Genomic DNA, 288358 nt, shown 5'->3' with positions numbered 1-288358 from the left:
AATTGACGTTCCCTAGGTCTCCTTTGCTGAATTTGAGACGCAGTCTACAGCAGAGCCGAGTGGTGATGAAGACTTTTAGGTCCACATTACTAACGAAGATACAATGCCAATGGTCCAACTGTCAAAAGCTGAAGAAGATGCACTAAAGGAAAAGATCACCTTACAGGTGGATGAGCAGTGGAAGGCTGCTATGGATTGGGAGTTGAGAGTTTGAAACTCTTTCAACATCACTCAACTCACTCCCAACCAAATCAATGCTCAATGGGACCAGCTATCCCTACCATACCCTCTCATCAAAGTAGAACTTTTACAGGTAAAAGAAAAGTTGTACAAGGATATGCAAGAAGATGGTGCAGATAAAGACCACCCGAAGTGGAGGTTAAGTTGGCTGAACAAGAATCCGAGATACCTGATTCTGTTCAGAAGAGCACCTGCAACCTTACAGAAAGATCCAACATTCTGTCCAGTACCTAGAGTAAGGACATGGCAAGCGCATGAAGCACTATAGAAGAAGAGACCAACATGGATCAATTTCCCCAGGCTGCCAGCTTCAGAGAGAGGCCAAGCGACAGAGGAATACATGGTGAAAACCCTAACGGGCACCTTGACATTCTTCAAGAGTTTGCCATATCTCTCTTGTGTAATGCTATATAAGATCTGCAGGATGCTACTCACATGCATACAGGTTTTCAATGAGCCTGAGCAGACAGGAGCCCCATGGCTCTCATTCTTATAAGGGAACAAAGGCCTATTTCTACCTTCAGAAGAAATCCTTTATGGATTCTATGCCATATACATGTTCCTACCATCACATAATATGCTAGCCTTTGAAGAAGCATTCTACACTAGATTCTTCACCTGGCAAACAAAGATATTTGCGCCAGTGATAAGCAACCTCACATCCAGATTTTTAGGCTACTCGGCAGTGGAACTGAAAAAACAAGTCACCATGCAATTTTTGCAAGTGCCTGACAAAGAACGTAGAATACAATACCAAAAGGCACTGGAAGCACTGGAAGACCGCCTCGCCCGCTGTCAACCTAAAGACTGCTTCAGTCCATAAAGCTGTGTCAAGGGACGACACAGGCGAGGAGGGGGGAATGTTAGCAGCAAGCTAACGCGGACACCATTTTTCACAGTTCTCCTTGTAAAACAATTATTATTTTGATAAATCGAGAATATTGTAACTCCTATTTTCTTGGTAAACTTTGTAATTAATGAGTCGCGACTACAAGCTTCCAGATTGTATCAGCCAGTCAATTCCCAGCTTTGGTAGAACTCCAGATTATTAGTTTTGACCACTCAAAAACCTTAGCTAAGATATAAAAGCCAATTTTTGTAAGATTTTATTAAGTTTTTGGATAAGAAATACACAGCGTGAGCTAACGACGCTCACTTCTCTCCTTCTCGCGCTTTCTACTCCCTCTCCGGTTGTCATATTGCGATTGTGTTTGTTGCATTGCAACCGCAGGTAAGAGCTCTACGCATTGACGTAAGCCATTCACAGTATTTCATAGCTTTTGGCGTCGCCAACCCGCGGCCTAATTTCATCATAACTAGAAATTTACACTTTTAAATTGAAAACTAAGCATAGGCGGGGTATTGGGGCATCATTGCTAAGCATTTAGATGCATTCTAGGTCAAAAACGACTGAGTCAAAAATCCATTGCTGTTAATAATCGCGACTTTGAAACTTGACATAAAGTGGGGTTTGAGACCATAGGCATGTGTGCTTAGGTCTTATAAACTTGTCCTAGAAGTTTTGTTACGTTTGGATGTCATTTGATGCTGTAACGGATGTGATTTGTTTGGGGCCGATGAGCGATTGGCTTTTGGTGATTTCGGTGACTTGAGTGTAGCCTGAGTTAGATGCGAGTTGTTAGTTGTTTTCCAAGAGATTGACAACCTCTTGTAGCCTCTACGCACTAGTCGAGTTACCTTCATCCCATGGTTTGACAAATTAATCGTGATTCTCGCTAATAGCGCAATAAGATAGGATGGTGAGGTTAGACATACATCCCACAATGAGCTTGAGGTGGGAACCCAACCTAAGCTTGAGGTGCTTGTCGTGCTTGATGACTAAGGTGCGTGCTTGATGACTAAGGTACTTGAGGTGCTTGTCGTGCTTGATGACTAAGATGTGTGCTTGATGACTAAGGTGCTTGAGAAGCTTCCCATGCATGGGGGGTGGGTGCTTGAGTAAAAAAGAGACCCTGCAAACTTAATGAGGAAGGTGCTGGAGAAGCTTCCCATGCATGGGGGGTACGGTGCTTGAGTCAAAAAGATACACTACAAACTTAATAAGTAAGGTGCTTGAGAATCTTCCTATGTGGAGAATCTTTGACTTAACCTTCCACTCAACCAAAGGGCACCCCTTTTCTCAAAGGGAACATGGGACACATGTCAGACTCTCCCTTGTTAAGTATGGAGCTTGATTTACCCCGTGTGATTTTTTGTGGTAAAAACGCACATTTGTAAGGCCCCCATTATGAGGAGAAGCCGTCGTGCGTGAAGGAAAATCACTCGTCGAAAATAAAAATCACTCGTCGGAATATTCATTTTTGCCGGAATATTATGGCCAGACGGTGGCCGAAAAGTGGTCGGAAAACGACCCGTCGGTTGGCCGGTTGGCCGGTGGCCAAATTCAATGGCCGGGGTGGCCGAATTCAAAAGCGGACTTGTCTTTTAAGGGTGGCCACACATGGGTGGATTGGAGGATCCGATTTGGTATTATCTACACAAGGGCGGCTACACATGGCTGCCTCTCATGAGAGAGGGCAGACATTTTGGCTTATAAAAGGAGACCATTTCTACACACATTTCATAGTTTGAAGTTGATGCAACAAGGTGGGTGTGAGGTGGTGAGAGTGAAGCAAGGCGGGAGCTCTATTAAGGGTATAATCCCTTTGTAAACTACTTCTTGTTTTGAAGTACTAAAGCCATTGAGTGGCTGCTTTCTCGTGGACGTAGCCCAAATAGGGTGAACCGTGTATATCGTGTGTACTCTCTCTCTCTCTCTCTCTGCTCTATAATCTCTTGTGTGTGAAATCTATCTCTCTCCATTAAGTAATCTACTCAAATATCTATTTAGCTACGTCATATTTCCTAACATCCCTGTGCTTAACCACATGGTGTGCTTGAATGCTATTATTGGTTGGGCTAAAGAGGGGTCCAATGAGCTTCTAGTTCCATCCAGCAAATATCTAGATATTTTCAAGCTCTCTCTCTCTAAGGGGTAAGGAGGACACTTGTCCAAATACTACCCATGTACTTGAATGCATGCTGCATGTGATTGGCTAAGGGGGAGAGGAGTCCAATGAGCTTGAAACATGTGTAAAAGCTACAACTCGTCGCCCCAAGCAAGGAAGGGGGGTGATGGGGGGATACACACACACACACACACACACACACACACACACACACACACACTCATTTTGTGGATTCATTCTCACTTGGTGAAAGTTAAGGAACTCCGCCTCCTTCTCCAAGCTTGTGAGAAGTGAGAGCCTACACCAACACTCTTGGCTATGGAATGTATATCCAACCAAGGGCCATGCTTGAATGCTTAAGCTTGCCATCTTCATTACTATGCTATTATGTATGCTAGAAAGAAGAGTGATGCTCCTATGGAATGTTTCTTCTTCCTCTTCCCTATTATGTATGCTAGCAAGAAGAGTGATGCTCCTATGGAATGTTTCTTCTTCCTCTTCCCTATCCTCATTCCCCTCTAGCTCTCTCCACCTTCGAAGGTGTTTGAGGCCTTGGGACTGAGGCTTGGGATAGTTAATGCTTTCTACAAAGTTTATGTTATGCCTGTGTTTCATGAATCTTTCCATCTTCATTGCATCACCTAGGTCACAAGGAACACAAAGATTGTATTGTACGAAACCTCTCTTGATGGGAGAAATTATAATACAAATGCCTATTGGAGGGGGGACCGGCTCCGTATGAATCCGGTCCTCAACTATTGTCATGTTCTCTAAACTCTCTCTCTTGCAAAAGTATTGTTCATGCCAAGTTAACTAAGTACCATGTTTATGTTGCTACCATCAATTAAGTTCACCCGCTATGGTCACAAAGTAATCTCACAAAAGTGCTTCACCTAATTTCCTAATTCCGCTACTCTCAAATTTCATAGGCCATTTTCATTATCAGAGCATTTGGTTTCTCTTTTCTTGCTTAAGAAGAGAGGTCCTTAACTAGCCTATTAATGGTTGTTTTTGTTAAATATATTAGGGTAAGTGGGACTGGGATCTATTATCGGATGTGTTGAGCCCACTATGTGGGATATGGTGCACACCTCAAGAGATTTGGTCTTAATAATAGAGTCTTTTTAAACTTGTCTTCGGCTTTATCATTATTGAGCCATAGGAAGTCCAAAAGGAGCTATCCCTTGGCAACTTCTCTATGTTAGACTCACTCCACTACTCTCTATAATTAACCAAGATGAGCCCTGGGTGTAGATACTTAAGTGCCTATTTTCAAATGCTAAGAGGAGTAGCAACTAAGGTTTTGAATTGCCAAAGCATACACTAAGTAAGCACACAAGTTTAATTGACATGTCTGACAATAACCAAGAGAGTAGAATGAACATTGATAACTTTGATTTTGCATATGAAGGTGCTAATGATGATGCCCCGATGTTTGTTAATTATGTTGTCACTAGATTGCAACAAGCTATGGGCAACCCCGCTTTGCAAGCCAAAGTTACTCAACAGCTTCGTGCTCATGGGATTTCCTTTACTCTCCAAGAGGAGAGAGAGCTTAGGAGGCCTCTTGATGAGACCCCGAAAAGAAGACTCTCTCCCATACGCGAGAAGGAATCCAAAGATCAAGAAAGTAATGAATCCCTAAATTCCTCCGAAGATGTGGCTCCACGAAGAAGGTGGACTAAACGATTGCCAACTCCTCCCAAGAGGAAATGGTTAACCCATAGTCCTTCTCCTCGTCACTCCAAAAGGGAAGAGAGGAAACCAAGGAAGAAAAGGGCAAGAAAGAGGTCACCCTCTTCTCCTTCTTCTTCACCTTCCTCCTATAGACTTTGCTGAGCAAAAGCAACAATTCTGTGCGGTATTACCTCAAAAGATGGCCGAGTATGTCAACTTTCAACGGCCTGGTTCAATCAGCAAAATAATCCACCATACCATGGTTGCTTCATGCATCAATTTCCAGCAAGGGGTTAGACAGAATGTCAAGCCCATGGAAAATAAAGACAAAAGTGATGCAAAGGGAAAAATTTATGCCCAAAATTCTTCCCAAGGCCATTCCAACAACAACAACAACAATTGGTCCAAGGAGAAAGGAGTTTAGAAAGGTAAACATAAACTCTCTTCTGAAGAGCTTGAAACTTTTTGCAAGGATCACAAATGTTTTAAGTGTGGGGAGCAAGGACATGGTTATCATTCTTGCCCCAAAATAAATGCTCGCAATGAGACTCCTAGAGCTTCCCCTATCGAAGCTCCAAAAGAGGATGCTCATTCCAAAGGATCGCCTCTCTCCTATGCTTGGGGAAAGGTAAGGGAGCATGATGCCTTCATCTTGTTTGACCCTGGTTCTACTCACAACTTCATATTAATGGAGTTGGCCACCAAGTTGGGCATTCAAGCTTTTGAGATGGGAGATGCTGTAACTGTTGATGCCGCTTTCAATGGACAGCAAGCCTCCGTTACTCCCTTGATTGGGAAGTTGAGGCTTCATGTCCAAAGCTATGTCAAAAAAGAAGACTTCTTTATCTCTCCTCTCCAACATGAGGATGCTATCCTAGGGGTACCATAGTTCAACCGCATGGTTTCCAACATGAAGTTCCCTGAAAGGAGAATCTACTTCACCTACAGGGGAAAGAATATGTATATAGATGCTAATGAGTCTAGCCGTACTATACCACTTGTAAATCCTCTTGCCCTTGATAAATCAATGAAGAGCCTAGTTTATCAGTACATGATTTTTGTCAAAGAGTCCCTAAAAGGCCCTAATGTTTCATCAAAGGTGAATGGTCGGATTCAAGAAGAGTTAGACTTTTCTAAATTTCTAAAAGGATTCCAAGATGTGTTCATCAATGATATCCCTATGGACTTACCTCCAAAACGAGGGGATGATGACCATTGAATTGAGCCTCTATCAGGAAGCTCACCGCCTAACAAACCTCCTTATTGAGTTTCACAAGCTCAACAAGAGGAGATCATGAGGCAAGTACAAGAATTGGTAGACAAAGGGATGGTGAGGCCTAGCTCCTCTCCCTTTTGTTCTCCAGTCCTTTTAGTGCAAAAGAAAGATGGTACAAACCGCATGTGTGTGGACTATCGTGCACTAAACCATATCACTATCAAAAATAGATTTCCCGTACCAGGCTACAAGGCTCTACCTACTTCAGTAGGATTGACCTTAAAAGTGGCTACCATCAAATAAGGATAGTGAATTAAGATATCCTAAAGACCGCGTTTTGTACAACGTTTGGCCTTTATGATTATCTAGTCATGCCTTTTGGCTTGACTAATGCACCAGCTACATTCAATCAATTAATGGAGAAAATTTTTAGACCCTATCGAAAATTCATTGGAGTGTTCTTTGATGATATCATCATCTACTACAATTCCTTGGAGGAACACAAGCAACATCTCCAAGTGATTTTTCAAGCATTAAGGGAGAATAAGCTTTTTCTCAATCAAAAGAAAAGCGAAATTTTCCTTCAAGAGATTCAATACTTAGGTCATATTATCTCTTGAGATGGCATCCGTATGGATCCATCAAAGTTGGAGGTAATAAAAGCATGGCCTAATCCGAGGAATCTACATGAGCTAAGAAGCTTTATTGTTATGTGTGCATACTATAGACTCTTTATAGCAAAATTCTCTCAAATAGCAGGACCATTACATGACTTAACAAAGAAAAATGTTAAGTATTCATGGGCTGCTAAGGAGCAAAGTGCTTTTGATAAGCTCAAAGAGAAGCTTACCTCCCAACCAGTCCTTATGCTTCCACGTCTCTCAAAGCCATTTGAGGTCAAATATGATGCTTGTGGTGATTGCCTTGGAGCAGTCTTGCTTCAAGAAGGGCATGCCATAGCATATGAGAGCTGAAGGCTCAACACGGATGAATGGGTCTTAGACATTTATGAGAAAGAGTTGTTAGCTGTTCTACATGCTCTAGACACGTGGAAGCACTGTCTATTGGGGACTCCATTCATTTTACAAACAGACCATCAAAGTCTCAAGTACTTCATGACGCAAACAAAGCTTTTTGACAAACAAATGAGGTGGGCAAATTTTCTTTTGCAATTTAATTTCCACATTGCTCGTAAGCACAATCAAGTGGCTGATGCACTTTCACAATGACCAAAAGTTAATGCTGTGTCAACAGAAACTCACAATGATCTATCTTCTATGATAGATGAGTATGCTATTGACCCTGACTTTAAAGACATAATGTCAGCCCTTGCTTTGGGAAAGAAAGATTCACCTTGCAGAATGGTTATCTTGTCCATGGCAATTACCCACTTGCTTCGTGAGAAAATCATGTATGAATCCCAAGTTCCTCCCTATGCGGGGCATAGAGGCATTCAACCTACTCTTCGAGGAGTAGAGACATACTTTTATTGGCCTACCATGAAAGTGGACATACAAGAGTATGTTTCAAAATGTGTAGTATGCCAAAAGACCAATTATGATACAAGGAAGCAACCTGGATTACTCCAACCATTGCCAATCCCTAATTCACCATGGGAAAGTATATCCATGGATTTTATCTTTGGATTACCCAAGTCTATCCGGGAATATGGACAATAGTCGACATGTTTAGCAAGCAAGCACACTTTATCCCTATCAAGAAGACTATTAAGGCACACCAAATGGCAACTCTCTTCATTCCTAGATTTTCAAACACCATGGATTGCCAACATCCATCGTGTCAGATAGAGATCCTAGAATGACTAGTAGTTTTTGGAAAGGTCTCTTTGAGAATCTAGGTACAAGATTGAATTTCTTTTCAGCCTATCACCCGCAAATGGATGGTCAAAGTGAGATAGCCAATCTTACGATTCTTGATCTACTAAAGGCCTATGTTACAGAAGTAGATCAACACTCACAATGGGAAAAGTACTTACCTCTTGTAGTGTCAGGACAAGGGTCCTGTAACCTAAGGACTAGGATGGTCATGGACTACGGCCAAGGGCCGGGCTAGATAGTGTGGACAGGGGATCAGTCTAGGGCAAGGGGCTAGGAGCCCGCCTATATAATGGGAGGTTGGGAGGAGGATCTCTAGTCTAGTTTCCCTAGTTCTTACATTGGTATCAGAGCTTAGGTGTCCTAGGAGGTCTCTCTTCCACTCTCTCTCGAGGCATTCTCACTTTTGGCTCCTAAAAAGAGGGCTTTAATGTGTGAACCATGGTCTTTTTAGGGATTTTTCAAGAAATAGCAGTTTTGCTTGCCTAAATCGGGTACCGTTTCCATTTTGGACGCGACTGTGTGGTGCATGAAAGCACGCGAGCTCTGGCTTGACAGGAGCGCCATGGCTTTAATGGGGAGCTTCCAGGAGCACTTGGCCTAATTGTGGCTGTGCAAGCCACGCACACTCTCCCTTCGGCTCATGTTGTCTACTCACGCTGCCTACGACAGGTTTCTTCAAAAACTCGTTTTCTTTTCACATGGCATGGCCAATTACATCAATTTTTTGAGCCTTTGCCCTTCTTGGTGGTCTTTTCCACAAGCAAGGCGAGTCACAAGCAAGAGCCTCCGCACTCGGTGCAAGCATCAAGCCATGTCGGCTTTCCCTCGAGCTTGACGGCTCACGATTCCGCTTTGTCCTTGCAGAAATTCCAGATTTCTGCCTATTTTTACAATTGTGACAGTTTCAATTGGAGGTCATGCAACATAATTGTTCACCGATTACGGAAGCTTTCAACAATCAAGCTTCTTCACAACGGTGACGATTCAACCATCTGCACTACAAGATTTTAGTCGTCTTGTGAGACACAAGCGATTTTTCGGAGTTCGTTTTCTACGCCACTTGTGCAAGTTCTTTCTTTTTCGACGGTTAGGTGCTACGACACACAAGTGGAGTTAGCAAATCTCCTATACTTGGCGAGTGCTCTCAACATCAGGTATTTTTTTCTAAGTACTTCTTTCACCGCACTGTGTAGCCATGGATTCGGATATCAATATGACATTCGATTTTGAGCAAAGTACTCCTAATCTTACCAATGACGGCTTGCGGTCAGATCCTCTGAAGGAGAGTACCCACGACGCTACGGCAGGAGAAGTTACTTACGAATTGCTCGAAATTCAAGAATTTCGCGCACTTCAGACACGCATGACAGTCATGGATGAAAATTTCAAAGCTTTAAATGAAAATGTTACTAAACTTTCCACATTAGTCATTCAATTAATGCATCAGCATTCTAAGAGTCTTGTTGACACCCACATGCATGAGCACGTTGGAACACAAGGGCAAGGCCCAATTAATGAAACGTTGCATACTCTCACTGCCAAAGAGGTGGATGACTTGTTAAAGAACTTTAAACCACCAGTTTTCAAGGGCGAAGACCGAGAACGCAATAAGGATGCAGTGAACATCTTTCTCAGTAAATGGGATGGAACTCACGCCTTATAGCGTACTCCGGATGCAGTCAGAGCTCTACAAACGATCTTAACTCTGGAAGGCAAGGCCTACAAATGGTGGATGTCTCTCAAGGAGAAGAACATCATACCACAGAGTTGGGCAGCCTTTGAAGCAATGTTTAGAAAAGAATTTTTGCCTACAAACGAGGCCGATCGAAATTGGACGGCTTGGGACACATGTTCCATGCGCCAATACCCATCACTCCTTGAATATATCTCTCACTATTGGGACGTTATCCTCAAGTTGGAAGGCTTGGATACCTTTCAACAAGTACGAGGGTTCATATGAGGTCTGACTCCAGAGCTTAAGAAGTATGTCAAGACCCAAGACCCTAAAACACTTGAGGAAGCCATAGTGAAAGCACATATTCATGATGACCTTGATGATAAGAAAACACATAATAGTAACATGCCTGCTAGTATACATGGTAATGCACGCACTCAATACGGGCACAATAGAAGAAAATTTCTAGTTGCTAATTCAAATGCATCTAAAAAACCCAAGGGGTCCAAGGGTCCTCTCTCTCCTGAGGATTTTGATAAAGCCAAGAAAGAGAAGTTATGCTTTCAATGTTTAGGAAGAGGCCATGGCAAAAAGGATTGTCCCAAGGGGAAATCTGCTGCTCAGGGGAAGGAGAAAGCAGTGCACAGGGTGCAACTACTGCCTCTTGAGTCTTCCTCAAAATTCTCCACAGTGGAAGTAACACACACTGAGGTGGTGCATGAATGCTGTCTCACAGCTTCCATGTGGCAACAAACCTTTGGACCACATGAGTTAGTACGTATGCACGGATATCTGCAAGGGCACAAGGTGCGCATCTTGGTAGATGATGGTGCTACTCACAATTTCATCAATTATGGATTGGTGAAAAAGTTCAAACTGCCTCAAACTCCGAGTATCCACCGCTACAAGGTAGCAATGATGAATGGACATGATACTGAAATATGGGATACTCAATGCCGAGCTGTTCCATTGGAAGTACAAGGGTACTCTACTTGTTTGGATTTTCAGGTTATGAACATGGAAAGAGGGATGATGTGGTTCTTGATAGGGAGTGGTTGCATAGCCTAGGACCATCACTGAAGTGTAGCTATGAGCACAATAGCTTGATGTTTGATTCCCATGGCGCACATGTGTTGCTGTTAGGAGAAAAGGATTTACCTTCATCACCACTGATTTGTACAGTAGAGCTTATGCAGCTCTTTTCTGATAATGAAATAGAACAGGTTTTCTTACGTTACTCACTGTCTCATTTTTTTTCTAACATTGAGTTTGTTGAACATTCCTCAACGCCGCATGCTTCTCTCTCCTCTATTCCACCAATTGCTAATTCTACACAAGCAAACGTTGCTAATCAATTACAAAAATTATTAAAGGAATTTCAAGATGTCTTTCCTAATGATTTGCCATCAGGATTACCGCCAACACGCTCAGTACAACATGGCATTGACGTGGCTGCAGGCTGTAAACCTGTTAGTAAACCACTCTACCGTATGAGTTACTTAGAGGTTGCTGAGGTGGAACGTCAGCTTGTTGACTACCTTAGCAGAGGGTTTATATGACCCAGTTCTTCTCCATGGGCTTCACCTATCCTTTTAGTAAAGAAAAAGGGTGGCAGTATGCGCATGTGCGTAGACTACCGGGGCTTAAATGCGGTTACAGTTAAGAACAAATACCCATTTCCAAGAGTAAATGAGTATTTGATAAGCTAACTCATGCTCGCATTTTTACGAAAATCGACTTGCAGTCAGGATGCCCTTTGGGTTAACCAATGCGCCCGCAACATTCATGACACTTATGGATAGTGTCTTGAAGCCATATTTGGGCAAATTTTTCATTGTTTTTCTCGATGACATTCTAGTTTATAGTGTTTCTGAAGAAGAACACTTACAACATCTCAGGCAAGTATTTGAGTTGTTTCGCACAAACAAGTTATATGCCAAGGAATCTAAATGTGATTTTCTCAAAGATTAAATTCATTATTTAGGGCATGTTATTTCAGCTAATGGTCTATACATGGATCAATCCAAAGTGGATGCCATCAGGAAATGGCCACCTCCTAAAAATATGAAAGAATTACATATCTTTTTAGGATTTGCAGGTTTTTACCGAAGGTTCGTTAAAAACTATGCTCACATTGTTGTTCCTATGAAGGATCAACTAAAAGGCAAAGGTAAAGCTTTTCAGTGGGGATCCGCTCAACAGCACAGTTTCGATACGCTCAAGGATGCATTAGCTACAACTCCTATACTGGCTATCGTAGATCCTTTGAAACCATTCATTTTGGAAACGGATGCCAGTGATCATGCTATTGGAGCAGTCTTGTTACAAGACGGATGGCCGATTGCATTTGAAAGTAAAAGCTTGATGCAGCTCAGCAGAACTATTCTGCTTACAAATGCGAACTCTATGCAATAGTGTCTACCTTAAAGACATGGCGGCATTATCTGTATGGTGCTCAGTTCGAGATTGTGTTTGACCATGAAAGCATCAAATGGTTTACACAACAAACAGATTTAAAGGGTTGAAAAGCCAGGTGGGCCGAGATCCTTCAGGAATATGACACCAAATTAAGGTATCGCAAAGGCCGATACAATGTAGTGGCAGATGCTCTAAGTCGAATGCCAGAGATCAATTCGCTCTTGTTCACAGAACTTCGTAGTGAATTTTTAGATTCTCTCAAGGGCAAATATGAGCAAGATGAAACATATTCCAAAGTGTGGAGCCATGTTCAAAAGAGGGATCCTTCTCACTCCAATGCAGGTAGTGTACAGTTAACCTCCTTTATCAAGTGATGAACTACAGCGATGGAAGCATTTTCCCATCGACAATGGGTACCTACTCCACAAGGGGAGAGTTTGTGTACCAACAGACATAGACATTCGGTGCCAAATTCTTTATGAATGTCATGATAGTCCAAGTGCAGGGCACCCGGGGATTAGAAAAACTTATTCTATTGTACGACGACAGTTTAACTGGCCAGGTCTACATGGCTTTGTTCAAGCTTATGTCTTGCATTGCCAAAATATCAAGTTAACAAGACAGAGCGCCTAAAAGCAGTAGGACTCTTACATCCTTTGGAGATTCCCATGGAAAATGGGAAAGTATCTCTATGAATTTTATTGTAGGTTTACCAACCGCTATACGAGGTCATGACTCAGTATGGGTGGTCATAGACAGGTTGACTAAACTATGTAATTTTATTTCGACCAAATCAATGGTTAAGACACCGGAACTAGCCAAGTTATTTTTGGACAATCTATACAAATTGTATGGTTTGCCAAGTAACATTGTTAGTGACCGTGATCCCAAGTTTAACAGCCACTTTTGGAGAGCTATATTTAAACAATTGGTTACACAACTAAACCTCAGTACAACTGATCATCCAAAAACAGATGGTCAAACGGAACGGGTTAACCAGGTGCTAGAGGATATGCTAAGAGCATACGTCAGCAAAAAACAGTCAGACTGGGAAGAATACTTACCTATTCTCGAGTTTGCCTACAACAGTTCTAAGCATGTCACAACATGTTTTAGTCCTTTCATGCTCATGTACGGGTTTCAACCTAGGTCACCAGTTACGGTGGGGTTGGCAACCGAAAAACTCCAACAGGTTAAGGATTTTCTCCAAGACCACATGGATATGCTGAAACTTGCTCGTCAGAATGTCCGGCAAGCGCAGGATCGGTATAAGAAATACGCTGATGAGAAACGTCGGCAAGTTAACTTCGAAGAAGAGGAGGAAGTATTTTTATGTGTGCTAGAACATTCAGAAAGTCTGAAAACTGGACCGACACCTAAATTATCTCCCCAATATTGTGGGCCTTTCAAAATACTCAAGCGAGTCGATGATCGTGCCTACAAACTATTACTACCTTCGCATTCTTGAATTCATCCGGTGTTTCATGTAAGCCGTCTATGAAATTGGTTACATGGGGATGACAATGTCATTGACCAACAGGTTTTGGTTGATTACATTGAACCTCCTACCTTATCGCATGAACCTGAACGTGTTCTGGATTATCATGAGTTGCACACACGACATCACGTACGACAACAAGTCTTAATCAAGTGGAAAGACCGACCTGAAGAAGGTGCCACTTGGAAAAACATTAGTGTTGTTAAGAAGAAGTTTCCCACTTTTGTTTTCAAGGAAGAAAACTCTTCTTAAGGGAGGAGTAATGTCAGGACAAGGGTCGTGTAACCTAAGGACTAGGATGGTCATGGGCTACGGCCAAGGGCCGGGCTAGACAGTGTGGACAGGGGATTCTTCTAGGGCAAGGGCCTAGGAGCCCGCCTATATAATGGGAGGTTGGGAGGGGGATCTCTAGTCTAGTTTCCCTAGTTCTTACACGTAGAGTATGCGTATAATAATACTATCCATACTTCTACGGGAAAAGCACCTTTTGAAATCATAGAGGGAAGACCTAAAAGTCCCTTGCTACTTAAAGTACATGGGAAGATTTTTGTTGCCGATGAGTATAGCTGTGACCTGCAACCATCTTTTCAAAAGGTTAAGGAGGCTATATCGATCTCCCAACTAAGGAAAAAAGCTGCTGCTGATAAGCATAGAAGGGCCTTAATGTTCAAAGAAAATGATTGGGTCTTACTTAAGTTTCCTAAGGCTCGATTGAGGCAAACGACGGGCAAAATCCTACAGGCCATCAAAAGTATTATGCTAAACTAGAAAAAAGATACTATAGTCCTTTTCAAATTTTGAAGCCAATCAATGAGGTGGCTTATCAACTCAAGTTGCCTAACCATTGGCTCATACACAATGCTTTTCATGTGAGCCTACTTAAGCCCTACAAAGGAGAGCCTCCAAAAGAACCAATTATTGAAGACCCTCCCAAAATCAACGACCAAGAAGAGGTGCTACAACCCGAAGCTATCCTTCGGCATGAAGACAAGGTACTACGACATGGTAAGATTATCCGACAATATCTTATTAAGTTCAAAAATTATCCTTTTGAAGATGCTAGATGGATGCAAGGAATCCAGCTTAAGGATAGTATAAACCTTGTCAACGCTTACAATGCTACATTAGAGTAAGCAAATGTACATGTTTCTTTTAATGATCAATGTTTTTGTCGTATAAAACTAATTCTCTCTTTATTGTGCACAAAATTAAGTAGTATGCATACTAAGAATCATGTTTGGGATGACGACGTCTCTCAAACACCATGTAGAATTTGTCACTCTACTTGGGAGGATGAAATGGACTAAAGAGCAGACATGCTTGCGGCAGCTATGTCTCCCAAGCACCAAATGGGTTAGTCATCCATGTTGGAATGATGTCGTAGGGTAAAATGGGATCCTCTAACCGCTAAGACAAATTGACTAATGACTATGGCTTTATCTCTTTTACCTCATAGGCAAGGACGACTATGATTTCAAGAGAGAGGTAATGTCATTAAATCTAATATCTAACCAACCCAAATGATTTCTCATATTAAACTGATCATTTAATGTGGGATAATAAATGGGAACAAGCGTTAGAATATAAACATGTGCGTATGGATCTATCTCAACACGGGGCCAATGTTAAAGGGGTCCAAATGGGAGATGGTCTATCAAAGAGCAAGGTTAACTAATGGAGCTTAAAAGACCTTAGGGTTAGATTCATTAAATACCTCTAATGGTTAGTGTTAAAAGTTCTTTGACCTTAGGCAAGCTAGGGCTGAGCTTGAGGTGGGAACCCAACCTAAGCTTGAGGTGCTTGTCGTGCTTGATGACTAAGGTGCGTGCTTGATGACTAAGGTGCTTGTCGCGCTTGATGACTAAGGTGCTTGAGTCAAAAAGAGACCCTACAAACTTAATGAGGAAGGTTCTTGAGAAGCTTCCCATGCATGGGGGGGTAAGGTGATTGAGTAAAAAAGAGACCCTACAAATTTAATGAGGATGGTGATTGAAAAGCTTCCCAAGTGGGGAATATCTGACTTAACCTTCCACTCACCCAAAGGGCACCCCTTTTCTCAAAGGGCACATGGGACACATGTCAGACTCTCCCTATGCTTAACCACATGGTGTGCTTGAATGCTATTGGTTGGGCTAAAGAGGGGTCCAATGAGCTTCTAGTTCCATCCAACAAATATCTAGATATTTTCAAGCTCTCTATCTCTAAGGGGTAAGGAGGACACTTGTCCAAAGACTACCCATGTACTTAAATGCATGCTGCATGTGATTGGCTAGGGGGGAGAGGGGTCCAATGAGCTTGAAACATGTGTAAAAGCTACAACTCACCCAAGCAAGGAAGGGGGGTCCTGGGTGTTGGAATTAGGGTTGCAGAGAAACACACACAGCTTGGAGAAGACGAAGGAAGCTCAAGGCACACAATAGAGAGTGTGTTACTTAGTGTGCAATGGAAAGATAGTTAGCCCTAGAGTGATGGGCGTATATACAATGCACGGGGGGAAAAACCTCCTAAAGAGGGAAAAAATGCCCCGGCGGTCCTAGTGTGTTCACACACATCACTACCACATGTATATGGTAACAAATCCCCCCTGGAGTGATGCGGTGAACGAGAGATGGCACATGAGTAAAGAGAAGTGCCATGCCCTGAGGACAGGATCAGTCCACAAAGGGGAGTAAGCCCAAAGCTTTGCGGAAAGCTTCAAGCTTCTCACGAGACAATGCCTTTGTGAAAAGATCTGCAAGGTTGTCCTGTGTTGGCACATAAGCCAAGCTGATCTCTCCTGCTGAGAGCCTCTCCCTGACATAGTGGTAATGCACCTCAATGTGCTTTGTGCGAGCATGAAAAACTGGGTTCCTCGCAACTGCCAATGCGCTCTGACTGTCAGTGTAGATAGTGTTGGTAGTGTCCTGTCCAACACCCAAGTCAGCCATAAGGCGTCTGAGCCATACACACTCAACCGTAGTTGTGAAGACTGCCCTATACTCAGCCTCACAACTCGAAGTGGCCACAGTAGGTTGCTTCTTGCTCAACCATGATATACATGAACTGCCAAGCATGAAACAAAAACCACTTGTGGACACTCGCGTGTCAAAACAACCAGCCCAATCTGAGTCCAAAAAAGCATGTAAGTCTGGCGGCAATGATCCCCCCTTGGGATAAAACAAGCCAAGATGTAAAGTGCCACTAAGGTAGCGGAAAATCCTCTTGACAGCCTGCCAATGCTTAGACCCTGGGCTATGCATAAATCTGCTGACCTGCGAGACTGCAAACTGAATATCTGGCCTCGTGTTGCATACATAAATGAGGCAGCCAACAGCAGTTTGGTAAAGAGTGACATCAGCAGGATCGCCAGCATCATGTAGACTCAACTTCAAACCTGTTTCCATGGGAGTGGCAATAGGTTTGCAATCCTCAAGTCCAAACTTACATAGCAATGTCTCTATGTAACTTTTCTGACACAAGGCAATACCACCATCACACTGCTTAAAGTGTATACCCAAGTAATGATTCAACAGCCCCAAATCTTTCATCTTGAAAGTAGCATTCAAATCAGCCTTAAATTCAGCAATATGTCTCTCATTTGGTCCAGTGATCAGCAAATCATCAACATAAAGAACCACAATGAGAAATACATCACCCTCACGCTTTACATACAATGTGCTTTCTGTTGGACTATTACGAAAGCCTTGTTTGACCAAATGAGTGTCAGCTTTCTCATACCAAGCACGAGGAGATTGCTTCAACCCATACAAAGCCTTGTTACATTTGCACACTTTGTCCTCTTGTCCTTTTATGACAAAAACGCGAGGCTGCGTTACATAAACTTCCTCAAATATGTCACCATTCAAGAAAGAAGTAACAATGTCTGATTGATGTACATCCCAACCAAAATGAGATGCCAATGCACATAGAAAATGCACAGTAGTCATACGACAAGTGGGAGCAAAAGTCTCTTCATAATCTATACCTTTTTGCTGGGCATAACCCTTTGCAACAAGTCGAGCCTTATGGCGATCGATCTCACCATCTGGCTTGCGTTTCAACTTGTAAACCCACTTCGTACCAATGGCCTTTTTGCCAGGAGGCAAATAACATAAAGTCCATGTGTCATTTTCTATAAGTGCATCATATTCTGATTGCATGGCAGCCATCCAATTTTCTGAATTCTTTGCTTCATCAAAAGACAGAGGCTCCTCAACATCATGTAAACTAGACACATCCAAAGCATAACAATCTGATGCATAAGATGCATGGCGAGAGCCTGAACGAGTACGACTAGACAAAGGTGCATCCAATTTACTGTCACGCAAAGTGTGCACCAGCCATTTTGGCATACCTCTAGCCTGCTCATTTTCAGCCCTTTCCTCATCAAGTACATCATGTACATCTGCATCAGTAATAGGCTGTTCTAAAACATTTTCAGAAACCCCCATAGGCTGTACATTTGCCTCATTGGAACTTACATTCGTATTTCCACCACTGAAAAGAGGCAACAAAGTGTCATAAATGTCCTGTGAGCTTGCATTACTGTCTCTAGTACATGACAGCAAGGGCTGAACAGAGTCTTCCACAAACACTACATCCCGTAAAACCAGAATACGTTTTGTTTGCGGATGATACAACCTGTAACCTTTGCTTTCAGCACTATAACCAACAAAAATACATTTGACAGCCTTATCATCCAATTTTCTGCGCTGCACTTGTGGCACCAAAGCATATGCCAAACAGCCAAAAACACGCATGTGCTCAATAGAAGGTTTTCTATCATGCCATGCTTCATATGGAGTAATAGACTGCACAGCTTTCGTAGGACACATGTTAAGTACATAAGTGGCACACATGATGGTCTCAAGCCAAAAAGAATGCGGCAAAGCTTGACTTTTGACCATACATCGTGCCATTTCCGTTAGTGACCTATTTTTCCTCTCAGCAACACCATTTTGCTGAGGTGTATAAGGCACTGTACATTGGTGTTTTATCCCACGACTAGCAAGAAATGCATTAAATTCATGAGACATATACTCGATCGGAACGGAGGGTGCCCATAGTACATTTTGAGACATTTTCAGCCATAGCCAAAAATTGTTTGAAGCACATAAAAACTTCGGACTTCGCTTTAAGCGGAAATACCCATGCATGCCTGGAGTAATCATCAATGAAAGTCACGAAGTACAGGTAATTGCCCAAGGACGGAGTTTGCATGGGCCCACAAACATCACTATGCACAAGCTGCAACCTGCATGTGGCCCTAACTGAACCATCCTTTGGAAACTTAGAACGCTACATTTTACCCAGAATACAGCCTTCACAAACATGTTTGACAGGTGCTTCAAGAGGCGGCAAAGAAGCAACCATATCAGATTTCTGCAAACGCAGCAAACTGGCAAAATTCAGATGACCAAAACGTGCATGCCAAAGTTTTGCATCTGAAATAGCCCTTGAATCTGCAACAGCATTTGCAAAATTTTGTCCACACTTGTCATACAAAGTGAGCTTATACAGCCCACGGCACAAAAGCCCAGATGCAACAATTTCATCACCAAAACTGAGATCATGAACTGTACATTTGTCATCCACAAATTTGACTACAAGTCCAAGTCTAGCAAGTGCGGATACAGACAAGAGATTCTTCTTGATCCCAGGTACATAAAGTGCATCAACAAGTGTGAAGGAACTGCCATTAGCAGCAGTGAGCACAATCTTTCCAACTCCCTGAACTGGATAAGAGGCGTTGTTGGCACAAGTGACTGAATTCCCATGAGGGACAGACTCGAGAGAGGTAAACAATTCACGATGTGAGGTAATGTGCTTTGTAGCACCACTGTCGAAATACCACACATGTGAATCTGCAGCAACTGACAAGCATGCATCATGGACAGCAGGATTGTAAGTGCACTCTGCGCTAAAAGCCCATTCTGCATCAACATCAGCATCACAATCTCCTTTCACAGAAGACTCAACAATGGCTGCATTTGTAGTGGAACCACCCTCTTTCTTCTTAGCCTCTTTGGCCTTCAACTTAGGACACGACTTGATCAAGTGATCATTGGCTTTACAATAATGGCAACGCATCTTCGTTTTGCCCCTATCACCAGAATTGCCAGACGAAGTGCTGCCACCAAAAGCATTAGGAACAGAATTTTTGCCACTCACAGCAGAACCATAAGAAGTGGCTGCATTACTGTTACCACCCTTTCTTTGAGAAGCAATAAAAGCCTGTTCAACTGCACGCTGCCTAGTCCTGTTTTTTCTAGAAAGTGACTCTTGCAACAGCAATGTGCATAATGCATCAAACTTGACAACTTCAGGATTTCCTTGGGTCATCAGTCTCCAAGTACTAGCAAAAGTCTGGTAGGAATCTGGTAAGGCATCAAGAACAGTCTGCACAAGGGAACTGTCCGAAATGACTTCACCTGCAGAAATGAGTTGCTCATTGATATCCTTGACACTAGCAAGGAAAGTGTCCATATCATCTTCCTCATGCATAATCTTCGACTCTAGCTCTTTACGCAGCAAAGCAATTTTAGCCTCATTGCGGCTTGCATAAAGACCTGCTAGAATATCCCAAGCCTGTTTTGCAGATTTTGCTGAACGGATGTGAGGAATAATGGTGCGCTTCACAGACAACGCAATCAATGCATGAGCCTGCTCATCCTTAACATCCCAACGAGCTTGTTCTGCCGTAGGCAAAACAACTCTAACAGGTGCAATCCTTGCAGCAAGACCTGCAACATCCTCAACATCGCCTACATCTTCAGAACCAGGACGTACATCAATGCCCTGCACAATGTTCCAGACACCTTTTGACACAAGAACATGTTGCATCATATAAGCCCACATAGGGTAGTTGTCCCCATCCAACCTGTCCTCAGCAGCAAACATCTTGAACACATCTGTGTTGTTGTTGTCAACCATGGTAAATGCTGCACCTGATGTGAAAACTGCCCGAAAATAGGAGAAATGGAGCGTGAACAACTTGTGCTATATAGCACAAACCGTAGAATGCTATAAGGCACCTGTTATGCAGAAAACGGCACTGACAGAAAATCTGCACAAAATGACGAAATAGCCTGTGCAGTACTGCCTGTAGTGGAAACGGAGGCCGAAATGAGCCCAAATCAAAATTCTGAGCAGACCAAGCTCTTCGAGCTTGCCCAAAATATTTGTCGACCTGCGAACGCTCGCCAAAGCTCACTGAAATCGGAAAAAGTGAGCAGGCATGTGCTGGAGCAGCTGGCGACTAAGCCCGGGAGGACGTGACCTGCTCTGATACCAATTGTTGGAATTAGGGTTGCAGAGAAACACACACAGCTTGGAGAAGATGAAGGAAGCTCAAGGCACACAATAGAGAGTGTGTTACTTAGTGTGCAATGGAAAGATAGTTAGCCCTAGAGTGATGGGCGTATATACAATGCACGGGGGAAAAAACCTCCTAAAGAGGGAAAAAATGCCCCGGCGGTCCTAGTGTGTTCACACACATCACTACCACATGTATATGGTAACACTGGGGGGATATACACCACACACACACACATACACACTCATTTTGTGGATTCATTCTCACTTGGTGAAAGTTGAGGAACTCCACCTCCTTCTCCAAGCTTGTGAGAATTGAGAGCCTACACCAACACTCTTGGCTATGGAATGCAAATCCAACCAAGGGCCATGCTTAAATGCTTAAGCTTTCCATATTCTCCATCTTCATTACTATGCTATTATGTATGCTAGCAAGAAGAGTGATGATAAGTGAGGAATTATTTCTTTCTCCTATGGAATGTTTCTTCTTCCTCTTCCCTATCCTCATTCTCCGCTAGCTCTCTCCACCTTAGAAGGTGTTTGAGGCTTGGAACTGAGGCTTGGGATAGTTAATGCTTTCTACAAGGTTTATGTTATGCTTGTGATGCATGAAGATTTCCATCTTCATGGCATCACCTAGGTCACAAGGAACACAAAGATTGTAATTGTACGAAATCTCTCTTGATGGGAGAAACTCTAATACAAATGCCTATTGGAGGGGGGACCGGCTCCGTATGAATCCGATCCTCAACTATTATCATGTTCTCTAAACTCTCTCTCTTGCAAACGTATTGTTCATGCCAAGCTAACTAAGTACCATGTTTATGTTGCTACCATCAATTAAGTTCACCCGCTATGCTCACAAAGTAATCTCACAAAAGTGCTTCGCCTAATTTCCTAATTCCGCTACTCTCAAAGTTCACAGGCCATTTTCAAATGCCAACAGTAGTAGAGGGCCCAAAACCAAAATGACCTCAAGGGAGCAAGAGATGGCATTGAAAAGTCTTTTCAATCTGATTAGGATTTTTAGAAAGATGCTCTTGCAAGAGAGCTAGGTGGTAATGAACTTCATAGAATTCATCCCAAATTCGCCAATTTTGTTGTATTCATTACCAATTAAAGATGATGAATTATCGACATTTTATCATGCTTTGTAGCCCAACTATACTGAACCCGCTCATCAACGCAGATATCTAAAGATAGTGGACTAGTTGCAAGATTGGTATGAGCACAATAAAGCCGTGTGGGTAGCATGGAAAAATGTTTTTAATGACTTGAACATAAAACTATTGTAGCTAAATTGAAGGAGGATCTGTATAGCTTTAGAGAATGATGAATCAGTGGTGGGATCAAATCCATACTTTGATTCAATGTACTAACAAGCTCCTTCCATAGTCTTCCAGAAGCTTGCAAGATTCCAAAAAAGGATATGGCTTGCAAGATTCCAGGAAAGGATTTGGCAAACAAAGCAGCATTGAAGCCATAGTTCAAAGAAATGGCTGAGGTGTCATTCAAAGCATAGATCAAGGAAAACTAGCCATTACCAAAGGGTTGGATCCACACCGCATCAGTCTATCACAAGCCGGTACAGCTAGACTCACTATGGGAAGGCATACTTTGTATGATGCTGCCATAAAGACTTGAAACACTTTGACACCATATGAAGTAGAAATGTTGACTTATTGCAAGAAGCCATTTATCGGCTCATTCAAAAGGATAATGTTGCCACTAGTACTCAAGGTACGGGTCAACCTCTAGCAACTTAGGTTCCACCTCAGGTGATTCCAAAGGCCATGAAGAAGAAGGCTCTAGATAAGAGAAAACATTAACACCCTAGACATCATGCATGGAAAGCCCAATAACCAAGGTGTTACACAGCTACAGTTTTAGAGAAGCCTTAGCTCTATCACAGAAGAGCAAGCTAGAAGGAAAGTGGGTGGGTTTAGACCACTTCCCCGAGGATATCACTCATTTTCAATACTTCAAAATTCAACCGGGGGGGGGGGATGTAGATAGTGAGAACAAACCCTAGTTGAAAACCATAATGATAGTTAGGAACTATATTGGATGCAATTACCACGATAATTGCATAATGTATAGTCATTCAAAGGACTAGTCGGGTACCTATAAATAGAACCCATTACTTCATTTTGCAGGCTAGCAATTTTGGAGTCTAGTTCTACTCTTTGTACGCTCCAAGCATCATTTAGTGCTCTTGTGGATATATCTAATGCTAGTTTTACACTTTCAATATCTAAATATATCTTATTTCTAGTTCCAATTTCTTGTCTTATGTTTCCAGTTTCATTCTTTGTATGATCACATGTTATCTAAAGTCTGTCTGTCTTATTTGATATGACTAACTCTAGCTCTCCAACTTGGAATAGCTGTCAAAAGTGACTAGCTCATTCTAGCAAGAGGCAAGTGGCAGTGACATGGTATGTTGATAGCAACATTGGTAGTCCAATCGTTTATTTATATGCCATGCACTAACTCCAGAGTGCCGTGGACGCATCCACTATGGCAAGGACAAGCAACGAATGCAAGTAACTATATACACCCGGCTAATGTGTGCATCATTTTCTTATGAGAGGAAGTAATATCCACGGAATGTCATTTAATGGTTCTAGATACGATTGCACTTGTTGTCAGGTCATGAACAACTGTGATGACCGGTTGCATGTTCCATTTGTATATGCATAACATGATTTTTAACTTGTTGTCGTTGTTCACGATCTTGCGTGTGCATTATTATGAACTAGTGAGTTGTTGCATCGTGAATGTGGTCTATTTTAGAGACATCTAGTGTGTTTTTGGAGTGGCAATGATTTTTTATGGGCTCGTGACATGTGCAAAGTGAAACAAGATGACATGGCTAAAAGCAAAATATCGATCTAAAGAAGATGTAGGTGAGAAAAGTCAATCGAAGGAGAGGGAAAGACCTTCTAGGGTGGTGTCACTATCTCAATGGGAGGCACCAACATATATGTAGGGATTTTATCATGCATACAATTGTTTCTTGAGAAAGAAACATTGGTTGGACTATGCACAATCAAGAGGGGAGGAGGTGTGTTCCACCTACACTTTCAAATGGTCATCCGATTATGGACAAGCTCATTGATAGCCGCAAACAAAAAAATTAAGTAATACCTAGGATGGGACAAAGTTCCTCCGTCGGGAGCCATGGTGCTTTGTTGGGATTTAAAGCAACACAACAGCATACATTTGAAGGTATGGTTGGGTATTGTCTAAAGGATCAGGATCAACCATACCTCTAGATAGTCATGCATCATATCCAGAAATATGATGTGAACAAAGGTGCTCGGATGGGGCACGGAGAATCTTTGAGATTGTCAATCTCAAGAAGTGAATCTTAGCAAGCAAACACACTACCTCAACAAGAAAACCAACACTCAATGATCAGGGAAATCTGCCTATGTCCTTTCTCACAGCTCTATGTCATCACGCCATTTTGTCACTCGAACGGACTTGAAATGCAACAAAACTTTAGGAGGAGGTCTAGGACACATAGGGACACTATCCTAGCAAGTCTAATCGCAATCCAACAAGGTACCAAAATCATGATCCACCATCATGAAAAAGGGCTTGAAAACTGCAACAGAACATGCTAGAAATGTCTTCCTATGGTCTAAGAACACTCTCCTATGGTCAAAACAACTAAAGACAATGATTTAAGCACTCAAATCTGCAATTAAGACTCACTAACATGTCGTTGCAAACCACATCAAAATTGACAATGTTTACACTAGAATGGAAGAGCAAAGAAGGAGGAACACAATGCACATTTCGGAATTGAAAAATAGATACCCATTCATTAACTACGATGATTACAAGTTGGAGCAGCTCGTAGCTTGAGCGTACGTTTTCACAGGTCCCTCTTCTTCTAAAGATAAGCCTCCTTCACATTAAGGTTATTGACCTTTATACCTAGGGCATTCTAAATGGCCAGTGGCCGGCTCACATGGACCTTTACAATTATCATGACATCATTACAACTCAGGGGATTGATCCACTACTCTGTAATCAAAATTTACACAGAGTATTACTACACTAGCTCGGAATACTAATAGAGTACAAATGTGGTGTCCGGCTACATGTCCAACCAAATTTGGGTGCCTGTTCGATCTGTCCTCAAACAAGCCCGGAAGGGAGTGTGTGTTGGATCTATGGAAAAAGGAAAAGACAAGCAAGCTATTGTGGATACAGCTACTCTGACTCAATCTCAGGTGACTTTCAAATCAATATGGACTACTATCCAAGCTGCTTGGTTATGGTGTGATTCACCTTTTGATACTGTAGTAGAACTCATGCATGTTTCTCACTACAATAAGTCAATGTATGACGATTATGAAAATAGTTGGCTACTTCATCTGACCCTTAGGTATTCGTGTCTCTAATATAAAATACATTGAAAAATATTTCTCAATGAAGGTTAATGGTTGCCTTGTGTTTCCTTTAAAAAATTGTATGATGGCTCTATGACCCTCATTTATGGTAGGTATTGGCTTACCTTTGCAGTATTTGTTGGGACAACTATTGCGGTTATATTTCTCTGATATAGTGCTTCTAGGGTTTTGGTATTAAGCTTACCTATCTTACTCAGGTACATCTATACTTGTTTATCGTTGTGTGATAGTTCACTGGCAAGATACTCATGTGGCCAAATACATTTGTATGGTTAAAATGGTAGGCCAAATATGGTTATGACTATGGTTGTGAAGGGTATGAAATGTGGCCAAATATGTTGTGCCTGGTACGTTATGGCTGCCCAGTGGCCGAATATGGGTGTTACATCTGGATATGTTGCTCATATGACCGAGTGGTTGTGAATATGTTAAGAAGGGTTGTGGATGAATATGGTTGTGGATACGGTTGCCAAGTATGGTTGTGCATGGTACCTTATGGCTGCTTATATGGCCAAATATGGTGTTTATTGCATCTTATGTAATGGGTATTGATAACACCCCCTGGGCTTTTGGAACAATTAGGGGACTATGGAATGTTTCACTGTTATGGGTTTATGGTTGAAGGGATTTGAGCATTCATACTTAGTATCTTTTATATGGTTTTTTGGACTCCAGCTAGGTAGAAAGTAGTACACACTCAATAACATCTCTTTGTGTGTAATGTCTGATGGATCTCTTACAAACTGGTAGATGACCTTATTTTAGGTAGGAATTGGCTTACCTTTGCAGTTTAAGTCATGCGACCTGGGAATGATTTGTTGGGTAGCTAGGTTATATTTTTGATGTAGTGCCTCTAGGGTTTTGGTATTAAGCTTACCTATCTTACTCAGGGATGGTATATACTTGTTGATCGTAGTGTGATAGATCATTGGTATATACTTGTTGATCGTAGTGTGATAGATCATTGGTAAAGATACCCTTGTGGCCGAATATGGGTTATGATTATGGTTGTGAAAGGTATGAAATGTGGCGAATATGTTATGCATGGTACCTTATGACTACCCATGCGGCCGAATATGGTTGCTACTTCTAGATATGACTGTGCATATGGCCGAGTGGTTGTGAATATGGTAAGAAGGGTTGTGGCCAAATATGGTTGTGGATATGGTTACCAAGTATGGTGTGCATGGTACCATATGGCTGCTTATAAGGCTGAATATGGTTGTTTATTGCATCTTATGTGATGGACATTGGTAACATACTCCCTTGGCTTCTGGAACAACTAGGGGACTCTGAAATGTCTCACAATTTTGTAATTTTATGGTTAAAAGGAATTGAGCATTCATACGTATTATCTTCTATATGTTTTTTTGACTCCATCTAGGTAGGAGTAGTACATGCTTAACTAACATCTCTTTGTGTTACAGATGACTCCAAATTATAGATTGATTGCACGTATGAGCACTATTACTAACCCAAAAAAAATAGTGGCAATTAATGCGTCAAACTTTCTAAAGTTATGAAATATGTATATGTAGCCCACTTTGGGGCTAAAAAACCTCATAAAACTTGTCTCCAGACATATCTTGCGAGAACTTGCAAAGCAAAAAAGGCCCCATTTGGTTTCCCTGCAGCCCCTTGTAAATGAAAACATCTCTGAATATATGTTATAGTTTTTTACTATTTATCTTTGAAAACAATCTAGTTGGGTGACATCTATAACACGTTGGATACCCATACATCACCTGCATACGGTGCCGATGCTAACTAGATGTTGTGTTGTTTCCATGGGTGAAGGTGAGGGTTACCTTCTCAACTATGGTTTTCAAAATTCCTTGGCTTGAAGATGGAAGATTTATATATCTTCAGGCTCTAAGACTTGATTCTCTTTTACTTGTGTATAAAGTCCGTTATGTACTATGAATGGAAATTATGACACCTTTTCATTGACATAGTTTCTAGAGTCTTTTGTAATTTGAAAGGATTCTTTGGTGTTTATGTTATATTGTTACTAGAACACACACACACTCACACAGGGGAATCATAGATTTAGCAATGTGTCCCATCTCGCATTGCCCCCGTCTAACACTCACTCAACCCATACTTTGCCTTCACCCACTTGCCCAACCGACAGACCTAGCCTTGCACGGGTGGAGTGACAACAAAGCTACATTTAAGCTTCCGATGGATGCGTGGGGCAGAAGTGGGCTCGAGCTGAGGATGCCACAACCTAGCAAATAAAACAAAACCAAAATAATGCTGATTGTTATGGGTGGTGAGGCTGGGGTTTTTTGCAATTGGTGTAGCTTCATCCAGTTGCGCAAGGGTCTACTCTTTTCGTCACTATCATCATCATGCTACAAAATAATTTCCCCCCTCATCATATTGTGATAGGGTTTCCCCTCTCTCTCTTTCCCACCCCATTTTTCTCTCTTTGTCTTTCTATCTACAGCACTACAAGGTTTTCCTTTTTATTTTTTAGAAAAACTCTTGAGCAAGTTTGCGTATTTTCTTTGCTACATGCTTTTATTTCTACTTGTTGTATGTTACTATGTATTCTTGTGTGTGAAAGGTGTGTGTGTATGTGTGTTTGTGATGTTTGTTTTGCTGCATTTTTTTGGTTTCTCTTTGTTCTTGGAACAGATATTCTTTGAGGAGAATGGTGGGTAGATGGGTGGTCTTGGGGGCTATTTTGGCATTGGATTATTCTCCTTTTTTAAAGGCCATTTTGCAATGGATGCTTCTCTTTCCTTTGGTTTTCGGTGTTCATACCCTTATCCTGCTTTCTTGGTGATGTATTCATGAACTTTGGTGGACTCTACTCTTTTGAATCTACCTCAAAATTTTCAGTAAGGCCTACTATAGATGGTAGCCTAGCTTTGTGCTATCTTGATGCCTCATGCCTCGATATTGCTGCATCGAGTGAGGTTGTAGGACATGTTGGACACAGTTGTAGCACCAAGGATTCATAAGCCTTTTTCCACCTTGTTTGGATCAAGCCCTTTCTCTTGAGAGAGAGAGAGAGAGAGAGAGAGAGAGAGAGAGAGAGAGAGAGAGAGAGAGAGAGAGAGAGAGGTCACATTGGCAACAAATGCTCTTTGTTTTATCTTGCACACATATATCCATGTAATAGTGTTGTACTCATTGTTGTTATGAGCTTGAGCCCAACAAATTCTCTTGACAACTTTGATACATATAAGTGTGTTACTTGCAAGGTTTCTTGCTTAGAAGCATTGATTGTGTATGCAAGGTTGTTGATATGATGGTTTACAATGTAGTGAGACAATCAAATAAGTGGTTGGATTTTTGTTAATAGTTTGTTCTTTATAATTGGGATCTCAAATAGTACATCTCAATCTCAATCTCTTGTGTTTGGTAAATCTAGCGGCATCTACTGCAAACGACCAGCCATTGTTGCAACGTGTGAACAATGTCCTAAAAAGTTTAATTCCTTTAGTTTTTTTTGGTGTACTCAATGCATCGTGATGAGGTGCTCTAAAATGTATTAAATTTTTAATTTTGTTATGTAATATTCACAATGGAAGTTCTTATGTTCTAATGACATAATTACACATGAGATAAAAGCATAATAACTTTTGGTTATTTTCACATTAAAAGTTCTTATTTTTTAATCTCATAATAGATGCATGTTGGAAACTCCAAAAGAGGGAGGGGGTGGTTCTTCATCATCAATCATCAATGCCCATCCCTCCCCTCACACGCACAAAGCCTCTCTCTCTCTCTCTCTCTCTCTCTCTCTCTCTCTCTCTCTCTCTCTCTCTCTCTCTCTCTCTCTCTCTCTCTCTCTCTCTCTCTCTCTCTCTCTCTCTCTCTCTCTCTCTCTCTCTCTCTCTCTCTCTCTCTCTCTCTCATAGAAATCTAGCCTTCATCGTCTACGTGTCTCCCCTAGGAAAGGGCGGCCCTATGGGGGGCGTTAACACACAGGCCCTGTCCCATGCCCAAGCTTGACTCTGTTGCAACTTGCGCCCAACCCTCCTACGACCTGCTCATCAACATTTTGGTTCAAGATCTGCTGCAATTGCACCCGACCCTACTATGGCGTGCTCGTCAGCATACAAGGTTGACTTGGTTCAAGAGACTCTCTCTCTCCCCCTCTCTCTCAGCCCGTCAAAAACTAGGCACCATCTCTGCTTGTCGATTATCCCACCTACATAGAGCTTAATGCTTCCACTTCAAAAAATTAAATCAGAATAATCCCTTGATCTCACTCACCATTGTGTGGTTCAATAGGAATCCCCTTTTGTAGCATGATGGTGTCCTTTGATACCCCTATTGCATGCAAGATCTTTCTTGTGGTGGCAGTGGCACCAAGGTAGGAGCCCGCCGCCCACCAAGAAGCACAAATCACAACCCTTGAGGCTCATATTCAAGAACTCGGCAGGGAGAGTGAGAGACCCAAAGAACGATTACAAAATCTTGAAGATGCAAAGAAAGTAGAGAGCCAAGCTTTGCTTGAAAAATCACACATAGTTGAAGCCTCACTCATCAAAATTGTCATGGTAGTGCAGAATGAATTACATGAAGCAACACATAAGAAGATTGACACCAAGATACGGGTGGCCCTACAAGAATGCTGGATACAAGAATCTCCTACACTCACCAAGCTCAATGACATTCTTCAACCTATCTATATCAAGCCAAAAACTGTTGCTTGGATCAACGATACACATAGACATGTGCCACCCGAGCATTGCATACTCACTTTCAAGGACAAAGATGAGTGTATGAAGCTGCTATGTCAATCCCAACTTCTCAAGGGAAAAAAGCTTTGGAATGCTGAAGAATTAACCATGAATCAACTCAAGAGTAAAGCGGGCGAGCTCAAGAATATGCATGAAGCACGTAAGCAAGACAAATGGGCAGTCTATCAAGTGGCAAAGCGATCATCGAGGAGTTTCAAAATCCCAAACCGGCTCTCCCCTTAGCCGACCCTTCTTAGGTTTTTGTTCTTTCTTTTTCCCTACTCTACCCTCTTGATGGACCCTCGGTCCCTAACTGATATGTATGAGCCCGCGCTGAGAAGGAATTGTTGTAATGTTGTGTTTTTTGGTCTCATGGGTCATATATGACCTCCGTGGATGATAATTCAATCTCTCTCTCTCTCTCTCTCTCTCTCTCTCTCTCTCTCTCTCTCTCTCTCTCTCTCTCTCTCTCTCTCTCTCTCTCTCTCTCTCTCTCTCTCTCTATCCAATACAAAAGACATTTCATTCTGCATTTTTCTCGATGCTTTGAAAGTATTGTTCCACTATCCATTTCACCTTAAAACTGCATTGTCTTGTCCGTTTTTGTTCCTAGATTCATTTTAGTACCAAGGAGTAGGTTAAGTAGCAACTACTACCATCAAATTTGGGGTGAAAGTTTAGGGAAAAAACTGTCAAAAACAGCATTTTGGCAAAAGAGACCATAACTCTAAAAACTAGAAAATGATGGTCAGAGCTTGAAAGCTAATCCAAACCCAAAAATTTGGTGCAAAAAGGGATCACCTCTTGTTCTAACATAGCCCTCTATTTGATTTCATTGAGTATCAACGATTCCTCCACCCTTTGCTTTAAGTTTGTGTTAAAAGCCATACCATATTCAATAGCCAATCTAAGACTAGGAATTTCAAATTCCATAGGTACCACTCCTTCTATTCCATTGACCATCTTGAAAGGTGCCATCCTAGTGGTAACCTTGTGAGTAGTTCTATATACCCATAACGCAGTCTGAAGTTTCTCATCCCAACGATGAGGCTCTTTCTAAACTAATTTTGTCAATATGGTTTTGATTGTCTTATTGCTGCTTTCATCCTTTCCATTGCATCTGAGATAATATGGAGTTAATTTTTAATGCTTGATCGAGAAGATTTCAGTCAGTATCTGAATTGTTTCATTAATGAAACTGGTACCTGATATGAAACAATCTCCATTGAACAATTGAACCTACAAATTACATGGTCATACAAAAAATATGATGTTGACTTGGTAGTATTGGTAGGTAATTCCTTAGCCTCCATCTATTTGCTGACATAGCATGTTGCCATTACAATGTATGTGTTCTTTCTAAAGGTTACCTTCTTGAATGGACCCATGAAGTACAATCCCCATTTTATAAACACTCCTAATGGTTGAATGGATGTCAATGGAATCATACCTACCACTATTGGCCTTCCCATTCTCTAGCAAACATCACAAGTTTTGAAAAAGCCTAACATCTATCATCATAGTCTGCCACCATAGTCCTACTTGTAGAACCTTTTTGTAAGTGATGTTAGTGAAAAAATGTCCTCCTTCCACTATGAGCCTAATAGTTCAACATTTATTGGTTCATCTCGCATCAATATCTTTGAAAATCCTTTTGTACTCCTTGATAAGTCCCTTGGATAATCACTTTGTTGATGAGAAACAGAAGAGCTTGACAATCCACATAAATGCGAAATAGCTTGCCCAATAGATAATGTCTGAACTTCGTAGCACTAAAAATAATTCCCAGTGCCTCTCTCTCAGTTGTGGGATATCCATGTGTAGCTATATTGAATCGGCTATTGAAAAAGTAGATCAGGTAGTTTGTCTTCCCATTAGGTTGTGAAAATATCACTCCCATCACCATTCTAGACACATCTAGATGGAAATGGAAAATAATATCTCAGTCTAGTTGACGAAGGATTGGCTTCCTATTGATCGCCTCCTTCAAACACTAGAAAATTGCTTGACATTCTGTGGTCCACATGAACTTCTTCTCCTTCTGAGTCAATTCATACAGAGGAAATTCCTTTGCTACAAACATGTGAATGAATCATTGATAGACATTGACACACCCCAAGAAAAAGCTCAGTTTAGATATAGTTGTTGTTGATGTGACCTACTAAACACATTTAACCTTATCCTCTGTCATCTCAATACCATTTCTAGAGACCATGTGTCCTAAAAGTTGGCCTTTCCATACCATGAAGATTGACTTAAATGAGTTCACAAAGATTCTCTTCTCTTTGCATCTTTCAAAAAACATTTCTAGAAATAGCAGATGCATTTTTTTAGTTGAGAATATTGTGAAGTCCTCCATAATATAACCTAGAACTTATGCAAGGACTCATCAAACACCTCCATCATACATCTCTAAAAAGTGGTTGGATTATTACATAACCCAAATGGCATTACCAACATATATATGAATGCTCCCCCATTCATTGATGAATGTCATTTTTGGCCATTAATCTCATCTAGTAGCATCTCTGTGAATGGAACTTTGATGGTTTCAGCATTAAGCTTTTTGTAATCCACACACAACCTCAACTTTCCATTCTTCTTTGGTACCACTAAAATTGGAAACAATAAGCCGTTGCTTTCCATTTTAGTAATGAACCTGGCTTCAAAAGATTGTTGATATCCTCTTTTACCTTCTTGGCATAATTGAGATTCATTCTAAACCTTTGGAGTCTCATTGATTTGGCATCGTTATAGTGGTATTCAATGTTGGCACACTTTTGGATCAACACCCTTATGTGTGTTCCCATGTAAATACAGCTTTGTACTTCTGAAACAATGCCTTTTCTTTTTCTTTGATCTTTGCCAAAGGTCCAATTTCTACCCAATCTATATCAACTTGGCCATTTACAATACATCTTTGCCAAAGGTCCAACTCCTACCCAATCTATACCAACTTTGCTAGCTACAATACATGGTGAAAAATGTGTTATATAATCTTGGGCTTCACTCTAAGTTTGGATATGTGCATTCACGGCTAAGAGCATTGTAGACATGTATTTTGCTTAGCACGGGTTGATGTATGAACATGCTTTCAATTTGGCTCAATCCAAGAACTCTCAAGAAAATAAAGTACAAGTGCTTGCAAGCCAAATAAGATTTTTTCTTGGCCTCCCTGTCGGTAAAATCAGGGCATGTGCAATAGGGCTCATCCTTGATGTGCACCTCATATACCCCCACATATCCATCTACTATGTGATGCTCAACCTTGAAGACTTCATGTGCTTTGTCTACAATGCATTTATCTTCAATCACCTTAGCCTTTAAACAAAGAGCGAGACCAATTTTCTTAGCTGCCTCCTTTCAAATGGAAGTCCATAATTTTACTCTTATGCCATTTCTTAGTATTGAACCACTGCTACCTGCTTTTGTTGAAGTGGAAGAGGAATCACCTCCAACTCGTGGAGGAGTTCGCATTGTTGTTGCACTCTCTTGATCTTTTCCAACTGTCTCCACTTGAAATCCTCCTTCAAGTAGTACCTCAACTTCTTCATCTGTGAGATTTGTTCCTAGATCAACCAGCCAAGTTGTTGGAGGAGGAGCTGGACTTGGTTATATATTATGATCCACCACATAGAAATGAATAACATGTCTGGGATAGAACCAAAACCATTGTCTGAGTATCCCATTTGGATCTTTTCTATACCCCTCAAAGGATGGTGCAGGAGTCCCTTTACTACGTGCCACAATATTTTGTCCACGTCTTTTTCTACCGATGGAGGTGCCACTGCATGTCACACGACCACCAAGAGGGGTTCTTTTGATTTTCCACATAGCTTCATTGACATTTTGTTCCAAAACACAAAACTTCGTCTTCTCTTTGGAATTCTCACTCCCATCTACTACCCCTGAATCTTTCCTGAAAATGATCTTCCTTGGCCTTTCGTGTGCTGTGCGGTCTCATGTTTTTGCATTATACTTTGTCCTATGTGTTGATTCTTCAGTAGCATCAATTACAATCGATGGCCCTCGCTTTTGCCAAACAATTTCTTTGTCTCCTTCAAGCAGAGTGCAAGCCTTATACATGGGTGTTCCAGGTGTAGATTCATTTACTACTCTCATCACCCGTGTTGGACTAGAGGGAACTCTTTCCTTGAGCCTCTCTAGTGAAGGACCCTTTCCAATATTTTTACTTTGAGAGTAAGAAACTGCCTTCATGCTTTGTAGTATTGCATTTTCCATATCTAAAGTACATGTGTTATACTATGAGCTTTTTTTTTAAAACCCTTCACCTGCAAGCCAGCTACCATGCTTGCTCTCGGCCAAGTTGGTTCTTGGAGTGTTTGCCCCATCGACACTTCATTCTATTGCTGACATGATGCTCCCCCAATGTGCAATACGCACCTCTTACCAACTCAACCAAGAGTCCATTGCAGGGATGTTTTTATCCATGCAATTTTCATTTTGCCACCATTATCGAAGTAGACGAGTCTCTATTGCAGCTGCCTCTTTAGAGGAGGCTAGATGCCACTTTTTGCACATGTCTTTGAGTTTGTTGAGGTGAAAAGACAATTCACTTTGTGGTGTGTGCCACCATGCTTTGTGTGTAGAACATTGTCTTTGCCACCATTGAATACGTTGCGAATTGCATTCCAGTTGGCTTGAGCTTCACCTGCCATGAATCCATAGAAATCCGCTCTCTCACATCCATGATCCTCCATAACTTCATTTATGCATTGCCAGAAATGAATTTGTGCTTCAATGTCTTCCTCTTTCATCTCACAAGTTGCAATAATGAGAAGATCCTTCATGCTACAACGTAAGACAAGCACATTAGTAAACATGTTGTTTGGCATGAGAAGTCCAAGAAGATCTTTTATGTTTCTATCTTCCCAACAATAGACTCTGATCCGAGGATTATCCGTACTAAGCCATTTCAAAGGCTTCAAATCTACTTGATTGTGTCCCTCGAACTCTAAAGTTGGTGGTCCTTCTTTTGTTGACATATCTGGGATTATGGTGTTTACTTCTAACCCCCATTTGTCTATCACGTCACGGTTTTTGACTTGTAAATACTGAGTTCCGTTTCGATCCATGTACATTTTTCCTTGTTTGTTTGTCCTAATCTCTTCTTTGAACTCAATACCATGGTCATCAATGCGAATAGCATACTCCTTGTTAGGGTCCAAGTAAACCTGGGCTCCATGATGGTTAGTCTTGTAAAAAGATAGTATATGCTTATAGCGCAATGTCGGTCCGCTTTCAGAGTGAGGTGAGTAAGAAGACATTTCGGATGTTGAATCTGAAAAAGTGTCTGAGACTTCTTCAGGAATTGTGTGCAAGGAATTGCCTTGATTCACGCTTTCTTCGGTGGATACTCTACTGGAGGTTTCTCCGAGTATTCCCTGATTTCCTAGTACACGACCAGATCTAAGGTTCATATAGACTTATGAAGCCCTGAATAGAGTACTCACCTTTGGATTGACTTGTCATCAATTTCCACTTGATTCAATTGCAACTTTTTGTCAAGCCATTGATTCCTCGTCTGCAAACTGATTCCTGCACAAATTTGATCAAGTTACCTATTCTTCTATAAAGACGGTAGAGTTTTTGCTACTCCCATGATTGGTCTCTGTGTAGCACTTCAAATTGAGCTATGGGAGTCAAATTTTGACTTTCACATTCAACTTTAGCAAAAAATCAACGGTTTGATCTGCAACCTGGAAACTGTATGTACATGTATCATTTTTTATCCGATTGAACCCAAAATTGCCCTGTGGCTTTATATTATATTGGTCTAACACTGTATAAGCTCAAAAGTCAAAATTGATGTCTCTGGATAGCATAAGTAAATAATCGTGATTATTTACTTTTCTCAGTTTTTCAAACTTTTTTATTAGTTTGGCAAGTATACAACTTGTTAAAGTCCCTGGACAAGTTTCAACAAGTTTGGAAAAAATATAATCAAGTTTATCAACTGTTTGGTGTCCGCAGACTCTGATTTCGAGAATCTGGCTTAAGTCTCACTTTTGGGATCCAAATTTCACCAAAATGGATTTGTGAGGTATACTTGATATGCTTGACCTTGTGGTGTACTCAAATTTGCAAAATCATTAAGTTTTAAAGCAGATGTAAATAATCACGATTATTTACACCAGGTGTATTTTTTGCAACTTTTTGCCCCAACTTTGACACAGATCTGTTAAGCACCTTAAGTTAAGGTCACTAGCCAAGTTTCATCAAGTTTGGACAATTTTTTGTCACATGATCATCAATTATCTGTCCGCAGACTAACTTTGCAATTTTAGTCACAATTTTCAATCTAGTAATCCAAATCTTACCAAATTTGGTTTGTGGGCTTATTACAACTTGGTGAAACTAGTGGTATGTTGACTTGGCCAAAAAAGTTGAAAAAGTGGGCAATGTGACAACCGGAGAGGGAGTAGGAAGCGCGAGAAGGAGAGAAGTGAGCACCGTCAGCTCACGTTGTGTATTTCTTATCCAAAACTTTACAAAAATTGGCTTTTATACCTTAGCCAAGGTTTTTGGGTGGTCAAAACTAATAATCTGGAGCTCTACCAAAGCTGGGTAATAACTAGTTGATACAAACTGGAAGCTTGTAACCAAGGCTCATTAATTATAGAGTTTATCCGAGAAAATAGGAGTTACAATATTCCCGATTTATCAAAATAATAAATGTTTTACAAAGAGAACTCCGAAAAATGGTGTTCGTGTTAGCTTGTTGTTAACACCATTTCTTTATTTTGATGTAGAAGGAATATATACAAGAAGATGATAATGAGGGTTTCTAGATTAGGGTCTTAAACCTGGATGACCAAAGGGAAAAAACCCGGTGGGAAAAAAGTGCCTTTGGTATACGCTCTTATTGGAGTTGAGTCTTTGGACTTGAAGTACCCGTCATGCAAGGTGAGTGCTTGTGAGAAACAAAGGAAGAGTGTCTAATGCAAGTGCCAATTATGGGACACTCTATATGCATACAAGAAATTTGTCAAACAAAAGCATGTAGTGTAAGAAATGGAGTTGATGGGTGCTTCAAGGAACAAATGTAGCACATGTGACATCAAAGGACGTCTCAATAGCTTCCACATTTCAAGAAGGGTTTTCAATGTAGACGCTTCTCCACTCATATCTCACTGTGTTGAGTGTGTGAGTGTCTTTTGGACTTCCTCCTTCACTTACCACTATACTACAATGACTTTGACTCTTATGCTCACCTATACCAGCATGAGCGACATAACGTAATTATGCTCAACTCTCCCAGGTTGAGCAGTACCTAGAATAACTAAGACACTTAACCACAGTGAATATTACATGAAGTTTTGGGACTAACGCCTTGCTCATTTAGTGGCTTAGCTGCCCGAATCTGACTTTTATGCCATGTATGTTTAATGGCGACATGGACTTACTTGTTCAAGACCAGAAACCCAATTCCATTAGTTCTTGAAATGTAGGCATTTTCCATTGTTTTGGTCTTTGGATGCCACCATTTTGTCGCGTAGGTTGGCATATTTTGGCTCCTCTTGACTTACTTGTCGTATGTTGTCACTAGTTTGTGAAACAAGTTCTTCAGCTGCTGTAGAGACTGATGGAGCTTTTGCTTTATCTTCTATGAGAAGCGGTTGAATCTGTATGTGGATTCTTTGTGATTGAGTTTGGCCAGCAATTTTGGAACCCATCTTGTTTTTGGTTTGTGTGTGACCATCTTTTTCATTTTCTTCTTTTGCTCAATGACTTGATGTTCACTAGGCTTTGATAGCCATATCTAATGATCTCCTTTGTAGAAGCCTTGATTTTGGAGTTGATAACAAGGTATCCATCTAGAGATTGTTGCAGCCTTGGTTTCAACGGGCTTCTGCTGGATGTTGGATGTTGGTTGTCTTTGATTGCTTTGGGGTAGAAGCTTGTGTTGCATGATTTCTCTTGGTTGTTCCAGATTGAGCTAGAATTTTTGGTAACCATATTTGATTGTTACCTTCATAAAATCCTTGTGCTTCGAGTAGCTTGACTGGAATCATCCGATGTTGTACATGTTTGTATTAGGTAGCTTCATTGAAGTCTAACTTTGGCACCCATACTTGTCTCATTGCTTGCTCTGAAGGTCTTTTCTTTTGTCTTTTGTTATTTTTCTTTCTCCTGGTTAAGTTGTTTGTCTTTCATTGATAGATTGGCTTGTTCTTTGTAGAAATCGTTGATTGAGGTGAATAGATCCAGGCTATTACTTTAGGCTTTTTGGCCCAAACATTAGCGTTTCCTTGGAAGTATCCCTGAGCAATGATTGACTCATTTGATGCTACCCACCCTGTCACCTTTTGTTGTTGAGGTTCAACTTGTGCTTCATGTATCCAAACTGGGTCTTTGACTTTGATGTGTTCTTTGGATACCAACACTTGATTGATTCTCTTCGGCTTCTTCCTAATGCTTTTTTGTGATGGAAACTTTGGTTGGTAGACTTTGTGCTTTGGTTTCCATTGCATTGTTGATGGTTTGGCTCTTGATGTAGAGGCTTCGCAGGAAATTTGATGGAAGATCATTGAAGGTAAAGTAGTCTTGTGAGATTGATATACTTCAGTGTTCACCTTTGCTTTACCTTTTTCCGTGATGGTTGGCAATTTCTTCTCCCGATGGATTTGAGAAGCTTCATGGAGTCTTACCATTGTTGTTGTGGAAGCTTTTGATTGTTGTCGAAAGAAGATGTTTCTCCAGCTTTCTGTCAGGACCAAACTCTCTTTGATGTCATGGGAGTTGATTATATGGAAAGTATCCTTATACTCCCTGGTAAACTTGAGTACAGCTTCTGCCACTCCGAAGCTAGGAATCATCATTTTTGAGCTTGTGTACACGATGTCCTCTAGATCTTTGATTGGCGGCTTCCCCATCATTATCCACGTATCATAAGGCATTAGATTCTTTGTGCTTTTGGATCTATCACAGTTGAACGTGTGATTTTAAGTCATGTTTCTCCACATATGATGAATTTGATCATTGTAGGAGATAGTCGATCTTCTTCTGACCTTGCATTTTTTGAACATTTGACGTTGAACTTGGAAACTTTTTACCTTGATCTATTTTCATTTGCACTTTTTTTGGAAACGACTTCTTTGAAACAGCTTTTGCCGATTCTTCAGGTATGTCAATGATGACATATTCTCGCGGTTGCTCTGCTTCCTTTATTTTCACTTTTGCCTCATGCTCCAAGTCGTAGCCATCTATCTTACCGTTTTTGTTTTCACACTCACAAACTTCATTAGATTCCTTCAATACCTTTATTGTAAATAAGGAAGTTATATCATAGCCATCTTCATGACAAAATTTGGTGTATGTCACCTCATTTACACAGACATCAAGAGTCGCCAGTATTTGATCCCATCCAAAGGGTTCAAATAACTCCTCTGGAAATGGCTCTGGTACCTATGCCTCATCTTCTACTGAACGCTTTAGGATGCAATCTTCCTTTCTAAGACTTTGACTCTCAGGAGCTCCGTACATCCAAATATGCGCTTTGCTTTTGAAATCAGTTGTGGAGTTTAATTCTTCCCCCGGGGTTTGTTCTACATCTCTATAACTATGATCTTTGACACTGAATTTTGTAGTGACATCCTTGTGTCTTAAGTAAATATAGTCATAGCCCCAGTCTTGTACCATTTTGAGCTGACACATAATTGGTCTACCCAATATGATATCAAAGTTGTTGCTCTTGTCAAAATTCATTATGGCAAATGTGTGCTCATACTCAATGCCACATGAGGATACAATGATTTATTCTAATATTCCAATCGGTTTCTCCATGTAACCATCCGCTAATTGCAGTTTCATTCGTGTTTTTGTAAGAGCAGGCTTTCCCCATTTTTTCCATATTTCTTTGGTTGCAATGGCAATTCTTGCCCCACTATCTAATATAGCAACCGCATTTACTCCTTTTACTCAAGTGGTAAGGTGGTGTTTCCTTCTTCTCCTTCGCAATAGTCACCCACCTTATTTACCGGTATTGGTTTTGTCAGTGGCTTCCTAGGCAAGGTGTCATCCATGTTTTTGTCCACAAGAAAGTCATGTGAAGGGATTTTCAACCCCATCTTTTCCAGGTTTTTTCCCATTTGGCCCCATAGATGTGGTCTAATTTTTAGTAGCTCTGAGAGATAAAGTGTGCATTGTATAGGAAAAGACATCAATTCATGCAAGCTCTTGGTATCCATCATTTTTGGTGTGGCTTTTCACTGAGAAGGTACCATTTCAACCTCCGATTTTGTTTCGAGTTCTCCTATGGAAGATGGAAAAGTCTTTAGAGAGCGTGGTTTACTCTCTTCACATGTGACAGACCCGGCATCCCCATATAGAGATCGTATATCTCCTGGGAAAAAATTGCGATCCGTGTTTATCTCAAGGATAGGTGCTGATTGTAAAGTAGCACTACCATCTTTTTGGTTTCTGATTGATTCCCACAAGGATTGTGGCCGCAGTTCTTCTACCTCCAGAATAGGCATCACTACTTGTGAGCCCACTCCATGTGTGGTATTGGCTACTTCCCTTGTATCAAAAGGTGCCTCAACTCCTGGCTCTTCCTCTTTGTTTACGATACCACGGCTCTCCAATTCCTGAACTTCAGCACGGATTTGAACCTCCATTTTTGGAGCATCTGGAATTGGTTCCATAAGAGCTTGGGCCTTCTAGATGAGCTCCTTGCACATTTTCAACCTCTGTTTTTCATACCTCAGGTGAGGGTACGCTACCCATCTATCCTCGTGGGTTTGGTTGGCCTTTAACCTAGCATCATAAGCTTTCAAGATCGCATCCAAAGGTTCAAAGACTTTGTCGATCAAGACTGAACCTCCTGAGTTAGTCTTTGACTCGTTAGGTCCCTTTGAGTTTTTATTGCTTTGTTGCTATCGTCTAAGCTGTTCTTTTGTTTGATTTAGTTCAATTTCCAAAGCAGCTTTCTCCTGCAGCCTCTTTGCTTTCATTTTATCATGTTTGCCTTTCCATGATTTTCTTGTAGTTCTCACCGATTAGTTCGATTTCTATTTGAACAGGCAATGTGGGTTATTCCTCAATGATTGCGTTTTTAGCAGCTTCTTGAGCTTGAGCTCAAGTCATCACGTTTAAAGGAATGGAGGGTTCTACCTCGGATCCGCTTGAAGAAGGCATTATGCCTACAACATTCATTGTTGCTTTCCCTTTGTAGTTTGGATTTTTAGCACAGTGTTGGCATAAATGGTCTATCCCAAAACATTCACAAAATACAAATAATTCAATTTGTGGACCCTTGTTTGGACAACTTCGTACCCAATGATCACCTCCACATTCATAGCATGGACCTTCTTGTTTCGTAACTGGTGATACAACTAATGGTTGTTCTTGTCTTGTAAGGATGTTCTTTGAACCATACTCATGATTGGCTATGAACATGAGCGTATTCATATCCATGGAGTACAGGTTTCTCGTGGGTTGTGGCATATGTGTTGGCTGAGTGTATTTGACTACAATTATACCATCATTTAGAAGAGGTGGTTGTTGCCCTACCACACATTGTGGCTTTAGCTGAGTGCTACACCATGGAGTGGGATGATCCCCTCCATAAGTATTACATCTCCTCAATTGAGGTTTTCGTACAATCCGGTTCTGTATGCAGCCTTGGTTTATTCTTCTAATCACTCCCTCGACCACTTGATCAAGGATTGGTTCCCAAGGAGTTTGAACATCTCTCTTTGTTGTTGACTCGCTCTTTGGAGATGAGGCACTACTAGTCGTGTTGTATGTATCTTTACTCACCTCTCTGTAGGCCTTGCAATTGTGAACTAGGTAAAGAGCTTCTCTAGTGACTTGCTCGAACGTCATGCATCCTTTTAAATGTAGGTCCTTTTTGAGAGTTTCATTCATCAAGCCCTCTATGAAGAGAACTGATAATCTCTCATCTTGCGGTAGCTCTTTCGCAGGACATCTCTCTATGTATTGTTTGAAGCGAAGCAAAGCTTCCTTCACTCTTTCGTTCTTTTTCTGTTTGAAAGCGTAGATTTGGGACACTGTGTTATGTTTGATTCCCCTTTTTGAGATCTCCTCCATAAATTCTTGCAAGAGTTGTGCTATGTTGGGGAAAATCATCTCTATTTAGTGGTTGGAACCAAGTCAAGGCTATTCCTTCTAATCTCAATCCAAATCCCTCGTACTGAGTATGAAAATCCGCAATCTGTTCAGCTCTCAAAACTTGTTTTAAGAGTGAGATATGAGCATATGGATCCCCTGACCCACTGTACTTTGTTTTGACACATTGAGACACTTGATATGGTCTTAATCGTTGTAGTTCAATCACTAATCTAACCAATTTGTGGTCTCTTGGAAAGATGTCTCTAGCTCTCACCTCTCGTCTTGGAGAAAATCCCTATGGAATCCTCTTTGATATGTCCTTTGACGTCATTTTTGATTGAAAGTAAGTAGGATCGGAGTACCCTTGTATGTATATCTCTCTAGGTCAATTGGATTGACAAGTTTGTACTCTCTTCTATACTTATCTCCCATCAAAACTTGCACTCCGTTGGCATCTGTATACATAAATGCATAGAGGTTCTTATGGAATGTCAACTCTCCAGCGTAGGGTTCTACACACTTGTAGAAGATATATTGGTCCCCATTTGTGAACCTATATAAGCCCTTATGAGCGTAATGTGTAAGCACTCTCATGGATTCATTGGTTTTGATGAATCTCACATTCGGTTTGTTGATCGGAGGATGCCTCTCCTCTAGGTATTCTCTCGATCCCCCTGTTGTCGACATTGCAGCGTTTCTTGTGTTTTTCATGTCTCTGAGTGGAGTAGAGAACCCTGGTGGTAGATTATTTATCATGGTTAAGGCTCTCTCAAAAGTCTCAAGATAGTCCTTGACAATCCCACTTTGGCTAAGTGCAACTTATCCCTTGCTGCCCTGATCAGGTCTCTCAAAAGTCAGGAATTTGTGACTTTTTGATCTCTGTACCCTAAAAGTTTGGATTTAGGAAACCTAGAAAAATTCAACTCTAAAACCAAAACCACAAGCTTTCTTCCTGGCTATATCTGACTCAATTTGGAGTTGTCTATCAAAAGTTAGAGCACTTTTAGTGAATTGCAAGTGAAACAACACTCAAAACAGTTGCAGGACCAGAACACAGGAACTTTGGCTTGTATCTTGGTTTCCAGAAGGTATTTTTAGCTCAAACTTGAGATTTGGGATGTACTCAAGTATGTCTATAAAATCATCAAGTCAGATATCCCCACTATTCTGAGGTACATGGATCGCGATCCATGTTCCTCTGTCAAAATTTTTTCTCCAAATTTTTCTAAATTTTGCCTGTGTGTAGACAAGGTCATATGCAGACTATATACCAATTTTCAACAAATTCTGAGGTTGAGGTACATGGATTGCGATCCATGTTCAACCACATCTGGACTTGATCTCTTGGCAGCTTGTTACACTTTATGTCCACAAGCTAAATCTCAAATCTTTTTGGATTTGTACTTGTTTTGATAGGTCAAATGGCCAACACTGGATCTACACAACGGTTTTCTCTCTGTCACCTGTTTTGCTCCCTTTTGACACAAATTTGCTCATTTCTTTCCAAAATTGGACTTGGGGATATGTTTCCTTGTGTATGCACTACTTATCTGAAAAGTTTCAACTCAAGATGTCACTATGGGAACATGGATCGTGATCCGTGTTTGGAGCCCAAATTGACTTTTTTTTTGTACCATCAGATTCAGCATGATTAGGAGGTCCTATGGAAGCAATTTTTTTGAAAATTGATCTCTAGATTGAAGGTTAGATCAATTCTGACACTTTGTTAGAGTACTTGGCAGTTATGGGATTTTGGACACGGTTTTGATATCCAAATTCACTTTTGAAAAAACCACTAGACTCCTTGTGATGTCCTCTAGCTATGACACAAGCTTGGTATCAATCTGTGACAAAGGAACATGGATCACGATCCATGTACCTATGTGTCAGAAGGTACTGAAACTTGGCACACAGCTTCCCCTTGGTCTCCTGATGCTAGCTATGGTTTTTTATGTGATTTGGACTTGTTTAGGCCATGCAAAAGTCAATCCCTATGTTTGTTTTAGGGTTTTTCACCTTGAACAGGTTTGGCTCTTTTCACCCACTTTTTGAACTTTTTTGACAAAATTTATTTGGGGACATTTGTTCACAATGGTCTATGCTACAGGTTGGAAAAGTTTTTGTCCAAAAATTTCTCAAGGGTACATGGATCGCGATCCATGTTCCACCACTCTTGGACTTGATCTTTGGTGTGCTGATAACTTATGATGTTTGTAGACTGCTCACAATTTTCTTTTTGAATTTGGACCAGTTTTGCCCTACCAAAACTAACTTCTATGGAAGTTTTGACAATGTTCTGTTTTTTTTCTCTTTTGACCACTTTTCACAACGTTTTTGCATATGGTTCCTTTGGGAAGTTGCTCCAAATGATACCAGCTACCTACTGCTCAAATCTCAACCAAATTTTTTTCAAAATTTGTTCATGAGGTACATGGATCGCGATCTATGTTTGGAAGCCAAACTGACGTTTCTTGGTACCATCAGAATCAACATGTTTACTAGATGCTATGGTATCAAAATTTTGGGATTTGGACTAGTTTTTGTCATTCAAAAGCAAGTTCCTGCAGTTTTTGACTAGTTTCTGTATTTGGCTATTTTGACCAACTTTTTTCAATTTTTTGACATGGTCCCTTTTGGCAAAGTTGTTCCACTAGTTATCAAGATGTACTTGTCAAATATTAGCCCCAAATGCCAAAAAGGTACATGGATCGCGATCCATGTTTGGCATCATTTTTTCATGAATTTTGTTTTGCTGATTCTTTATGCCCTGTAGAAGCCAAATCTCACCCCTTTTTGAAATTGGATCCCAAAATCTCAAGATTTGCCCAATTTTGTGTCCAAACCCCTGTTTTGGCTGTTTTTTCCCTAACAGTCAATTATGATATGATTTTTGAGTTTTTCTTTCAAGCAAACTTGATCAGAGCAGTTTCCCAACGATGTACAAATTCACTGATCAATTTTCACCAAAAATGGTCTCTGGGATACATGGATCGCGATCCATGTTCCTCCACAAAATCTTGCCAGACTTTTCAGATTACTTCTAGAGAGTCTATTGATGCCCTTGATCCGCAAATTTTTGAATTTGGATCACTTTTGAGGTTTCTACCATCAAATTTTCAAAATTTCAGAGTTATGGTCATTTCGGCCAAAATATAGTTTTCACCCTTTTTTTCCTTAATTTTTTAGCCCAAATTTGATGGTGGTAGTTTCTACTTACCCTACTCCTAAGTACTAAAATGAAGCATGAAACAAAAACAAACAAAACGGTATATAAGAAAGTCAAAACGAAAAACGAAACAACACTCTGAAAGCATAGAGAAAATCGGAGAATGAAATGCTTTTGGCTATCTCACTCACAACCCTCTTTACTTCTCAAGAATACATCTAGCAAGTCCTCGACTTCTAGACTCTACCAAGCACTAAAACTCGTGTCTAGTTGCTTCACTGCTAAGGTGTAAATGGAATGGAGAGACAAATCTTAGAAAGGAACGCTCTAAATATACACTAGGTCACTCACCATCTAAGGATCATTTCCCCGGCAGCGACGCTAATATTAGCGGGTCGCCGCGATGGATGTCTGCAACATAGATTTTTGGTACTAACATAATGTCAATACTCAGGGAACTAATTGAGTTGTACAATTTGTATGGTGCTGATGACCTGAAAAAAAAGTATGTCTAACACCAATGAATATCTATGATAGAGCATTCATGTTTTGGAAGTTTAAATCAAGACACCCACTAGGTAGTGACTTGCTATCAACCCTACACAAAATGCTCAAGAGCAGAAAGTGCTATCACTCATCATCAAGGGTAACACCCTACCAAGAACGCGGCATGGAATTGGGTAAAACAAAGGCTCTTTGGAGATGTATGGTCCATCCATCAACAACAACATACCAAGACATTGCTAGTATTTTCATCAATAGGCAGATGTATGGCACCTCTCATCTGCATGTTGATTGATTTCATTCACGGTGGCAAGATGTGGAAAGGTAGGTTCATAGACATACACACAGAAGAATTTAGCCTCTACAAATCCTGATTTTTAAGCATGTTGAACATAGTCCACCAAGTCTAGTTGCCAATGATGAGGATTGACATAGTGAGCAAAGGGCCCTTGAGATAGCCAATGATGCGGACCAACATAGTGTACAAGGGGGCCTTGAGATAGGCAATAAGTACTTACCACTAGTTCATCAGGTTGGGTTGACAACGATTGTGTAATGGAATCTATCGACTTTATCATTTTTTTTTGTTTTGCTTTATTGCATTTGGATACAAGTATGCTAGCCATTTCCCTATGTGTATGTAGTTCAAAATGGAGCAAAGCCACTTGTTGCTTACTATGGGAGAGACACAACTGGACGATCTACTGGACCAGATTAGAGATCGCGACTAGACAAGATAGAAGACATGACATCACAAATTTTGCACGAGCTGTCTGGGGACCACTTAATGATTACACATCTCTTCGGTTGAAAGTGATAATAGCGATACACACTCTAAAAGATGTAGTCACAACCTATCAAGAAAACCTTGTGGATGTCCAAGTATGCATGCTTAAAGAGGAGATTTTTTGTGGTATGAACAAAAGTCTCATGCCAAAAGAACCAATTAAATAATAAAATGTGTTGATAATGAAGGTATCAAATGTGCTGATCAAGAATGGTATTCAATAGGGGAACGAACGACTGCATATGTAAATAGTATCTTATGTGCTGACAAAAACCATTTTGGAATCCTCTAGATGGATTTTGGTGTATCTGTGGACTCTCAAATGTCCTCATTGTATATACTCCTTGACGTACTTTTGCTTGCTGTGAAATGTACTTGTTGTCAATTCCATGGCTTCAACTTTTGGATCCTCCAACTAGCTTTTGACTCAGCTCTCAACTCTCAGATGCCATTATACATACTCCTAATTGTACTTTTGCTTGATGGCAAATGCACTTTTTGTGATTTCTATGGCTTCAAGTCTTGTGTTTGATGTCCCTCATGTAGTCACAATGAATAATGTTAAGTTCTCACTGCAGAAGAACGACTACTGTACTCAAATACAACAAACAATATTCTGCAACCATTTCTTTAAGTGGAATCTCCTTGACATGCTTTCGTTGAGTTAGAGAATAAAGGTTAACAAAGTAATCAAAGTCAAGTTTTACTTGGAAAATGATAAAAAGCGACATGAAATGGGTTAAAGAGGGTTTACAAACTTTGGAAGTGAAAGAAAAAGGGCAAAGTGTGAGTTTTGGGGAGGCAATGGAAAGGAATCTATAAAGATTCTACCTATTAAAATAGAAAAGAGCCAAAAAATGTAGATCCATGTGGTAGCACAAAATGGTCCATTAAGGAATGACGGCCACTTTCGGGCTCAAGAAACTCGGGTATCAAACAAAGATCGCCCAAGCACTTCACTAGTGCAAAATGCAACTAGAGCATTGATCCCAAAACCTGAACACTGGAGCTGCAAAATAACCGCAAAGCTGCAAATTGTTGTGTTGTTGATTTTTTTATATTTAAGTTAGTTTTTATATGTAGTGTGAACATTGTTAGCATGGGCATTATATAATATTGCAGGTGCCTAGAAAAGAAAATGCTTATAGCTGGTAGTTTGAGTACCTCTTCAAGTGGATTATTAATCCGCATTGCGCATGTGTGTGTTTTCATGCATCTTTGACTCTCAAGCTTTGGCTACATTGATCAATATTTAAGTCAAGGCTTCAAAACTAGAGAAAGCTAGAGATGATAGGCCACATTGCACACACTGCACACTTCCAATAATATTTTTTCTAAAAAAATGTTCATGGCTTTGTATATTTCTTTGTTGTTGGGGAGCCCCACTTGTTCAAGAACAAGTGCCAAGGGTTTTACTACTTTCTGTAAGGTGTTGGTGTTTGTAAAGAGGAATGGAACCTATAAGGGAAGTATGTGCCACTTCCCCCAACTTGCCAGCCCCGTTTTCATGTAATTACTTGCGTCCCTTGTATTCGGCACTTTCTTATGATATTGATCATTCGTTCGCGTTCCTCACTCTCGTGTCCCTCTTGCGTTCAGTTTTCAAGTTGCGTTCTCGTATGTGCATTTGCTTGCCTGCAGGACCCGTTTGCATCGCAGGTGAGCCGGCGCGGCCCCTTTCTCACGACGCCCCGAACCAGGGCGTCACACTTGGTATCAGAGCTTCGGCTCGAGTCCCCGCCGACCCAACGTCGGCCCGTGGCCCGTGGTTGTCACCACGTTTTCGGCCCGTCTGCCTCGTTTTTCCACGTTTTCTCCGTGTTCTCGGTCCGTGTTGCCCCGTTTTGCCCCGTTTCACCACGCCCCTCGCGTGATTGCCCCGTTTTGCCCCGTTCCTTGCGTTTTCTCCACGTTCCCCACAGTTTTTCACCGTTTTGCCTCGTTTGACCCGCGTTTCGCCCCGTTTTCACCGCGTTCTCCGCATTCTTGACCCGTTTTGCCCATTTTGACGCGTTTTCTCCACGTCCCCCGCCATTTTTCAACGTTTTATCTCGTTTTGCCCCGTCTTACACCGTTTGGGACCGGTTTTCACCGTTTTTGAGCCGTTTTTCGCGGTTTTCGTCGTTTTGGACCCCGTTTTGCGCCGTTTCATAATTTTTCAACGTTTTCAAGCCGTTTCTCGCAGTTTTTCAGTTTTTGACATTTTTGAGTTTTTCTTTTCGGCTTCGGCCACCAAAGTACAGAAATGGCTGGAGATCAAGAATATGATGACGGATACCGAACCGAGCCTGATCTGAATAAGAAGGAGAAGAAGAAGAAGGAAACGAAGACACGACAAGATACCCAAGACACAATAGAAAGGAGACTGGAGGCCCGCATCATGGCCTCCGTGGAACAACAGATCAACTTGATGTCGGCTAACTTGGGCGAATTGATTCAGTCACAGCTAGGCCAGCGATACGAAGACCGACCAGGCACCTCTAATGTCAACACGCGGTGTAACACACAAAGACGACCGCGACCTGAAGACGAAGAGTATCAGGATGATCAAAGCGAAAGACGCTACTACAGCCTTGACAGACACCTAGAAGACGAAAACAGACTGGGAAAGTTCAGACCCAGTCCCCCAGAGAAATACAAAGGCAACCGCACCTCACTGGAACTCAACAAGTGGTTCAGCGAGGTAGAAGACTACATGCAGTGGAACAACATAGGCAGACGCAGATGGGTGCAAGTGGCCAAAAACTTCCTGGCCGACGACGCCTATGTTTGGTTCCTCACTGAACAACCATCAAAGCACTGGGAGGACTGGGAAGACCTACAAAGAGACATGCTCAGCTACTTTGTCCCAAAGAATGAAGGAAACAAAGTCAGGGATTCGTGGCGCGATCTACGCCAAGACGGCCACATATCAGACTACATTGTCAAATACCGGCCACTCATGCTCCAACTTCCATTGATGCACACAGCAGACAGGTTATATGGCCTCCTGTACGGCCTTAGGCCCTGGTCCCGCCGCGAGGTAGAGAAGCAGAATCCCAACACCTGGGAAGTGGCCGCCAATATGGCCGAAAAACTACGCGACACAAGTTCAACCCCAGGTTTTCCTCCCAATAACCCTCGCCCCAACCATTTTGCCCCCACGCCCTCCAGCAACTGGGCTAACCCACCCGCTGGGCGAGGCCGAGAAGTTATAACCAATAACAGAAGCAATGACCCCTGCCCACCACCACCCAATGGCAACCCGAGATTAGGCCGTGGAAATGGCGCCTTAGTCCCATGCACCTTTTTTGCGCGCAACAATAACCAGTCGCACCCCGATCGCATCTGGTGCAATGACTGCAGAATCGCCCATGGACCCAACTACGCCTGTGTCCGCAAGAGAAATCAGGCATCAACATCATCTAGCAGAGCCAACACCATCCAAATTGAAGAACCACCCTCCCCCCCCCAACGAAGAAGCGAAGAAACGGATGACCCTATTGCTGACCAACAACTTCGAATTGGAGCAGTATCCCTCCATCCTCAATGCATGGCAGCAGCCATCACAGACATTCAGAACTTATATGTCCAGGCAACAATTGGGACCCAGCAACAGTGGATCATGATAGACTCAGGCGCTACACACAACTTTCTATCCCCGCAGTGCGCCGCTCGCCTGGGCCTACGCCTCACCACCGTCAATGAAAGTACAGTCAAGTTTGCCCAAGGAAAGGATAGCAATGTAAAGGCAGCCCGTCAAGTCCGGATCGAGATGGGTGAATTCACATGTCGCCTTGACTTCATAGTGGTCCCAATGGACGACTTTGAGGCAATCATTGGTCTCTCCTTCAACGACAAGTACCTCATTGCACTCCTAGGCATGAAGGTGGACCAATTACTCCTGAATAATCAAGGCAAAGCAGTGACAGTCCAAGGCGCCAGACTCACAACGCAGCAAGCTTTCACCCGCCAGGCACATCTTCAAACCAATCCCCCCCCCATTAACCGCCAAGACCCTGCTCAATTGGCAACGATGAAAGGCAAACAAAAGGTCCCAGAGACATCTTCTCCCAGGCTCAACCTCATGAGTGCAAAGCAAGCAGAGCGGGCCCTCAAGAAAGGAGCTCAGGTTCACCTCTGCATCATGCAGGCAAAGGAACAACCCACAGCAAGGCTCAACTCAATCACCATCGAGCAGGCCAAGGTGGGTGACCCCTCCCTTACCCCCATCCTCCAGAAGTACAAGGATGTCATGCCTCCAGAACTTCCCCCCGGCCTACCCCCTCCCCGTCAAATTCAACATGAAATTGACCTCATCCCAGGAAGCACACCCCCGGCGAAGGCCCCCTACCGCATGAACGACACCGAGCTAAAAGAGCTCAAGAAGAAACTCCAGGAATTGGAGGATCAAGGTTTCATCCGGCCAAGCAGCTCTCCTTTTGGGGCCCCAGTCCTGTTCGTCAAGAAGAAAGACGGTTCGATGAGACTATGCGTGTATTATCGGGCCCTCAACAAGATAACTATCAAGAACAGGTACCCAGTCCCCCTCATGGAAGATCTTCTGGACAGACTACAGGGTGCCCAATACTTCACGCGCATCGACCTCCGCTCCGGCTATCACCAAGTCCCCATCGCCTCCAAAGACATCCCGAAGACCGCCTTCCGCACACGCTACGGCTCCTGGGAATGGATGGTCCTGGGGTTCGGTCTCACCGGTGGTCCGGGCACTTTCTGCAGAATAATCCATGACAGTTTCCGCGACATGATTGACGACTACCTAATCACCTACATCGATGATTTGCTCATTTACAGCAAAACCTTAGAAGAGCACCAGAAGCATGTCGCCGCAGTACTCCAGCGCCTCCGGGAACACCAGCTGTATGCCAAGCTGGAGAAATGTGAGTTCGCTGTTCAGAAAATCGAGTTCCTGGGCTTCATCGTCACGTCAGAAGGGATTATGGTGGACCCCAAGAAAGTCGACGCTGTCATCAAGTGGGCTCCACCGACATCTATCAAAGAAGTCCGAGAGTTTGTGGGCTTCTGTCAGTACACACGTCGCTTCATCCGCGATTTCAGCAAGATCGCTGCCCCACTTACAGAGATAACCAAAGGCCACAAACCCTTTCAGTGGACGTCCAGAGAAGAAGAGGCCTTTGAGAACCTGAAGATAGCCATGTGTAGTACCCCCGTCCTCCGACTACCCGACTTCACCAAACCCTTTGAAGTCCACACGGATGCCTCCGATGGTGCCATTGGCGGTGTCCTCATGCAAGAGAATCAACCCATCGCCTACGAGTCTCGCAAGTTCATAGATGTGGAGACCAGATGGACCACCCATGAGAAGGAAATGCTCGCTGTCGTCCACTGCCTCCGAAAGTGGCGACACTATGTCCAAGACAAACACACCAAGGTCTACACTGACAACATCTCCCTCAAGTACTTCCAGACACAACCCAAAATCACCCCCAAGCAAGCTAGGTGGCAAGATACCCTGGCAGAATACGACATCGACATCATCCACAAACCAGGTACTACAAATGTCATGCCAGATGCTCTCAGTCGAATGCCCACCCTCACGGCTATCTCCACAGCAACCAGCACTCTACGCCAACGCATCCTTGACGCTCAGAAAGCCGATCCTGCTGTCCTCCGCATGCTCAACGACCACATCTCTGGGAAAGCGGCAGTGGGTCTCTTTGAAGTCAGAGATAACCTCTTATACGCGCATGGAAAAATCTACATCCCCAATGATCCAGAGCTAAAGAAAGACCTCATGTGGGAGGCTCATGACTGCAAGCTAGCTGGACATGGTGGCTAGAAGAGATCTTATGACAAACTACACCAACACTACATGTGGCCAAAAATGAAGGACGACGTAATCGACTACGTGCGCACTTGCCCAACCTGTCAACTGGTCAAAGCTCAAAGACTCAAGCCTGCTGGCCTCCTCCACCCAATGCCAACACCCTCCCGGCCTTGGGACATGGTAAGTATGGACTTCATCGTCGACTCCCCCCCTCCCACGGCCACACTACCATCATGGTGGTCGTCGACTACTTCACCAAGCAAGCTCACTTCATACCTGCAAAGCCTCCCGTCACCGCCTACCAAGTAGCCAAACACTTCTTCGCCAAAGTCTTCAAATACCATGGCCTCCCCTTAGCCATAGTTTCTGATCGCGACACCCGCTTCCTTAGCGACCTCTGGCGCGAGCTCTTCAAGCTGCTAGGCACCCAGCTCCGCTTTTCCTCCGCCTACCACCCAGAAACCGATGGCCAAACGGAAAGAGTCAACCAAGGCATTGAAGACTACATTCGCAGCTACGTCAAGGCAGATCAGAAGGACTGGTCCGAATACATGGACGTCCTGGAATTCCACTACAACAACTCCATCTATAGCAGCACTGGCTACACCCCCTTCGAGCTCTCCACAGGTAAAGAAGTCATCACACCTCTTGCACTGGCAACCGGCGATGTGCATGCCCAGGATCTGGAATGTGAAGAGTCTCTTCAACAATGGCAAACCCGCATGCAAAGGGGAAAGAAGAGTCTCGAGCAAAGCAAGGTACGCATCGCCAAATACGCCAACCAAAAGCGAAGGCCTGCCGAACTCTTCCAAGAAGGTGACTTAGTCCTCGTCAGCTCCCAGAATATCACCCTCCCTCAAGGCCTCTCCCCGAAGTTCAACCACCGCTACTATGGGCCATACAAAGTGCTCAAGTCCTACAACGACATCACCTACAAGCTGGATCTCCCATCACACATCAACATCCACAACGCCTTCCATGTAAGTCTACTCAAAAGGTTTGTGCCGGATAACACCTATGGTAGAAGCCTCCCCGAATATGTAAAGGATGGCCCGCCACATGAGCCGGAGGCCATCCTAAAGTCGCATTTTGGGCGACGGGGACAACTATTCTATGTCAAATGGCGAAATCGCCCTATGACAGAATGCACTTGGGTACCTGAAGAAATCATGCTTCGACTCGGAAGACCCCTTGTGCTGCGCTTCTACAACATGCCGACTGAAGAGGAGGACAACCCACTAAACGACACCCACATAGAGTAGTCCTCCATTCCACTTGTAACTAGCATAACCCTAAGTAGCTAGTTTTTTTTGGGCAACATCTAACTCCCCCCCTTGTAAATATCCGCCCCAAAACCTCAGCATCAACTTTTGTATCGGCACCTCTCAAAACCCCGGCTTGACGTGGGCGTCAAGCTCTCTCAACCCGGGGGTGTATATAAGGGAAGTATGTGCCACTTCCCCCAACTTGCCAGCCCCGTTTTCATGTGATTACTTGCGTTCCTTGTATTCGACACTTTCTTATGATATTGATCATTCGTTCGCGTCCCTCACTCTCGTGTCCCTCTTGCGTTCAGTTTTCAAGTTGCGTTCTCGTATGTGCGTTTGCTTGCCTGCAGGTCCCGTCTGCATCGCAGGTGAGCCGGCGCGGCCCCTTTCCCGCGACGCCCCGAATCAGGGCGTCACAGAACCATTCTCGGAAACCTTAGGATGATTTGACCGTTCAAAGCTCGTCCACAATAGCTTTTGGAAATAGGTGAAAGCGAGAGCACTTTTAAGTAAAGAGGTAGTGATGGTTTCCATTTGTTCTCCCGACAGCAACTCGTGGCTTACCGTTCCTGCGGATCCGGCCAATCTTCAGACGCTACCGCGCCACCCGCTCTCGCGAAACTGAGAGAGAGAGAGAGAGAGAGAGAGAGCAGCTGAAAGAGCAAGTGAGAGAGCAGCAGTCGACGATGGTTGTGGGCGAGAATGGGTGCCATCTCTGTGCCCCTCTTGTTGCCAAGAGTGCGGAAGAGATGAGGGAACAAATGCATCTCGCCCATTTACAAGGTGCAGACATCGTTGAGCTTCGCCTGGACCATATTGCTCACTTCAACCCCCTTGTGGACCTTCCTCTACTCCTCAAGGATAGGCCCCTACCTGCCATTGTCACATACAGGTATCCCTCGCTATGCAGTTTTATTCAGAATGCCTTTTTACCAATCATGCAAGTCCAGCTTTTTATTATCCTGGTTCACACACTATGAAGAGGTCGTGCTGATGCACTGAGTCAGTCATCTAAAGTTAAGTAGTAGGTTTCCTCAGGAGGTTTTATCCCTCCCACTTGCAGAGACAAGAAATGTTACATTTGAACTTTGAGCTAGGTGATTAAATGACAATAAAATGCTAGAGTTAGTGATGGCAAAATGGTACATGTGATGTTGTGACCAAAGGCTTCACAAATGAACACATGCGTCATCAGTTTAGAGGAATACGGTTTATCCATGAGGGGTTATGGAAGATTCTATTATGTTTTTTCCTTGATTGCTTTGATTGCAACCTCTTAAGCTAAAGCCCACTGTTTGTTTTCCATTAAGGTCGTGGGGTTATAAAATCAAGGAAAAATAGGAGAGGGTGCGAGAATGTAGAATATTTGAAGTTATTCCTTGAGAAAGGATAGATATCCTTCAGTTCGTTGCTCCTTTTGTCCGTGTTTGCTCAAGGACATGACTCTTCTAGGCAGTGGACTGTTGGATCCATTTATATTAGTCCTTCCATCTGTGATACAATAACATGCATCTTCAGCTACACGTTCAAACCTTTTCTCATTATTGGTCGTGTTTTGCTCTTTTGCAAGTGTTTTGATGCTGTGAGTTGAAGCATAGCTTGCAATTTCCAGCTTTCGATTCAGTGGAGAAGAAAGAGCTCCCGTCCTTAAGTGTGTAAATTGTGCCCATTGATAATGCACATTGCAGAAGCTTCCAGTGGATTTCAGCATTTTGTGCATAACAAATAGTGTTGAACTTCTGTCGTTATTTGGAGTCCTAATTAGAGTAAGTACGGGGCCACTCCAAGTACTACCATACTGAAAGATAAGGAAGTGAGAATGCATGGACTGTGAGAAGTTGTTAGCGAAGGGAGATTTTGTCTGCGGGTTGCAGAGACGTATGGATGTATGAGGGCGTTGAGAGCAAGTTGGATGCAAGGACCTCTAATTCGGTGTCTGTTTAAGTTCGGTTGTTTAGATTGTTAAGATCAATTAAAGTCGTATGTGAAGACCGGTAATTGCTATGGAGAAGATTCTTGCTGGCTGGCAATGGGGAGTTTTTGAGTGGTATTTATTTATTTTAAACTTGAGTGGGTGGCAACTTGCAAGTACATGCAAGCAAGTTTCACCTGTGCATCGCCTTTAATTAGGTGTTTTCAGAAGATGTCTCATGAGCACAATGTGTTCCTGGTTTTGTGTAGGTTCAGTATACTTAAAAATGTATGTGAGGCCTTATTGTGTGAGGACCATGTCACCCTTGCTTACTACAGTGTTCGCTTTTGCAGGCCGACGTGGGAAGGAGGGGAATATGTGGGAGATGAGGCTGCCCGTCTAGATGCTCTTCGTTTAGCAATGAATTTTGGAGCCGATTTTATAGATGTGGAGCTGAAGGTAGGTTTGCCTAGTTTCATCGAGAGTTGGTAGAGGCTTTTGTAAGAAATGTGCCATTTTGGATGGTAACTGTATTGAATTTTTGTATGTAGGCTGCTCCAGAATTTATTGCTAACCTGCAAGACAAAAAGTCCACTGGTTGCAAAATTTTGGTATCAAATCACAATTTTGAAATGACCCCATCTGCAGAGTCAATTGGGTCATTAGTTGCAAAAATAGTGTCTTGTGGGGCCGACATTGTCAAGTTTGTGACGACTGCTCAAAAAATTACTGATGTGGCCACTGTCTTTCAGATCCTTGCCAGATGTCAAGTAAGCCTAAAAACACTTTTACTCAGCAGTATTTTTTTTTTTTTTCCTGATTCTGATCTTTGTGTAGAACACTCGAAAAATAGAAAGTTTGTAAATGAAGGGCTGAACCCCCCCTCCCCCCCCCCCAAAAAAAAAGAAAATAAAAATAAAAAATTACTGCCACCACCTTTCCCTTCTTTCTCTCAGCATCATGGTTGCTTCATGTAGGACTCTTTCAAAAGTAGAAATTTTCGTGGATTTTGCGAGTGATGGGCTGTATGTGCTTGTTTCTTTCTCTTTCTTTCTCAACGCTTAGAGGAGGCAAATATGAGGACGGAGGATATATTGTTGTTTTGTTGATTTTTGTGAACCACATATCTGTATTGGTCCTCTCTATGTAGATGTGTGTGTGCTTTGTCTTTGCTTTGCTCTCTATATAGGCCACCTCTATGTAGGGGGGTCTGTGCTCTATGTTTGCTTGCTCGGACCATTCACTTCACCTGAGGGATCTAAAGATCTAGGAAGTAGCACCATATTAGAGTTTGCCACCTCTCTAGCGAGCTTTGGTGGAGCTTCGAGTGCCCCAGGCCCCCAGCATCTCTGTGGGACTGATCTAAGGGTGTGAGGGCTGTTTTGTGGCCGAGCCTGGTCATTCCGGCCTATTTCCGCCATTCTTTTGCCCATCCTGCATTGTTGGCAGTGTTATAGTAGGTCCCTCTTGGTGGTCCCAGGTCTGGAATAGTTTTACCAAATGCCTTGTGCTGCTGGTTTCCACGTACAGGGTGGTCATGGGGTAGTTTTGGAGGTTTTTCCAGATTTTGTCCCAATTTTTCAGAGTTATGGGGTATTTCTAGGGGTCGAGCAACTTGCTTTGGTCCCCTAAAAAGGAGAGGGGTGGTTTACCTCTTGTATCATCTTGTGTTCATCACCATCGCAAATCGAGCATTTTGGGTCAGTCTCCTAGTGCGTCAGTCTTAAATTTGATAGTATTCCTCCTTGCATTTTTCTCTCTCGTAGCTTGTTTGCTAGATCTCTGTCTCTTTGCGTCTTTTGCAAGTTTCCCTCCTTGTGCCTCCTCCGACCAACTTCTTTTAGTGCTAGGCTTCAATACGGTTGAGTCTACCTTGCATCCCTAGAGTTTTGACAAAAACTTAGGATGCAAATCTATTTATCGATGTATTCTTGTTGGGGTGGGGGGGGAGGGGTGTGTGGAAGCATATATTAGTACCTAGTTCTACACCCACTATTGGGCACTTTGAAAAAGAGGGGATGTCACGTGCACATCTAACCCTATGTGCATGTGGACAAGCTATCTCAGGTCTAGTGTTCAGGTCAGCCTAGGAAGTGTTCAGATACCTTTGTGAGCCTGTGCGCAGGCTGTGCATGTCCAAGCACTTAGATTAGTTGCATATCCTCTGATTGCACACAACATAATCATTAACATGGCATTCAGTACCCATCATGAGCATTTTACAGAGCATAGAACCCCTTTTCCCAAAATACACATTTTTCACTTATCTATCAATAAGTGACTTGTTGGAAAAGTAAGTAGGGAAAATTGCTAAGGAAATATAAAAGAAACCCAGTGGTCACTCAATAGAAGCATCAGAAGAACTTGCAGTGCATCTTCCTAGCAAGACGGGTAGGAAACCCAACGTTTTCAGCCTAGAGGACCTAGCGTTTTGCATTAGTAGATCAGCCTGGTGAAGGAGTACGAGCGAAAGCGTGACGCGAGAGAGAGTGCGAGAAGAAGAGCACGACGATATGGTGAACTCGCTCGCTGTGCATGTCCAAGCACTTAGATTAGTTGCATATCCTCTGATTGCACACAACATAATCATTAACATGGCATTCAGTACCCATCATGAGCATTTTACAGAGCATAGAACCCCTTTTCCCAAAATACACATTTTTCACTTATCTATCAATAAGTGACTTTTGTTGGAAAAGTAAGTAGGGAAAATTGCTAAGGAAATATAAAAGAAACCCAGTGGTCACTCAATAGAAGCATCAGAAGGAGCTTAGGCAACTTGCAGTGCATCTTCTCAGCAAGACGGGTAGGAAACCCAACGTTTTCAGCCTAGAGGACCTAGCGTTTTGCATTAGTAGATCAGCCTGGTGAAGGAGTACGAGCGGAAGCGTGACGCGAGAGAGTGCGAGAAGAAGAGCACGACGATATGGTGAACTCGCTCTACTGTAATGTGTAGAGCATAGTGAGTTCTTATTATGTTTTAACAAAAGAATATGTGTACATACCTGGCGGCCCGCCCACTTACCTGGGCGACCACATTGGGCTTTATACCCCAACAACCTCCCACTTAAAGTCCAATGTGGTACTTTAAGTGTGAGAGAAGCTACTATACAAGCTAATATACAAGAGATGTAGAGAAGTGATGTACTACCCTACACCTAACTGCTTGCGAAAATGCGCAAAGCTCTCTGAGGGAAGTCCTTTTGTAACTAGATTAGCAGGATTTTCTGTGGTGTGAACTTTGACAAGCTGAAGTTGCTTATCCTCGAGCATTTCCGTGATGAAATGATACTTCACATCCACATGCTTTGTCTTTGAGTGATAAACTGGATTGCGAGCCAATTGTATAGCACTTAGACTATCACAATATAACACAGGCATCTCTTCTTTGATTCCCAAATCTGTTACTAGTCGATTAAGCCAAATTGATTCTTTGCATGCCTCTGATGCTGCAACATATTGAGCCTCTGTAGTAGACTGAGTAACACAATCTTGTAATCTAGAACGCCATGATACTGCTCCACCAGCCAATGTAAAGACATACCCTGACGTAGACCTTCGGTTGTCTAAGTCACCTGCATAATCTGAGTCTGTAAAGCCCTTTACACTTAGCTCCTGACTCCCATAGCATATACGCATACTCTTTGTAGTTTTCAGGTATCTTAATATTCCTTTCACTGCCTCCCAATGTTTCTTGCCTGGGTTTGACATGTATCGACTTACTACTTCCACTGCAAATGCAATGTCTGGGCGAGTAGCAATCATTGCATACATCAAACTACCCACTGCAGACGCATATGGAATCTTATCCATTTCAGCCTGTTCTTCCTCAGACACAGGACAATCTTGTTTGCTAAGTTTCACATATGGTGGCACTGGAACACTCAGTGCCTTTCCCTTCTCCATATTGAAACGTTGCAAAACCTTGTCAATATACTCTGTTTGAGATAACCAAATCAACTTCTTTGATCTGTCTCTCTCAATGCGCATACCAAGTATATGACTTGCCTCACCCATGTCTTTCATGTCAAACGATTTTGCCATCTTTGACTTCAAAGCTGAAATTTCTTCCAAGTGCTTGCCAGCAATCAACATGTCATTCACATACAAAATAAGGATCAGCCAACTACCATCCTTAGCCTTCTTTGTATATAGACAGTGATCGAACTCACTACGTTTGTAGCCTTGAGAAAGCTTAAACTTGTGGAATTTATGGTACCATGCCCTCGGTGATTGTTTTAAGCCATAAAGACTCTTTAACAACTGGCATACCCAATCTTCCTTGCCTTTCTCAACAAACCCTTCTGGCTGCTGCATGTAAATTTCCACATCTAAATCACCATGCAAGAACGCTGTCTTGACATCCATTTGGTGCAACACCAAATCTATTATGGCAACCAATGCAAGAAAGCATCTCAATGTAGTCATCTTGACCACCGGAGAGAAGACTTCATCAAAGTCAATGCCTTGTTCTTGCTTAAAGCCCTTGGCAACAAGCCTTGCTTTGTACTTTGGCTGACTATCATGAGCGGTGATCTTATACCTGTAAACCCATTTACAAGGTAGAGCCTTTTTGCCCTGTGGTAATTTAACTAGCTTCCATGTCTTGTTTTTATGCAGAGCTGTGATCTCTGACTGCATGGCCAATTGCCAATTCCCGGAGTCCTTCATTTGCACTGCTTCCTTGTAACATGAAGGCTCATTGCAATCAGTCAACATGACATAGTTCATAGATGGAACAAACCTATCAGGAGGTCGCGTGACACGTTCAGATCTCCGCACAATAGGTGGCTCAAGCTCAGCCACAACCTGTGGTTCCACTCTATCCTGTCCTTGCTCTTCTTGAGCCCTGACATTTTGTCTTGCACGTGCAGGTCCATCTTCTTGGAAGACAACTCTTCTAATCTCCTCAACCCTCTCTGGTTTAGAATGATATTTGGATTCATTAAAGTGAACATCATTGCTGCGGACAACCTTTCTGGATTCGGGATCCCAAAGTTTGTACCCCATCTCACCAGAATTACCATAGCCTAGAAAGATGCACTTTCTACTCTTTGGCTCAAATTTGTTCCTAAATTCCTTTGGAACGTGAGTATATGCCTCACAGCCAAAGACTCTAAGATGCTTGTATGAGGGCATTTTGCCTGACCATACCATCTCTGGCACTAAATCCTTCTGCAAAACCTTGCTAGGAGATCTATTTACAAGATCAACAGCTGTTGATACAGCTTCAGCCCAAAACCCATTTGGCAGCTGTGCATTAGACAACATACTTCTAACCTTCTCTTGTATGGTCCTATTCATCCTCTCAGCAACAACATTTTGAGGAGGATTGTAAGGAGCAGTAAGTTCACGTTTTATACCTTTTCACTCACAAAAGTCCTGAAAGGCCTTTGAAACATACTCTCCACCATTGTCAGTGCGTAAGCATTTAAGCTTCTTGCCACTCTGATTCTCCACAAGTGTCACAAACGTTTTGAAAACACTAAACGCTTCATCCTTGTGCTTGAGAAAGTAAACCCATACTTTCCTCGAGTAATCATCTATAAATGTCATAAAGTAAGAAGCTCCCCCTAGAGATAGGTTAGGCATAGGTCCACACAAATCACTATGAACAAGTGCCAACTGTGTATCTCTTCTATTGCTTCTATGCTTATGTGGCTGCTGTGTTTGCTTACCATACAGACAATGTTCACAGAATTCATAATCATTAAATGAAAAGCCAGGCAAATAACCAGAACGAGACAAGATTTCCATTCCCTTCTTGGACATATGTCCTAACCGGCTATGCCACAAAGAAACGTTCCGCTGCTCGGTTACATTGAAATTTTTAGAGACATTTGATACATAAATCATGTAAAGTCCTCCAGACTTTACTCCATGTGCTACTGTCATAGAACCCTTGGATATCTTCCACATGTTCTGTCCAAAAGTGGTGACGTAGCTAGCATCATCAAGTAAACCTGTGCTGATCAAGCTCTTTGTAATTGCGGGAACATGTCTCACATTCTTCAGCGTGAAAGAAGAGCCATTCTGAAACTTCAATTGAACATCTCCAACACCTAAGATCTCACATGTCTGCCCATTGCCTAGCCGAACATGATCTTTAGTGGTCACATAAGAGGTAAACCACTCCTTGTTTGGAGACACATGAAGTGATGCCTCTGTGTCTATAATCCAGTCACTCAATGCATTTCCATCAGATGATGTAAGAAGAGCTGAGTCCATTGTATTCTTCAAGAAGTAGATGTCTCTTGACACTAGACTGTCATCCTCTGCAACAGTGTTTGTCACATTTATTTCTTGAATCTTCACTGAGGACTTGTTCTTCTCACCATGGTCTTCAGCTCTCTCTTTGCCTTTTTCTGCTTTCCATTCTCTGCAGTTTCTTTTCATGTGACCCTTCTCGCCACAATGGTAGCATTCTATGTCACTCTTGCCTTTAGCACTGCGGGACTTGCTACGAGACTGATTCCTCTTTCCACCTTTGTACTTTTCTTTGGTCCTTCCCCTGACAACTAAGGCTGTTCCTTTGCCTTTGTCCATTGTCTTTCTATTGGTTTCTTCAGTAAGCAGACTTCCTTCTACACCTGCTATGTTCAAACCATTTGGAGGTGGAGAATTACTCAAAGCTGTGCGAAAAGTGTCCCAACTTTCCGGCAATGTGATCAATAGGAACATAGCTCTAACAGGTTCATCAAACTTGACACCTTGAGCTGACAACTGACTGTAGATGGTGTTGAATTCATTCAGATGATTGGACATAAGTGTCCCTTCTTTCATCTTCAAGTCAACAAGCTTCTTAAGCCAGTATACCTGTGAAGCTGCACTCTGCTTCTCATAAAGATCACTCAGCTTTATCCATGCTTGATAAGCCGACATCTCGTCTGCTACATTGAAGTAAACGTTTTCTGCCAAAGTCAGCATAATGGTAGAAAGTGCCAATTCATCCATTTCGCTCCATTCATCTTCGTCCATATCTTCTGGTTTTATCCCCTTGAGCTTTATAGGTTTTATCTGCTTCTTTTGTACCAACACGTGCCAAATCTGCTTCTTCCACAATGGGAAATTAGTTCCATCCAGCTTCTTGATATTGTAAAGAGCCGTGTCCTGTGATCCAGCCATAGCTACGCTTCACAGTGGTTTACTTTCCTGGGAAAAATTCGGCAGAGTTTCCCCTGTAAACTGACCTCTGAACCAATATCAACCTGTCAAATGAACCAAGAAAGCTTTAGATTCTGCATAAATTTTAGCAGAGTCTCCTTTGTAAAATGGCTCTGCTGTACTAAAAAACAGACCAAAAAACAGCTCAAAAAACACTGTTTCTTTGACACTGTAAGCTGCGGGTAAACCTGTCCTGCACCTGTACTGTCTCTCATTGTCCTGTCACTGTCCTGTAAGCATAGACTGTGACAATGCCTCAACGGCAGTAAAGCAAAGATGCAATCCCAACTGTCTAACTCACAGTCAATACATCCTAGCTGCCTAAGGGTGCTCGAGGGATCGCTCCAAGACCTGTATCACCGAAAGGATCTCAACATTCGAGAATCCCCCAGCTCAATAAAACCTCACTCGACCCTCAACAAAGGCTGCATTAAATCTGACATTACATAGACTTCCCACAAAGTCATACATCCACTATATGCTGTAACCGCTGCGGCGGTTGTTTGCTGCGTGACTCACAGCCAGCAAACCCTCAACAAACATACATCATCTCTGACAATACATCCCATGTGGAAGTACCTGCAATGTCAGGATGAAATCTGGAATATCAAGCAGCAAACACAAGCTACCTGATGAACTAGTGGATGTCGCCTACAGTCTGTGTGTAGATGCGCCCGTGTCGTATGTGACGCCTCCAAGAACTGTGAGCCGTCCTTCGATGTGTAGATAGCCACAAATCAGCACTCTGGGAGTGCCGATATCCTCAGCACCTGCAGTCGTAAGCCGAAACCCCAAATTTGCAGAGTCGGATCTGCACCCGCCGAGACCACGTAGTCGAAAATGGCCTGCGCAGAACTTTGTCGAAGCCGAACGGTGGTTGTGTCTTCGCCTGTCGAATTTCACTCCAATCTGAGCTTGTGACTCTACCTCCTGCAGTACTGCCCCGAGCCTTGATTTGAGCTCTGATACCAGTTGAAGGAGTACGAGCGGAAGTGTGACGCGAGAGAGAGTGCAAGAAGAAGAGCACGAGGATATGGTGAACTCGCTCTACTGTAATGTGTAGAGCATAGTGAGTTCTTATTAGGTTTTAACAAAAGAATATGTGTACATACCTGGCGGACCGCCCACTTACCTGGGCGACCACATTGGGCTTTATACCCCAACACCTGGCGTTTTCCCAGTTTGCAGTTCAGCTTGGCGTTTTTGCAAACCCAGCAAATCAGCCCTAGCATTTTTTACACTTGTAGATAGATTAGCGTTTTCAGTTTTTATCCTACCGCATCAGCAAAACCAGCCAGCATTTTCAGTTTTCAGCCCTCTGCATTTTCAGATTTAGCCATAGCCTTGCAGATCTCACCTAACCGCAATAGATCCTCGCTGTACCATTGAGTCAGCTAGCGTTTATAGTTTCAGCCCGTTGTTTTCAGATTTCAGCATGCGTTTCAATGCATTGTCGTCGAGTCATCATCGCCGACACAATGTAACTATTCAACTGAAAGTCAACGTTTTGCAGATTTCAGCATTTCAGCCCGTCCTCGTCGTCGTCATCATTGTCGTCGACATCGTCGGCAAGTCCATTGCATCTAGACCATTGTACCAGATTTGTGCAATCTGTAGCATAGACCTCTCTCGCCATAGAGAGGGGGGCCCTTGAAGGAGTGTTTGAGAACCGTCTGGTGTCGTATTCTTCTCTCTCTCTTTCTCTCAGTCTCAGCACTTTCATTCGCAGAAGCATTCACTTTGTTTGTGATCATTGCACTCTCTCTCTAAAGGACGGAAGGCTCTCCCTTCCGTAAGTAAAAGGAACCCTTGAGCACAGTTCGGAGCACTCATCTTGAGCAATATCAATATTCACTTCCGCTGCACCTTACAAGGGAGAAGTAAAAGGAATCATCATTCAAGCTAAAAGGAATCACTAACGCAAGGAAAAGAAATATTTGTGGAACTGTAAAACCTAGATCTTCACCATTTCAATTTCGTTGCACCTGACACTTTTCATGTTCTGTTGTTGCAGTTTTCTCGTGTGTGTTGCTATTGATTTTGCGCTTGGAGTGTCCAAGCCTATTACAATGGTATTAGAGCCCAAACAATTCTTCTCTTACGAAGGATCCAATTTATCTTTTACAACACACATGGGTTCTAGGAGTGAATCCAAAAGAGACTGACTATCCAACTCTAGGAAGATGAAGGCACTCTAATCCCAACGAGAGAATCAATGGAGATTCCAACGGGAGCAAGCCTCCTTCTGAGGAATCGGGAGAAGAACAAGTTAAGTTTCCAACGAGAGATCGCGATGAAACGGAGTATTGACGTCAAGTGTAGGTTGACATGCGTGCCAAACGAATGATGAAGTACTCCAAGGACCCGAAATACGTGAAGTATCTGAAGAATCACCTGCTTGACGAGGTTCATTCTCGATGGCGAGATGCCCTCGACTCACCTCTTAAATAGGACAAGGACCCGAAATACGTGACGTATTTGAAGAATCACCCGCTTGACGAGGTTCACTCTCGATGGCGAGATGCCCTCCACTCACCTCTCAAATCGGCCATGAAGACTAAAGCAAAGCCGGGTGTTGAAAAGAAGGGACTCCAAGAATAGTTTGACGACAACTCTTGAACAAAAAGTCAGTCAGTTAATGAAAAGCAACAAGCACTTTTGAATGAAAAGCAAATTAGAGGATTACCTCTGCAACCTAAGCCGGAGATCGACTTTCAAGGAGGCTAGTGGATTCAAGAAGTGTGTTCAATTGGAGGATGACCCCAATTCTTTGTTTTCATCTTTGTCTTCAAAAAGTTCAAAGAGGTCCTCTTCCTTTGATTTCGATGAGGAGGAAAAGAGGTGGAAGAAGCGGAGAAAGACCAAGAAGAGATCCAAGAAGAAGTCAAGGAAGCATAGAAAGCATTCTAGTAGTCCCGAGGAGGACACATCGTCCTATTGAGACAATTCAGATAGTGATTCCCGTGCCTTTGCAACTATCTATGATAACCCCTTATGAGACCGACTCAATAAGACTACTTGGAAAACAAGAAAGAAGACCAAAGAGTTCAAGGATGGGGTCACGGTTTGTCACTTTTTCACGCTTCAAGGATGCCCATCGAGCTCTTGCCTACATACAACAGTTTGACACCGTTTTCTCTGGGGGTCGCTTCTAGGAAGTCTCCAAGGTAAGAATGGCGATGTCTTTTCTTAAAGGTAATGCGTAGACATGGTGGTCGACTCTGCTCTTGCATAAAGCTTCAAAACGTGGGTAAAGTTTTAAAGACTTGTCACTTCGGCATGGTTGATTGAAGAGTATGAACAGGACGTCATTACAACGTGGATGAGGATGACAAAGGAAGATTTTGGGATACCTTTTTGTCAGTAGCTTCTTTTCGAAAAATTCCTTTTTTGAAGCAGATGGAGCAGTTTGTTGTGGTCTGCCAGAAGAGGTCCAACAGTATAGTTTGAAGTAAGAGTCCCAGAGCATTCAAAAGCTCATGGAACACGCCAAGGACAATTTTTCTATGCATTCTGGCTCCTTGACTTATCTATCCACTACAAGGGGGAAAGAGTCTTCCGTTGAAAAAAGAAGGGCAAGAAACAATAAGAAGCAGAAGAAGAAACCCACCGGCCGGAATCGACAGTAGAGCAGTGTGTAGAATACTACAAAGAGGGCAAGTGTTACAATTGTCACGTGCACATCTAACTCTATTTGTAGGTGGACAAGCTGTAACTCCTACGTCTAGGGTTTAGGACAGCCTAGGAAGTGTTCTGGCACCCTTGTGACCCTGTACGCAGGACGTACATTCCTAGACACTTTAGAGTAGTTGCATACCCTCAAATTGCACATGAGCACAACCGGTATTTGCCAGGTGTAGGCACTGGGGAGTGTTCCCATACAGTATTATTAGTACTCAGCCTAGGTAGTTACGGCATACGAAGCACCTCTTATTAAGAGTTCCTCAACTTATCGATGAGGGACATTTTAGCCAGCATAATAGAACTTGGAAATGGTGTGGATTTTTCGAGCCATCTACTCGACCCATAACTTTTGTTCTATATAAGTGACCCTAGGGGTCACTTCTCCCAGCATAAGTCAATACCATTAGAACATAGTACCAACATCACCTATGGGCAGCCAGAACATCAGCATCCAAACCATGCCGTTTAGCATCACTCCACAGTACCAAATCAGCCCCGCATTTCTAGATCAGCCCTAGCATTAACAGTTTCCAGTATCAGGCAGCAAATCAGCTAGCGTTTTTACAATTTGCAGATTCAGCCGAGATCAGCCAGCGTTTTCAGATTTCATGTCACAAACTGCTGACGTGTCAAAGCCTTGAAGAAGGGAGCCAACTTGTAGATGTCGGCCGAGGGGCCTAAACCCTAAGAAGAACAAGTAACAGAAGAAAAAGTCCTACCAACTTATGGGGACCCCGTCCGATGGGGCCCCAAGTGACATAAAGGATTAAAATAAAGCAAGACCCACACACATTGAAAGTCATGCGTAGCAACCGATGACGTGGCAATTGTATGGAAATTCCGAAAATTGCGCTGACATGATGACGTGGCAGGCTGAACGGATTTCCGCGTTTTGCACTGGCTGCTGTACGGAATTCCATGATTTATGATGACAGCTTTTTGACATTGCTTTTGGACCAGAAGCTTTTGAGTTTGAAGGCTTTTCATATAAACTGCTTTTCATAGGCCAAGGGCCTTTAAATATGTGCTAAGGGCTCATTCTTTGGCTTGCTTCCTGGAGAAGGTACAGAGCGTGGAGTTCTGGCTTGTACTATGTTGATGCAATATAAAGAAATACCGAAAGGGGCACCAAGGTTTGAGGCCAATACTCTCTGGGGTGGAATTCCGCCACTCCGTGTCGCGTGTGGTCTCTCTTTCAGTTCAATTGTTATTGAAGTGCTAAAAGTCTGTTCAGTCTGTTCTTTTCTATTGGCATGTGGTGCCCGTCTTGTGACAGTGGTATCAAAGCATCGGGGGTGTGATTTTCTGAAAGCATACCGGTCCTACCAATGAGCAGACAAAGCAAGATCGTACTTCCAAAGTTCATTGGAAATTTTAGCTTCGTGCTCCGATCTCGGACTTATTAGCCACTCCCACCCTTACTTCATCGTGCATCGGGCGCGCTCTCGTCTTCACCGCTCATGTCTTACAAGGCATAAACCAAAAAGATCACTTGCAAAGATTTGTTTCGAGTCACTGTTTTTCTCAGAGAGTGCCATGCAGATGTTGATGCTTATAGCTACCAAGCCGCACACTCCAAGGACTTGGCAAGCTTTCAAGAAGAAAAAATTAAAATTTTGTCCGAAGTTACATGGTTTTTGACATCTTCCTTCGGAGTGCAACTTTTGGCAGAGTTGGCAGGTGCCTCTTGTTGATAACCTCGGAGGTCTGGTGTGACTGCTATGACTTGGGACTACCATCACCGCTAGAGGAACACTGTCTGTCCAAGTGCTGATGGACCATGTTGTGGTCGGCTACGACCTTATGGAAGGAATCTAACCCTAATTTTTGGTGCAGGTTTCAGGATGGAAAGTCAGTCAACTTTTCGAGCTCGATCAATGTCGAGATTGCTTTTTAAGTTTGAAATCTGTTTGAGAACTTGTTTGGTGATCCTGTTGGAATTTATTTGAAATGGATGGTATCTGTTTTGAACCTGTTTTGGTGCCGACTTGAAATGTTTGACTCTGGTTTTAATATTGGTTTCAATGATCGGTGATTTTACTCCCGGGTGGAGAGTGAGAACTATTGTTTTGGTATTGTTTGCCTAGTGAGCGTTTCGTTGTATGTTTGAAAACCTTGGAACGACGCAGGCCAATGCTTGGGGAGCGTTTCGTTGTATGCTAGAAAACCTCCGAACGACGCAAGCCGATGCCTCGGGAGCATTTGGTTGTATGCTTGAACCTTCGAACGACGCAGACCCGATCTGGGGAGCGTTTGGTTGTACAGTCTTCTCAGCTCATGGCGCGGACTTTTTTAGGTTATTTGCGGGGGGAGTGACAAGGTAGTCGTTGAGTGCTTCATGCCGCATATCGTTTGTCTCGGGGGAGTGCTCAGCGGCGCTGTTTGTTGCGTCTTGTAACATGCATATGTAAGCATTTGTGTTGCATTGTGATGTGCCAACTATTGAATATTCTTAACTGGTTGAGATTGCGTGGGTATGTAATTTTAGTGCATCAAGACACCCGTGGAAGATCAATGCGGTCTGGGTGTGATGGCTAATTTTACTATGCCAGCATATCAATAGTTCCGATCTGGACGAAAGGAGAAGCTAACTTAATCAAAAGAGCCAAAAGGAGAAGCTAACTCCTTGATCAAAAGAGCCGAAAGGAGAAGCTAACTCCTTAATAAAAAGAGCAAACTGATTGTCCCTCGGAATGTCCCTCGGAATGACCCTCGAAATTTTTTGAGCTAACTTCAGTTGTTTTGTAGATATGCTGTAATCACGGAGGATTACTCTCTTTCAAGAAGGGGAGATGTCACAAACTGTTGACGTGTCAATGCCCTGAAGAAGGGAGCCAACTTGCAGATGTCGGCCGAGGGGCCTAAACCCTAAGAAGAACAAGTACCAGAAGAAAAAGTCCTACCAACTTATTTGGACCCCGTCCGATGGGGCCCCAAGTGACAAAGGATTAAAATAAAGCAAGACCCACACACACTGAAAGTCGTACGTAGCAGTTGATGACGTGGCAGTTGTACGAAAATTCCGAAAATTGCGCTGACATGATGACGTGGCAGGCCGTACGGATATTCTTGCGTTTTGCGTTGACTGCTAAACGAAATTCCGTGATTTACGCCGGCAGCTTTTTGGCATTGCTTTTGGACCAAAAGCTTTTGAGTTTGAAGGCTTTTCATGTAAACTGCTTTTCATAGGCCAAGGGCCTTTAAATATGTGCTAAGGGCTCATTCTCTGGCATGCTTCCCGGAGAAGGTGCAGAGCGTGGAGTTCCGGCTTGTACTGTGTTGATGCAATATAAAGAAATACCGAAAGGTGCGCCAAGGTTTGGGGCCATTACTCTTTGGGTGGAATTCCGCCACTCCATGTCGTGTCGTCTCTCTTTTAGCTCAGTTGTTATTGAAGTGCTAAAAGTCTGTTCAGTCTGTTCTTTTCTATTGGCATGTGGTGCCCGTCTTGTGACATTTCAACCCATTTCCATCGTCATCATCAGTACCCTCGACATCAACAATAGCAGATCAGCCCATAGGCTCATCAAGTTTGCAAATCCCTAGTAGCAGTTTCCCTAGCGTTTTGCATTTTCAGTCCATACGTATAAGGTACAGCGGAAGTGCATGTTGAACTTTGCTCAAGATGAGTGCTCCGATCTGTGCTCAAGGTTCCTTTTACTTACAGAAGGGAGAGCCTTTCGTGTCTTTAATAAGAGAGTGCAAGTGATCACAAACAAAGTGGATAAACACTGTGAATGAAGGTGCATGAGACTGAGAGAGAGAGAGAGAGAGAAGAATACGACACTAGAAAGTTGTCAAACCCTCCTCCAAGGGCCCCACTCTCGATGGCGAGAGCGGTCTATGCTATTGATTGCACGATTCTGATACAAGGGGTTGATGCATGCGTCTAAGACGACGCATGCCGAAGACGACGGTGCCAACGAGGATGACGAAGCTAAGGCTGAAAACTGAATGCCGTGAGTTGGTTCTTGTCGCACCAAGTTGGGGCTGATCTGTGTGCTTAGTGCCTTGTTGAAAACGCTACTTTAGGGTTGAGAAAAACGCTGACGTAGGTTGCTGAATCTGTTGCAAATCTGCCTAAGAAAACACTGGTCTAATGCTGTCCAAAAACGCTCTTTGGCTGATTGTAAAACGCTGAGTTGCTTTGCTGCATAGAAAAACACAGATTTGCTGGTCTTGAAAACTCAGATTTGCTGGTCTTCGTACTGTTTAATTGTTGTCCCTAAAACGCTGATCTGTAGTCCTTAAAAACGCTGGCATGCTAAGGCTTAAAGCTGAAAACACTGATGGTCTAGAGCTGAAAACGCCAGGCTTGAGGGGGTGGTTCTTTCTTGAGAAGGTGCTCGAGAGGGCCTGCTGCACTGGGTGCCTGTTGCTCCTCTTCTGCCAGAAATGCTAGTGCTAGGGTTTCCTTATATATTAACTTAGGCAATTTACCTTACCCAATTTCCCAACAAAAGTCACTTAAATTAATAAGTAAAAAATGGCTAAAATAGGGAAAATAGGTTTAATGCACTGGAAAATGTTCCTGATGGATTCTAATGGTAATGCTGATGATCATGTTGTGTGCAACCAGAGGATATGCATCTAATCTAAGTGCCAGATCACTTCCTATCCTAGACTGACTTGACTGAACTGAACCCTGGTGACTGGTCATGCTGTAGCTTGTCCACGGACACATAGGGTTGGATGTGTCATGTGACACTAGCCTCGCAGTCTGCAGATCCAAGCATCTACCGCAAGATCTGATCAGCATCTCGGACCTTTGTAGCAGCATTTGTGCAATCTATAGCAAATACCTCTCTAGTGATAGAGGGGGGGGGGGGGGAGCCTTGGAGGGCGGTTTGGGACCCCATTCGGTGTTCTCTGTGAGGATTCTAGGTGCTAATCATTAATTAAGTACTTAAACTCATGATTAAGACTTAAGAAACTTGAACTGTACTCGAGACAAGACTTAGAAGACTCTGTGTTTGATTGATTGAAAGTGTGATACAAGGGCTCCTTATATAGGAGACGACGAGACATAAATGAAAAGACACGTCTCATGGTGAAGAGACGCGACTTTAGACGTAAAGACACATCCTTTCGGGGAAGAGCTGCAACCATTGGGCGAAGAGTCGCACCCGTAGAGTGAAGGGGTGTGACCAGTGTCGAAGGAGTGTGGCTTTTGGCGAAGAGGCACGTCTCTTGGGCGAAGGGGTGTGACCATCCAAGCGCAGGGGTCCTCCTTGGCATGGCACTTCGCGTAACTGCAACTAGGAGTAGATGTATTGCTGTTAACATAGTAGTAGATGTATTGCTGTTAACATAGTCACAATCGTGACATTCCCTCCCATTCAAAATGAGAGCCCGTGTCAAAGAAATGACTTCTGATGTTGATAGAACTCTGGAAAAGCATTGAATCTTCGAAAATCTTCAATGTTTGAGTTATCTAAAACCTTTGCTTCTTGCAAAACCTTTTTGCTTTGACTGCTAAATCCCATGTCATTGCATTGTTCAAAGACTTTTTAGAGGAATCTGGTTTAATCAGGTTGACTTCAACAAGAGGTTGATCTTCAAAATCCTTTGTGTGATGTAAGATTTCTGGTTCAAAATCTTCCAGTAACTGCGAAATATTTGGGGAAGAGGAAATCTTCTCAAGGTACTCTTCAGATGGGGTAACTTCAACTATAGTAATCACTAAAGAGGATTTTGGCTTGAGACTGTAATCATCTTCCAACAACGGATTTTAAAATTCTTCAGAATCATCTTCTGGAACTGTAACTTCATGACTTGTAATTGGCATATCATCATCCAATAAAGAATCAAAGAAAGCATAGTCGTCTTCAGACTCGGAATCTGCAACTATATCTTTATCTTTGTCTTCATCAATTGATTTAGGAGAAGTTAATGAATTAAAAAATTCATCAATAATAATATCTGCATGTGCATGGAAATTATATTCTCTTCATAATCCACTGTATCATGTCGCTTGACTAGTACACGTGAGGCTTGAATCACTCTTTCCGCATGAGAAAGCCCGTGTAAAGTTAATTCTCGTCCATCTTTGAACAAATTGATAGTATGTCCTCGAAAGCTAATTGTTGGATCATATTGGAATAACCAATGCTGACCAAGAATCATGTCGTAATAAGATAAAGGCATGACTTCTAAATCCAATTGATTTGTATAAGTTTGAATCTCAAACTGCAACTGTCGAACTGTATGATCACAAGTCAAAATTGATCCATCTGCTAATTCCACATCATATAAGTGAGATGTCTTCTGAGTTGATAAGCTAAGCTGTTGAACTATCTAAGTGCTGACGAAATTATTCAAGCATCTGCTGTCCACCAAAATATTAATGGAGCGACCATTGAGTAGTCCAAGAAGGCTCAAAACTTGCTTTGAGAGAGGCTCCAAACCTGAAGAATTGCACTGAGCATACTTCATAAGAATACTCGTATCCTCTGAGACACGAATCGTATTGACCACATATTTTCCTTCATCCTTAGTAGAATCTGGTTGTTCAGAATTTGATGATGTTTCCGCGTTGGAATTTCTTTTCAAATTAGACGGATTTGGTCTCTTTGGACATTGATACCATCTATGGTCACCACTGCAAATTGTACATAATCCTTTCTTCTTTGAAGTCGAGGATCCATTTGACGAAGAGCCTTACTGAGTATTGGAATGCCGATCTTGAGAAAAATCACGTTCTTTACCTCGATCAAGTGGAGGAACATGTGAAGAAGATCTGCTTTCAGATTGTCGATCTTGAGAATAGAACTTTGAAGTTGAATAAGGTTGCGTTGCTTGCTATCTCAACTGAGACTGATGTTGCTGACTTTGGCTATAGCTGTCTCTGCGATCGCGTTGTGAAAAGCGAGCGCTATTTGAAGATCTGTTACCAGGGAGAAAATTCCGTGTACGGCGCCGATTATCGCTAAGACGCTCCACATAGGCAATTGCAGCATCCAAGGTGGTAGGGTTGTATTTGTGCACATCATCCTTCAGGTTGGGTTCGAGTCCGTCGATAAAGCTGTGAAGTTTATCAGAGGGACTAAGGGTCTCTATCTCCAGAGTTAGCCTTTGGAACTCTGTGATGTACGCGGCCAAGGAACCTGTCTGGCTCAGGCGGTGAAGAGAGGACCGGGCATGAAAATCCGCATTGGCAGGTTCGAACGCCTTGCGAATAGCACGCCGGAATTTATCCCAAGAAGGTGTGTGTTTACCATCAGCAACCCGTCGTTGCCACCAAAGAAATGCTGTGTCTTTGAGCAGAGAACTAGCAAGTGCAACTTTTTTACTTTTGACCAAGTCTGTGTTTGATAAGTGTTTAAACCTCCATTTTGAACAGCCATTGGTCCAGCATGCACTTGTCGCGGCGACCATTGTACGGTTCCGATAGTTTAACATCAAGCTTCTTCTTCTGTGCAGCATTAAAAATTTTATAAAGTAATTGAAGTTCGCGATTGTCTACCTCTTCAGTTGGATCTGGTTCGTTTGGTTCGTCCACTGAAGCTTCAGAAGAATGTGTTGAAGATGCTGCATTGGTAGTTCGAGAAACAACAGGTCGACTTCGAGAAGTGTTTTCCGTGTGCATCTCATCCAAGCGAGTGTGAAGTGATGCGAGGCTTATGGAAAGTGTGGCCATTTGCTCCTTGATAAGACTGAGGGCATCGTCAGATTGACCACCTCCGTCCTGAGAATTTGGCATGGTTACGCAAGGAACTCGAACACGTGTAAGTTATGTGAACAGGTTTCTAGACGGGTTCTCTGGTGCCGGGAGCGGGTGCCGGCAAAATTGCGTCGGGAATCTCTTCTATGTACGAGAGATATGGGACTGGAACGTCGAAAGCATCGTCGGCCATGATGGCGAGGAATCCCGCGCGCGCACCAGGCGATGGCCAGACTGTGTAGCGCGGAGAATTGGCAGAAGAGGGGGCGACAGAAGTTGCTCACGCTGTTGTCGATTTCTCATGGCGTTGGCTGTTTCGCTGGCCTGTAGTCTTTATTATTTTTTTAATATTTGGTACCCAATGGGTGTCCACTTTATTATTTGGGCGGTCGGTCAATGCCCTTTAAAATTTTAAAGGGTGGCCCTATTATATAACTTTAACGCTGGCTTTTAAAAAAACGTACGTTGGTTGGGCAGAAATTTCAACGCAGGTTTGCTTATTGCCTTGCCTAGCGTTTTTTTTACGAAGGGTTGCCATTGTTGGTTGGCTGTGCTGGGTATGCCCCTTGAGACGGGTGCCCTTTGGGTGAATTGTACCATGCGGAGGGTCACCAACGAAGAGACACTGGCGAAGGGGTGCAAAGCAGCGTGCATAAATTTCAGCCTGTCGGAGCAAGAAGTCCGCCAAGGGGTGCTCACGGGTACTCACAGGTACACCTTATCACTTGAAAAGGCACTCTCTTCCGCTCTTGTCCATGCAGCAGCACGCGACTCACGTATGCACACAACCATGCTGCTGTTTCTGGTTGATTGTATTATATTCTTTTATATACGAGAACATAAGTAATTTATGTTACCTCACGTCGAGATGTGTGCGTAAGCCACCGTTCTTCCGATTCCATACAACGCCGGGAAGGGGGGGTAGAGTGTAGCGTCAAGGGTGAGAGACTCACAACCGTAGGATCCCAGGATTTTTTTTTGCTCTGATACCATTGTGAGGATTCTAGGTGCTAATCATTAATTAAGTACTTAAACTCATGATTAAGACTTAAGAAACTTGAACTGTACTCGAGACAAGACTTAGAAGACTCTGTGTTTGATTGATTGAAAGTGTGATACAAGGGCTCCTTATATAGGAGACGAAGAGACATAAACGAAAAGACACGTCTCATGGTGAAGAGACGCGACTTTAGACGTAAAGACACATCCTTTCAGCGAAGAGTTGCAACCATTGGGCGAAGAGTCGCACCCGTAAAGCGAAGGGGTGTGACCAATCGTCGAAGGAGTGTGGCTTTTGGCGAAGAGGCGAAGGGCTGTGACCATCCAAGCGAAGGGGTCCTCCTTGGCATGGCACTTCGTGTATCTGCAACTAGGAGTAGATGTATTGTTGTTAACATAGTCACAATCGTGACTCTCTCTCTCTCTCTCTCTCTCTCTCTCTCTCTCTCGCTTGTTGGGTTAAAGGCCTAAATAACCCCTTTTTGTACATTTTTATACTTTGTCCAGGTTCATGGACACATTTTTTAAAGGTCACTTATAATAAAAGTGGGAAAACCCAAAACTCACTTATTGAGTTTTCCCAAAAAACGTGAGCCCTCTCTCTTCTGCTAGCGCTTCCTCTCCTGCTGGCCTTCGCCTCCCCTCTCTGCACACACACTGCACTTCCTCGCGTGCTCTTTCACTTGCACACACCGCCGCGCGCTCATCAATTGGTATCAGAGCCCGATTAGGGTTTTCCCCCAAACCTGCAAACGCTGAATTTCAGCCAAGAAGGTCAACTTTCACGCGAGATTTTGCAATTTCGTCGCCAAGGGACTCGTCCCCGGACTCTAGAGAGCTCTCGACAACCAAAATTGACCTAAAACAGGCTGAAATTAGGTCAAAAACAAGAAATTACAGGTTATGACAGCAAAATACAGGTTTTGCAAATGATGTATTAAGGTGTGGTAATACTTTTGCTAAGTCCCCGCTACCTGAAAACATTGAAATTGCCGAAAAACAAGCCCTAAAACAGGTGTTTTAAGCAAATTTCAGATTTGCGCAGGTTTTTGCAAGTGTTTTTATGGCATTGGAGAAAGTGCAAATTGGTCCAATCTACGCAAATTTGACAAATTTTGTCGATGTATGACCATTTGTGGCTCAATTTCATGCAATTTTGATGCTACAAATTGAGGCTTTTGCGCTTACATGCTTCTAAAGGCTGTGTATTAGCCTTATGTATGTCTTCTGAGGCTAAAAACAACTAAATTTGTTGTTTTCGAGCATAAATTCGCTTGCTGAAATTTCCTGCGCATAAATTTCAGAAATTTAATTTTGTGTCCAAATCGATCTATTTTGCCCCAAATTGCTCCTTTGACCATTTGGAGCTGTAGTGCACATCTTTGTGAGGCTATACTCCGATTTTTGCGCATTTTGCCCAAAAATTCAGCGTATTATCCCTCTTATTTCGTGCAACTATGGCCTCATCTTCTTCGGATGCGAAGAACCTCTTCGAGATTAGGAGGTTCGATGGTACAGGTTTTGGATCTTTGGAAAGACAGGATTCAAGGAATCTTATTTCTTAAGGATTGCGAAGGGGCACTTGAACAGGTGAAGCCACAGAATATGATGGATGAAGCATGGGTTAGCATGAACAGGAAGGCCGTTACATACAATAAAATGGCCATGACCGATGAGACCGTCATTGATGTGAAAGGTCTCACGACTGCTTTTGATGTGTGGGAAAAGTTGAAGGGAATGTATGAAAATACAACGCCTGTCAACCAGGTGCACTTGATGCGAAAACTTGTTGGCATGCAACTAGATGAGTCCAAGAGCGCGGCAGAGCACTTGTCATTATTCGCAGGTACTTTGTCGCAGTTACAGGATTTTGGCTTGCCCCCTTTTTATGATAAGCTGAAAGCTATCTTTTTACTTATGACCTTACCTGAGTCATGGGAAACTTTGGTGGTTTTGTTGTCCAATAACCCCAATTTGACCTTTGATGGTGTTAGGGGTTCTATCTTGAATGAAGGAAAGCAAGTGGAGAGGGAGGCAGCTCTGCCAACATGGTTAAGAGGCAGGACAGAAAAGAAGAATGCTTATGCACAAAGGAGTAAGAGTAAGAGTAAAGAAAGGGGAAATGCAAGCAAAGGCAAGGGTGATGTGACTTGCTATCAATGTGGCAGGAAAGGTCACAAGAAACCCGATTGCAGGTACTATAAAGCTGAGTTAGAAAGGAAAAAGAATAGCGGAGACAAAAAGAAAGAGAAGAAGGAAGTCAAGGCAGATGCACAGGATAGCTCAAAGGAGAAAGAGAAGGCCAATGTGGCTTCTAGTGTCGTGATTGAGGAGCTGTCAGATGAAGAGGACATGCTGTGTGCCACTTTGTCAGATGATGATGCTTATGACTTTGATGTCTCTCTAAATGTTCATTCACAGGACATGCAGATCACCAAGAGTGATCTTATTGATGCTTTGTTGACTGTCAATGATGCATTGTCCTAGACTTGGATTGTTGATTCCGGTGCTTCATTTCATGTGACTCCTATCAAGTAGTGTTTCTCTACTTTTGATGCGGGCAAACGTGGCCATGTATACCTTGGAAACAATCATCCATGTTCCATTGAGGGTATTGGCACTGTGCATCTCTCCATAGATGGCACAAATGAGCTTGTCTTGCATGATGTTCGATATGTGCCGGGAATCAAGAAGAGTCTGCTTTTTGTTGGTCAGATGGATATGCATGGTTACAGCATCTTGTTTGAGAGAGGGTCATGGAAAATGACTAAAGGCTCAAGGCTGATTGTAAAGGGCACAAAGAAAGGGACACTTTATTGCGTGCATGGAAAGACCTTGTTAGGCAAGTTTATTGCATTGGTTGAAATTAACTCTCACATGGAGTTGTGGCACAAGAGGCTTGGCCATATGAGCCAAAAGGGCCTTTCTAAGCTTTGTACTTTGAACAAGCTTGATGCTAAAGGCACAAAGCTTGACTTTTGTAATGAATGTCAATATGGCAAGCAAGTAAAGCGTTCTTATTACTGTGGTGTCTCTCGTAAATGTTGTGTGCTTGATCTTGTACATTCCGATGTATGTAGCATGTCTACTAAGTCTATGGGTGGTGCATGTTATTTCGTCTCCTTTGTTTATGATCATTCTAGAAAAATTTGGGTTTATTTGCTCAAGTCTAAGGATGAAGCCTTTGTTGCGTTTAAGAGATTTCATGCATTTGTGACTACCCAAACAGGTAGAAAGCTAAAATGCTTGCGTACAAACAATGGGGGGGGAGTACACAAGTGCTGAATTTAACAAGTTTTGTGAAAGTTTGGGCATTAAGAGGGAGCTTACTGTACCATACAGCCCCTCTTCTAATGGTGTGGCTGAAAGATTCAATAGGACACTTTGTGAGAGGGTGAGATGCATGCTGTCCATAGCTAATCTCTCTCATGGATTTTGGGGAGAAGCTTTGAAAACTGCAGTGCATATATGTAGTCGATCCCCTCACATGTCTTTGAAAGGTGACATCCTTGAAGAGGTTTGGTCTGGCAAGCCTGCTTCATATGATCACTTACGCATTTTTGGTTGCGAAGCTTTTGTGCATGTTAGACCTAAGTTGAGGAGTAAACTAGATGCGAAGTCCATTAAAGGCCTCTTCATGGGATATGGTGAAGAAGGCGAAATGGGTTACAGGATTTGGTTACCTCAGCTCAAAAGGGTTGTACGCAGCCGGGGATGTTGTTTTTAATGAGGCAAGGCTTCTTCAAAACAATTGTGCCTCAAAGCATGACCATAAAAGGGTGAAATTTCAGCATGACCAGCCACATGTTAGGCCTATTTTTGACCCTCAGGATGCACCACAAATGGTTGAAAATGTAGATGATCCAGTGGTGTTTGAGCCAGATGATGTTGGACAACAAATTGAGGCTCCTGAAGGGCATTTGCAGCCAAGAAACAGTGCCGAAAATGGTGCTGAAAATGATGTACAGCAGCCCATTGTTGATGATTTTGTCGTGCCACCTGATGTAAACCCATTGCCGGATAATGTGGATCATTGGGTGAGGCGGTCTACTCGTCAAAGACTGCCTGTGAGTCGATATGACCCCTCTTTGCATTACATTATGTTGACAGATGAGGGAGAGCCTCTTACGTATAAAGAGGCAAAGACATGTGAGCACAGCGACAAGTGGGAGCTTGCTATGCAGGAAAAGATTAAAGCTTTGCATGCTAATCATACTTGGGATTTGGTTGAATTGCTCAAAGGAAGGAAGGCTATTCCTAACAAATGGGTGTATAAAATAAAAAATGTTGATGCAAAACCCAAGTATAAGGCAAGGCTTGTGGCAAAGGGATATGTTCAAACCAAGGGCATAGACTTTCAGGAGGTGTTCTCTCCTGTTGTGAAGATGACCACTTTGCGTGTACTGTTTGCCATAGTGGCTGCTTTTGATTTGGAAATGGACCAAATGGATGTACATACCGCTTTCTTGCATGGTGATGTGGAAGAAGAGCTTTACATGAAGCAACCCGAGGGTTTTGTTATCCCTGGTAAGGAACATTTGGTATGTATGCTCAATAGAAGCTTGTATGGGCTGAAACAATCATGTAGACAGTGGTACAAGAAGTTTGATCGCTTCATGCTTAAACATGGTTACAAAAGAAGCCATACAGACCATTGTTTGTATACCAAACGTGATGAGGATGGCAGCCCGATCATTCTTGTGCTCTATGTAGACGATATGTTGATAGCTGCAAAGAAAAGAAGCACTGTAGATGCTCTTAAAGGGCAGCTGAAATCTGCATTTTCAATGAAAGACCTTGGGGTAGCTGAACATATACTTGGAGTGCGTGTTACACGGCAAAGAGACAAGCGCCTATTGTATTTGTCGCAAGAAAAGTACATTGAAAAGGTGCTGGACAGATTTAACATGGCTGAAGCAAAGCCTCTTGGTGTGCCATTACAGCCATATGTTCAAATCTCCAAGGATGATTGTCCCAAGTCAAAGGAAGAAGCCAATGACATGCAAAGTGTGCCTTATGCTTCAGCTTGTGGTTCACTTATGTATGCTATGGTTGCTACTAGGCTTGACATAGCCCATGTAGTGGGAGTTGTGAGCCGGTTTATGGCTAATCCAGGCAGGTTGCATTGGGATGCAGTAAAGTCCATTATGAGGTACTTGAAAGGGACTAAAAACAAATGCCTCTGCTATGGTAAAGGACCAATGGAGTTGAAGGGAATTTGTGACTCTGACATGGCTGGTGATGTGGATACACAGAAATCCACAAGTGGCTATGTATTTACTCTTGCGGGAGGTGCTGTTTCATGGTGTTCTAGATTGCAAAAGATTGTTGTATTGTCTACTACAGAGGCTGAATATATTTCAGCCACTAAGGCTTCCAAAGAAGCTATTTGGTTAGCACGTCTATGCAGTGAGTTTGGCTTGCCTGCCAAGGCACCTATGCTTGGTTGTGATAGCCAGAGTGCTATATGTCTGGCAAAGAACGCCATGTTTCATGCACGCACAAAGCATATTGATGTGCGGTATCACTTCATACGAGAAGTGCTTGAGGATGGCCTTATTACATTGGTTAAGGTCCATACATCACAAAATCCAGCCGATGCTCTCACTAAGTGCTTACCCAAAGCACAACATCATCTATGCATAGAGATGGTGGGAGTCACGTAGCTTAAAGGCGCCATTTATGCCTTTAAGTGGGAGGTTGTTGGGTTAAAGGCCTAAATAACCCCTTTTTGTACATTTTTATACTTTGTCCAGGTTCTATATGAACCTGGACACATTTTGTAAAGTTCACTTATAATAAAAGTGGGAAAACCCAAAACTCACTTATTGAGTTTTCCCCAAAAACGTGAGCCCTCTCTCTTCTGCTAGCGCTTCCTCTCTTGCTAGCCTTCGCCTCCCCTCGCTGCACACACACTGCACTTCCTCACGTGCTCTTTCACTTGCACACACCGTCGCGCGCTCATCATCATCTCTCTCTCTCTCTCTCTCTCTCTCTCTCTCATGGAACCTTCACTCAGTTTTCATCAGGGTAGTTTTCGTTCGACGTACGGAACGTCTAGTACCGTTCGGTCTGACCTGTTTTGTTCAGTTCGTTTAATACGTTCGGTTCGGTTGAAAATTGTAGCCGTTTATGACTGTTGGCGGCAATTTTTGAACGTTGACAATGAACGTTAGTGGGTGTTTAGGGAGCCGTTTTGGAGCATGTTTGCAACCATGTGGCATGTACCAATGCCCATCGCCATGCTCTCCCTCTCACATGCATAATGCCCCATGCTTTCCCTCTCCCATGCTCTTCCTCTTCCTATAATCTATTTAAGCGACGACTCCACCTTGTTCTCAACACAACTTACAAGCTACAAGCTCTAGCCTTTCAATGCTCTCATCATCCATGTGCTCCCATTGAAGCTCTTAAGTGACAAGGCTCAAGCTCTCCATCTTCTCTCCCTTGGGTCTCTCCCCCTCAAGCTCCCATTGAAGCTTTCGAGTCTCAAGTGACAAGCTCTTCATCTTCTCTCCCTTGGGTCTCTCTCTCTCAAGCTCTCATAATTGTAATCTGTACAAATGTCAAGTTTCTTTAAGGCCTAAGCCTTAGGCTTAAGAATTATTTGTTTTTTTATATTTTGAACGTACATAACGTCATCGTACATCATAATTTTTTTTAGTTCGTTTAGTATCGCACATCGTCGTACGTGTGCAAAACGTACGGGACCGTACGAGAGCACCCTGGTTTTCATTCACTCTTCTCTCTCTAGTCTTTGCACATCTCTCATGAAGTAAAAGGAACTCTCTCGTTAAGTAAAAGGAACCTTGAGTACGCACTGAGCACTCATCATGAGGATTCACCATCAATCACTTTCGTTGATCATCACAATAGTTGTGCGGAACAAGGGCACATTCTTACAAAGTGTCCTAAGAAAGAACCTAAGGAGCCAACTGAGGACAAACTAGAGACTTCGAAATTGGCAGAGGAGAAGGCAAAGAAAGGGAAGACAAAGGCAGGACTGATTCTAGATTGTGGGGGCGACCTTAGAGCAAAAGAATACTTAGCTCTGCATGGGGCAAAGTACGAGACCAAGAAGTTTTGATATTCTTCAATGGAGGAGCCAAGGCCAACTTCATCTCACCGGAATTGGCGGTGTGACTTGGGATTACGCTAAAGGAATGGGACCATAGATGGATGCGGTCTAACAACACCGGGTCATCATGTCGCCATTACACTTGTCATTGGCAAAACGGTTGCATTGTCAAGGGTATCTAGGGGACAAGGACTTCTATATCGCATGTGGTCCTAGCCGGACTAGTTTATGCTTCTGTTGTGTCACCCTGACATGGTATCGGGCTATGGGGGATCTGATTTGTTGGTGCCTCCACCCCATTTAGATCAACGACATGGTGCTGTGTTTTTTGGTGTAGGGTTGTGTTTTCTACCTCCCTCAACAGCGTTTTTAAAACGTTGGACCAGCCTCGGAAGCTATGGCGTTTCTATCTAGAGGGGAGGGGCCTAAGGCCCTAGGCTCATCCTGAACCGTGGGCATCCTCCCCATGCCCCCCCCCCCAAAGGATGCTTGATTTTCAGCACCTTGACATTTTTTCAGGCATGTGTATGGCAGCCCCCTCGGGGAGCCTTCACCATCGGCATCATCATTCCATATTGGATCTGCAACTCCTCAGCCACACACCTTCTAATGTCCCAAGGATGCTTGATTTTCAGCACCTTGGTGTTTTTTGAGGCATGTGTACGACAGCTCCCTCGGGGAGCTTCACCATCAACATCATCTTCTCTCCGTATCGGGTCTGCAACTCCTCAGCCACACACCTTTGCTGGCCGGATTTGCTTCCTCCTTTTGCGATAATGGAGTCTCTCGACTTGGACTTCATATTGGCCTTGTTGATTGACTATGAGGGTTTGCGACGATAGAGAAGCCTCTACGACAATGATCTACATTCAGATCTAGCCTTTGGACATCTGTCTACACCGAATCTACGATCTCTTGGGCAACAATGACAGCATAGAGGTGATTGCTTTTGAGCTTTATGCTCGTTTTTTTTTCCGTTTCAGTTTTCCGATGGCTATGCACATGGAGATCTACCCTTTCTCGACCTTTGCAATGCTCTAGTACGGTTCGGGAGTGTATGAGCATGCTGATTTTCTCTTGATAACAGCGTTTTCGGCCCCTTGCATGTCACAAAGTGATGACGTGGCGGACAGCAGAAACCCTAATTTCTGCCAAAAACCCTAATTTTCGGAAATCGCGGAGGCTGAAATTTACTTTATTTTATTTTTTGAAAAATGATAAGCGACGCAAATTTCGCTTTTTCTCTACTTAAATGAGAAAGAGAGAGAGAATGCTTTTGCTTCCATGTTTTGACTCTCTGTGAGAGAGAGAGAGAGAGAGCAATTGCTTTTGATTTGAAGCTTTTGGGGCTTTGCTTTTGGGCATCCCTTGTAACCTTTAAATTAGTGGTGAGGGCTTCACTTCTCAGGGCATCTGGACGCAGAGTCTGAGAGTGAAACCCTAACCGCTCTTTTGTACTTTGATGATTGATTAATATAAAAAGAAATACCGAAAGGGGCGCCAGTCTTTGGGGCCAATATCTCTAGGCACGGAACTCCGCCGGGCTAGTGCAAATCTATTGTGATCTGTGAATTGTTTTGAAGTGGTTATTTGGTGCTGTCGCGGTTGATTCTTGACTTGGAGTGTCCAAGTCTGTTACAGTGGTATCAGAGCTCGGCCGATTTCTCTTCTACGGAAAATCCGATCCCCGAATTTTTTTTTCCGCGGCACCTATGGGAAAGAGCTTTTGGCGGTTATCCACGCTCTTACTCAGTGGCGGCATTACCTACTCGGAGCGGATTTTACTGTCTTTACAGACCATCAGAGTTTGCGCTACTTCTTGTCATAGAAGCAGCTTTCGGAAAAGCAGATGCGGTGGGTGAACATCTTGTCACAGTTCCACTTCCAGATTGTCCATGTGCAGGGACAGAAGAATGTGGTGGCAGATGCTTTGTCTCGAAAATCGTTGGTTCTGGCTATTTCCGCGATACATCATAGGAGCTTCAAGGATATGGTCGATCAGTATGCCACAGATACAGATTTTGCAGATATTTTCACGCGGCTACGGGATGGGGAGACAGTAGCTGGATACTCCCTTCGGGAAGGCTACTTGATGAAAAAGACTATGTTGTGCGTTACACAGCCGTTGAGGGAAAAGGTTATGACTGAATTCCATTGTCCACCTTTTACGGGTCACCGCGGCATTGCTACCACCATGAAAGGGGTAGAGAGATATTTCTTTTGGCCGAGACTCAAGAAAGATGTGGAAGAGTTTGTGCGCAGTTGCTTGGTATGCCAGAAGGTCAAGTTTAACAGGCATAAAGCACAGGGATTGTTATAGCCTTCACCCATACCCACCCGCCCCTGGGAAAGTATAGCGATGGATTTCATTTTTGATCTCTCGAGAACATAGAGTGGTCACGATGGTATCTGGACTGATATTGACAGATTTAGCAAACAGGCTTATTTCATTCCAGTGAAGAAAACAGTCAAGCCGGATCACTTAGCGAGACTGTTTGTGGCCCAGATTTTCAGATTACATGGCATGCCTGAGACAATTGTCTCCGACAGAGACCCCAGATTTACGAGTTTGTTTTGGAAGGCAATTTGGGAGAACATTGTCACGCGGTTGCAGTTCTCGTCATCGTTCCACCCGCAGACTGATAGGCAATCCGAGATTGCGAATTCAGTGGTTCTAGATTTATTGAAGTCTTATATCTTAGATCAAAAGACTCAATGGGAAAGATATTTACCTTTGGTGGAATTTGCCTACAATAACACGATACACTCGTCGACGGGGAAGGCGCCATTTGAGATTGTTGAAGGTGCTGCAAAGGTTCCACCCTTCCTGAGCACGAAAGATAAGATCTTTGAAGCGGATGAATATACGCGAGATCTGGATACGGCTTTTGCCAAGGTTCGCGAGACTTTGCAGAAGTCTCAAGAACGACAGAAAAAGGCAGCGGATCGCCATCGTCGCGACATGAAATTGAAGGAGGATGATTGGGTGCTCTTACGTTTTGAGAGGGCACGCCTACGAAAGAACAAGGGAAAGGAGAGGCTTTTTCCAAAGCTTAGTATGCGATACTACGGCCCTTTCCAGATTACTGAAAAGATAAATGAAGTCTCCTTCCGACTGAAACTGCCAGATACTTGGAGGATTCACAATGCATTTCATGTGAATCTCTTGAAACCTTTTAAAGGTGATGTGCCTGATGATGGGGAGCCTGATGAGCAACCCGAAGTGGAAGAAAACGAGGAGATCCTTGTTCCTGAACAGATTTTGGCACATAAGGATACGAAGAATAAGGGTAAAGTCCGAAGGCGGTTCTTGGTTAAGTTCAAGAATTATCCTGCACTTGATGCGAAGTGGATGGAGGAGAAGGACCTAGCAGATACTTCTCAGATTGTGAAACTTTACCTCGATGCTTTTGGTTTAGCATAGTCTACTCCAAATGGAACTCAGAATTCAGCTTGGCCGAACATCTGGTGCAGTGGGATGCACAAGAGGGGAGTTACTCCACTCCTTTGTCAACAGATGCCTCGATTTTGATACTAAAGTCACTGATGTTTAGGAATACTGAGAGTTGACAGTATTCTGCTGGATGACTTTATGAAATGGAATTCCTGATTATGATACTGATTTGTTCTTGACTTCTTGTGAGTGCAGGAACTGATAGACGAAATGACTGCAGCATTTTGGTCTGATTGATCTCGAATAGACATGGTTGCAATAGGGGTTAGTCAATCGGACATCGATGAGGTCCCGATTGGACCTAGATGTGATTGCTAGCTACATTGCCGATAAATCATGGTCTAAGATCCGAATGAATGTTGAATGTCATGTGATGTCTGGTGATGTCCTGTGATGTCGTGTGATGTGACTGTCGATTTTGTACATGTGCTAGATGTGTGTTCCTAGTACGTAGGTACTAACAGTCAGTGTCTGCTAAGACGGTTTATGGCTTTTGTTGGTTTTGCAGGCGTAATCGCGGTCGATTACAATGCTTTCAAGAGGGGGGTATGTCACAAAGTGATGACGTGGCGGACAGCAGAAACCCTAATTTCTGCCAGAAACCCTAAAATTCCTACAAACCCTAATTTTTGCCAAAAACCCTAATTTCCGGAAATCGCGGAGGCTGATTTTTTTTTTTTTTTTTGGAAAATGATGAGCGACGCAAATTTCGCTTTTTCTCTACTTAAATGAGAAAGAGAGAGAGAATGCCTTTGCTTTCATGTTTTGACTCTCTGTGAGAGAGAGAGAGAGCAATTGCTTTTGATTTGAAGCTTTTGGGGCTCTGCTTTTGGGCATCCCTTGTAACCTTTAAATTAGTGGTGAGGGCCTCACTTCTCAGGGCATCTGGACGCAGAGTCTGAGAGTGAAACCCTAACCGCTCTTTTGTACTTTGATGATTGATTAATATAAAAAGAAATACCGAAAGGGGCGCCAGTCTTTGGGGCCAATATCTCTAGGCACGGAACTCTGCCGGGCCAATGCAAATCGATTGTGATCTGTGAATTGTTTTGAAGTGGTTATTTGGTGCTGTCGCGGTTGATTCTTGACTTGGAGTGTCCAAGTCTGTTACACGCAGGTGTGTTTTTGGTCTGGTAGCAATCACTTTTCCTCTTCCGCAGTTACCCACTGATAGGACACCATTTGGTGGTCTGTGCAGTCTATTAGTGACTCTTGCAGCTTGCAATATCCTTGACATAAGCTTGATCATTTTCTATTGGGCATGAGATCCACGGGGGACCTGCCATTCTAATTTGCATCGACGATTGTGACTTTAGAGGGGATACGACTTGTGGTTTGATCGGTAGATATCATCAAGAGTGGACTTATGAGAGATATGAGTGTGCTCACGGCTATTGAGAACATCGACTTCCTAGAGAAGAGAACCATCCACTAGTGGGTAAAGACTTCATTGGACCCTGGTACGACAGGTTCATTGCCTTGGAGGAACTTTCTCTTGTCTTTATGGAGAGGATCCTGATCTATTCTTGGCCATCGATTTGGCCTTGATTTACCAATTAGAGTGTAGCTTTAGTTCTTTGGAATTCCTTTGGAGTTTACATGTGAGATGCGAGGGATTAGACAAGTTCTTTTGTCATGTGCACACTTCACTTGCACTACGTGGACATGCTTCTGCCATAGTCTAGCATGAATCTTAGCTTAGGACTGAGCCTGGCACCTTTGTGAGCCTCTAGCAGGATGTGCATGTCTAGGCCAGTCACACTTGCATACCCTCTCTTGCACAAGAGCAATCATTTCATCATGTAGGCATTTTACCGCGTGAACCACTTCTTATAAGTCATTTGATAAAATGTGACTTTTGGAATTCTTTTTTGTAAGTTTGTTGGGAAGCTTGCCCTACCCAACATATAATTCTTATAAAGGAAACCCATTGGGCACTCAGTAGAAGCAGAAGAAGCAGGGACACAGAAAGGGCAAGCATCGCAGCAGACCGGCAGTATCCTCAGGCTCCCAGCGTTTTCTCAATAGTTCGGCCCAGCGTTTTTAGCATCATCAGTTCAGCGTTTTCAGCCCACAACCACCAGCGTTTCTGTTTTCAGCCCTTAGCTTCCCCGGACCGCAACCCCCCGTTGCCGCCGCATTGACCAACGGACAATAGATCAGCCTGGTGTTTTCAGTTTTCAGCCAAGACAGCCAGCGTTTTGCAATTCCAGCCTAGATCAGCCAGCGTCTTGCATTCTCAGCCTTTGCACGACTCGGCGGTTGCAAATCAGCCCGGCAGTACCGCCACAGTAGCAGATCCTTAGGAGAGCATCTAGCGTTTTCAGTTTTCAGCCTTGATGCCGTCGTCATTGACACCATCGTTGTCATCGACATCGTCATCGCAGTCCCTATCTTGACGACGACACCTTCGTCATCGTCATCGTCGATCCCTATCTTGACGACGACACCTTCGTCATCGTCATCGTAGTGCCGGACTTGATGACGACACCATCGTCGTCATCGTCACAGCCACCATCGTCTTCATCGTCGACATCATCGTCGTCGACATAGACCAGAAGTACTCGTCGTCGACATCTTCGTCTTCGACATGGGACTGTCGTTGACTTCACCCTCTTCGACACAGAATCGTCGTCGACTTCATCGTCATTGACAAAGACCCTTAGTACCTCGCCGTCGACTTCATCGTCATCGACTTCATCGTCATTGACAAAGACCCTTAGTACCTCGTCGTCGACTTCATTGTCTTCGACATAGACCTCGTTGTCGACCTCCCCGTCTTCGACATAGAACCCGCAATACGAGTCGTCGACATCATCGTCTTCGACATAGAACCTCAGTATCCCTTCGGTACCACAGTACCAAGTACCTAGCATAAGTAGCATCAGTACTCCTTAGCATCAACAACATCTCAGCACTTAGTCATTGTAGTAGCATTTGTGCAAGAATAAAGAAAGTACTTGCTCTGGCAACAGAGCAAGGGGGCCCTTGAGGGTTGGGACTTGACATCCCTCTCTCTCTCTCTCTCTCTCTCTCTCTCTCTCTCTTGTCTCTCTTCTTTCAGTTCGATTCAATTCTTTCAAGTGAAGTAAAGTGTCCCTTGTGTTTGTGTGCGGAGGACTAGATCCGAGCAAATCCTTATTCTCTTTCGTTGCACCTGACATTGGTATCAGAGCTGTGTGCGTGCTTCAGCTTCGCGAACTCAAGGGAGGAACCTAAAGAAGAATCAAGAACCCCAAGAACCAAGAAGAACCAAGAACTATCAAGAACCCAAGTTGAACCCAAGAACCCAAGGAACCTCTCATTTTTTTTTCGTGAAGAATCTTTGAGTCCCGACCATGGACTTACCAGATCTCATCTTCATTGCCATGTCTTTGAAGGAAGATCCACATCGGATACACGACAACCCAGATCTTGAGTACGAAGATCTCCTAGCCTTGAATGCAGATATGGAAGGAGTTGGAGACAGGATCCCTAACCTCTTCTGCATTTGCATTCGCATGTAGCGTGCATCCATTTCCCTCGTCATTGAACCTTTGGAAAGGACTCCGGAACCAAACCTTAGTCCATCAACACCGGTAATGTTTTCACCACAGTCAGTGTTCGGGGGACAACTCTTGCTACAGCAGGCAGAGCCAGCACTATCTGGTATAGAGCCCAGGCTGATATTTGACAATCATGGTAAGGTTGGACAGTGACCCTTACACGGTGTTTGCATTGCCAGTAATACCCACAACACCCGCAGTACCATCAGTCCCTCGTTTCAGAGGAATTTGCATCAGTTTGTGCATCCACAACATCAAAAGCATTCATTAGTCAGCATCAAAAGTATAGATAGAAGTTTGGCAGCTGTGCCTCACTTTTAACAAGGGGGATGTCACGTGTGCGCTTCACTTGCGCTACGCGGACATGCGTCTGCCATAGTCTAGCATGAATCTTAGCTTAGGACTGAGCGTGGCACCTTTGGGAGCCTCTAGCAGGACGTGCATGTCTAGGCCAGTCACACTTGCATACCCTCTCTTGCACAAGAACAATCATTTCATCATGCAGGCATTTTACCGCATGAACCACCTTTTATAAGTCATTTTATTAAAAGTGACTTTTGGAATTCTTTTTTGTAAGGTTGTTGGGAAGCTTGCCCTACCCAACATATAATTCCTATAAAAGAAACCCATTGGGCACTCAGTAGCAGGGACACAAAAAGGGCAGGCACCGCAGCAGACCAACACGCACCCTTAGGCTCCCCAACGTTTTTTCAACAGCTCAGCCCAGCGTTTTCAGCATCATCAGTTCAGCGTTTTCAGCCCAGAGCCACCGGCGTTTCAGTTTTCAGCCCTTAGCTTCGCTGGATCGCTTTCCCGTTGCAGTTCCTCACCGCATTGACCAACCAACAGTAGATCAGCTTGGTGTTTTCAGTTTTCAGCCAAGACAGCCAGTGTTTTGCAATTCCAGCCCAGATCAGCCAACGTTTTGCATTCTCAGCCTTTGTATGACTCGGCGGTTGCAAATCAGCCCCGCAGTACCGCCACAATAGCATATCCATAGCAGAGCATCTAGCGTTTTCAGTTTTCAGCTCGACACCATCGTTGTCGAGACCATCGTCGTCATCGTCATCGCAGTCCCTATCTTGACTACGACACCTTCGTCATCATCATCGTAGATCCCTACCTTGACAACGACACCTTTGTCATCGTCATCGTCATCGTCATCGTCATCGCAGTCCCGGACTTGGTGATGACACCATCGTCGTGATCGTCACAGTCACCATCGTCGTTGACATAGACCAAAAGTACCCGTCGTCACTTCATCGTCTTCGACACAACCGTTGTCGACTTCAGCGTCTTCGACACAGAACCGTCGTCGACTTCATTGTCATCGACAAAGACCCTTAGTACCTCGTCCTCGACTTCATTGTCTTCGACATAGACCTAGTCGTCGACCTCCCCGTCTTCGACATAGAACCCGCAGTACCAGTCGTCGACGTCATCGTCTTCGACATAGAACCTCAATACCCCTTCAGTACCTCAGTACCCAGTACCCAACATCAGTAGCAGCAGTACCCCTTAGCATCAACATCTCAACACTTAGTCATTGTAGTAGCATTTGTGCAAGAATAAAGAAAGTACTTGCTCTGGCAACAGAGCAAGGGGGCCCTTGAGGGTTGGGACCCAACATCCCTGTGTTGTCTCTTCTCTCTCGCTCTCTCGTCTCTCTTTCTTTCAGTTTGATTCAGTTCTTTCAAGTGAAGTAAAGCGTCCCTTGTGTTTGAGTGCGGAGTACTAGATTCGAGCAAATCCCTATTCTCTTCCGTTGCATCTAACATCTTTGATTGCTTGGTTGGCAATGACATTACTCTTTTTCTCTCTTGATCACTTTGATTCTTACCTTAGGAGTTGTCTACACTCATCCTTAGTAACTTTACATCATATACATCCCTCGACTTGGGCAGATATGATCTCCCAACTGGGTAAGAGGATATTCACTCTGCCTTGCGGTCTCGTAGCATTGTTGGCACAAAGAATTGGGGACAGGATATACACGCAAGACGACAAACATTTTGGTCTGGCCTACCCATCTTCTTCGAGGATGATTATAGCCAAGGCACGTGAGTTCGGCTTATCCCTCTTCTCAGAGAACGACTACGGCACAGACGCCTTGGTTTGGCCATCCCTCTTCTCAAAGGATGACTATAGCGAAGATTGTTTTCTCTCGCTTGGAGGATGATCACAAGCTGACTGCTTAGTCTGGCTCTCCCTCCGCTCTCGGCGGACACTACCCATTGACAGGCATAGTTGACACGTACGATCACGTACAATGGGTACGCGTACGATGAGGTGTGGTATTAATCGAACTTAAAAAAATTAGACGCACGTTGACAACAGGTACGATGCAAAAAAAAAAAATCATTCATCTTAAGAGCCTACACTTAACCAAGTTGTTCTCAAATTGAAGAGTCAAAAGTTAGAACATGATAGATCAATCATCATATCATATATGTATTTACTATTATGAGTCATGACATAGACCTTAGTACTTAGTACTAAGTACCAAGAAGTACTTAGTACTAAGTACCAAGAAGTACTTAGTGCTAAGTACTTCTTGGTCCATGTGGCATGGATGATGGAGGCTCAAGATTTGGGGAGAGAGAGAGAGAGAGAGAGAGAGAGAGAGAGAGAGAGAGAGAGAGAGGCTCCCAACCCCCAGACAATGGTCAAGTGACGCCTATCCTTCTTTGAATAGACTATTATGTCATCAAAGAATGTGTGTCGACAAACTTTTGATGTGGACGGAAAATCCGATCCATCATCCTATTGAACGTAGCAAGAGCATTTGTAAGACCGAATGGCATCACTAAGAACTCATACAGACCAAACGTCATCCTAAACGCAGATTTGTGCACATCCTCTCGCTTGATACCCTTTAAGGTCTATCCTGCTGAAAATTGCAACATCCTCTAGTCGGTCAAGAATAACATGAATCCTTGGGATAGGAAACATGTTCTTGATGGTATTCTTATTCAATGCGCGATAATCATTACACATGCGCCGAGAGCCATCCTGCTTTTGCACTAGAAGCATTGGGGAGCAAAAGGGTGAAGAACTAGGTTGAATCAGCCCTTTTTCTAACAGGTCCTCTACTTGGCCCATAATCTCTTTTTGCTTGAGCTGCACTAACCTTGCACGAAGGCCTATTTGGTGGGCTACAACGTGGCACCAAATCTATCGCATGATCCTCAAGCCTCTCCGGCGGCAACCGAGATGGTAATGAGTCAAAAAAACAATGACTAAACTCTCGCTAAAATGGTGATCTTTCTTTATCTAACAAAGATAAATTCGACGAACAATTATCTGAAACATCATGTGTAAAAATCAAGTACGCAGAAAGATGATTCTTAATTACAGAAGGGATAGCCGAAGTAGATACAATAGGGACAGACTCCCCTTTAAGCTTTACATCAAGGATGTGAGTTTTGTTCCTATGCTGAAGGGTGATCTTCTTGTTGAAGGCATCCAAAATTCTATCCACGGGATTCCCAACAGCGTATCACACCCCTCCATTGATGTTCTGTATACACTCCATGTATAAGGAACATCCAGGGGATTCCCTCAGCGCATTTCACCCTTCCAATGGCATGATATAAAATTCCTCTGTGTCCACATATGACTGGATATGCAGACGCAGCTTTCCAATGATAGACGTAACACACTCTGAGTGGCTAGGACATGCCAACCCTGCCTCTGCTGTGCACCCCATCTCTTCAGCTTGGATGCCCAGCTTGATGGCCAACTCTGGTGAGATAGAGTTTTCTTTAAGACTTGGATCAAAGAAGATAACTGATGTCTGGTCTTCGACTTTACTCCGCGCTCTGCATAACTCGCTAGCATTTGAGTTTGGCCTATTATCCACCATATCTGGTACTAACTCGGCCGCGGGTTTGGGCTTCTTCCCTTTCCTGTTCTCTTTGTCCTCGGAGTCAGCTGGCCTCCTCCTCTGGGAACAATCTGCAACAAAATGGCCAGCTGCTCGCATATAAAGCATTTGTTCTTCGCCATTAAAGCCTTCTTCTCTTCGAATGACTTGCCACAAAAGGTTTCCTTTTCTTTTTCTCAGCCTGTCCTTTAGACGTCTCGATTGAGTCCTTGGCTTTCCATGTCTTTTTTGACCCTTGGGACGCTTCAGGAGTCACTTTCACAACAGGCTTCTTTGCTGAATTTTTCTTTTGTTGACCCCCTTTCACGTTGCCCTGAAACCCACTGTCCTCTCCCTTCAGCAAGGCATGATGAGTGTCGGCAACTTCCATAAGCTAAGTGAGGGTAGCCACTCTGTTCTTTGTACAATAGTCTCGAAGCCCTTTAGGCAGCCCACAACAATACTTATGTAACAAACTTGGACACCCCAAGTCAAGATTCTACTCTGACACAGCAGAGATTCACTTCAAAACAGTTCACAATTCACACTTGAGTTGACACCGCCCGGCGTAGTTTCGTGCCTAGAGATATTGGCCCTAAAGACTGGTGCCCCTTTCGGTATTTCTGTTTGTATTAATCTCTGCTCAAAGTACAAGAGAGTGGGTAGGTGCTCACTCTCAGACTCTGCGTCCAGATGCTCTGAGAAGTGAGGCCTTGCCCACTTATTTATTGGTTACAAGGGATGCCCACAAGCATTCACTTTTAAAAGCTTCTTAAAATAAAGCAACTGAGCCAAAAGTTGCCAATTCAGCCCAGTGAAAAAGAAAGAATCTCAGTACGCTCTGCCACGTCAGCAAGTGAGCGCAAAAAGCGGGATTTCCGTACGGATGCCACGTCAGCAGGTCAGCAGGTTTTGCACCGGAAATTCCGGGACTGTTGTACAGCTGCCACATGTCACTGCTGCTAGTGTGGGTGTGTGTCCGGGTCTGCTGCCCCACTTTGTGAGTGTGTCCAAGGCCATGCCACGTCACCCATTTGTGACGTACCCCCTCTTGAAAGCATTGTAATCGCCCTCGATTACGCCTGCAAAACAGACAAAGGCCATAAACTGTCTTAGCAGACACTGACTATTAGTACCTACGCACTAGGAACAACACATCTAGCACATGTACCAATTGATAGTCACATCACAGGACATCACTTGACATCACATGACAAATCACATTAAAAAATCATTCCAAATGTCAGACCATGATTAATTGGCAACGTTTTTAGTAATCGCATCTAGATCCAATCGGGACCTCGCAGATGCCCGATTAACTAATCCTTATCGCAGTCATGTCTATAGAGATTTATGAGACTGAAATGCTACAGTCATTTCGTCTTTCAGTTCCTGCACTCAAACAAGTCAAGTACAAATCAATCAATATCATATTCATTATCGGGAATTCCAGTTCATAAAGTCATATAGCAGAATACTGTCAGCTCAGCAGTATCCTTGAAACCCAAAGGGACATCAGTGACTCTCTATCAAATCAAAGTATCGGACAATCTGTCGACAAAGGAGTGGAGTGACTCCCGTCTTGTGCATACCCACTGCACCACATTCCGCCCAAGCTGAAGTCGGGGTTTTATTGGAGTAGACTATGCTAAACCGAATGCTTCAAGGTAAAGTTCCAAAATTTGAGGAGTATTTGCTAGGTCCTCCTTCTCCATCTACTTCACATCCAATGCAGGATAGTTCTTGAATTTAACCAAGAACCGCCTAATCGCTTTACCTTTAATCTTTCTATCTTTATGTGCCACTATCTGTTCTGGAACGAGTATCTCCTCGCTTTCCTCTACTTCGGGTTGCTCATCTGGCTCCCCATCATCGGGCACATTGCCTTTAAAAGGCTTCAAGAGATTCACATGAAAAGCATTGTGAATTCTCCAAGTATTGGGCAGTTTCAGTATAAAGGAGACATCATTTATCTTTTCTTGTATTTGGAAAGGTCCATAGTATCTCATGCTAAGCTTTGAGAAAAACCGCTTCTTCCCCTTTTTTTTTCTCAGGCGTGCCTTTTCAAAATGTAAGAGCACCCAATCGTTCTCCTTTAATTTCAAATCGTGACTGTGTCGATCTGCTGCCTTTTTGTGTCTTTCCTGAGATTTCTCCAAAGCCTCTCGGACCTTGGCAAAAGCTGTGTCCAAGTCCCTCGTGTACTGGTCGGCTTCAAAAATCCCTCCTGAATCTAGCCTGCCTTGAAGATTTCTCTCTTCATCTCTCCCACGGCAATGCCGTTTGTCCCACGAACGTCTTGTTTTCTTTACCTTAAGTGTTCTTCTCTTCAGAGTTTCCTCGCACTATGTATATAGTGAATTTATTTTTGGCCTGCCGCGCCGGAAGGCGGCCTGGGGGGGGGGGGGGGGGGGGAATGGTGGGGGGCGCTGTAGAGAGTATGTACTTTACAGAGTATGTACTACCAGCAGCAGCAAAAAGGAAATAGCTCTCTGGAAACAGGCAAGAAAATTGTATTCAAAGGGGTGCTTTGGCAGTTCAGAACAGGTCAAAACAATTGTTCCATTTCAAGGTGGCCACAATGCAATTTCTCAACGCCATGCTAGTAACAGCTAGAGGTTTTCCATTAAATAGAAATTTAGCATCTGAAAATATACATAGCTAGGAAATCTAGTCTGCTTTGAATTTGCTAAGTGGACAAAATAGGGGCTGTATATGTAGGGTTTTGAAAAAACCAGTTCATTTTGTAATGCAGGTTCGGTTCTTTACATGGTTAGTTAAGACTGATCATGTGTGCATTGGGCCATCTTATTTGTGTAGCCTGAACATGATGATTGCCTTGCAGGTACCCACCATCGCGTTGGTAATGGGTCAGAGTGGTTTAATAAGTCGGCTTTTAAGCCCGAAGTATGGTGGCTTTCTGACATTTGGCTCTCTTGCTAGTGGCAAGGAATCAGCCTCTGGACAGCCAACTCTATCAGATTTGAGAAATATCTATAGCCTTGGACGTGTAAATAGACAGACAAAGGTCTTTGGAATCATTGGAAAACCTGTGGGGCATAGTAAAAGCCCCATCATACACAATGCTGCATTTCGAGAAATTGGTTATGATGGCATTTATGTTCCTTTTCTCGTGGACAACTTGAGAGAGTTTTTGAATGTCTATAACACCTCAGATTTTAGTGGATTCAGGTATGCTTTGTCTCGTCAATTTCGGAAGATGTTTACTCTTGGATGTATTGAGATTTGTAATATTAAAGCGTCATCCTTTTCTGTTTTTTTGTTCTCGGCTTTAGTGTGACAATCCCTCACAAGGAAGCGGCCCTTGAGTGTTGTGATGAAGTTGATCCACTTGCCAAGGTTTGTTATAAGCAGATTAGCACAGTAAGCAGCTAACTGAAGTTGAAAGTAGATTTTGGTGGATTGCATATTTAGGTGTGCATGGAATTCTGCGTCGCTTTTTATTGGGTAAGTTGTAGGTGTCCCCATAGATTCTTCTATGTCTATACAACTGCATAATGCTTTTGCTTGCTTGTATGTAAATTATTCTGGTAGGTCAGGGTCAGTACAATTGTTTGCCGAGGTCATCCTGTAGTTATCATTTATTGCTTGGGCTGACCTTTTCCACTTGTTGGATATATTTGGCTTGTTGAAACAAGCCATAGGGGAGAAGCATGAAAGGTCATTCATCTCCTAGTGTTGGACATGTCTCTCAAATAGAGTTTCAAAAAAATGAATTTTTAAAGAAATCATTGGTGGGATCTTGAAAGCTATCTCCCAAGGCTCCACTCAGCTTTTCGAGTTTACTTTGGTTTTCCCTTAGTAAAAGACAAACGTATAAATAAACGAAGTTTCCTTTATAGCTTCTCCAAATAGGAAATTGAAAATCTTCTGTATGTCTTTGTAATTTTATGCTCTTACCAAAGTTCATACGGACCCTTATATTTTCTCTCCCTTTGCTTAGATACGAAGTGTTCAAAATTTTGTTAAGAGACTCTTTTTGGGAGGATTACATGCTTTAACATGCCTGCGTGATCTTCACCTTGTTGGAGTAGCATGTCTCCTTGGAGGGAAATTAGTTGACCAGGTCTTCAACTTGAAAGTATTGTGGGGCAATGCATGAATCAGTAGCACCACTAGCTAATATCTTACAAAATGAAATGCAAATGAGCGAACTTAATCTCTTAAAATGGGGAATTTGTGCTATGCTGACCTTGCTGGAGTAGCATGTCTCCTTGGAGGGAAATCAGTTGACCAGGTCTTCAACTTGAAGTATTGTGGGGCAATGCATGAATCAGTAGTACCACTAGCTAATATCTTACAAAATGTAACTTAAATGAGCGAACTTAATCTCTTAAGATGGGAAATTTATGCGATGCTGACAAATAATTATACAATTGCATAGCACAAAAAGAGTCTCACATGATTTGAGTCGTTGCTGGTGGTGTGTCTGAGTGTTCTGATGGATTTGACTCTGGTATAATTCTCTATGCCTTAAATTTAGTATCTCTTCTTGATTTGGTTTGGGGCGCCTGCAGGCTGTAGGTGCTGTAAATACAATTGTTAGGCGGAAGAGTGATGGGAAACTGATTGGTTACAACACTGACTGTGAAGGCGCTATTTCTGCAATAGAGGATGGCCTACGAGGTATGTGCCAACAAAGTAAGAATGCTATCCTTTCTTGTTCACTTGAATTGACCAGGGTGTTTAGTTCCACAGGAGGAGAGAGTAATACCACTGATAAGTCACCACTTTCTGGGCGCTATTTTGTTGTCATTGGAGCTGGAGGAGCAGGGAAAGCTCTTGCATATGGGGCGAAAAGCAGGGGGGCCAAAGTGTTTATTGCAAACAGAAGTTATGGTAAACTTTGGATCTGTTAGTGTGTCCCTTCTGATTTTTTCTGTTCAAAGTAGCTCAACTTAAATGTATTTTTAGGCCATTTCATATGTAGGACTACCTTTTAACATCTGAAACGGTGTATGAGGTGTTTGATGTGGGCAATGCGAGTTGTTCTGCAAATTTTTCCTGCAATGTTCTGATTGAGGTGGGTGTGTGTGGATGGGAAGAGAGGGCGAAGGTGCTAGCTGATGCATTGGGTGGAGAGGCTTTGTCATTAGAGCAACTGAATACCTTCCAGCCAGTTGATGGAATGGTTTTAGCCAACACCACGTCAGTGGGCATGTCTCCAAACATAGCAGAGACCCCGATTGCTAAGGTTCTGATTTCATTAAAAGAGAAGTTTCTATTCAGGGGAGTTACTAATGGAGATGACTTTGTGCAGGATGCTTTAAGAAAATACAGTCTTGTATTTGATGCGGTGTACACACCGAGAATCACAAGACTCTTAACGGAAGCTGAAGAGTCGGGAGCAGAGGTTGTGAGTGGACTTGAGATGTTCATACGCCAGGCAATAAAGCAATTCTCTCTGTTTACAGGGGGCAGTGGTGAGTGTTTATGCGGGCCATTTTTCATTGCATACTAGCATTTCTGTATGTTTCTTTCTTCATGCTCAACCCTATTATAAATTTCTGTGTTTGCAGCTCCAGAGAAACTCATGAGAGATATGATGGCCAACACCCTATGACCGAGAGGATCTACAAGAATCACCCAAGAAAGACTATACAGACAGTGGCGAGTCTATGAATGATCCCACCAAGTCGTTGATTAACTCAAGATGCTATGAGTTATCAAATAGCTGTAATTGCTATCATCTAAAATAATACAAGGAAGATCCCTTCCTGCTATCTTGAGAAGGAATTTTCATTAGCTTCTCTCGTTGGTAGTGAGAATCGGTGAGATTTGTGTGATCACCAATTTTGTAACAGTTTGACCATGAAGCACAATTCAATTCAGGAGATACATCTTGTGGGCCTGCCATTATTTTGATTTTTATGATTACCAAGTTATTTGGGTAATAGTATAAAGAGTTTCTCGGGCCAGTTCCTGTAGTATTGGAAAGAATTTCTTGGGGCAGTTGAGGATGAAAACAGATTTTTTAATCAGGAATCAATGTTGGAAAGCATCTTTCCATTATCTCAAGGTCGCATGTGGTAGAGATACTGTGCTTGTAATCATATGCAAACTGGTATTGTTGGCATCAGCAATGGTGAAGATTGTTGCGAGAAGGCAATGGTCCCCTCTATCATTGCACTTCAAAATTTTGTATTCGTGGGGCAAGAAGGAACTCAGTACAAGATTATAGATTGGTTATGCCATTTCCCTCTTGAATAACAAGTCTTGAGTTCAACTATCAACTCTTCTCGGATAGATCTTTGAGGTCTCTTGGGATAAGCTTCGTATGACGTTAAAATTTTCTTCTTCTCTCTTAGGAACCTCGAAGAAAGCTTTGGCTATTTGGCACGTTGGTTACTTCAGCTATGCTTTATGGGTGCAGATATGGGGACCATCAGTAGACCATCATAGCTGAGTTGGTAGTATCGATGGATGTAGATGTATGGAGAGGTCTCTCGTTTCTATGATTTCCCGGATGATTAGGGCCAAGGTCTCTGCACCATGCGAGATCATTTGTGCAAAGCTTGTTGCTCCTTGGATGGTCTTAGAGGCACTTACAGACAGGATTTGATTCAACTATAGACACCAGGAGGACATGTATAGAGCCGACACGAGAGCTTGGCACAAAGATGATTGTCTACAGAGAGCATCTTCTCTAGCTCACAAAGGATGGATATGTGATCAGACATGTCTATAGGGACACTCATTTATCCCACAAGATACAATGTGCTATTACTTAGATGTGCACATCATCACATCAGCTCGAGATTGAAATTGGCAGATTTGGGGGAGTATCAGCAGAGGCTAGGATTCGCTAGTTGTGTCATATAAAGACAGAGATAGTTGGAGGAGTACGAGTGGAAGTGCGACGCGAGAGAGTGTGCGAGAAGAAGAGCACGACGATATGGTGAACTCGCTCTACTGTAATGTGTAGAGCATAGTGAGTTCTTATTAGGTTTTTACAAAAGAATATGTGTGCATACCTGGCGGCCCGCCCACTTACCTGAGCGACCACATTGGGCTTTATACCCCAACAACCTCCCACTTAAAGTCCAATGTGGTACTTTAAGTGTGAGAGAAGCTACTATACAAGCTAATATACAAGAGATGTAGAGAAGTGATGTACTACCCTACACCTAACTGCTTGCGAAAATGCGCAAAGCTCTCTGAGGGAAGTCCTTTTGTAAGTAGATCAGCAGGATTTTCTGTGGTGTGAACTTTGACAAGCTCAAGTTGCTTATCCTCGAGCATTTCCGTGATGAAATGATACTTCACATCCACATGCTTTGTCTTTGAGTGATAAACTGGATTGCGAGCCAATTGTATAGCACTTTGACTATCACAATATAACACAGGCATCTCTTCTTTGATTCCCAAATCTGTTACTAGTCGATTAAGCCAAATTGATTCTTTGCATGCCTCTGATGCTGCAACATATTGAGCCTCTGTAGTAGACTGAGTAACACAATCTTGTAATCTAGAACGCCATGATACTGCTCCACCAGCCAATGTAAAGACATACCCTGACGTAGACCTTCGGTTGTCTAAGTCACCTGCATAATCTGAGTCTGTAAAGCCCTTTACACTTAGCTCCTGACTCCCATAGCATATACGCATACTCTTTGTAGTTTTCAGGTATCTTAATATTCCTTTCACTGCCTCCCAATGTTTCTTGCCTGGGTTTGACATGTATCGACTTACTACTTCCACTGCAAATGCAATGTCTGGGCGAGTAGCAATCATTGCATACATCAAACTACCCACTGCAGACGCATATGGAATCTTATCCATTTCAGCCTGTTCTTCCTCAGACACAGGACAATCTTGTTTGCTAAGTTTCACATATGGTGGCACTGGAACACTCAGTGCCTTTCCCTTCTCCATATTGAAACGTTGCAAAACCTTGTCAATATACTCTGTTTGAGATAACCAAATCAACTTCTTTGATCTGTCTCTCTGAATGCACATACCAAGTATATGACTTGCCTCACCCAAGTCTTTCATGTCAAACGATTTTGCCATCTTTGACTTCAAAGCTGAAATTTCTTCCAAGTGCTTGCCAGCAATAAACATGTCATCCACATACAAAATAAGGATCAGCCAACTACCATCCTTAGCCTTCTTTGTATATAGACAGTGATCGAACTCACTACGTTTGTAGCCTTGAGAAAGCATAAACTTGTGGAATTTATGGTACCATGCCCTCGGTGATTGTTTTAAGCCATAAAGACTCTTTAACAACTGGCATACCCAATCTTCCTTGCCTTTCTCAACAAACCCTTCTGGCTGCTGCATGTAAATTTCCACATCTAAATCACCATGCAAGAACGCTGTTTTGACATCCATTTGGTGCAACACCAAATCTAATATGGCAACCAATGCAAGAAAGCATCTCAATGTAGTCATCTTGACCACCGGAGAGAAGACTTCATCAAAGTCAATGCCTTGTTCTTGCTTAAAGCCCTTGGCAACAAGCCTTGCTTTGTACTTTGGCTGACTATCATGAGCGGTGATCTTATACCTGTAAACCCATTTACAAGGTAGAGCCTTTTTGCCCTGTGGTAATTTAACTAGCTTCCATGTCTTGTTTTTATGCAGAGCTGTGATCTCTGACTGCATGGCCAATTGCCAATTCCCGGAGTCCTTCATTTGCACTGCTTCCTTGTAACATGAAGGCTCATTGCAATAAGTCAACATGACATAGTTTATAGATGGAACAAACCTATCAGGAGGTCGCGTGACACGTCCAGATCTACGCACAATATGTGGCTCAAGCTCAGCCACAACCTGTGGTTCCACTCTATCCTGTCCTTGCTCCTCTTGAGCCCTGACATTTTGTCTTGCACGTGCAGGTCCATCTTCTTGGAAGACAACTCTTCTAATCTCCTCAACCCTCTCTGGTTTAGAATGATATTTGGATTCATAAAAGTGAACATCATTACTGTGGACAACCTTTCTGGATTCGGGATCCCAAAGTCTGTACCCCATCTCACCAGAATTACCATAGCCTAGAAAGATGCACTTTCTACTCTTTGGCTCAAGTTTGTTCCTAAATTCCTTTGGAACGTGAGTATATGTCTCACAGCCAAAGACTCTGAGATGCTTGTATGAGGGCATTTTGCCTGACCATACCATCTCTGGCACTGAATCCTTCTGCAAAACCTTGCTAGGAGATCTATTTACAAGATGAACAACTGTTGATACAACTTCAGCCCAAAACCCATTTGGCAGCTGTGCATTAGACAACATACTTCTGACCTTCTCTTGTATGGTCCTATTCATCCTCTCAACAACACCATTTTGAGGAGGATTGTAAGGAGCAGTAAGTTCACGTTTTATACCTTTTGACTCACAAAAGTCCTGAAAGGCCTTTGAAACATACTCTCCACCATTGTCAGTGCGTAAGCATTTAAGCTTCTTGCCACTCTGATTCTCCACAAGTGTCACAAACGTTTTGAAAACACTAAACGCTTCATCCTTGTGCTTGAGAAAGTAAACCCATACTTTCCTCGAGTAATCATCTATAAATGTCATAAAGTAAGAAGCTCCCCCTAGAGATAGGTTAGGCATAGGTCCACACAAATCACTATGAACAAGTGCCAAGTGTGTATCTCTTCTATTGCTTCTATGCATATGTGGCTGCTGTGTTTGCTTACTATACAGACAATGTTCACAGAATTCAAAATCATTAAATGAAAAGCCAGGCAAATAACCAGAACGAGACAAGATTTTCATTCCCTTCTTGGACATATGTCCTAACCGGCTATGCCACAAAGAAACATTCGTCTGCTCGGTTACATTGATTACATTTTTAGAGACATTTGATACATAAATCATGTAAAGTCCTCCAGACTTTAGTCCATGTGCTACTGTCATAGAACCCTTGGATATCTTCCACATGTTCTGTCCAAAAGTGGTGACGTAGCCAGCATCACAAGTAAACCTGTGCTGATCAAGCTCTTTGTAATTGCGGGAACATGTGTCACATTTTTCAGCGTCAAAGAAGAGCCATTCTGAAACTTCAATTGAACATCTCCAACACCTAAGATCTCACATGTCTGCCCATTGCCTAGCCGAACATGATCTTTAGTGGTCACATAAGAGGTAAACCACTCCTTGTTTGGAGACACATGAAGTGATGCCCCTGAGTCTATAATCCAGTCACTCAATGCATTTCCATCAGATGATGTAAGAAGAGCTGAGTCCATTGTATTCTTCAAGAAGTAGATGTCGCCTGACACTAGACTGTCATCCTCTGCAAGTGTTTGTCACATTTATTTCTTGAATCTTCACTGAGGACTTGTTCTTCTCACCATGGTCTTCAGCTTTCTCTTTGCCTTTTTCTGCTTTCCATTCTCTACAGTCTCTTTTCATGTGACCCTTCTTGCCACAATGGTAGCATTCTATGTCACTGTTGCCGTTAGCACTGCGGGACTTGCTACGAGACTGATTCCTCTTTCCACCTGTGTACTTTTCTTTGGTCCTTCCCCTGACAACTAAGGCTGTTCCTTTGCCTTTGTCCATTGTCTTTCTATTGGTTTCTTCAGTGAGCAGACTTCCTTCTAAACCTGCTATGTTCAAACCATTTGGAGGTGGAGAATTACTCAAAGCTGTGCGAAAAGTGTCCCAACTTTCCGGCAATGTGATCAACAGGAACATAGCTCTAACAGGTTCATCAAACTTGACACCTTGAGCTGACAACTGACTGTAGATCGTGTTGAATTCATTTAGATGATTGCACATAGGTGTCCCTTCTTTCATCTTCAAGTCAACAAGCTTCTTAAGCCAGTATACCTGTGAAGCTGCACTCTGCTTCTCATAAAGATCACTCAGCTTTAACCATGCTTGATAAGCCGACATCTCGTTTGCTACATTGAAGTAAACGCTTTCTGCCAAAGTCAACATAATGGTAGAAAGTGCCAATTCAGCCATTTCGCTCCATTCATCTTCGTCCATATGTTTTGGTTTTATCCCCTTGAGCTTTATAGGTTTTATCTGCTTCTTTTTTACCAACACGTACCAAATCTGCTTCTTCCACAATGGAAAATTGGTTCGATCCAGCTTCTTGATATTGTAAAGAGCAGTGTCCTGTGATCCAGCCATAGCTACGCTTCACAGTAGTTTACTTTCTTGGGAAAAATTCGACAGAGTTTCCCCTGTAAATTGACCTCTGAACCAATATCAACCTGTCAAATGAACCAAGAAAGCTTCAGATTCTGCTGAAATTTTGGCAGAGTCTCCTTTGTAAAATGGCTCTGGTGTACTAAAAACAGACCAAAAAACAACTCAAAAAACACTGTCTCTCTAACACTGTAAGCTGCGGGTAAACCTGTCCTTCACCTGTACTGTGTCTCACTTTCCTGTCACTATCCTATAAGCATAGACTGCGACAATTCCTGAACGGCAGTAAAGCAAAGATGTAATCCCAATTGTCTAACTCACAGTCAATACATCGTAGCTGCCTATCTAAGGGTGCTCGAGGGATCGCTCCAAGACCTGTATCACCGAAAGGATCTCAACATTCGAGAATCGCTCAGCTCAATAAAACCTCACTCGACCCTCAACAAAGGCTACAGTAAATGTGACAGTACATAGACTTCCCACAAAGTCATACATCCACACATTTCCCACTATATGCTGTAACCGTTGCGGCGGTTGTTTGCTGCGTGACTCACAGCCAACAAACCCTCAACATACATACATCATCTCTGAAAATACATCCCATGTGGAAGTACTTGCAATGTCAGGATGAAATCTGGAATATCAAGCAGCAAACACAAGCTACCTGATGAACTAGTGGATGTCGCCTACAGTCTGTGTGTAGATCAATATCTTCAGCACCTGCAGTCGTAGGCCAAAAATCCCAAATTTGCAGAGTCGGATCTGCACCCGTCGAGACCACGTAGTCGAAAATGGCCTGTGTAGACCTTTGTCGAAGGCGAACGGTGGCCGAGATGACCTCAGAATGAAATTTTGACAACACCGAGCCCTTCGGCCTCGCCCATGAGATTTGGGGCCTTGTCTTTGCCTGTCGAATTTCACTCCAATCTGAGCTGGTGACTGTAGCCTCCTACAGTGCTGCCCCGAGCCTCGATCTGAGCTCTGATACCAATTGAAGGAGTACGAGCGGAAGTGCGACGCGAGAGAGAGTGTGAGAAGAAGAGCACGACGATATGGTGAACTCGCTCTACTGTAATGTGTAGAGCATAGTGAGTTCTTATTAGGTTTTTACAAAAGAATATGTGTACATACCTGGCGGCCCGCCCACTTACCTGGGCGACCACATTGGGCTTTATACCCCAACAATAGTCACGTCACATATCTCATTGTCCGGTATGTCTATTCAAAGAGGGCTTTGGACTATTGGCTAGAGTCGTGAGATATCAGGATCAAAGATGCCTCTAGTTGTTTTTGCTAGAGCCGCGGACACATGGAGAGTTGCTTGAGGAGATTAGACAATGGGAGATATTCACAGAGGGAATTCATTGACTTCCTTAGAGTAGAGAATTGGCAATAAGATGAACAAGCTACACAACAGACTTTAGAGTCCACCTATACTAGAGGTATATTGATTAATAGAGCCATTTGAGCTTGGGAGAGCTAGATGCCCACATCTATGAGGGCCACCATGACATCAACAGAGGCTCCATTAGAGGATCAAGACTATTCTAGCACGGCATGAGAGACCTCAAGTACAACTATTTACTGTGACGATACTCTCTAGCGACCGATGCACTACATCTTGGGACAACGCCCGATGCCGAACATCCCTGTACATTGATGTTCATTTTAGCTTTTACGTCACTTTCTTTTGGTATAGTTTTTCTATCACCCAAGTTTGGTAGATTGGGTATGCCACTTCCCTCTTGAATAACAGGTCTTGAGTCCAATTTTGCTTGTCGGATAGATCTTTAAGGTCTCTTGGGATAGTTTCCTACGACGTTAAAATTCTCTTATTCTCGGGTGTGTGTGGTAATAAAAAGAGGAAAAATGGTATAACCTTTCTATCACCCAAGCGTGGTAGATTGGTTATGCCACTTCCCTCTTGAATAAAAGATCTTGAGTTCAACTCTCCTCGTCAGATAGATCTCTAAGGTCTCTTGGGATAGTTTCCTACGATGTTAAAGTTCTCTTCTTCTTCTTCTTCTTTTGTACCCAAACATTGTATTACATCCACCAAAATTCTCTTCTTCTTCTTGTTCTTTTGTACCCAGACATTGTAGAGATTGTATTAGTTTGGTCTCATAGGTTATTTTGGCCTTTTGAAGGCATTTAATTTAACATTTCATTTCATTTCATCTCTCTCTCTCTCTCTCTCTCTCTCTCTCTCGTTGTGAAGATCTTTGAGGTCTCTTTGGATTGTTGCTACGATGTCCTTTTCTATTCTTCTCCTCGCCCCCCACTTGAGTCCACTAAGTGATGCAATTTACTCGGGCACCAAAGGTGGCTAGTATTTTGTTGATGTTAAACACCTCTAAGTAAGAGATTATTATGCTCAAAACAGTACGATATCATGTAAATATGAGATTATTATGCTCAAAATAGTATGATATCACATTAGGAAGTGAGCAATAATGCTAATGGATCCAGCTCCTCCTTTGCTCTTGAATGCATCCATGTCAACTAGCTACACACCGCGCCAAGGAATGGAAGGGCCAAAGCTCGATCTATGCCAAAAAATACTTGGTAATGATGGTATCATAAAAGATTTCTAACAAGTCATAGCTTGAAAAGGCATGAAAGAGAATAGTGAGAACCTTGTCCCATAAATTTCACAATGCAATTACATGCCACATCTTACTACCATGCCTTTATTTCTACACTTCTTTAGAACTTTGCTTTCATAATATACATAAATGGAAAGATGATGGTGGTTCAAATAGAAGGAAGATTCCACGTGGATAGTGGATAAGATCAAACTAAATGAATTCTTAGCTGTGATGGTTTTCAAAACTTTTTTTGATCATTGCAGCACCAAGTGCAGTTTTAACTTTAAATAAAATTGGGTAGGCAAATCAAAATGATTTTTTTCTTATATTTGTTTATATTTCCACATTATAGAGTGCACCTTGGTTAATTAAGACATAACAGCTCAATAGCCCACCTTTGTAACTACCACCAATTTGTTCTCTCTCTCTCTCTCTCTCTCTCTCTCTCTCTCTCTCTCCACACACACACACACACACACACACACACACACACACACACACACACACACACACACACACACACACATTTAAAAAAAAATCTTTTTTGATTACAAGTGGGAAACCTCAAAGTGAGGAAAACCCATCAGAAAGATCAGACACAAAAGGAAGAATATAGGAGTGTTCTTAACACTAGTTTGGTACCAAAACAGAACACTTACATGTCATTTTTTTACAAATTTAAATTAAATACTACTTGCATTGGACGGTTTATTTAACAAAACCCTCTTGATATGCTTAAATATGTTAGCTAGAGGGTCTTTTAAAAATATAACCTTGCATTTTAGAATCTACTGTGATTAAGAACTATACTCATCAAGTTGACCCTCGTAAGACTCCGATTGATGGTTTGAAGAAAACGACTTTATAAGCTCAAGAAAAAATGAAGCGGCCTTGTAGAAAATTTTAGGTGTCTTTTCCACAGTTTTGCTATAGATAATTGAAAATTTCATGTGCAAAAAAAAAAGACTTTGGAGTATATAAAATAATAGAAATTTCTATGTGTTTGATGTAGCCATTTCAAGCATGTCGTTGTATACAAAAAAAAATATGCTTTTGATGTATTTGTGAGTTTTAGAAAGTGATACATTGCTTGTCCTTTCCATTGAGGACTCAAGGTGGCAAGTAGAAGGGCTTTGGTATGCAACAATCATTGGATTATTTTAAATATTCAAAACTGCATAAGAGAGAACTTTGATATTTTCATTCTTGAGACATAAGCATTCAAAACCTCAAATAATATCAAACTTTCCATGTAGATCAACTAAATGTATCAAAGTGCGTGGTACATACACAATTGGGGTGCCCAAAACTTTGGTTTTAATGTTATTATGGAGAACTCAAGATTTTCAAGAGTTTTTGCATGATAAAAAAATCAAGATAGAGTTCAAGCAACAAGATTTAATTTAGTTAGAGAGCCCAAAAAATTTATAATTTCTTGGTTTCAACATATAAAGTCATTTTTAGTTGTTAAATTGCACTAAAATAGTCCTAATTCCACGAGGGGACCTTTGGAAGACCAAAATTATGCTCTTATTCAACACGTGCTCAAGTATGAAATTATGTCTATAGCTTGCGTGTGACTTGGAAACTTGTCTTTAAAGTGCATTCCATTGTTTTGTAACACTAAGTGCTAACACTTGGCTGTTATAAACATAAAAATGGCCATCTCTACAAAAAGAATTTTATGATTTTTTTGGCAAAACAACTTGAAATTTTACTAAAATTTATAACTTAGAACTTACCAAAATTCTATCCATACGGATTGTATTTTGACATGGAGAAAAATCCAGTGTTTTCTTTCCCTCATAACCAACCTATGGTAGAAGCAAGGTAATAAAAACTTCTTTCTAGCTTGACAAATAAATCGCCAAAACTTGGAAGGAAAACAGGACACTTTAGTGTCTCAGGACACTTAAGTGTCCAATTACAGAACTAGTGTTAATGAAAGAAAACATAAGAGAGTAGCAAACATAAGAGAGCTGTAGGATATCCGAGGATATGTCCCCAACATCAAGGGGCAAATGTAAGGATTGCCTAAGTGAAATCTTGAACCAAGGAAAAAGATCCGTATCATGCTGATGGAACATGCAAAAATTGCGTTAGTGCCACAAAGACCATAGAGACCAGAATTTTATCCATGTGAAGAAGACCTCAAATCGTTGAACGGAAGTTGGGAGAATGCCAAAAGCCCATAACCATTTGAGGAAGACTCATAAAAAGCGACGGCGCAGATAGCGGTCAAGGAAAGCCCTTGTAAAGCAAGAATCTCAAAGCAGATGTTTGATGGTCTCGTCACAAGCTGAACATCAGGCACAACAAGAAGAGCTGACATGAGTACTAAGGATAATTCCAACCAGGAGAACTCATAGTAAGCAACGCCATAGAAACAAATGTTCCATCATAGACAAATGGCTCTTCCAAATTGCAGTAAGAGCCTTTCTCCACCATTGATAAGATTTATGCAAACACCACAGTGCATTACAATGGTTAGGTAACCAAGGAGAGAAGCATAAATGTTGTTGGCAAAAATGGTTGCAAAAGGTGTGTCCCAGAAAGTCCAATCCGATGTACGACATCTATTGGCTAGTGGCGGAATGGGTAGGAAAACAACCAGCATGTGCTCAAGTGCGATCCAAATCTGACGATAATGCACACCCAAACCAAAGCACGTAGGTGCCTGAGAATATTCCTAGACGTGTCAACCACATCATCCATTGGTATGGTACACAGCATCATGATTGCGTATTTTCAATTCTACTTGCCATTGTTGCATTGGCCTTGTCCACGCCCCATATCGCTTATGTATGATATTTTATCTTATTTGGGGTGCACTTATTCTTGAAAGAAAGGGCTCCGTTTGTTATCAATGGAGAAACTTTGCACTCCGAAGCGTTTTGGGGGCTAAATATACTAGACCTTTGCCGCCGCGCTCTTGTGAAGAAGGCCATCCTATTACCTACTCTTGCGCGGCAATCTCGTCCATAGACAGTCATGATTGCCTCACTATGTTAGCACGTTATTACTTCCGCCTTTGGTCATTGGTAGATCGTCGTCTGGGGGATTTTGTTTGGCAAGATGGTTAATAACCGAATACACTTGTTGAATATTGGTTACCTTCCAGCTAATAGGATACCCTAAGTGTTTGACAATCACATGTGGATCAAGTATATGTCCAAGCAACAAAAGATGATGCCAATCACGAGCATGAAGAGGCAGGAGTTTGGATTTTTTGAAAATTGACCTTAAGGTCTGCTGCAAACCCAAACGTATCCACTGCATGTATAATCTCTTGCATGTCATCCTAACGTATCCACTGCATGTATAATCTCTTGCATGTGATCCTGGTTATTGCGAGGCATGAACAATGAGTCATCGGCATGAATCTTCCCAATAAAGTCTTTCCCAAAGGGTAATTGCAACCCGTGAAGATGACCAAGCAAAGTCAAGTGACCCAAATGCAACAGCAAGGGGTGAGTGGCAATGGCATACAATAAGGCACTGAGGGGGCAACCTTGCCTGGCATAGCATCCAAGTGGCCAAGGGTCAGTTAGCTCACCATCAAGAAGGCCAAAAGACATACTGTGAGCATACAAGAAATATGCAACATTGGATAATTTAGGATCGAATCCAAGGGCATGCATTATTCTAGCAATGAAATCTCATTGTACCATATCAAAGGCCCTTTCAATGTCTACTTGCATCATGAGTACATCTTGCTGGGTATATTTGGAATATTCCATTCCATTTATTAACCAAATTATCCATGATTTGGCGATGAGGGAATTAATCTTCTAGGTGCGCAGAAAGTCTACTATTTCCACCCATACTACGCACTTGTGGTGATTGAGGCTTTGATTGTCTTTAGTAAGAGCCCAGGGATATACATGTTTCATTTGAGTACCAAAAAACAATGAGAATAATTCAAGAAACCTATTGTGGACGTCAATATCTGCCAACAAGACTTCATAGAATCCTTTGACGCCAAAGTAGACACCTTTGACTGCCTAGCATTTAAGAAGGAAATCTACCCACTAGCACACATCTTGCATAGTGGGCATCTGGCATGGAAAGAACAAAATAACCACATTGAGAGCATACAATGCCACTAGGTCCATGAGAGCTTGAACTGGAATGAGCACCTCAATGGTGGGTTCTCGACCCCCAGGCATTCCGTGCATCCTCAAAATCCTCCAATAAGCAAGCTCAGATTTCACCCATTTTCGAGGACTCTGCGGCCATCTATTTATTGCATTTATAAGAGCAGATTGAAGGTGTGGCGGAATCCATCATACACTAAAAGGAGATATCTTGAGAACTGAGCACACAATTTTTTTGATTTTCTAGAAATCACCACTCACAGACACCTTTTCCTCTCTCTACACACACACACACACACACACACACACACACACACACACACACACACACACACACACACACACACACACTGTGTTACTTACCTATAGGATTCTTTAGCATAATTGACATCTTGGATTCTGTTAAAAACGCTTCCTAGTTTCACTATATAGGGTATCCACCGTGGGATAATGCCCATATAATCATGAGTGGTACTAAAACCCTGAAAAAAACGTAGTATACTGGCTTTTCTAAACCTGGCTATGAAGGCGCTATGGTGGTTTTTGCTTGGGCAAACCGCGAACAGGCGGCCTAGCATTCTCGAATCCCTAGCATTAGGAAATTTTGGAGAGAGGGCCTTCTAAGAAAAATAGAATTTTGACTTTCTCTCTCTAGAAAATAGGTGTGGTAAAAGCAATTGTAAACTTGGAATAACCATTCAAAAAGTGTACTTACAAGTAGATTCTTGCCATAGCGTCATAACAGTCGTGATGATTGAAGAATAAATCGTATTTAGTTGCATTTAATGAACGTCGTAGAATTAGAGGGAGTTTCCTGTACGTGGAATGCATGACTAAAGGAAAAAAGACGTATCCTTCCAAACCTACTCTCTCCTTACTTTCTCACTGTTTGTGCGCTGACCTCAAAGAAATCCTCCCTGTCTTGCACTGTTGCATACATGGCTTCTTCCACCCCCACAAATGTCCTCCTTAAAATACCCCTCTATCATCTACACATTGAAGTGGATCCCCAATATACGCCACTATGTAAGCGAGGCAAAACTAACATCAAAATGACACCGATCATGACAGAGAGACTCAGAGCAGAGGGAGCCAAACACTTAGATATTTGGACAAAAGGCACACTCTATCCATTGAATCCCATGACCAATGCTTTCCCTGCATTTGCAAATCCCACTAACTTATTGACCTTTGTAGGTAATGGAGAGAATGGATTGCTTGGCTACTGTAAAGCTCTAAACAACCAATCAGAAACTTATAAAGACATGGTGAAGCACCAAGAAGATGAAATTAAGAGACTTTCTAACTTGCATTATGAGGACCAAAAGAATGTAATGCAACACACACAAGAATCACAGGTCTTGCAAACAAAGGTATGGACATTACAAAACAAAGAGACAACGTTAGGCACTCGTGTGCGAAAGAAGAAACTACAGAATCTTGAAACGTTGAAGATAGGCTCTAGTGGCCTTAAGAAAAGAATCCAAGCATTGAAGTGAGCATTGTAAACTGTCTAATTAATTTAAACTAATCTAAGTTTTTGCTTATGTTAGTTATGCTTTCTTTGTAGAGATTCTATCTATCCAGACAAAGAAAAAATAGACCCGAAGGCCAATGTAGGAAAGCAGTTAAAGCCATTGATAACTAGTGGTCTTGCAAAGGATATAATGCATGACAAAAAGTTTAAGGTTTTGCAACAGAATGTTGTTGACATATTCATTTCAAAGAATGCAGTGCCTGCCAAGCAAATACATGGTACATTGGACTCCCTTGGTGTTAGTAAAAGAGGTTACTCAGCTATTCAACAATCTATCTCTTCCATGTTTGTGAAGAAGGGAGAATAAAGTCTAAGCTTTTACCAACAGCTGCAAGTCTTTGGAGGGAAAGACTCCAGCTCAATAATGAATAGACCAACTTCATTGGATGTCCATTTCATATTCAAGATATTTATAGCTCACATGGAACTACTATGACTTATGATGAGTACAACAATATCTTTATGGACTTGACTTTGTTGCAAACTGGAATGGTAGAGTTTTACAATATCACATTCGAAGAGACAGGTGGCGTTGTACATTATGTTTTGAAGCTAGATGAGTGTGAGATTCTTAAAAAGAAGAAGCTAGAGTGAGTTACAATCACATTAATGAATAGGATCTTTCCAAATGTCCCATTGATGATCCTTCATACTTCAATGTTCAGTTAGAAACAAACATATGGTGGCTTGGTGCATTTCAGGTAATCCAGTTATTTCCAATTTTGCAGCTCTAGCAAGCCCTCTATTGTACCTAAATTTTAGATTTTTTTTTTCGTATCTCATAAGGATTAATCTTGTAGGTAAAGAAAGAAGACCATGACATTTTATTTTGGGTGTTCCATCAAACCCCTATTCCAGATATCATTGGTAGGAAAATGAATCGAGGAGAGGTACTGGCTATAGATAGGAGAGGAGACTTTCAAGTTCAATGGCATCTTGCAGGTGACTTCAAAACAGTGAAGTGTATGTATAATTGTGGAATGGGTGCCATAGCAAAGTCTCCATGCTTGTATTGCATGGAGCCTGCAAAGGTGATGGACCCAAAGTGGTGGAGAAAGGCTCCTACTCATCACAAGCAACTCTAATTTCTGACCAGTTTTGGATATACCACTTGCTAATGTCCATATTTGTATGATGCATGGTCTTTGCCGAATTGTAGAGAAGTTGGTATATCTGTACATTGGGTTTGCTTGGAAAATCAAAAAGTCAGCTGAACGACAGGTCGCTCTAGAGGCTTTGGAACTAGTTTTGTCAGATATTGGTCTACATGGGGGCAATGTGAAAATCCAGCGGGATGAAAACAGGTCAACCAATGAGAAAGATGTACCCTGCAAACCATCCATAGGTGGTGTCAAGGCACGCCGTTTTCTATCTAAACCTCAAGGTATGAAAGATGTGAAGATAACAAAGTGAGGAAGAGTATATCACTCTACCTACATTAGCAAAGTTGAGTATATGCACTGGAAAAAAGTTCATTTAGCAGTGAAAGACCAAGAGTCAACAACTCACAATGCAAAGGGTGATGTGTGGCGTTCCATTGACACATTATTTCAAATGTGTGAGAATGATGATTGGTCGCAAGATTATCTCAGCAAGTTTAAACATAACCTTCAATTATTGAAAAAATCCTTCAAGACAGCATGGATTGACACTCAAATCACTCATTACATGGTAAATTCAAAGCACCTCAGATAGTCAAAGTACTAATTTTGTGTTTAAATTTCTAAATAAATTTCTTGTTTTATAGCACATTAGTATTCATCATTTGCCATACTTCATCCAAAAGTATGCGAATCCAGGTATATGGAACACCGAGGGCTTGGAGAAGTCTCATTACATGGCTAGAAATGCCTACTTCAGACACACACAACATAGAGGCTCTCGAATAAGGCAAACAGTCTGAAGGAGTTATTTTAGTGGTTTTATCGCAAAATCATTCACCGCATGCAACAAAAGCAAGTATTGGCCTCTTCAGCAACCGTACAAGCAATCAGACATTTGCAAATTCAAAAAAGAAAGCGAGCAGATGCGTTCAACAACTCAAGTGCTCTTGAAAGTTAAACAAGGTGGAGGGAGACAATGCAATATACCAATCATCGGTAAGTAGATTACTTAATGGAGAGAGATAGATTTCACACACAAGAGATTATAGAGTAGAAAGAGAGAGAGAGAGAGTACACACGATATACGTGGTTCACCCAATGTGGGCTACGTCCACGGGAAAGCAGCCACTCAATGGCTTTAGTACTTCAAAACAAGAAGTAGTTTACAAAGGGATTATACCCTTAATGGAGCTCCCGCCTTGCTTCACTCTCACCACCTCACACTCACCTTGTTGCATCAACTTCACACTATGAAATGTGTGTAGAAATGGCCTCCTTTTATAGGCCAAAAGGGCTGCCCTCTCTTATGAGAGATAGCCATGTGTAGCCGCCCTTGTGCGAATAAGTCCAAATCGGACCCTCCAATCCGCCCATGTGTGGCCGCCCTTGAGAAGACAAGTCCGCTTTTGAATTCGGCCACCGGCCACCGGCCATTGACTTCCGACCACCGGCCATTGACTACTGGCCACCGGCCAACCGACCGGTTGTTTTCCGACCACTTTCCGGCCGCCGTTCGGCCATAATATTCCGGCGAAAAAAAAGTCTCGGGGTTCTCTGCCCCCGAGGCCTTTAAAGTTGCCCCTGATTCTTGTCCGTGAAAATTTTGGTTTCCGGTGAGTGATTTTCCTTCACGCACGATGGCTTCTCCTCATAATGGGGGCCTTACAAATGTGCGCTTTTACCACAGAAAATTACAAGGGTAAATCAGGCTCCATGCTTAACAATCTCCCACTTGGAGACTGATCTCCAAACCAAACCTGTGACTGCTTTCCATTCTGGCTTCTTATCCTTGAATGCCAATTGAAGATGAGCAAAAGCTCAACTTCTCCTTGTTGACCACCTTTGTAAACATGTCTGCAGGATTTTCACTTGTATGCACCTTTCCTAGCTTTAGTTGTCCCTCTTCCAAAAGAGTGCGTATGAAGTGATATCTCACCTCAATGTGCTTTGTCCTTGAATAAAAGGCTGAGTTCTTCGCAAGATGGATAGCGCTTTGGCTATCACTGTACAAGACACAATTGTCTTGTTTGAATCCAAGCTCTTCTAAGAATCTGTGAAGCCACAGAATTTCTTTGCTTGCCTCCGTCATTGCTACATACTCTGCTTCCGTGGTAGAAAGTGAAACCACTTTCTGCAGCTTTGAAGCCCAGCTTACTGCTGTGCCTCCAACCGTGAACACATAGCCAGTAGTGCTCCTTCGAGTATCTTTGTCACCTGCCATATCTGCATCAGCATACCCTTCTAGAAAAATATCAGTTCCTCCAAAATACAAAGCATTTGTTGTTGTTCCTTTTAGATACCTAAGTATCCACTTCACAGCTTGCCAATGCTCTTTACCTAGGTTGTCCATGAACCTACTCACAACTCCCACTGCATGTGCAATGTCTGGCCTTGTCCAGACCATAGCATACATTAGAGAACCTACCGCTGCAGCATATGGAACTTTAGACATATAGGCTATCTCCTCTTGTGTCTTTGGACACATATCCTTCGTTAGTTTAAAATGACCAGCCAAAGGTGTAGAAACTGGTTTTGCATTTTGCATTGCAAACCTTTCTAGTACCTTCTTGATGTAATCTTCTTGAGATAGCTTTATTGTCTTCTTCGTCCTGTCCCTTGATATTTTCATACCAAGTATCCTCTTTGCAGCACCTAAATCTTTCATTGAAAAAGATTTGGACAGCTCCTCTTTTAGGTCTTTGATGTCCTGCATGTTAGCACTTGCAATCAACATGTCATCAACATACAACATTAGGATGATGAATTTCCCATCTCCCAAATTCTCCGTGTAGACGCAGTGATCCGAGTTGCATCTTGTGAATCCATGATCCAACATCCATCGATCAAACTTCAAGTACCATTGTCTTGATGCTTGCTTTAAACCATACAAGCTCTTCTTTAATCTGCAAACCATTTTCTCCTTACCTTTTACTTCATACCCCTTTGGTTGAAGCATGTAGATTTCCTCCTCTAAAACACCGTGAGGGAATGCCGTATTTACATCCATTTGCTCGAGATTTAGATCATGAGCAGCCACAAGGCTTAAGACAAGCCTAATTGAGTTCATTTTTACAACAAGAGAAAATATTTCATTGAAGTCAATACCTTTCTTTTGAGAAAACCTTTTACCACAAGCCTAGACTTGTACCTTTTCTTCCCACCTTCTTCTTCCTTTAGCTTGTACACCCATTTGTTTTGAAGTGCCCGCTTACCTTTAGGCAACTCAACCAACTCCCATGTTTGGTTGCGATGTAGTGAGTCCATCTCTACTTGCATGCTCTTCGTCCATTCTTCTTTGGATTCATGTTGCATAGCTTCTTCATATGATTCCGGCTCTCCAGAATCTGAGATCAAGAGATGGTTGAAGGAAGGAACAAACCTTTCTGGAGGTCTACTTGCTCTTGTAGATCTTCGGGGAATAGGTTGAGGCTCCTCATTTGGTTGACGTTGTTGCACATTGTCACCGTTTGCAATCCTTGAGTCTTCACCGTCCTCAAGCTCCATGTACTCATCACCTGTTTCTTTTGTTTGTTTTCTTTCCAAGTAATCTTTGTACATATTTTGTTCGTTAAAAATTACATCCCTACTCCTTAAGATTTTACCATCTTCAGGATTCCATAGGCGATACCCAAAGTCTCCTTCTCCATAGCCAATGAAGAAACACTTTTTGGACTTTGCATCTAACTTTGATCTTAGGCTTCTATCTATGTGCATGAAAGCCTCACACCCAAACACTTTGAGAAATGCATAATTCACTGGTTTACCTGTCCATGCCTCTTTTGGAACTCCCCCATCCAATGCCGTTGAGGGTGACCGATTGATTAAGTACACAGACGTACTTACAGCTTCCGCCCAAAGCTCAAGCGATAGGCCTGCATGTAGCCGCATGCTTCGTGCTCGTTCCATGATTGTCCTGTTCATCCTTTCCGAAATCCCATTTTGCTGAGGTGTCCTTGGGGTTGTCCTTTGCCTCGGAATGCCATTGCTAGCACAAAAGCTTGGCTGCAATATTCGCCTCCATTGTCGGATCTGAGGCATTTAACCTTGGTACCTGTTTCATTTTCCACAAAGGCTTTCCACCTTTGAAATATGGAAAATACATCGGATTTATTCTTCATGACATAAACCCATGTTTTTCTAGTCGCATCGTCTATGAATGTTACATAGTACAATGAGCCACCAAGTGATGGTGTACTTGCAGGACCCCAAACATCAGAATGAACCAACTCAAGTTTTTTATTTTTTCTTTCATTTCCTGATTTTTGAAATTTTACCCTCTTTTGTTTACCATAAACACAATCTTCACAGAACTCTAAGTCCACTTCTTTCAAATGTGGTAGAAACTTCTTTGTTTGAAGGATTTGCATTCCTTTGGCACTCATATGCCCAAGTCGGTAGTGCCACACCGCACTGTCAACTTCTGTAGTTGCTGCACAAGCTGAAGGTTGCGTGCTAACAGTACACAAGTAAAGTGTACCGACTTTTTCACCCTTGGCAACCACCAAAGATCCCTTTGAGATCTTCCACCGTTTGTTTCCGAATGCAATGTTGTGACCTTCATCATCCAATTGTCCTATAGAGATCAAATTTTTGCGAAGAGAAGGAACATGCCTAACATCTTTAAGCTTCCATTCATTTCCGTTAGCAGTTTTGACAGAAACTGTACCTTTGCCGACAATCTCACAAGCTTCATCATCTCCCAAGTATACATACCCAAAATTACATTTGGTGTAGTCTTGGAAATGTTGCTTGTGTGGTGTCACTATCCAGGAATTAGACACATTGTCTAATGAGAGAATTAGAGCATCTTGCTCTACTTTACCTGCCACATTGGCCTCCGATGTTGGCTTGTTGTCTTGAGACTCTGTCTCCTTCTTCTTCTTGGACCAGCAATCCTTCTTGACGTGGCCCTTTTTGCCGCAGTTCCAACATTCAAGAACTGACTTTGTGCGTGACTTGCTCCGCCTTGAGCGATCACGACCCTTTTGGTTTTTGAACCTCTCCTTAAGCCTTCCTCTTGTTTCCAATGATAGTGCAGCACTTGATGATTCTCCTGTGCTTCTCCTTCGCATTTCCTCGCTTAGGAGAACACCCACAACATCATCAAACTTAAGAGTATTTGTGCCAGAGATAGAATTACTTACAACCATCACAAGGCTGTCCCAACTATCCGGTAGAGATGATAGTATAAGGAGAGCTCGCACTTCGTCATCGAAATTGATTTTCACTGATCGAAGTTGACTTATGTTTGTGTTAAAGTCATTTAGGTGTTCTGCAACTGAACCATTCTCTGCCATCTTTAGATTGAACAAGCGCTTCATAAGAAATACCTTATTGGATGCCGATGGTTTCTTGTAGAAGTCGTCAAGTGACTTCATCAAGTCCTCCGTGGTCTTCATCTCCGAAACATCGAAGGCCACCGTTGACGCCAAGCTTAACCGGATTGTTCCCAGTGCCTTTCGATCAAGGACAATCCATGCTTCATCTGCCATTGTTGCGGGCTTCTTCGCAAGACCGCCTAGTGGCAAATAGAGGTCCTTCTGGTAGAGATAGTCTTCAATCTGCATCTTCCAATGTTGGTAGTTTTTGCCGTTGAACTTCTCAATCTTGAGCTTCCCTTCCTCCGGCATAACTCCCACTCAATTCAAGGAATCCTTTACTTGAGATAATTTAGCTACGAGCAAACCTTTCTCTGATACCAGTTGTTAGGAAATAAGACGTAGCTAAACTTGATTTTTGAGTAGATTACTTAATGGAGAGAGATGGATTTCACACACAAGAGATTATAGAGTAGAGAGAGAGAGAGAGAGAGAGAGAGAGAGAGTACACACGATATACGTGGTTCACCCAATGTGGGCTACGTCCACGGGAATGCAGCCACTCAATGGCTTTAGTACTTCAAAACAAGAAGTAGTTTACAAAGGGATTATACCCTTAATGGAGCTCTCGCCTTGCTTCACTCTCACCACCTCACACTCACCTTGTTGCATCAACTTCACACTATGAAATGTGTGTAGAAATGGCCTCCTTTTATAGGCCAAAAGGGCTGCCCTCTCTTATGAGAGACAGCCATGTGTAGCCGCCCTTGTGCGAATAAGTCCAAATCGGACCCTCCAATCCGCCCATGTGTGGCCGCCCTTGAGAAGACAAGTCCGCTTTTGAATTCGGCCACCGGCCACCGGCCATTGACTTTCGACCACCGGCCAACCGACCGGTTGTTTTCCGACCACTTTCCGGCCGCCGTCCGGCCATAATATTCCGGCGAAAAAAAAAGTCTCGGGGGCATCCGCCCCGAAGGCCTTTAAAGTTGCCCCTGATTCTTGTCCTTGAAAATTTTGGTTTCCGGTGAGTGATTTTCCTTCAGGCACGATGGCTTCTTCTCATAATGGGGGCCTTACAAATGTGCTCTTTTACCACAGAAAATTACAAGGGTAAATCAGGCTCCATACTTAACAAAATGCCTGTAGAATTAAATTCAATATGTATCACAACTATTTCAAACTTTTGATAGTTTGCAAATATCGTTTGGAACCTCGCCCTTGTATCTGATCATTAAATGTTTGCCATACTATAAGAGTTTAGTAGGGTTTTCTTTCCCTAAAGATAATGCCATTGCTATGTATGTTTAGTAATATGCTACACGCCCCCCATTATATCCTGGTAAGCAACCAAAACATTCTCTCCCAAAAACCTTGTTGACGAGGATAACTTTGTCTGCATTTTGTGGCAGCATTGGACCACCTAAGCGAGATAATTTCTTGAAAGCATAGGTTGCAGTATTCCCCTCTTGTGACATTCTGTTGTGGAAGATTATGATGGGTGCCTCACATAGACTAGGAAGATAATGTCCTAAAGCTGCATCCTTGCCAAAGAAACTCGTCCTTTTCAGCAATCCATGATTGCGAACAAAAGAAATGTGTGTGTGTGTGTGAGCGAGAGAGAGAGAGAGAGAGAGAGAGAGAGAGAGAGAGAGAGAGAGAGAGAGAGAGAGAGAGAGAGAGAGAGAGAGAGATATTTGGACAGAGGGGGGGGGGGGGGGGGGGATGTTATACCATGAAACTCTCATCTTGCAAAAAAAGCTCATTCTTTCATAGGTTGAGTGATCAGGTTGACTCCTGTGTTGGTCGCTTAAACCAATCCTCCATATCCTGATTACTAGTTGATGGCTTGAGATTATTTTGAATAGTTTGAAATGTGGCTTCATCAGGAAGGCTTTATTTATAATTTTCTGTCTTTTCAAAGCATAGTTTAAGGCAGTCCAGTGGGTTATTGGAGATCTCCATTGCTTCGTCATCACTACTGTCATCTGAAACAAATCCATTCCTCTCCTTTTGATACTTGGAGATAGTGGCTAGTGCAAAGTACTCCTGCAAACAAAAAATACTTTGTATATCATGAAGGAATATGTATGACCTATCTCCAAATTTAAACTCTGGCACTCTTGGTAGCATTAACTCTAGGTTGGTAATGGGACACTTTTATGTCCTGTTAAGTGACCATTTTCCTTGAATTATGTCAAGAGTTTCAAAATAGATTTTGAGGTGCTATCTATCTAGAAATTTGTCTCATGAGCTGAAAAAAACTCGACATTTTTTTGGAATATCAATTCCATCTTTAACCTTGTCCTTGCACAACATTTCACAACCTAAACTGTGTGAAAAAATGGGTCCTGTTTTTGGCTTTTTTTAAAACTTTTTGCAACTATACCACTCTAGAATTCATGTTTGTGAGGTCTATAATGCTAGAGAACTATCTTTAGTAGTCCTCAAAATGTCGTGATGCTTCTAGGGAGAAATACATGTTAAAGTTGTAAGTTATGGCCAAATTACAAAAATTGTCAAATCCTGTTTTTTAGCCAATTTTAGCTCTTCTATGATTTTTTTGGTGGCTTTCATGATATCCAAATGCAGTTTTGATTTACTATGTCGCATACTGTAACATAAAGCTAATATTCCTTGAGTTTTGGGGCACCTAATACCCTATTTTGCATAGTAGACAACGATGGTTGATTTTTTCAATTATAGAAGAAAACAAAACATTCTAGTATATCAAGTATAGCTTTTTCAATATTGTTAGTTTCTTGTGACAACTACATACATTTTGTAGGTAGTAACCATATCTAGTCTCATAAGGATCAAATTTGGCTAGATATTGAATAGTTTCTATGGGATTCTACAACTCATAATGTTGAACCCAATTTTTTCATGTTTGCTGTATTTAGCACTTCATCTTTGTCCCCAAGATTCCCCTTGGTAAGAGATGTATTATTCTTTTGACATGCTCCATGGCTCCTTATGAACCTAAAGGACAATAAGGAACTAAGAAAACATGCATAGATTATTTGTATTGAGCGTGGCTATAGAAACTTTGATGATAGGTTTGCGGAATGGTAAAAATTCAACTTTTTTGTACCTATTTCTTTTGGCAAAACAAAAAATAGTGAGTGAGAAGCAATCATATGATCTGATCACCAACCCATTGAAGTTAACTAGGAAATTTATCTCAAGTCCTACAAAAATCCCTAATCTTATTTTTATGCAACAAAACGTAAGAAATGACTGTTTTAGTGAAAATGTACTGGTCCATCAACTTTGGAGGCTTGGTGTGACCAAACGATGAGAAATTTTATAAGTTTCTTATTTTTTACATGTGTAGTAGGCCTTGAACTATAACCTCATGAAAGGATTTTACAAAATGAGTGGATCTACTATGGTTTTGGAGGTTTTTTCCAAAACCTTGAAATGACACTTTTATGTCCTGTTAGGTTACCAACCTAGTGTTAAGGTGGCTTGCCGCTCATTGAAACCCGACACATCTAGAGGTAGCTTGGTATCTAAGGTTTTCACCGAGAGAAATTTGATTTGTTCCACCTCTTTTGCTTCTTCTTCAAGATCAATGGACTTCTCTATCTGCGCCACTTCAATGTATTCCTCATCCTTATCCTCTTTTTCATCTACTGGTATATCGTGTTCCTCCATGACCTCCTTAGGATCTTTTATAACACTTGTAAATAATCCATTTAAAAATATTAGAAATCCAAAGAATTCTTGAACCAGCTTGCACTCCTGTTCATGTAAGCTGCACCAATGGGGTCTGTACATAAGAGGCAGCTGATTGTACTTCTTATAAGACTATCTTTTAGGATCACAGTCTTTTAAATGTACTACCACCATTTCACCAACATTAACCCTGCCCTTTTGAGTATGAAGCTCAAACTTCTCTCATTCCAGCTTCAAGTGTTCACTCTGTTTAGATATAAACACATCAAGACTAAATGGAGCATTAAAAATGCAGGAGACCAAGTCAAACTTATCACCAACCCCAGAAGAAATTGCAGAATCTAAAAGCCTTTCATCAATCACTGAAGGGTCTTCATAAATAACTGCATCTTTTTTCTTTGGGATTGTTTGCAATACATTGGGCACTCTGCAAAGTAGGTGCTGAAAAATCCACCTCTCTCTTAAGTGAGTTCAATAAAGTAAATTTTGGAGTAAAGAGGGGTGAGAAGTTGAATTCTTCCGCTACGGTGTGGGATATTGCGGACTTCTTTCCTTGAAAGTATAATGAGAATAGATCAAACTGTGATCCTCCATGACTATGGGGTGATTTAAGAGGCACCCATGGAGTCTTATCCCAAAACAATGCATCCATAGACACTCGTAGTGCTAACGAGAGAGCAGGAGATCTCCACAAGTGGAAAGTCTAGCTCTTATGGACAGCCATGCTATTGCAACAGAATGTTGCATCTAAAATCCGTGGTAGAAATCACCTGAGTTGAGTTTATGGTTATAAAAAACTCGACTCAAGTGTCGCACTGACACTAGGTCGTGCATAAATGACACCATAAACATCCGTAATGACAAGACGCTTGCTTGTCCATTAACGTCGAGGTGTTTGAGGTGTATTCCACTGGGCAGATCTGTTCGATCAGAAGAACAATCACCCAAGGAATGTCAACAATTGGGTCGTACCCGCGATCTGGCAATGACTCGTAGCCACGTGTGTGACTCATAGCCCTGATGGCAATTAGTGTTCAATGATCGAACCAATGAAGATTAATTTAGATGGCATCTTGCCCTATGTCTAGTTGAGAGTTAGAACACCTTGGCTCAGGCTGACTCCCAAGCAAAACATGTATCAAAATATTCTTAAAACGTTTTCATTATTCTTCGATAGAGAAAAGAAGATCATGTTGGGCTGAGGAGCTTTCCTTAAACGACTATGACATGTATAATTGATTGCCATGCTCTTGTGAATCTTATGCCTAACGTACAACTTATCCTATAAGAATGCAACAATTTTTTGTTATGACTCTCTCATTGAGAGAGGTAGCAGAAAAACACAAACAAGTCACAGACTGACCCACCTACCGTGTATGTGGTTGTGACTGTACTAAGAAGACTTAAATGTGGCACTTTGCCGGTGAATTAAGATCAAGATTTATGTTCTTTTAATGTGGTTGTGTGTTGTCAGCAACCAGAAAGCATGTTTAAAGAATCCAGAACTTTCCTTGTCCTTGACAAAGTGCCTGGTGTTATAGCGAAAGCGTAATCTATGAGGCTGTGGAGTTCAATCCACCTGCCCAACATGCCTTGCATGCGAAATTGTAAGCCCTTGGCTACTATGATGGCCTCAAGCATGAGAGCCAAACCATAAGTTCCTTGCACAGTCTACATCAGTACTGATGCATCATAACGTGATGTCACCACACATAAAAGGGGAACAAATTTCTAATCGACAGTCCCCCAAACTGGCGTGCCAATGCCCTTGATACCAAATCAATAGGCAGTAGCATGGCCCGCGTGAGAAGCCTTGCTTCATGTGAACTTGTCAAAGCACTTTGCTTTACACTACCTACAACAGTTTCCAAATGAAACGTGTAAACATGGAGAATAAACAAAACTGAATATGGTCTAACCTGGTCATCCCGTTGTAACCAGTTGTCTGGAAATTTTGAAGGAAAAACTCGCTGGAAGAAGGCTCATAGCCATAGCTACTGGGCAAGAGAGAGTTGTCGTGTATCATATACACCCTCTTTGCATGTAATGAAAGAACACGCTGACAAACTGACAATTTCCTCCAAGGTTTTATGCTCATAGCATAAACCAGACGAGAAAATTTCAATGCAAGATGCCAAATTGGAAGCCTTGCTTCCCTTAACAACTTATGGAGTGCAAGTTTCTGGCAGTGTGCTTGATTCCGGCGCCTAGCGAGATGAACTGTGCACAGGAGTTAGCATATGTATTATATACACTTGCATGGAATTGAAAATCATGGCAATTTTTTCCCCGGTTTGTATGCTAAAAGCATATTCCAAACTGTGGAAAGTGCGATGCCAAATACCAAAAGATAAGCCTTGCTTCACATAAGTACTCATGTAGTTCTAATGCCGATAGCAAATAGATACTCTTTTCAGTTTACTCTTGCCAGTTGACTAGGGCATTGCAAAAGAAAGTCGACCTTGTCGAGCATGGACAACTAATTGAAAAACCAAAAGGAAAAATTCGTGCAAAGTATGTACCTTGTACGTGATTGGCTGGATTATCGTAATCTTGAGGATTTGTAGACGGAGCTGTGCTCCTAGGATGGCGTAGAAAACTTCTCGAAGCACGCTTGTCAACAATGTGTGGGTCCCATCGTTGTCTGATTTCATGAATGATAGACAACTCGCCTAGGAGCCATGTCCCACAGTGCATTGAACTTCATTGTCCGCTGCTTGTTGATCAATCTTGATCCTTGTGCTCCATCTGGACCTTGGTCAAGTCAAGCCCCGAGTACATCCCTTGGATTAAAGCTTCCTTAGAGCATCTTGAGAACATGCTATTTGTCGATTTTTTGCTTGGATAATTAGGCTAACACTTTGTGTTGCTGAGTACATGTATTACTAGGCCAGTTGACTTTCAACAACCTCCAAAAACACACTTTGATTTGTAGTTCACTGTAGCATTCGAATATTGTTGAAGGTTCATATCCTTAGTTCTACACATGCTGTAACCCAGATGCTTTCCAAGCAAGAGTCTTGTCATTCTTGCACCTGCATATCTCCCTTACTGGTGGTGCTAAGTACTTGCCGTTCTCTGTCGACGATCGTATGCTTCATCTACTTTGTAATTCTCCCTACTGTGGAATTTTGTAGACTTCGTACTTAGCCTTGAGCTCCTTGTGCAACGATCAGGCCGACAAGCACGAGTTCATCATTGGGACTCATGGCCAATTTGCTCGTGCTACGTAGTGAAGGTCATAATGGCGCTCGAGTCCCAAAACGCGCTGTGTTCCTCGTGTTGGGTGCTCTGATTCGACCCTGCCCGTGATGGTTTTGGTGCAGATTGCCTTGCGATGCATGTCCATGCAAGAGGCGCTTCCCGCGGCCATGCCAACTCATGGAGGTTTGTTCCTGTGGGAACTACCCCCTGAGGGTTTTTTTTTGGGCGCTGCAAAGGTTGCAAATAGCGGCCTTTAATGTGAAGCCAAGGTTGAGCATGTCGTCCACAGCGCAACAAACTGCGTTCTTCTCGATTTTGATCACCACAAGCCCTTGCATGATGCGCTCAAGAGACGCAATTTGCTGCCCCTGTCGCTGCACATCTACGGAGCCTGAGCATGCACCAATTGGTGTAGGTCGACCACGGCCTCATCCCGACGCAAGGGCTCTTGCCCACGCTGGTTTTGGTTTCGGCTTCAATTTCGGCTCTGCACAGGAGATGCTTCCCACGTCCCAGCTTCTTTGGCTTTTGCTTAGGTTATATGAACATGCAAGCCTAAACATGCATGGCTTCATCTCCATGCCTCCATCAAGCTCCTTCTTCAAAGAAGAATCATGCTTTGCCATGCGAAGGTTTTCAAAAGAGAGAGAGAGAGAGAGAGAGAGAGAGAGAGAGAGAGAGAGAGAGAGAGAGAGAGAGAGAGAGAGAGAGAGAGAGAGAGAGAGAGAGAGAGAGAGAGAGAGAGAGAGAGAGAGAGAGAGAAAGATCGCCATGCATCAAAGAAAGATCACCATGCATCCCTCCTCCATAGCTCCCTGCTTTCCCCTCCTCTCCACCTTGCTCTGATACCAGTTTAAGACAAGGGGAACTAGAACCTGAGAGTCCACCTCCCAACCACCCACTATATAGCATGGCCCCTGGCCCTTTGCCCTAGTTGGACTCCCTTTCCACACTCCCTAGCCCGGCCTTGCCCTTGTCTAGTCCGGCCTTGCCGTTGTCTTGATATAAGGAGGGATTTGGATGCTCTTAAAATTTTTGCTTTCTCTGTAAGGGTATCATCTTCTGATATCCTCTCTTCTCTCAACCTCCTAGTCTGCTTTGATATCCTTGGCCTTTCTTGTGTCATACTGATGTGTAACATCTTCAATGACAACCCTTGACTTCTTTTGCTGCCTGGGAGGAGGAATATTTGAATTTGATAGGCCCTACGGTCCTCACTAGGAATTGGCTCTAGAATCTTATCAAACTTGTACCTAATCCCAGAAGTTTTGCCAACCAATATTCTTGAGATTCATCGTCACTACTTTACTTTGTCTTTTAACATAAAATGAAGTGGAAATAGATGATGAATGGTTGAATGGATTGGACATGAGGATCACAATAACATTGAAAGATGGGGGTCTAGAGTCAAAGCACTAACTGACTCAGGTGCACGAATCAAACGATTCTGCTTACAAAGGGGTGACATCCACATTGGAATACTGTAGAGCTAAAGTCAAGGGCTATCATAAGGACATTGCACCAACATTGGGGTTGATTAATCTCAACATCTTTGTGCATGGATTTTGGTGTCCACACACGCTAGTTCATCCAAACACTGTCGACCCACGAACATGCAAGAAATAGGTACATGAGGGTTAGCAAGTGGATAGCACAGTGCTTGAGCAACTGCTTGATGCAGGGTACAATAAGCATGGTTGGATGTGTATGCCAAATGGGGCATTTAATAGGTCAAATGTGGCTCATAAGCTTTGCTAATTGGAGTTTTTGAGGATACTAAAGGTTGATGTATATCTCCATCTAATAGTACCATGATGTATGTAGAATACTTCCTCGTGTTCGGCGCGAGTTCAAGACTCTCTAGGTGCTTAAAGACCAATGCCTATTAACTCTTGATCGGGAATTTTAACAGGCGGCCGTGGCTTCAAAATAGATGGTTTAGATCAACCAATGCAGGGGTTTTTTGTTTTCTTGAGTTGAAGAATATTGTATCTTGACGATCGAGAGCTATTGCAAAGGAGCCTACTATGTGACCATCTCATGGACTAATTATTAAAGAGATCGTGTTCAAGTTCAAAGGAGGCATTTGCAGGTGTGAAATGAGGTAAAGTTATATATTTTTAAAGGAGAGCTCAAGCTAGCACTGCACGGGCTGTGGGAAAGGCAACCCAAGAAGAGGTTTTACTAAAACGGCTGGAATTAGCCAAAAAAATAAAAACAACAAAGAAAACCGAGGCTAAAGGTGGCACTCCCAATAACAAGCAGAAGGGAGTAAATCCCGAGGAAGAAAAACGAGTGCTACTGACAGATGTGGAGGGCAATCTGTAGTGGAACGAGGGGTTGGATGAAGAAAGAATTTCCGTCATGGGCCTTTGAGGATTGAGGGCCGCTAGTAATGGGGGGCTCGAGGTATAGAGGAGGACTAAGGAGCAGATTTTGAGGGCAAGGAGTTGCGAAGGAGAGACGCCTGCAAGCTAGCAAGTGGCAAGAGAGAGAAAGATGAGAGAGAGAGAGAGAGAGAGCCGCCAAAGAGGGGAGCACGTTCGAGGGTTTTTGAGGAGGTGTTGAAGGGTAGCGAGGGAGCGTGTCTCGCCCGACTTTTGAGAGCACTACAAAGAGGCTGAAAACAAGTTAGAGTGATGCAGTGCTGGAAATTGCAACCCTTCCCACCCTTCCTTAGGGGTCTAGCCCTGCACATGCATGGCACTTTTGTGATAGGACTTCCCTGTGAAGAGCATGCCGTTCAGAGGCCCCTTCCCAATAGACGGGTCCTTTGAAAATAAGCCTTCACTAGGAAGGGCAAGTTTTGAAAATGCCCTTCAAAGATAAATTCTATAAAATAGCCCAAAAAAAATCAAAGTAGAAGGTTGCTTAGTTAAAACATGAGACTAAGTTCTAAGGTGTAACTCGAATGTGCTGCATTTAGGATCGATTCGTTTTAGTTTGAGCTTTATGGTGGTAGGAAGTTTCTCTGATAGATTATAATTTGCTGCCATGTGTCGTTTTGTCTTCCTAACCATTGGACATGTTGGGGTGGGGTGGCAAGGACCTCGGTGTGGTGGCATCCGCTGCTCAAGATCTGTGTCGAAATATATTGTTTCTAAGATCCTAGTCTTTATGGTGTTTATGCTCCTTGTGGCATGTGATGCACATGGGGTTTTCATGGTCTGTAATGGTGGGTTGCGGGTCCATATAAAAGCCAAGACACTTGTAGTGTTTTTCTTCTTTAATATAAATAGCTCCTATTGAGCATTGCTTATATACTAGAAAAAAAAACAAAGCCTAAGCTCTAAGGTGTTAAAATATAAGTTTAAATTTATTAAAATTTGAATCACCACCTAAATCAAAGAAGATATAACACTTTTGATATGTTATTTTTAATGAATACCTTCAAAAAATCAAAATGCGACAAGATTTGAGAGTGGCAGCTCACTAGTTATGCTTTTTATATGGATGTAGATGCTTTGCAATGCAAAGTCTGATGCAACCAGACTTCTGATGTGTGCAACGTGCATGATGATTCTAGAATCTAGCGACCTCTAAGCTCCTCCTCTAATGTCCTAGCCTCTAGCGCATGTGTGACTACAGTCGAGTTTGGGCATGAGTCTTTTAAAGGAAATGAGGAGATAGCATTGAGTCTCAAGGAAACAAGTCACGATCTCTCTCTCTCTCTCTCTCTCTCTCTACGCATTTCTGGCCTCTGCATGGCTTCACATGAGAGATGAACACTTTCTATGTACACTTCTTTCTCTCTTTGCGCCACCCACTGCCCTCTCTCCTACTTGCAGCTATAGCATGCAAGTAGGAGCATGCCCGTTGAAGGGACACTATATGCCAAGAGAATCTCGAACCACATCTTGGCCCCTAGCCTCTACCCCATTATGAATTAAAAGACATTGACTACTATTCTTGTGGCACATGTTGGCTAAAGTGAGTGCTCTCAAGATGTGTGTGTGTGTGTGTGTGTGTGTGTGTGTGTGCGTGCGTGTGTGTGTGTGTGTGTGTGTGCGTGAGAGAGAGAGAGAGAGAGAGAGAGAGAGAGAGAGAGAGAGAGAGAGAGAGAGAGAGAGAGAGAGAGAGAGAGAGAGAGAGAGAGAGAGAGAGAGAGAGAGATGTGAAAACTAATGGTGATGCTTTTGGGGGGAAGAGGAGCAAAGAGAGCTAAAGTATAATATACCAATATTCTAAAAATTTACTAACCATCAAATTTAATTAAAGAATACCTAATGCTAGCTCCTCTTAAGTATGGAACAACAAAAGATACACCAAAAGCAAGTGAATATTTCATAGGAGCAAGAAAATTAAGGGTTATCGAGTGACGGGTTGGTGCATGTTTGCCTTGCATGATGACGGGCAAAGTGTATGATGGCCCTTCCTCTTCGAAGGCCAACTAAGGGAATTCCCCTTCCCTAGGAAGGACAAGGGCATCCTTCAATTTCTAGGCCTGGGGTGATGCTTTAGTAGCACAGCCCTTATGCAAGTTTGGAAGTACATGGATGCTTTGGGTTGGCGACAAGAGCACCAGGGAGGAGGAGGATATAATTGGATGCAAAAATGGGTGACTTGGTGATCTCAAGAGGGTGATGGTATTGGCCCCCATAGGGTAATATCACCACAAGAGAAATTGGGAGTTGTCAAGGCTGAGAGGTGTTGGAAGAGGCAAAGGCAAGAAAGAATATGGCCAACTCAAAGGTGGCATGAGAAGGGCTCATCCGATCCTACATTCAAGGAGGGAAATTTCTATGCAATTTCATAATTGTACTCTCTCTCTCTCTCTCTCTCTCTCTCGTACCCATTTGACTGCAGTTGTATATGCATGTGAGTATGATATGTGCAAAAGATGGCAAAGCTTGTGGGTGTTTGATATGGGTGAGCTCCAGACGGTTGTCAAGTGGATGGGTGTCCCCCATATGGTTGTGGTGCATGCCTTGATTATGAAAGCTAGCGGGAAAGTTTGAGTCGGCTTTTTTGCATATTCGTGGGTCGACAGTGTTTGGATGAACCTTGTCTTGGCCCTCCATTGGCATTCTTTCATCATGTCATTCATCCGTTTGATCATATCCTCTATAGCATTTAGAGGATCTTCTACAATTGGTCCTACTTGCGTTGGCAAAGTAGATGTAGTTCTCTCACTTTGAGTATCTCTCACAGTGTTCTCTTCATTGAAGATTTTGCAATTGTCCTCCATGTCTATCGCATAAAGAATACATGTGTCCAAGGTTATGTGTTTCTTGTAAAAAAGTATAGCATGAAATTCTTTATTAAGTAGACCTTAAGGAATAGTAAGACTAGTCTTTTGGTATCATTAGGGCCCAAAACAACTAGAAAAAGCTATTTTTTAATATAAGGATTAAAGAATAGTCCAATAGTCATTTGACATGTATACAAAAGAATGACACTCTTGTCTCCTCTATCTTGGGTCTTGATGGTATTATTTTGGTAGAGAACGGCTAAACATCTTGATCACTTGGCCAAAACTCCTATATTTAGGTGGTCTTGATGATCAAGCCCATTAAATTTGCGGCTCAAAGTTTTAGAGTCTAACCTTTTGTTCTATTTTATAATTCACAAAATCATTGCCAGAAGATACGAAATCTCTGTTTGAAGGCTCTAAAAACAAGGTCATTAATGTCAAATCACCTACTTTTGTCACCTTCCCTCCGTTTTGTGAGACTGTATTTTCATTTTTCTTCTCTAATCTCTACGTTTCCATGGCATCTTCTACACGTCGCACTTTTCATGACATAAATTCTTTGACTTTTATAATGTTAGAGAGGATGGTCTTTGGAAACCCATGTCTTATTGTGTGAATGACTCGGTAACAATGCTTCTTTCATACAAAGGTGTCCACAGAGTGAAGAGAACCAACCTTGATAAAATAAAAAACCATTGGAAAGGTCATGTTCTTGCCTTCAAAGTGATCAAAAATGGCTAGCTAACTAAAGTTCAACATGTGTACATGGCAAAGGATATGGTGTTAAACTTGGATGAACATCCCATGCTCCATTCTTATTGTAAGGAATACAAAAGCTGATCTATTTTATACGATGAATTTAACACTCTCCCATTGTTCTCTATCATTTTTTGATTCTATTTCAATTATCTTTCCGTCAATAGTTGTGGAGTGGTAGCCGGTGGAGATCCTAAGTGGCACATTCACAGAAATTCATAAGGAGATTGTAGATATTATGTATGCTGCAAGCCACCTTCCTTTAACAAATCTATTTTGCAGAATACAGGTCCATCAAGAGAAGGTGAATATGGAGAACTACATGAGTTTCCTATTCCCACCATAATTTCACTTGATTGGGAAGCTCTTGATGCATGTACCATATCAAGCTTCAAATCCAAGATCAAAGAAGATATCTTTAAAGCTATGTCTCCGGGTAGTATTTCAAGAAGGATTAAAGTTCAATGGTTCTTGCCTATACATGTCTTTGTGGCATGTTTCAAAACAATGGATTTGCAGAGGACAAGGACAATGTGGCTCAATAGAAGACTGTCTATGAATGAACTGGATATTGTACTTGGAGAAGACTAGGGTACCAAAGAAACTTTCCATATTGGCGATAATATCAATTGTATATTAAGCCCAAACTCTACGTCCATCTCATACCAACTATGTTGTCAGTCATTAGTTTTGAGCTATGACTATAGGAGATGGAGAAGCAAGTTAGGTAGTTGGATTCTTTTTGACTCTAGGAAAAATTGTCCAGAGTTTGAACTAAAGGTCATAGTCCATCCATACACTAAGTCTAGAAGCCTTCTAGTAACATCAAATTGGAGACTACGGCATGTCAGAGATTCTCTTGAGTTTCTTGATGAAACATCTTCTGGGTATAGATTCAAAGTGGATGGCATTGTTGTGAGAACAAGGATGGAGAATTCAATATTATGCATCACATGTCTCCCCCCAAAAAGAGTCGTATTTGAGCCACTTGCAAGTACTTGACAAAAGCGGAGTTCAATGTTGTAACAATTACAATTTGCAAATATACATGTCTTTTCTACCTTGTTGTGATCATTATCTATGTGGTTTTAAATCTAGATGACACCATGATACACAATCAAGAATCAAATAATTGGTATAAAATTTTTAAGTACAAGATGTTGAACCACCAAAGGTGTATGTTCATATGAATAAAATGAACAAAAGTGTACATAATTTTTGTGGAGTGATGTAATCAATCACGGAACTCAACTTTTCTTTTGCTCGAAGAGGATCTTGCATCTTTAGAGACCCTTTTTCTTTTTTGTTTAGGAGGGGTTGAAATCGGTTTATGAGGGGGTGGTGGTGAGTTGGTTTCCTTGGGGGGTGATGACTTGGGCTCCTCAAGCCTTGTCTTGGGGGACTTCAGAGTGGGTTCTATGAGGTGTGGTGCTTTGGGCTCCTAAGAGGTTGGCTTGGGATACTTGGGAGCCTTCTTTGGAAACATGAGTGGAAGTTTGAAAGGTGCACCAGGATTTTCTCCCTTATTGTTCTTAGCTGAGCAACGCTTTTGAACCTTGAATTTTAGTGATGAGTGGAATAGAGGGCCATTTGCTTCTGATTTTCCTTTTACAAGGCTCTTCTTCTTGGTAGAGCTCTTCCTCTTGGTAGGGATCTTATTTGAAGAGATTTTCTTTGCATGGCTCTTCTTTGTAGGGCTCCTTGCATGGATCCTCTTTGCAGGGCTCTTTGCATGGCTCTTCTTCTTTGTAGGGCTTGTCCTCTCTAAGTTTCTTTGTAGCTACACCCTTGGTGGCTTCACCTTTATTTGGTGGCATAAGAAAGTTTGGATCATCTGGGTTTGGTGCCATAGGAGAGTTTGAATCATTTGGGTTTATCGATCTTTCCAAGACCATGAAAACAACCTTCTCTCTCACCCCTCATGACCCAAGACTTTGGATATTCATGCAATTATAGAAAAATAAAATAAAATGAAGAACATAAGTTCAAAAAACAATAATAATCAATGGCACATGTGATGCGCACTTACTAAGAGTGTAGTCATCATGCACCTTGACTCAAGATATCTCTATGTATTGGCTAGCACCCTCCATCGACAAGATGTTGAGTCTGTTTTTAAAGGAACTTTTTGATTGTAGTACTTGAAAGATTCTATATTGTAATCCTTGTTTGTAATACTTAGGTGACCAATGATAAGTTTGGCAGCACTGCAAGTAGAAAAGGAGACATCAATCCTTGGGGGGTTCACCTAAAAATATGTAAGTGTAGCACTTGAGTTCACGTGGAGGTGTTTTTTATATACCAAGAGTTACAAAATTACATGTACAAGAGGGGTTTAAAAATGGAAAGTTGGAAAAACATTACAGGTTTATGAAGGAAGGGGGGTCTTTCAATTCATGATGAAGTGTGTGTGTAGAGGGGTTCTAAAAATACCTTTTGAATGCATGTGCTATAGGTATTTTTGAAAGGTGGACCCCCGAGCATCAATCAAAGAGCTACGAATAGGAAAAAAGGGGCCATCAAACATAAACCATACTTCAGGATTACAATTTACTTCTCCCATAATTCATAAATATAACATCTTTCTCCAAAATATTGGAGATAATAAGACTCCAATGGCCTCTACAAGAAAAATAACAATTAGCTAGGAATAGCACAAAATACAAAAAATGTTAAGACTCTTCAACATAGGGGTATATTATGTAATTGCATGTCGGCATGTCAAACACTTCAAAAAGCCCTGAAAGATTTTCCTACTTGTTGAATAGGCACTATGTCCCTAGAGGATCAAGTATGTATACTTGCATAGCCATAGCCTCAAGAGGATCCCTCATAAGACACATGAAGTCAAAGGAAATACATCTCCCAATGAGGCCCATGAAGGCATGCACTAATAATTAGCAAAGGGGGGGCAATACATACTTGAGAGATATAAATAACATAGTATCACCAACCTCAATGTTGGGGTTTACAAGCATACTTGTGTCTTGAGGGAATATGTCATAGTACAACTCATCATCCCCATACATGGAAACATCCACAACCATTTGGCCTGTCACTTTTTCATAAAGGAGGAATTTGGATGCTCTTAAAATTTTTGCTTTCTCTGTAAGGATAGCATCTTCTGATATCCTCTCTTGCTCTCTCTCAACCTCCTAGCCTGCTTTGATATCCTTGGTCTTTCTTGTGTCATAATGATGTGTAACATCTTCAATGACAACCCTTGAATTCTTTTATTGCCTGGCAGGAGGATTTGATAGGCCCTACGGTCCTCACTAGGAATTGGCTCTAGAACCTTATCAAACTTGTACATGATCCCTGAAGTTTTGCCAACCAATATTCTTCATATTCATCGTCACTACTTTACTCAATCTTTAGCATAAAATGAAGTGGAAATAGATGATGAATGGTTGAATGGATTGGACATGAGGATCACAGTAATGTTGAAAGATGAGTCTAGAGTCAAAGCACTAACTAACAAAGGTACACAAATCAAAGGATTCGGCTTACAAACGAGCGACATCCACACTGGAATACTGTAGAGCTAAAGTCAAGGGCTATCATAAGGAAATTGCACCAACATTGGGGTTGATTAATCTCAACATCTTTGTGCATGGATTTTGGTGCCCACACATGTTCGTTCATCCAAACACTGTCGACACATGGACATGCAAGAAACAGGTACATGATGGTTAGCAACTGGATAGCGCAGTCCTTGAGAAACTGCTTGATGCAGGGTACAACAAGCATGGTTGGATGTGTATGCCAAATGGGGCATTTAACAGGTCAAATGTGGCTCATAAGCTTTGCTAATTGGAGTTCTTGAGGATACTAAAGGTTGATGTATATCTCCATCTAATAGTACCATGATGTATGTAGAATACTTCCTCCTGTTCGGCGAGTTCAAGACTCTCTAGGTGCTTGAAGAACAATGCCTATTAACTCTCGATTGGGAATTCTGACAGGCGGCCATGGATTCAAAATAGATGGTTTAGATCAACCAATGCAGGGTTTTTTTTTTGTGTTCTTGAGTTCAAGAATACTGTAGCTTGAGGATCGAGAGCTATTGCAGAGGAGCCTACTATGTGGCCATCTCATGGACTAATTATCAAAGAGATCGTGTTCAAGTTCGGAGGAGGCATTTGAAGGTGTGAAATGAGGTAAAGTTAAATAAGCCAGCACTGCATGGGCTGTGGGAAAGGAAACCCAATAAGAGGTTTTCCTAAAACGGCTGGAATTAACCAATAAAATAAAAATAGCAAAAAACCGAGGCTAAAGGTCGCACTCCTTTAAAAAAAAAAAAGCAAAACTCACAATTGTGAGTAAATTATATTAACCAACCAAAATAGTTACAAGGTCTTGTCATGCTCGTGTTGAGCCATGACATCATCCAGGGACCATAATTACATCGGCTATCAGGGTAGCCATCCCAAAAAATTCGCCCCCTTATCCTTGATACATAAGGTCCATTATCCTGTTTTTCTGAGATCTTTTAATTACCGATAGCCAAGATTTTCCCCCGTACTAGGCATGCCCTCTACTGACAACAAGGCACAAGTAGTCCTAGTCCAATCCTCCGAGAAGGTGGCACTTCTAATAACAAGCAGAAGGGAGTAAAGCCTGAGGAAGAAAAATGAGCGCTACTGACAGATGTGGAGGGCAATTTGTAGTGGAACGAGGGGCTGCATGAAGAAAGAATTTCCGTCACGGGCCTTTGAGGGTTGAGGGCCGCTAGTGATGGGGGGCTTGTGGTATAGAGGAGGACTGAGGAGCAAGTTTTGAGGGCAAGGAGTTGCCAAGGAGGGACGCCTGCAAGCTAGCAAGTGGTAAGAGAGAGAAAGATGAGAGAGAAAGAGGGGAGCAGGTTTGAGGGTTTTTGAGGAGGTGTTGAAGGGTAGCGAGGGAGTGGGTCTCTCCCGAATTTTGAGAACACTGCACAGAGGCCAAAAACAAGTTAGGGTGATGCTTTAGTAGTGCAACCCTTATGAAAGTTTGGAAGTACATGGATGCTTTGGGTTGGCGACAAGAGCACCAGAGAGGAGGAGGATATAATTGGATGCAAAAAAGGGTGACTTGGTTATCTCATGAGGGTGACCATAAGGCACGTATTGGCCCCCCATAGGGTAATATCACCACAAGAGCAATTGGGAGCTGTCAAGGCTGAGAGGTGTTGGGAAGAGGCAAAGGAAAGAAAGAATATGGACAACTCAAAGGTGGCATGAGAAGGGCTCATCCAATCCTACATTAAAGGAGGTCAATTTCTATGCAATTTCATCATTGTAATCTCTCTCTCTCTCTCTCTCTCTCTCTCTCTCTCTCTCTCTCTCTCTCGCGTACCCATTTGTTTGCAATCTTATATGCATGTGAGTATGATATGGGCAAAAGGTGGCAAAGCCTATGGGTGTTTTATATGTGTGAGCTCCGGACGTCTGTCACAAGTGGATGGGTGTCCCCCATATGGTTGTGATGCATGCCTTGAGTATGAAAGCTAGTGGAAAATTTTGTGTCTAAAGGAGTTGGGATTATGTATCCATGGATAAGGGTGCTTGCAAGAGTCTAAGGGTGAAGCTATGTTGACATTCTTGGGGGTTGATTGTGTGTAGTTAGGGTCGGTCAAGTACGGGCTTGGTCAATAGTTGTTTGCAGATTGGGTATCTGGGTGTGTGATTATTAGGGGATAGGGGTTGTTGTGGAATCACTAGGCTATATAGAGGCATTCACTATGTGTGCTTGGTGTGTTCCCATCTCCCCCTTTCCATCTTGTGGTGCCCCCACTAAGGATCGCACTGCTTGATCAAGTGATGGCGTGGTTCAATAACATGGTGCCAGATTGTGAGTTAGTGTTTTCAGGTGAGCAAGATGCTGAAGATTGGATGTCAGATGTGGAGCTCTAAATGTTGTCGATGTGAATGGTGGCCGACATAGCCAAGTCAAGGGCTGTGCCGGTGGTGATGCAAGGAAAGGCCAAAGCTTGGTTTGAGGGGTTGAAAGTTCCCCATTGGCAGTCATGGAAGGTGGTTTGAGCTCAGTTTATTGAATACTTCCAGCAGCAGAGGCCTTCGCCTGCAAAATTGGATGCAAAATTGAAGGTTTTGAAGTAAGATGTAAGTGGTGAGTTTGCAATATTTTTAAAGAAAATTTGAATATGTTTAGCAATAACAGGAAGCTGCTACACACACACACTACAAGAGGTCGCGTAGAAGTCAGGGCAGGTACCTACGAAATATCGCTAAATTTTAAACTAAAAAGCATTGAAATAAGGTTCGGAAGAGAGGCTGATATCGTAGCGTCGGTATAACTATCGGTGTGGCAGGCATCGGAATAGACCTATAAATAGGTGTCAAAATAATCAACGAAATAAGCATCGGTATTAATATATTAAATTCCGACGCCTATTCCGTGACCCCTACCGATGGTGATACTGTAACCTGTACCGATGACCAAAACCTGCAAGATTTTTTTGGGTAGAGAGGGCTGGGAACTAATACTGCATGTACTGCAACAAAAGAAAACAACCCTCTCTGCCCAAAGGAAGAGTACAAGCAACCGCACTCCACCTACAAGCTGACGCTAAAGAACGAGTGTATGGCAATTAGCAAAATTGTAAGAATAACATAACTTGTTAACATGATTAAAACATGAGTCGAAAACTGTAAAACCATAAACATAACCTGTGTGCCATACCATAACCATTACCATTACCATTACCATAATTTTCTTGTTATACCATAACCATAACCATAACCATAACCATAACCATAACCATAACCATAACCATAACCATAACCATAACCATAACCATAACCATAACCATCACACGATTGCTATACCATCATAGAAAAATCATAACCATCACCTGAACCAAAACCATAACCATAACCTTGCACAACCATAACCATAACCATAACCATAACCATAACCATAACCATAACCATAACCATAACCATAACCATAACCATAACCATAACCATAACCATAGCAAAACCATAACCATAGCACGCGATTGCTATACCATCATAGCAAAACCATAACCATCACCTGAACGAAAACCATAACCATAACCTTGCACAACCATAACCATAACCATAACCATAACCATAACCATAACCATAACCATAGCAAAACCATAACCATAACCGTAACCGTAACCGTAACCGTAACCGTAACCGTAACCGTAACCGTAACCGTAACCGTAACCATAACCATAACCATAACCATAACCATAACCATAACCATAACCATAACCTTGTACAACCATAAACATAAACATAAACCATAAACATAGTTGACTGTCGAACCTTAACCATACCATAAACATAAGTTGACTGTCGAACCTTAACCATACCATAAACATAACCATAAACCATAAACATAAGTACTACAAAATTGTACATATGCAAGAGGTCACTGAGTGAGAAGCCCTCATGGTAATGCCTCCCAATCGACGTCCTCTCCCTCCTCCTGCAGAGCACATGGGTCAAAAGGGCCACAATTCCATGCTTGTACCCATACTTCTCCTCTTGGCGTGTCGAAAGGCGCTTCACGGCAACTTCCTGCAAAATTATGGTTTAATCATTAGATAAATCTTCAAATAACATATATATTATCAATAATTTAAAGCATACGTATGATACTTACAAACTCATGTCAAAGCGTATCGTAGCTTCCACTCCCAAGATGTGACGCTCTAGCAGACTCCAAACGGGCTCTGGCTGCATCTCTCTGCTGCTGAAATCTATTGGGATTGTCTTGTGTCTCTTGTGCAATCCCAATCCACTCCTCTACATCCAACCATGTCGGCTTGGGATCGCCATCATTGAACCTGTCTCTGTCCTCTGACCGACGGTGTGACATTGTGGACCTCGCCATGCTCAAAATCCATGCGTTGGAGACCTTGTCGTACCTCTCTGTCGTCCTGTACTCTCTCTGAATGGTGTCGACAATGTAATTCTTTCTCTCAAGATCGAGATTTTCCCAAATCTCCATCACAGTATGACCAAACTGAATAGTACAGAGCTGTCGAATCCTCTGTCGCATTTCCTTTCCCACCCTATCTGCCACAACAGCCCCATCCTTGCTCTTGTACACCTTGCTAGGATCATGCTCTTGTGATCCCCAAGGTGTACGTGGTGTGCCCATTGGTGAACTATCTACTGAAGAGAGTGGTGGGCACTCTCTCGGTGGTGTGGACGCATCGGTAGAACCGCTACCACAGCAACCACCACCTCTAGAACGACGACGATGTTGTCTCGAGGATGAACCACCCATCGGTGTAGAGGGCACACGAGTCCTAGGCATAGGGGGAACACTAGAATGAGGTGTGGGGCCGCTCGGTGTAGGGACCACACTTGTCCCGGGCGTAGGGTCGGCCGTAGTAGTTCTAGAGGTACCTGCACCTGCACCCCAAAGGTGCTGGCCATCGCGATCTGTTTAGGTGTGAACTGAGACAAAAACGAGCCCATCTGCTCGGGTGATATGCCGGCCGAAGTGACTGGAAAACTAAAACTAAGAGAGTATGGCTCATCGTCATCGGCCATGGCTAATCATACACAAACAACACCCACAAAATACGTTAGTTTATGTAAGAAATGTTTAATCAATACAAACAACAAATCAATGGAATTTCTACACAAATGAAACAAATCAACGAAACGGCTACAATAATGACCAAAATCTAAAGTGTATTGTAGACTAACAAGAAGAGCCATCCAAAAGGTTTCCTAGCAAAAGTCATTAGTTAATTTCTCATCTTCTATGAGATCTGATGCACCAAAGATGTCTATCTCAATCTATACTTCTGCATCTTCATCGATCTAGTATATGAGTGCTATGTCATCAAAGCGGCTATGGACTTGCACCTAAACATGCTGTTTATTCTTGGAATGATAGAAAAGTATCGAAGGACCTTTGCTGGGATAAATTTTCCTTGTGTGTCCTCCCTGTACCTATTTGATCCACAATTGGGACACTATTCCAGGTTTGCACACTCATTGTGAAAAACTATACAATCATTATGACATGCATGTATTTTTTGATAATCCAAGCCCAAATTAGTAAGAAGTTTTTTAGCAGCTGGACGGGTAGGGGGCATGTGATTCCATTCTGGCAAGATTTGCTCATTCAGCAACCTGACGTTACATGAACAAGTCAGCCCTTTGATCACTTTATATGAAATGCAATTTGCACTTTACCATGCTTAGGATAAATATGTTTACCTGAAAAGCTTTGTGACCGAGGCGTCAGACCAACTGTAGATAGACTGCAAATTAAGCATTACCAATGCGGTACGGAGAACTGAGGATTTTGCACCAATGTAGAGCGGCATGCATGCAAGACTTTGCATCATCTTGCCCTCCTCATCGTTGCTATCATGCTGTCGATATGAGCGGGATGGCTGAGGTTGGTCCACAGTACTGCGTTCAATGTTGTCGCCTTCTATGTTGGAATCTATGTCAAAGAACGCATCCAACATCTGCTCCATCTCTACTTCTTGAAATGCCGCTTCAGGTATTGGTTGGGAAGACTTAGTCGATGGCTGCTCATTTGAAAATCATCTTCTCTAGAATGAAGTTGGAGCAATATCTACTTGTGGACTTTGACCTTCAATCTCTAGACCATGAGATCGATAACGCAGGTCTGGTACTTGATCTATCGGAAAGAGACCGTGATTGCGTATGTGTTGGTCGTAGATTGTTCGTTTTTGAAAGGTCTGATGCTTGCAATGCGCACAAGGACACGCCATCCTATCGTCCATACTTTGTCTACCAATGATGCAACAAATAATTAAAACACTCTAGTTGTTATAACTACAAGCTTTAACAACCTCACATTCTCTAGCCAGGCCCGATCCCCGCACACCTCGGTCTAGAGGTGCACGGAGATTAGGACCACAGGGTAATAATCTCGTCTTTATTGGTCAATGACTATATATTAAAGTTCTTGAAGTCTGTGTGCACTTTTGAAGTCCGATTGCATTTTTTCAACTATTTTCTGCTAGCTCTAACACCCTCACATTCTCTAGCTAGGCCTGATCCCCGCACACCTCGGTCTAGAGGTGCACGGAGATTAGGACCACATGGTAATAATCTCGTCTTTATTGGTCAATGACTATATATTAAGGTTCTTTTAGTCTGTGTGCACTTTTGAAGTCCGATTGCGTTTTTTCTACTATTAATTTGATGCTAGCTCTAACCTAACCTATAATCTAACCTAACCTATAACATAACCCTAACCTAAATTAATGTAACCTAAAACTAACCTATAACCTAACCTAACCGAAGTTTGTTTGCGTTTTTAGAAGTACAAGAGTCATCTTCGAAGTTTGATTGCGTTTTTTCTACTATTAATTTGACGATAGCTCTAACCTGACCTATAATAGTTATGCCTAATCTATAAACTAACCTAACGTAAAACCTATACCTAACTTATTTTAATGTATATAACCTAACTTATAACATCTACCTAACCTAACCGAAGTCCGTTTGCGTTTTTAGAAGTACACGAGTCATCTTCGAAGTCCGATTGCGTTTTTACTACTGTTAATTTGACGCTAGCTCTAACCTAACTATAATCATTATGCCTAACCTATAATCTAATCTAACCTAATGTAAAACCTATATATAACCTAACTTAATGTAACCCATCTTATGACATCTACCTAACCTATAACCTAACCTAACCGAAGTCCGTTTGCGTTTTTAGAAGTACACGAGTCATCTTCGAAGCCCGATTGCGTTTTTAGAAGTACACGAGTCATATTCGAAGTCCGTTTGTATTTTCTCGACTATTATGCTGTCGATAGCTCTAACCTAACCTATAATCTCACCTAACATATAACCTAAACCTAACATAACCTAACCTAACATAAAAACAACACAATGATGAGGCGTTTAGCAAAACGACAAGCCATAGATCTTGCCCATAATGCATATGTGATGTGGGAAAGCTCTATGGCTTGCCAATTTGGCAAACGGCTCACCATTGTGTTGTTTTTAGAGTTGCAAAGCGATTTTATGGCCTGAAAACCGATCGCAGACATATAGACAACACAATGGTGATCTATGGTATATGCATTGTAAGCAAGATCTATGGCTTGCCGTATTGCCAAACGGCTTGCCATGGATATAGAGCTTGCCCACAATGCATATGTGTTGTGGGTAAGCTTTATGGCTTGCCATATTGACGAACGGATTGCCATTGTGTTGTTTTTAATATGCACTGTGGGTAAGCTCTATAGCTTGCCGTATTGTTGAACGTAGCTTAACCTAACTTAACCTAATGTAGCTTTACTTAACCTAACGTAACATAACCTAACGTAACTAAACTAACATAGATTAACTTAACCTAACCTAACATATAAAATAACTTAACTTAACTTAGCGTAGCTTAACCTAACCTAACCTAATATAACTTAACCTTAACTTAATTTAACTTAACGTATAAGATAACCTAACCTAACCTAGCGTATAACCTAACATAACATCGTAGCTTAACATAACCTAACCTAACCTAATCTAACTTAAACTTAACCTAAAACATAAACCCCATCAACTACATAATTTGAAAAACGACATAATTCAATAAAAAAATTCTTCAAAACAAGATTTTTTCATAAACTTAAACATATTTTTTCCATAATTTATAATGAAATTTCACATAACAAATCCTAATTTCTTTTAAAGCATTGAAAGTTTAAAGCATGAAATTTTCTTTTTTTAATATACAAAGTAATTCAAATAAACTTAATATGCATTTAAAGGTTTGAGCACTCACATTAGTCATATTTGAGCAATGAAAGTTGTTGTATAAGTCTTAGAACTTGCAAAAACACACACACAAACACAAAGTTAAACCCTAAACCCTAAATCTATAAGTAAACATGAAAACCTTCGACGGCGTGTATCGCATTAGATCTGTGAGAGAGGGTGAAGAGGAGAGCTTGAGATATGGTGCAAGAATTAGGAGAAATGCGCAGAGAAAGCCAACGGTTTTGGTTTTTGCAGGTACTGATGGTACAGCTATCGGTACAGGCGTCAGAATAGTCAACTGAAGGGGCGTTGAAATGCGCATTCACACTGGCATCGGAAGACCTGCCCGAATAGGCGTTGGAAATTTGAAAATGAAATTTAAAAAAAAACATTAGCTCCCTCTATAAATACACACACATATAACGACGCCCGCCAGTGACGCCGGTAATGTGGCACAGGAATTCAAGTGACCTCTTGTAGTGACAGTCCTGAGGCAACAACTGGAAGCTGCTACACAGTCCTGAGGCAACAACTACTTCAAATTAAAGAGATTTTTGGAGTGCTTACATCCCAAGATTCGAGAAAAGGTGGAGTTTGCTGGTGCAGAGGCCTATGAGGATGCAATATACATCTCCAAAGTGAAGAGTAGGAGGCAAAAAAGAAGTTGGAGATGGGTTTGCTTAAACCTAGTGATTATATTTTTTTTTGACGACCTCGCAACATGCAGTGCAGGTAAAAGCAGTTCACAGTTGCCAACATGCAGCGATTGCAAGTTCTGCATGGGTATGCTCTATTCCATATTGTGTTCATTGGTGACCCCTATGTGCTATACGTACATGCCTTCAAAGGAGGATCTCATCAATGAGGATGAAGGGTTTGTAAACGAGGATATGCATAAAGAGGAGACATCATATGCCATGGGTTCTCAAGTATTGATAGAGAGTAAAGATCATCATGTGGTAGAAGAGATCAAGCCAACCATGGAAGCATCAGAGGCTCCAATTGTAGAAGCAGGTACAAAGATGGAAGTTTCTCAAGTAGTCGAGGCAAAAGCAAATGATGTCCAAGACCAAGGGACTAGTCATCACTCTGATGGTGAGGCCCTGCTGATTGTAGTGGTAAGCTTTGAGGATGAAGTTGATTGGGGGTTTGATGAGCTAGTGGTTGGTATATATGAAGAGTCACACGTGCTTGTTGCTAAAGCTATGGCCATGATGCAGATTGAGCAAGGTGTTGCACCTCCTCCAGTGTCAGAAGAAGAAGCACATGTGATTTTGCTTGAGCCTTTGTGCGATGTCGAAGTAGACAATTAGGTTTGGGATGCAAAGAAAGCAATAGAGGATAAAATTGTCAACGAGTCCGGATCTGTGGACTTGGTATTGATGGCAAGAGACAACTAGGCTATGTGAAAACAGGTTTGTGCTGATGGGTTGATGGTTATGCTTTTAAGGGTTGCTTTTCAACAAGTTGTATGTCAGATACTATGCTCTTTGCAAAGAGTTTTTGATATGAAGACCTCTCAATGGATATTGGTGTGGCTTTCTGGGACTCTGTAGGAGTCTCTCATATGGATGGGGATGCTTATCATGTGCATGAAGACCATTTCTTGATATAGGTTGAAGTGGAGGAATGTTATGGAGAGCTTTTATCATGCTCTATGTCAAGTTTATAGATGCATTATAGACACATGCTACATATGTTTTACAGATGCATGGCTTCGGCCAAACGGTTTCTTTTTGACCCAAGTGGAGTGCCAATCACAGTTGGGAGAGCTTATGGCTTTCCTTTTGACCTGGAGGGTTGTGCAAATGAATTCTTCTTACTATATCTCTTAATTATATATGCAATTGCTATATATCATCTTTTTTTTTTCATCTCAAGATATATCTATTGTCTATACTATCTTATCTTATGCAATCACATTTTACCTAAATAATTCTCTGGTTGAACATAAATGTTCAACGAGGGGGTGGACAATGATGCAGCCAAACACTGTCGACCCACGAGCATGAAGGAAACAAGTACATGAGGGTTAGCAAGTGGATAGCATAGTTCTTGAGCAATTGCTTGATGGAGGGTACAAAAAGCATGGTTGGGATGTGTATGCCAAATGGGTCATCTAACATGTCAAATGTGGTTCAAAGCTTTGCTAATTGGAGTTCTTGAGGATAATAAATGTTGATGTATATCTCCATCTAATAGTACCATGACATATGCATAATACTTCCTCGTGTTCAGCAAGTTCAAGGCTCTCTAGGTGCTTGAAGACCAATGCCTATAAACTCTCGATCGTGCATTATGACAGGTGGTCGTCGCTTCAAAATAGATGGTCTAGATCAACCAACGCAAGTTTTTTTGTGTGTTCTTGAGTTCAAGAATATTGTTGCTCAACGATCGAGAGCTATTGCAGAGGAGCCTACCATGTGACCATCTCATGGACTAACTATCAAAGAGATTGATGTCTGACTTCGGAGGAGGCATTTGAAGGTGTGAAATGAGGTAAAGTTATATTTTTTTAAGGCAAGCTCAAGCTAGCACTACATGGCCTGTGGGAAATACAACCCAATAAGAGGTTTTCCTAAAAAGGTTGGAGTTAAACAAAAAAAGAAAAACAACAAAAAATCAAGCAAAGGCAAGCTAAAGGTGGTGCTCCTAATAACAAGCAAAAGAGAGTAAAGACCGAGGAAGAAAAATGAGCGCTACTGATGTGGAGGGAAATATACAGTGGGACGAGGGGTTGCATAAAGAAACAATTGCCACCAGTGCATGGGCAGGAGATGTGGTGCTTCATAGGGGGCTACAAGAATGCGAGACGTGCTAGAGAGAGCTAGGGGGGCAGGGCTTTGAGGGCTGAGGGCTGCCAATGATGGGGGGCTTGTGGTATAGAGGAGGACCCAGGAGCAGGTTTTGAGGACAAGCAGTTTCCAAGGAGGGATGCGTGAAAGCTAGCAAGTGGCGAGAGAGAGAGAGAGAGAGAGAGAGAGAGAGAGAGAGAGAGAGAGAGAGAGAGAGAGAGAGAGAGAGAGAGAGAGAGAGAGAGAGAGAGAGAGAGAGAGAGAGAGAGAGAGAGAGAGAGAGAGAGAGAGCCGCCAAAGAGGGGAGCGGGTTCGAGGGTTATTGGGAGCTATCGTAAAGGGAGAGCAGGACGGCTTTTGAGAGCACTGGAGTAGAGAGGACAAAAATAGGTCAGGGTGATGCTTTAGTAGCGCAACCCTTATGTAGGTTTGGAAGTACATGGATGCTTCGGGTTGGCGACAAGAGAACTAGGGAGAAGGAGGATATAATTGGATGCCAAAAAGGGTGACTTGGTGATCTCAAGAGGGTGACCATAAGGCATGTATTGGCCTCTATAGGGTAATATCACCACAAGAGCAATTGGGAGTTGTCAAGGCTCAGAGGTGTTGGGAAGAGGTGAAGGCAAGAAAGCATAGGTTGAAGGCATGGCCGAATCGAAGGTGGCATGAGAAGGGCTCGTCGGATCCTACACTAAAGGAGGGAAGTTTCTATGCAATTTTATCATTGTACACCCTCTAAATGATGCCAATTGCATCAACATCACCATAGTCTTTATATTTCTGGTGTTCATGTGGATATTCTCTCTCTCTCTCTCTCTCTCTCTCTCACACACACACACACACACACACACACACACACACACACACACACACACACACACACACACACACACACACACACACACACACACACACACACACACACACACCCATTTTTTTGTAGTTGTATATGCACGTGAGTATGATATGTGCAAAGGGTGGGTGGCAAAGCCTCTGGGTGTCTTATATGTGTGAGTTCCTGACATTTGTCAAGTGGATGGGTATCCCCTATATGGTTGTGGTGCATGCCTTGAGTATGAAAGCTAATGGAAACGTTTTAGTCAGCTTTTGATCTTGAGTTGTCTGAAGGAGTTGGGGTTATGTATCCATGAATAAGGTGCTCACAAGAGTCTAAGGGTGAAGCTATGTTGACATGCTATGGAATCACTGGGCTATAGAGAGGCATTCACTATGTGTTGGGTGTGTTCCCATTTCTCCCTTTCCAACGTTTATTTGCATTCTTGATGAGCATATGAAGGAAGATATCGTGCTAGGAGTTGCATGAAAGAGAACTTATAAACCTGTCAAGGATTGGGATGATAAGGGTCTTGAGTTAACACTTAAAGGTTGACAATTAAGAGTACCATTTTCTCATAGCCGTGGAGAGTAGAGTGCAACTCTCAAAATTCCAAAGCTACTAGACAATAGGTTTAACTCAGCTCCAATGACCACTACTCGACACCGAATCCATCCTCATAATACCGACATGCAAGGAACCGTGCAATTTTGGGTACCCAAAGCTCAACTCACCAACAATTCTAAGAAGATTTGGGTGCCTAAGCAACTATTGAATACCCAAAATAAATCACCACTAACACCTCCCTATCAACCGTAAAAAAAGTCACCAAAGTTACAACTAACTCAATGGATGTGGAAACAAAAGCACCAGCCCAAACCAAAGATGTTGTACAAATGGAAACCCAAGGAAGCACCAAGCAAAGTGAACTACAAATGGGTACCAAAGCTTCAGTCATTACCAGCAAAACCACCTACTACAGTGACACATGATTCCAAGACCACTTCCTTTACTACACAAAGCACTATCAAGGAACAAGCGCAATTACTTCAAGGTATACTTTTAAAGAGATTCAAACAACATGATGCTTTGTCATCCACAACCCTTGAGCTCACCGCTCAAGACCTACCTCTTGCACATCATAATGTTTTAAATTGCATTGACCTCAATAGCATGGTAGAACCAACCTCGGCTATGCATAGACACAACTTGACTACCCATGCACTGCACAACCTATGCTACAGAGGACTCATGCACGAAGGAGGGGGGGGGGGGGGGGGGGGGGGGGGGGGGAGGCATTCTCAATGCGGACCCATATATCTGGAACTGATTAGAAAAAGGGCAGTGTTTTGAAGTGCTTGTATGCTAATGTGTGGATTCTTGTAATTCAAAAGTAAAATGACCTTATCAGCAAAGAGAATGGGGACTATGTAATATGATAACCCCTAGGTGTGTGTAAATATCATCGAAAAAGTAAAAAATATTGCATGTTTTTTACTCTTTTTACGTGTTTTTTGGTTTTAAAAAGTGATCAAAATGGAGAAATCCACAAAAATATGGCCAAGTCAAATAGAAAATAAATAGTAAACATGCTTAGATGGAAAACAAAAGATACCTTGATGATCAGGAAGGGAAGACGACAAGCATGTCGAGTCTTGCTTGATTTTGATGATGGTGACAAAAAGCCTAAATTGGGCCGGAAATGCCTGATTTAGTGAATTTCTCAAAAAAAGAGCAACCGAAATCCAAACAACGAAATTTTCGGAAGGACAATATACTACACATTCTAGTACGACTAACTGGGGAATTTGCAAGAAAATGAGTCGGAAATCCTAGGTATGTATAGCTTAGGTAGACCAAAACTAGTCCCATTTCTACTTTGACCTTCTTGGAGAGAGTTCTCATAGCTAGCTTTCTGCGCACTTTCGCATACTTCAACTGGCCTCTACGTTACACAGTCTCTCATGAGACACGAGGGGTATGTTCTTAACTTACTAACAATTTGTTCTGTACATGTTTTTGGGGTCGGGGTAACTCAAGGACATAACGACCATTGGTAGAACACTCCCGATGACTCATATGACCATTTGACTCGGGGCTAGAAGGGTTTATAAATAATAAGCTGAAATTTGGCCCGGAGTCGAAATTGCATTCTAACTTCACAACGAGCTTCCCCATAGGTAGTATAACGAATGTACCTAGGTGGAATCAAAATAAAAGCTTAGTTAATACCTAGAATATAAGAAATCAGCTCGGATTGCCACAAAGAGTCATTTTTTAGCTAAGGCCTCAAAACTAGTTCAAACTAGACCAAATTTGACAAGGCCACTCCTCAAGATATATGGGATATCATACCATTAAAAGTTGAGGAAAAAATGATCTATTTCAAGTGTCGGGGGAAAAACCGCCAAAATCAGAGGACCAAGAGACCAAACTCTGTTCCAATTAGGGCTAAAAGCTACACATTAGGCTTATAGGACAAGTGTATGGAATTGTAAGATGTAAAAATTAAAAGTTTGCAATTCTAAATAATAAGTGCGCTTATTATCTCCTGATCCATTTTCACTTTTTCTCTTCATGCACACTATCCTTATGATGCACCAAGGCTCTCAATTCACAAATCAAAAATCACTCATTTCTTGCTCACACCAAAAAACACACTGAATATTTCAAACCCCAAAATTTGGCCTAAGGGAACCACTTGCCAGCCCAAAATATGCAAGATCATATTTAGAGCTTGGGAACACCTTATCCTCAAGCTGCCCAAGTCGAGGAAAGACTAAAAGATTAGAATGAGCTCTTGGACAAGCTAAAAGATGATCCTCACGTGTTGGCAATTCAAGGCTCCAACCTTGCCTACCAAGCACTTGAGAAGCGCGAACAAAGGACCTAGAAACATAGCTAAAGCTAGAGAAGATGCAACGAAGAAAATTATCTCTCATTCATGACCAAGGAAGAGCAATACCAAAAGCAAGTAGCTGAATTGCAAGCAGCACTGGTAGCAGCTCAAGAGCAACTTATGGGAAAGCAGAAGCTACAAGAAGAAGTAGTGCCTGGCATGTTATCGACAAAAACCACTACACTAGATTTTTTACAGCCAGAAGAAGAAACAGATCCAACTATAGTGGCCCCCGAGTCCTCGACAATTGAGCTAGAGGCTGAGCAAGGTCCACTAGACAATTTCACTGCTAAGGTAGAAAGAGCACTTAAAGTTAATACAGAAACAAAGCTTATCTGGAAGGAAGTCATGGAATGGGAATAGAGAGTTCTCCATTTTGCAAATGCTGCCCAACTTACTTCCAAGCAGACCATAGAAATATGGCACCAACAATCTCTCCCATTTCCACTGATCAAACATGAAATCCTCAAGGTAAAGGAGAGACTCATCAAAGAAAAAGCTACAGACAGCGTTGATCCACACCCAGCTTGGCGGATGTACTCGTTGAAGAAACACCCCGAGTATCTCATTCTCTACAGTCAAGATTTGCCAGATATTAGAAAAGATCCCACCTTTTGCCTAGTGCCAAGAGTTCGCAGTTGGGGAAGTCATCAATTGATTCTAAGGAAACATTTAACATGGCTCAATTACCCAAGATTGAGTCCACTTGAAGGCAAAGCTTCAAAAGACTACATGATCAAAACTCTCTCAGAAGCTATAGAAATCTTCAAGAGGAAACCTGATCTTGCATGTATCATGTTCACCAAGATTGCCAAAATGCTACTTACATGCATCCAAACCTTCCACCACGTAGAGCAAACAATGCTCCATGGATGGATTTCCTTGAGGGTAACCAAGTGCTTTGCTATGACTTGTCCGATCAACCGCTTGATGAAATGCTCTATGGATTTTATGCTCGAGTTATGTTATTGCCATCTTACTACATGTAGAAGTTCAAAGAAGCATTATACAAGAGGTTCTTCATTTTCAAATTCAAGATCTTTGGACTCGTGGTGGAAAACCTTCGTGCCAGGTTTATTGGGTACACAACAATGGAGCTGAACACTCCTATTGATTTACAGCTCCTAGCTGAAGTTGACAAGAAGTTATGCATCAAATACTATGATGCTTTGGATGCACTGAAAAAGAAAAGATAAGCCCGCAAGCTAGAGCACTACCCAAACCCTTGAAGCTGTGTCGAGGACGACCCAATCAAGGAGGAGGGGAAATGTTAGCACATAGCTAACATTGAGAGCCTATATACACTCAGCATATGATGTAATTTTTCACTTTCTGATAATTTTGAACATCCATAGCCTTAAGCCCTTGTGATTCTTTTAATTCCATGATTATTTTGTAACTATTATGTGATTATGAGCCAGACAAAGTGGGGTTGCGCACTTCCAGATTGTGTCAAGCAAATCCTAGGCTGCTGTGAGTTAAAACCTTTTCTAATTTTTGAACCTTGAACCTTTATAAAAGCCATTTTTTGTAAAATCTAAGGGATACATTTTGGATAGCAAGCGTCACGATTGACATGCAAAGCACTGTGTACTCTCCTTCTTCGTCTGTTTGAAGTGGTATCTGTTTCATTGCGTTCAAGGTGAAAGCTCTTCATGACATTGTCCTTTTCTCGTGGTAAATTGTGTTTTTGTTGTTGCTCACCTACTCCTTAATCTGCTCGTAACTCTAGATTTACATTAAAAAATTGCACTTTATGCATTGGAGAGGTGTAGTGATGTCATTGCTAAGCTCTAGGCTGTATTCAGAGTCGAAATTAGTTAGGTCAAATATGTCTTGTAGATAATAAGCACTATTTTGACAAGTGGTCAAAAGGGAGATTTAAGGGTTCAGTTATGTGTCCTTAGATGTTGTCAACCCATCCCATAAATTTTGTCTCATTTAGATTTTGTTTGCTTGGTGAACTGATGAGATTTGTTTGCGGTGTCATAGATAGCTTTTGCTACTCGACATGTAGTAGAGTGTAGATTTGGGTAAGATAGGGATTGAGTGTGTTTTCCGAGAGATTGACAACCTCTCGTAGCCTCCATGCACTACTCGAGTCAACTCCGTCCCACGGCATGACATTTATGTTCGTGGTTCTCATTGTTGCTACAATAAGATAGCGAGGCTTGGCATTAAAAGAGCCCCACATGGACATAATACGATAAACAAAGGTTTGAAAAAATAATTCATAAATTATCAAATTTAGTGTGGTTAGTGAGCAAAAAGATAGTATGGCCCCTTTTAAGTGCAAGTGCCAATAAATACGACATATTGAAAGCTTAAGCTGCCCAGCCATTGGCAAAGATACAATCTAAAGCTTTTTAGGGTGACGCTCCTCAGTATCTAATAGTAACAGATGATGTTGGGGATTGTGGGCTTTGTCCTATGTTGATGTGTATCTCCTCTATCCTCTTGGGATGCATAGGTAGCTATAACCATGTGGAAACGGTACTCAAGGGTGTGGTTACCCATGGGGGTCATTACTAGAGAGTGTGGACTCAGCTAGATTTAGATAAAAGACTCCTAAAGTGACGTGAAAGGTCACCCACGAGTTTGCAAGTTGGATGGGCTGATTTGGAGCCTTGTATGATGTCATCAGTTATGCCAGATGAGATCCCTTAGTGCACTCTATATAATGAGCCCTTTATACACACTTTCAAGTCGAATTAATCAATCTAGTTTTGCGTCTACGTTCTACTCTATCTTTATTGTGTATTTAACATTGTCATTGGTATGTTAGTACCATGAGCTTCTCTCTCTAATCTTCCCTAAACTTTGCAAGTGGTATCACAGCCATTAGGGTGATTAATATTTCTTAATCATTGTTAAGGTCCATTGGATTTTTCCTAACTAGTTGCATCTCTCATTAATTAAGCCCTAATCTAGCTATGTGTGTGCATGTCCTTGGTACACCCAAGAGGCCATCACCCTCCATGGCTAAGTAGGCTTGATTAGGAGAGTTTTATGTGTCCATTTTTTACATTCATGATAGGAAAATGCTCTATGCTAAATAAGTTGGGAAATTTCTCTCTTTCTCCCAATTAATCCAACTATAATTCACCTCATTGTAGGCTGCATTTTTTGTTAACTTTTCTCACATAATTTTCCTCTCCATTGATCTCAATCCAAAGAGCTAGCATTTTTATGTATTATGTGTGGAAGAAGCTCTCAAAGAGTGCATTTGATTGAGCTACAACTTGGTTGAATTAAACCTTCTTCATGTGAGAAATTCATCTCTAACACTCCCTCTACAAAGAGCTTCAAATTGATCCCCTAATTGCATTATTTGGATACGTTTAGAGCCTCCAACCCTATCACCAAATTTAGGTGTGTGTGAAGGGGAGTGTGGATAATAAGGTTGTATGTAGGCTTTCCAATAAGAAATCCATGTGGGTGGGTTGGATAGCTCACCATCTTTATAGTTGTTGACCCGAAGTTCGTGGGCTCAAGGCTCGTATGGAGTTTTGAGAAGCTGGGTGGACATACTCCGCACACCAAATTGTGGTGAAAAGTCACTTTTTGGGCCTACAAGGCTGTGTTCACACGCAAAGTTTGTGGAGGGTCACTAGATTTCAAGGCCATTTACTTTTTGGGAAGCTGGGTGGACGTGAGACGCGCGCCAAATTGTGGTGAAAAGTCACTTTTTAGGTCTGCAAGGTTGCGTTCACACACAGTTTGTGGAGGGTCACAGGACTTTATCATGAATAGATTGATTAATTAGATAGCATGCATTAGATTAATCAATTTCAAGTTTCAACTTAGGTACACTATGTGTAAAGTTCAATAACTCTTATTTACAAAGGCACACACAAGGGATATGGTTCACATGTTCTTACTCTTAACATCCCTTTCCTTCTCTTTGTCTTTTTGTACAACAGGTTGATGGACTAGTATCTTTAGTGCAACAATGTTGATAGTTGGCCTTAATGGATCGTATCAACAATAATGTATCTCCATGTGCTTCTAAAAATTTCTCTAATGTGGAGGATTTTTCTGATAAGGCAAAAAACAAAGACCCATGAAGCAAGTGAATTGCACAAGCCCTACCAGTGTGGAATACATGATGCAAAAAGGTGTGTTGATATGCAAGAAAACCAACACCCCCAATATGTGCAACACTTTCTTGTCTTTATTAAAGGGAGAGAATCATCACAAATGTCAAGGTTATAAAAAGGTGGACAACCATAAATTCTGAAAGGATTAGATAGTGGAATGAAAAATTGTTTCTCCACCAGTAGAAAAGTTTCTCGAAACAACATTGAACTTTCAAAGTTTTATTTAAGCGAAATAAGATAAGAAACACTATGGCATTACCCTTGAGACCAACCAACAAATCTACTTACAAGTTTGTGTCCCCTCTCTATATCATGAAGAGACGTGTTTTTGTCATCCTGCTATCATGGCAATGCTGGCCATCAATGTAGATGGTGGAATGAACTATGGATCTAAGACATGAAGACCCATCAATATAAGAGGTTACATGCAAACCTATGTGCTGCACTAGAATACAATGTGCTCATCTTATACGAGTGTCAATGGTGTGTAAAATCTAAAGAAACTAAGGCTAAGAGAATTCCTTGTGGAATGAAAGTATGGATATAATACATGGAGACCCATCAGAATAAGGGATAAATGCAAGCCTTTATGTTGCACTAGAATACAATATGCTCATCTTATACTAGTCCCAATGGTAGGTAGAAAAGCTCAAGCAACTAGGATACAATGCTCAAAGGATGGCTTGTTGTGTCAAAGCGGAAGCGGAGAGAGAGAGAGAGAGAGAGAGAGAGAGAGAGAGAGAGAGAGAGAGAGAGAGTCTCTTGAACCAATCAACCTTGGCAATGAATAATTGATACTATGTAGAATGGGAGCCAGAGGTCACATATATACCCGCCTTAGTAAATTGCCCTATCCAGACTTTGACAAATAAGTAAAATAAATACCTAAAAGCCAAAATAATTAATGGAATCACTTTGGGTAGTTCACTTGGGACGCCAAAACTCTAACCCCCTCTCTGCAGCTCATAGTGGACATAAATAGTGAGACTAAGTCCATGAAGCTTGGACACCCTAGCAACAAATGCCATGCTGGATACACCTCAAATTTGCTACCCTCAACTTTGTACCTTTGAAAAAATGCCATTTTGAGCATTGGTTGCCTTTTAGAAAATTTGAACGCTGGACCACACTACGTCCAAGAATCCCCATTCGCGAACTATGAACACATCACGTCCACAATACTTTAAGATTATAAACTTTGGAACGCATCCTGTCCAAAATACAACCAACAACAATGGATTAGTACACTCATCCATAGTGTTTTAGATACATCTGATTGATTCCTTGCTAGATGCACGTGTCTTAAACTCGGATCCATGGATTCAAACACCAATAACTTGAATTCCAACACAAGGGTCTAAATTAATTATAGGGAGCACTTGCTCCTCTGCCACTGAATCTAGTGGCAACACTGGTCTTCAAGTGACAAGAAGGTGGGAGTCCTTGCCAATGTAGGCTCCACTACACCAGCAACCTCTTTGCTATCCTTCCCTGAGTCACTATTACTACTTTCCTGATGATCCTTGCTTTTGCCTTTTTCCTTTATAGAACATGTCTTTGCCTTTGGCTCCGCAATCTTTAAACAAATGATCACGTTTTACACAATTGTAACAACGGTTATTGGTCTTCTTTCTGGAATCCGAAGTAGCAAGTATTGCCACACCTATTTCAAAAATATGATTTTTGCCTTGAGTTATCAACACAACTTCCTCCTCAATGAGAAAAGAGCCGAGATCATCAAATTCTAGGTTTTACTTTGTGATTTGTATCCAAAGTGTCCTACACACCGTTTCATATGCCTCAAGCAACTTCATAGAACCAAAGCAGTTAACTAACCGAGTACTAGTTAGTGCACTTTTCATAGCCAATACTTGATCATGAATAACTTTATCCTTCATAAGGAATGATTGCTTGGAACTTCTTTCTGTAAACTCGGTGGCAAATAACTATGTAAAAAGGTTGAGTACTTGCATCGTAGAATCTCGATCAAACATTCCAACGAGCTTGAACCACATCTCATTGACGGTCTTCAAAGTCTGAATGGATAGAGAGTTTTCCTTTGTAAGCGATTCCGCAATGGCAGTCATTGCCTTCACATTTCAAGCATCCCAATCAACACACGAGTTTTGATACTCATCATCTTGAAGACGGATATACCTATTGTTAGGATCCCTCGTAGGACGAGGCTGTGAGCCATTAATTATGTCCCATAAACCTTTTCGTGAGAACTAGAGCTGCATAATCAAATTCCAATGGGCGTAGTTATCGCCCTTCATTTTGTTGCTGTCACTCGAGCAAAGGGAGCCATGTTGTTCGTATAAGAACTGGAAATATGGCTTCCTTCTTGTACTCCAAAGGGTGGCTGCACAATCCAAGCCCTGTCATCAAAACAAGGCTTCTTCGATAATTTGAGCCTCAAAATCCTCTTCGTCCAAGTTGCTCCAAAACACAACGTTGCTTCCTCATCACAAAGACGGTTGATTTGCACTCCTTTACTACCCCTTGCAAGCTGTTTGTGTTCCTTCCAAAACTAAAAAAAAGCCCTTTGGTTCCTCCCCTCTCACAACTCCACAAGAAAGTCTAGCTACAACGCTTTAAGTGCTTGCACGGAGCCTTAATGGGTCGGATTGAAGAGAGAGAGAGAGAGAGAGAGAGAGAGAGAGAGAGAGAGAGAGAGAGGGTTGTCGGCAAGGACAGGGAAGAGCAACATTTTAAAACGATGGCTACGATTGCTCAACAATTCAAATCCTCCACCAAGGCTTTGATACCATGTCAAAGTCGATGATGCAAAAGCGTAGAGACCAAGGAGAGAGAGAGAGAGAGAGAGAGAGAGAGAGAGAGAGAGAGAGACTCCTGAACCAATCAACCTTGGCAATGACTAGCTAATACTATGTTCAATGGGGGCAAGGGGTCACATATATACCTACCTCAGTAAATTGCCTTACCCAAACTTTTACAAATAGATCAAATAAATACCTAAAAGCCAAAATAAATAATGAGATCACTTCAGGCAGTTCACTTGAGATGCCAAAACTCTTAACATGTTGATCCTCAAGGTGTAATAGCATTTCATAATATCTTGGATCTTCTATGAGGGGCTTTGTATCAAACGACTAGCTTTGGTCTCCTTTGCACATATGAGTAACACCTCGTTGTGTGGTATCCAAAGAGGGTGTGGCTTCTATTAATCAGAGCAGGCTGACAAAGATTAGTGTGACCACTAAGCTTCGTCAGCATGCTCTAATTTCTGGTGACCCTCGCCTAGTCCGTATACCATTGTGTTTCAAGCGAGGGAACAACCAAAGCATTGATCCCAACATCCAACATGTTTACTGTAAGAGGGCCAGGATGACTCACTAAATAGTGCCCTTGAGATAGTGTTGTGCCTAGTCTTCCAAACAAGGTGTGTTACCTAACGAACCCAAATGTGCCTTGCTATCGATCTCTCTGTGTCCACAATCTGCAAAATCTGCCCTCTAAAACTATGCATATTGTTAGATCAAGCTCAATCAACCTCAAGACACATATGTGATGGCATGTGAAGCCTCTATGTAACCACTCTCATGTTGTGTGTCGAGTAAATATCCATGTAACGTGGTTTCTACATGAAGCCATCATGCATAGCCCTGAAGAAATGCTTTGGTAGTCGAGCCATCTTCATGAGCAAGGAAGGATTCTACAATGTCAGCCATGTCCTCTATAGTATTAGAGGGGAGTGTGAGGGATATCATACTAAGAAAGCAGGCTCAACTCCCATAACATCATGTCGTCCAGTCATAACATGAAGCGTGATATCCTCACTCTGTCGGTTGATGTGAAGCCTCGAATGACTTAAGTCTATCCAATCTCATATCTCTATGCATTGAATAAAACATGCTGTATTGAAGAGTGGCTAAGTGGGAGCATCATCTCCACTCCTGCAAGATTACAAGGAACAAATGATTTTCTTTGACGCATAAAAATTTATAGGCGCTCACATCTGCAGCTTGTTGGGAATAGAGATGAACTGAGAATACGAAAGTAGATAGCACAGCTTGTATGAGGCTGTGTATTGGTGCAATGGAAGGGCAAGCACTGCAATGAAAAATGAGATAAGTGGGGGGTATACTGAGTGGTGTGTGAGTGTGTGTGTGTGTGTGAGAGAGAGAGAGAGAGAGAGAGAGAGTAGACTTGAAAGGGAAAAAGCACATAAGGTCATCACCAAGGTTTTCCAATGTACACAGGCTGAAATTTCCTTGACATACACCCTCCCTTTCTGCCAAAAGGAAGTGTCAATAAATACATTCTCTCAAATCTCCTAGCCAAGAATTGGCCAAAAAGCAGTAGCTGGACAAAATGACAATTTCAGACCCGAATAAATTGCCTAGTAGAGCCTCTTAAACCTGCTAGCCAAGAAATTGGTTAAAAAATTAGTGCCGGGACAATCTACAGTGTCACATGCATATGTCTGGTGAGAAAACATAAAACCTTCCACAAATAAAAGATTACATCTCACCTAGGGAAATCCATCAACAATCCCTGTAAAGTTGCATATGGGCACAGCATTTTGAAGCCCCTGTAGTGTCATTAAAGTGGTTGCTTCTGAGGTGTACCTGGTTTCCTAGGATACCTTTTTGGAGTTGCTCTTTCCTTGTGACACAATATTGCTGTCCTTTGACCATTAGGGCTAAGCGAAGTTACTGTTACAAATCATCATTGTATTTTTTTAATGAGCACAGAGACACAATAAGCACAACCAAAATACAGCTCTACAGAAATAAACATGCAGTTTTAATCTCATGACTTACAAGCACTGAACATAAAATGACTAAAACCTTGGTCATCACCAAGGTTACGGAAGAGCTCGTTAAGTTGACACTCATAAAATGCGCTCTCAATCCTATGAAGTGACCATTACGGATATGCTTCTTATGCACAAGCTACAACATTAAAGCTTTACAGATGGACCTGTTTGTTTACTGAGAGTAATGTGAAAACTACCTCTTACAATTGTACGGGTATCGCTCGAGAATTCAATTCATGGGTGCAAGTGGGATGCTGATGGGTGGAGATGATGGAGACATTTTATGATGCCACAATTTCATAGTTACCCAAAGGAAACAGTCATCAAAATACAATGGTTTCACACACATACCATATTTTACACGGATGGGAGAACCAGTGGAGTGGACACAAATGCCTACAGATCATAGTCACAAATTTAATCTTGGGATCTGCACACATACCTAAGGCTAGCTCAATCCACGCTCCTACATGGGAAAGTAATCCCCTCCATAAGAAAAAGGCACTCAAATAGTTCACATTGGAGACACGATGATTGGACCGATTCAAAAATCTTTCTCGAAAGAATCTTGTCTTAGGTGCTTAGAAATTGAAGAAGCTTCTTAGCACTCTCGAACACTTCAAATGGCGTCTTTCTCGTGTGTCGTAGGCAAACTCCACCTAGGGCAAATACTTTCCCATTTAGTCTTTTGATCCAAAGAAGAAGACTTCAACAAATTCAAAACCATTGAATTGGTTATTTCCAAATTGCCAATTTGTCTACGGGTGGAATGAGGATGAGAGCTACAACCACGTGCCAATGTTCTCCCAGATTACCGTCAAAACAACTAGTAGATCAGGGATCTATGTCCGAAACAATGGACTCAAACATGCCATATAATCGAACAGTTTTGCCAAAAGATTGGGCTTCGTCTTCTTTACTGCAGAGCAGTGAGCTTGCTTACTGAATTTGTTGATGACCATCCAAAGGCCATCACTGTGGCTTCGGGAAATCAAAGATGAAATCCATTGCAATACTTTCCTAGGGGCGTGTGGGAATGGGTAAAGGCTGTAGTAATCCTTGTGCCTGATGCCTGTCAAACTTGACCTTCTGGCATACTAAACAACTGCAAACAAATTCATGCACATCTTTCTAACTCACGGCCAAAGAAGTAATGCTCCACACCTTTGCAGGTGGTGTCGATGCCGCGGTGACCCGTAAAAGGTGGACAATGGCACTCAATCAAAACCTTTTCCCTCAACGGTTGTGTGACGCACAACAATGTTTTCTTCATCAAGTAGCCACCACGTATGGAATATCCCGCTACTTCCTCCCCATTTTGTATTTGAGTGAATACATTGGAAAAATCCGGATCTGTGGCGTACTAATTGACCATGTTCTCGAAGCTTCTATGATGAATCGCGGAAATAGCCAAGACTAATGGCTTCTGAGACAAAGCATTTGCCACCAAGTTTTTCTGTCCTTGAACATGGACAATCTGGAAGTGAAACTGTGATAAGATGTTAGCCCACCGCATCTTCTTTTCTGAAAGTTGCTTCTGTGACAAGAAGTAGCGTAAAATCTGATGATTAGTTAAGACTATAAAATCGGCTCCGAGTAGGTAATGTCGCCACTGAGTAAGAGCATGGATCACTACCAAAAGCTCTTTCTCATAAATCTGTGCTGCATTGAAAACAATTGGCTTTCATAGCAATTAGATGGCCTTCTTGCAGTAAGACTGTTCCCAAACTACGACCACAAGCATCACAATAAACTTCAAATGACTTTTGCAAGTCTGGCAAAGTCAACACTAGTCCAATAATTAGTTTTTCTTAAAGTATCTGAAAGGCAGTCACCTCTGTCGATCCCCATGAGAAAGGGACTCCTTTCTGAGTAAAATGTGCAAAGGTGAAGCCACCTCTGTAAACTTTCGAATGAACCACCGGTAGTAAGAACACAAGCCTAAGAAGCTTCTAACTTTATGAACATTCTTCAAGCCAAGCCAATCGCGGATAGTGTCATTTTTGGCCAGATCTATTTGTACTCTTTCTATTGAGACGATGTGTCCCAAGAAATGTATCTTAGGCAAGAAAAACTCCGTCTTTTTCACATGTATAAGCAATTTATGCTTCCTCAATGTCTGGACAATCCACAAATGGTCGATATTCTCTGAAAATCCAAAAAGTCATCTTGAAATCTGTCTTTAGATGTCTCCAGGAGCAATACAGATTTGATGATAATCACTTCTTCATATCAAATTCTGTAAGTAGAATTCTGAAGTCTGCCAAGTATATCATCGATCCTCGTAATGTGAAAATCTTGTTCTGGTTCATTGTTTCTTTATCTTGGCCTCCGCTAATGCTGTAAGGTGGCTGGTTCTGTGGTGTACTACCACGAATCAATCATGTGATCTTCACGACGTAAAGGAGGTAACTTGCTTTGTACGCCTTCTGAGAAACAGTCAGCCTTTATTGCAGAAAAATCTTGTCGTTTCTTTTCAAGGTCAAACATATTCGACGTTCAATTACCATTCAGTTCTCTAAAGAAAAATCGAGTAAAGAAAGTGAATTCAACAAATACAATCTCTTTGCCCTTCATTTGTCAAAGTCCCTTTCTCAACCCAATAGTCAACCACGGCGTTGTTCTTGTGGTACCAAGGGATTTCGAGGAGGACGTCACAACCTTCCTAAGGGCATTACGTAGAAGTCCTCGTGCCCTAAACACCCCTGACATTGCAAACGAAGTTTGCCAATGATCGATGTAATGGCAACTTCCCGTCCAAGTGCCGCTAGAACTGCGGGTTTCCATACACTCTCATGTCAGCTGCCACGTCAACACGTTTCCCGAGCTGCTGCCACGTCACCAAAGTGTGTGTGTCCAGGGGCATGCCATGTCACCAGTTTGTGACAGAAGTGCTAAAAGTCTGTTCAGTCAGTTCTTTTCTATTGGCACGTGGTGCCCGTCTTGTGACAATAGGAGTGTCTAGAATCCAGGAGGATTAGTACCGACAGTTTTGTGAGCCTGTCCGCAGGACCTGCATGTTCGAACGAGTCCGTTAGTTTAGATTTTCCAGTTCCAGGCCTAGCGCTAGTGGAAAACTCAGTAGATCAGCCAGCATTTTCAGTTTTCAGCCCTTCCCTCGCCGGAGGTACACGAGATCTCCAAGCGCCAACCATCCACATAAGGTCTGGTACTTCGGCAACCCATTGAGCCTCTTGGCCATTCCCTCACTGCATTGAGTGCTCCCATTGCGGCCCATCATCGGCATCATCAAGATATGCATTTTCAGCCCTTGATTCCTCTCACATCGGGAGTGCAAATCAGCCCCACATCTACCCCTTGGTGGCCATCCGCCATCCCACATCGAGACGGATCCAAAGGTACACCAAATCAGCCCCCGAGGTGCTTCAACTTGAAGAGTTACCGAGGCAACATTCTCCACTTGAGTTAGTAGAGTCTCTTCTTGGCGGCCATCCGCTAGCCCACATTGAGATGGATCCAAAGGTGCACCAAATCAGCCCCATAGGTGCTTCAACTTGAAGAGTTACCAAGGCAACATTCTCCACTCGAGTTAGTAAAGTCTGCACTTGGGGTATTGCATGTGTGTACATTCCACTTACGCAATCAAAAGCAAATACCACATCAGCAACGGTGTGGGGGGCCCTTGAGAGGGTTAATTGGGACCCAATCGATGTCATTCTCCTCTCTCTCTCTCTCTCTCTCTCTCTCTCTCTCTCTCTCTCTCTCTCTCTACACATCTCTACCGCTCTCTCCCTCTCTTCAAGGAAATAAAAGGGACCATCATTCAAACTAAAAACAATCACTAACGCAAGGATAGAAGTAAAGATTTGTGGAAGTGCAAAACCTAGATCTTCACCATTTCAATTCTTCTGCACCCTAAGTTGAGGGAAACGGAAACAGAAATGGAAATGGCCAAGTTTGAGAAAGTTGAAAAGGGCAAACGCCACGTCAACTAAGGTGTGCTATTACCCATGTTATAGGATACAAACATGACCATGCAGCCAATGTAGCGGGAAACGCCCAAAAACAGCCTCTAATAACATATGAAACGGCGCAACACTACCCTCCTGGCCTGAGATGCATTTCTGGACCTGAACGTTTCGGAATCAGAGGTGTAGCACCATGTGGAGTTTCAGAAGGCAAGAAACGGGGCTTGAAACGTTTCAGGTTCCCGTTTCATTTAGGTGACATTACAAAAAGTCCGTTTAATTCTTTCAAGCCTGAGGAACCAAAGGCAAATGAGCTTAATGAAGGAGATGTTGGTGATCACATTGTAGAAGTTGAAGAGGAGATCTCCTCATAGATTCATGCTCTCTACGCTTAGCAACAAGTTGTTGTTTATTATTGTTCTTATTTGTCCCATTTGCATGATGAAAATTAAGCCTTTCTGATGGTATATTCATCTGACAATAGTATCAAAGCTTTGACTTGCACTAATCCTCTAGTCCCCATAAAGTTTTTTATTCTCTCTTGTGTTTTGGGTTGTGCTTGCAACCCTTCGGTGATACACCTCCCACTCTTGAAACAGCAGGCCTGCCATTGCGCGTGGGGCCGTGCGCCTTGAACGTCAGAAAATAGAAACCAATTGTATACCAGGTGTTGCATGCAGGAGGCGTCGACAAGGGGGTAGATAGTCTCCCGAAGATTAGTCTGCGACCTTCCTTGAACCAAGAGCGGATATCCTTGCAAGATCAAGACTCGTAGCACAACGGAGACCTCCACCAATTCAAAAGTCGAGCAACCTCCACCTTCGGATCCTCCCTCGAGTCCTCCCCCTACCCCTCCATCCTTGTCACCAAATCCCATAGAAACCATGATGAGGATGATGATGGCGATAATGGTGTGGCAAGAAGAAGCACACCGACAAGAGCGTGTGAACACGGAACGAAGGAGGCAGATTGACAAGAGCATGTGGAAGCAGCGGAGCGAGAGGAACCTCGATTGGTGGCTTATGCCGAGGCTTGTAGACAGGACGGCAGCCATGCGTGATCTCATCACATCTCTGGTGAACCGATCCAATACCCCACCATCGGAGCCGAATTATGAAAAGCTTACCAAGACCATTGCGGAGGCGATCAATGCTACACGAACGGCCAACGAACCAATTCACAAGAAGATTACGTTTCGTAAGTATGACGATAAGATGGATGCTATTGTCATTTAATCTTGATTGCACTAATTTACATCCTATTTTGCGGTTGTTAAATTTTTTTATAATAACAAAGTTCTCTTGGCTTGCATGCATCTCACAGGTGATGCCATTACCTAGAAAGATGAGTGGATGGTATGAAGGAGGAGGAGGCCCACAAGGCGGCCCATTCCGCGTTTCTACTCTCGAGCTTAGCTTGGAGGAGTTCGAGGAGGATTTAAAGATGCGCTTCTTGCCTCCATAGTACCTGAAGCTATTGAAGGAGGATTTTCGAGCTTTGTCTCAACAAGGTAAACATGTGATGTCGTATGCTAACCGTTTGTCCCAGTTAGGTGGACAATTGAGCAAATCGGATGAGAAAAGTTGGAGGCCTTTCTCTTTGGATTGAACCACTCGATCAAGTTTGACATGGAAGCCGGTCATCCAAAGACATTACAAGAGGCGGTAAGCTTTGCTGAACTCCAAGAGATGAAGCACAACAAGGGTAAGCTCAAGACGGCCTACGGTAATGGTAACTCTTCCTCTCAAGACTCCTCTAGAGACAAGGACGAAAATTCTAATGGGAATGGTAACAATAAAAAGATGTCTCAAAATTCTTCCTCTCAATCTAATTTCCATCTACATCTCAATCTAAGAGGGACTAATCTAAGGATAAGGATAAAGGAAAATCTCATAAACCTCAACTCACACTTGACGAGAAGATTGCCCAAGAAATCGTAGGTGGTCAATTAAGTAGAAAAGAACATGCATTCTATGCAAAGGAATGTAGATGTTTCCATTGTCACGTAGTAGGTCACATGAAAAAGGATTGTCCTAAGAAAATATCTAAAAAGGAACCCACTACTACGCCAACTTCTAACTCTACTCCTCAAGTGAATGCAATAAGTGTGGTAGAGCAAGAAGCTAAGCAATGTTGGGTTAAAGGCATAAATAACCCCTTTTTGTACATTTTTATACTTTGGTCAGGTTCATATTGAACCTGGCCACATTTTTTAAAGGTCACTTGTAATAAAAGTGGGAAAACCCAAAACTCACTTATTGAGTTTTCCCCAAACACGGGAGCTCTCTCTCTCTCTCTCTCTCTCTCTCTCTCTTTGTTTTGCTAGTGCTTCCCTTCTGCACCACAGTGCCTCTACTTCAAGCCTCAAGGCCTGCACATCTTCGCGTGCTCTATCACTTGCACACACCGCCGCGCGCTCATCAACTGGTATCAGAGCCCAATTAGGGTTTGCTACCAAACCTGCAAACACTGATTTTCAGCCAAGGAGGTCAACTTTCACGCGAGATTTTGCAATTTCATCGCCAAAGGACCGTCCTCGGACACTAGAGAGCTCCCGGCAAGTCAAATTGACCTAAAACAGGTTGAAATTAGGTCTAAACCAGCAAATTACAAGTTATGACAACAAAATACAGGTTTTGCAAATGATGTATTAAGGTGTGGGAACACTTTTGCTAAGTCCTCGCTACCGGAAAACACTGAAATTGCCGAAAAACAGGTCCCAAAACAGGTGTTTTCAGCAAATTTCAGATTTATGCAGGTTTTTGCAAGTGTTTTTTTTTATGCGACTACATTGGGGAAAGTGCAAATGAAGCAATCTACGCACGTTTGACAAAGTTTGGCTATGTATGACCATTTGTGGCTCAATTTCATGCAATTTGATGCTACAAATTGGGGTTTTGCTCTTACATGCTTCTAAAGGCTGTGTATTAGCCTTATGTATGTTTTGTGAGGCTAAAAACAACTAAAATTGTTGTTTTTGAGCATATATTCGCTCACTGAAATTTCCTGTGCATAAATTTCACAAATTGATTTTTGTGCCCAAATCGACCTATTTTGCCCCAAATTGCTCCTGTGACCACTTGGAGTTGTAGTGCACACCTCTGTGAGGATATACTCCGGTTTTTGTGCATTTTGCCCAAAACTTCAGCGTATTAGCCCTCTTATTCGTGCAACTATGGCCTCATCTTCTTCGGATGTGAAGAATCTCTTCGAGATTAGGAGGTTCGATGGAACAGGTTTCGATCTTTGGAAAAACAGGATCCAGGGAATCCTATTTCTTAAGGATTGTGAAGGGGCACTTGAACAAGTAAAGCCACAGAATATGACAGATGAAGCATGGGTTATTCTGGACAGGAAGGCTGTTACATACACTAAAATGGCCATGACTGATGAGACAGTCATTGATGTGAAAGGTCTCACAAGTGCTTTTGATGTGTGGGAGAAGTTAAAGGGAATGTATGAGAATACAACGCCTGTCAACCAAGTGCATTTGATGCGAAAACTTGTTGGCATGCAACTGGATGAGTCCAAGAGCGCTGCATAGCACTTGTCGTTGTTCGCAGGTACTTTGTCGCAGTTACAGGATTCAGGCTTGCCCCCTTTTGATGATAAGTTGAAAGCTATCTTCTTGCTTATGACCTTACCTGAGTCATGGGAAACATTGGTGGTTTCATTGTCCAATAACCCTAATTTGACCTTTGATGGTGTTAGGGGTTCTATCTTGAATGAGGAAATCAAGAGGAAAGCAAGTGGAGAGGGAGACAACTCTGCCAAGATGTATGGTCAAAAGTCAAGCTTTGCCGCATTCTTTTTGGCTTGAGGCCATCATGTGTGCCACTTATGTACTTAACACGTGTCCTACGAAAGCTTTGCAGTCTATTACTCCATATGAAGCATGGCATGATAGAAAGCCTTCTATTGAGCACATGCGTGTTTTTGGCTGTTTGGCATATGCTTTGGTGCCACAAACACAGCGCAGAAAATTGGATGATAAGGCTGTCAAATGTATTTTTGTTGGTTATAGAGCTGAAAGCAAAGGTTACAGGTTATATCATCCGCAAACAAAGCGTATTTTGGTTTCTCGGGATGTAGTGTTTGTGGAAGACTTTGTTCAGCCCTTGTTGTCATGTACTAGAGACAATAATGTAAGCTCACAGGACATTTATGACACTTTGTTGCCTCTTTTCAGTGGTGGAAATACGAATATAATTTCCAAAGGCAAATGTACAGACTATGGGGGTTTCTGAAAATGTTACAGATCAGCCTATTACTGTAGGATTTGGTGCAATCCTTGGCGTAGACGGGGAAGGGGGAGGGTCAGAAAAACCTCTTGGTGGGGATAATTCTTCTTCGCCACTGCCATGCTCATCACCTCCATGCGAAGTATCCATTCCGCTTTGGATAATGACCATACATTGAAGTCTTGGGTTCTCAAGTTCACGAGGAACTTGGGGTCTTGTGGTTCTTGGATTTGTGGGTTCTTGAGGTCTCGAGTGCTTGAGGTTCTAGAGGTGCTTCTTTCGCTTGCACTCTGTGTTAGAGAAGTATCTTCTCTTACCCGAGCTCTACTCTTTTCCGTGGGCGCACCCCTTAGCGTCCTTGCGCTCACACCAAGGTTGCTTTTTTCCACCTCACGTCGATTGGCCGGCCGCTAAGTGCACGGTCCGCTCTCAATGAGTGAAAAGAGGCACAAGGGGAGGCTGGACAGGCCCTTCTTTCTTGGGTTTCCTGTAACTCTTCAAAAACACGATTAGGAATTGACACGCCCAAGAGGACTTGGGTTACGTGCGACCGCAACAAGAAAAAAAAAATATTGTGGTTCTTTCCTTGAGTGATGCAGAACACTGCAAAACCTCTGATACCAATGTAAGGTGCAGCAGATGTAAATGATGAACTTTGTTGAAGATGAGTGCTCCGAACTGTGCTCAAGGTTTGTTTTACTTACGGAAGGAAGAGCCTTCCGTTCCTTTAGTGAGAGAGTGAAAATGATCACAAAACAAAGTGGCAAACACTGTGAATGAAGATATTGAGATTGAGAGATCGAGAGAGAAGAATACGACACCAGAATGTTGTCAAACCTCCTCCAAAGGCCCCACTCTCTATGGTGAGAGTGGTCTACTATTGATTGCACAAATCTCTACAATGCAATGGACTTGCCGACGATGTCGACGACGACGACGAGAGGGACTGAAATCTGAAAACGCTAATGGCTGAAATCTGCAAATCTTTATCTGCTGAATGACTCTATGTCGGTGACGACGATGCGACGACAGGGCACTGAAAACCCAGATGCTGAAATCTGCATTTTTCGGGCTGAATCTGCAAACTTCGGTGGATCTGACCGTGCGAACAGGATCTTCTACGGGAAGGTGAGATCTGCGAGGTTTGGGGGTTCTATTGTGGAGTCACAATGCTGAAAACTGAAAATGCTAACTCAATGGGCGGATCTGACGCCGTGGATCTGGAAAACGCCGAGGCAGAACAACAATGCAAAAACACTATGCTGAATGCTGGAATCTGCTACTGCCGGGGTTAATCTGCGATGCAAAAACGCCATGGCTGTATTGATGAAAAACGCTAGGTTTACTGCCGGGGAAGGTCTTGCTGAGAAGGTGCCTGTTGAACAGTGGTTCCTGCTGCCTCTTCTGCTAGAAAGTGCCCGCGCTAGGGTTTCTTATATATTTGCTTAGGCCATTTGCCCTACCCAGTTCCCAACAAAAGTCACTTAAAAATAATAAGTGAAAAATGGCTAAAATAGGAAAAATAGGTTTTCTGCACTGTAAAATGCTCCTCATGGAATCTGATGGTAATGCTGATGATCATGTTGTGTGCAACCAGAGGATCTTCAAAAAATTACAGCAAGCCTAGCAAGTGTTCTGGTACTAAGAATTTAAATCAAAAGGATATTCTAATACCAGAACACTTCCTAGGCTTGCTGTAATTTTTTGAAGGTTTGGGGTTTTGACCCTTTCCGATGCCTAAAGGTCCTAGGAGCTTTGGGGAAGCTAGGGAGCTAAACAAGTGTTTTGGAGTGTTTTAGAGGCTGAAACAGAGAAGTCGACGTGCGGTATTTTCTCGCTTGCAAAAGTGCTCCAATTCGCATGGAAAATCACCTAGTACGTGGGGATTTTGTCTGTGAAGCCTTCTACTGTCATTATGCTGCCGAAATTGGGCTAGTGTAGGCAATTTTCAGCCCAACAGAAGTAGGACAGCTCGTAGAAGTTTTCAGGTTACCTCCAAGTTAAATTGGAATAAAGAAATACCAAAAGGGGTGCCAACCTTTGGGGCCAACAGGGTGTCACTGTCTACTTGGGAGCATTCTAGCTACCAAGTCGTGATTTGTTTTGAAGTGTTGAATTCCAGTCACACAGGTTTAATTCGTGAAGTTACTTTGTGTCATTGGGTACGAGTAAATTTAGATCAAGTTTTGATCGGGTGAAAGCCAAAGTTACTGCCCTTTAGTGCTACAGGCCGGTTTCATGGTTCTCTCGCCGAGATAGTATCACTTTTTCTTCAAGAAGTGAGCCTTGGTCAATTTTCGGCAAATACAAAAAGTACAATAACTTGGAATTCCATTATGACTGACAAGACGAATGACACCAAAGAAGAGGGTTCCTCTTCATAGGACAAACAGGCTCTTCCTCCAATGTTTGAGGTTGGCGAGAGTTCACGGCCACCACTGTCTGCACCTTTGGTTGATGTGAATGTGCCACAAGCTCAAGGGTTAATGATTGGGCAGCTAGACGAGGATCAAGTTTCACCAGTGTCACAGCAAGCAAGGAAACTTTCTCAGCCAGTAGAGCCCGTTGAGACTCAAGCGCAGGTCTCTTATGTGTCCCGGTAGGGTAGGGAGCATTTGCATGTCGCGGAGTCAATTAGGGCTCCAAGGCAAACCTTTTTTGTCCACGAATAGGTGGTTAGGATGCTAATTCCTCACACTATACCAATTCAACCGCCCACCTTTTAGAGTCCAAACGTTGGTTTAAATGGACACGGAACTACCTTCCAGGCTATGCATCACGTATTTCCACCACCTACAATACATCTTGGGTATTTTGGGGGTGGATCTATGTTTCAAAGCATGGATGGTTATGCGCTAGGAAATCAGTAGTACAGGCCAAGAACAATCTTCGGGGTATCCAAGGCATGATACCAAACCCCATGTATGGTAATATGATTTTCTATTGGCCAAAGATGTGTAAGGATGTGTATAACTATGTTATTATGTGTGTTGTATGTTAAAAAGTTAAAGTCCCTCACAATAAGCAAAAAGGGCTACTTTTGCCGTTTTCTATCCCTAATTTACCTCTTTCCTCATCTCCACGAAACAAGCAATGTCTAACTATCGTTGATAGATTTAGTAAATTTTGCATGTTAATCCCTTGCAAGCCTATTGTTGCTGCAGAGACTCCTGAGGTGGCGCCAAGGTCATCTTAATGAGTCTGTTCAGCATTCGAGTGGTCAAAGCTCATTTCCAACAGTGGCACCATGGGTTCGATCCTAAGTAGCACACATCCAAGCAAGGAAAGAAGTAAAGATTTGTGAAAGTTTAAAGTCCAGATCTTGTCACCATTTCAATTCCGTTGCACTTGACAATTCAATTGTGTTTGAACTGCTAAAGTCGGTTCCACTTCAATTTTTTTCAGTTGGCACGTGGTGCCTATTGGTTACAGCCATACCTTGCTAGGTTTATTTGCTTGCAAAAATGCTAACACAAAGCCTAGAGAAGCTCAAGGGCACACAACAGGTATGTCTTCATAGTGGTCAGAAAAGTCTAAACTTACGAATTATAAGAGGGGCCAAAGCACTCAAAAGAGAAACTACTACGTAGAAGAGGCAAAATCTAAGGATAAGTTAGCCCTGGAATGATGGATGACTATTGTATATACCTTCATAAGTTCAAAACAGTCTAAACTCACGAATTATAAGGATAACACACTCATAAAACTACAAAAGCAAGGAAGGGGGGGGGGGGGGGGGGGGGGGGGGGAGGACTAAATCATTTTATTTGCTACTAAACAAAACTAGATAAAACAAACCATTATTTACTTAACAATGTTTTTAGGATACGCAAAATAAGTTGAAGCGGCTTACTTGGCTAAAACTTGAAACAAGTACTCAACTTTAACCCAATATATACACTACTGGGTTAAAAAAACCCCTAGTGAGGGAATGTGTTCACACATCACTACCAAAATATGCTAACAAATTCCCTTGGGAGTGATGGGGCTAGCACATAAAAGGATAGGAAAGTGCAAAACCCCATGGACCATGATCAATCCATCAAGGGGAATAGTCGTTCATTATTTTGGAAAATAAAAATATTAAAAAATGAAAGAAAATGGTTAATCTTAGTCAAGAATATGGAAAGTTAAAGAGTCTCTAGGGGTTGAAATATGAAAGGTTCATCAATATGAATAGGCACATTTGCATATAAAAGGGAGACCATGCACTTGAATTGTTTCTTTTCTTTAGCATTTGCTCTCTCTCTCTCTCTCTCTCTCTCTCTCTCTCTCTCTCTCTCTCTCTCTCTCTCTCTCTCATATTTTTATTTCTTAGGTAATAGAGACTCCGAGAGTAGCACTTCAGTTGAGCAATGTAAACCAGGTAGTTAGGCTCTCCCCTATTTAGTTTCTCTTAAAACTACTTGTTAACAATGGAGTTTGCTATTGCCTCAACCAAGATGAAAGGAATTCTATGAATAAGCATAGACACATTATACTTATAGCACATCTACCATTTTGAAAAACATTATGTATATCTTCATAAGGTCAGAATAGTTTGGACTTACAAATTACAAGAGGGGATAAAACAGTCGCAAAAATACAAAAGCAAGGGACACAAGAAGACCCAAAAAGGAAAAACAAAATCACATAAGTTGTTACTAGACAACTAGATGAAACAAACCATTATTCACTTGAAAACATTATTTAAAGAACAATCCTATTACATGTGAAATAATTAACTCTTATTTAAACGCCATGTATATATGTAAGAAAATGCTGAGAGAAACTAGGAGCAAAGTTGTCAAATAACACTACCCCTTGCTATCGGTAAAATTGATGCCCCCAATAAGTGAGCCGCTCCTTTGGCTGCTTTCACTTCTTCCTGATCCATAAAATCAACCACATAATCTCTCTCTCTCTCTCTCTCTCTCTCTCTCTCTCTCTCTCTCTCTCTCTCTCTCTCTCTCTCTCTCTCTCTCTCTCTCTCTCTCTCTCTCTCTAAAATGAGATTGTATCCTACTTACCTACCAGCTTCATTACCTTTCCTATTGGGATTGTTTTAGGATCTAGGATGCTTCCTTCTATGCTTGATTTCAGATGATTGTATCACATCTAATACGGTTGTAACTTTTGGTCTCATAGGTCATTTTGGCCTTTTGAGATGTACGGTGTGAGGCCTATGGGACCAAGCTCCACATTGTTGCTTGGAACTTAACATTGCTACTTGGAACTGTAATGCGTCTCAAAGACCGGATGTAGGAACACTTTCACTCGGAGTGACATTGTATTTTACTCAGAGATGCATTGGACAGAGTTTACCACATGCTAGTGGATATAGATGGGAGTCGGTCAAGAGACAAGGGATGAGATCAGAGCTCAGGGGACGACGGTCTACAAAGTGGCTCTACTTTACAAGGAGTTACGGCCGATGATACATTGCCGCAGAGATGATCATGCCAGGTATATGTGGGTGAGACTGAGGCTTTAGATTGGCAGATACCTATATATTACTATATGCTATTTTGCACACAGTACATCAACTTTTGTGGTTCTAGAGGGCAATGACCATTTACTATGTTGGATGAGGACATATGGGAGTTTTCCAAAGATGGTGATATCATGATTTGGGGGGATTTCAACACAAGGACAGCGCAGTGCAAGTCAGTCTTCTATGACACCTCAACGAAGATATTAAGAGAGCTTGATACCACTGACATGGGTCTAGCAAGAGTCTCACATGGTAGAGAGCAAACAGAGTAATGGCAGATTTCTTACTAACATAGGTAGTGCACATGGTTTAGCCATCCTAAATGATATCGAGAGATTCCTTGAGTCGAGCGGTTTCACTTCTTTCTCCCACCATCATGGAGCTAGTATAGTGGCATGACTACACCGAGTCTCATTCAATGTATTGATGATTTTGTGGGGGGGGCCTAGGCCAGTTGAGGTGGTAGTGGATCATGTTTCCCCGACTTTTATGCTTATGTTCTCTTACAGTATACTTGCACCGTCACATGCACCCAAGCCCACTTGCTATACATTTACAAGGGAGACAGACTCTGTATATTTTGATGAGATATCTGTGTGGAGGAACCAGAGCGCCCACACTAGTTCTGACAGACACTATATGATGCAGTAGCACAGGCCTTCCCACATAGCAACCCTTGAGAGAGAAGATGTCCTAGAAAAGTTGGTATGATGAGGAGTAGAGAGACGAGAGTCAAACAACAGAGGGAGGTGCTCATGGGATGTTATCACTCATAGACAATCACAGATTACCTTTCTGCACCTTGTGCGACGAACGAAGAGAGTTGACCTAGCTCAAACCGGTGAGAGATTTATATCAATTATTCTTGATCCAGGACTCAGGTGAAGCTTGGAGACAAAAATATTGATACAATGATGCTAAATGATGAGATGCTAATGGGAACTTGATGCTACTGATGCTGGTTATTGACAATGTACTCAAGAATACTGCGTAGACGCTTGATCTGCGAGGCTAAGGACCAGGTACTACGGGTACTTGGTGGTTGGTACTAGGGGTACTTTGGCACTGCTGGTGCTTGGTACTGCGAAAACTGAAGGTACTTGAGTGCTAAGGACACGCAGGTCCTGATGATCCCTACGCTAAGCTAGGCAGGAGCCAAAAGCCAAAACGCAAGGGGCACTAGGTGTTGGGGTCCTCCTCCGACGACCACAACCATGATGACGATACTTGATGCTTGTACTGAGAGGCTATGGCAGAATCCTAGAATGGGATTGTTGAGCTGAATTCATCCCAATGGATGCTAAGGAAACTGCAGGTGCTTGATGCCGGTGCTGTAGATGGGTACTTAGCCACCGACCGGGAGCGGAAGGGGGCTGATCTGCGGGCTGTTTAGGGGCTGATCTGATGCTGAAAAACACAGGCGTTTGTGGGCTGAAAATGCTGGTATTTGTGGAGATGTTGATGCTTGACTGAATAACGCTAATGCTAGATCTACTACATGGCGATGGGCTGAGTGCTAAACGCTGAAGGGCTGAAACGCTGAGGGCTGGAAAACGCTGGAGGAAGAGACCACTAATGCGGAGTCCTGCGGGTACTTGGTACTTGGTGCTGTGGTCTTGACTCTACCTCTTCTAGCACTTATCCATGGCTGCATAAGTACCACCAAAAGGCTAGGTCGAGCAGCCTTTCTTTACAACCCATGATTTCATTAAATCCCCAAAAGTCACTTATAATTAAGTGCCGTGCTACGAGGTGGTTCACACGCGGTAAGTGCCTATATGCTGAAATGTTGTACTAAGCAAGAGAGGATATGCACCTATGACTAGCTTGGGCATGCACGTTCTGCTAGAGGCTTACAAGGGTGCCAGGCTAGGTCCTAAGCTAAGATTGACGCTAGACTGTAGCAGAAGCTTGTCCACGTGGCACAAGTGCAGTGCGCACGTGGCATCCCCCCCTGTTAAAGGTGAGGCACAATTGCCGAACTTCTACCTGTGGATGCTTTCTGAACTTCTGATACTGATTGCTTCTAATGCTTGAGGATGCATAAGCCGATGCAAACTCCTCCAAACTTGTGGATATTGCAGATTTAGGTACTGTTGCGATGTAAACACCGACCCTACGAGTTACTAGTAGCCTTACTACTGTTGTAGAATACCAGCCTTGATGTTGACTCTGCCTTGCGAACAAGTACGACCACTCGAATAGTCTTGTGGTGAAAACATTGCGGGTGAAGATGAAAGGTAAGGGTGCTTGGAGGTATTTCCAAGGTTGCTTGTTGACGGAAGTGGATGCACACTATATGCAAACGCGAATGCAGATCCTTCCATATCCGCATAGGAGGCAAGTAGATCTTGGTACTCAAGATTTGGATTTTCGTGTATCTGATGTCGACGTTCGTTCAAAGACACGGCACTAAAGACGGGAGCGCGCCCGATGCGTGGTGGACTAAGGGTGGGAGTGGCTAAAAGGTCCAAGATAAGGACACGAAGATTCTTCAAGGAAAAAAACTGGGAGAGATTCCTTGGGTTCTTGGTTCTGCTTGGTTCTTTGGGTTCTTGGTGACCATGGGATACTTGGGTACAGGGGATTCTTCCCTCGAGTTCGCGAAGCCAAAGCACGCATAGAGCTCTGATACAGCGGAAGAGTGTAAGGATTTAGCTCAGATCTAGTACTCCGCACAAAAACAAGGTTACTTTACTTCACTTGAACAGAGAAACTGAATTGAACATAATGAATGAGAGAGACGCGAGAGAGAGAGAGAGAGAGAGAGAGAGAGAGAGAGAGAGAGAGAGAGAGAGAGAGAGAGAGAGAGAGAGAGAGAGACGACTCAGCATGACGGGTCCCGACCACCCTCAAGAGCTCCATTTCTCTGTTGCCAGAGCAAGTACTTGCTTCTTTTCTTGCACAAAAATGCTGATACAATGATGCTAAATGATGAGATGTTGAGATGCTAGTGGGAACTTGATGCTACCGATGCTGGGTATTGACGAGGTATTGAAGGATAATGCGTAGACGCTTGATAGTGCGAGGCTAAGGACTGGGCATTGCGGCTACTTGGTGCTTGGTACTGCAGGTACTTGGATGCTAAGGACACGGAGGTCTTGATGATCCCTACACTAAGCTAGGCAAAAGCCAAGCCGAAACACAAGGAGTGCTAGGTGTTGGGGTCCTGTGACCACGACCACGATCACGACCACAATGACGATACTTGATGCTTGTACTGAGAAGCTAAGGCAGAATGCTGGAAATGGACTGTTGGGCCAAATTCATCGCGATGGATGCTGAGGAAATTGTAGGTGCTTGATGCGGGTGCTGTAGACGAGTACTTAGCCACCAATTGGGAGCGGAAGGGGGCTGATCTGATGCTGAAAAACACTAGCGTTTGTGGGCTGAAAATGCTGGTGTTAGTGGAGATGTTGATGCTTGACTGAAAAACGCTGATGCTAGATCTGCTACATGGCGATGGACTGAGTGCTAAACGCTGAAGGGCTGAAACGCCTAGGGCTGGAAAACGCTGGAGGAAGAGGCCACTAATGCTGAGTCCTGTGGGTACATGGTACTTGGTGTTGTGGTCCTAACTCTACCTTTGCCTGCCTCTTCTAGCGCTCACCCATGGCTGCATAAGTACCACCAAAAGGCTGGTCGAGCAGCCTTTCTTTACAAACCCATGATTTCATTAAATCTCCTAAAGTCACTTATAATTAAGTGCCATGCTAAGAGGCGGTTCACATGTGGTAAATGCCTATATGCTGAAATGTTGTATTGTGTAAGAGAGGATATGCAACTCTGACGGGCCTTGGCATGCATATCATGCTAGAGGCTCACAAGGGTGCCAGGCTAGGTTCTAAGCTGAGACTCATGCTAGATTGTAGCAGAAGCTTGTCCACGTGGCGCAAGTGCAGTGCGCACGTGACAGGCAAGGCAAGTTCAGATGCTTTAATGACATGCTTGGCACTACTGTGCTTAGCATTGCCAGGGTCGATATGTATGCCTAATGTTGTGCCCACGGCAAGGTAGATAAAGCGCTTGGTGGGTTTCCTTATCGAGAATACCATCACTTGGAATATGTTGATGATAGGATATTGCCGCCCGAGGAGGTTGTGGGGGAGAGATACTGTACCAAGCAAACCTTTGGTCGATATGTATGCTTGATATGGTGCTTTCATGAAACCAGAAGAAGCTCTTGGTGGGGCTTTCCATCCGAAATGTTATCACTTGGATTGCCTTGATTTCGGTACAAGCCGGATGCAAATGGAAGGACCTTCGTGCTTTTCTTTATGCTGGCACCCTGAAGGATAATTAAGAGATGGTTGGGCAAGAGCAGTCGAAGAAAAACGTTATGCTAAGCTATGCTTTGGCTGATAGGTAGGCCAAGTTGAAGTTTTTTTTAATACCTCTTTCACCTTTTTTAACACCTCTTTCACCTCTTGAAACACTTCTTCACACTTGTCATCCCATTGCAATGGATCATGCTTTGCCACTTGCTGTAATGGATAAAGAAGCTGCGAAGACAATGGAATAAACCGTGCCATGTACTTCACTTTGTGTATAAAGGTTGCCAATTGCTTCGTACTCGTAGGTGATGGAAGAAGAATAATAGACTTAACCTTTTCTGGATCAGCCTCAATGCCATTTTCTGACACCATGTGGCCCAATAACTTCACCCTTGGCTGTGCTGGATGACATTTCTTTGGATTTAGTTGTCCTCCACATTCATCATATCGAGCCAATACCATCTGCAACTTCTCATGGTGTTCAACCCTACTGCTATAGACACAGAAGTCATCCATAAAAGCTTTAACACAACTACCAATGAATGGTTCCAACACCCAATTTGCTCTCTCTTGATAGAAGGAAGGTCCATTTGACAACCTAAATGGCAATACTGTGTAGCAATTGCAACCCCATGGCGTAATAAAAGTTGTGTTTGTGCGGTCTTTAAGAGCAATCTTCAATTGAAAATAGCCTGAAAAACCATCACACACACTGTACCTCTCATAACCTGCCACTGAATCCAAGATCTGATCGATGAATGGAAGAGGATATGGGTTCTTCTTAGTGGCTGCGTTTAAGGGTTTAAAATCCACACAAATTCTCCACTTCCCATCCTTCTTTGGACTAACTACAACTGGACTCACCCATTCTGTGGTCTCCACTGGAACTATGAACCCTGCCTTCAATAACTTGTCCACCTCTACCCGCAAGGCTTCCATTTGCTCTTGACCCATCCTTCTTAGCCTTTGCCGCACTGGCTTAGCACCTTCTTTCAGCTCTATATGCATCTCTTCACCCTTGAACCCTCTCATCTCTTCATATGAAGTAATGAACAAATCAGGAAAACTAGCCAGCATATGCAAAAATATATCCTTCTCCATAGCTGAGAGGTCTCCACTAATCATTTGCGTCATTAATTCCTGCTTCTTTGACAACTCAACCTTGGTTTGCATAAGCCCTTCAATCACTTCATAAGGCCCTTCACTTTCATCTTCAACCTCATTCGCAAATGCAACTAAACCAATCTCCTGGATTTCTTTGTCCATCAAAAGAAATGCAACATCAGCATCCTCATCACTGCTGGTAGTGCTATCACTGTCCTCATCTGTCACCGTGGAAGAGTCTTCATCACTAGACTCATCCTCATCTTCATAAAGCTCCTCTAATCGTTTCCTTGTGTCCATATTATAAAGCTTCTTGGTACCTGTCTTTCCATAGAGGCTAATCGTACCATGTCGCCAATCTTGAACAGCTCCCACTGCACGTAACCATGGTCTGCCCAGTATAATAGGATATGCTCCCAACCCTGCTGGCATCACATGAAAATCAACCACTGCCTTTGCATCATATGCCTCCACTTCTAAGCTCTTTACAACACCTAATCATTTTACTTTTTGATGGTTTGCCAATCTGATCCGAAAACCTGACACCCCAGCCACTGTGAGACCCATCTTCTCAACGCATGAGTGTGTTATGACGCATATTTGGGCTCTGCCATCCACATAACCTTGTCCCAAATTTTTCCTTTTATGCCACACATCTACTATTGGACAAATGTCTGGTAGCTCGTCCATTGCTAACACCTTCACTGAACCTCTCTTTGGCTCTTTCTCCATTGGGTTAACCATCCTTTTCCACTGTCGCTTTAGCTTAGTCACCATCTCTATAAGCTGCCCAAAAGTAACATCTGCCTTCCTGCTCGTAAGATCCTCCCTCAAGTCATAGCTTAATTGCCCATCCCCTAGTGGAAAATCTGAAACATGAAACTTTCGACGAGCTCTCCTTTTCCTCTTGGCCTTGACATCCTCGCCTTCATGGCTCTTTCTTTTCTTCTTACTAGGACCTGGGGCACTTCTTCCTTCCTTATCCTCTGTGGTCCTCTTCCCAATAGGCATCACTAATGTATCCTCTAGCTTTGATGCCTATTCCAAAGTGACTACACTTAGCACTTTTGTCTTTCCCTTTTCCTCCTGGGTCAGTCCACTGGTTCCTTCATCTCCCTTAATTTCGATGCCATAATCATTTGACCTAGTTAGCACCTGTCTTGGCAATGGATACATGTCTCCCCCCATCCTTGGTGGCTTATCACATTGCGGGCTGATGTGACCCAACTCTCCACAATTATAACATGTGGGCGTCTGCCTCCAAAACCTACCATTGCTTTGTCCAACACCATTCCTAGGCCTTTCTTCACCTCCTTGCTGATTTGTAAACCTCCCTCGACCTCGATTATTTCCCACTTGACCTAGCATGTTTAGGCTGAGATTCTTCATCAAATCTACCATTTGCCTCATGTCTTACCTTAGCCCATCATCTTGCACTGCTGTAGTGACCACTGCTGGCATAACCTGAGTAGTAACAGGAACTACTGGTTCATGATGAACCCCTGACATGCGCCCTTGTAAAGACTCTATAGGCTAAAATTCAGACCTCATTGACAAAGACTCCACCCCTAACTGACTCATTTTCCTTAGCTTCCACTCTTTGTTCCTTGCTACCTCTAGTGCATCCTCATATGTCCTAGGCTTCTTTAGCTCCACTCTCCAACGTATATTCTCCCCAAGACCAGCCAAGAACCTGTCCTTCTTCATCATGTCAGGCGGGGGTACCTGTGGTGCTAAAGCCTTGCACATTCGCTCCCATGCCAATGAAAACTTACGTATGTACGCATCTACTGGCTCACCTTCCTTTTGCACCAAAGCCTGTACTTCTTGCCACACCTTGTCAGGATCTTCTATCTTCACAAACTCCACTTCCAACCCATGTCGTAGATTGTCCCAACTCAACCTTACAGGTGGATCAGCCACACGCAACTCCTCTTCAAATGCTTTAGACCAAACTCGTGCATCACTCTTCAAACAAATTTGGAGAAGGCGTAACATTTGCGTAGGGTCATGAATCTGGTTGCTAATGCAGACAACCTCCATCTTTTCCAAAAATTCTTCCACATCTTCATCACTTCTTCCATGAAACTCGGGATAAGAGAAAGCCATGGCTACCCAAGTTACAATGCTTTGAGAACCCCTTTGAACACACGTGCAAGAACCCAAAACTTTTCACTACCCAATCCCCAGAAACTTCAATGGAGCTCAACTTTAGATAAGGACAAACACATGCACATCAAATGAGTTTTCATAGTTAATCATCGGAATGACAACAAGCAAAGGACATTCCAGGATCTCTCTCAATCTTCTTGGCCCAAACATAAAGACTATGCGCTGCTGGAAAAAGATCTTCCTGGACACATGAACATTAATCTGAATTCTTTGAGTTAAATAAAAAGGAGTGAACTGAGGGCCATTTTGATCATCCACTAAAGCCAACCATGAAGCTCCCAAGAAGGCCCACCTGACTCAACCTCTGATTTTGCCAAAATTTCAGCAGCATAACAGCATAAATAGCTCAAAATACCAAAAAACCAACCATCATAACTTGGGAAAATTTTGACAGAGTTTTCCCAGAAGTAGAGCAGTAGGAACCCAAAATATAGACCGTCTATGTATGCATAAACTGTCAACAATAGAACCCGAGCATCAAGTAGGACTCACTAGTACATAGCCTATGGCGAGGTCACAAAAAGGGTGCTCCAGCTACCTGTATCACCGAAAGGATCTCCACATTTGAGAATCCCCCAGCTCAATAAAAACCTCACGCTATTGACCCTCACACGAAGGCTAATGCAAATCGCATATAGTCAAGTCTCAGAAATGACTATCTTCCAGACCAAGTCTCAAAAATGGCTCGGACTACCAATAAAACCATATATGGCTCCACAAAGTCGTACCATGGCAGTTTCCACAAGTAACGTACAATCCAGCAGACAATGCGCTCAAATAGGCGCCAAGTGATACATACCCACAACAACTGCAAGTGACATCACTGCTAGTATATCACTGTACTCCAGCTACCTGTACCTGTGTGAATCACCTGTAACCTGTAATCTGCACCCTGCAACCTGTAATCCCGAATCTCGAAGCTTGAAGCTCGAAGCAGAAGGTACTCGAAGCAGATCCTCCGTGGGGGCGCCAAAAGAATGTGAGCGGGATGAAAACACACACAGCGCCTCTATAACGACCCGACACACACTCTTGGGAAGATACACACACACTATGGGGCACCACTCGGCTTACACAACACACCTGGCCGAGTCAGGGAACACACCTCTAGAGTGAGAGGAGAGAGACTATCCACTTGCCCACTCCACACAGACACACACACACACACCTAAAAAACTCAGCTCAAAAGAGGGGAACTTCTGATAATTAGATACAAATGAGCTTGGGCCAACACCAATGGGGCAAACAACTCACACAATATGGGTAAAATATGCCAGATACAATCACAAATTGGAGAAGAAAGTTCATTCATAGGAGAAACTTACACAGCAAAAACAGCAGAAAAAGGGTGAGGAATTTGAAAAAATGGACAGCGCCATCGCATTCGGAACGGCCCAAAACCCCAGTCTACAACGTCAAAGTGCTCAAATCCGACCTCGGATGAGCAGTTTACGGCCAAAAAAGGCTCCAAAAACCCCAAAAACACACCTGCGGCTGTTCCTCCTCTCTTCTCCACGTTTTTTCTGGTCTTCTCTCTGTTTTTTTAGTTCCCACACTTAGCTTTTTTAGTTGGGCACCCTTGGCCTTTTAGATGACCTCAAACGGACCCCGAACAGGCCAAAAACTGACCTCACAGTGCATAGTTGTCACCTTTTTGCATCATTTGCACACCTGGCACTCAGCTTTTTTCCAATAATGCATCTCGCCACCACGTAAAGTGGCCCCAAAAAGTGGTCCTAATGATGACTTTTCTGCACAATTATCACAAGGAAACACCCACGTTGTGTCCGTACTCATCCACGTGCAAATATTGACCCCGTTCGCCCTCCTGACGCCACTAGCTGCCATCTGACGCACCTGCTTACCTCATGTCGTCGGCCCGCGGATAGCTTCCTCGAGAAGTTTTACGCGCTATAAACTCCTTATTATCGTAGAAAAAACATACTAGTACTGGTGATAGTGAAAATCAATGCACTATGTACATGCTGTCCTACCTGTACATATGTGGGCCCCACGTAACCACCTGGCTCTGCAAAATGGGCAATTTCTTATTTGATGCACCATGCATGTGTATGTACATATGCGCAATCCCTTGCTCAAAAAAACTCCTGACAACGTCATCAAGTCCGGGTTGCCATGTCATCGATTTGTGACTGCAGCATTTTGATTTGAAGAAATCTATGGGCATGATCGATAAGAATTAGTTAATCCAACATCAATGAGGTCCGGTGTGAATCTAGTTGCGATTGCTAAATACGTTGCTAGGAATCATGGTCCTAGGTCTGGATGGATTTTATGTGATATGACTTGAATGTGATGTGATGTGACTATCGCCTTTGTACAAGTGTTGGATTTGTGTCGTCTAGTGCGTCGGTACTTAGAGTCAGTGTCTATTGAACTGCTTTATGGCTTATGTCTAATTTTAAAGGCATAATTAAGAGCGATTACAATTCGTTCAAGAGAGGGTATGTCACAAACTGATGATGTGGTAGCTCGGACCTGATGACGTGGCAGTACGGAATCCCGCAAATTGTGCAGGCATGCTGACATGGCAGCGGTACAAACTTTCGCGTTTTGCAATGTGCCACGTGGCAGGCTCTACGGATTTCCACGTCTACGCTGGTTACGTTTTGGCCTAGTGCTTTTGAGTTTCAAGCTTTTCATGTAATTGCTTTTAAGTTTGAAGGCCAAGGGCCTATAAATGAACTTAGGGCCACCTTGAACTTGGTTAGCTGACGAGATTCTCAGCAGAGAGGGCTCGTGGGAGTTGTAACTTTGCTCAAGCATTAATATAAAAATAAATACCCAAAGGGGCACCAGATTTTGGGGCCAATACCTCTGGGCACGGAACTACGTCAGGCCATGTGGACTCTATTTTTAAATTGTGATATAGTGTTCTTAAGTGATTCTCTCGTGTGTCTCCGACTTGGGGTGTCCAAGTCTGTAACAACACACTCAAAGTAAAACATGCATGATGACTTGCATTGAGTGCTCTTTTGAAAACGCTTGAGCATTAAGTATTCTAATCGAAAAGAGCTTATTTCAATTCCCATATTGATGTTTTGTTATTAGGGCAAGAAGAATCTAAGAGGAGTATTCCAAAAGAACGACAATTGTCAAGATACTTGTTACATGTGTAAGGACACTTGTCAAAGACAACAGAAAATTCACTTTTTGTTTCTTTTTACAAAAGGTAAGACACTCATGCCAAGACACTCGAGGCATGTAAGGACAATTGTCAAAGATAATTTACATTTTTGGACAAGTGGCAGAACACTTGTGTAAATGCTACGACATAACCTCCTTTTTCAAGAGGCAAGTTCATCTATAGAAGCATACCCTTTCGCTCATTTTGGAGATCACCTCATTGATAGACCTCTACATGCTACCTCTTTCTCATTCAAGCTTATCTGAGGAAGGAAGACATCGAAGGAGGTGCTACAGAAGTGATTGCACGAAGGAGAACACATGAGGAAGCCAATGCTGAATTTTGCACATTTGACATGCAAGAGAAGACAACCGGCTATGTGACCCATTGGTAGGCCTTTGGGGTGGCACACAAACAGGTGCGTTTCTCCAACTCCTGTATGTGCCTATAAGCAAACAAGGGGAAACCAACGAGATTGTTTTCTTACTTGTTTGACAGTGATTCCACGCTGAGTATTCAGCCTATATGCTTGTAATTCTGGAGGAATAAGCATATTCCTGTGCAGGGGCCGGGCAGTTCGGGGTCAACCCTATGTCACTCTCAGTCTTCTCTCTCTATCAGTCTTTCAAGTTATCATATCTCTATGCATCTATTATGCTATATCTCTACACATATATGTCCCTCTCTCTCTCTCTCAAGCTCTAACCAGAGAAGTATTTATCTTTTATGAAGAGTGTTAATTGGCAATAATAAGCCTGTGGTGCAAGTTTCATTGGTATTAGAGCGGAGTTACCTTCCTTACCATCCAAGTAATTAACGGGGGTCTTGGATATGAAGACTTTTGCTGCCATTGAGATGCCAAGCCACAGAGAGAGATCGAGGTCAACGACACATTAGTGTTCAAAGGACTCCTTTTCCTCAAAAAGAGAATCCTCCTTCAAGGTAGCAGCTATCAGATATCAATCAACTGACATAGAGAAAAGACTCCATCATCAACTCATGCTCAAAGCCATAGAGAAGATGGATCCACAAAGAAGCTTCTTCAATGTATGAAAGAGATGGAGAATTTGTTGTCACATCCTTATGTGCAATTGGTGGTCTCTAGAAAGCTAATCACAAATTCAAAGTATCTCACTTTAAAGATTTTATTAAAAGTTCTGATCTTGGAGGCCCAATTGTGTTTGCCAAGAATTATCTATAAAGGAAGGGCATCATCGGTCCGGACTCCTCCAAAAATGCTATTTTCTTGGAGACATGCAATAGCCTCTTCTCAACATTCATCAACGGAGCTACATACAAAGGAGAAGAAGATATATGAATCCAAGAATAAGATGAAAAAGAAAGAAACCAAGAATCCAAGAACACCCTTACTTCAATGGAAAGGACATTGCGAAGGCACTACCTTCATCAGAGAATTTCATTAGCCTTCAAGAATTGTAACTTCTCTAAAGAGTCTATGCTTACTTAAGTAACTACGCATCTTATAAAGAAGTTGCTAGTAGTTGGTATCTACCGTATGTAACCGGGAACATATCCTAAAAATTGGGAGGAATTTAAAGAGATGTTTTCATCTCAACTTCTGTCTATGAATTTCAAGGAGGACATATGCACAGACTAGGATAAGCCGGATCAGATAGAGAACAATGTGCAAGGGTATATTGACCATTTTTGGGATACATATCTCAAAAAGGTGCCCAATATACCAATGTAAGCGACAAAAAAATTATCCCTAAGCTTAAATGCGGCCTACATCCACTTTTAAACCCTCTTATGCATGTCTCAAAAAAAAAGGAAACTTTGAGGATTGCATGGAGTCAGCATTGAACATAGAAGCTCCTGATATGAAGTGGATGATGAAGCGAAAGAGCTCTTCAACCAATGAAGGCATCAAAGAGAGTCAAGATTGAAGAGACTCAAGGAAAGAAGCTCTTAACATCTTCTAAACCATCAAGTTCTGAAGATTCACCTAGATTTCATGAAGAATGTATGGAAGTCCTACAATCAAAATAAATTGTCAATCACAAAGAAAGGAAAGGACCCACACATGATTTGAAAGATTACCCAGAAGCACTAAGCCCCTATTTGAAAGCCTTTTCGTTGAGGACAACTAAAATTTAAAGGGAAGGTATGTCATCAGCCTTTGAAACCCATGAATCAAAGAAATTTATGGACGATCACATATGTTGTCTTTCTCATTGAAAGATTACGTAATTAGACATGTGTTCTTGTGTTTACGGAACCATGCCGATGGGGCCCCAACCAACCCTTCTAAGGGCCCCGCACACCGTTGCCGATGTGGTATTTGCTTTTAATTGTGAAAATGGAATGTTCACACATGCAATACCTCAATTCAGACTCTATTGACTCGAATGGGGAATGTCGCCGCGGTAACCCTTCAAAATGAACTATCTCTGGGGCTCATTTGATGTACGTTTGGATCAGTCTCAATGAGGAAATGCTGATGGCCACCAAGGGGTAGACCTGGGGTTGATTTGCGCTCCCGATGTGAGAGGAACAAGGGCTGAAATCTGGCTGCAAAAACGCAGATCTGGTACGCAAAGTGCAGCATATATATCGCGCAAAGCAGGCTGAAAACGCAAATCTTATTGACGCAGATGATGGGCAGCAATTGGAGCACTCCATGCGGCCAGGGAATGGGTCAACTGCATTTGGACCTGGAGGCATCCAAGGCGGGGTATGTATGACTATTGCGGATTCTTTGCAGCAGACCATTGTGGGCAAAGGGATTATTGTCCCAGGCAGGGCTCAGTGGATCACTATGCAGGTTCAAGGTTGTCTCATGGGCTTCTTGAACATCTATGCGCCCAATGTGGTGAGTCCACGTGCAAAGTTTTGGTCTCAGATTGTTGCGTCTCTGCCATAGGTAGAGCAATGGTGCACAGGGGCTGACTTCAACATGTTGGAGGAACCCTCTGACAGGATTGGTGGTAGCCATACTACTGTGCATGGAGTTGAGCTGGCAGCTTGGGAGAGGTTTTGTATCATTGCGGGTTTCAGATGTGTGGCAGCATTCCAGTTTTGCGAGGCCCCTAGATAGCCTGGCCTTCTCTCGTTCGGACCGCAGAGTGGGAGGAGTGAATCTATCTCGGATAGTTCGCTTCTACACTAGTGACAGCTTCTGCGACTTGGGTGGGATAATTGGCATTCTGACAGGGACCTCCTTTTCGGACCATGCACCAGTGATCCTCACAATGACTCATAGGCAGATGAGGGGATGCACAATGCTACACATCCTTGAGAGGGTCTTGTTGGACTCTGCGCTCAGAGAGCGAGCGGAGGCTGTTTGGACAAAGAGCTTAGACATGCAGAATTCTCTTGCTAACAGAGTGGCCTCAGGACTTGCTTAGCTTAGTCCATTTTTTCTTCAAGAGTCTTCGGCTCGCCTCGCTGCAGCGAGAGAGAAGGAGCAACGTCTCCGAAGGGGCGTTGCTTCCTTGCAGAGGATGCAGGAGTAGCATCCAAACAGTCCTTGGTTGGAGGAGCAGTTACAACAGGCTCGCCAGGAGCTCATCGGCACAGGGGAGAGGCACCATGAGTTTGCTTTCCATCGACAGGCATCTCAGTGGATCCAAGTGGGTGACACCGTGACAGGCGCTTTCTTTGAGGCAGTGGGATCCCGCCATACGCATGCCAAGGTCAGCTAGTTGAGGAGGTCAGACGGGTCAATTGCTTCAGAGCTCGAGGATACGCATGCAGTTGCTACGGACTTCTATCGTGATCTACTGTCTACGAAGCCTTAGTTAGAGCGTCAGGATGCATGCAGAGAGCAGGTGTGGGAACAGATGCCTTGTCTTGTGACTGAGGAGATACGCCAGAGGCTTGAGCTACCTCTTCAGCTAAAGGAGCTACACACAACTCTTAGAGCGCTCCCCCGTGGTAGCTGTCCAGGTGAGGATGGCTTGACTCCCAGCTTTTTCTCGGAGTACTGGGACTTGCTTGGCTCAGATGTCTGCAGTGCTTTTCAGTTCATCTTGCACAAAGAAGAGATGCCTGACAGCATGAGTGAGGGCCTGATTTACCTCATTCCCAAGGAGGGTGGCTCCTTGGATGAGATTCCACAGTGGCGCCCCATCACCATCCTCAACTCAGCCTACAAAATTCTTGCCAAGGCACTGAGTTTGAGGATTCAGCCACTTCTAGAGAGCATTATACATGGGACACAGACACGTTTTGTCAAGGAGCGTAGTATCCTTGACAACATCTTTACTTTTTGGGAGGCTTCTGCCCTTGCGCGGCTCTGTGGTGAGGATCAGGTGATACTTCTTCTCGATTTTGAGAAGGCCTACGACGGAGTTAACTGGGACTTTTTGGAGGGTACTCTACCCAAGATGGGCTTCTCAGGTGCTTGGATCAGAGATATGTCAGCTCTGTACAGACGGGCACACAGTCAGGTACTTTCGTCAGGAGGTAGAGGTGATCGTTTCATACTCACACATTCGGTCAGACAGGGCTGCCCTCTTGCCCCCTTCCTCTTTCTGTTCTCTGCTGAGGCGATGAGTAGGTTTTTGGTTTCACAGCAGGTTGGCTTACGTCGCTTAGCGCTCCCTATTTGGGGAGATGAGCTACTGAATGTTGAGTTTGCAGACGACTCTGCCTTGTACTTGGATGGACAGGAGACCAACCTTCACAAGTGTCGGCAAGCTCTTGAGACTTTTTGTTGTGCATTGGAGCTCCGCACGACTTTCTCTGGCAGGCACAGTTGTAGTGGCCAACCAGGTGTTATTGGCTACTATGTGGTACATCACTTCTTGTTGGATCTTTCCGAGTTCTTGTATCAGCCAGGTAGAGAGGCTGATCAGTAACTTCCTTTGGTCAGGGCGTGACACTTAGATAGCCCGGGCCAAAGTGGCATGGCGAGTCATCATTTTGCCTTGTTCTCAAGAAGATTGCAGATCATAGACCCAGCACAGCAGAGCAGAGCAGAGCCCTTCTTGGGAAGTTTATCGTCAGTGGACTTCTTCTAGGAGAGGAGCCCTGAAAGGAGTTCTTGCTTCAGCGGCTTAGTGCTAGGGTGCCTCAGGCTGGAGGCCCCTGGCGACCCTCGACTAGATGGATTTTCATAGAGATGCGCAGAGTTGGCTTGAGCAGGAGACTGGAGGACCGCTTCGCTGTGAGTGTGCTCCGATCTTGGAAGCAACTGCAAAGAGGCTTGGAGCAACGTCAGCCTACTTACATGGAGGAGCACTTGAGACAGCCCCTTGTTTGGAACCCCATGGTTAGCACTCAGACAGGCCACTTGGTTGGTAGTCGACCTCATGTTCCCCGGGTCCCATGGCAAAGGGTTCAGCACGCACTTTAGGCGACTGGCTACATTTTTCAGGCTTGTGAGAGGAGCTTCAAGGCATTCAGCTGTAGGGCATGAGAGGGGTGCAGAGCATGTGTCAGGACATCTCAGAGGCAGTACCAGTTGAGTGGCTCATACCTCTCGAGTCAGCAACGCCCAGATGGATGGGGCCCTTCACGTGCCTAGAGGTTCTCATCTTAGTTCGAGCTTGCTCAGATACTATACACTCCCTGTTTTTCGAGCTACAGGGTGAGGGATGCTTACACCGAGTTGCAGTAGAGGCCCCACAGGTGGCAGAGTGCTGTTTTCAGAGGATCCAAGTGGTGGGTATCTGTGGGAGGACTTGTGTCATAGATCGCGACCAAGTAGCTCTTGAGATTGGCCACTGGAGACTGTGGGCTTGGGAGAGCTGTCCACTGGCACGAGTATAGTGGGATCCTGGAGAGTGGCTTTGGAGGGACCCTTTCTCCTCAGCAGACCATCCAGGTGTCCCTTTCTTTCAGTACACTGTTCGATTGGGACGTCACATATTGGCAACGCACACAGAGGCTTGTCGTGCTGCAGCACCTCATTGGTAGGAGGAGGGTCTCACAGCTGAGTTCTTGGCAGCTTTTTGGGAGAGGTTGTGGGACTCCAGACAGCCGAGGCGAGTCACTTTGTTCTAGTGGCTGGTTGCAGACCAAGCTACAGCAGTTGGGAGCTGGCTTGTACAAAGTGGTCTCTCAGCCGCATGTGCAGCTTGTGACCATCTTGTGGAGAGTCAGCGTCACTGTGTGGCTTCGTGTTCTTCGGCTGATGCCAACTCTTTCCACAGCTCCTCAGTTTACTTGGGGGGCAGCTGCTTGGTCCACTCTCACGGGGCCGGCACTTTTTGAGCTATCCTCCACCAACAGGATGATAGAGATGCAGGGGGGTCGACCTACACTCCTACCTGCTACTACAGAGCTTACTCCACAGGAGTGGTGCAGTGAGAGAGAGAAGTGTTGGGAGCTCATCAGCAGCCTGACATTCTGGTTCATTTGGCGGGGCCATTGTTTCCGCATCTTGGAGGCTTGCCCTGTACCACCAACAGAGACTGTTTGGGATCTTTGGCTAGAGCTGATCCATACTCTCAGAGGACAGTTCGAGAGACTCCAGGGCAGCTGGGACCGCATGCGGGAGCGCAGAGAGGCTTTCCTTCGACTCTCGCGTCTTGGGCCTTTTTTCACCATGGTCGAGGGTGTGCTCAGATGGCACTACCATCCACCTGTGTGGCTTTTCCCTCCTCCCATCCCTTGATTTAGCCTCATTGTACATATGTTGTTTTTCATTGGGAGAGTGTCCCCATCATGATTGTTGTAGCCCTCTCTTGTAGAGGTGGTTGTAGCCCTATGGGCAGTTTCATTAACTAATAGATCTTTTTCTCGAGAAAAAAAAAAAGGCTCAAAACAGATACCATCCATTTCAAACAAATTCCAAACAGGATCACTAGACAGGTTCTCAAACAAATTCTCAGACAAAGTTCAATCTTAAAAATCAATCTCCACATCAGTCGAGCTCGAAAAGACGACTGGCTTTCCATCATGAAACTTGCACCAAAAATAGAGTTAGATTTCTTCCATAAGGTTGTAACCGACTGCACCATGGTTCATAAACTCTTGAATAGTCGAAACAAGCCTATACGAAAAATGTTCCTGTAGCGGTGATAGTAGTCCCAAGACATAGCAATCACACTGGACCTCCAAGGTTATCGGTTTGAGAAGGGACACCTAGTGAGAGATGTCCAAAACTTTCAAGTTGTAATCTGCTAGGGTTTCCCTGGCAACCATTTCAAGATACCCCACTCTGCCAGAAGCTGCCAGAAACGATATAGCTTCGAGCAAAATTTTCTTGAAAGCTTGCCAAGTAGTTGGAGTGTGCGGCTTGGTAGCTATAGACTTCCACCACTGCATGGCATTGCCTCTAAGAAAAACAATGGCTCGAAAAAGAACTTTGATCCTTCTCGGGCAAGTGATCCTTATGGCTTATGCCTTGTAAGACAGAGCAATGAAGACGGGAGCGCACCCAATGCACCATGGAGCAAGGGTGGGAGTGGCTAATAAGTCCGGGGTCGGGCGGGCACGAAGATTCTTTAATCAAATTTCCAATCAACTTTAGAAGCGTCGCCTTGCTCTGTCTAGAAAAGCACACGCTTGAAGCTCTGATACCATTGTCACAAGGACGAACACCACGTTGTCGGAATGTGTGCGGTCTAGTTGGTAAGGTGCAGAACCTCTGGCTGTGAGAGTTCGTGATGAGAGTCACAAACACTTTGTGAAAAAGCGTTTATGGAGAATCACCAACCCTCTTTCTAAGGGTGACAGAGAATCTAAGAGCGTTCTTGACAGCAAAGTCACAAACCCTCTTTCCTATCATGCTTGGAAATTACTTGTTTTTGTAGTTGAGATTATGATAAGAGGATCATCAAACCACATTCAATTTCACTTTAAAAAACCATTTGAAAACACTAAAGTTTCAGCCATGAAACCTCAATGCGCATACAAGCACAATTCTCAATCAAAACCCAAACCTCTTTCATGGTATCATGTAGCCTCGCCCCCAATTACATAGTCGTAGCATCAAAACAATTGAAAGGAATGCTCGAGCTTCCACCTTCACGACGACAATTTTTTGATTTTGCAGAGAGTTATGAGCTTCTAAAGTGAAGCCCAGACACCATTTTGATAAGGGGAAACCCTAATTCACTCCCTCACAAGCTTAGATACAAGATTGCGAAGAGGCGGGTCTGTCCTACACATAGATTGAGCAACCATGGAAGCCATTACACAGTAGAGCAAAATTGCTGGTTTTTTCTGTAAAAAGCAGCCCTCTCTCTCTTACCCACGGCATTTTCAGCCGATGTGTCAATTTTTGGGCCAATTTGCCACTTAGGACCATAACTAGGTCATTTTCAGCTCATTTTTGACCCAAAAAGTGCCATTTTTGATGCGAAAAATCCCAAATGGAGTCAGAAAAATCCCTAAATTTGTGGGATCACTCGCATAAGCATAAAAAGCATAGATAAGCATGATTTTTCATCAATATACCATTTTGGGTCACTTTCCATGCAATCCTACAACGGCGCCTATTAGCTGCTATTTTTTGCAGTTTTTGCTCGCATCAGTCTTTATAGGCGAGATGAGTGTGCCACCATGAAACACTTGGACTATGTACATTGTCGAACCAAATTAAGCATCTTATCAAGTGGGAATGCATGTAAAGGCGCCACATCAAGGCCATGACTCCCTGGATAGGTATGTACATGATAGCGACCGCAGCAGCTGCTTTAGCATATACCAATATATGTACATTATTGTTTTTCTTTCCATGCATCGAGAAGTGTCAAAAATGAGGTGAATGTTTTTATTTCACACTATGTACGTGCCACAGCACGACATCCACCCCCTCTGAACCTGCACATCCTCCGACATGTGCCAACATTTTCCTTATGTGGGTTTAATCTTCATTAAGACCCACAAATATTTACATGTCATTTTCATCTTCTGCTAAGTCTCAAAGATCATCCTCTGCTTCTTCATCCTCATCTGTAGCAATGTCATTAGGTTCTTCATCATCATCTTGTTGTGAATCCAAAGGATCATTTTCATGTCTGCTCTTGAATATCTTGATTCTTTTGCCTGCTATGGGAATTTTAAGCTCTGTTCCATCGAGCTCCCTCAGAGTATATGTAGCATTTCCATGCACATCTTTGACAACATAGGGACCAAACCACCTTTTTGCAAGTTTTTCTTTGTGTGGTGTGTTGGTTGTCAAGGCTACTATCTTACATTAGGACCCAATCACCCTCTTCAATAGGCTTTGGTCGAAGCCTATGTCTTTTATCAAACCTATGTTTATTCTTTAGTCTTGCATTCTTCAATCGAGCTTTTGCAATGTCTATGTCTTCCTGTCTTCTTTCCAATTGCTTTATGCGCAAAGCAAGTAGATTTTCCCTACTTACACCATCTTCCCAAGGTAATATGTTCCAAGTAGGAACTACATCCTCAATTGGCATGACTGGCTTCTGACCATACATCAATTCAATAGGCATGTCACCAGTTACTGAGCTATGAGTTGTACGATCAGCCCATAAAGCATATGGTAGCAGCCTTGGCCATTCACGCATTCTACCTTTGCATGCCTTAGCCAAAGCTTTGACAATAGGAGGATGTCCTCTTTCACTTTTTCCATTTCCCTCTGGATTATAAGCACAAGTCAGGGCTAGCTTGATACCAATTCTCGTAAAGAAATCCCTTGCTTCATCTGCATCTAACTCACCTCTATCAGCAACTATCTTTCCCACACAACCATAGCCGCAAATTACATCTTCAAGCAAAAATTTACAAACAGCTTCTGTCGTTTTTGTCCTCAATGCACGTCCTTCCACTTGGTTTGTCAAGTCTTCTCGTGCAAGTACCAAGTATCTCATTTGCCAAACCCCTAAAGGCATTGTAACTAGATCAACAACCCATTTATAGTGCATGGCTAATGGGTATGTAGAATGCAATCCATCACGGTGACGTACATTGGAATACATTTGGCATGTGACAAGACTCCACAAAATCCGCTACATCCTTATACATGCCTTTCCACCAATATCTCTCTTTCACTTTCAAAAAAGTAGTTCATACACCTCGATGTCCAGCATATAGGCTTTCAGAAAGCTCTTTGATAACTTTGAGCTGAGTATGCTTATCACATACTACTCGTAATGGAGCCCCATCTCTTCTCTTAGGATGTTTCCATAAGTAGCCATCCCTCAAGAAGAATCCATATGCTTTCTTTCTGATCCTTTTGAATTCTGATTCACTCCAATAGTCTTGCTTTTGTAAAGTACTCACGTAGTGACCTATGAGCAACCATTCATCCTCATAGAACTCCTCTGAAAAGGACTCAAATGAGGATGCAATGCATATATCATCACACTTTGCATGAGAAATTGTGTAGAATTTTGTGCCCACATCTTCTTCCTCATCAATCATATCATCCTCATTTTCATACCTTGCCCTTGAAAGCATATCTGCCATTGCATTATCTTTTCTTGCAATGTGATTCAATTTTGGGTTCAAGGACTTTATATAAGCAATCCACCTAAGCATAGCAATATCAGGAGTAGAGCAGCTTGCAATCATCCCTAGAAGTATTAAGTAATCAGTTTCCAAAACTACAGATGCTCCAATGAAATACTCTTTGTCACACTTTAATGCTGTAACCACTCTCCATAACTCCCTTTTTACCTGTGGATATGCTCTTTGGCGAGAGCTTAGAACCTTGGCCCCAAATCTCACCACATACCTGTGTTTCTCTTCATCGTCTTGTCCTACTACCCATTCAATTCCCGTTGGACTAGTGTCCACTGTCACACTCACCGGTCTTCCACACTCATAGTCAATCTTCCTCAAAGTTGGTGAAGACAGCAACAATTGCTTCAACTTTCTCATAGCTTTTACATGTACATCATTCCATTGAAATGTTTGATTCTTCCTTAGCAATTGATAAAGAGGATCTGCAACATGTGCATAATGCGGAATCCATATGAGATAGAAGACACATGCACCTAGAAACCTTCTCACCTCCGTGATATTTACGCATACTTCATCCTCTGTATTGCATCCACTTTAGTTGGAGAAGGTCGACGACCATGAGGATTACAAAGATGTCCCGCTATCGATATTTCTTCAACCCCAAACACCGACTTTTGCCCAGATAATGTAAGGTTCACTTCTTCCAGCCTTGTTAAAATTCTATCACAATCATTGCTGTGGTTTGCTACATATTTACGGCACCCCCTCGAATCCAGAGCCTCATCTTTTTTAGCTAAGTCGCATCCTTTGATTGGAACGTCATCAAGAAAAGGCATCGTAGTTTGAGGTATGAAGTCATGAAGGACTTTGTTCATACCGTTCATCATGTGCGCAACCCAGTTGGTTGCTCCCTGCGGTAAGGTGCACATCCTTACCAAACCCAAGGGTGTTCTCATGGTAGTCAAGTCCTTGCTTTCCATTGCTAGTTGGAACTCATCGTACCCTGAGTACAAATCCCCCATAGAATATATTGCCCTTCCTGCAAATGCTTCTGCAAACTCATTACAATTGGCCCTGTATCCATATTCCTGATTGTGACTTTGTTGACAAGCTGCATGTCTTGAATGAAACGTAGATCTCCATTTTTCTTTGGTACTGTGAACCATCTGCTTGAGTAGGGGGCACATGAAGGTTCCAAAATCCCCATCTTTATCTTTTCATTGAGTAAATCTATAAGCTTTGGCAAGAGTGCTTTTGGCACTGGAATTGGTCGTAGATTCCAAGGCACATGAGATATAGTGAAGATTACCATTGGTTCGACTATAGATGGATCCACACACCCTATCTCATGCGGCTCAAATGCAAAAGCTTTTCCATGTTTGGAGAGTGTCTGTTCAAAGCATTTTCTTTCAATATCTGTCAAGGAGTCATTGCCTCCAACTTTTAACTTCTTCAATGACTCTTGCGTAAACTTGTGTCCAATTCTTTTTGGATCTCGGAGACTAGGTTGCAAGGAAGCTTGATCCATCGTTTCCTTGCAATCTATAGGCAAAGGCAATGCCACTGGTTTCACCTTCTTTGCTTTAGTTTTGTACTTCGTCTCCACTCGCACTTCTAGATCTTTTTGCACATTGAAGAACTCCTCATCTTTGAAAGACTCGATGATTCTATACATGTCCATAGAAGCTACTTTTACCAGGTCATTTCCTTGTTGAGAAGTAGAACTTATTATAGCATTGAGATCACCCATAGTATCTACAAAAGAAACCTCCTAAAAAACACCTAAAATGTACTCGTCTTCATCTAGCAAATTATGGTTTTTGTATTTTCTCTGTACACTATTTACATATTGTTTTTGTCCTTTCTTTAAATCTCCAAGCGTTGTGAAAGATACTGATCCATCCTTTGCTACTAGGGCACCTGTAGAAAAAGCTTCGTCTCCCTTCGGATCAAGCGAGAACCTTTTTCTTTCTGTACCACTGCACTCCCGCTTTACAATGGTACTCGGCCAAAATCCCTCATCTCCCTTTGATCTCGAAACTCCTTGCTTGGTTTTGGTAGAGAATGGTCCCTTAAGCTGTCACGATTTTGCTCATGGTCAACGCAAACTGTCAAGAATTGAACAACTTGTTTTCCATCTTTTCTTTTGACCCTGGCATAGGTAGATCCATCATCCAACACTTTTGTCTCCATTCACACTGCACTGATGTATGGTTGTCCAAGGATTAGAAAATAGCTTGACATTTCTTGAATAAAGAAATTTTGCTCACCTTTCACATTCCCTATGGTTACGTTAACATTTGGACAAGCACCATAGAGATCCTCGGATGAGTTGTTTGTAGCCCTAATCATCCACCCATGGTCAGTATCAATTGGCCACTTTCCCTTCATATAGAGACTCTTAGACATGAGGTTAATCTCCGAACCATGGTCTATCAAGGCCACATAAGGCTCCTCAAGGTCTCCCACCTTAACCAAGGTTTCTCTTGTAGCCCTTGCCCAATGGTTTCGAGAATAGTGGCTCTTATGAGTGGCTTCGTCTTCATCTTCATCTTCAAATTTAACATGCCTATTTCTGCTGCCCGAAGATAGGTAGCAGCTTACAAAATTCTCATCTTCATCTATTTGTTGTACTTGTATCACATGTGTCTTTGAAGCACTCTCTTCAGCCTCTCATTGGATAGACTCCATTAAAGCTTGTCGCTTCCTTCTTATGATATCAATGATTTCCTCGTGGAACTCTCTTTTTGCAATGCCAAGGACTTCTCCCAATGTAAACTCCACCTTACTATTTAAGATCCTTTCCTCTAAAACTTTCTTTAAATCTGTGGCAACTTCAATATCATATTGTGGCTTGTATGATGGGCTTTTTCCCTTGCTCTCTTCTTTATCTTGCTTCTCCTTTGATGCAGCATCTCTCATTGGTACTTCTTGTGATGGAGGCTCCCTTGCCATGGGCTCTTGAGAGGAACTCGGATCCTTTCTCCCTCCACCTCTAGTAGCCCTCTTTGAGGGGCATTCATCCCCATTTTCTCTCCTGCGTTTTTCTTCAACAAGTGCCTTGTTTCCTCGACACTTTGCAATGTAGGCATGCACTGACAAAGCATCTACAGGTTCATTCCACCCAGTCTCAAGACGGATACAATCTCGTGCTTCATATAAGACTTCTTTAGTCAACTTTCCCTTCATAACTAACTCCATCACCGATGGCCAGACATCTTCACCATCCTCACTCACGTCTTCAATATATTCTGACCCTATGAGCATGACTTGACCAGCCTTTAAGCCAAATGCTGCTGCTTTAACCATTGAGATAGCATTATTGGTTTCCATGTCCTCAACTAGCTTTTTCATCCCTCCTTTGCCAAAGTTGGTCGCCAAGGGCTTCCCTGTTTCACTAAGATGTATCTTCCCTTCTTTGAAGAAGACAAGATCTTTACCCAAGGCATCTTTGAAGCTTTCACAGTCCCTTCTTGGATGGTCTGGGTTGTCACACCAGATGCACCTATTTACAAATTCCTCTCTGTTTTGAGGTCTTTGACTTGATGACTGTCCAGATGTTTGCCCCTTTTCTTTGTTGGGGTTAAGGCCTATGTGCCTTGACCGGTCGCCCAGGTCATGGGCGTCCGCCCACTGTTACCCTATACTTATAGTGAGTATACTGTATAGGGGGAGTTGCCACTTCACAGTCTCCCCACCCACATCGTGTGTCTGTCTCCTTCTCTCTCGCTCACTCTCCCTCTGTGGTGCTCCCCGATCCCCTTCAATTGGTATCAGAGCTATGGGGACCGCGGAGAGCACGACGGCTTTGAGAGCTTCGAGGCGATAGCTCCCTCGCTCTCGACGGTAGAGAGATTAAGAAAGCTTGGAAGCTTTGTGAGAATGCAATGGGAGCTTGTGAGCTCGGTTGAGAGTGATGTATGCTCTTGTGGAAGCTCAGAAAGGAGTGTGGAAGATTGTGTGTAAGTGAAGGTGCTGCCCTAAAACTGTGTGCACAGCAGCACAGTTTTTAAATTCGTTTTTCTCCTTGTAGAATGCAGATCTGAGAATTCTGTCCACGATGCCCATCCGTTTCGACGTGGTCTACAACTTTGCAAAAGAAACTTTTTGCAAATTCCTCACCGTTTTGTTGATATTCAACTCAGACTGACTGTATACAGAAATCCCAGATTTTCTGTTGTCGCATTGTGTGCGAGTTTGATGCACTTTTCGAAGCACGGGAGATGCTTGAAGTTGAGTGCATAAATTCTGAGCTGAAGATGCAATTGCAGCTTGTGTTAAGCTTGTGGTTTGAGGGTTTTTTTGGTAGACTTGGGCAACGAAGTACGGAGGCGTTGTACACACCTCGTACTTGTACACTTGTACACACCATCGAAGCGGTCTCTTGAGAGACGCACGTTTTTGGAGCACACAGGTGGAGCTTCCTTCACTGGTTTTCACAGGATACTTTGGCAGTGATTTTGTGCTTGGATTCATGGTCTTTGCGGATGGTTTGCATATGGTTATGGCGCATGGTTGATGCCCATTATACATGCATTTTGGCGAGCACTTTCAAGTGCCGGTGAGCTCTCTTGAGAGCATTGTTTTTGCATTGATCAAGTTTCCGGATTGCAAATCTTTTGGCGCTTGCTTATGCGCGGTCACTCCGTTGATGTACGTTGAGTGCGGATTGCCATTGTATGTGAAAATGTGGAGCCATTTTGGCATTTCTACTCATTGGCATTGAGTAGTGTTATGGTTTATGGTAGAGATTGTACTTGAGTTTTTTGCTCAGTTTTCAGGGAAAATTCTGTCGGATTTTTCCCAGATTCTTGCCATAGTTTGTGATCGAGTGTTTACTCTCACTTTGATAGGTTTTGTCAGTTTGGACACAGTTTTGTGTTTTGTATCCACTCTCACAAGAGTGAAGAGTTGTGTATCTTTCTTTGCTTGAGACAGTGGTTTGCTCTCAGGTGGGAGAGTCTTGTGATCTCGAGCATTGTTTGCCATAGTTTTGCAGAGCTTATGCATGTATATTGAGTGTAGTTTGATGCGCATTGATTGCTCATTATATTGAGCTTGCAGGACAATGGTTATTTTGTGTTGATAGCCATTGTGCGTCGAAACTCTAGCGAAATTTTCCCAGGAGTTTTATGCGTATCATTTATGTAATCTAGGTAGAGTTTGCGGGTTGCACTCAGCATTTGCGTGCGGTGTTCTCTGCAGGTGGGAGATTTGTGCGTGTGTATGCATCGATACCGCACAGTGTGGGCTTGGTGATTAGCTCACAGATTGCAGTGTGATACTAGAGCATGTGAGGCTTGTATTGACATTGCGGGAGCTCTATTTTGGAGTGTGTCTCACAGGTTTTACATTGTGTTTCTGGCCATATTGGTAGACAGTTTTCAAGTGTTGTTGGTGAGATGGTTTTGCTTTTTAGCTTGCTACATTGTGCTCATGGCAGAGACAGGTGATCGATCAGATTGTGACCTCTCACAGATGCGCATGTTTGATGGGTCAGACTTTGCAGCATGGAGAGAGTTTATGCTTGATGCATTGACACAGCGAGGGTTGCATCGACCATTGAGTGGTGATGCAGGTAGACCTTCAAACATGTCTGGCGATCAGTGGCAGGAGCTAGAGGAGATGGCACTATCTACGCTCTCTTTGCACCTTGCGGAATCTGTATATGCTCTTGTTATGTATGAGACTACTTCGAGAGCACTTTGGCGCAGATTACATGATATGTATGATAGATCTAATTCATCACGGACTCGTGTGAGACATGTACATTCACGAGCACGCCGACAGGTGACATGTTGGTATTGTGGTCATTCTGGACATGTTAGACGGCGTTGTTTTCGTCGTATGCGACATCGTAGCAGACACGGCAGTCTCAGAGATGTATGTAGTGATGCCATGGACTCAGTTGCTTTGACAATTGAGGCAGATGTAGTGTCGAAGTATACTAGTGACGGGGATGTCACTTTTACCTCAAGCTATGCACGAGATGCTATACATGTGGATGGTGCACTCCCTTCGCAGTGGTTGCTAGACGCAGATGCTATGTTTCATGTCACGCCGCATCGTGCATGGTTTTGTAGCTATTCTAGCGGGATGCTTGGTAGTGTACATTTGACCGATGGATCGGTGCATGCGATAGCAGGTGCAGGAGATGTGAGACTGTCATTACCGAGTGGTGCATGTTACTTGTTACGACATGTGCGCTATGTACCAGATTTGACAGTGAGTTTGATCTCGATTAGTCAGCTTAGTGATTGTGGATGTCAGATTTCGCTACGAGAGCGAGATTTTGTGATGCATTTGGGTTCGCTAGTGATTGCGAGAGGTGCCAGGAGTGGTACAGGTTACCCATTGCATGTGGATCACGGGAGAGACGGTGTTGTCTTTATGATCATGCAACCAAGTAGAGAGCGAAAGAGCAGGCGAGTCTCTTTTGCTTGTGGGTTGCAGGATGCTTTGCATGGAGTGCAGAGCAGTGACCTTCTTGTGCAGGTTGCGTCTACGGATGCACAGGTAGAGCGGGACAACTCTAGTGAGTCACAGCAAGATGAGTCATCAGAGGTGATGACAGAGATGACTCACATGGATGCTGAGATGTCGGCTATTGTGGAGTCATTTCTTGATATACTTATACCAGAGCTTGATGCAGATTCAGGACATATGGATACTCTTGGTACACATGTGATATGTGGTGGGCACGAGGAGTCACTCCAGAGCTCGGAGTTAGAGTGCCATGGTCTCTATGATAGGGGACAGGATTGCCATGAGTTGAGTTCTGAGTTGGAGGTGGCAGAGATTGCCAGGGTTGCATCAACGTTCGGTGTCCTTATGTACGAGATGCTGATCTCGAGGCCCGACATAGCAGCTACAATGGGAGCATTTGCAGCAGGGTTGATCAGTCGTTCAATGACTGATCTCGGCATAGAGCATAGGGGAGGTTTGCAGGTATTGGACCGATACTTGCAGGAGTGCATGAGGTCTTATAGACTATTTGCAGAGCTTGGAGCTAGCTCTGTGTGGCTTCCGCAGCGGGATGTTTGTCTATCAGTAGAGCCGGATGCACTAGCTCATCGAGAGTCAGTGGGTATAGGTTGAGAGAATCTCTCACCTTCTATTAGTTGTACACTAGTAGATTTTGCTTAAAGGCACATTGGCCTTTAAGTGGGAGGTTGTTGGGGTTAAGGCCTATGTGCCTTGACCGGTCGCCCAGGTCATGGGCGCCCGCCCACTGTTACCCTATACTTATAGTGAGTATACTGTATAGGGGGAGCTGCCACTTCACAGTCTCCCCACCCACATCGTGTGTGTGTCTCCTCTCTCGCTCACTCTCCCTCTGTGGTGCTCCCCTATCCCCTTCATTCTTCAAGCCTTGCTAGCTTTAATTTCAGCTCGCGCATGCCCTTCACAAGTTCTTCAAGCATCGACCCATCATCCTTAGAAGCTACAATAGCAGGTTTTGGCTTCTTCTCAGTAATAGTAGGAACTGGAGCACCATTGTTCACCACCATCTTGTCTCTTCTGCGTTGTCTTTTCGCCAACAGGGAGACTGCATCTTGTACATCATTCCACCTTGTCTTCAAACCTTGCTCTACATCTTTGTCTTCCAAGAGAAGCTCTAGCTTTTATTTAATTTCTTTGCCCGCTACTTGTAGGAAAAGTTCTACCTTCTCCCTATCCAAGGATGCTTGTTCAATTTGTGATAGTTGAGCATAGCGTCGATCAAACTCTCTGAGAAGCTCTGTGGCAGAATTCCCTTCTTTAGGTTTTGCAACCCAATCTAAGAAAGTTCTTTTGGTCACCCTCTCAGAGTCCTCCATAGAGTAGTCTTCTTTTAAAGCAAGCTTGAATTCCTCCCAATTTCTTCCATGAGCATTTTGAATTTTTTCCATGAGCATTTTGAATAGCCCTAATACGGTCTTTGATCTCTGGGACACAAACTAGCTCAAAACTTTGAACCATGTCTTCCTCACACACTCGGTTCAACTCCATTTCCTTCATATAATCTCGTAGATACTTTGTGATGTCCTTGCCATCAAACTGGTGAATTCTCTGAACAATGGACTGTAGTGCTTTTGTGGTTGAAATCTGGCTTCTTTCCGCTGCTTTCTGTTGCTGCATGTACATGGCAAATACTTCCAACATCTGCATGACAGGATCAAAGTGCATCCCATGTGTCTCTTGATTTTCATCCATGGCTAACGAAGTGTCTAAATCAATTCACAAACTCCCACCCCAACAACTTCGCGTCGGGTTCACCAGAAATGTCGGAATGTGTGCGGTCTAGCTGGGAAGGTGCAGAACCTCTGGCTATGAGAGTTCATGATGAGAGTCAAACACTTTCTGAAAAAGCGTTTGTGGAGAATCACCAACCCTCTTTCCAAAGGTGACAAAGAATCTAAGAGCATTCGTGACAACAAAGTCACAAACCCTCTTTCCTATCATGCTTGGAAATTGCTTGTTTTCATAGTTGAGATTATGATAAGAGGATCATCAAATCACATTCAATTTCACTTTAAAAAACCATTTGAAAACACTAAAGTTTTAGCCATGAACCTCAATGCTCATACAAGCACAATTCTCAATCAAAACCCAAACCTCTTTCATGGTATCATGTAGCCTCACCCCCCATTACATAGTCGTAGCATCAAACCGTTGAAAGGAATGCTCGAGCTTCCACCTTCACGACGACAATTTTCTGATTTTGCAGAGATTTATGAGCTTCTAAAGTGAAGCCCACACACCATTTTGATAAGGGGAAATCCTAATTCACTCCCTCACAAGCTCAGATACAAGATTGCGAAGAGGCGGGACTACTCTACACATAGATTGAGCAACAATGGAAGCCATTACACAGTAGAGCAAAATTGCTGGTTTTTTTTGTAAAAAGCAGCCCTCTCTCTCTTACCCACGGCATTTTCAGCCAATGTGTCAATTTTTGGGCCAATTTGCCAGTTTGGACCAAAACTAGGTCATTTTCAGCTCAATTTTGACCCAAAAAATGCCATTTTTGATGCGAAAAATCCATAACGGAGTCAGAAAAATCCCTAAATTTGTGGGATCACTCGCATAAGCATAAAAAGCATAGATAAGCATGATTTTCATCAATATACCTATTGGGTCACTTTCCATGAAATTCTGCAACGGCGCCAGTTTTTGCTCGCATCAATCTTTATAGGCGAGATGAGTGTGCCACCATGAAACACTTGGACTATGTACATTGTCGAACCAAATTAAGCATCTTATCAAGTGGGAATGCACGCAAAGGCGCCACATCCAAGGCCATGACTCCCCAGATAGGTATGTACATTATAGCGACCGCAACAGCTGCTTTAGCATATATCACAATATGTACATTATTGTTTTACTTTCCATGCATCGAGAAGTGTCAAAAATGAGGTGAATGTTTTTATTTCACACTATGTACGTGCCACAGCACGACAACGTGCCAACATAAAAGAACAGACTGAACAACTTTAAGCACTTCAAATAACAATTGCACTAAAAGAGATAGACAGTGCACAGCACACAAGACAGGGAGTAGCCGGAGTTCCAGCCCTAGAGAGCACTCGCCCCAAACCTTAGTGCCCCTTTCAGTATCTCCTTATATTGCTTGAACTCAATACAATGCACCTCTACGTGGGAGTGTGCCAGAGAATGAACCCTTAGCCTCTCAAAAGTAGTTACATGAAAAGCTATCAACTCAAAAGCATTTGGGCCAAAAGCACTAGCGCCAAAAGCTGTCAGCATGTTTAACGGAAATCCGTACACTTGCCACGTCAGCAACGCAAATCATAAAAGTCCGTAAAGTTTGCCACGTGGCATTGCAACGCAAAACGCAGGCGTTCGTACAGGCCTGCCACGTCATTAGCTCTATGCAAATGGGTCCTCCTTTGTTTAATCTCTTTAAGTCACTTGGGCCCCATCGAACGGGGTCCCATAAGTTGGTGGGAACTCTTCTTAAAAAAATAGGCCACTCGACAAGATTTTGCAAGTTGGTCAAACTTCTTGTGCCGCTTCTACTTCTTCTGCTGCTGCTTCTTAGGGTTTAGACTTCTCGACCAGGGTCTGCATGTTACCTCATTTCTTCAGTGGCTTGACACGTCAACAGTTTGTGACACGAGCTCTCCTCCTCTGAACTGCTAGATGGCCTCTCATGCCTCCTAGACTTTTTCACAAATCTACTTATCTTGCTTTTTATCCGCTCCTTCCGCTTTTTCTCATCCTCACTAGAACTAGAGGACGACGACCTGTCGGAACTCTGTAACAGACTTGGACACTCCAAGTCAAAAATCAATCGCGACAGCACCAAATAACCACTTCAAAACAATTCACAGATCACAATAGATTTGCACTGGCCCGGAAGAGTTCCGTGCCTAGAGATATTGGCCCCAAAGACTGGCGCCCCTTTCGGTATTTCTTTTTGTATTAATCAATCATCAAAGTACAAGAGAGCGGTTACGGTTTCACTCTCAGACTCTGCGTCCAGATGCTCTGAGAAGTGAGGCCCTCACCACTAATTTAAAGGTTACAAGGGATGCCCAAAAGCAGAGCCCCAAAAGCTTTTAAAATAAAAAGCATAAGAGCTCAAAAGCTCTTCTCTCTCAAGTTCTTTTTTTTTGGTTTTTAAAAAAAAGCATTCTCTTCAAAAGCGAAATTCGCGTCGCTTATCTATTTCAAAAAATATATTTTTTTATTTATTTTTATTTTTTTAGCCTCCGTGATTTCCGGAAATCAGGGTTTCTGGCAGAAATTAGGGTTTGCAGGAATTTTAGGGTTTCTGCTATCCCCCACGCCATCACTTTGTGACATACCCCCCTCTTGAAAGCATTGTAATCGACCGCGATTACGCCTGCAAAACCAACAAAAGCCATAAACCGTCTTAGCAGACACTAACTGTTAGTACCTACGTACTTCAATCGAAGTTCATCTAGCTTTTCAAGATCATCTATTCCTAAAGAGAGCTTATGGCCTGTCCATTCTAAGCGTTTCGCTACTCGTAGAGTTGGAACTAAAAACTCTATGGATAATATAGCGTTTAGACCAAACACCATGTTGTACGGTGTTGTTCCAATAGATGCTTTAAAAGCTACCCGGTATGTCCATAGTGTTGAGTGTAATTGTTGATCCCAGTCGCCCGTTTTCCTGCCACCCTCTCAAGTACATGTTCCGAGATTGGCAAGGGATAATTATCCCTTATTGTGGCTGCGTTCACTTTTTTGAGGTTTACACGCACGCGCAGCTTTCCGTTCTTTTTGAGGACAACCACAATGGTTGGGTGACACCCAATCTGTATGCTCGATTTCATAGATGAATTCAGCATCCATCAGCATCCATCTTCTTTGATTCGTTTAGCGAATGTGTCATTATATGTTTAAGGACGCTGTTTGCTAGGTTTGGCATCTGATTTCAAAGAAATTGTATGTTGCATATCGATGGATCAACTCCTTTGAGGTCTTTGTAGGACCATGCAAACACATCTTTATACTTCTTGGGAAGTTGTGTTAGTCTTTCTTCTTCTTCAGGCTCTAAATCAGTTGTTATATAGACAGGCTGAGGCTCTTCGCCTGGCGCAGCAAGGTCTATCCATTTTGCATTTTCCGGCCCATCGTAAGATTCCTGGTTTATTCTTTTCCTTATTGGTGGTGTTTGGTGGTGTCATTATGATTTTTCTGTTTTGAATGGTAAATTTTCGATAGTGGGATGGTACATTCATGTTCCTTTTTCTGAATTCTCCTTACCGTCACTTTCTCCCTCAGTAGTTCATACCTCTCGTAACGACCGTTTTAGTTTTTGGTATTTCTTTTTACGTTCCATTTTGGTCCACTCTGGATCTTTTGTCTTTTCCTGTTTTGATTGTTGAGATTTTCTTGATTTTGTTTCTGTTTTAGTCTACCGTGCTTGTTTTATTTCCTCATGTGTCCTTTCCTTTCGAACTCTTGAGAATCTTCCTGATATTTGGTCTTTTACACAATCCTCTGCCTTGACAAGCATTAAATAGTGAGTTTTATCTTTTATCCTGGGCATCAGGTTCTCTCTAATTTTGTTTTCTGTTCTTTTTTTCCTATAGTTTTCCTGACGTGTAGGGTGTTGATTTGCAAAATCATAAAACTTGATATTCACGGTTGTCTCCCCACACTCGCTCGAGCTATCTGAACACTCGTTATCTGCATCGTTACTTAATTTCAGATGCTCAGAGGAGTCATAAAACTCTTCTTGTTCTGGTGAGTCTACATACTTATCTCCTGCTGGTATAAGGTTTACCATGTAATAGGGTAGCACATCATAGCCATCCTTATCGCAAAATTTTGTTGTTGGGCTATCTGTAATGGTACAGACATTCAATGTTGCTAGTATGTGTTTCCATTCAAGAGGTTTTAAGGCATCTTTGGGAAAAGGTTCCGGAATGTAATCGTCGTCCTCAATAGCTCTTTCTAAGATGCATTCCTCTCTTTTTAAGCTTCCACAGTGTGAAGCTCCGCACATCCATAGCTCTTTTTTCTACCCTAACCATGCTAGGAGTTCAGACCCTACCAATGTAGCTGAATCAAACTCTTCCACTGGTGTCTGGTTCACATCCTTGTATCTATGGTCTTTTAGGTATATTTTGGTTGTAGTCTCCCCACGTCTGAGGTATATGTGGTCGTAATCCCAATCCTGGACCATCTTTAATTGTCTCATGAAAGGTCTTCCCAAGATGATCTCATAATTGTTCTTTTTGTCGAAATCAACTATTGCAAATATATACTCATACTCGATTCCGCAAGAGGTGACAATAACTTTTTCTAAAAGTCCTAGAGGCTTTTCCATGAACCCATCTGCCAGTTGCAATTTCATTTTGGTAGCTCTCAAAGCCGGTTTTTCCCATTTTTTTTAGATTTCTTTGGTGGCGATAGCGACTCCTGCTCCACTGTCAAGAACAGCTTTGGAGACTACTCCCTGGAATTCTACTGGTAGTGTGGTATTTTCATCTTCTCCCTCGCAATATTCTCCAACCTTGTTTAAAGGTACTGGCGTAGTGTTTAGTTGAGGTTTGCCCAATTCTCTGATCCCTTCTTGAAGCTTCGAGGTAGGGTCTTTTACTCCAAAGTTTTCTAAGCATTTGCCTACGGTGGTCTACATGTTTGGTCGTAACCTCAGGAGTTCGCTGACATGACTGTGCATGCCACAGTGGTGGACAATAACTCAATCAACCCTTGTGAATCCATCACTCTGTTGGAAGAAAGTCTTTGAGATGGGATTGCTCTCACCTCAGACTTAGCTTCATACTCCCCTAGGTATGAGGGTAGAGTTTTTAGCGAGTCTGGTTAGTTGTGCCCCGAACTAATTGAACCTTGGTCTCCCCCTTGTGAATGCATATCAAAGTTCATTTGTGATCTTGCCTCAAACTCTTCAATGGGAGGTAAGATCTCATTTTCCTCCTTTCTAGTGCTATTTATTTGGTGGTTCACCCTGTTAGCTTCATTCGCTTCCCGAATTTGCTTCCACAGGTCATCTAAACTGTTACAATCCTTACCCATTTCTACCAATGTTTTAGGTTGCAAATCATCAATTGTCTCATCTGTTGTATTTGGCACTATGATAGGTTCTCTCCTACACTCGGAGGCAGTCGTGAGTCTCTCCTTCCTATCTACTTGTGTCTTTAGAGTTGGTTTGATAGGGGTTGAAGCTGGTACCTCGTGCCAACTTGCAAGTTTACCAAGCGGATTTTCTATCAAGGATTGGGCTGTTTCAATCATCTTTCGACACATTTCCAACCTCTGTTTTTCTATTTCTGCATATGGATAAGTCGTCCATCTTTGCTCTTGGTTTTGGTTGTTTTTGAGTTTAGCTTCGTATACTTTTAAAAGTGCGTCCAGCTGCTCATTGACTTTTTCTACCAGCACTGATCCTCCTGATCCTGCACTTCGTGTTCTTTTACTTCCTTGGGCCCTATTGTTGTCGCAGTGTGTGAGCTTAAACTAGTTAGATCCTCTAACCACTTTAATCTATCCTTTGTGTGTTTTAACTCCTCGGATAGAGCCGTTTGCTCTCGTTCTCTCCTGACTTTCATACGCGTCTTTCTAGCTTTCCAAGTGCTTCTGTGATTTTTCATTTTTGCACTTGGTGCATCGGTCTTTGGCTCTTCAATTATGGGTTCATTTGTCATTCGTTGAGCTTGGGCTTGTGTCACTGCCTGAATAGGTATTACTGACCGCCCATGCCTCCGTTGGCTATGAACAACAGTGTTCGTTCATCCAAGCTGTATCTTCCTTCTCCTACTGCCTGTGCAGCTGTTGGTGGTCCTGTACTTTCAATCATGCTCCAAGGTTCTGACGTTGGGGGTTCTTCCGGTGGATAATAGACAAGATTTGCTGCATATCCATTGGAATCTTTGTAATATGCATCCATAGGTACCAAAGCCTTCTCTTCTGGTTCGTTTACCGTTGGTGTGTATCTTATGCCGACCGATCGTAATCCTGGTAGGGGTGGTTATTGCCCCAATACTGGTTGTGGTCTTTCATCATCTACAGGTCCCGGTAGGTTGCTTGCTTGATACCTAGGCATCGGTGGAAGTTGAGGAGATGCTACCTGAGCTTGGGGAGCATATGGTCGCTCTTTCACATATCCCTTGTTATAATAACATTCCTCCGTCACATGGTTTGTCCATTTTTGTTCAACAACACACCACTTCAGCTGCTTAGCCTGAGGCTTGGTATACATATTAATTTTTTTAAGCACTTCCTCTACAAGATGCTACTGGCTTACAGCTACTTCTCCTTTCAATGCTATCTTAGCAGATTTGCTTCCACTTTGTTGTGAGGATGAATCGTCATCAAGATCCTTGAATTCACCCTCCTTGTAGACCGCACAATTGTCTACAAGGTAAAGAGCCTCCTTAGTTAACTCATTTAACGTCGTGCTCCTCTTCATATGTAAGTCCTTCTGGAGATCTGCGTTCCTTAGTCCTTGAATAAATATAAGCATAAGTCTGGATTGAGTTGGCAGTTCTTCCACAGGGCAGAACTTCACATATCTTTTTAGTCGTAGAACTGCCTTTCGCACAGATTCCCCTTCTTTCTGTTTGAATTTATGGATTTGTGAGACTGTATTATGAGCTATCTCCCTTTGTGAGAATTCCTCAATAAACTCGTCAAAAACCTCCTCCATAGACTCAAAATCTCTACGCTCCACAAAGTCAAACCAAGTAGTGGCATCCTCTTCTAGCGTAAGTCCAAACCCTACAAATTGTGTAGGGAAGTGCAAAACTACTTCAGCTCTAATTACATGCACAAAGGCTGCTACATGATCTCTAGGATCTCTGTTTCCCGTGTATTTCTTGTTTACCCATTTTTGCACCTGGGGAGGTCTAATTCTACGATGGTCTACAAATCTCATCATTGGATCTCCTCGTCCTACTCGATATACATCCTCTGGCCTTTGGTAGTCGGAGGGTTCCTCTCCCAGAGGTACCCCTAAGCCATAATTTCTGATGGTTCTTGTAAGAGGTGGTCCATCTCTTCGAACTCGTTCTATGGGTTGTCTTCCGGGCTCTGCCCACTCTTGAGTTTTTGGCTTACTCTCGCCTTGATACTGTGAATAGAGTGGTGGTTCTTGTAAATCTCTTAACCCTCTTGCGGCTGAATAACCATCTCTGTTTCGGTCTTGTTCTAATGTCGCACTTTGTTGAAGCCATGCTTGCAATGATAGTTGGGTTGCTTGTTGGTTCTGGTAGTTGAACGTCTTTCGCCGGTTAGAATGTGATGTTGTTTCGTACTCTTTTGAGAATGGATTTGTTGACTTGCTAGGGGTATAGGTGGACCTTGGTACTTCTTCGGGGGCATATGTTGATGTTTCTGGAACTGTTCTCTTTTCTACCTCCTCTGGGAGAATTCGTTTGTATTCTCGCCCGTACTTGTCAACAAAAATGATATCCTTCCCCATAGCAATTTCATAAGAGAATAAGTAAAGAACCTTGTCTTTGCTTAATTCATTTGGGTAGGGTTCTTTGCATCGAAAAGAAGAGACTACTCCCTCGCTCTCATGCTTGTAAATTCCCACATTCTCATTATAGGTGGAGACCCTGTTTTTTTTTTAGCATTGCTAAGTTTGATGATTTTAAGATCAGGAAGACACTAGAGAGGTACTTCCTCCTAGCATTGGTCCTTCATCGGAGAAACCTTCTCGTTGTTGACTACCCATCATGAAGAAGGACTTATCTGATGAAGTGTCAGTATCACTACCCTCCTCAATGATCGGTGCTAATGGATCTAGCCTTGCTTGAGTTACACTCTCCTCAGTGGACACTAAGCTACCTTGATCACCTGCCACTTTTTGGTCTCTAGGAATGTGTCTTCCTGATCTTAAATTCATCAAACTTAGCAATGCAATTTATCACAAATCCAACCACTCACTTGGCAAGGGATCGGTTTCTGCACAACTTCTTGCCTTGCCGCCGTTGAATATACCTGTACACAAGCGTTTAATTTCGGCAATCGAACCAAAGCATTTAACCGCTAGAGGTGGTCTTAGTAATGATTGGTATAACTGGAGGGTTAACCTCAACCACTACTGTACTCTATACACATCAGATGTTCTTGATTAGGTCTGCTAATCTAGAACTGTACACCACCCGAGTGTTTATCAATCTAGAGGTAAAGTCTTAATTCTGTCTTTGCTCCGTCAAAAGGTCAAACAAGGCCCAATTTCACTTCTGAAAGAAGTTCTGGAACTCTTAAGTCAATTGGAACATCACTCTATGTCCACAGTCAGATTTTGACTTCCATAAGACCCTGTAGACATTCTACGCGTAGCATGTCTACCTGCTCTATTTTGGCTGAAATTTGTACTATAGATTCCCCTTGATGTTCTGAGTCCACAATTGTTCTCACTTTTTGCTTTGGACACCAGAAGCTGGTCAACTGATTAGAAATCTGTTCGAGCAGCCTGATGTTGATTTAATATTTCACCAGTCAAATCAACTCCAATTTGGACCAAAATTGACTAGGAGGCTTGCCTAAGGCTATACAACACCCTGCTATGCCCACAGTCAGATTTTGACTTCAATATCATGCCTTAGACATACTACGTGAAGCATGTCTAACTGCTCAAAATTGCTCCAAATTCAAACCACAAACTCCTCTTAAGGTGCTGATCACTCTGGTATGCTCACAGTTGGATTTGGAGTGCTAAATCATTGTAAACACATCCTACACGTAAGATATCTAAGTCCTCTGTTTGACTCCAAACTGGAGCCACAGCTTCCCCTTGATGTCAGCAACCCAATGCTATGCTTAGATTTTAGTTTGGATTTCAAAAGATCCCAAATTTAGCTATTCTAGTCTTTTTCAATCAAAAATGCTAAAGTTTGCTTAAAACCCAATTTTCTCACCCAATTACCCAATTGAGATGAAACCTTTCTCATGTACTCAATAAATCATGTAGATCATGCTCATAAAGACATCCTATGTTTTTGGTCTTAAAATAATGCCTCGGGCCCAATTTGGATAAGATGTCTAGCAATTTCCTTTCTTTTGGCCTAATCTTGTCAAGATATGGTCAAGTTTCTCCCTCCAAGTGAATATAGGGTAATTACTACCTTCTAAACACATTGGTCAACTCAGATTTTCAAAATTCTCACAAGAACACCCTGTAGACATCCTACGCGTAAGATGTCTACTGCTCCTTTTCTCAGACTAAAGTGCTACTTTGCCTTCCCTATGCTCTCAGGAAGTGACCATATGCCTTACAAGTGCAAAAATATGCAAATTTCTCTCAATTTAAACCTTTTCTGAACTTTTACGTTTTCTGATTCTGCCTTTTAGCTTTTGGGCAATCCAATAAGGGAAAAACACTCAAGTCTATATGTTACTAGGATGAAATCCACCCTCTGAACAAACAGGTGACCTCAGTTTTCCCAAATTCCCTGCTAAAAACCCCCTGGAGACATGCCACGCGTAGGATGTCTACTGTCTTAAAATTTAATTTTTTTCTGACAGAAGTACTCCCTATGCTCTACAGCTCTCTCAGAAATACTCATAAAAACTTTTGAACTTCAATTCAACTTCTAAACACTCTTTTCCGTCTTTTACAGCTCTTTGATGAGCCTAACAACAAATATAACATGCATGAAATGCTCCAGATCAAAAATCATGATGTCCTACTTACCCTACTCCTACACATCATGTGAGATGGTGATTTTGGTGTCTCGTTTACTTACAAGCCTCCCCGGACTCTCAAGCTATCCTTTCACCGCCTTTACCACTCCAACTCCTACTCTCCTACCTAATACTACCTAAGTCGAAGGATCTAAGCCAGACACTCGCTCCCTAGACTCCTCCTAAGACTTAGAGAGTCCCCAACCCTCTGATCTTATCTAAATATAAAATAAGACTTTGGCAAGCCAGAGAATCCCTATCCTCAAGGATTAGTCTCAGTCACCTACCTAGGGTTTTCCTCCCCGGGAGCAGCGCCAATGTTGGCGGATACGCCGCGACGGACGTCAGCACAGCGAGAACTCACCTAACCAGATTTGTCAGCTAGGACGAAGCTCGACCCGCAAGCACGTGGAAGCAAGCATAGGGTGTCAACCTACACTCGACCGACTATTGACTACTTCCTACAGAGGTCTCTACCAAATGTCTAAGTTACAGCCTTCAAGAGTACACAAAAGGAGATTTCCTACAATGCTTTCAAGAGCCAAATACCCATCAAACGTTCTCAAAACGCTACGGAACTTGAGGGAAATCCTATTAACACCAATAGATCGCTCTCCCTAAGGTCCGTGACCCAAGGTGCAGAATCACGTAGGATGTCCGACAGGTTTTTGCAGGTCGTCGTTTCTGAAAACTAAAGTACCTAATGTGTAGCTCACTCATTGCGAACGCATGGATATGCTGAAATGCAAAAACGAACAACATATGCTCACCGAATCACCAGACATAGCTCGTGGGTCGATCTCACAAAGCCGAGTCGTACACCTGCAATGTAGGTGTTGGCGCGTAGCTATCTTCGGGGGCAACACGCTGCACTTCTCCGCACTTGATTCTTCTCAATTAAGGAATGATTACAAAGGAAATTAGTATCCCGCCGAGCAATCATCCTCCGTTGAGTGTGTCCAGCCGCTAACAAGTCTCAGTGACCAAAAAGTGACATTTGTTAGGATTGAGCTTTAGCCGTGCCTCCATGCACCTAAGGAAGACAGTAGAGAGCTGAGCGAGGTGCTCCTCTAGATTTTCCACTGGGGTTGAACATTGGACACCTAAGAAGGTCGAAAAATCGTCCATGAAGATGCGAAGATGATCCATAAGATATATTGCTCGATTGAAGGAAGGTGGAGCATTTTGCAACCCAAACGACATCCTAGTGTAGATAAAAATACCCCAGGGAGTCACAAAGACCGTTTTAAGCTCATCACCTGGATGAATGCCCAACTGATTGTATCCACTGAACCCATCCATGAAACTGTACAATACATGCCCTGCTACATCTTCGAGCACACGCTCAATGAAAGGTGTGGGAAAACCATATGGGATAGTTACCTTGTTCAAAGCGCGGTAATCTACGCACACACGGATTTTATTAGACTGCTTCTAGACGCTATCACCATGGGTGATAACCACTCAAAGTGCTCCATAGGTACAATGATCCCTGCCTCTTGCATTTTTTGAGCTCTGACTTAGCATCCTCTGCATACTTTGGGTTGAGCTTGTCAGCTCGGCCTCTGACAGGCTTAGCCCCTTCAACCAGAGGGATAGTGTGGACACCCAATTCTAGTGGAATCCCTTCCAAATCCTTGTAGGACCAATTAAAAACATCTTTAAAAGAGTATAAAAGAAACTACCTGATCAAGCAATGCGGGATGCTCCCATAACCAAGCTGCTAAGAGGACGTACTGAGGGTTGTCAGGGTCACCTAGGTTGACTTTTTTGATCGAGTCAGGAGGCGTAACTGTGGAGGGTACTTCGGAAGTTGAGAAGTGAGCTGCCTCTTGGAGCTTCAAGACATCATGGGCTGGTGTTTGATCGATTGGAAACTCTGCATACTCTTCTTGTAACCATCTTGGTGAAAGCCCATCAAAGGGTAAAAGAAGTTGTTTTTTGACTTTCAACCTTCTTCTCTTTTTTCGAACAAGTGCTTGTATGTTTGTGAATGTTCCAAGTAAACTTCACAGACATAGCAAAATGCTTTTGAGGGGGCGGGGCGTCCGACCTGGGAGATGTTAGAGGAAGGGGGGAATCATTGGCGAGTTCATGCAAAGGGGATTTCTTCCCTCTTCGGTGATATAGGTTCACCAAGGGTGACAGCTTCCATCAGAGGAACACTTGAATCATGGGAATCAGGGACTAACACACTTACTTCTTCGACTAGCACACTTTTTGATGTAGGGCTTGGGACACTGGTGTCCGCCTGAGAAGCTGGGAGAGAGTGTTACCGGCACAGGTGAGGTTTGAATAGAGACCACATAGCATGGCATCGAGGTGGTAGCTTCCAACCACTGCAGCAGGTCTTCGTCAGACCCGTCAGGTGGGATGCGCTACTCAGGGTCGCGGTTGGACTGTACTAACAATGAGTTTTGATGAACCACTGGATCCATACCTCCTTCGAGCCGAATTGGTTGCATGGGGGACCCAGGAGTGTGTATCCACATGGCGTCGTTTCCCCAATCATGAAGTGCCTTAGTATGCCCCAACCATGGTCTACCAATAAGCAAAGGAAATCCTCCCTCCACCTGAGGAAGACTGACCACCACAAAATCCAAGTTAAATGTGAAGTCTTGTACCTACAGAGGCACCCTCTCTACTATGCCCACAGGGTAGACTCTCCTTTGATCTGCCAATGTAACAGTGAATGGGACAGGGCGGGTAGACTGCAGACCTAAGGCCAACATGGTAAATTCTGGCATCAGATTGATCCCGGATCCACCATCCACTATGACGCCTGAGAAATGATGCCCAAGAATAGACACAGTGAGACGAGGACTTTTGTAGTCGGTGAGGGAGGCAGTTGGATAAGAAATCATGTAGGACTCCAAGGGCTGCACAAGTAGGTGCCCGCCACTGGGCCCTGCACCAAGATACAGAGACTGGATGATGGAAAGGGTGTCACTTCAAAAATTTGCATCAAGTAGAAGTATGTCGTACAGTGACACTTGTTGAAAGGTGTTTTTCAAGATAGACTCTACTGTAGGCTTCTCTCTTTTGATAAGATCTTGCTCCGGTATCTTAAGCTTTTGCAAGTCCTCTACTGCTTCCATGAAAGCACCATCAATATCTTATAGAAGAGAGGTACGTTGGCTCTTGGCACTACCTGCTGGTTTGTCAGCTACTAAGGGAGTTTGACTCATTTGTGTGACTGGAGATGAAAAAATTGGACCGCCAGGGAGGCTGAGGCCAAGAGCAGCTCTCTATGCCCGAGTGAGCACACCAGCCAGCTCTTCCACCTACTTCAACCCATTGCGAGAGGCAACTACAAGAGTGGAAGGCGGGGCCTATGGATGGTGCTTACTGTGATGAGGTTAACCTTTGGGAATGTAAACTCCTACTGGTTCTGGCTTGTGCTTTCAAATGTGGATGCACGTTGTTTTGAGCAGTCCTTACTATAGTGATCCATAGCTTCAGGGAAGTGTCGGCAAGGAGGGACCCTTCTCACAACGGACATTTGCTCTGATAATGTCCATACTCCCCGCACCTGTAGCACAAAATTGGCCTATTGGAGGGGCGAGGTGGTCTCGGCCCTTGCTGCATGGGGCCGGATGCTGAAGTGTAGAAGCTTTGGGGAGTTGAAGGAGTACTAGCATGATAAAAGCTGGGGTTTGCAAAGTTGTTGTGCATACCTTGCATAGCTTGCATAGGAGGTGTTGTCAGCAGAGGTGGCATTGGGTTTTGATGGCTATAGGGTGAAACCATGTTGGATGCAGGTGCTAGCCCTTGTTGGAGAGAAGGACCTAGACTTTGTTGTATTTGCCGTAATCCCTTGATATAGTAGCAATCCTTGTCTTTGTGCCCAGACTTTTTGCAGAAGTGGCAATAAGCCCGAAGGGGACAGTCCTGTGGAGGATGTCCTGGAGAGCGACACGAGCTGCACCATAACATAGCTTTAGTCTCCTGCTGAGACCGAAGCTCTTCTAGCTCTCTCTTGATTTGATCCAAAGCCTCAAGATGTGGTGGTTTCTCCTATCTAAGAGAGATTGATTTCTCTTCTTGAAGAGTGCGTTGTAGTTTTAGGGCTTCAAGTTCTCTACGCAAAGAAGTCAATGGATCAACAGGACTTTCCGAAAACACAGAGGGAGTCTCTATGTGAGGAGAGTGAGTGAACAGCTGCCTAGCCCCCTCTATCCTAGTAGTAGTTGCGACAAACTCCTCCAGAGTGGCGTCGGATCGGAGACTCTCTCGAAGTTTTTGCTGAGAAGCTTTGGGAACAGCCTTCTCCACCCACTTCTTAACCATAAATTCACCGGGTTGCTGGGGAAGCTTGGCAACCAGAGACTTGGTTTTAGTCATAAGTTCTGAAAAAGTCTCCTCTGGCTGGAGCACCATGTTGGCCAACTCATCCAAAACCTTCTCTTGGTAGTCACCTGGCCTGAATGCTGCACAGAACTATTGTCTTAAAGCTGCCCAAGTTGCCAAATGGTTCTCTGCAAACTGACTGTACCATTTGTCTGCTAAGCCATCCAAGGTAGATGGCAAGAGTACCAAATAAGCATCTTCTCTATTAAAACCACGACCCCTACAGAGAGATGCAAACCTTCTTGCATGGTCGTCTGCATCTTCTGAAGAGAGTCCCTTGAAGGTAGGAAACTTGATGTTTACCTTGGCCAAAACACTGGCCAACGCCTCCATGGCCTCTTGCTCAGGTGCCCGTTGCTCAATAGCCTGTTGTAACAAAATAGGAGAGAGCTTTACTGGGAAAGGTGACCTGGAAGATGTGGAACTGGATGTAGGAATGGGTGATGCCGTATGTGGAGGTATGGCTAATGAGGTTGATGGACTTCTACTAAGTACCAAGGGTCGTCTTCTGTTGTAGTACTTAGCAGGACTCAGTAGTGCGCTTTGATGCTCGAATGACCGCCTTGTATGTGTCATGCAGCGACCACCAATCCAACCAAGCTTTGGGAAAGAAGACCTTTAATTGCTTTAACTGGATGAAGACAGGTCTAGACTCTACTAGACCAGCAAGTGACTAGACCCGGCTGGACCAGGACGAGGAGGGTTGCACAAGGGACGAGGAGGGACTAGACAAGGACGAGGAAGGACTAGCCCAGGGACGAGGAAGGCTAGACCAGGACCAAGACGAGAGAGGACCAAACAGGACCAGACCAGTAGGTTACACAGTGCAAGGCAAGGTAGGCGAAACCAACTAGCTTCGTGATTTGTATCTCAACAGAGAGTGAGACTTCAGTTGAGGTCCCACCGTGATCGCCAAAATGAGAGCACATATGCGCGGATAGTGTGTCGTGCTCTCTACAGTGGGTGCTCCTCAGTGCAATGTGCGTGACAATCTCACTCAAAACAGACTGAAAACAAAGGAACAATAGACAACAACTGAGCTCACAGAGACACAATAGCAGACCACAACATATGACTCGACTATCTCATAGAATTGATACAGACTCTGGCATGGCAGCACACTCAGCTCCAGCCCAAGACTCACAAGTACAATGGGGTGTCGAGGCTCAGATGTGCAGGGATGGTGAAGACGTGCTGTGTATATAGACTCACTACTCAAAACGACGACGTTGGACCATATATCTAGAAGATATGTACAACCATAAAAAGCCACCAACGGCTCATAAATGTCAGCCATCTAAATCTATCCCCAAACTAAGTGGTGGCAACTTGGCCACGATGTCCACTAGACCACCGTTCGTATTCCTGCCACGTGTCACTACCCAGCCAAGAGAGTCGTCCAGTGTGAACTGGCCTAGGCCATAACTGTGTGTCCTGTGAAAGTGACATTGTAGCTTGCTACAGTAGGCCACTCCCAGCTCATTGGCATTGAGAGCCACACCGAGTTGCGGTTTGGTGGCGTTGTTGGCGCGGATTTTGTTTTGGTTGACACTGTAGGATTGGAGGCAAGAGATACAAGCAAGACGGTGCAGACAGATTGGTCTGGCCTTTTCTCATCTCTGAGGATCTTCACAGCGCAGACTGCTCAGTCTGGCTTCCCTTGTTCATACAAGATGATCACGGTGCAGACAGCTTGGTCTGACCAACCTCTTCTCAGAGGCCATTCACAGCGCAGACTGTTGAGTCTGGCTTTCCCCTCATCTTGGATTACCCTACCTATTGATAGGACACCATCTGGTGGTGGTCCGTGCGGTCTATCGGTGACTGCTGCAGCTTCGGGTAGCTTCTACAATGCAGACTGTTTAGTCTGACTTTTCTTGTTTCGAAGGACATTTACGGCGCAGATTGCTACATCTAGCCTTCCTGGAGTTTTACACAACTTAACCACCTGGCCACACTGGGTTACAGGTCGTGCATTGACAGGCTTCTAGTCATATTGATGACGGTTCCTAGGCTGCTCCATTTTCTCCAAATGTTTTGACTACAAACACCACAGATCCTATTGGGCAGGACACTTGCAGGTCTATTGGCACTTCTTTCACGACAAGAAGTTGTTTTCACACTCAGTTCGGGACCTTCACGCAGTACCCTCACACTACATTAGCAGAGTAAGGTACACTGCTTGTGACGACACTTTACCATGGAGATCTCTCAGCGGTCGTGAAACCCCAGACTGCTACTACACTCATGGAGTATCCTTCAGTGGACATTGCAGCAGACATCTTCGCCTTCATGTGGTTTTGTTCAGCATCCGATTCTGAGAGGGGGTGTTAGACTTACACCACTCTGCTGCTTCACATAGGTCTAGGGCATGCATGTACGGCTAGTGTGCCTCCGGGCTGGCCACCCTTTGCATATGCATTTAGACTTCACTGTCCGGCCGGCCCGGACACTTGTCCAGGCGCCCTCCTATATATTTCTTTTCTTGTTGGCTTGTGGGGGTTTTTATCTAGCATTGCCCTACCTCCCCTTGGGCACCGATTTATGGGGCCAAGGGGGTACCCACTTCCATCATCTAGTTATTGTGTATTGGGTCTTCTGCTCATGGTAGTCATGAAGGACTGATCGCCCCCTCTTCACCATATCTTACGTTGTGGTTTATTCTCTCTCTCTCTCTCTCTCTCTCTCTCTCTCTCTCTCTCTCTCTCTCTCTCTCTCTCTCTCTCTCTCTCTCTCTCTCTCTCTCTCTCTCTCTCTCTCTCTCTCTCTCTCTCTCTCTCTCTCTCTCTCTCACCTATACATGATCCTCACCTTTGGCATGATTATGCAGAGCGCCTCTACCAGATACCAGGGCAGCCACCTATACCCACACCACAGAGACCACGGCCGATTACAGCATCATTCTTTACATCTCATATGGTGAGCAGAGCCATCTCACACCTCCAACATGGACGAGCCAGAGATCAGTCTGGATTACAGGCAGAGCATTTGATTTATGGGAGAGATACCCTGGCACCACTTATTGCTCACCTCTTCAACAGGGCTCTAGTAGAGGGATTCCCGGACTCGTGGACAAAGCATACCATTGTGTCTATCCACAAGTCAGGGGATGTTATGGACCCGGGCACATATCGCACTATAATGATAGGGCCCATGCTGGCCAAGTTATATGGAGCAGTATTGGAGGAGGCATTGAGCACTCTAGCCGAGACGGAGGGTCTTAGAGCTCCAGGCCAGGCAGAATTTCGACGGTCTTTCTCTACCATAGACCATATCTTCACTCTTAGATGTCTGATTGATCAGACGCGAGTGAAGAAGAGGAGATTGTATTGCTGCTTTGTGGACTTCCGCAAAGCTTTTGACACAGTACCTAGAGAGAGGTTATTCAGACGACTGATGGATCTGGGTGTGGGTGAGGAGATGATTTGGGGGATATATGCATTGTATGAGCATGTTTCTGGCAGAGTCAAATGTCCAGGAGGTATATCAGACACTCTTGTTAGCACCATTGGGGTGAAACACGGGTGCCCTCTTTCACCTACACTATTAGGACTCTATATTGATGAGATTGTGGACTTCATTCAGCACAGAGGAGGAGATGGAGTGGAGATAGGCGGGGCTACACTACACATATTGCTCTACGCGGATGACATAGTGCTAGTAGCAGAGTCTGCTGAGGGGCTACAGCGACATCTTTCAGCGCTTGATGATTTTTGTTTACAGCCAGGGCTTTCAGTGAACCTTGGTAAAACCAAGGTTCTTATCTTTCATACTTCAGCACAGGTCAGGAGGCAGAGTGCATTTATAGCAGCAGGAGGGAGCATTGAGATTACAAGGTCATATGTTTACCTTGGCGTGACCTTCACAGCAGCATCAGGGGCATTCTCGATGGCACAGGTAGCTAGAGACACACTCACTAGAGGGTATTCAGCACTGGCATTGATGGAGAGACAATGCCATCAGGCACACTTTCAAGAGCCCCGTACAAAGGGGTGGCTGTTTGATACACTGGTCACACCAGCACTTATGTATGGGGCTGCGATATGGGGACCAGGGCTAGCTGCTTCTGTATGGACTCTAGTGGAGCGACCACAGATACTCATGATCTCTAGACTCATTCGCAGCAAGCCCTCAGTACCACATGACATCATTCGAGCCGAGCTTGCTGCACCACCTATGCCGGTTGAGGCACTTTTTCAGACTGTATGCATGCTGCACAGACTTCAGAGCATGGACAGAGATCGTATTGCATATCGAGCCTTCTCGGCATCACAGGACATGGCATTGGCAGGGGATAGGACCTCATGGTATGCTCAGACACGGGATTGGTTTTCTTCTCAGGGACTGGATATTGATAGACTGCCGCCACTACAGTACGACACTCAAGCCCCCACCTATTCCCTCACACGATCTGAGAGGAATAGGGTCATTAGACAGGAGATATGGCACACCTACATTCAGAGGACATGGGTTGACCCAGGACATGAGCTACCATCGAAAATGCTACATTACCGCGAGCATTTTCTACAGCTATCAGAGCAGGGGTTCATTGAGACCCCCTTATACATGCAGAAATATATGCCACATCACCTTCGGGTGGCCATTGGGCAGCTTAGAGTGTCCTCGCACCAGTTGGAGATTGAGAGGGGCAGAGCCAGAGGCATACCACGAGATGAGCGTATATGTCCCATTTGTCATACAGGAGTGGAGAGCGAGGAGCACTTCATGGTGAGATGCCCAGCTTACTCGGAGCTCAGAGTTCAGTTTGGCATAGACGATACACTCCAGCAGTGTATAGCGAGGAGTGACCAGATCCAGCTAGGCCGCTTCCTGACCACTGCTTTTCGCATGCGTGAGCACATTCTACAGCCACTACAGCAGGGAGGTGCGAGTACACAGCGGACTATTACAGAGTTCTTCCAACGAGAGGTGTCTAGCCAGAGACCTCCGACTCACACGAGCGGGCTCACGCTTCAGCAGGCCGACACCCAGAGAGCGCGTCGTAGACCACGAGTCCCTGGCTATCTGAGATGGCGACCACATCACGACGAGGTATTGAGGATACGGGCACTACATCAGCACCACCTGGAGATGAGGTATGCATCTACGCATTGGACCACCAAGCTGCAGGAGGCTCTTGGACCACCGTCCCCTATGTATGACATTCTCCACCCACCCCCTATAGTATGCTTTTAGCTGGACATTGCCCACCATCATGTGGCCTTGTATTATACTGTGTAGTCATTTTCTGCTGTGACAGAGCTACACACACGTGCCTATACTGCTATGCTGCACACACAGGGTAGCCACTATCCGTGGAGTCGGAGCTACCACCCACTCTCATACTCATTCACAGTAGGCACAGTCGGTTTATTCTTTCTTTTCTCTCATTTTACCGACACCCAGATCACCACTTTTGTATATGATTTGGTCTCATAGGCCAACTTTGGCCTTTAGTAGACGTAAATAAAGCTTTCTTTCTTTCTTCTTTCTTTCTCAGGCTTCCGCACACGCGCAATATCACATTAGCCAGCTTGTGAAATTCACATAATGAGAATGTGGAAGGAGGTTGTTGCGTAAACGGCCACTATGCTTTGTCCACATGAACTGACCCCTTAACTAACTAATTCTTTAGACCTTAGTATCCAAGAGGGCTCTCCCACAGTGAGCTCCACTAACCCAAACATTGTCCTCTCTCCTCTCACTCTCTTTGTGCGTTCAGCTTCCGCGCGCACAGCTACGCTCTAGAAGAATTACACACCTCAGGATTTGCACCCTTCGCAGCTACCAGCAAGCCCCCGACTCGCACGAAAGGTAAGCATAGCTCCACTGAGACCCAAGATCAACCGCACGAATAAAAAGAAGTTAGTGTCAAAATCAGAACATATTATTGCTAACATAAGTAGGCACATGACAATAGATAGAAGAGATAGTTTAGAGAGAGAAAAAAATTACCAAGCACGCGCATTTCGGCTACTGCCCTTGCGACTGAAACATCAAAACACTCTCTAAAGCTCATATCATGCCCAGCATCCTGTGTGAAGTGTCAAGTTAAACTTTTTATTATGAACAGAAAATGACAAGTTTTTCACAGCCATATCAAATTCATCAAGAGGTACTGACTAACCTCGGCTCTAGCCCGTACCAGTTTGACATTATCTAAACTGAGGGCTTCTATTACGTGTGCCAAAAAATTGCAACGTTTTTGGAGAGACTCCAGTAAAGTAACTTCCCAGGCTGTAAGAAGAAGCAAAAAGGCCATATCTAGAAATCCATGAGCATATTCAATAATAACATATTTGTGCTGTCCTTACATGGACGTGCAATAGCCAGTATGATGCCTGGAAGTCCAGCTCCACTTCCAACATCCACCACCTTCAAACTGTCACCAATCGTGGTCGGGTTATATTTTCCAAAAGTGGTCTCCATAACTGGAAGTAAAGCAAGCGAATCTGCAATATGTCTCTCCATGATAGAGCTTCGCTCAGTTACTGCTGTTAGGTTCATTCTCTGCTCAAGAAAACATATGTGAAATTTGAAAGTAGCAAAACTCTGAAAACTTGAATACCAATAATTAACAAATGAGGTCAAATTTTAAGGTTTAACGTAAGCTGTACAATCAAGCACACAGTAAGACTGCACGAATTACAATATCACATCACACAAACTTTCCGCAAGAAATCCAAACGGCATACAGACTACATCTCCACAAGTTTCAATAGGTCCTGAAGGCTTTGAAGGTAAGCACAGGGCTTAGGAAAAAGGAAAACAGCACCCTTAACATGAAGGATTCTGCCTGCATAAAAAGGACATCACACTCTCTGATCATCAGTTTACTTCAGCTAAATGGACTTCACTCAAGATTGTCCGTGTGGTGTATTGCGCAAGCATAGCTATCAGAGGGACCAGACAGTCAATCAATGAATTGCATCCCAAAGCCATCACAGTAACAAAAATTTAGCTGGCAAACGCTCCCAATGGACAGAATCCCTCCTATAAAATAACCTTGAAGCACACAACAACTTCCTTGCAGACCATGGAACCCATACAACATTTTCCAGGCAGAGATAGTCACTGGACAGAGAGACAAAAAGAAGAAGGATTTTGTTGACATCTGCAAAGGGCCATAGAAAACAGGCCTATGAGGCACAAAGATAGTATCCTCAATACGGTGAATGCAATAGGTACAAAAGTTAAATGATGGTAATCAAGGAGGAAGGGGGCACTATTTAGCACTAAGAGGCTAAATACAAGTATATATGCCAAGGGGGCGCTATTTAGCACTAAATACAAATATATATGCCAAGGCTACAACCATATGCTCAATATTGCCATAATCAAATCCCAATGAAGGAGGATTGTGGAGCATCTTGTACATTTTGAATCCTCAGGTGAGTAGTCAGAAGAAACCCTCGATGTCGGCAGGCCTATGTCAGGAAAAACATAGAAGAGATGTCTGACACACCAATTTAATGACAGTTTGTGCAGGGTAAGTTGGTGCAACTGACACACCAATCTAGTGTCGGTTTCTGCCAAGAAAGTGCCCAAGAGTGCTTGTTGAGAAATCAATCCAAAAGTGCTTGTTTAACATTGATAGATCACTCCAGTATTGGGTTTTGACAACTTATACGTGGTTCCATATTATGTCCCGCTAAACATACCTTTCTCAACCATACCTACCTCAATGTTAAACCAGGTACATCAATCTACTGTTGGTTTGTACTAATTCACTACATAGGCCCACATTATATCCAGCACTTATACCCTATCGAGCTATGTCTTGTCGACTATGCCTTTACACTATTTAGCACTGATGCATTAATCAAATCAACCTAATTTGTATCAGTCATTAGCTTCTGTTTGTTTTGCAACTAAAAGCCCTCCATTTTCAAGGTGGACAAAAAAATCCTTCCGTGCAATGTGCAGGGCTTGCTGAGAGAATCAACTTTGACTTTTGTAGCGTCTTCAACTTATTAACAGTCCAAAAGATTTTTAGACTGTTTCCCAAAAATAAAAAGCTTGCTCCTCATGCTTTTTAGAGCAAAAGCAAGCATATTTAACCATAGAAAGATGGAAACAATCTGTAGCTGATCTGCCATGTCTACATACACTCCTCCATGGACTTGCTCACCAGTCATCCTTGGTCAGCACACGGTCAATGCCAAACCTGCCAAAAAGTGATCAAAGGCCCTTCTCACTCTCCTTTTTCATCACTTGTTATCATGTCTATATCAAAAATATAATTTTCTTCACAAAAATTTGTCAATTCTTCTGGTCTCTCTCTCTCTCTCTCTCTCTCTCTCTCTCTCTCTCTCTACTGAGGAGAGCTGAAGAGACAACCCCAAAGACGGATCACAAATTTCTTTACACTAGATATTGTACACCCAGAAGAACAGATACCGGCATTCTCATAGACTGAGCATTGGAGCTAGGGAGATCTAGATGACCACGATGGAGAAGAGGAGCTATACAGTTTCGAAGGAGGCAAAGGATTTGAGCCATACTTTTTCGTCGTCTAGAGTGCAGATGAAGATGGATCTATATGAAGAAGGATCTCTACTTCCCTCCCATATTATCTACAAATTGTACAAATTGTACTGCTTAGTCCACACATTTCACGTCTTTCACCTTTCACACCTATTAGCTTAGTTTAGGATTCCGCAGTATTTATAATTCGTTATCCTAGTTTAATTTATTTTGTTAATCTGACTTTGTATCAGATACACCGCATTGTAACTTTCTGGCCTCATAGGTCACTTTGGCCCTTTGAAGACGTTAATATAACATTTCATTTCTCTCTCTCTCTCTCTCTCTCTCTCTCTCTCTCTCTCTCTCTCTCTCTCTTCATTTTGTCATTTCATTTTGTTACTCTTGACTTTGTATCAGATTCACCACATTGTAACGCCTTGGTCTCATAGGTCAATTTGGCCTTTTGAAGACGTTAATATAACATTTCCTCTCTCTCTCTCTCTCTCTCTCTCTCTCCCTCTCAAAGGCTTAACCCAATTAGTACTCCAATCATAAGGCATACCATGTTGAAGTGCATAAAGGAGGGGATGTAAAGAATGTAAGCAACTACCGGACTATAATGATTGGATCTCTTATGGCAAAGTTGTTTGGGTGCATAATGGAGATGAAATTGAGTGATTGGGCTGAAGAGAATGACAAGCGTGCAAAGGGACAAGCGGGTTTTCGTCGATGCCATAGCACCATTGATCATCTTGTCACTCTTCGTGTTCTCATGGAGGAAAGTCGGTTGAAAGGCAAGCGATTGTATTGTTGTTTTGTGGACTTTAAGAAAGACTTTGATATGATTCCACGTAACAATTTGTGGAGAAGGATGGAAGAACTCCAAGTGCCAAGTGAGTTTATGCTTGCGGTTTCTCGAATCTATGAGAAGGTGATTTGTCAATTGCGCATGGGAAGAGAAATTTCAGAAATTTTTGTAAGCACTATTGGGGTTAAACAAGGATGTCCATTGTCACCAACTCTCTTTGGTCTATGCATCAATCAATTGGAACAAATGGTACTTGACTTTATGCAAGAAGAATGCATTGAAAAGGTCACTATATGCAATGCGGTAATCATGCTTTTGTTGTATGCGGATGATGTAGTGCTTCTAGCACACACTTTAGAAGATGCACAAAAGCTTATGGTTGTCCTTGAGAACTTTTGCTTGCATAGGGGGCTGATTGTAAATGAATCCAAAACAAAGGTTATGCTTGTGAAAACCAACCATAAGGAGAAGCCATGCATTGTGTACAACAACGAGACACTTGAAGTTGTTGAGAGCTTTAAGTACCTTGACCTTGAGGTTCCATCCAATCACAAGTGACATGAATGTGCTATGCATCGTTTGGAAGCAGGAAAGAGAGCATATTATGCATTTGAGAACATGTGTAATGCGGGAAACATCAAGTGTTGGGTTCTCAAGAAGTATCTTTTTGATGCATTGGTGACACCGGTTCTTCTTTATGGAGTTGAAGTGTGGGGCGGGAGCATCTCAAAGTCTACTTGGAAAGAGTTTGAGAATGTCCAAAAGCGTTTTCTTACAAACTTTCTCCAAGTTAAGACACAAACACCATATATGCTCCTACTTCTTGAGTCGGGATCTCTTCCAATTGAGGTTATGGGCATGGAAAGGGTTGTGGAGTACATGATAAAGATGCGTCAAAACCCCTCACATCGACTTCCTACAATTGCATGGGAAGCAAGCAAAAAAGTTCAAAAGACGCATAAAAGCAAGATCTTGAGCACGGGATGGATGCAAGACATAAAGAAGTGGTTTGGGAGATGGGATGCATTACACTTGCTACATGATGCTTCAATTGACTCTCAAGTGAATGAAGCTTTTCTACAACGCCAATGTATTACGGCTTGGGAGAAATCCGGTGGGTCACGCTTCATACATTACACCACCTATATTGCCCCCAACTACAAAACCATGTTCTTCGCTGAGAGAGGAAACCGTACTCACACTTACATGCTTGAGCCTATTCCCTTGTCCGCGATACGCACTATCGCAGCAATTCGGCTTAGCTCCCATTTCCTTCGATGCGAGATAGGGCGTTGGGGCAATGGAGAAGAGTCAAATCGATTGTGCACATTATGCTCACTGAAAGTTTGAGAGTCTGAGTACCACACACTACTAGAGTGCTCAGCTTTTGATCACATCCGAACTTGCTTCTCTCACATTTTCAGCCATAACTTAGATCTACACACTTTCCTCTCCCAACCAAAGTGTGGGCTCTCCATTGCGACTCTCATCACTACAATTTTGGAGCATCGAGAGTCACTCATCAGCCATACACATACTACATCACATGTAACTATGGTCCCATATATCATATTTGACCTCCGAGGACGATAATAAAATCTCTCTCTCTCTCTCTCTCTCTCTCTCTCTCTCTCTCTCTCTCTCTCTCTCTCTCTCTCTCTCTCTCTCTCTCTCTCTCTCTCTCTCTCTCTCTAGGGTCATGAGTTATGAGGATCAGAGATGTCTTGGGCTATATCTACTTAAGTTACATAGGCATAGAGAAACTTTACTGAGGAGAGCTGAAGAGAGACAACCCCAAAGACAGATCACAGATTTCTTTAAACTAGATTTTGTACACCCAAAAGAACAGACAAAGGAGCAGCCAACAGTGGAGAGGTCTGCCCGCACTACTGGCATTCTCATAGACCAAGCATTGGAGCTAGGGAGATCTAGACGACCCCGATGGAGAAGAGGAGCTACACAGTTTCGAAGGAGGCTACAGCAAAGGATTCGAGCCATACTTTTTCGTCGTCCATCCTGCAAATGAAGATGGATCTCCACTTCCCTCCCATACTGTCTACACATTGTACTGCTTAGTTCACACATTTCACGCCTTTCACCTTTCACACCTATCAGCTTAGTTTAGGTTTCCACAGTATTTATATTTTGTTATCCTAGTTTAATTTATTTTGTTAATCTGACTTTGTATCAGATACACCGCATTGTTACTTTCTGGTCTCATAGGTCACTTTGGCCTTTTGAAGACGTTAATATAACATTTCATTTCATTTCATCTCTCTCTCTCTCTCTCTCTCTCTCTCTCTCTCTCTCTCTCTCTCTCTCTCTCTCTCTCTCTCTCTCTCTCTCTCTCTCTCTCTCTCTCTCTCTCAAAAGACATGACTCAGCTGGATACTAGGAGGACTTGGATTCAGCCGACACAGGAGTTGGGCACGAAGATGGCTTTCTATAGGGAGCATCTTCCTCAGCTCACTGAGGATGGTTTTGTGGTGAGGCCTAGAATCTAGATACATGGACACCCACTTATCTCACGGGATTCGGTGCGCTATTGGCCAGATGCGCACATCTTCACACCAGCTTCGGGTGGAGACTGGCACATACATCGGAGTGTCAGCAGAGGCGAGGACATGTCCCCTATGTCATACGGAGGCTGAGACAGAGTTGCACTATGTATGCCATTGCCCAATTCACTATGAGATACGAGGTTGCTTCCATTGCTTTTTCAGAGAGGGTTTTGGACCGCTTGCTAGAGTCATGGGGTATGAGGACCAGAGATGTCTGGGATTGTTCTTGCTAGAGCTACGAAGACACGCAGAGAGTTTGTTGAGAGGAGAGGCTAGCCAGTCTCAGAGACGGATCACAGACTTCTTCTGTAGGGCGGATATTGTGCAACCGGACGTGCAACGACCACAGCAGACCTCACACTCTCCTCACACCAGAGGCATGTTGATCGACCGAGTGATTGAGCTCGGGAGATCCAGGCGTCCATGGGTGAGGAGGACTACACAGCATCGGCGGAGACTACATCAACGGATTCGGGTCACCCTAGCCCGATATGCACGACGCCCGGTCAAACTACTAACCATGGAGGAGATTGATGAGATCCGCCAACGACCAATGATGGACTTCCTTTGATCCTGATGAGGATTGTATATCATGCTCACTCTTGTCTACCCTTGTATCACTTCTGTCTCAGCCCTGTATCAGCCTTTGTATCAGATATTGTATGAGCCCCCCCCCCCCCCCCCCCCCCCCCCCCCCCCACTTACAATCTAGTACGTAGGGATTTTTTATATTATTTTTAGCACCCCACTTTTTATCTTTTGTATCCAAACATTGTACTAGATTCCACCATGTTGTAACTTTGTGGTCTCATAGGTCATTTTGGCCTTTTAAAGACGTTAATGTAGCATTTCATCTCTCTCTCTCTCTCTCTCTCTCTCTCTCTCTCTCTCTCTCTCTCTCTCTCTCTCTCTCTCTCTCTCTCTCTCTCTCTCTCTCTCTTTTTGGAAAAATCAGGGCTGTATATTACTGAGTACAATAGAATCCCCAACGGATGCCAAAATAGCCTGTCACGTGGGGTGTACAAGCTGAATGTAAGGATGAGAGCCACTATAGTGACAACTCGACTAGTACAATCTCATGGTGGTCTGTGTGATGAGTGGAGGAGAAACCACTGAGGAGGCGCATAATGCCATGTAATCTGTCCACCTGTAAGTGTGAAGAAGAGTGGAGATCTTGCCCAACGCCGAAGGAAATCAAATCGACGAGCCTGGGCTGCTCTAGATGTGCCTGAGGAAGAATCCCACTGCCAGATGAGGGTGTGAATGATGTCCAGCCAAATGACAGTGAGGGTATCCTGAAGGAGCTGCAGTGCCGCACTGAGAATATGAAGACAAGGAGCTCTCCAAACATTCCAGAGTGCAATGCTGGTGATTACTGAGAAGATTTCATCACGTGTTTGAGGATCTCCTTGCCAAGCAATCTGTGGTAACATAGCCAAAGTCCCTCGTCTGTAACCAGTCGCGGTAAGCATAAGAGTTGGATCTGTGTTTGAGCCCTCGTAGAAAAGATGCGGTCCGAGCATCGGCATCAACCAGGAAACAGATCCCCAAGTGAGAAATCCATGCTGAACTCCAGCTCTGCTAAGTAAAAAACCAACTGCTAGCCAAACTGCATGAGAAGACGAGCATGACCAAAGGCAATGCGCAGGTGACTCAGGTAGGCGCAAAGAACATCGAGTACATAACGGATCGTGACCCATAGAAGCTAACCAAGTCCCAACTGGAAGTCCTGCATGTGCAATCATCCAAAGGAAAAAGGAAATACGACGAGCCACATGTAAATCCCAGATGGCTGACCAAAATTGCCGTAGATAGGCGTGTGAGAGACCTGAATGTAACCAGAAACGCATACGAGTGGGCTGCTCTGGGTGTTGTCTCATCAATGCGAATCTTCCAATTCTGACTGTATACTCAAAGAATGATACATGTGCGCCGGTAGGGTTAGAGTGAGGCCAATGCCACTCTCCTGGGTCCCAATAAAGCTGAGATAGGGCACGACCCTCCCACACCCAAAGCCTCCAGAGTGCAGCATCAGCGGAAGCAAAACGGGGGTCAACACAACGACGCTTCCCGCGGGAGCCAACTACTCGTATGGCCTCCCAGTGAGCATCGGGGTAGACAAGGTGCGGAGAGGTAGTAGCATAAGTCAGTCTAGCATGCATCCCCGAAGAGTAGTCAGTATCAACTGTGAACAGCATAGTGTCGAAACGAACTAGTAAGAGAGTGCTCTAATAGAAGAGGCCTTCCCAGCCACAATGTGGAGGCATCTGAACTGTACCGCGCATGACTGCGTCCCAGTGTGAAGGAATGGCGGAGCCAATCTCAAGCAGTCTGTCTGTTACCCCGCGACCAATGTCATAATGTTCTGCCACAAAATCTGCATCCAGCATACGCGTCTCATGAAACAACCGCATAGAGGCAATAGGTCCAGTGTCCCAAGCAGCCCAGTCAATGTGAGTCCTCTCTCCAAGCTGACGAGGTGGATTAACCGAAGAATCAAGAACTGCATCATTCCAAATGAGAGGCTGGCGCTCAATCTCCTCACGGCATGAGGGAGGTGAGCGTTTGATAGCGCGTCGCATGGATACCCAAATCTGAAGGAGCGAACGAATGAAGGGTGAGAGAGTGCTGGTGCACAAGGGGGCATCCGTGAAGAGAAAACGATACCCTGTTTGCCAAGTATGGCCATCTCTAGTTCCGAGGCGCGGAGTCGTTGTGGAAAGAGCGGCCTGAAGAAGCATCTTCCAAGGTTCTTGGCCGGGAAAAAGACCCCGAACAATAAGCTTGGTAAGAAGGGCGCGACTCTGTAATTCTGGATCAATAATGCCAAGGCCCCCCTCTGATCTAGGACGAATAATCGTGGACCAGCGAACTCGAGCACGAGTATCAGTAGTCCCATCTGTGCCACTCCATAAAAAGTTCCGCACGAGTCTGCGTAGCTGAGTTATCACACCAGAATGTAGCATCCAACAGGAGGCCGTATACCATACTGTAGCCAGAATGACCTGGTTGGCGACCAATGCGCGGCCAGCCAACGACAGATGACGTGAAGACCAATGACAAAGCTTCCTGCGAATAGACTGTAGCACAGGTGCAAACTGCTGCTGTGAGGAAACGTCAAATCCAACCTGGAAGCCCAGATATCTGCATGTCTGACCTGGCTGTAGCCATGTGAAACCATCAGTTACCCCCCAAGTAGGTATGTCATCACTGCCAACCAATAACCCATAGGATTTATGCCAGTTAATGCGTGCACCACTGGCAATGCAAAAAACCTCCAGGGCTCCCCGCATGGCATCAAGAGCTGCTAACTCATAGCGCAACATCAGCAAACTCCAGATTGATAAGGTCCGGAGCTGAAGGTACTGGCATGGTCAAGCCACGAAATGCATGACTCTGAGCACGAAGAAAGTCTGACATAGTCTCGCCCACAAACAAATACAGATATGCTGCTAAAGGGCATCCCTGACGGACAGATCGAGAGAGCTCAAAACTGCGACTGACACGACCACCAATAGTAATAGCACTGCTGGCAATTCTGAAGAGAGCGGAAATGCCTGAGATCCATCTTGAAGGGAAACCCATCCTAGCCAATGATCCTTCGAGAAACTCCCACTCAACACGATCGTATGCTTTCTCGAAGTCAAGGATGAAAAAAGCGAGAGGTTCCGAAGATGATCTGGCCCACTCTACTGCCTCATAAAAGGTGAAGATATTGTCCAGTATGCATCGATCCATAACAAAGCCTGTCTGAGAAGTGTGAATAATATCTGGTAAGAACGGTCGCAAGCGATGGCTGATCAGTAACGCTAATATTTTATAGACCGAAGGGAGGAGAGTAATAGGTCTCCACTGGCGAAGCTGAGTGGTGTCACCCCCTTTCGGAATAAGAGATATGAGTCCTGAACAAAGATCTGGATGCATATAGTCTGATGAAAAGATATCTTGACAACCACGAAGCAGTGGTATATGCAATACATCCCAATAGGTTAAAAAGAAAGCTCTAGTGAGGCCGTCCTCTCCTGGACAGGAAGATGGATCTAGACTCTCGATAGCATCATGAAGCTCTACAAGTGTGAATGGGGCTAACAAGATCTCTGCCATAGTGTCTGTACAACGATAGCGAGTGTGCTGCCAAATCTGCTCACGGGCAAGTAAAACCTCAGTAGTGCATACCTCAGCAGTGAACATTGCCGCAAAATAATCTGCAGACATATCAAGAATAACATCAGGATGCATATGAAGTGTTCCTTGAGCATCGCACAAAGTCCTGAGGGTGGTGCCAGGAGGGCGCTCTTTATGCGCAGTGAAGAAGTCCTTATTCATTCGATCAGCTTTAGCTATCCAATGAGATACTGAAGCATGATGAGTGAACTCAGACCTAGCCTCCTGTATGCTACGAATTTCCTGTATGAGTTCTGTCTGTCTAGCAGCAAGATAAGCATCCTGAGGCCACTCCTCAAGCAAGCGCTGTGTGGAACCAAGAGGAATGTGGAGGTCAGACTCACGTACTCTCAACTGACGATGAATACTAGCAGTTTGAGCACGGCAGTAAATACTAGACTGAGTAATGCAATGGGCAAGGAATTCTCCAGGGGAACCACAATAAGAAGCTCCCGTGGACCACAAGTCGCGAATCTGCTGCTGCAAAACTTCAGTGGTGAGAACACTGTCAGGGATGCGGCAGCCTCGTCTCTGTGCAGTGGATCTCCTTGCTTCTCTTTGTCAAGGAGGGTGGTGCGAAGCCTCTCCGATGAAGGTGGCACATAAGAGGAGCCATATTCCCCTATTTTCGTAACCATGGTTCGAAAGTATGGAGACCTATCCACACAAAATAGAGCATGTTGTGTTAGTATGGAGAGTCGAGAGTCGAGAAGTTATAACCCATTATGAATACAAAATGGAAGATTGCAATGTGCATATGCCAAGGGAAACTCACCGCGAAGCATGGAAGGCAATGTGGTCGTGGAAGAAGAATCGGGCAACCGACCTATCCACCTCTTCCTTCAATTTAGGATTCCAATTTTCGTTGAGAGTGCTTTGGCGATGCGGAACGGAAGAGGACGGTGTAGATGCATGGCTCTTGAAGCTTCAAGAGATGTCGTCAAGGTTGGCTTCCCTTTGTTCTCGCGGTGTCGCAGTGGCGGAGGGATCAACGGCAACAAAACGGCCCCTCTTGGCCGCTTCCGCAACCTCATACACCGTGAGCTTCTCAAGAAGATCCAACCTCTTCTCGGGAGCTACATGAGGGCAAAACTTCACCTCGTGACCGGGTTCATGAAGAAGATGGGCTCACACTTTGTTTGAACCACCCGTTCTCTTGTATGGGCATAGCTTGCATGTCCATGGTCTTGCACCGCCACCTTTGCTACGCGTGCTAAAGTCGACTTCATCCCACCACGACCACGTTTGCACGGCGGGCCTCCTTCGAGAAGAACCGGCTTGAGAACTGGAGTTGGCTTGAGATGACATGATGGTGGAGAGACTCGAGAGAGTAGAGCTTAGAAGTTAGAGGAGTTAGAGGAGAGCTTGAGTGGAGAGAGAGTAGAGGAGAGCCTCAAAGTGGGTAGAAGAGGGAGAGGAGAGCTTCAAACTTCAAAGTGGGTAGAAGAGGGAGAGACTTGAGAGTGGAGACTCAACTTTCAAGGGTAGATACTAGAGTGTAGAGTAGTCAATGGTCATGCTTGAGCCTTGAGCAATGACTCAATGAGGCTATGAGGCTTGAGTATTGAGTAGAGAGGAAAGCTTGTCAATTGAGATTGAGGGAAATTGGAATGAGTATTAAGAGGCCCAAGGGAGCCTTTTATAGCCTCCCAAGGGCCAAGGCCCCCCAAAATGTGGCAGTTAGGCTACAAACATCCGTTTAAAACGGTCATAAACGGCTACTTTTAGCCCGCCTGACTGTTGTCGTTCCCGACCGTCTCCGTCCGACCCCATCCGATCCGGCCGTCCCCGGTCCGTCCCCCTACGACCCGCCCGTCCGGCCGTCCCAAGGCGTCCCCTTCCGTCCCCGCCCGGTTACGGCCGTCCCCCGGCCCTAGGGCCCGTCCCCCCCCGTCCCCTGTAACTATGCCATCTGAGCAGTTCGAGCCCACTTTCGACAGTGGAGCCATGGTTTTGACCCAGCTTCAGATGTTCTGTTGGAGCAGGCAGACCTTCCCATCTCCGTCTGCTTTCCTGGTTTTGAGAAGGGAGTACTTACCACTTTTGTCCAGGATAGGCTCAGAGATTGGGACTGTCCTGGATACAACTCGCACGACAGTCTCAATTGCTGCCAAGGTAGCCAATATTCCGTCAGTACATGTTCTGGTTCGGGACACCCTGTAACTATGTCAGACTTTGTAAATAATTAATTTATTTACGAGAAAAGAATTATCTAATTAGTTGTGTGCACATCAGAATAGATCTAGCAGTTTCTAGGACCTTAGGTGCGCCCAAGTTTGGGCCCGAGCACCTCAGGGAGACCCTAGCAGAAAAATACCCTGAAGCCCTAGTGATTGGGAAATCGGGTCTTCAATAAAGGGGTAGATAGTAGCCTCAGATTTCAGGCTCAGAAAATTACGCGCACTAGTACAAGCACAGGAATGAGATGGGGTCCTTAGACTATTAACCCTAAGGCTTGATTATTTTACGGCCTTAGGATAAGTTAGTTAAAGTATTCTTAAATGATTTGCGCTGGACCAAATGGCCGCACAACTGCGAACAGGTAATGCCAGAACAGTGTCGGCACGGCATTGCGCTGGGGAACAGCTAACAATTTAATTAGGTGCATCTATGGGTGCAGTTGTGCACTTAATTGCACATTTCATTAATTAACGTAGGACTTTTAAAGTCAAAAGATGCACACTTACCCATACAATCTCTCTCTCTCTCTCTCTCTCTCTCTCTCTCTCTCTCTCTCTCTCTCTCTCTCTCTCTCTCTCTCTCTCTCTCTCTCTCTCTTCATGCTAGCGCCCCCTCTTCTGTGAGGCTATAAGAGAGCAACCCCTCCCCCTCTCGCCAGGTTGGCAGTGCACTACCCCCCCTAAGTTGAACGTCCTCTACGCAGTGAAGCTCTCCATTGAAGCTTGAGAGCAGCACCTTGTGGTGTATGTGGAGCCTCTGTGCACCCATCACCTAGAACAAGGCCTCTCATGGTCGTAGGCAGCTATGGGAGAAGTTTCATCGTGTAAAGTAGTTAAAAACTCTCTTTCTCTCTCTACTAGCTGCTGCAAATTCTCTGTTTTCAGCCCCTAATCACCTGTATTAGGGTGAATTTCAGCAAAGCTTTAGTAGGATCTTATTCCTCTCTACCTACTCTACACATACACAAAGTTGGGAGCGTTTCCGTAGCGAAAAGGACCTCTGTTTCGGCATTGGAACACGCTCGGGTAACAATTTCTAGTTATGTGCAGAAAATTACAACAAGCGTGTGTGCGTGTGTTTTGCATGTTTCCTTCGTGGGTTGACTGCAGGAATGATTATGTCCGAAGAGACATAGTTCGCGGAAGATACTCTCGTTTTTGAGAGCTTCCAATGAGTTTTGTGGAAGATAGACTCTCATCTACGAGAGCTTCTCAAAATCTCACAGAAGAGGAAAGATCCTCTCAGTGGTCAAGAGAGCAGTTCTTCTACTCTCTCAGTCAAAAGAAGAAGAAGGACAAGAAAGAATAGAGGACGGGCTTTCGCCCCATTCCTGTGCTTGTAAAGAGTTCTCCCTTAGTAATAAAGATATTCTCTTTATGGGGGGGGGACCAGCCCATCTTCTGGTCCACAATGATGTGTCAAGCTTTCTCTCTTTCTCTCCAAAGTCTCTTGAGTATATAAATTGCATTTAACAGTCACTTTCGCTTCCGTATTTTTGTGATAGTGGTATCAGAGCAAGTTCATCTCTCTCTTCCTTAAGGGATTGACGACTCTTGGTAGACTACAGAAATGGGAGGACGCGAGATAGAGTTCTCTCCTTCAACAGCAGGTGGAAGAGTTGCAAAAAACTCTCTCCCATCCAGAAGTTCAAAAGATTCTCCACACTCTTGAGAAAGGGAAGGAGAAAATGGCGATGGGGTCGGGAGAAATCCCGTAGAACCCAAAGGCGCCAGAACCAAGGAAAGATCCTTTGATTGGAACCTCCCGCATGCACGAGAGGCAGAGGAAACCTCCAAAACGTCATGTGCGGTTTAACCCAAAGGTTCAAAAGCAGGATCCCCCTAATTCCCCTCAGTTCTCTTTCATGAAGGATCTGGATGACATAGTTGCTCTGGAAGACATGTTTCTTGACGATCCGTCGCAGCAAGAAGTGCATTCAAGGGAAAGGACTCCTGTCCACAAGGAGTCTACGCATAGAAAGAAGGAGCACCATAAGAAGAAGCACCACAGGCAGAAAACATTCGAGTCGGGAGACAAAGATGTGAAATTCGACACCTACAATGGACGGCGTGATAATGACAAAGCTTTGGCTTTCATCCGCCAATTTGAAGTTGCATTTGCTGAAGGGAATTTTAAAGAAAGATCCAAGCTTCGCCATGTTAGTATGTACCTGAAAGGCACCGCCAACAGTTGGTGGTTAACCCTTATCCTGGAAGATCGCAAACCCCAAGATTGGACTTCTTTCAAGAAGGAATTCTACGTACATTTCCTTCCTCCAGACTATGAGGAAGAGGTAAAGAAAGAATGGGATCGACTTTCACAGTCGGAGAACGAAACTGTTCCACGCTGTGGATAGCTTTTGGGACGTTCTCTTGAAAGTCACTCCATTCAAGAAGATTGACGATTCGGAAAAGATGTGCAAGTTTGAAGCAGGATTGCATGAAGCCTTGCAAAAGGCTATGAAGCTTTACCCTCGGGGTAACTTGCAGATACTTATGGAATCAACCCGCATAGCTGATGGAATACATGACAAGGGTACTCCCAGGAAGATGGAGCAAAGCACTTACCATGCCAAGCAGAAGGCTCTCCATGAGCAGCCTACCTCTACTTCTTCTTCTCAAAAGAAGAAAAGAACCGCCCCCGAAGCAGAAGCAAAGCCAAATCAGCCTAAGAAAGGGAGATATCTCTCTCCTACTGAGTTGCGAACTTACATTAGTGAAGGAAGATGCTTCAAGTGTGGACAAGTTGTTCATATGAAGGGTGACTGTCCTACCAAACCTCCACAACCACCCTCTTCCAATGCACTCCCAGATGTACAGGAATATATAACCAAGGATGGAAAAGAAAGAGCTCTTCTTAAAGCATGGGGTAACATCAACAACCAACGGGCTCTTATTTTGTTTGACCCTCGCAGTACAGACAACTTCATCTCTACCAAGCTAGCTGATGACGTGAACTTGCAACCCAATCGTTTTGGAGTTTCTATTCAAGCACAATCTGCTTTCAAAGGGCAAAACTCAAACTCTACTCCAATCATAGGGAAGTTGAATCTAAAGGTCGACGGCTACAAAGATCAAGAGTTTTTCTTACTAGCTTCACTTGAAGGATGCGATGTTATCTTGGGAATACCTTGGCACTACAAGATGCATCGCATTCCTGACTATGTTCAGAAAACATTATCCTTTGCTCATAAAGAAAAGGAGTATCTTGTACTTGCAGATGCAGGTGATTGGCGTATCTCTATCGCCAATCACATTGCCATCAAGAAAGTAATGAAAAAGTGTGTTTCAACGTACTTGATTTTTGCAAGAGAGAGAGATGTGTCTGTTTCACAACTTCCTTCCTCTTTAGAGCAAAAAAGACTTAAGTTATTAGAAAGTTATAAAGATTGTTTTGCAGATGAACTTCCAAATGAACTCCCAACTCCTCGACCTGAGGATCATACAATTGATTTGATCCCAGGAAGTTCTCCTCCAAATCAGCCCCCTTATCGAGTTAGTCTAATGCAGCAAGAGGAAATTCTCAAGCAGGTTAACGAACTGTTGGAGAAGGGCTTAATAAGGCCTAGTACTTCTCCATATTGTTCACCTGTCTTGCTAGTACAGAAAAAGGATGGCACATTCCGCATGTGCATAGACTATAGATCTTTAAACAAGATCACAATCAAGAATCGATTTCCAATCCCTCGGATTGACGACATTCTTGACAAGTTACAAGGAGCAAGTGTCTTTAGTCGTATAGACTTGAAGAGTGGTTATCATCAAACCCGCATAGCTCCTCAGGATGTGCATAAGACTTCATTTAGCACAACCTTCGGGTTGTATGAATTTCTAGTGATGCCTTTTGGACTCACTAATGCACCAGCTACATTCAACAGAATGATGGATAGAATCTTCCACTCATATAGAAGCTTTACAGGCGTTTCCTTTGATGACGTCTTAATCTTCTCAGAGACGGAAGGCGAACACTATAAGCATCTCACATTAGTGTTTGAAGAATTACGCAAACACAAATTATTTGTGAATGCTAAGAAGAGTGAGTTCTTTTTAAAAGAAATCCACTATTTGGGCCATATAGTATCTCACAACCAGGTGAGAATGGACCCTGATAAGATTCAAGCAGTTGTAGAATGGCCTACGCCAACTACAGTACATGATGTACGAAGTTTCCTTGGCCTATGTTCCTATTATCGGCGTTTCATTCGAGCCTTTGCCGCGATAGCAGGTCCCCTTCATGACCTGACAAAGAAGCGGGTTTCATTCCATTCGGGGTCTGGACAAAAACAAGCTTTTGAAAAGCTTAAGTATCTACTCAGTCACGGACCTGTTCTCACCGTCCCTGATCTTTGCAAACCTTTCGAGGTATACTGCGATGCATCTGGAGATTGTGTAGAAGCAGTCTTGAACCAAGAGGGTCACGCCAAAGCTTACGAAAGTCGGCGCCTTAAAGATGCAGAGTTGCATGTTTCCATATACGAGAAAGAGTTAATGGCAGTAATTCATGCTCTTTCCATTTGGAAACACTATCTGTTAGGAGCTGATTTTATTATCAAGACAAATCATCAAAGTCTTCGCTACTTTCTCACATAGAGAAAGTTATCAAAAAAGCAGATGAGATGGGCCAACTTTCTTTCAATGTTCCATTTTCAGATTTTACACACTTCTGGAACCAAGAATGCAGTTGCAGATGCTCTCTCCAGGCGTCCAAAGATCAATGCACTAACAACAATTTATCATGAGAGGAACTAGAATCTCTCAGCGAGATGTATCCTCAAGATCCAGACTTCGCCACAATTTGGGCAGATCTTCAAGCTGGTCACTCAGGGCCACCTTATTCCATTAGGGATAATACACTCTATCGTCAACAAGCAATATGCATAGCTCAGTCCTTAGGACAGAAGGTGATGGATGAAGCATATAATTCTCCTTATGCCGAGCATCAAGGAATTGCTTCCACCACTAGTGCCCTCGAAAGGTATTTCTTTTGGCCAACACTCCGTGCGGACATTGAAAAACATGTACGTGAGTGTTTAGTCTGCCAAAAAGTAAAATATGACAGACATAAAGTTTATGGCAAGCTTCAGTCACTCCCTGTGCCTAACACGCCATGGGAAAGTATTGCCATGGATTTTATTATGGATCTTCCTAGGTTCAAGAATGGAAATGATGCGATATAGATCATAGTAGACAAATTCAGTAAGCAAGCACATTTCTTTCCAGTAAAGAAGACGATCAAAGCTGATCACATGACTAGAATATTTCTAGCTCAGATTTTTAAACACCATGGATTGCCAAAGACTATTGTCAACGATAGAGATCCCCGCATGACTAGTCTATTTTGGCAGGCATTGTTTGAAAACTTGGGAACTAAGCTTGATTTTTCATCAACTTATCATCCTCAAACAGATGGTCAAAGTGAAATCGCTAATGCCACTATTTTAGATCTCCTCAAGTGCTATGTTTCCGAACGACAATCCGAATAGGAACAGTACTTACCAATAGTTGAGTTTGCGTATAATAATACCATACATTCCTCAACTGGTAAAGCTCCCTTCGAAATTATTTATGGGAAGCCACTCTTACTTCCTATTATGGTTACCAAAGAAAACATCTTCGCCGCAGATGAATTTGTGCGCAATATTGATATTGCCCATCAACAAGTAAACCAAGCGATTCTTCGTACTCAAGAGCAACAAAAGAGAAAAGCAGACAAGCACAGAAGGAATCTCAATCTTGAAAAAGGACAATATGTCTTGCTTCGGTTTGAGAAAGCTAGATTGAAAAAGCGAGTCGGAAAAGCGAAAATTGTCAAACTTTCCCATAGATTTTACGGCCCTTTCAAAATTACAGATAAAGTCAATGACATGCAAGGTGGAAAGGTACGTAAGGTACGGTACATGTTCGGTACGTACTGTACGTAGTACCGAATGCATTGAGTGGTAAGGTACGTAAAATTCGTAAGGTTTTTTTCGAAAACGTCAAAAAACCTACAATACGGTCCGTACTTGATAATAAATTCATAAGTATCACTTCTAGGATATTAGCTCACTGTTCTACTATCCAAGGCTGTCATAAATAGACAATCCAAGGCGAGTCATGACCACTTTCTCGACATTCAATATTTACAAACAAATACAATTCAAAGCTTCAGTTCTCTCTCAAATGTACTTCAACAAACTTTAAACTTCAAACTACAAAGAACTTCATATTCATCATGATTTGCACACTGTATAGTATTCGACAAACGAGACTTGAAACTTGAGAGGCAATACAATTCATAAAGTACGGAAATGACACAAAATCATAGATGGCCCAAGTGCGTGTTCCTGATCCTGCTTGCCCTCCTGTATTTACCACCGCAATGACAGTGGTGTGTGCGCTCCAGACTCTCTCTCTCTAGTACTCTATAGTCAATAGTTTGCAATAAACAGGCGTCCAAACTCACTCTGTCTCAATAACCAGGCGGCCAAACCCCCAAAACAGAGGCGAAATTAAATCCGAAAACGCGAAGGGGAAAATTTTTTATTTTATTTTTTTACAGTACGGATCCGTACGGTACCGTACCGTACTGTACGGACATACGGATCCGTACGTACGTAAGGATCCTACCTTGATGACGTGACTTTCAGATTGGATTTGCCTTCTCACTGGCGCATCCATAATGCTTTTCGTGTCAGTCTCCTCCGGCCATATGTTGGACCTCCGCCAATACAAGAAGATCCTCCAGAAGTCAAAGAGACTGAGGAAATCCTTCAACCTGAACAGATAATACACCACTCGGAGAGAAAACTCAAGTCGGGGAATCTACATCGAAAGTATTTAGTCAAGTTCAAGAATTACACTCCTTTAGATGCAAAGTGGATGACTGAGTGGGGGTTGGTTCAAACAGAGCGTGGAGTATTCGGGCCCTCCCGAATCAATGTTTCATTTGTCGACAAATGGACCATCTTGCGAAGGCCTATCTACGGAGGAGACCCCGACCTACACTAGAGACCCAGCACCAGTCCTCAAGGGCTGGCCAACAGTAACAAACAGAGTCAGAGTGCGCAAGCATAGCCACCCTCCGAGCCAGGGGCTCAAGCAGAGGAGGGTTGGCAGCAGGTTCGTGGTCGGTGTCGACAGGCCTCCGCGCCAGCCTGGCACTCAAAGTGGTCCTCAGGCTCTTTGTCCAGCAGCAGTGGGTTCCCACGAGGAACCGTTTCGACCCTCTTCAGCAGGACGAGGTCCTTGCTCCAGCCTCCACCTCAGTCTCACCCTCGACAGCCTCTCCTCCCCTCGAGTTCCCCCCCTCTTTTGTCCCCCCCCCCCCCTCCTTCTCCTCCTTCTGCCTCTCCATCTTGCCCTCCTACCTTTGTCAATCCCCTCGCTCCCCCTCTCCCCCTGCTCCCTCACCTCCTCCCGCTCCAGTCCCGCAGTCGTCCCAGGGGGCAAGGCCTTCCACAACTGCTAGGAGATCTCTTGGCAGCGCCTTTGCCACGAGTCCCTTAGCGAGAGAGGGACAGCCTTTCTTGCAACCTCCTCTTCTGGTGCAGACGTCTCCCTTTGCAGCAGTTCCTCGAGGTCTGACGAGCTTCGACATTCATTACCGTTGGGATTTCTTTGCCTACGACTTTACACGTTTTCTCGGCGACCCCTCTCCAGACCCTAAGGCACTCTACTTCAGAGTTCACGTATTGTTTCTTGCAGCTAGGGGGATAGAGGCCTTGGACTCGGCGGTTGGTTTCTCTTTTCCCCTATGCGGCAAGGACCAAGCTGAGTGGACTATAGACTCAGTGTTGGAGTGGCTACAGACACAAACCCTAGAGTTCTCTCACCACATGGGAGACCTAGGGGTTACAGACTTGCTTCAGACTCTTTGGCCATTGGCCAAGTTTGTTGTGACACCTCAAGACGTAGTAGGATATAGACACATTGTGGTTCATTTTTTTGCTACACGGAGAGCCTGCCATGCTATGTACACATACATGAGGACAGAGGAGGTTTCTTTACACACGGCTCGGTCTACTTGTGCCTTGGCTAGACACTCTTTGCAATCACGCCTATCTCGAGGACGCTCGGATGTGGATTACTCCCCATCCAAGCCTGCCTCGAAGATAGCACGGTTAGCTACTGCGGCAGTATCAGTTCTCTGTCGCTCCCCAATGAGGATCGTCTCATGGAATGTACAGGGACTAGGTGGGCCCCAGTTTCAGCGTCAGAAGGGCCGATTGCGTCAAGAGCTTAAGCGACGCCTTGTGGGAGGAGAGATTGACCTTCTTATGCTACACGAGCATCATCTGTGTGAGAGCCGCATTAGACGTTGTGGTCAGCTTTTGCATGGACGATATGAGACTTTTTGGTCAACTGCATTTAGACCTGGAGACATCCAAGGCGGGATATGTATGACTATTGCGGATTCTTTGCAACAAATCATTGTGGGACAGTGATTATTGTGCCAGGCAGGGCTCAGTGGATCACTATGCAGGCTCAGGGTTGTCTCGTAGGCTTCCTGAACATCTATGCACCCAATGTGGCGACTGCACGTGGAGAGTTTTGGTCTCAGATCATTGCGTCTCTGTCGCAGGTAGAGCAATGGTGCATAGGGGGGGTGACTTCAACATGTAGGAGGAACCCTCTGACAGGATTGGTGGTAGCCATACTGCTGTGCATGGAGTTGAGCTGGCAGCTTGGGAGAGGTTTTGTATGACTGCGAGTTTCAGATGTGTGGCAACATTCCAATTTTGTGAGGCCCCCAGATAGCCTGGCCTTCTCTCGTTCAGACCGCAGAGTGGGAGGCATGAATCTATCTCGGATAGATCGCTTCTACACAAGTGACCACTTCTGTGACTTGGGTGGGACAGTTGGCATTCTGGCAGGGACTTCCTTTTCGGACCATGCTCCAGTGATCCTTACAATGACCGATAGGCTGAGGAGAGGGAGCATGATGCTTCCCATCCCAGAGAGGGTCTTGCTAGACTCGGCGCTTAGATGCTAGACTTGGACAGAGAGCTTAGATGCAGCATTCTCCTCCTGACAAAGTGGCCTCAGGGCTTGCTCAGCTTAGTCGACTCTTTCTTCAAGAGTCTTCGACTCACCTGGCTGCAACGAGAGAGGAGGAGCAGCGTCTCCGACGAGGCGTTCCTTCCTTGCAGAGGATGCAGGAGGAGCATCCAAACAGTCCTTGGTTGGAGGAGCAGTTACAGCAGGCTCGCCTGGAGCTCTCGTCAGCATAGAGGGAGGCACCATGAGTTTGCTTTCCATCGACAGGCATCTCAGTGGGACCAAGTGGGTGACAGAGTGATAGACGCTTTCTTTGAGGCAATGAGACCTCGGCATACGCATGCCAAGTTGCTTCAGAGCCAGAGGACATGCGTACATTTGCCACTGACTTCTTCTGTGATTTACTGTCTACAGAGCCTCAGTCAGAGCGTTAGGATGTATGCAAAGAGCAGGCAAAGAGCAGGTGTGGGCACAGATGCCTTGTCTTGACTGAGGAGATACACCACAGGCTTGAGCTGCCTCTTCAGCTAGAGGAGCTACACAGCTCTTAGAGCGCTCCCCCGTGGTAGCTGTCCAGGTGAGGATGGCTTGACTCCCAGATTTTTCTTGGAGTACTAGGACTTGCTTGGCTCAGATCTCTGCAGTGCTTTTCAGCAAGAGACTGGAGGACCGCTTCGCTGTTAGTCTGCTCCAATCTTGGAAGCAACTACGGAGAGGCCTGGAGCAGCGTCAGCCTACTTGCATGGAGGAGCGCTTGAGACAGCCCCTTGTTTGGAACTCCATGGTTAGCACTCAGAGAGGCCACTTGGTTGGTAGTCGGCCTCATGTTTCTTGGGGTCCCATGGCGGAGGGTCCAACACGCTCTTTAGGTGACTGGTTACAATTTTCAGGCTTGTCAAAGGAGATTCATGGCATTCAGCTACTACAGGGCATGAGAGGGGTGCAGAGCATGTGTCAGGACATCTCAGAGGCACTACCAGCTGAGTGGCTCACACCTCTGGAGTCAGCAGCACCCAGATGGATGGGGGCCTTCAGGCGACTAGAGGTTCTCATCTCAATTCGGGCTTGCTTAGAGACTATACCCTCCCTGTTTTTCAAGCTACAGGGTGAGGGACAATTACACAGAGTTGCAATAGAGGCTCCACAGGTAGAAGAGTGTTGTTTTCAGAGGATCCGAGTGGTGGGCATCTGTGGGAGGACTTGTGTCATAGATCTCGACCCAGCAACTCTTGAGACTGGCCACTGTAGACTGTAGGCTTGGGAGAGCTATCCACTGGCACGAGTACAGTGGGATCCTAGAGAGTGGCTTTGGAGGGACCCTTTCTCCTCAGCAGACCATCTAGGTTCCCTTTATTGGTAGCACAGAGAGAGGCTCGTTCTGCTCTGCAGCACCTCATTCGCAGGAGGAGGGTCTCACAGCTGAGTTCTTGGCAGCTTTATGGGAGAGGTTGTGGGACTCCAGATAGCCATGGCGAGTCACTTTGTTCCAGTGGCTGTTTGCACACCGAGCTACGGCAGTTGGGAGTTGACTTGTACATTGTGGTCTCTCGGCCACATGCGCAGCTTGTGACCATCTTGTGGAGAGTCAGCGTCACTGTCTTTAGGACTATAGTTTGGCACAGCAGGTGTGGCTTCGTGTTCTTCGACTGATGCTAGCTCTTTCCACAGCTCGGCCGTACACATGGGAAGCAACTGCTTGGGCTACTCTCACGGGCCCGGCACTACAGTTCGAGCTATCCTCCACCAACAGGATGACAGTGATGCAGGGGGGTTGACCTACACTCCACCTAGCTATACAGAGCTTACTCCACAGGAGTGGTGCAGTGAGAGAGAGTAGTGTTGGGAGCTCATCAACGGCCTGACACTCTGGTTTATCGAGGCTTGCCCTATACCACCAGCAGAGACTATTCGGGATCTTTGGCTAGAGCTGATCCATACTCTCAGAGGACAGTTCAAGAGACTCCAGGGCAGCTCTGACCGCATGCGGGAGCGCAGAGAGGCTTTCCTTCGACTCTCGCGTCCTGGGCCTTTCTTCACTATGGTCCAGGGTGTGCTCAGATGGCACTACTGTCCACCTGTGTGGCCCTTCCCTCCTCCCATCTCTTGATTTAGCCGCATTGTACATATGTTGTCTTTTCATTGGGAGAGTCTCCCCATCATGATTGTTGTAGCTCTCTCGTAGAGGTGGTTGTAGCCCTATGGGCAGTTTTCATTAACTAATAGAAAGATCTTTTTCTCGGGGAAAAAAAAAACGGGTACTTTTGATGCATCACATCAGCTGGGTGACAGGGAGCATCAGAAAGAAGTATCCGACCATCCGGGAACGGACAGCTCTGATGCGTCAAGGGATGGGTGACATAGAGCATCGTGAAAAAGTTTGTACCGTAAGTTCGGTAGGAAAGGACTAGGTGATGGGTATTCTTGATGCGTCACAAGGTGGGTGACGGGTGCATCGAAAAGGGGATATCCATAGTCAAGAGGAAATTCCGAATTGTGTTAGAAATGTGCACAAGGAAAAGCAAGCACTTGAATGAAGATGGATTCAAAGGAAACTTTGAGGAAAAAATGGATGCTTTTTGAGAAAGCGGGTTGCTTTTTGGGAAAGCTTTCCCGCGAGGAAGTCCATGTCTGCATTGCAACTGTGCATGTAATTGCATCCAAGGACGCTTGAGAAGTGTTGCGTATGCATTCTTTTCAGTTTATAAAATTTTATTGAGTTTTTGGGCAGGTTCAAACCATTTTTAAAATAGGCCGGCCGTCCACTTAATAAGTGGGCAGCCACCCTTAAAAATAAAAGAAGAGCAAAAACTCAGCGCTGCCTATATAAAAGCGTACGATCTCTCTCTCTCTCTCCGGCTGGCTGGTGGCGCAAGCAATACCTTCAGCTTTGGCGCTCCTCCTCCTCCCCTATTCATGCTGGCAAGGCTGCCCCTATTGCTGCCGGCTGCCAGGAGCACTAAAAGCAGATTCTCTCTCTCTATCTGGGACTACAAAAAAAGCCAACGTTAGCAGGAAGATGAGGCTGCTGCAGATTTTCAGCCCTAAAGACGATGCCGCCGGTGATGCCCATGGCTGCCCCGAGTGTACCCGATGTCGCCAAGACCCAGTGCGCGAGTTTTATCACGAAGAAGTGCCTACAAAGCAAGTTTCCATCGCAACAAGCTGCTGTTTTCCTCTGATTTCAGCCCATAAACGTCGTAGACGGGGCTGATTTACGAGAAGGAACCCGAGAGCACACCTCTTCTGTGAGTAGGATTGGAAGAGAGGATACTTTGTGCAGAGATCTCTTCCAGGGAATTTGTTTTTCTGAGAACCGAGTCACATCTAAGGGTCAAGACCTTGAAGGTAACGTTCTCCTGTTATGATCTTTGAGTATTTGTTTGCAGGTGTACTTCCTCTTCGTGAGGGAGTAGGAACAGAGGAAGGCAAGAGCCTCTGAAGTAAAAACCGATCTGAGGAAGTAGATCAAGATCAGCCCAAGGGTTTTGTACCCGAGATTGGGAAGTAGATTCACGAATTTGAGAGTGATAGACTCTCGAGCTGGGATCAGGAACTTGAGATTCCCAAGGAAGGACTTCGTGTCCGAGAAAGCAGAGTTGTTCTGCACAAAGAGGTCTGTGGGAGTAGAGTCGGAAAAGGGTTGCCCTGAGTCTCGAAGGTGAGATCCAAAGGCAAGAACTTAGATTGTCGAGGATTTGGAATAAGGAACGGAAGTTCCTTGGAATAGGGCTTTGCCCTAGGAATAGGAAGCCGAGGCTTCCACGAACCATCAAGTCTTATTCTAAAACAAAGGTGGTAATACGTTCGGTTCAAGTGCTTGTATAGACTTCTCCTCAATAATAAAGGTACTATTACGGGGGGGGGGGGGGCAACTCATCTTCTGGTCCCCACTGCTGTGTCGATCTTCTCACTCTATCTCTCTCTCTCTCTCTATCTATATCTCTCTATATCCTCTGGCTTCAGTATTAAGTGATAAATTCTATTTATTCGAGTATATTCTATATTGCTATGCGCTCCCGTTTGTGACAAAGGCCCTTGGGCTATGAAAAGCAGTTTACATGAAAAGGTCCAAAAGCAGATGCCCAAAAGCTGCCACCGTGTACGAAAATCCATACAATTGCCACGTCAGCAATGCAAATCACGAAAATCTGTACAGGCTGCAACGTCAGCATGTCAACGCAATTTGCGGAGCATCCGTACTATTGCTACTTCATCAGCTGCTTTATTTTGATGTCTTTGGGTTACTTGGGCCCTATCGAATGGGGTCCCATAAGTTGGCGGAAAATTTTCTTTAAAAAAATAGTCCACACAGCAAGACTTTGCAAGTTGGTAAAACTTATTTTGTTGCTTCTGCTTCTTCATTTAGGGTTTAGGTCCCTCGGCCAGGATCTGCAAGTCGGCTTCGTTCTTTAGTGGCTTGACACGTTAGCAATTTGTGACAGCTTTCCTCGTAGACAAATGTACAGTTTCGTTATACGCGTACTCAACAAAGGGCAAATACTTCTATAGTCATATTGTCTTTCTGACACATAAGATTTCAGCATATCCAATCCTGTGGAATTAGCGATCTCACTCTGCCCATCCGTTTGAGGATGATATGCAGAAGGAAAATCCAACTTCGTGCCAAGATTATCAAACAAAGCACGCCAAAAGTTTCCTGTCATGAGAGGATCTCGATCATTCACAATGGACTTGGGCATCCCATGATGCTTAAAGATCTGTGCTAGAAACATCCTAGCCATATGATTTACTTTGAGTGTTTCCAATTCTTAGCGATATATAGAAGTAGCTGCATTCACCCTAGGCCATCTAGACAATGTGTCTATAGCCACATTCTTACTTCCAACCATATGAAGGATCTAGAAGTAGGTGATCACAAAATCCACTCCTAGAAGATAATAATTCCACGTAGACAAGGCGTGAATCACAGCCATAAGTTCCTTCTTGTAAATCAAGGCATGCAATTCTACATCCTTGAGCCGTCTACTTTCATAAGCCACTGCATGGGCTTCTTGGTTAAGCACTGCATCGATGCAATCACCTGAAGCATCGTAGTGAACCTCGAAAGGTTTTTTTAGTCTGGCACTATCAAAATAGGTCCATGGCTTAATAGATACTTTAGCCTATCAAAGACACCTTGTCTCGATCCCCATTTGAAAGGGATCTTCTTCCTTGTTAGGTCATGGAGTGGTCCTGCTACTTGAGCACAGCTTCGGATACCACTATCACAAACGGAAGCGCACATGAATAATCAACAAGCTGAAAATAAATAAACTTTCAACTCAAAAGAGATGAGAGAGAAGATCAACACAGTATTTGGGACCGGAAGATAAGTTGGTTCCCCCCCCCCTGAAGAGAATCTTTATTACGGAGAATCTTTTTACAAGCACAAGAACCGGAGTGACCCCTCCGTTCTAATTCATTAGACTCGATAATCAATTTCTTCCCGTGCGGGAAATTTTTCGAAAGACAAGCTTTTAATTCTGTTCTCGTTTGTTACCAGAGCGTAAAGCTCTACAAACCGTTCCCGGCTCCATTCCCGGAATCTCTAAGCATAGGCTGAGGCCTTGTTGCTCCTTCTCCGTGATGGAGTCCCTACAAAAACACAAATACAAAACGCCGCCGCGAATCCACAAATTCACAAATGATAACTGTCACTCCAAGTACGTGAAAACGAACTACGTGTACTGGCGTCTCTTAATAGCTTGCAGATTCACCGCCGACAGTTTTCCTTTGCTCTAGTGTTGGCAACACTCAGAACTTACAGAGGGAGTGGGTCGCTTTTACCGACAAGAATAGCCGATGCGGAGCCGGTCAAATTATCTGCAAGAGGTAGCGCTAGAAGAGAGGGGGGATTGGCGGAGCTTTTGCCGTGTGGAGAGAGAGAGAGAGAGAGAGAGAGAGAGAGAGAGAGAGAGGAGGCTACGTTAAATTCAACGTACAGCTTCAGCCCGGACAAAACTCAATAAAAAAACTGAGTGAGTTGAGAATTGATGCTATGTAATCACATTCCACCCATCCCTAGATATACTTCTCAGCAAACACAGATTCCTCACGAGAAAGCATACGCTTGTCCCCGAATACACTTGAAAATTACTCCGCTTTTTAGAAAAGCTACTCAGAACCCATCTTTATTCTTGTGCTTCCGACTTTGCGCGTATTCCTTTTACCATTTCAAATTTCCTGCCAGACCAAAGGAATCTTTTCTTTCCAATGCTCTAGTCACCCATCACATGACGCATCAGAGATATTCGTTTCCCGGTCTCTCCTACTTCGCGATACTCAATGTCATCCATCATATGACACATCAACGTTGTCCGTTTTTTTTGGCTTTTAATAATTCGAGTAGATCTACAATTCTTAACCTTACAATTCAAGTGCACACATTTAAATAGCCTAATTTCAATAAAAAGAAATTACTCATAAAAATAAGAAAATAGTCCATTTAGCAACACACATCTATTACCTGTCGAGTGATTGGAAAAAGACTATGCTTCCTAAATGATTGTGAATGGACTAAAGATAAAAAATGTGACGGAGCACCAAACCTCACCTGGACAACTACCACCAGGGAGGGCCCTAAGAGCCGTGTGCAACTCCTCAAGCTGAAGAGGCATCTCTAGCCTCTTGCGCATCTCCTCAGTCACAAGACAAGGCATCTGTGCCCAAACCTGCTCCCTGCATGCCTCCTACCGCTCTGACTGGGGCTCAGCTGACAGTAACTCACGGTAAAAGTCAGTAGCAACTGCACGCATATCCTCGGGCTCACAAACAACTGACCCATCGGGTCTCCTCAACTGATTGACCTTGGCATGCGAGTGCCGAGGTCCCACTGTCTCAAAAAAAGCAACTGTCACTCTGTCACCCACCTGAGTCCACTGAGATGCCTGTCGATGAAAGGCAAACTCATGACGCCTCTCCTCTATGCAAGCAAGCTCCTGTCGAGCCTGCTGTATAACTGCTCCTCCAACCATGGACTGTCTGGATGCTGCTCCTGCATCCTCTGTAGTGAAGCAATGCCTCGTCTGAGACGTTGCTCCTCCTCTCTCACTGCAGCCCGTCGAGCCAGAGACTCCTGGAGAAAAAAGTGGCTAAGCTGAGCTAGGCCTAAGGCCACTCTGTCTGTAGGTAGAGCCTGGCTGTCCATGCCCTCTGTCCAGAGAGCCTCTACCCTCTCTCTGAGTGCTAGGTCCAACAAGACCCACTCTGGGATGCGAAGCATCGTGCTCCCACTCCTCTGCCTGTCTGCCACTGTGAGGATCACTGGTGCATGGTCCGAGAAGGATGTCCCTGCAAGGATGCCCATTGATCCCCCCAAGTCACTGAAGTGGTCACTAGTGTAGAAGCGATCTATCCGCGATAGATTCACTCCTCCCACTCTACGGTCCGACCTAGAGAAGGCAGACTCTCTGGAGGCCTCACAAAGCCAGAGTGTTGCCATGTATCTGAAACCCTCAAAGTCATACACAACCTCTCCCAAGCTGCTAACTCGACTCCATGCACAGTAGCATGGTTGCCTCCAATCCTGTCAGAAGGGTCCTCCAACATGTTGAAGTCCCCTCCTACACACCAATGGTCAGCCTGTGGCAAAGACTCAACAATCTGTGACCAAAACTCTGCACGAGCACTCGCCACATTGGGCGCATAGATGTTCAGGAAGCCCACAAGGCCACCCTGAACCTGCATAGTAATCCACTGAGCCCTGCCTGGCACAATAATCCCTCTGCCCACAATGGCCTGCTGCAATGAGTCCGCAATAGTCATACATACCCCACCCTGGATACCTCCACGTCCAAAAGCAGCTGACCAAAAGGTATCATATCGTCCACGCAAAATCTCACCACATCGCCGAATGCGGCTCTCAGACAGATGGTGCTCCTGAAGCATAAGGAGATCAATCTCTCCTCCCACAAGGCAACGTTGAAGCTCCTGACGCTGTCGCTGAAACTGGGGCCCACCTAGTCCCTGCACGTTCCACGAGACGATCCTCATGGAGAGCGAGAGAGAACAGATGCTACCGCAGCAGCAAGACGGGCTATCTTCAAGGCTGGCTTGGATGGAGAGTAATCCACATCCGAGCGTCCTCTAGATAGGCGAGACTGTAGTGAGTGTCTAACCCAAGCCCAAGCAGAGCGAGCCGTGCGTAAAGCAACCTCCTCTGTCCAGGAGTCCTCATGAATGTATACATAGCAAGGCAAACACTGCGTATCAGCAAAAAAGTACACCACAATGTGCCTACATCCTGCTGAGTCTGGGGGTGTCACCGCAAACTTGGCCAGTGGCCACAAAGTCTGCAGCAAATCTGTAACTCCAAGTTCTCCCATGTGGTGAGAGAACTCGAGAACCTATGTATGCAACCATCCCACCACTAAGTCGAGGGACCACTCTGTCTCGATCCTACCACAGAGGGGGAAGGAGAAACCAACTGCTGAGTCCAAGGCCTCTGTCCCCCTAGCGGCGAGGAACAAAGCATGGACCCTGAAGCAGGCTGCCTCGTGGTCTGCAACGGAATCGCCGAGAAAGCGAGTGAACCTGTAGTCGAAGAAATCCCAGCGGCGTCGGAGGTCAATGCACGTCAGACCACGAGGGATAGCTGCAAGGGAAGATGTCTGAATCTGCAGGGGGAGCCGCAAGAAGGGCTGACCCTCTCTCGCTAGGCGACTCGTGACAAAGGCGCTGCCGAGAGATCTCCTAGCCGCCGGCGAGGGACCAGTCTCCTGAGTTGACTGTGAAACTGGAGCAGGAGGGAGGGGAGAAGGAGCTGGGGGGGACGGAGGGGAGGAAAAGCGGGGTGGGGCGACAGAAGTAGAGGGGCGAGGTGGGGAGTGGACGGGAGCAGAGGGCGGGGGGGAGGAAGAGGAGGGGAACTTTGAAGGGGGGGCGGCTGGCGAGGGTGAAGCGGATGTGGAGGCTGGCGTAGGGGGCTCCTCCTACTCAAGAGGACCAAAGCGGTTCCCCGTGGGAACCCACTGCTGCTGAGTAGACACCTGAGGGCCACTTTGAGTGCCAGGCTGTCGCTGTGGCCCCTGGCGTCGGCGGCCACGGGCCTGCTGTCACCCCTCCTCCGCTGGAGCCCCAGGCTCGGAGGGTGACTCTAAATCTGTGCGCTGTGCCACTGGCTGTGGCTGCAGCCCAACCTTGGCAGGCTGGGGCTGAGGCTGAGGTGCAGGTCGTGGCCTCCTCCATGGACAGGCCTTCGCTAGGTGGCCCATCTGTCTGCAAATGAAGCATTGGTTCGGGAGACCCGAGTACTCCACACTCTTCTAAACCAACCCCCACTCACCCGAGGTAGAAGGATGACCTTCGGGAGCGTGTGGGTATCTCTGACCAAAACTCAAACGGGGGATGCCAGCCGCCTTGGCAGCTACTGATGCTGCCGTACGAGGAGTCTCCAGGACAGTCCCGAAGGCGGAGCCAATCCTGGAGAGAAGTGGTAGGTACTCCCTCCGTAAACCCGGAAAGCAAACTGAGATGGGGATGTCTGCCTCCTCTACTAGCACATTCGAAGTCGGGTCAAAACCATGTCGCCACTGTCGAAAGTGGGCGCGTGATGCTCAGATGGCCAGTGGACTCATAGCTATGACCTTGGAAGCCATCTCGGAGGTCTCGAACTCGATCTGGTAGTACCCCCGTCCGAGAATCTGGACATCCAAGATCTTGCCCACCTTTGCGAGAAGGCGGGCTTGGAGAAGGTCTCGCAACTCTCCTCTGCTAGGACGGGTGCCGAGAATTTTGCAGATGACCGAAGTCGCTTGCAAACGCTCAACCTCAGCGGCAAGGCCCGCTTTCTCTGTCGGCGATAGAGCAAGTCGAATGGTGGGCTCAGCGGGGTCGGGCGAGGGAGCTTCGGATGAGTCCCTCTGTGGCGGAGCTGGAGCCTCCATCTGAGTCTACTGCTGTGGCGAAGAAGCGGACAGTGAAGAGAATCTGCAACTGAGCACGCCGAGCATTGTCCGAAGAAACAGTGTTGCAGAGCCAAGTGCAGGAACCTTCAGGAAAGACGAAGACGGGGGGGGGGAGAAAGGATAAGGCAGTGAGCTAGCATTCAAGGGATAGCAGGCGGGGGGGGGGGGGGGGGGGGGGGGGGGGGGGGGGGGGGGGAATGGCGGCGCGAGAAGGGGGCAGCGGACGGGCCAGGGGGCAGCGCGAGGTGAGGGCTGATGCGCGCAGGCAGGCAGGGCTGGGCACAAGCGCGCAAGGGCAGGCGGGGGACGGGAGGCAGCACGGGGAGGGGGGGGCAGCGATGGCGCAGGGGGGGGGGGGGGGGGGGGGGCGAGCGGCAGTAGCGAGCGCTCTGTACATTCATGTGTATTGATTATTGTGCGTTGAATAAGAATACCATCAAGAATAGGTTTCCTATTGCTAGAATTGACGATATTCTCGATCGTTTAGAGGATGCTGCAATTTTCAACAGGATAGACCTTAAGAGTGGGTACCATCAGATTCGTATATGGCCAGAGGATGTGCACAAGACTGCGTTCAGAACGACATTTAGTCTTTATGAGTTCTTAGTGATGGAGTTTGGTTTAACGAGTGCTCTTGCCATGTTCAACAGGATGATGGACCGGATTTTCCGCTCGCATCAGCAGTTTGTTGGGACCTTCCCTCGATGCATGATAGTCTATTGGAAGAATGAAGAGGAGTATAGGCGTCACTTGACCATTGTGTTCGAAGAGCTATGCAGTCACATGCTACTTGTCAATCCTAAGAAAAGTGAATTCTTCCTGGAAGAGATCCACTTTCTTGGCCACATAGTCTCAAAGGATGGTGTCAGAATGGATTCCGCAAAGGTCGAAGCTATTAAGACACGATCGGACTCGAAGATTGTGCACGTTGTGAGAAGCTTCTTGGGATTGTGTTCCTACTATGGAAGGTTTAATAAGAATTTGGCAAAGATAGCATTCACGCTTTGCAAAAGAAAGAGGTCACTTTCAGATGGACCCAAAAAGAGATTTCAGCTTTTAGTCTCTTAAAGGAAAAGTTGACTTCAGATCCAGTAATTGTTTTGTCAAATCTCAGGAAGTCATTTGTGGTCCAGTGTGACACGTGTGGCAGTAGCATCGGAGCAGTGCTAATGCAAGATGGACGGGTAGTAGCTTATGAAAGCCGAATTTTGCGAGGGCCAAAGAAGACTATGCAAGTCTATGAGAAAGAGCTCTTGGCCATGATTTATGCGCTTTCGAGTTGGAAGCACTACCTCTTAGGTGCTGATTTTGTTTTTCAAACAGACCATCAGACCTTGCGATACTTCTTGACACAATCAAAGCTACCCGAAAAGCATATGCGACAGGCAAACATTCTTTCTATGTTCCACGTCCAGATTATGCATGTGGAAGGCAAGAAGAATGTTGTGGCTGATGCGTTATCAAGGAAGTCACAAATTTCAGTTGTGTCAATTCCTTATCATCATGAGCTGGATGACATGAAGGAACAGTATGCTACCGATGAAGACTTCGCAAGGATTTTTGAACAGTTGCAAGAGGGGCAACATCATGAGCACTACCTCCTTAGAGATGATTTTATGATGATGCATGGCAGACTTTGTGTCACTAGGCCATTGCGACATAAGGTCATGGAAGAGTCATGTCCCACTGTATGTAGGGCATCAAGGTATTGATGCAACAGTTAAAGCGGTAGAGACATTCTTCTATTGGCCTACCTTGAGGAGAGGTGTGGATGCCTTTGTGCGAGCATGCGTGATTTGCCAAAAGGTCATGTTTGACAAGGAAAAGGCACTAGGGCTGTTACAACCACTACCGATTCCGAATAAGCCATGGATTTTATCTTTGATCTTCCAAGAAAGCACTGCTATGAATTTTATCTTTGATCTTCCAAGAACGCCAACAGGGAATGATGATATATGGACCATTATTTGTAGGTTTAGCAAGCAGACCCATTTTATCCCTGTTAGGAAGAAGATAAAATCTGATCAAATGGCACGCTTGTTCATGTACAATGTCTTTAAGTACCATGGTATGCCACAATTAATTGTCAGTGATCATGATCCTCGCATGACAAGTTTGTTTTGGAGAGGATTGTATCATTGTTTGAGAACATGGGCACTACGCTCAAGTTCTCGTCTTCGTTTCATCCACAAACTGATGGACAGTCAGAAGAGGCTAATTCTACTATCTTGGATCTGCTGAAATGCTGTGTGTCAGATAATAAGGGTAAATGGGAACAATATTTGTCTATGCTTGAAACAATACGGTGCATTCGTCGATTGGCAAGGCACCTTTTGAGATTGTTGAAGGCGGCAAAAAGGTTTCTTTCATTTTGGATACAAAGGACAAGATCTTTGAGGCAGATCGATATGTTGAGAACATGGATGAAATGTATAAGAAAATTAAAGTTGCCTTGGAGAAGACTCGGGCAAAGCAGAAAAAGGCTGCTGATCGTCACTGTCGTGAATTACTGTTATCACCTGGTGATTGGGTTCTGTTAAGGTTCGAGAAGGCAAGGTTAAAGAAGATGAAGGGCACGGAACGTCTGTTTCCTAAGCTCAGCATGCGTTACTATGAGCCTTTTCAAGTGCTTGACAAGATCAACGATGTGGTTTACAGGCTAAAATTGCCTGATGCATGGAAGATTCATAATGCGTTTCACGTGAGTCTTCTAAGACCCTTCGTGGGTGATATGCCAGAAGATATGCCAAATGAGGATCAGCCAGAAGTTGAGGAACTTGATGAGATTTTGGTACATGAGCAAGTTTTGGCACATAAGGACAGAAAAGTTAAAGGACAGGTTGCAAGACGCTACTTGGTGAAGTTCAAGAACTATCCACCTATGGATGCAAAGTGGATGGAAGAGCATGAACTGTCAAAGTCACCAAATGTATTGCAACTTTACCTTGAAGCCTTTGGGTTACAACCTACCTATGCCCCTACCCAACGTGTACAAAGGAGGGGTAATGATAGAGCTAGCACATCAAATGTACATATGAATTCAGTGTGATAGATGGAAATGACAAAAGTATGAAGGTCTCATTAAGTCATTGTATATAAATGCTACGAGCTTTCTTGCGGATACATGCGATGATAAAAGAGTGTTGACAACACAAGATCATCAATGGCATGTATTTATGGTATGCAATCGAGGACGTTTGCGATTTCAAGAGGGGTATGTCACGAGGACGTGGCAATTGTTAACTATGTCACGAGGACAAGGCAACTGCTAACTTTAGTAGTTGGTTTCTTTCCATTGAGTTATTGTTTTATTTTTGAGATCCTCTTTTTGAAGTTGCAAATGGTTGCACATTGTATAGCCAATGTGAAAGGTATTTTCACCCGCAGATGGGAAGTTGGTCGGCATTGGAACTTGTATAGTAAAAGGATGTCTAGACTCAGTTCAAGATCATGTAGGTCCCCCCGTCGCACTTAGCAAGTTGGTGGATACTAGGAAGTGAACTCAATAAAGGCACAATACCAAGGTGGGGTCATCAAAGGAAAGTACTCGACAGTTGGACCGCATTGCATTTTTGGATGCGGTCCCAATGGGGATAGATGGTCGGATGACCAGTGGGAGCCCAACGGAAGCATCTCCTAAAATTTAGGGAACTGTTATTTTGGACCATAAAATCTGTTCGCGTCATTACCTCCGGAATGGCAAGGGGAACATTTTAGAACTCTGTTGCAAAGTCGATTGGGCGACCAGTCGGGAGATTTTTAAGCGGGAAGCCCAAAACGGAAAAATGCTTGTAAATGTGCCAAGTGGCACCTTCTGATGCACTTTCCTCATGCAGAACAAGAGGCGCTTGATTTCTAGCTGAGAGAGGCCTCATTTGTAAGTTGTCACAAGTTAAGAGCTATTGACTGCAAGCTTTCCCTCTCATGTACAGTGTGGTGCAAGAAGTCATGTCCTGCATACCTCACACTGCTCTCTCTTCCCTATGTGCAGTAATGTGATGCCCCACAAGAGGGCTCTTCATTTGACTCGTGTACAGCTGTGAGGTCTTATGCGTTTTTGTTGAGGCAAGAGCCTCTCTGAGCAGGAACAAGAGTAGCTAACTGCTACTCCAAAAGCAGGCACCGGTGAGGGTGATAACCTCACCGTACAGGTGCGTTTTCAGTGTTGGTTATGCGCTGAATTTGGACTGTTTTTCAGCCATACGGATGCTAGAACCATTGGGAACAGTGCCCCACTGTTAGAGAACAGTTCAGGGACTCTTTAGGGCTGAAAACAGGGAAAAAACCAGTAAACACAGCGTGCTGAATTTACTGTTTTTGAGAAAAAATCAGAGGGTGTATGTGAGTGGAAGTGAGTTCCAGCACGGGAATTGGTTTCAAGCAAGTTTTGGGCTGTTATGCTGCCGAAATTTTGCCAGGACAGGTGGTATCTAGCTGGATACAGGACAGGTTGTCGTCGTCTGCTCGGAGCATTCTAGCTTCCGAGCCGTGTGTGTGCTTAAGTGTTAATTACCATCACAGGTTACCTTTGCAAGTTCTCTCTGTGTGTGTCTAAAGTAAAGAATTTCGGGTGAAAGCCAAAGCCTACCTCCCCATGGGCCGGTTTCAAGGTTCCGTGATCCAAGAGACAATCCATTGTTTGCGAGTAGATGCATCATTACCATCCCTGTCTCTTGGACATTTCTACATCACCCGAAGGACTCTCTCAAAAGCAATCGTGAAGGACATTGTCACAAACTGCTGATGTGTGAAAGCCCTTAAGAATGGAGCCAACTTGCAGATCCTGGCCGAGGGGCCCAAACCCTAAGAAGAACAAGTAACAGAAGAAGAAGTCCTACCAACTTATGGGGACCCCATTCGATGGGGCCCCAGTGACATAAAGGAAGTAAAATAAAGGAAGACCCTCACGCAAAAACTGATGACGTGGCAACTTTACGGATGCTCCATGTCACGAGGACGTGGCAATTGCTAACTTGAGTTGTTGGTTTCTTTCCGATGATTTTTGTTTAATTTTTGGGACCCTCTTTTTGAAGTTGCAAATGATCGGACATTGCGTGGCCAGTGTGACACGACCGATGGCCGAGAGTTTCACCCGCAGTAGAGAAGGGCAGGTCACCACGAGTTGGTCGGGCTAATCGGCACTGGAATCCGAGCAGTAAAAGGGTGTCTAGGCTCAGTTCAAAGTCATTTAGGCCCCTCACGACACTTATAAGTTGGTGGGTACTAGGGAATTAACTCGACACTTGGCAGCTCCTGATGCAATTGCAATAAGCATCCGCAAGAGGGGACGCCCATTTCAAGAGAGGGGGCTGATTTCAGCCCATAAAGTGCTAGTGGGTGAGTAGTGGGTGCAGGTGCTCACAGCTTTAATGGAAAGCTTGCCTTCTTCCTTGCTCTATGTAGCGGGATGATTTGATCGCGCATCTCTCTCTCCCCTTTGCACATATGGTAATGGCCCACTAGTTGGGCTTCTCAGTTGACCATGTACAATTATGGGGGTTTTATGCGCGTTTGCCAAGGCAAGAGCCTTATGTACAGGAACCGGATTAGCTAATTGCTAATCCCCTTCAGGTACGCACAGTTCCATTGCGAAGGAATGCAAAAACGGAGAGTTTTCTCCCGTGAAAACTCGTCCGATTTACAGGGGAACTGTCCCATTGCGTGCGGGAGCACCTGAGACACGCGTAGGCGTGCTCGCTCCGCTCGAAACGGCCCAAAACAGAGGATTACAGCCTGCTGTGTTTTTCTGCAGGTTTAGGGTTTCGCACCTAAACGGCAAGGAATCGCCAGGGAAGCCTCGAAAAGGCCTTGGGATGCGTGTATAGGGCAGTAGGCACCTAAAAGTGGCAAAAGAGAAAATTACAGCATGCTGAAATTGACCTGCAACTCACTGGAAAGCTTCCATACCGCAAGGGAAAGTGTCCTTGACGTGTACTTTTGACCTACAGGGATATTTGCGTCGTTATGTTGGCGAAATTGGGTCAAAAACCTGCAATTACAGCCATGGACAGATCTGGACAGCTTGGTGAGGGCTAGGTGCAAGGGTTCGGATCATTTATTTGCTAAGGGAGCCTCAAGAAAGCATTGGGTGCTTTGTACAGGACAATTTAGAGAGATTTCCCACGAGGAATCTTGTCTAATTCAAGGGGCAAGTGACCCTACAGGTGCGAGAGCTCGAGGGCTACCCAGAAAAGTGATAAGCACGCGGATCGGAACGCAAAACAGAAAATTCAGCGAGTTGCAATTTCTCGCCAGGTTTTGCAAAGAGCTCTAAAGTGCGTGGAAAGTCTATGTTTGCTTGGGATTTTGTCCGTGGAGACTTCTACTGTGGTTATGTTGCTGAAATCGGGTTTGAGTAGAGGAACTTCAGCCCGATAAAAGTGGGACATCTTGTGAAAGTTTACAGGTTTTTCTCAAGTAAAATAAGAATAAAGAAATACCGAAAGGGACGCCAGTCTTTGGGGCCAACAGGGTGTCGTTGTCTGCTTGGTAGCGCTCTAGCTATCTAGCCGTGGTTTGTCTTGAAGGGTTGAATTCCATTCACAGGCTTATTTGTGAAGTTCCTTTGTGTCGTAAAGTTTAAAGTAAAGAATTTCGGGTAAAAGCCAACGCCTACCGCCCCACGGGCCGGTTTCACTCCACGTTTTGCGCTGACTGCTGACGTGGCAATTGTACGGAATTCTGCAAAACATGCTGGCAGCTTTTTGGCATTGCTTTTGGACAGAATCTTTTGAGTTTTGAAGGCTTTTCACTGTAACTGCATTTTAGGCCAAGGGCCTTTAAATATGAGGTTAGGGCTCATTCCATCGCATGCTTCCTTGAGAAGGTGCAGAGACGGAGTACCGGCTTGTACTATGTTGATGCAATATAAAGAAATACCGAAAGAGACGCCAAGGTTTAAGCCAATACTCTCTGAGGTGGAATTATGCCACTCCGTGTCGCGTGTCGCGTGTCGTCTCTCTCTCTCTCTCTCTCTCTCTCTCTCTCTCTCTCTCTCTCTCTCTCTCTCTCTCTCTCTCTCTCTCTCTCTCTCTCTCTCTTTTGTACCCAGACATGGTATTAGATTCACTATTTTGTAACTGATTGGTCTCATAGGTCATTTTGGCTTTTTAAAGACGTTAATATAACATTTCATTTCATTTCATTTCTCTCTCTCTCTCTCCCTCCCTCCCTCTCTCTCTCTCTCTCTCTCTCTCTCTCTCTCTCTCTCTCTCTCTCTCTCTCTCTCTCTCTCTCTCTCTCTCTCAGCTCAAATGTTATTGAAGTGCTAAAAGTCTGTTCAGTCTGTCTTTTCTATTGACACGTGGTGTCCATCTTGTGACAGACATCATCTAGCAAGAACATTATTCGAGACCATCTTATGGCGTGCATGGAGTTCGATATCAGTACCTCACCTTAGGTAGGAGGAGATGTCACGTGCACATGGCTCTATGTGCCACATGGACATGCTTTATCGACTTTTAGAGCCAATTTTCCAGTTTTGGAACCCTCTTGCATAAAAGGTTTGTACACGCTGTTCAGAAAACAAGAACAAGGGGCATCTCTATAGCAATGTCTCCCAATAGCGCTCAAGACACAAATTCAACACCACAAAACGTACCAAAAGAACTTTCACAACACCACAACTTAAAGGTAAGTAATCCCTTGGGAATTTACAAGCACATGCCCACCCAAAAGACCACCACCGAAACTAGGAAGCACCTGCCCTAGCATGGAATTACAACACACGCTAACCAATACACTTGAGAAAAAGAGCTTCCCTTTTCACCAAATGATTCTTCAAAACCACAATTTTGTAGTGTATACACACCACAAAGCAAGCAAGCTTCCACAACTCACTCTACACCAAACTGCTTGCAGGCTGCCATATCTTGTACCTTGCACGAAACAGACTGTATATCCCAAACCACAACTCCAAAAGATCTTCCATACATAGCTTAGGCTGCATAACAAGAGAATCAAGCCAAGTAGCATCAACCATATTCACATAAGGCATAACAAGAGAATCTCCATCGTTTTTACATTCTCTAAAATCTCAATATTCTCTTTATCAATTAAGGCACGGCTACCCACATTATCATACACATCATGAAGTTCCTTGATGATAGGCTCCTCACCAACAAGACAAGTAGTATACTTAGTTGCTTCATCACCCTTTGGCATACATTCACCCATAGCATATGCTTGAGAGCCCTTATCATATGCATCAGTCTCTTGCCCATTGTTATCTTCCTTGACCTCCATATGATCCTTTACTACTTCATCTGCTAGAGAAGAACTCACAACAACCACATTTTTATCAGGAACATACTCCTCTTCATTAGACTATACATTAGAAGTATTATCCATGTGACTTACATATTCAACATGCTCATGACCTTGCATTTGAGACTCGTTCATGATCACGGCAACCTTCTTGCCTACATCCACCTTACCAGCATCGTCACCTTTGACATGAGAGGTGACATCAAATTGCTTCAACAATAACGATGGCGTACATTGAGCATTCTTCTTGATCTCATTATGCATATGACATTCTTCTTTCACATGCTCAAGCGAATGAGAAACATGTAAGTGTTCATTGCATACCTTGTCCATATTTATATCTAAAACATGAAGTACATTTACCTTCACATCTTCTTATAATGCAAGCTCCCTCACTCTCTCTAGCTTCCACTCCATATATTTCACAACCTTCACTGAATCCTCAAAAGTCTTTGGCCTTTTAAGCTCAACCTTTGATCTCAAATCAACCCTTACGCTTTGTAAAAACATACTCGATTTAAGCATAAGAGGAGGAACCTCATTGCCCAAAGTAACACACCATACACCATCTCTTCCACAAATCATTAAATTGCTTCACAAAGGCATCTACACTCTGATCATCACCCTGTATAAGTCCTTCAATGAGGTACCATACATCTGTTGGGTCCTCTACCTTCCTGAACTTCTCAAGAAAAACTTTCTTTAATACATCATAAGTCATCACCAGTGGAGGTTGAGATGATTTCAACAAAGACTCATACTCACCATTTCATGTCCTTGCATCCTCTTTCAAGCAGAAGAACAAAATCTTCACCAAAAGCATTGGATCCTCCTTATTTGCAAGTAAACAAGCAAACTCAAATTTCTCAATGAATTCATTGGCATCTCCATCTACATGACCATAAAAGTTTGGGAACTCTACCACCATAGCCATCAAAGCTGTAAATTGAAGGTCACTTGAAGAAGATCCTCGATGGCGGGCACCAAAACACTGATGGAAAACAAGAACAAGGGGCATCTCTATAGCAATGTCTCCCAATAGCACTCGACACAAATTCAGCACCACAAAACGTACCAAAAGAACTTTCACAAAACCACAACTCAAAGGTAAGTGATCCCTTGGGAATTTACAAGCACATGCCCACCCAAAAGACCAGCATCGAAACTAGGAAGCACCTGCCTTGGCATGGAACTACAATACACGCCGACCAATGCACTTGAGGAAAAGAGCTTCTCTTTCACCAAATGATTCTTCAATTTTGAAGTGTATACACACCACAAACCAAGTGAGCTTCCACAACTCACTCTACACCAAACTGCCTGCAAACTGCCATATCCTGTACCTTGCGGGAAACAAACTGTATATTTTAAACCATAACTCTAAAAGGGATGCTTTCAAGCCTCAAAAATTCTCTGCAGTTTCTGCAACAAAAGTTCTAAAGACCACAAATTTCAAATCTATGCACCTCTATGTGTAAAATTGGAGCAAATAGCAAGTTGCCATGGCCCGACTACACATAGGAAAGCTAGTCGAGGACAAAAAACTGCATGAAAAAGCATGAAGAAGGCACAACGAGCAAAAACCTGCAAATTTCTTATATTTGGCTCAACTTTTTTATGTTTGTACATGTGTTTAAGTTATATACAAGTGACTTTAAAAAACTTACTCACGGGCACCCAAGGCAACCCAACAGCTGGCACTATACTAGCGACTTGCATTGCATGTATATGTGCTTGCTAAGGCAAGTTAAAAAAACCCACAAAAAGAAAGCCCACACACACTTTTCACAGCAGGCATCATATCTATATGTACAAATTTACAAAAAATAGGATGTCCAAAATGCACGCAACAACGCGTTTTGACAGATGCTATTACACTACGGTGGGTATCTGCTATGACGTGTAGTTTTAGGTTAAAGAAATCCAACGAGCCATTCCCCGCATCAATGAAATTCCCGGATGGACAGATGTGCAAAAGTTTTATCCAAAAACTGAACCCCGATCAAACTTATTAATAGATCATTTTAATGACTTATTTTTAAGAAATTTGACAGAGGTTTTATCCTACTTGAGCCTTAACTGGTTTATAACCAGTTATTTTGGGCTATAAGGGAGAAAAGCTCCTAGCATTTCCAGCAAATTGCAGTAGCTACTCGTATCACCAACATATTGCCGAGATCAGCCCCAGCATTTTCGACAGCTGATCAGCTAGCATTTTTGACAAGATCAGCCAGTGCTTGATTCGACAACCCATTGAGCCTCTCCTCGGTCATTCCCTCGCAACATCGAGTGCTCCCACTGCTGTCCATCATCAGCATCGTCGAGATCTTGTTTTTCAGCCCTTCATTCCTCTCACATCACGAGTGTAAATCAGCCCCAAATCTACCCCTTGGTGGCCATCCGCAATCCCACATCAAGACAGATTCAAAGGTGCATCAAATCAGCCCCAATGGTGCTTCATCTCAAAAGTTACTGAGGCGACATTCCCCATTCGAGTCAGTAGAGTCTATACTTGAGATATTGCATGTGTGTACATTCCATTTACGCAATCTAAAGCAAATACCACATCGGCAACAGTGTGAAGGCCCTTGAGAGGATTGGTTGGGACCCCATCGGGAGCCATTCTCCTCTTCTCTCTCTCTCTCTCACCCCCTTTGCACATCTCTACCACTCTCTCTCATTCCCTCTCTTCAGGGAAATAAAAGGAACCATCATTCACACCAAAGGCAATGATTTGTGGAAGTGTAAAACCTAGATCTTCACCATTTCAATTCCACTGCATCAGACACCTACCCCTCCATCCTTGACACCTAATCCCATGGATTCCATGATGCGGACGATGATGGGATGATGATGCGGCAAGAAGAAGCACATCGAGTAGAGCGTGCGGAGGTGGCGGAGCAAGAGGAACGTCGATTGGTAGCCAAAGCTCAGGCTTGTAAACGGGAGCACGAGGCAAACGTCGAGGCTCGTAGATGGGACCAGACGAAGGTCGAGGCTCGTAGATAGGAAAGGGAAACCACGCGTGATTTCATCACAACTTTGGTGGTCCGCTCCGATACCTCTTCCTTTGAGTCGGATTATGAAAAGCTTGCTAAGACCATCGCACAGGTGACCAATGCTCACGGACGACCAATGAACCCATTCCCAAGAAGATTACCTTCACTAAGTATGACGATAAGATGGATACTATTGTCATTTATTCTTGGTTGAATAATTTACGTCCTATTTTGCGGCTGTTAAAAAGTTTGATATAACAAAGTTCTTTTGGCTTCCATGCATCTCACGGTGATGCCATCACGTAGAATCTTGAGCTTAGTTGGGAGGAGTTCAAAGAGGATTTAAAGACGCGTTTCTTGCCTCTACACCACGTAAAGCGGTTGAAGGAGGATTTTCAGGCTTTGTCTCAACAAGGTAAACCTATGATGTCATATACTAACCGTGTGTCTCAGTCAGGTGCATTGAGGAAATCGAATGAGGAAAGGTTGTAGGCCTTTCTCTTTGGTTGGACCACTCGATCAAGTTTGACGTGGAAGCAATTGATCCAAAGACATTGCAAGAGGCGATACGCTTGGCTCAACTCCGAGAGATGAAGCACAACAAGGGTAAGCTGAAGAAAGCCAATTGTAATGGTATCTCGTCCTCTCATGACTCCTCCAAAGACAAGACAAAAATTCTAATGGGAATGGTAACAATAAAACGAACTCTCAAAACTCTTCAAACTCTCAATCTAATTCTCCATCTACATCTCAAGCAAAGAGCGACAAATCTAAGGATAAGGATAACGGAAAATCTAATAAACCTCAACTCACACCTGATGAGAAAATTGCTCAAGGAATCGCAGGTGGTCAATTAAGTAGAGAAGAACGGGCATTGTATACAACGGAACATAGGTGCTTCCATTGTCACGTAGTAGGTCACATGAAAAAGGATTGTCCTAAGAAAGAATCTAATAAGGAACCCACTACTGCGTCAACTTGTGACTCTACCCCTCAAGTGAATGCTATGAGTGTGATAGAGGAAGAAGCTAAGCAAGAGGGGGCTTCCAAAGAGGCTCATAAAATATTATGGACATGTTAATGGTCAAAGGATAATTGTGTTATTTGATTCTCAAAGTTCTCACGATGTCGTAAGTGAATCTCTTGTGAAACGTGCATATCTTTAGACTTCTTCTATCCCCACCCTCCCAGTGCAGGGGCTCTCTGAAGGCATGGACGCTTCGATCTTTCAAAAATGTGATGAGGTCAAATTGGTCATTCAACAAACCCAATTCACTCATTGTTTTGTAGTCTCTAAACTTGCAAGATGTGATATCATTCTGGGCATTAAGTGGTTACGCGGTTCAAGCCCATTATTGATTGGGAGAAGCGCATGTTTCTCATCAAAGATAATGTGTCGTAACATGTCCTCATTCTAGGCGAGAGCGGTATTCCCTCACTCCCTCTCATCTCTCACGTCCAAGAAAACAGAGAGCTACGTCGAGGAGACCGAGCAGCGATCATCTATGTCAACCGCACATCAAGGAACTTGGGTATTCCTGACAGGTATAGTGAACGATTTCTCAAGGTAAATTCTATGCTTATCCAGGATCATCATTTCCCCACACACCATCCTTATCGACCTATGGACATTGTCTCCGACCAATTCCATTTCTCAAGGTTCGGTGCTTACCCAAGATCATCATTTCCCTACACACCATCCTCTGGTGTTAGGTGCAGTGGTAGTGAATGTTGAACTTTGCTAAAGATGAGTGCTCCGAACTGTGCTCAAGGTTCCTTTTTCTTACGGAAGGGAGAGCCCTCTGTGCCCTTAATGAGAGAGTGCAAGTGGTCACAAACAAAGTGAATAGACACTGTGCGTGAAGGTGCTGAGACTGAGAGTTAGAGAGAAGAGAATACGACACAAGAGACCTTGTAAAACCCTCCTCAAGGGCCCCATTCTCGATGACGAGAGTGGTCTATGCTATTGATTGCAAAATCTGGTACAAGTACTGATGCAAGTCTAAGTGAGGCTATGGCTGAAAACTGTGTGTTGCGAGGGCGACGGTGAAGATGACGATGACGCTATCTGTGACCTCATATGCTGAAAACACTGTCCTTCAAAAACGCTGCATGCTGATAGCCAAAACGCTGGACATGTTGTTTTGCTTGCTAAATAGCTTGCTGAAATCGCTGCTTGCTGCTGGTTTTACTGCGGGGAGACCCTGATCCGAAAGGCTGGAACGCTGATCTACAGGGGGCTGAAAACGCTAATCTATATGGCTGTAAAAACACTGATCTGTATGGCTGTAAACGCTGATCTGCAAGCTGTAAAAACGCTGATCTATATGGCTGTTTTTGTCGCTGTTTTTCTGCTGAAAGGGGCTGGACTGGTTGTGCTGCTTCTGCTCTGAATCGCCAATTGCAAGGGCTGGAAAAACGCTAAGTGCAGGGCTGATGGCGAGAGAGGTCTGTTGCTGAAAACGCCTGGCTATGGGGGGGTTGTTCTTGCTGAGAAGGTTACCCAAAGGGCCTGCTGCACTGGGTGCCTGTTGCTCTCCTTCTTCTGCCAGATAGTGCTAGCCCTAGGTTGCTTTTATATTTACTTAGTCAAATGCCCTACCTAGTTCCCAACAAAAGTCACTTAATAAATAAGTGAAAAATGTCAAAAATAGGAAAAATAGGTTTTAATGCACTGGAAAATTCCCCTGATGGATTCTAATGAGAATGCTAATGATCATGTTGTGTGCAACCGGAGGATATGCATCTAATCTAAGTGCATGGGCATGCAAGGTCTGCGAACAGACTCACAAAAGTGCCAGAACACTACTGACTTGACTTAACTGAACCCTGGTCATGTTGTAGCTTTGTCCACGGACACATAGGGTTGGATGTGTCACGTGACATCCCCTCCTTTTCAAAGTGAGGTACTACTACCGAACTGTATGGCGTCAAGGGAGATCACCAACAGCGTCTGGAATCCTGGAAAAGACTCTTCGCCGGCCCACTCTGATGCGTGGGTCATGCGTTACTTGAACTTCATAAAGGTCTACAATGCTTGTTTGGGCCCCGCCGAAAGCGACACAAAGGCTTCTATAGCTCCTTCAATGCTTCAACATTCTCTATGGACGTAGCTCCATCTTCTTCAAGAATCTCGAAGGCTGAAAATTCTTGAAACCACTTCCAACACAAAAATATGAACATACCTATTCCATCTAAAGTGACTGGAAAAAATCTCGTCTTCGCTAAAGACTGTGCATGCCATGTAGATGAACAAAGAGACGGAGTGCCAAACCGTTCACCACACACACGCAAACAATGAGATCGAATCTTTCTCTTCTAATCTAAATCAATCAATCGTGGCAATTCACAATGGAAATGCCCATGCTTGGTGCTCAATCTTTCTTGTGCTCTTTCTGATACTGTGTCATGCCAAGGAAGAGACATGGAATGTGAATTCCTTGGGTGTAAACATTTCATCTTTTCATGAGTAATCCGCATACATCCGTGCTCAGTCATGAGTAAATCGAGCTCATCGTACAATATGTCATATCTATGGAAAGGGATCACATAAGAACGGTGACTAAAATTACAGGAAAGCATCACGAATGAAACACTCGAACAATGCATGCTAACTAATCATTCGAACACATAGTACTTCCTGTGAGGGTTCTTTGGACCAAGGCTAGAGAGCCAAGATCAGTTTTTCTTGATTGGTCGAATCTTCCTATGGGGGTTCTGTGGACCTCGACTCGAGAGCCAAGACCGATTCTTCGTGATTGATCGAATCTGCAATGAGGTTAGCTTCACTAGAGAAAGTATTAACTAATACATCATCCTTATGAACAATCACATCATCGCCATGCAAATCATCATGCTTGTGAGAAATCACATCTTGATCATGCAAATTATCATGCTTGTCATTGTCATCCATATCATCATGCTTGTCATTGTCATGCAATTCTTCATGCTTATCATGCAAATCCTGTGTGTCATACTTTGGAGAAGAAGAGACTAAGAGAGTCTCCTTTTCCCGAATCTCTTGCATCTGTGCCTGAACTTAAGACAAGAGTCGCAACATCTATTGCATTCTTGCTTTGTTCTCGCAATCAAATTTTGCTTCTCTTTCATCGCGCTCACACGCTACGGCTGCCATCCTTTCTTCGTACTGACGATCAATTTGTGCTTTTCTTGCTTCGCGTTCTAACGTGCTGTCCATAAACATTTGCTCCAACTCCTCCATAGGAGTTAGTACAATCCTTGGCGTAGATGGGGAAGGGGGAGGGTCGGAAAAACCTCCTGGTGGGGAAAACTCTTCTTCGCCACTCCCATGCTCACCATCTCCATGCGAAGTATCCATTCCACTTCGGGTGATGACCATCCACTGAAGTCTTGGGTTCTTAAGTTCATGAGGAACTTGGATTCTTGTGGGTCTTGAGTTCTTGGGGTTCTTGAAGTTCTTCTTTCGCTTGCAATCTGTGTTAGAGAAGGATCTTCTCTTCACCCGAGTTCTGCTCTTTTCCGCGGGCGCACCCCACTGAAGTCTTGGGTTCTTAAGTTCATGAGGAACTTGGATTCTTGTGGGTCTTGAGTTCTTGGGGTTCTTGAAGTTCTTCTTTCGCTTGCAATCTGTGTTAGAGAAGGATCTTCTCTTCACCCGAGTTCAGCTCTTTTCCGCGGGCGCACCCCTTAGCGGCCCTGCGCTCACACCAAGGTTGCTTTTTTCCACCTCACGTTGATTGCCCGGCCGCTAAGTGCACGGTCCACTCTCAATGAGTGAAAAGAGAAACAAGGGGAGGTTGGACAAGCCCTTCTTTCTTGGGTTTCCTGTCACTCTTCAAAAACACGATTAGGAATTGACACGCCTAAGAGGACTTGGGTTACGTACGACCGCAAAAAGCAAAAAAATTCTTGTGGTGCTTTCCTTGAGTGATACGGAACACTGCCAAAGCTCTAATATCAATTTTAGGTGCAACGGAAGTGAATGTTGAACTTTGCTCAAGATGAAAGCTCCGAACTTTGCTCAAGATTCCTTTTTCTTACGGAAGGGAGAGCCTTCCGTTCCCTTAATGAAAGAGTGCAAGTGGTCACAAACAAAGTGAAGGTGCTGAGACTGAGAGTTAGAGAGAGAAGAGAATACGACACCAGAGACGTAAAACCCTCCTCCAAGCGCCCCACTCTTGATGGCGAGAGTGGTCTATGCTATTGATTGCACAATCTGGTACAAGTGCTGATGCAAGTCTAAGTGAGGCTATGGCTGAAAACTGTGCGTTGTGAGGACGATGGTGAAGATGACGATGACGCTATCTGTGACCTCATATGCTAAAAACGTTGTCCTTCAAAAACGTTGCATGCTGATAGCCAAAACGCTAGACATGCTGCTGTTTTGCTTGCTAAATAGCTGCTGTCCTTCAAAAACGTTGCATGCTGATAGCCAAAACGATAGACATGCTGCTGTTTTGCTTGCTAAATAGCTTGCTAAAAATGCTGCTTGCTGCTGGTTTTACTGCCGAGAGACCCTGATCCGACAGGCTAGAACGCTGATCTACAGAGGGCTGAAAACGCTAATCTATATGGCTGTAAAAACGCTGATTTGTATGGCTGTAAACGCTGATCTGCAGGCTGCAAAAACGCTGATCTGTATGGCTGTTTTTGTCGCTGTTTTTCTGCTGAAAGGGGCTGGTCTGGTTTTGCTGCTTGCTGCTCTGAATTGCCAATTGCAGGGGCTGGAAAAACGCTAAGTGCAGGGCTAATGGCGAGAGAGGTCTGTTGCTAAAAACCCCAGACTATGGGGGGGTTGTTCTTGCTGAGAAGATTCTCCAGAGGTCTGTTGCATTGGGTGCCTGTTGCTCTCCTTCTTCTTCTGCCAGATAGTGCTAGCCCTAGGTTGCTTATATATTTACTTAGTCAAATTGCCCTACCTAGTTCCCAACAAAAGTCACTTAATAAATAAGTGAAATATATCAAAAATAGGAAAAATAAGTATTAATGCACTGGAAAATTCCCCTGATGAATTCTAATGGGAATGCTGATGATCATGCTGTGGGCAACCGAAGGATAAGCATCTAATCTAAGTGCCTGGGCATGCACGGTCTGCGAACAGACTCACAAAAGTGCCAGAACACTTCCTATTCTAAACTGACTTGACTGAACTGAACCCTGGTCATGCTGTAGCTTGTCCATGGACACATAGGGTTGGATGTGTCACGTGACATATGGACACGGTCTCCGACCAATTCCATGACACAAAACACGTTAAGTAAAATTTTCTCTCATTTACATACACCGGATAAAGAGAAGCCAAAACCACGTAAATTCTTGTTTAGAAGGCTTTGCCCTCCCAAGGTACGGTCTTTTGGTTACCAGCTCTCTTTGTTCGTAAGAAACCAAACTCATTTCATTTCTATATGGATTTCAAGGCACTCAAGACAAGGATGGTCGAATTCCGAAAGCTGCGACCTCGCATTCTCGTTCCTTTGGAGCATCTACAGGAGGCACAAAAAGTTTCCAAAGTGGACTTGTTGCTCCCACAAGGGTGGACTTCCAAGGAGCAATCCAAAGGAAGAACCACCAGAGATAATTGTTCAAGTCATAGCCATCAAGCCAAAGCGTATTTGATTGCTTCAATTCCAATTTGGTAAGGAAGAAAGCAAGGCAATACTTCCTGAATTTCAAGGATGGAGGGACACATGAAGCTGCTTGGGTCGACGAGGAATTTCTCATTGACTATCCAGATTTGCTAGCCTCTTACAAAAAGGCCATGCAGCTCGGTACCTATACCTCACCTTAAGCAGGAGGGGATGTCAAGTACACATGGCTCTGTGTGCCACATGAATATGCGTCATCAACTTCCAGAACCAGTTTTCCACCCATCTCTAGATAGGAGTGTCTAGAATCCTAGGAGGATTAGTACCGGCAATTTTGTAAGCCTGTTTGTCGCAGGACCTACATGTTCGGACGAGTCCATTAGATTAGGTTTTCCAGTTATGGAACCCTCTTGCATAAATGGATTGTACACATGTTTTGACAGATATTATTACACTACAATGGGCATCTGGTATGATGTGCATATGGTTTTAGGTTAGGGAATCCAACGTTCTCCGCATCCATCGCATTCCCAGAGAAAGCAGATGTGCGAAAGTTTCACCCAGAAACTTCACCCCGGTAAAACTTATTAATAAATCATTTTAATGATTTATTTCATAAGAATTTGACAGCGGTTTTGCCCTACCAAGACCTTAAAAGGTTTATAACCAGCAGATTTGACCTATAAAGGGAGCGGGAGCAAAACTCCTAGCATTTAAGATCGGATTTGGAAGCGCTAGCAAAAGACTATCCCTAGTGTTTTGCAAAAGTCTGCAACGTGCCATCGTTTTTGTTCCAGATCAACCCTAGCATTTTGGGGGCATTTTCGCCAACAATTTGCTTAATCAGCCCTAACGCTAGCCTCTTCCCTGCAGATCAACCGACGTTTCTCAGTTTTTAGCCCATTCCCTCGCAAGAAACGGCTTGGATCTGCCTTCGCAAGCTTCCCATAGTGGCGCAGTCCTTCGGCAACCTATTGAGCTTCTCCTCCGCCATTCCCTCGTCTCATCAAGTGCCCCCATTGTTTTCCATCATCGGCATCATCGAGATCTGCATTTTCAGCCCTTCATTCCTCTCACATCGGGAGCACAATTTAGCTAAATCTACCCCTTGGTGGCAATCCGCAATCCCATACATCAAATCAACCCCGGAGGTGCTTATCTTGAAGAGTTACCGAGGCGACGTTCTCCAATTGAGTCAATAGAGTCTGCACTTGAGGTATTGTATATGTGTACATTCCATTTACGCAATCAAAGAAAACACCGCATTGGCAACGGTGTGGGAGGCCCTTGAGAGGGTTGGTTGGGATCCCATCGGGTGTCATTCTCAGAGTTACCAGGGAACGGACATTTCGGGCCTTGGAACGCCGGAATGGTGTTCCGGCCGGCTGGGAATTTTTGGAACGCGTCGGAACGGCGTTCCGTTCCGACTGGAAACTGTCACCGGAACGGGACGACCGGAACGGGACGGAACAGGACGGAACGGGCCGGAACGGCCCCAACGGCCATAAACGGCAGTTTTTGAAATTGAAAAAAATGACTGTTAGGCAGCCAACGGCCATTTTCAGCAGTCAAAAAAGTATATAATGCCCCCCTCCTCCCCCATTCTTCACACACTCATCAAGCCTCAAGGCCCATTCTCCCTTGCTTGAGCCTTGCTCTCAACTCTCAAGCCAAGCTCATTCTCCCTAGCTTGCTCTCAACTCTCAAGCCATAGTGTGGCGCCGCGGCATGCCTCAAGGCTCAAGCTTTCAACCTCTCTCTCTCTTGGGCTAACTTCTAAGTTCTAACCCTCAACTTTCAAGGCTCAAGGCTCAAGCTCTCACGGAATCAAGCGGCAAGCCTCTCTCTCTCAAAGTTCAAGATCAAGCTCTCTCTTTCACGGATAATCCATCATCCATGGCCTCTTCTTCTCGTTCAACCCCCTCCGTTCATGCGGGCAACACTCAAAAGGCGAAGGAATGGTCGTGGTGGGATGAAGTGACCTCGGAGGGCACCTTGTCGGTGGCGGGAGGTTCTCGTGCATGGGGATGCAAGCTATGCTCTTACACGCGGAAAGGGGGGCATGACAAAGTGAGGGCACACTTTCTTCGAGTGCCGGGACATGAGGTGAAATTTTGTGCCAACGTAACCATCGAGGAGAGGAAGGAGCTCGAGGAAAAGGATCGGCAATTCAACCATAAAGCCAAGCCGGCACGCAAAGGTATTGATCCAAAGACCCTCATTTTCCCTTCTTCCTCTCTACCCGGTGTAGGTGTTGGTGCATCTTCAAAAGGTCCAATTCGTCGCCAAAAGACCCTTGCCACCTCTTGGGACCCAAAGAAGAAGGAAGAGGTGGATGCGGCCGTGGCCCGATTCTTCTATCACGACCATATCCCATTTGTCGCAGCGAGGTATGTTCATTGTTTTATGATTCATCAATCTTCTCTCTCATTTCTTCCGTTATCGTCGTTTCCACTTTTTTGATACTAACCTCTTCTATGTTTGATCGAAATAGGTCGGAGTATTGGAAAGTCATGGTGCAACGGATAGGAGAGTATGGCACCGGCTATGTGCCGCCATCTTCAGAGGCTCTCCGAACCACCTTGCTCGATCGAGAGAAGGCTATCGTGGAGCAAGCAACCCTCAACATTCAGCGTCTTTGGGCAAAACATGGCGTTTCCCTCATTGCTGACGGGTGGAGCGATACAAGGAAGAGATCTATCCATGGTCTCGTCGCATACTCCAGTGGAGAGATGTACTTTGTGCACTCTCATGATGCCACTGAGAGTGGCAAGTCCGCCGATGTCCTCTCTGCAGAGTGGACAGCGGCCATAGAAACCATCGGTGAGCAACACGTGGTGGCCTTTGTCACAGATGGGGAGGCATCAAACAGGGCAGCAGCAGCTATCATAGAGGGCCACTATCCGCATGTGACAGTGTGCTTTTGCATGGCACACTGCTTGAACAACCTTCTAAAAGACATCGGCAAGCTAGACTGGATTGCTCCAGTCATTGTTGATGCAGTGAAGATGGTTACTTTAATCAACAATCACAACTTGGTTCGGAGTGAGTACCTCAAGAGGTCGGGCGACAAAGTGCTTCTAAAGTATTCAGATACCCGCTTCGCATTCAACTTTCTTCTTGTACGCAGGCTGTCTGAATGTCAAAATGCGGTCCGACAGGTCTTCATAAGTGATGAGTTCACCACCTCCCCCTATGCAAAGGCAGTTGCAGGGATTTTGTGCAAGGATAAGGCAGAGGATCTTGAGTTCTCGAAGGAGCTCAAGAGTCTAGATGCACAGGTAAAACCGGTGGTTCATTTGCTTCGAGTTCTGGATGGCATGGATCCTTGCATTGGCAAGATTTATGAGGCAATGGACCGCATGATTGAGCAGCTTGCACAGCTTGAGCCGAACGCAGAGCGATATGAGGAGATCCATGCGCTTTGCAGCTCGAGGTGGAATTCATATGCCTCTCCTTTACACGGGGCAGCGTACATGGTGGATCCAGAGTTCCAAGGTGCAGGGCAAGAGACAGATAGGGAAGTCATGAACCAATTTACAGAGATCTTAAACAAGATGGTTCTAGACAGAGATGGGCGCCGCATTGTCAAAGATCAGCTGAGACAATACAGAGAGATGCGGGGGTCATTTGGCAGTCCAGATGCTCAGATTGATCGCAGGAAAATAGGTTCAGTGCTTTGGTGGGAGGACTATGGCTATGATGGCCCTGAGCTTCAGAGATTGGCGATCCGTATTCTCAGCCAGTCAGTACCTCATGCTTGGAGCAATTGTGGAGTACCTTTAGCCACATTGCTTCCAAGAAGAGAAATCGGCTTGGAGTGGAGAAGGCTAATGATCTTGTCTTCGTCAGCGCAAATTTGAAAATGCTTTGCAAGAGTACAGACAAACAGACAGATCCTTTTACACAGTGGGAGATGGAGCAAGAGGCTTCTCAGGCGGGTGGAGATGCACATCCACCAACACCAGGTACTTCATCTGTGGCTGAGATCGAGCCGGACCTAGACCTCGATGATGAGGAATGGGAGGATGTGCATGATTTACAGCCGGCTACTACGGATTGGGAGGCCTCTCACGCTAGTGGCTCTTGAGTCTTGAGTCTTTGCCATTTAAATTTTATCCACCTTTTTGTATGGCTGCTTGAGCCTTGCCCTCTTTGCCATTTGTAGCTACTAGCATCTTTATGGTATTTGTCACCTTCAGTCTTTTGGTATTGTGGTCACTGAAGTCTGGTTTTAACTTTGCCCCCTTTGGATTTTTTGTAGCACCTTGGCCGCTGGCGGCCCTTGAGGCTTGTTACTATGTTAGCCATAATTAATTCCAAAGTGTTATCTCTGACTACTACTCTTGCAATTATTTGAGAGCCTTGTGAATGTACTATGGGCATTGTGTTTGCTCATTGTTGTTCATCTGGCTATGTACTCTGGGCGCCTCACATCCCAATCGAGTCATAATAAGGTTAAATGGTCTTCGAATCGTGTTTTTTGTCGGTATTAGAGTCAAAGGACTCTAATACTACTTGTATTCAAACACATAACGCTAAAAAAAAAAATATTTGGGTGTTTTTTTAGCCTGCCGTTCCGCGCCGTTCCCGTTCCGGGCCCATTCCCGTTCCCCCGTTCCGCAGGGAGGCCCGTCGCCGTTCCCGTTCCGCGTTCCGGGTAACTCTGGTCATTCTCCTCTTCTCTCTCTCTCTCTCTCTCTCTCTCTCTCTCTCTCTCTCTCTCTCTCTCTCTCTCTAAGGAAATAAAAGGAACCATCATTCAAGCTAAACGCAATCATTAATGTAAGGAAAGTAAGGATTTGTGGAAGTGCCACTACACCTGACACATACAAAGTTTGCTCACATTCTCTCTCTGAAGTTTTCTCTAGCTCTCCCTCTCCCCCTCTCACGATTTTGCATTCCCTCCCTCTCACAGTCCAAGTAGCTAGAAGACCCTCTCTTACATTTTAAGTCTAAGATACCTAAAATCCCATGTTTCTCTTTCATAACATCATTATAGGTTCAAGGATAATTTTCGAGATCGCAATATATCTTAAGCATGCAAATTTAGCATGCAGCTTCAAAAACTTGAGAAGGTGTGCTTGCAAGTTAAATCATTTGGACCATCTAGCTGTGTTTGATGTACGGATCAAAGTCCTCCATATTGGCAAAAGCTATTTAATTGAATTAACTCAAGGATATGAAGCACAACCCAACAACGAGTCTCCTAGTCAAGACTCGTCCCACTATAGTGACTCCCCTAGTAAAGACTTAGGGCCCTGTCACACAAGTCCAGCGGACAAGCGTGAGCTGGCTGCTTGCAGACGGCTACCTTTTTCACAACTCAAGGCGTTCACGATCACCGCAGTCACACAAGGCAGTATCCAGCAAGTCATATGCAGCGTGTTCAACCAATCACGTGCATTTTTCTTGAGACGGGCGAGGGAAGGGCGACTTTGGGGGGGTTGCGCACCAATAGGAGGAAGATAGTCATGACCTGGCAGCTAGCTCGAACGCTACTTCTGTGTCCATCGGATGGGTGTGACAGGCAAGGCAAGAAGCACCAAGAGTGATTCGCCCAGCTCAACAGTAAGCTTGTCCATCCAGATGCATCTGACAAAGACCTCATCCTTCCTTTCCAAAGTCTTAAAGCTCCTGCACCTTCAAACAAAAACATTATCTAACTAAATCAAGCAGTTCGGTATGATTCGCAAGAAACCTTTGAACGAGTGAGAGTGGTAGCCAACGCACCAAGAGTGCTTAGCAAGCGAAGGGTAATTTAAGTCCTCAAAGGGACTGCCCTTTCGCTTGAACTCTTTGGTCTAGAGCGATCAAACTACATTAAACACACCCCCAAAGTGCTAGGTTCAATTCGCAAGAAACCTCTAAACGAGTGAGAGTGATATCCAATCCACCAAGAGGTGCTTAGTATGCGGAAGGGTAATTTAGGTCCTCACATGGACTGCCCTTACGTCCAAACGCACTTACACTCTTTGGTTTAGAGCAATCAAACTAAATCAGACACACCCCCAAATACATCTTCTTAGAGATCAAATTAAATCAGACACACCCCCCAAAAACATCGTCTCTAAGAAGATGTGCCTATTCAACGTGCACTATAAAATGGCTTCCTTTACAAGTTGGCTAGGCTGCATTAGTCCCTTCAAGAGATTGATGCAAGTCAAGACCTTGCTTCCACCTTACTTTTGAAGTAAGCACCTTCTTCCTCATCACCACGCTGCAATAGCAGTTATTAAGATGCAAAGGCAAGCATGGTCGCATCTCAAGCTGCAGCAATTTCTAAACATTTTTGCATCAGCTTACAGCGAACACGTTTCTCACTGCCCACAATACGGAAAATGCTTGAACCTTTATGCAGCTAGCTAGACACTGTAAAATCCATGAACGCATGCAGAAGACCTGAAGCTAACCTGGTTCCAATCAAGGAGAGAATCTATATAGATGGACACTTGGACAGCCTGCTCACTGGAAAGTGAATTGAGCTGGTGAAGAGAAGGTACTTGGGCTAAAGGGGTATGCAGGCAGGAGTGAGGTGCGTTGAAGGTGGGGGAATAAGAGCGCGAGCGGGCGTTGGCGTAAGCGAGCCTTGGCGGCAGAGAGCCCAAGTGTCCATATGCGAACCGCAACGGCACCATTACCTAGCAGCAGAATTATTAGAGAGAAATCTTCAGCGAAAGACCATATTGGCATTCAGGCTGGGTTCAGACGGAATTGAGGCTGGGTTCAAACTTCAGATCATGTTGGCGTTGAGGCAGGGGTGTGCATTAGCCCGACAACTAGTGCTCAACCCTCTCGCCTGCAGCTTGTGCCCGCGGTGATCTTTGAGGGGGGGGGGGGGGGGGGGGGGGGGGGGGGCCTCTTTCCTCGTGGGGTCCGAAGAACCTGCCAATAGCACGATGCTAGCACCTCCGTGCAACCAATTGGACGTTGAATCTCTTGCAGAATTTAGTTTATATCACTGTCGACATCTCGTGTGAACAAGGGGGTGGAGGACCTCGACAGAGTGGTGGATTTCCCTCAAGCCCCGTCTCAACCCAACCTGAGACAAACAATATACACGTCTCGTGTATCATCTAAAGAAAAACTCATAAATGACAAGAATGGGCAAAATTGGATGGTGACGCATGTACAACTCGGGTGGCCTCGTAAGGCATATGAGGATAGGAATAAGAAAAACAAGGAGATCTCTCATGAAGAAAACATGCCCAAGGAGGAGGCAAAATCCCTCGAGCAAATAGGAATCTGCGACCTATGAGGCTAAGGTACAATTGAAGTATGCTTTTGGAATTTCAATGGATACCCATGGAATGCAAGGGTTGACATATATGAACTGACAAGCAAAGCCGATGTTGTACTTCTTGCTGAAACTTGGGAGCATGATACACAAAGGATTGACGGGTTGGAGGATTACAATGTACATGAATATTAATGTGGTCAAAGAATCTCAAGCAACGAGAGGACAAAAGGGATAGCATATATAATTAAGAAAGCAATAGAAGATTTTTATTTTTATTTTTATTTGTTTTGGGGGGGGAGGGGGGGGGGGGGGAGGGGCTACTTTCCTCGTGGGGTCCGGAGAACCTGCCACTAGCACGATGCTAGCACCTCCGTGCAACCAATTGGACGTTGAATCTCTTGCAGAATTTAGTTTCTATCACTGTCGACATCTCGTGTGAACAAGGGGGTGGAGGACCTCGACAGAGTGGTGAATTTCCCTCAAGCCCCGTCTCAACCCAACCTGAGACAAACAATATACACGTCTCGTGTATCATCTAAAGAAAAACTCATAAATGACAACAATGAGCAAAATTGGATGGTGACGCATGTACAGCTCGGGTGGCCTCGTAAGGCATATGAGGATAGGAATAAGAAAAACAAGGAGATCTCTCATGAAGAAAACATGCTCAAGGAGGAGGCAAAATCCCTCGAGCAAATAGGAATCTGCGACCTATGAGGCTGAGGTACAATTGAAGTATGCTTTTGGAATTTCAATGGATACCCATGGAATGCAAGGGTTGACATATATGAACTGACAAGCAAAGCCGATGTTGTACTTCTTGCTGAAACTTGGGAGCATGATACATAAAGGATTGACGGGTTGGAGGATTACAATGTACATTCATTAATGTGGTCAAAGAATCTCAAGCAACGAGAGGACAAAAGGGATAGCATATATAATTAAGAAAGCATTAGAAGATTTTATATCAATTGCGAAAGATGGCAAGCAAAAACGTTATGTATGGCTGAAAAGTATGACACCAAAACGAGCACCCCTTTTTGTAGCCGTTTGCCACATTCTTCATCATGATTCTCCCTTTTATGCTAGAGATCAACCATTTGTTGATTCAGAGGAGGACATTGCTTCTTTTAAAGACAAAGGTGATGTTATTTTCTTTGGGGATATGAATGCTCGCACAAAAACATTCCAACATGATACTCAACAATTTGATATACCATAAATTTCAAGGAAGTTGGAGAAAATTCACTTGTATGATCGTACTTCAATGGATGAGAAAGAGTCAGATCACTATGGAAAGTTACTTTTATGTATGTGCAATAGTGTGTGTATGCTCATTGCCAATGGTGTAGCTTTATGGAGTGGAACCAATGGATATACATGTAGAAAACACCATCCGGATAGTGTGATTGAGTATATGCTACTCACCGAAGCCATTATGTATCACATAAAGAGTTTTACACGAATCAGACCATCGGACCTTATGTATTGACCTTGTGTGTGGAGAGACAACTAAGCATGATAAGTTCAACCAAAGAAAAGAAAAGCTATCTCTTTCTATGGATTTCAAACAAGCACCAATGTATATTGAAATGGTTGAGCAAAAGTTATGGATGACAAATCTTGAATATGATGCACCATCGAAAAGCTTTCAAGAAAGTTATTTATTCTTGTGCCAATGAATGCTTTGCCATAAAGCATGTCCATGGTATCAACAAAGGTAGATCATGTAAAAGGTGGTTTGATAAAGAATGTCAAGGTTCTCGAAAGTTCCTTCATAAAGCTAGATGCAACTATGGACAAAGACAACTATCAAAGTCATTTGCATACATATAAGGCATTGATTCAAAAGAAGAGAAGAACGTATGAATTCAAGCATCATTTTTTTCCAGAGTCCAAGAACGCATGTTGAAGATTTTGGAGAAATTTGAAGGGCAAGTAGGTTCAGAGTTTTGGTAACTTGAGTTTTGTGGATATGTACACACATTGTAGGCAACTATATGAGCAACAAAATGCTAGAAAGATGCCATTTTATGGTTCGCTTCCATGTATGGCTTCTTTTTTTATTATTGAGGATGCATGCGGCGGGCTCAAAAAGTTGGCCACTCGCAAAGCATGAGATCTTCAAGGTATCAAGCCAGAAATGATTAAATGGATGGGAGATTTTACACGTGATTGGATGTGTGTTATGTTTAACATTTCACTTCAACATGGTATGCCTTGTGATTGGAGCACTAATTGAGTCATGCCTTTGCATAAAGGAGAGGATGTAAAGAACTACCGGACTATAATGATTGGATCTCTTATTGCAAAGTTGTTTGGGTGCATAATGGAGATTAAATTGAGTGATTGGGCTAAAATAATGGCAAGCACGCAAAAAGACAAGCGGGTTTTGTTCGACGCCATAAAGCCATTGACCATCTTGTCACTCTTCATGTTCTCATGGAGGAAAGTCAATTGAAAAGCACAATTATATTGTTTCTTTGTGGACTTTAAGAAATCCTTTGATCTGATTCCACATAGCAATTTGTGGAGAAGGATGGAAGCACTTTAAGTGCCAAGTGCGTTTATGCTTGCGATTTCTCGAATCTAAGAGAAAATGATTTGTCAATTGCGCACGGGAAGAGGAATTTCACAAAAAATTGCAAGCACTATTGGGGTTAAACAAGGATGTCCATTGTCATCAACTCTTTTTGGTCTATGCATCGATCAATTGAAACAATTGGTACTTGACTTTATGCAAGAATAAGGCATTGAAGAGGTCACTATTTGCAATGCGATAATCATGATTTTGTTATAGGTAGATGATGTAGTGTTTCTAACACACAGTTTAGAGGATGCACAAAAGCTTATGGTTGTCCTTGAGAACTTTTGCTTGTATAGTGGGTTGATTGTGAATGAATCCAAAACAAAGGGTGTGCTTGCGAAAACCAACCATAAGGAGAAGCCATGCATTGTGTATGACAATGAGACACTTGAAGTTGTTGAGAGCTTTAAGTACCCTCACCTAGAGGTTCCAGCCAATCGCAAGTGGCATGAATGTGCTATGTGTTGTTTGGAAGCTAGAAAGGAAGCATACTATGTACTTGAGAATGTGTGTAATGCAAGAAATGTCAAATGTTGGGTTCTCAAAAAGTACTTTGACACATTGGTGACATCGGTTCTTCTTTATGGAGTTGAAATATGGGGCGGGAGTATCTCAAAGTCTACTTGGAAAGAGTTTGAGAATGTTCAAAAGCGTTTTCTTACACATCCACTTCCTAAGTTCCTACCATTGTATGGGAAGAAAGAAAAAAGTTCAAAAGACGCATAAAAGCAAGATCTTGAGCATGGGATGGATGCAAAACATAAATAAGTGATTTGAGAGATGTGATGCATTACACTTGCTACATGATGTCTCAATAGACTCCAAAGTGAATGAAGCTTTTCTGCAACGCCTTACGGCTTGGAAGGAATCTAGTGGGTTACACTTCTTACATTACAACACCCATATTGCCTCCAACTACAAAACCATGTTCTTCACTGAAAGAGGAAACCATACTTAGTGTGATGTATCCTATGGTTGAGGGTATGCTACACCACAAGCTATGGGGTCATGGCCTCGTGTGATCCTCCTCCCAGAGATAAAAGGAGAGGGTTAAGTGGCAATTGGAAAAAGATTTGGCTAGGTTGGAGGGGGGCAACCGTCATGAGCCCATGAAAGGGGTGACGAGGTATGGCTTGTGTGTGTGTGTGTGTGTGTGTGTGTGTGTGTGTGTGTGTGTGTGTGTATGTTAAGCTCTGGACTCGCCATAGCTAGTTTGGCTTGTTGCTCGGGAGCCTTGCCCTTGCTCGAGTCTTTCCCTCACTTGTTACACTAGTATCAGAGCCATGTCGGTTCTCTCTCTTGCACGCTCTCCTGTTATTGCACACTCGCTGCCTATGAACGCCCTCGTTACCTTCCCCCTTACTTAGTTTTGCTTGTTGCAACACCTCATCAAGCCATCCAAGCTTAGTTCCATCAGCTGCAGTGACTCGTCACACCCAAAATTTCTTCAGAAGCTATATAGCTCGATATCAAGCTCATCACCGCACGAAGCCTCTCCTCGCCGATGCCCCTACCTGCTCGTTGAAGCTTCTGTCAATTTTTTAAATCAAACATGTGCTACTATAAGTGCATGTTCCTACTAAGGAATGCATGTGCTACTATAAGCGCATGTTCCTACTAAGGAAGGCATAAATACCCAATCCTTGCCCACGTTCACACACCAAAAAATAATAAGACGTAGCAGTGTACTTGGCTGTGACAAAGTTGGGCATCAAACCTAGTCAAATAAGGAGAAGATTTGCAAAAAAGAGACGAAAGTAGTAATTGTTGAGTAAGTGTTTAAGTGTGTGTGTGTGTGTGTGTGTGTGTGTGTGTGTGTGTGTGTGTGCATAATGTAGGTGATTAGCACATCACAAGCAATGGACCACCTAGATCGACACACTTGCCTCTCCCAGCCACAGTGTGGGCTCTCCATTGTGACTCTCATCACCAAATTTTTTGAGCATCGAGAATCACTCGTTAGCCCCATAAATACTACATCACATGTAATTTTGGTCCCATAGGTCATATTTGACCTCCGAGGACGATAATAAAATGTGTGTGTGTGTGTGTGTGTGTGTGTGTCTGAAACCCTCTCACTCTCTCTATCTCTATATCTCTCTATTCCTCTATCACATTCCCCTTTATATACATCTCCCTATTTGTCTCTCTAGCTCCCTCCTCCCTCCCTCCCTCCTCTCTCTCTCTCTCTCTCTCTCTCTCTCTCTCTCTCTCTCTCTCTCTCTCTCTCCTCTCTCTCTCTCTCTTTGTCTGAAACCCTCTCACTCTCTCTATCTCTATATCTCTCTATTCCTCTATCACATCCCCCTTTATAAACATCTCCCTCTCTGTCTCTCTACCTCCCTTCCCCCCCCCCCCCCTCTCTCTCTCTCTCTCTCTCTCTTCCTTCCTTCCTTCCTCTCCTCCCCCCCCCTCCCTCTCCCTCTCTCTCTTTCTAGCTCTCCCTGTCTCTTCCTTCATCCCTCTCCCTCTCCCCCCCCCCCCCCTCTCTCTCTCTCTCTCTCTCTCTCTCTAAGCCCCCATTTGGGCAGAGAGAGAGAGAGAGAGAGAGAGAGATAGATAGATAGATAGTTCTATTATCGTCCTAGAGGTCAAATATGACCTATGGGACCAAATGAACACGTGGTGTGAGTGGAGGTCATAAGTGACTCTCAATGCTCAAAAAAGGTTGAAATGAGCGTCGTAATAGAGAGTCCACATCGTGGTTGGGAGAGGAACGTATGTAGAGAGAGCTCATGGCTGATTATATGGGAAAAAGAGGACCTAATGTGGTCAAAAGCTGAGCACTCAAGTAGTGTGTGGTACTCACTCTCTCGCACTTGACGAGGGCATAAGGTGCAAATGTTACCATATACATGTGGTAGTGATGTGTGTGAACACACTAGGACCGCCGGGGCATTTTTTCCCTCTTTAGGAGGTTTTTTTCCCCCGTGCATTGTATATACGCCCATCACTCTAGGGCTATCTATCTTTCCATTGCACACTAAGTAACATACTCTCTATTGTGTGCCTTGAGCTTCCTTCGTCTTCTCCAAGCTGTGTGTGTTTCTCTGCAACCCTAATTCCAACAATTGGTATCAGAGCAGGTCACGTCCTCCCGGGCTTAGTCGCCAGCTGCTCCAGCACACGCCTGCTCACTTTCTCCGATTTCAGTGAGCTTTGGCAAGCGTTCGCAGGTCGACAAATATTTTGGGTGAGCTCTAAGAGCTCGGTCTGCTCAGAATTTTGATTTGGGCTCATTTCGGCCTCCGTTTCCACTACGGGCAGTACTGCACAGGTTATTTCGTCATTTTGTGCAGATTTTCTGTCAGTGCCGTTTTCTGCATAACAGGTGCCTTATAGTCTTCTACGGTTTGTGCTATATAGCACAAGTTGTTCCCGCTCCATTTCTCCTATTTTCGGGCAGTTTTCACATCAGGTGCAGCATTTACCATGGCTGACAACAACAACACAGATGTGTTCAAGATGTTTGCTGCTGAGGACAGGTTGGATGGGGACAACTACCCTATGTGGGCTTATATGATGCAACACGTTCTTGTGTCAAAAGGTGTCTGGAACATTGTGCAGGGCATTGATGTACGTCCTGGTTCTGAAGATGTAGGCGATATTGAGGATGTTGCAGGTCTTGCTGCAAGGATTGCAGCTGTTAGAGTTGTTTTGCCTACAGCAGAACAAGCTCGTTGGGATGTTAAGGATGCGCAGGCTCATGCATTGATTGCGTTGTCTGTGAAGCGCACCATTATTCCTCACATCCGTTCAGCAAAATCTGCAAAACAGGCTTGGGATATTCTAGCAGGTCTTTATGCAAGCCGCAATGAAGCTAAAATTGCTTTGCTGCGTAAAGAGCTAGAGTCGAAGATTATGCATGAGGAAGATGATATGGACACTTTCCTTGCTAGTGTCAAGGATATCAATGAGCAACTCATTTCTGCAGGTGAAGTCATTTCTGACAGTTCCCTTGTGCAGACTGTTCTTGATGCCTTACCAGATTCCTACCAGACTTTTGCTAGTACTTGGAGACTGATGACCCAAGGAAATCCTGAAGTTGTCAAGTTTGATGCATTATGCACATTGCTGTTGCAAGAGTCACTTTCTAGAAAAAACAGGACTAGGCAGCGTGCAGTTGAACAGGCTTTTATTGCTTCTCAAAGAAAGGGTGGTAACAGTAATGCAGCCACTTCTTATGGTTCTGCTGCGAGTGGCAAAAATTCTGTTCCTAATGCTTCTGCTGGAAGCACTTCGTCTGGCAATTCTGGTGATAAGGGCAAAAAGAAGATGCGTTGCCATTATTGTAAAGCCAATGATCACTTGATCAAGTCGTGTCCTAAGTTGAAGGCCAAAGAGGCTAAGAAGAAAGAGGGTGGTTCCACTGCAAATGCTGGTTCCACTACAAATGCAGCCATTGTTGAGTCTTCTGTGAAAGGAGATTGTGATGCTGATGTTGATGCAGAATGGGCTTTTAGCGCAGAGTGCACTTACAATCCTGCTGTCCATGATGCATGCTTGTCAGTTGCTGCAGATTCACATGTGTGGTATTTCGACAGTGGTGCTACAAAGCACATTACCTCACATCGTGAATTGTTTACCTCTCTTGAGTCTGTCCCTCATGGGAATTAGTCACTTGTGCCAACAACGCCTCTTATCCAGTTCAGGGAGTTGGAAAGATTGTGCTCACTGCTGCTAATGGCAGTTCCTTCACACTTGTTGATGCACTTTATGTACCTGGGATCAAGAAGAATCTATTGTCTGTATCCGCACTTGCTAGACTTGGACTTGTAGTCAAATTTGTGGATGACAGATGTACAGTTCATGATCTCAGTTTTGGTGATGAAATTGTTGCATCTGGGCTTTTGTGCCGTGGGCTGTATAAGATCACTTTGTATGACAAGTGTGGACAAAATTTTGCAAATGCTGTTGCAGATTCAAGGGCTATTTCAGATGCAAAACTTTGGCATGCACGTTTTGGTCATCTGAATTTTGCCAGTTTGCTGCGTTTGCAGAAATCTGATATGGTTGCTTCTTTGCCGCCTCTTGAAGCACCTATCAAACATGTTTGTGAAGGCTGTATTCTGGGTAAAATGCAGCGTTCTAAGTTTCCAAAGGATGGTTCAGTTAGGGCCACATGCAGGTTGCAGCTTGTGCATAGTGATGTTTGTGGGCCCATGCAAACTCCGTCCTTGGGCAATTACCTGTACTTCGTGACTTTTATTGATGATTACTCCAGGCATGCATGGGTATTTCCGCTTAAAGCAAAGTCCGAAGTTTTTATGTGCTTCAAACAATTTTTGGCTATGGCTGAAAATGCCTCAAAATGTACTATGGGCACCCTCCGTTCCGATCGAGGGGGGGAGTATATGTCTCATGAATTTAATGCATTTCTGGCTAGTCGTGGGATAAAACACCAATGTACAGTGCCTTATACACCTCAGCAAAATGGTGTTGCTGAGAGGAAAAACAGGTCACTAACGGAAATGGCACGATGTATGGTCAAAAGTCAAGCTTTGCCGCATTCTTTTTGGCTTGAGGCCATCATGTGTGCCACTTATGTACTTAACAGGTGTCCTACGAAAGCTTTGCAGTCTATTACTCCATATGAAGCATGGCATGATAGAAAACCTTCTATTGAGCACATGCGTGTTTTTGGCTGTTTGGCATATGCTTTGGTGCCACAAGTGCAGCGCAGAAAATTGGATGATAAGGCTGTCAAATGTATTTTTGTTGGTTATAGTGCTGAAAGCAAAGGTTACAGGTTGTATCATCCGCAAACAAAACGTATTTTGGTTTCACGGGATGTAGTGTTTGTGGAAGATTCTGTTCAACCCTTGCTGTCATGTACTAGAGACAGTAATGTAAGCTCACAGGACATTTATGACACTTTGTTGCCTCTTTTCAGTGGTGGAAATACGAATGTAAGTTCCAATGAGGCAAATGTACAGCCTATGGGGGTTTCTGAAAATGTTTTAGAACAGCCTATTACTGATGCAGATGTACATGATGTACTTGATGAGGAAAGGGCTGAAAATGAGCAGGCTAGAGGTATGCCAAAATGGCTGGTGCACACTTTGCGTGACAGTAAATTGGATGCACCTTTATCTAGTCGTACTCGTTCAGGCTCTCGCCATGCATCTTATGCATCAGATTGTTATGCTTTGGCTGTGTCTAGTTTACATGATGTTGAGGAGCCTCTGTCTTTTGATGAAGCACAGAATTCAGAAAATTGGATTGCTGCCATGAAATCAGAATATGATGCACTTATAGAGAATGACACATGGACTTTATGTGATTTGCCTCCTGGCAAAAAGGCCATTGGTACGAAGTGGGTTTACAAGTTGAAACGCAAGCCGGATGGTGAGATCGATCGCCATAAGGCTCGACTTGTTGCAAAGGGTTATGCACAACAAAAAGGCATAGATTATGAAGAGACTTTTGCTCCCACTTGTCGTATGACTACTGTGCGTTTTCTATGTGCATTGGCAGCTCATTTTGGTTGGGATGTACATCAATCAGACATTGTTACTGCTTTCTTGAATGGTGACATATTTGAGGAAGTTTATGTAACGCAGCCTCGCGGTTTTGTCATAAAAGGACAAGAGGACAAAGTGTGCAAACGTAAGAAGGCTTTGTATGGGTTGAAGCAATCTCCTCGTGCTTGGTATGAGAAAGCTGACACTCATTTGGTTAAACGAGGCTTTCGTAACAGTCCAACAGAAAGCACATTGTATGTAAAGCGTGAGGATGATGTATTTCTCATTGTGGTTCTTTATGTTGATGATTTGCTGATCACTGGACCAAATGAGAGACATATTGCTGAATTTAAGGCTGATTTGAATGCTACTTTCAAGATGAAAGATTTGGGGCTGTTGCATCATTACTTGGGTATACAGTTTAAGCAGTGTGATGGTGGTATTGCCTTGTGTCAGAAAAGTTACATAGAGACATTGCTATGTAAGTTTGGACTTGAGGATTGCAAACCTATTGCCACTCCCATGGAAACAGGTTTGAAGTTGAGTCTACATGATGCTGGCGATCCTGCTGATGTCACTCTTTACCAAACTGCTGTTGGCTGCCTCATTTATGTATGCAACACGAGGCCAGATATTCAGTTTGCAGTCTCGCAGGTCAGCAGATTTATGCATAGCCCAGGGTCTAAGCATCGGCAGGCTGTCAAGAGGATTTTCCGCTACCTTAGTGGCACTTTACATCTTGGCTTGTTTTATCCCAAGGGGGGATCATTGCCGCCAGACTTACATGCTTTTTCGGACTCAGATTGGGCTGGTTGTTTTGACACGCGAGTGTCCACAAGTGGTTTTTGTTTCATGCTTGGCAGTTCATGTATATCATGGTTGAGCAAGAAGCAACCTACTGTGGCCACTTCGAGTTGTGAGGCTGAGTACAGGGCAGTCTTCACAGCTACGGTTGAGTGTGTATGGCTCAGACGCCTTATGGCTGACTTGGGTGTTGGACAGGACACTGCCAACACTATCTACACTGACAGTCAGAGCGCATTGGCAGTTGCGAGGAACCCAGTTTTTCATGCTCGCACAAAGCACATTGAGGTGCATTACCACTATGTCAGGGAGAGGCTCTCAGCAGGAGAGATCAGCTTGGCTTATGTGCCAACACAGGACAACCTTGTAGATCTTTTCACAAAGGCATTGTCTCGTGAGAAGCTTGAAGCTTTCCGCAAAGCTTTGGGCTTACTCCCCTTTGTGGACTGATCCTGTCCTCAGGGCATGGCACTTCCCTTTACTCATGTGCCAGCT

General features: G+C 43.6%; 4 protein-coding genes across 8 annotated transcripts; 3 read left to right on the top strand and 1 right to left on the bottom strand.

Moving 5' to 3' along the window:
* Positions 1 to 48752: 48752 nt before the first annotated feature.
* Positions 48753 to 53557, top strand: LOC147448424 (uncharacterized). The gene is made up of 3 exons (XM_086521400.1): positions 48753 to 51845; positions 51936 to 52179; positions 53439 to 53557. The coding sequence occupies exons 1-3, from the start codon at positions 48753 to 48755 to the stop codon at positions 53555 to 53557; spliced, it is 3456 nt and encodes a 1151-aa protein (XP_086377526.1).
* A 533-nt stretch (positions 53558 to 54090) lies between these two features.
* MEE32 (dehydroquinate dehydratase, putative / shikimate dehydrogenase) lies at positions 54091 to 98799 on the top strand. The gene is made up of 10 exons (XM_086521046.1): positions 54091 to 54455; positions 55829 to 55934; positions 56027 to 56245; positions 95773 to 96119; positions 96224 to 96287; positions 97466 to 97574; positions 97647 to 97787; positions 97994 to 98142; positions 98209 to 98371; positions 98468 to 98799. The coding sequence occupies exons 1-10, from the start codon at positions 54250 to 54252 to the stop codon at positions 98509 to 98511; spliced, it is 1548 nt and encodes a 515-aa protein (XP_086377172.1). The 5' UTR covers positions 54091 to 54249; the 3' UTR covers positions 98512 to 98799.
* A 59280-nt stretch (positions 98800 to 158079) lies between these two features.
* Positions 158080 to 277533, bottom strand: LOC147448421 (S-adenosyl-L-methionine-dependent methyltransferases superfamily protein). Of its 5 annotated transcripts, none has more exons than XM_086521042.1 (9): positions 277182 to 277318; positions 223934 to 224039; positions 222187 to 222382; positions 222000 to 222109; positions 221828 to 221906; positions 221634 to 221701; positions 171668 to 171734; positions 158410 to 158593; positions 158080 to 158296 (listed from the first exon to the last, which is right to left on the bottom strand). In XM_086521042.1, the coding sequence occupies exons 2-8, from the start codon at positions 223934 to 223936 to the stop codon at positions 158481 to 158483; spliced, it is 636 nt and encodes a 211-aa protein (XP_086377168.1). In that variant the 5' UTR covers positions 223937 to 224039; positions 277182 to 277318; the 3' UTR covers positions 158080 to 158296; positions 158410 to 158480. The 5 variants fall into 5 exon arrangements, with proteins under 5 accessions (XP_086377168.1, XP_086377171.1, XP_086377169.1 ...); XM_086521045.1 differs by having other exon boundaries at positions 223982 to 224039; XM_086521043.1 differs by having other exon boundaries at positions 224004 to 224039.
* LOC147448422 (uncharacterized) lies at positions 219293 to 221068 on the top strand. The gene has a single exon (XM_086522504.1). It carries the CDS (start codon positions 219293 to 219295, stop codon positions 221066 to 221068), a length of 1776 nt encoding a protein of 591 aa, XP_086378630.1.
* Positions 277534 to 288358: the final 10825 nt, after the last annotated feature.

The sequence above is a fragment of the Adiantum capillus-veneris genome, chromosome 10 (assembly GCF_014529385.1).
Source record: "Adiantum capillus-veneris isolate H3 chromosome 10, ASM1452938v2, whole genome shotgun sequence".
NCBI lineage: Eukaryota > Viridiplantae > Streptophyta > Polypodiopsida > Polypodiales > Pteridaceae > Adiantum > Adiantum capillus-veneris.
The sequence above is the reverse complement of the archived record's forward strand: the minus strand, read 5'-3'. Positions and strand labels throughout refer to the sequence as shown.

Coding starts and splice junctions, on each gene's coding strand:
- MEE32 (XM_086521046.1), top strand. CDS start 54,250: ATGGTTGTGGGCGAGAATGGGTGCCATCTCTGTGCCCCTCTTGTTGCC. Junction 56,246..95,772: donor AGATCCTTGCCAGATGTCAA/GTAAGCCTAAAA, acceptor ATTGCCTTGCAG/GTACCCACCATCGCGTTGGT. Junction 98,143..98,208: donor CAGAGACCCCGATTGCTAAG/GTTCTGATTTCA, acceptor GACTTTGTGCAG/GATGCTTTAAGAAAATACAG.
- LOC147448424 (XM_086521400.1), top strand. CDS start 48,753: ATGGCTGGAGATCAAGAATATGATGACGGATACCGAACCGAGCCTGAT. Junction 51,846..51,935: donor ATGAGAAGGAAATGCTCGCT/GTCGTCCACTGC, acceptor AAGTACTTCCAG/ACACAACCCAAAATCACCCC. Junction 52,180..53,438: donor CTCTGGGAAAGCGGCAGTGG/GTCTCTTTGAAG, acceptor GCCCTATGACAG/AATGCACTTGGGTACCTGAA.
- LOC147448421 (XM_086521040.1), bottom strand. CDS start 277,406: ATGGTGCCGTTGCGGTTCGCATATGGACACTTGGGCTCTCTGCCGCCA. Junction 222,110..222,186: donor ACTGGCTATTGCACGTCCAT/GTAAGGACAGCA, acceptor TTCTTCTTACAG/CCTGGGAAGTTACTTTACTG. Junction 171,735..221,633: donor CGAAGGGTGCAAATCCTGAG/GTGTGTAATTCT, acceptor TTTATGGATCAG/GAAGAAGTGAAAGCAGCCAA.
- LOC147448422 (XM_086522504.1), top strand. CDS start 219,293: ATGATTTGGGGGATATATGCATTGTATGAGCATGTTTCTGGCAGAGTC.